This window comes from Zalophus californianus, chromosome X (genome assembly GCF_009762305.2).
Source record: "Zalophus californianus isolate mZalCal1 chromosome X, mZalCal1.pri.v2, whole genome shotgun sequence".
NCBI classification, from domain to species: Eukaryota; Metazoa; Chordata; class Mammalia; order Carnivora; family Otariidae; genus Zalophus; species Zalophus californianus.
Genome location: NC_045612.1, coordinates 45,791,883 through 46,080,240, shown reverse-complemented (window position 1 = coordinate 46,080,240; position 288,358 = coordinate 45,791,883). Strand labels below are relative to the sequence as shown.

Below are 288,358 nucleotides of genomic sequence, written 5' to 3'. Positions count from 1 at the left end.
CTGGCAGAGACCTACTTAATACGGACATTAGTATGATGTCAGTCCTAGAGTTCAGAAAAATGATTTTAAAGATACTAGCTGGGCTTGAAAAAAGCATGGAAGTTATTAGAGAAACCCTTTCTGGAGAAATAAAAGAACTAAAATCTAACGAAGTTGAAATCAAAAAGGCTATTAATGAGATGCAATAACAAATAGGGTTGCTAATTGCTAGGATAAATGAGGCAGAAGAGAGAATCAGTGATATAGAAGACCAAATGATGGAGAATAAAGAAGCTGTGAAAAAGAGAGATAAACAACTACTGGATGACGAGGGAAGAATTCGAGAGATAAGTGATACCATAAGATGAAACAACATTAGAATAATTGGGATCCCAGAAGAAGAAGAAAGAGAGAGGGGGGCAGAAGGTATATTGGAGCAAATTATAGCAGAGGACTTCCATAATTTGGGGAAGGAAACAGGCATCAAAATCCAGGAGGCACTGAGAACCCCTCTCAAAATCAATAAAAAGAGGTCAACACCACGACATCTAATAGGAAAAGTTACGAGTCTCAGAGACAAAGAGAAAATCTTCAAAGCAGCTCGGGAGAAGAGATCTGTAACCTATAATGGTAGAAACATTAGATTGGCAACAGACGTATCCACAGAGACCTGGCAGGTCAGAAAGGACTGGCATGATATCTTCAGAGCACTAAATGAGAAAAAGGTGCAGCCAAGAATACTATATCCAGCTAGGCTGTCATTGAAAATAGAAGGAGAGATAAAAGGCTTCCAGGACAAACAAAAACTAAAGGAATTTGCAAACACGAAACCAGCCCTACAAGAAATATTGAAAGGGGTCCTCTAAGCAAAGAGAGAGCCAAAAAGCAGCATAGACCAGAAAGGAACACAGACAGTAAACAGTAACAGTCACCTTACAGGCAATACAATGGCACTAAATTCATATCTTTAATAGTTACCCTGAATGTAAATGGGCTACATGCCCCAATCAGAAGACACAGGCTATCAGATTGGATTAAAAAACAAGACCCATCAATATGCTGTTTGCAAGAGACTCATTGTAGACCCAAAGGCACCCCCAGATTGAAAGTGAGGGGGTGAAAAACCATTTACCATACTAATGGACCCCCAAAGAAAGCTGGGGTGGCAATCCTTATATCAGACAAATTAGATTTAAAAAAAAGACTGTAATAAGAAATGAGGAAGGAAACTATATACTACTTAAAGGGTCTATCCAACAAGAAGATCTAACAATTGTAAATATCTATGCCCCTAACATGGGAGCAGCCAATTACATAAGACAATTAATAACAAAAGCAAAGAAACACATTGATAACAATACAATAATAGTGGGGGACTTTAACACCTCGCTGACTGAAATGGACAGATCATCTAAGCAAAAGATCAACAAGGAAATAAAGGCTTTAAATGACATACTGGACCAAATGGACTGCACACATATATTCAGAAGATTCCTTCCCAAAACAACGGAATACACATTCTTCTCTAGTGCCCATGGAACATTCTCCAGAATAGATCACATCCTAGGTCACAAATCAGGTCTCAACTGGTACCAAAAGATTGGGATCATTCCCTGCATATTTTCAGACCACAATGCTTTGAAACTAGAACTCAATCACAAGAGGAAAGTCAGAAAGAATTCAAATACATGGAGGCTAAAGCGCATCCTACTAAAGAATGAATGGGTCAACCAGGAAATTAAAGAAGAATTTTAAAAATTCACCAAAACAAACGAAAATGAAAACACAATTGTTCAAAATCTTTGGGATACAGCACGGGCAGTCCTAAGAGGAAAGTATATAGCAATACAAGCCTTTCTCAAGAAACAAAAAAGGTCTCAAATCCACAACCTAACCCTCCACCTAAAGGAGCTAGAGAAAAAACAGCAAATAAAGCCTAAACCCAGCAGGAGAAGAGAAATAATAAAGATCAGAGCAGAAATCAATGAAATTGAAACCAAAAGAACAGTAGAACAGATCAACGAAACTAGGAGCTGGTTCTTTGAAAGAATTAATAAGATTGATAAACCCCTGGTCAGACTTATCAAAAAGAAAAGAGAAAGGACCCAAATCAACAAAATCATGAATGAAAGAGGAGAGATCACAATGAACACCAAAGAAATACAAACAATTATAAGAACATATGAGCAACTGTATGCCAGCAAATTAGATAACCTGGAAGAAATGGATGCTTTCCTAGAGATGTATCAACTACCAAAAGTGAACCAGGAAGAAATAGAAAACCTGAACAGACCTATAACCACTAAGGAAACCACAGTCATCAAAAATCTCCCAAGAAACAAAAGCCCAGGGCCAGATGGCTTCCCAGGGGAATTCTACCAAACATTTAAAGAAGAATTAATACCTATTCTCCTGAAACTGTTCCAAAAAATAGAAATGGAAGGAAAACTTCCAAATTCATTTTATGAGGCCACCATTACCTTGATCCCAAAACCAAAGACCCCATCAAAAAGGAGAATTACAGACCAATATCCTTGATGAACATGGATGCAAAATTCGCACCAAAATACTAGCCAATAGGATCCAACAGTACATTAAAAGGTTTATTCATCATAAGCAAGTGGGATTTATCCCTGGGCTGCAAGTTTATTTCAACATCTGCAAATCAATCAACGTGACACAATACATTAACAAAAGAAAGAACAAGAATCATATGATCCTCTCAGATGCAGAAAAAGCATTTGACAAAGTACAGCATCCTTTCTGATCAAAACTCTTCAGAGTATAAGGATAGAGGGTACATACCTCAATATCATAAAAGCCATCTATGAGAAACCTACAGCAAATATCATTCTCAAATGGGGAAAAACTGAGAGCTTTCCCCCTAAGGTCAGGAATGCGGCAGGGATGTCCACTATCACCACTGCTATTCAACATAGTATCAGAAGTCCTAGCCATAGCAATCAGAAAACAAAAAGAAATCAAAGGTATCCAAATTGGCAAAGAAGTCAAACTCTCACTGTTTGCACATGATATGATACTTTATGTGGAAAACCCAAAGACTCCACCCCAAAACTGCTAGAACTCATACAGGAATTCAGTAAAGTGGCAGGATATAAAATCAATGCACAGAAATCAGTGCCATTCCTATACACCAACAACAAGACAGAAGGGAGAAAAATTAGAGAGTTGATCCCATTTACAATTGCACCCAAAACCATAAGATACCTAGGAATAAATCTAACCAAAGAGGCAAAGGATTTGTACTCAGAAAACTATAAAATACTCATGAAAGAAATTGAGGAAGACACAAAGAAATGGAAAAAGGTTCCATGCTCATGGATTGGAAGAACAAATATTGTGAAGATGTCAATGGTACCTAGAGCAATCTACACATTCAATGCAATCCCCATCAAAATACCATCCACTTTTTTCAAAGAAATGGAACAAATAATCCTAAAATTTGTATGGAACCAGAAGAGACCCCGAATAACCAGAGGAATGTTAAAAAGGAAAAGCAAAGCTGGCAGCATCACAATTCCGGACTTCCAGCTCTATTACAAAGCTGTCATCATCAAAACAGTATGGTACTGGCACAATAACAGACACATAGATCAATGGAACAGAATAGAGAGCCCAGAAATGGACCCTCAACTCTATGGTCAACTAATTTTTGACAAAGCAGGAAAGAATGTCCAATGGAAAAAGACAGTCTCCTCAACAAATGTGTTGGGAAAATTGGACAGCCACAGGCAGTAGAATGAAACTGCACCATTTCCTTACACCACACACAAAAATAGACTCCAAATGGTTGAAATACCTAAATGTGAGACAGGAGTCCATCAACATCCTAAAGGAGAACACAGGTAGCAACCTCTTCGACCTCAGCTGCAGCAACTTCTTCCTAGAAACTTCGTCAAAGGCACAGGAAGCAAGGGCAAAAATGAACTATTGGGACTTCATCAAGATAAAAAGCTTTTGCACAGCAAAGGAAACAGTCAACAAAACCAAAAGACAGCCGACAGAATGGGAGAAAATATTTGCAAATGACATATCAGATAAGGGGCTTGTATCCAAAATCTATAAAGAACTTATCAAACTCAACACCCAAAGAACAAATAATCCAATCAAGAAATGGGCAGAAGACATGAACAGACATTTTTCCAAAGAAGACATCCAAATGGCCAACAGACACATGAGAAAGTGCTCAATCGCTCAGCATCAGGGAAATCCAAATCAAAACCTCAATGAGATACCACCTCACACCAGTCAGAATGGCTAAAATTAACAAGTCAAGAAATGACAGATGTTGGCGTGGATGCGGAGAAATGGGAACGCTCCTACACTGTTGGTGGGAATGCAAGCTGGTGCAACCACTCTGGAAAACAGTATGGAGGTTCCTCAAACATTTGAAAATAGAGCTACCATATGATCTAGCAATTGCACTACTGGGTATTTACCCCAAAGATACAAATGGAGGGATCCGAAGGGGTATGTGCACCCCAATGTTTATAGCAGCAACGTCCACAATAGCCAAACCATGGAAAGAGCCAAGATATCCATTGACAGATGAATGGAAAAAGAAGTGGTATATATACACAATGGAATATTATGCAGCCATCAAAAGGAATGAAATCTTGCCATTTGCAACGACTGGATGGAACTGGAGGGTGTTATGCTGAGTGAAATAAGTCATTCAGAGAAAGACATGTATCATATACCCTCACTGATATGAGGAATTCTTAATCTCAGGAAACATACTGAGGGTTGCTGGAGTGGTGGGGGGTGGGAGGGATGGGGTGGCTGGATGATAGACATTGGGGAGGGTATGTGCTATGGTGAGTGCTGGGAATTGTGGAAGACTGTTGAATCACAGATCTGTACCTCTGAAACAAATAATGCAATATATTTTAAGAAAAAAAAGAAGAAGAAGCTAGCAGGAGGGGAAGAATGAAGGGGGGTTAATCGAAGGGGGAGACGAACCATGAGAGACGATGGACTCTGAAAAACAATCTGAGGGTTCTAGAGGGGAGGCAGATGGGGGGATGGGTTAGCCTGGTGATGGGTATTAAAGAGGGCACGTTCTGCGTAGAGCACTGGGTGTTATTCACAATGAATCATGGAACACTACATCAAAAACTAATGATGTAATGTATGGTGATTAACATAAGAATAAAAAAATTTAAAGAAAATTAAAGAGTCTGTTTTATGGTTTGCCCCTCTTTTATTCCCTATGTTCATGTTTTTTTTTCTTAAATTCCACATATGAATGAAATCATATGGTATTTGTCTTTTGCTGACATTATTTCGCTTAGGATAATACTCCCTAGCTCTATCCACATCATTGCAAATGGCAGGATTTTATTCTTTTCATGGCTGAGTAATATTCCATTCTGCAACTTTTTTACCCATTCATCAGTCAATGGAAATTTTGGCTCTTTCCACAATTTGGCTATTGTTGATAATGCTGCTATAAACACTGGGAATAAATTCAAGATTCATGAAAGACCTAAATGTGAGACAGGGAACCATCAAAACCTTAGAGGAGAACACAGGCTGCAACCTCTTTGACATCGGCCATAGCAACTTCTTACTAGATATGTATCCTAAGGCAAGGGAAACAAAAGCAAAAATAAACTATTGTGACTTCAAGATAAAAAATCTTCTGCACAGTGAAGGAAATAATCAACAAAACTAAAAGTCAACCTTTGGAATGGGAGAAGATATTTGCAAATGATATATCTGATAAAGGGCTAGTTTCCAAAATCTATAAAGAACTTATCAAACTCAACACCCAAAAAGAATTTCTACTATTAACTTCTTAACTCTGATGAGATGGGAAGAGACATAAGATGAGAGTCTTCTTATAGAAAACACCACAAATCTTACTAGGTAGCTCTAAAGCAGAACCATGCAATATGGGGATTCCACAGAATAATAAAATTTCAAAAAAGGAGTGACTGACAATAATTTGCCAATTATTATTTTTCCACATATGGACATCAATGCAAACAAGCAAATGAATCTACCTTACCATTATCCAAATAATTTTATTATAATATATATAGTATATAAATATAAATATTTATAAAATAAATAAATATATATAATAAATATATATAACATCCCAGAAGGCAGAAAGTACATAATTTTTTTAAATTACTTAAATTTATTCTTTATTTGAATATAGTTGACACACAATGTTAAATTAGTTTCAGATGTACAACATAGTGATTTGATGAGTTTATACATTAAGTTATGTTCACCACAAGTGTAGCTATCATCTGTCACCATACACCGTTAATACAGTATCATGACTATATTCCTTATGTTGTGTCTTTTATTCCCATGACTTATTCATTGCATAACTAGAAGTCTGTATCCACTCCCTTTCACTCTTTTTGCTCATCCTCCTACCCACTCCCCTCTGGCAACCATCAGTTTGTTCTTTGTATTTATAGGTCTGATTCTGCTTTTTTGTTTGTTTATTCATTTGTTTGTTTTTTTTTAGAGTCCACATATGAGTGAAATCATATGGTATTTTTCCAAAAAAGATATACAGATGGAAAATAGACACATGAAAAGATTCTCAACGTCACTAATTGTCAAGAAATGCAAATGAAGGGGCACCTGGGTGGCTCAGTCGTTAAGCATCTGCCTTCAGCTCAGGTCATGATCCCAGGGTCCTGGGATCGAGCCCCGCATCAGGCTCCCTGCTCGGCAGGAAGCCTACTTCTCCCTCTCCCACTCCCCCTGCTTGTGTTCCCTCTCTCATTGTGTCCGATAAATAAATAAAATCTTTAAAAAAAGAAATGCAAATGAAAATCACAATGAGATATTACCTTATGCCTCTCAGAATGTCTAAAATCAAAAAGACAAGAAATAACAAGTGTTGGCGAGGATGAGGAGAAAAAGGAACCCTCAATACACTGTTGGTGGGAATGTAAAGTGTTACAGCCACTGTAGAAAACAGTATGAAGTCTCCTCAAGAAATTAAAAATAGGGGTGCCTGGGTGGCTCAGTCGGATAACTGTCTGCCTTCAGCTCAGGTCATGATCCTGGGGTCCTGGGATCGAGCCCTGCATCAGACTCCCTGCTCAGCAGGGGGCCTACTTCTCCCTCTCCCTGCCTCTCCCCCTGCTTGTGCTCTCTCTGTCAAATAAATAAATAAAATCTTAAAAAAAGAAATTAAAAATAGAAATACCAAATGATTGAATAATTCCATGGCTCGGTATTCACCAAAAGAAAACAAAAACACTAATTTGAAAAGCTATATGCACTATTTCACACTCTAGCATTGGAATTTGGGAACCACTGTTCTGAGATTTTATTTACAGACTACTTACTTATAGCAGTGATACATAGTAAGCACATATACTAGCTATAACCCTTATTTGGTATACTTGACATATAAAATAAAACATATAATAAAACTATTTTCTCATTGACTTTCAATATAGTTCCATAATTTGTTCAGATATAATTATTTGTCCCCAAGATATAACAACACACAATTTAAGAATTGTAAAATTTGGGGCATCTGGGTAGCTCAGGTGTTAAGTGTTGGACTCATGACTTCAGCTCAGATCATGATCTCAGGGTCCTGAGATTGAGCCCTGCATCTGGCTCCACACTGGGCATGGAGCTTGCTTAAGATTCTCTCTCTTCCTCTGCTCCCTCTACCCTTATGCTCTCTCTCACTCTCTAAAAAAAAAAAAAAAAAAAAGAATTGTAAAACTCATAACAAATTTATGCACATTTACTACTTTTTTTTTTAAATAAATTGCTTTGTCCAATTCCCTCCCCTCTTCATTTTCTCCTTTTTGACGGCGTCTTTGCCTGGTTTTGGGATCAAGGTAATGGTGGCCTCATAAAATGAGTTTGGAAGTTTTCCTTCCATTTCTATTTTTTGGAACAGTTTCAGGAGAATAGGTATTAATTCTTCTTTAAATGTTTGGTAGAATTCCCCTGGGAAGCCATCTGGCCCTGGGCTTTTGTTTCTTGGGAGATTTTTGATGACTGCTTCCATTTCCTTAGTGGTTATAGGTCTGTTCAGGTTTTCTATTTCTTCCTGGTTCACTTTTGGTAGTTGATACATCTCTAGGAAAGCATCCATTTCTTCCAGGTTATCTAATTTGCTGGCATACAGTTGCTCATATGTTCTTATAATTGTTTGTATTTCTTTGGTGTTCATTGTGATCTCTCCTCTTTCATTCATGATTTTGTTGATTTGGGTCCTTTCTCTTTTCTTTTTGATAAGTCTGACCAGGGGTTTATCAATCTTGTTAATTCTTTCAAAGATCCAGCTCCTAGTTTCATTAATCTGTTCTACTGTTCTTTTGGTTTCTATTTCATTGATTTCTGCTCTGATCTTTATTATTTCTCTTCTCCTGCTGGGTTTAGGCTTTATTTGCTGTTCTTTCTCCAGCTCTTTTAGGTGTAGGGTTAGGTTGTGTATTTGAGACCTTTCTTGTTTCTTGAGAAAGGCTCGTATTGCTATATATTTTCCTCTTAGGACTGCCTTTGCTGCATCCCAAAGATTTTGAACAGTTGTGTTTTCATTTTCATTGGTTTCCATGAAATTTTTAAATTCTTCTTTAATTTCCTGGTTGACCCATTCATTCTTTAGTAGGATGCTCTTTAGCCTCCATGTATTTGAGTTCTTTCTGTCTTTCCTCTTGTGATTGAGTTCTAGTTTCAAAGCATTGTGGTCTGAAAATATGCAGGGAATGATCCCAATCTTTTGGTACCAGCTGAGACCTGATTTGTGACCTAGGATGTGGTCTATTCTGGAGAATGTTCCATGGGCACTAGAGAAGAATGTGTATTCTGTTGCTTTGGGATCGAATGTTCTGAATATATCTGTGAAGTCCATTTGGTCCAGTGTGTCATTTAAAGCCTTTATTTCCTTGTTGAGCTTTTGCTTAGATGACCTGTCCATTTCAGTGAGGGGGGTGTTAAAGTCCCCCACGATTATTGTATTGTTGTCGAATTGGAGGGGGAGACAAACCATGAGAGACTATGGACTCTGGGAAACAAACAGGGGGTTCTAGAGGAGGGGGGGATGGGTTAGCCTGGTGATGGGTATTAAGGAAGGCACATACTGAATGGAGCACTGGGTGTTATATGCAATGAATCATGGAGCACTACATCAAAAACTAATTGAATAATGTATGGTGATTAACACAACATAATAAAATAAAATAATTGCTTTGTTATTTAAATTCAACTAGCAAACATCTGGTTTCAAATGTAGTATTCAGCATTTCATCAGGTGCCCATAACACCCAGTGCTCATCCCATCACTTGCTCTTCTAAATGCCCATCATACAACTAACCCATCCCCCCACACACCTCCCCTCCAGCAACCCTCAGTTTGTTTCCTAGAGTTAAGAGTCTCTTATGGTTTGTCTTGCTCTCTGATGCCTTCCCATTCAGTTTTCCCTCCATTCCCTTATGATCCTCTGCACTGTTTCTTATATTCCACATATTAGTGAAACCATATGATAATTGTCTTTATCTGATTGAATTATTTCGCTCAGCATAGTACCCTCCAGTTCCAACCATGTCGATGTAAATGGTAAGTATTCAACCTTTCTGATGGCTGAATAATATTCCATGAGGACATCTGGACTCCTTCCACAGTTTGGCAATTATGGACATTGATGCTATGAACATTGGGGTGCATGTGCCCCTTCATACCACTACATTTGTATATTTGAGGTATAAACCTAGTAGTGCAATTACTGGGTCACAGGGTAGCTCTATTTTTAATGTCCTGAGGAACTTCCATACTGCTTTCCAGAGTGGCTGTACCATCTTGCATTCCCACCAACAGTGTAAGAGGGGTCCCCTTTCTCCATATCCTTGCCAAAATTTGTTTCCTGACTTGTCAATTTTAGTCATTCTGACTAGTGTGAGGTAGTATCTCATTGAGGTTTTGATTTGTATTTCCCTGATGGCAAGAGATGTGGAGCATTCTTTCATGTGTCTCTTAGCCATTTCTTTGTCTTCTTTGGAAAAATGACTTTTCATTTTCTGCCCATTTCTTAACTGGATTACTTGTTTTCTGGGTATTGAGTTTGATAAATTCCTTATAGATCTTGGATACTAGCCCTCTCTCTGATATGTCATTTGCAAATATCTTCTCCAATTCTGTAGGTTGCCTTTTAGTTTTGTTGACTGTTTCCTTTGCTGTGCAGAAGCTTTATATCTTGATGAAGTCCCAAAAGGCCATTTTAGCTTTTGTTTCCCTTTCCTTTGGAGATGTATATAGCAAGAAGTTGCTGCAGCCAAGGTTGAAGAGGTTGCTGCCTGTGTTTTCCTCTAGGATTTTAATGGATTCCTGTCTCACATTTAGGTCTGTCATCCTTTCTGAGTTTATCTTTGTGTATGGTGTAAGAAAACAGTCCAGTTTCATTCCTCTACATGTGGATGTCCAATTTCCCAGCACCACTTATTGAAGAGACTATCATTTTTCCGTTGGATATTCTCTCCTACTTTGTCAAAGATTAGTAGACCATAGCGTTGAGGGTCTATTTCTGGGTTCTCTATTCTGTTCCGTTGATCTATGTGCCTGTTTTTGTGCCAGTACAATACTGTTTTGAGGATTACAGATTTGTAATACAGCTTGAGGTCCAGAATTGTGATACCCCCAGCTTTGGTTTTCTTTTTCAACATTCCTCTGGCTATTTGGGGTCTTCTCTGGTTCCATACAAATTTTAGGATTATTTGTTCCAACACTGTGAAGAATGTCGGTAGTATTTTGATAGCAATTGCATTGAATATGAAGATTTCTCTGGATAGCATAGACATTTTAACAGTATTTGTTCTTTCGATCCATGAGCATGGAACATTTTTCTATTTCTTTCTGACTTCCTCAATTTCTTTCATAAGTGTTCTGTAGTTTTTAGAGTATAGATCCTTTACTTCTTTAGTTAGGTTTATTCCTAGTTATCTTATGGTTTTTGGTGCAATTGTAAATGGGATCGATTCCTTAATTTCTCTCTCTTCTGTCTCATTGTTAGTGTATAGAAATGCAACTGATTTCTGTGCATTGATTTTATATCTTGCCACTTTACTGAATTCCTGTATGAGTTCTAGCAATTTTGGGTGGAGTCTTTGGGTTTTACACACGTCATCTACGAAGAGAGAGTGTGACTTCTTTGTCAATTTGAATGCCTTTTATTTCTTTTTGTTGTCTGATTGCTGAGCTAAGACTTCCAGTACTATGTTGAAGAACAGTGGTGAGAGTGGGCATCCTTGTCATGTTGCTGACATTAGGGGAAAGCTCTCAATTTTTTCCCCCTTTAGAATGATATTTACTGTGGGCTTTTCATATATGGCTTTTATGATATTAAGGTATGATCCCTTTATCCTCACACTGTGGAGAGTTTTAATCAGGAAAGGATGCTGTATTTTGTCAAATGCTTTTTCTGCATCAATTGAGAAGAGCATATGTTTCTTGTCCTTTTTTTAAAAATTTTATTATGTTATGTTAGTCACCATATAATACATCATTAGTTTTTGATGTGGTGATCCACGATCCACTGTTTTCATATAACACCCAGTTATTAATGTAGTGTATCACATTAGTTGATTTGCAGATGTTGAACCACCATTGCAGCCCAAGAATAAATCCCACTTGCTTGTGGTGAATAATCCTTTTAATGTACTCTTGGGTCTTATTGGCTAGTATTTTACTGAAAATTTTAGCATCCATGTTCATCAGGGATATTGGTCTATAATTCTCCTTTTTGGTGGGGCCTTTGGTTTTGGAATCAAGATAATGCTGGCCTCATAGAATGAATTTGGAAGTTTTCCTTCCCTTTCTATTTTTCGAAACCGTTTCAGAAGAATAGATATTGTGTGGTGACTAACATAACATAATTAAATTAAATTAAACTAAAAAAAGAATAAGTATGAGTTTTTCTTTATTTTTTTAATTTTTTAAAAATTGTTATTTTAGTCACCATAGAGTACTTCATTAGTATTTTTTTTAATTTTATTTTATTATGTTATATTAGTCACCATAAAATACATCATTAATTTTTGGTGTAGTGTTCCATGATTCACTGTTTGCATATAACACCCAGTGCTCTTTGCAATACTTGCCTTTGGTAGCATTCGCCTGGGAAGCCATCAGCCCTGGACTCTTGGTGGGAGATTTTTGATTACTGTTTTAATTTCCTTGCTGGTTATGGGTCTGTTCAAGTTTTCTTTTTCTTCCTGTTTCAATTTTGATAGTTTATATGTTTCTAGGAATGTATCCCTTTCTTCCAGAATGCCTAATTTGTTGGCATATAGTTGCTCATAATATGTTCTTAAAATTGTTTATATTTCCTTGGTGTTGGTCATGATCTCTCCTCTTTCATTCATGATTTTATTAATTTTGGTCCTTTCTCTTTTCTTTCTGATAAGTCTGGCTAGGCATTTATCGATCTTAATTATTTCAATGAACCAGCTTCTAGTTTCATTGATCTGTTCTACTGTTCTTTTGGTTTCTATTTCATTGATTTCTACTCTAATCTTTATTATTTCTCTTCTCCTGCTTGGTGTAGGCTTTATTTGCTGTTCTTTCTCCAGCTCCTTTAGGTGTATGTTTAGCTTGTGTATTTGAGACTTTTCTAGTTTCTTGAGAAAGGCTTGTATGGCTATGTACTTCTCTCTTATGATTGCTGATGTTGTATCCCAAAGGTTTTGAACAGTTGTGTTTTCTTTTTCATTTGTTTCCATGAATTTTTTTTAATTCTTCTTTAATTTCCTGGTTAACCCATTCATTCTTTAGTAGGATGCTCTTTAACCTCCAAGTGTTTGAGTGCCTTCCAAATGTCCTCTTGGGATTGAGTTCAAGTTTCAAAGCATTATAGTCTGAAAATTTTCAGGGGATGATATCAATCTTTTGGTACTGGTTGAGACCTCATTTGTGTCCCAGTATGTGATCTATTCTGGAGAATGTTCCATGTGTATTCTGTTGCTTTAGGAGGGAATGTTCTGTATATATCTGTGAAGTCTATTTGGTCCAGTGTGTCATTCAAAGCCCTTGTTTCCTTTTTGATCTTCTGTTTAGATGATCTGTCCATTGCTGTGACTGGGGTGTTGATGTCCCCTACTATTATTGTATTATTATCAATGTGTTGTTTTAATTTGGTTATTAATTGTTTGATATAATTGGCTCTTCCCAAGTTAGGAGCATAAATATATATAATTGTTAGATCTTGTTGGGTAGACCCTTTAAGTATGATATAGTGTACCTCTTCATCCCTTAATACAGTCTTTGGCTTAAAATCTAATTTGTCTGATATAAGAATTGTTACCTTAGCTTTCTCTTGAGGTCCACTAGCATGATAACTTGTTCTCCACCCCCCACTTTCAATCTGGAGGTGTCTTTAGTTCTAAAATGAGTCTCTTGTAGACAGCATATGGATGGGTTTTGCTTTTTAATCCAATCCAATACCCTGTGTCTTTTGATTGGAGAATTTAGCCCTTTTACATTCAGAGTAACTGTTTAAAGATATGAATCTAGTGCCATTCCATTATCTGTAAAGTCCCTGTTTCTTAGATTGTCTCTGTTTCATTCTGGTCTATGTTACTTTTGGGCTCCCTCTTTGCTTACAGGATCCCTTTAAATATTTCTTGCAGGGCTGGTTTAGTGACTGCAAACTCATAGTTTCTGATTGTCCTGTAAGCTCTTTATCTCTCTTTCCACTCTGAATGACAGCCTTGTTGGATAAAGTATTCTTGGCTGCATGAATACTCATTTTTCATTTAGCACCCTGAATATACCATGCCAACCTTTTCTGGCCTGCCAGGTCTCTGTGGATAGGTCTATTGCCAGTCTAATGTTCTTACCCCATTGGTTAAGGAGTTCTTGTCTCAAGCTGCTTTCAGTATTTTCTCTTTATCTCTGAAATTTGCAAGCTTCACTAATATATGTCAGGGTGTTGATTTATTTTTATTGATTTTGAGGGTGGTTCTCTCTACCTCCTGGACTTGAATGCCTATGTCTTTCTCTCTGTCAAATAAAAAAAAAATCTTAAAACTGAAAAATAAACAAATCATTAGAGAAAAAAAAAACTTGAATTCTATATACTATTTTCCCCTAGCGCTGGAATTTTGCATTTCCGTATGCTTGGTAAACCTGGTATTCCTCTGATGTTCTAGCTGGTCTTCTGGGGGATAGGCCTGCTGCGTTGATCTTCAGGGGTCTTTGCCTGGGTGGAATTGCACCACCCCTTGATAGGGCTCAGTGTAAGCTGCTTTGGGTTGTTCTATGTGGCTTTTTTTCCTGCTGCTTTGGAGGATGAAAATAAAAATGGCCACACCCTGATCTCCAGCCCCAAAGCTGAAAGATCGTGGTCCCCTCTGTTCAGTAAACCCTCAAGAAAAAGCAGTCTTCACTTTTGTGTGCACCAAACTCTGCAGACTCCTGCTGTGTGCATGGGCCCCAACCATCTCTGGGGAAGGAGGAAGATTGCTGCAGGCCTGCCACTTGTAGGGCTCCTGCATGGACAGCGGTCACCCCATAGTGCCAAGGTTCAAGGTTTATGGCAAACTGAGCTGAGAGCCCACTTTCTGGCTTGCTGACCACAGCCGGTTTCCCCACTCCAATGCTTGGGAACTCTGTCAGCTCAGGCACCCTCCTTCTTTCTATGACCCTCGGGATCCTGAGACCTCACTCCCACTTAGGATTCTGCCCTGGTTCACCACCTGAGCACATTTTAGGCAGGAATATCTCTCAGTGGAGCAGAATTCTAAAAGTTCTGACTTTTTTTTCTGGGGCTCTATCACTTTCTGGTAGCTGGCTTATGGAAGCTCCACCCCCAGCGGTTTATCTTCTAATATATATCCCCTCAGATTCACTTCTCTGCACCTCCTACCTTGCAAAAAAGTGGTCACTTTTCTATTTCTGGAATTCCAGCAATTCTTTTCTTGCATCTCAGCTTGACTTCATAGGTATTCAGAATGATCTGATAGTTATCTAGCTAAATTCAAAGGACCAGATAAAACAAGGTCCCCTACCCTCTGCCATCTTGCCTCCCTCTTTAACTAATTGATTTTAAGTTAAAAAAAAATCATATCACCTTTTTAATGGATGCAGAAAAGCATTTGAGAAAGTACAACATCCACTCATGATAAAACTCTCAAAAAAGTAGGTTTGGTGGGAACATATCTCAACACAATAAAGGGCATATATAAAAAATCCATGGCAACATCATACTCAATGGTGAAAAACTCAGAACTTTTCCCCTAAGATCAGGAACAAGACAAGGATGTCCACTCTCACTACTTTAATTCAACATAGTACTGGAAGTCCTAGCCACAGCAGTCAGACAACAAAAAGAAATAAAAGGCATCCAAATTGGTTAGGATCACTATCAGCACATGGCATAATACTACATATAGAAAACCCTAAAGACTCCACCAAAAAGTTACTAGAACTGATAAGTGAATTTAGTAAGGTTGAAGGATACAACATCAATATACAGAAATCTGTTCCATTTCCATACTCGAATAATGAAGTAGCAGAAAGAAATTAGAAAACATTCCCATTTATAATTGCACTAAAAGAATAAAATGGTAAGAATAAACTTAAAAGAGGAATTGAAAGACCTGTACTTTGAAAACTATAAAACATTGATGAAAGAAATTGAAAATGGCACAAATACATGGAAAGACATTGCATACTCATGGGTTGGCAGAAAAATATTGTTAAAATGTTCATATTTCCCAAAGCAATCTACACATTCATTGCAATTCCTATCAAAATACCAATAGCATTTTTCATGATACTAGAGCAAATAATTCTAAAATTTGTATGTTACCACAAAATACCCCAAATAGCTAAAGCAATCTTGAAAAACAAGAACAAATGTGAAGGTATCACAATCCCAAATTTTGAGATATACTAAAAACTGTAGTACTCAAATCAGTATGGCACTGGAATAAAAATAGACACATAGATCAATGGAACAGAATAGAAAGCCCAGAAATAAACCTATATTTTATGGTCAGTTAATCTATGACAGAGAAGGCAAGAATATGCAATGGGAAAAAGACAGTCTCTTCAACAAATGGTGCTGTGAAAACTGGACAGCCACATGCAAAAGAATGTAACTGGACCACTTTCTTACACCATACACAAAAATAAACTCAAAATAAATTAAAGATCTAAAAGTGAGTCCTAAAATTCCTAAAAGAAAACATAGATAGTAATCTCTTTGACATCAGGCATAGAAACTTTTTCTTGATATGTCTTCTTTGGCCAGGGAAACAAACACACATTTAAACTATTGGGACTGTACCAAAATAAAAAGCTTTTGTACAGTGAAGGAAATCATCAATTAAAAAAAAGATAACTCATGTAATTGGAGAAAATATTCGCAAATGATATATCTGATAAAGAATTAATATCCAAAATATATAAAGAAATTTTACAACTCAATACCCAAAAATGAATAATCAAATTAAATAATGTGCAGAGGATATGAATGAACATTTCTCCAAAGAAGACATAGAGATCACCAACAACCACATGAAAATGTACTCAACATCATTGATCATCAGGGAAATGCAAATCAAAACCACAATGAGTATCACTTCACACTTACAAGAATGGCTAAAATCAAAAACACAAGAAACAGCAAGTGTTGGCGAGGATGTAGACAAAAAAGAACACGTGTGTACTGTTGGTGGGAATGCAAACTGTGCACAGTGGTACAGCAACTGTGGAAGACAGTATGGAGGTTCCTCAAAAAATTAAAAATAGAATTTCCATATTACCCAGTAGTTCCACTACTGGATATTTACCCAAAGAATATGAAAACATTAATTCAAAAAGATATTTGTATCCCTATGTTTATTGCACCATTATTTACAATAGCCAAATTATAGAAGCAGTGAAAGTATCCATCCATAGATGAATGGATAAAGAAAATGTGGTGTATTTACACGATGGAATATTACTCAGCCATAAAAAAGAATTAAATCTTGCCATTTGCAACAACATGAGTGGATCTAGAGGTTGTAATGCTAAGTGAAGTTAGAGAAAGACAAATATCATATGATTTCACTCATATGAAATTTAAGAAGCCAAACAAAGGGTAATGTAAAAAAAGAGAGACAAACCAAGAAACAGACTCTTTTTCTTTGAAACAGAATCTTAACTATAGAGAAAAAACTGATGGTTACCAGAGGGGAGGCGGGTGGGGGGATGGGTGAAATAGGTAAAGAGGATTAAGAGTACACTTATGATGATGAGCACTGACTAATGTGTAGAATTGGTGGATCAGTATATTGTAAACTTGAAACTAATATAACACTATATGTTAACCATACTGGAATTAAAAAAATTTTAAAAATTCTTAAATATAGAGAACAAACTGGTGGTTGTCAGAGAGTAGGTGGGTGGGGGGGAATGAGTGAAATAGTTGAAAGGGATTAAGAGTACAATTATCATGCACTGAGTAATATACAGAATTTTTGAATGACAGTATTGTACACCTGAAACTAATATAAACTGCATGTCAATTATTCTGGATTTTATAAATAAATAATAAATAAATGTGCAATCTATTTCCAATGCTTTGAACTAACTCAAATACTCTCAAGTCTTGTCAAACACAAGTTATTATGCTTTGTTGGCCTCTTTCTCTATAGCCAAAATGTCTTAATTTTACTCGCCAGTAAGGGTCCTAGGTCCTATATGTAAATATTGGAAGGGGGAAAAAGAAAACAAAAATAATAATCCAAAAGAGGAGCAGTAGGATGAGGAAGGAAAAATGCAAGTTTGCAGGAAACTTTCATGCTCCTTAAAGACACTTAAGCCACAGGCAGTCTATTCCTTTAAAATTTTTTTTAAAGATTTTATTTATTTATTTGACAGAGAGAGAGCAACACAGCGAGAGGCGGAGCACAAGCAGGGGGAGTGGGAGAGGGAGAAGCAGGCCTCCTGCGGAGCAGGGAGCCCGATGTGGGGCTCGATCCCAGGACCCTGGGATCATGACCTGAGCCGAAGGCAGACACTTAATAACTGAGCCACCCAGGCGCCCCAGTCTATTCCTCTAATGTAACTACTATCAAGCACTACCGCAGGATGTGTTGATAGAATTCTAGACCTACCAGAAGAGTAATCATCTAAACAGAAGCTCTTGTTTTCCTGGCTCTGCCCTGGTGTTTTAGGCTTATGAGCCCCACAATCTACTTCACTGGGATCATTTTGGAGCACAGTTTCCTCAATCTTGGGCATCTTGATGTTATCTGGAATTAGGGAGACAAGAAAAGGTAAGCTGTTGGTAGTATAATATCTGGCTCTGACCCAGGAATGGGGGGGGCGGGGAGGAGGGCTCTTCAGCTGCCATTGTCTGCCTTGATGACAGAACCTACTGCTCTCAGTTAAGGAGATTAGGAACAAGGGCTTCAAGGGCCTCTTATTGCAATAGCTAAGGTTCTCAAACAGCTTTGGGAGAAGGTGAAATTGAGATTAGTGTGGCTGCCTTTCCTTAAATCAAAGAAGTTAGAGGTATGGCAAGCAAAAGAGGAAATTAAGGCCCAGAGATGGACAATGACTTGCCAGAGAACACTGCACAGGAATGGAGCTAGGAGAGGAAACTTCCTCAACTCTGGCTGTCTTTAATTAATCCAAGAATTACCCCTTCCTCCTTAACTTTCACTGAGACCCACCTTTGACTATGAAAAGAGTGGCATCTGGACTCACGCAGCAAGAGACCCCCCCCCTCGGCCCTGGGGACCCTGGTCCCTCACCTCCTGCCAGTCCTTGACCCACTGCCCCGCAGCTGCATCTGATAGTGAAGCCCTTCTGCCTCTTCAGTATGGTCTGGAGCACACCATAGTGGACAGGGCAGGAGGGGAGATCATCAGGAAGGGATTGGATGGAACCATGGAAATGATGAGACCTACCTGGAGCACACCCCTGCCAATGAGGCCAGGTAAAAGAGTCCAAAACCTAAAAACAAAGGGTGGCCAGTCTCCCAGGTAGCAATATGGGTTTTGTGCCCAGGGTACCATGGGAACCAAGAGAGCAGGAAAGGCAAACAGGGAAACACCACTAGTGATAGAGATAGGAGCCAGAGATTCCTCATGCGGAGGTTTAGGCTCATATTCCTCTTCCTAGGCTTGAAGTCCTGGAAGAGCTTGAAATTAATTTTCTCAAGTCCTGTTCCTTCCCCATAGGTAAGGTACTATCCAAAACTATTAACTTCTTTCCCCCAGGAAATAAAAATTAAATAACCATTTAGAAAGGAAAAGGAACGTTAGTTTTTGTTTCACCTCATGCTGTTCACATAGCCTTAGAAATGAAGAACAAACAGGGTTACAGAATTCCATAATTCTGTTCTGATATTTTTTCTTTAAGTCTTCTACACAATATGAAGTAGGCATATAAGCTGTTAAATTTTTATTTTACAAATATGGAAAAAAAGAATTGTTTTAAAGGGTTAATCATAGAAGTTGTGTGATGAAGGGACAAAACCATATGTTTGAGACAGAGCCTGGGTTTTGTTTTTGTGCTTCTAACTGAATTTCTGACAGTTTTTCATTACAATTCAATTATGAGCCTTGGAGATCATCTAGGATCTGAGAATGCTGGAATAGATGACTCTAAGGGCCCTCATGTTGCTCACTCTTTACTTTTAGTTTACTCTTTCACTCTACTGGCCAATTGCCACAGTGATATGCAGACCCCTGGATTGGCCCCTTTCTAAATTTTGGAAAAATACATACATTTTTAAAAATGTATTTCTACACTACAGTATTCCATCCCACTCTTTTATCCTGACTTAGTTTTTAATCCATTAACCTTTTTCCATAAAACAAGACTATAATTTGGCCAATTTCTCATCCAAATCCTTGGCCTTTTGGTGCCTACAGTGAAGTGTGGATATCTTGCATAGCATGTGGATTTGGAGAAAGGAAGTTATAAAAGAGAGCTTGCCAGCCAAGGGAAACTCCACCCCACTCTCCAGATCCAAGAGGATATGAAGGATCTTGGCCAAAATAACAGAAATTAGCTTAATTTCTTTTTTAAAAAATCAGATTTCTACTTGGTTTCTAAGAAAAAATACCTAGAATTTATTCCAATTTATTTCCTCACAAAAATGCATTGTTTTAAAAGACTCTCCCCAATGATGCCTGAAATTATATTAGTATTAAAATCAGATAAGTTAAACTGTTTTTTTGGGGGGGTTCCTTTTTTAATTTTAAGTTCAATTAACAATATAGTGTATTATTAGTTTTAGAGGCAGAGTTCAGTGATTTATCAGTTGCATACAACACCCAGTGCTCATTCCATCACATGCCTTCCTTCATGCCCACCACCCAGTCACCCCATCCCCCCCACCTCCCCTCCAGCAAGCCTGTTTCTTTCCTATGCTTAGAAGTCTCTTATGGTTTGTCTCCCTCTCTGGTTTCATCTTGTTTTATTCCTCCCAGGTTTTTGTGTTTTTTTTTTTAACTAACCAGAATGATGCTGTATGTATTGTTCATGTGCTTTTTGAAGATGTTCTCAGTCTAGCACACTCCTTTTATCCATTCTATATTCCATAGAAATAGATGTTTGGGTTGCTTCATTCTGCTGTTATAATTATTCCCACTTTTGTGCACAAACTTGGGCACAGGGGCTGAAATTTGAGGGGAACAGTGTCAATTTGAGCCCTTGGCAATCTGAGGTAAAGGCATGTTGACTTGGTATTTAGCAGGTGGCAGGCCGTGCACGCTGACTCGGGCAGGAGGGTGGCTGGACCATGAATTTGGGACCCACAGGCCGATGGCATCATGTGTGACAGGGACGTGGCTGGTTTTGCTTTTAATTTTTGTTTTTCTGGGAAACTTGATCTCTCCCTCTATTCTAAATGAAAGCCTTGCTGGATAGAGTATTCTTGGCTGTAGATTTTTTCCTTTTAGCAGTTGGAATTTATCATGCCACTTTCTTCTGGCCTGCAGAGTTTCTGCTGAAAAACCCACTGATAGCCATATGGGGTTTCCCTTGTATGTACCTGCTTTCCTTTCTCTTGCTGCTTTTAAAATTCTCTCTTTATCACTACTTTTGGCCATCTTATTTACTTTGTCTTGGTGCAGATCTCTTTGGGTTGGTTATGCTGGGGGCTCTCTGTGCCTCCTGGATCTGGATTTCTCTTTCCTTTCCCAGATTCAGGAAGTTTTCAGCTATTATTTCTTCAGACAAATCTTCTGCCCCCTTTCCTCGCTCTTCTCCTTCTGGGATCCCTATCATGCAACTATTATGCCTGACAGCGTTGCTCAGTTCCCCAGGTCTATTTTCATTTTGCGTATTTTTTCCCCCTCTCATCTGCTCGGCTTGATTGCTCCCCATGACTCTCTCTTCCAGGTGGCTGTCCTTTCTTCTACTTCCTCTTGCTTGCTATTTATTCCAGATGGTCTATTTTTATTTCCATTTAGTGAGTCCAATAGCTCTAACTGGTTCTTTTTTACATCTTCTAGCTCTTGGTGGAGGGTCTCATGGAAGTCCTGCAGTCCATCCTCAATTCTAGCAAGCATCTTTATGAGCGTTACTTTAAATTTGCTATCAGACATATTACTTATCTCTGTTTCACTTAGGTCTCCTGCTCTGATTTTGTCCTGTTCTTTGATTTGGGACATATTCCTCTGTCTCCTCATTCTGTCTCTTGTGTTGCCTGTTTTTCTGTGTTAGAAAAGTCAGCTACGTCTCCTGCACTTGAAAGTAGTGGCTTTATGAAGAAGAGGTCCTGCAGTGCAATGTCTGTTCCCCAGAATCTGGTGCTTCAGGGCGTGTCTCCTATGTGTGTTGCTCCAGGGGTGTCCTACCTTGTGGGTGGGATGTGTTTGCCTTCAGTCCGGTTGTCTGCGATGGCTCCCTGCCTGTTGTGGGCAGAGTCTGGTTCCCCTGGTGTTAGTGGGCTGCTCTGGGGATGCCTCGGGCTTGAGTCGAGTCAGACCAGGCATTTGCCAGAGATGCAGTAGCACCAAATTGCAGGCACTGTCCCTGTGTCGTCCCCGGAGAAGTTTTTGTTGGTGGGTGGGGCCTGCAGTCAGACCAGCTGCCTGCCCTCAGCCCACTGCTGGGGTCACAGTCAGATGGGTGTGTGGTTATCTTCCCCTCTCCCTGGGTCAGGGCTCACTTTGGAGTGGTGCTGACCTTGTCTGGGCGGTACACACACTGCCAGGCTTGTGGCACCGCTTTGACGGGATCTTGCCAAGAGCGATCGGAGGGGGTGGATCTGCTTCGCTGTGGCCTCTTGTCTATGCCGGGCTGCAGAGAGTCTGTTCTGCCAGTTTTGGGGCTGCTTTTTGGGTTATTTATGGCGACGTGGGTGCTCTCTAGGCAGCCACGTGGCAAGAGGTCAGCCCAGGGACGTCCTACTCCGCCATCTTCCCAGCAGCCTCTAAGTTAAACTGTTTTTTTTAAATCTATGTTTTATAGAGCAGTTCTAGCTTAACAGCAAAACTAAGCAGAAAATACACTAATTTCCCATATGGCCTGGGCCCCACACATGCATAGCTTCCCCCATTATCAGTATTCCCCACCTGAGTGGTACATTTGTTACAACTAATAAACCTACATGGGTACATTATCACCCCGAGTCCATAGTTTACATTAGGGTTTAGTCTTAGTGTTGTACACTGTTTCTGGACAAATGTACAGCATGTATCCCCTATTATAATATCATACAGAATAGTTTCACAACCCTAAAAATTCTCTGTGCTCTGCCCATGTATCCTCCCCTTCTGCCTAACCCCAGACAGCCATTGATCTTTTAATAGTTTTGCCTTTTCCAGAATATCATATATGTCATATAGTTGGAATTTATCCAGTAAGTAAGCTTTTCAGAGTGGCTTCTTTCACTTAGTAATATGTATTTAAGTTTTCTCTATTTCTTTTCATAGCTGGATAACTCATTACTTTTTAGCTCTGAATAATATTCCCTGTCTAGATACATTACAGTTTATTTATCCATTCATCTACTGAAGGACATCATGGTTGCTTTCAAGTTATGGCAATTATGAATAAAGTTTCTATAAATATCTTTGTGCAGTTTTTTGTGTAGACATTAGCTTTGGGTAAATACATGGAGGGTGACTCCTGGATCATATGTCATGAATATGGTTGGTTTGGAAAGAAACTGCCAAATTGTCATCCAAAATGGCTGTGCTATTTTGCATTCCCACCAGCAATGAATAAGAGTTCCTGTTGCTCCACATCCTCACCAGCATTTGGTATCACTGTTCTGGATTTTGGCCATTCTAATAAGTGTTTAGTGGTGTCTCACTGTTTTAGTTTGCATTTCCATCACATCATATGAAGTGAAATATCTTTTCATACGCTCATTTGTTATCTGTATATTTTCTTTGGCAAGGTGTCTGTTAAGTTCTTTGACCCAATTGTTTTTATCATAGTGTTTTATTAGTTTCAGGTGTACAATATAGTGATTCAACAATTCCATTCTTCACCTAGTGTTCATCACAAGTGCACTCCTTAATCCCAACACCTATTTAACCCATCCCCCCACTACACCATACACACAAAAAAAAATCAGAATGGATTAAAGACTTAAATGTGAGACCTGAAAACAAAAAAATACTAGAAGAGAACAAAGACAGTAACTTCTTTGGTATAGGTTGTAGCAACTTCCTTCTAGATATGTCTTCTCGGGCAAAGGAAACAAAAGCAAAAAATAAACTATTGGGACTACATCAAAATAAAAAGCTTATACACAGCAAAAGAAACAATCAACAAAACTAAAAGGCAACCTATGGAATGGGAGAAGATATTTGCTAATGACATATACAATCTTTGGCCCATTTTTTAATCAAGTTGTTTTTGTTCTTTATTCAATTTTAAGAGGGTTTTTTGCACATTTTAGGTAATAGTCTTTTATCTGATATATTATCTCATATGAGTTTTATAGTTTTGCGTTTTAAATTTAGGCCTGTGATCCATTCTGACTTATTTTTTATGAACTATATAAAGTCTGTTTCTATATTCATTTTTTTCACATGTGAATGTCCAGCTCTTCCAGTACCATTTATTATAGAGACTATCTTTTCTCCATTCTATTGCCTTTGCTCCCTTGTCAAAGATCAGTTGATTATATTTGTGTGGGTCTATTTCTGGGCACTGTATTCTATTTCATTTGTCTATTCTTTTGTCAATAATGTATTGTCTAGATTATTGTAACTTTATAGTATGCCTTGAAGTTGGGTAGTGTCAGTCCTCCAACTTGGTTCTTTTCCTTCAGTATTATGTTGGCTATTTGGGGCTTTTTGCCTCTCTGTATAAACTTTAGAATCATTTTCTCAATATCCACTAACTAAGTTGCCGGGATTTTGATTTAGATTACACTGAATCTGTACATCCATTTGGGAAGAAATGACATCCTCAAAATATTGAGTATTCCTATCCATGGATATGAAAAATCTCTCCATTAATTTAGTTCTTCTTTGATTTAATTAACCAGCATTTTGTAGTTTTACTCATATAGATATTGCACATAATTTGATAGATAAACCTAATTATTTTATATTTGGGGTTTTAATATAGATGGAATTGTATTTTTAATTTCAAATTTCATTTCTTTATTTCTGGTATATAAGAAAGCAATTTACTTTTGTATATTAACACTGTATCCTACATCCTTGCTATAATCACTTATAAATTGCAGGAATTTATTGACTCTTTCAGATTTTCTACATAAACTATCATGTTATCAGCAAACAAAGACAGTTTTGTTTTCCTTCCCAATTTGTATACTCTATTTCCTTCTCCTGATGCATTAGTTGGAGGCTCCAGTACAATAATGAGAGTGGGTAGCCTTGTCTTATTCCTTGTCTTAGAAGAAAAATACTTAGCTTTTCACTGTTAAGTATGATGTTAGCTTGCGGTGTGTCAGATGTGACTTTTTTATATTGAGGTACAATCCTATACCTAATTTGTTGAGAATTTTTATCTTGAAAATATTTTAATTTTGTCTTTTTCTGCATTTATGGAGATGATTATGGTTTTTATTCCTTCATTTTGTTAATATGGTATATCACATATTGATTTTTGTATATTTTGACCCATGCTTGCATTACAGGGATAAATCCTATTTTATCATGGTGTATGATCCTTTTAAAGTGTTGTTGAATTTGATTTGCTACTATTTTGTTGAGGATTTTTGCATCTATCCTTATCAGGAATATTGGCCTGTAACATTATTTTACTGTAGTGTCCTTGTATAGCTTTTATATCAGAGTAATGTTGACCTTGTAAAATGAGTCTATACTTCTTCAATTATTCGGAAGAATTTGAGAAAGATTGGCATTAATTTTTCTTTAAGTATTTGGTAGAATTATCTGTAAAGTCAGCTGGTTCTGGGCTTTTCTTTCTTGGGAGCTTTTAAAAATTTTTTTATTTAAATTCATCTTTTTGTGTCTTCCTCAGCTTCTTTCATAAGGGTTCTGTAGTTTCTAGAGTATAGATCCTTTACCTCTGTAGTTAGGTTTATTCCTAGGTATCTTAATGGTTTTTGTTGCTATTGTGAATGGAATCGATTCCTTAATTTCTCTTTCTACAGTTACACTGTTAGTGTATAGAAAAGCAACTGATTTCTCTGCATTGATTTTGTATCCTGCCACATTGCTGAAATGCTATGTGAGTTCTAGTAATTTGGGGGTGGAGTCTTCTGGGTTTTCCACATAAAGTATTAACTCAACACTCAAAAAACAAATAACCCAGTCAAAAAATGGGCAAAAGACGTGAACAGAAACTTTTCCAAAGAAGACGTACAAATGGCTAATAGACACATGAAAAATGCTCAACATCACTAGCCATCAGGGAAATACAAATCAAAACCACAATGAGTTTGATAAGTTATTTATAGATTTTGGATAGTAGCCCTTTATCTGATATGTCATTTGCAAATATCTTCTGCCATTCTGTCAGTTGTCTTTTGGTTTTGTTGACTGTTTCCTTTGCTGTGCAAAAGCTTTTTATCTTGATGAAGTCCCAATAGTTCATTTTTTGCCCTTGATTCCCTTGCCTTTGGCAATGTGTCTAGGAAGAAGTTGCTCCAGCTGAAGTCGAAGAGGTGGCTGCCTGTGTTTTCCTCTAGGATTTTGAAGGATTCTTGTCTCACGTTTAGGCCTTTCATCCATTTTGAGTCAATTTTTGTGTGTGGTGTAAGAAAATGGTCCAGTTTCATTCTTCTGCATGTGGCTGTCCAATTTTCTCAACACCATTTGTTGAAGAGACTGTTTGTTTTTTTTTTTCCATTGGGCATTCTTTCCTACTTTGTCAAAGACTAGTTGACCATAGTGTTGAGCGTCCATTTCTGGGCACTTGATTCTGTTCCATTGATCTCTGTATCTGTTTTTGTGCCAGTACCATACTGTCTTGATGATTACAGCTTTGTAATAGAGCTTGAAGTCTGGAATTGTGATACCAGCTATGCTTTTCTTTTTCAATATTCCTCTGGCTTTTTGGGGTCTTTTCTGGTTCCATACAAATTTTAGGATTATTTGTTCAGTTTCTTTGAAAAAAGTTGATGGTATTTTGACAGGGATTGCATTAAATGTGTAGATGGCTCTAGGTAGCATAAACATTTTCACAATATTTATCTTTCCAATCCATGAGCATGGAATGTTTTTCCATTTCTTTGTGTCTGCCTCAATTTCCTTCATTTATGAGTACAGATCCTTTGTCTATTTGGTTAGATTTATTCTTAGGTATCTTATGGTTTTGGGTGCAATTGTAAATAGGATTGACTCCTTAATTTCTCTTTCTTCTGTCTTGTTGTTGGTATATAGAAATTAAACTGATTTCAGTTCATTGATTTTATATCCTGCTACTTTAGTGACTTTCTATATGAGTTCTAGCAGTTTTGGGTTGGAGTCTTTTGGGTTTTCCACATAAAGTATCATATCATCTGCAAACAGTGAGAGTTTGACTTCTTCTTTGCGAATTCAGATGTCTTTTATTTCTTTTTGTTGTCTGATTGCTGAGGCTAGGACTTCTAGTACTATGTTGAATAGCAGTGGTAACAGTGGACATCCCTGCCGTGTTGCTGACCTTAGGGGAAAAGCTCTCAGTTTTTCCCCATTGAGAATGATATTCGCTGTGGGTTTTTCATAGATAGTTTTTATGATATTGAGGTATGTACCCTCTATCCCTACACTGTGAAGAGTTTTAATCAAGTAAGGATGTTGTACTTTGTCAAATGCTTTTTCTGCATCTATTGAGAGGATCATATGGTTCTTGTTCTTTCTTTTATTAACGTACTGTATCACATTGATTGATTTGCAGATGTTGAACCAACCTTGCAGCCCAGGGATAAATCCCACTTGGTCGTGGTGAATAACCCTTTTAGTGTACTGTTGGATCCCATTGGCTAGTATTTTGGTGAGAATTTTTGCATCCATATTCATCAAGGATATTGGTCTGTAATTATCCTTTTGATGGGGTCTTTGTCTGGTTTTGGGATCAAGGTAATGGTGGCCTCATAAAACGAGTTTGGAAGTTTTCCTTTCCTTTCTATTTTTTGGAACAGTTTCAGAAGAATAGGTCTTAATTCTTCTTGAAATGTTTGGTAGAATTCCCCTGGGAAGCCATCTGGCCTTGGGCTCTTGTTTGTTGGGAGATGTTTGATTATTGCTTCAATTTCCTTACTGGTTATGGGTCTGTTCAGGTTTTCAATTTCTTCCTGGTTTGTTTTGGTAGTTTATATGTCTCTAGGAAGGCATCCATTTCTTCCAGATTGTCTAATTTGCTGGCATATAGTTGCTCATAATTTGTTCTTATAATTGTTTGTATTTCTTTGGTGTTGGTTGTGATCTCTCCTCTTTCATTCATGATTTTATTTATTTGGATCATTTCTCTTTTCTTTTTGATAAGTCTAGCCAGAGGTTCATCAATCTTATTAATTCTTTCAAAGAACCAGCTCCTAGTTTTGTTGATCTCTTCTACTGTTCTTTTAGTTTCTATTTCATTGATTTCTTCTGATCTTTATTATTTCTCTTCTCCTGCTGGGTTTAGGCTTTATTTACTGTTCTTTTTCCAGCTCCTTTAGGTGTACAGTTAGGTTTTGTATTTGAGATCTTTCTTTATCTTGAGAAAGGCTTGTATTGCTATATACTTTCTTCTTAGGACCACCTTTGGTGCATCCCAAAGATTTTGAACAGTTGTGTTTTCATTTTCATTGGTTTCTATGAATTTTTTAATTCTTCTTTAATTTCCTGGTTGACCCATTCATTCTTTAGTAGGATGCTCTTTAGCTTCCATGTATTTGAGTTTTTTCTAAATTTCCTCTTGTGACTGGGTTCTAGTTTCAAAGCATTGTGGTCCGAAAATATGCAGGGAATGATCCCCATCTTTTGGTAATGGTTGAGACCTGATTTGTGCCCAGGATGTGATCTATTCTGGAGAATGTTCCATGGGCACTAGAGAAGAATGTGTATTCTGTTGTTTTGGGATAGAATGTTCTGAATATATCTCTGAAGTCCATCTGGTCCAATGTGTCCTTTAATGTCTTTATTTCCTTGTTGATCTTTTGCTTAGATGATCTGTCCATTTAGTGGGGGGTATGTTAAAGTCCCCTATTATTATTGTATTATTGTTGATGTGTTTCTTTGCTTTTGTTATTAATTGGCTTTGGTAATTGGCTGCTCCCATGTTAGGGGCATAGATATTTACAATTGTTAGATCTTCTTGTTGGATAGACCCTTTAAGTAAGATATAGTGTCCTTCCTCATCTCTTATTATAGTCTTTGGTTTAAAATCTAATTTCTCTGATATGAGGATTGCCACCCCAGCTTTCTTTTGATGTCCATTAGCATGTTAAATTGTTCTCCACCCTTTCACTTTAAACCTGGAGGTGTCTTTTGGTCTAAAATGAGTCTCTTGCAGTTAGCATATTGATGGGTCTTGTTTTTTATCCAGTCTGATACCCTGTGCCTTTTGATTGGGGCATTTAGCCTATTTACATTCAGGGTAACTATTGAAAGATATGAATTTAGTTCCATTGTATTGCCTGGAAGGTGACTATTACTGTATATTGTCTGTGTTCCTTTCTGGTCTATGTTGCTTTTAGGCTCTCTTTTTGCTTAAAGGACCTCTTTCAATATTTCTTGTAGGGTTGGTTTGGTGTTTGCAAATTCTTTTAGTTTTCAATTGTCCTGGAAGCTTTTTATCTCTCCTTCTATTTTCAATGACAGCTTAGCTGAGTATAGTATTCTAGGCTGCATATTTTTCTTGTTTAGTGCTCTGAATATATCATGCCATTCCTTTCTGGCCTGCCAGGTCTCTGTGGATAGGTCTGCTGCCAATCTAATATTTCTACCATTGTAGGTTACAGACCTCTCAGACAAACTAGACTTTAAAGCAAAGACTTTAACAAGAGACAAAGAAGGGGACTATATGATAATAATTGGGGCAATCCATCAAGAAGATATAGCAATTGTAACTATTTATGCAACCAACAGGGCAGCACACAAATACATAAAACAATAACAAACATAAAGGAGCTAATGGATAACAATACAATACTAGGAGATATTAACACTCCATTTACATCAATGGACAGAGATCATCTAAACAGAAAATAAACAAGGAAACAATGGTTTTGAATAACACACTGCACCTGATGGACTTAACAGATATATTCAGAAAATTCCTTCCTAAACCAGCAGAATACACATTCTTTTCAGGTGCACATAGAACCTTGTACAGAATATATCACATATTAGGCCAAAGAATAGGCTTAAATGATTTCAAGGTCAAAGTCATACCCAGCAACTTTTCTAGGCACAATGCTATGAATCTAGAAATCAACCACAAGAAAAAATCTCAAAGAACACAAATACATGGAGGTTAAATAACAGGCTACTAAATAATGAATGGGTCAACCAGGAACTCATAGAAAAAATAATAAAAAATGCATGAAAACAAATGAAAATGAAAACACAATGGTCCAAAACCTTTAGGATGCAGCAAAAACAGTTCTAATAGGGAAGTTTGTAAGAACACAAGCCTATCTTAAGGAGCAAGAAAAAAATAATCAACCTAACCTTATACCTAAGGAAGCTAGAAAAACAATGAACAAAATCTAATGCCAGCAGAAGGAAGGAAACAACAAAGATAGAGCAGAAATAAATGATATAGAAACTAAAAACAAACAAACAATAGAACAGATCAATGAAATGAGGAACTGATCTTTGAAAATAACTTAATGAAATTGATAAACCTCTCACCAGACCTATCAAGATAAAAAGAGAAAGGACTGAAGTAAATAAAATCACAAATGAGAGAGGAGAAATAACAACCAATACCATAGAAGTACAAATAATTATCACATAATATTATGAAAAACTATATGCTAACAAATTGGACAACCTAGAATAAATGGATAATTTATCAGAAACATATAAACTACCAAAACTGAAACAGAAAGAAATGAAAAATTTGAACTGACTGATAACAAGCAAAAGAAAATTGAGTCAGTAATCAAAAAATTCCAACAAACAGAAGTCAGTACCAGATGGCTTCACAGGTGAACTCTTACAAACGTTTTAAAAAGAGTTAATACCTATTCTTCTCAAACTATTGAAAAAAATAGAAGAGGAAAGAAAGCTTCCAAATTCATTCTACAAGCCCTGTATTACCCTGATACTGAAACCAGATAAAGACTCCACTAAAAGAGAATTATAATCCAATATCCATGATGAATAGAGATGCAAAAATCTTTTACAAAATACTAGCAAACTGACTTTAACAATACATAAAAAAAATCATTCACCATAATCAAGTAAAATTTATTTCTGGGTTGCAAGAGTGGTTCAATACTCCCAAATAATGTGATATATCACATCAGTAAAGAAAGGATAAGAACCCTATGATCATTTCAGTAGACACAGTAAAAGCAATTGACAAAGTACAACATCCATTCATGATAAAAACCCTCAAAAAAGTAGTTTAGAGGGAACATACCTCAACCTAATAAAAGCCATACATGAAAAACACATAGCTAGCATGATCATCAATGGGAAAAAACTGAGAGATTTTCAGCTAAGGTCAGGAACAAGACAAGGATGCCCACTACCACCACTTTTATTGAACATAGTACTGGAAGTCCTAGTCATAGCAATTAGACAACAACAACAACAACAAAAATAATAAAAGGAACACAAATTGGTAAGTAAAATGTACACTATTTGCAGATGACATAAAACTATATATAGGAAAACTTAAAAGACTCCACCAAAAAATTAATAGAACTGATACACAAATTCAGTAAATTTGCAGGATATAAAATCAACACGTAGAAATCTGATGCATTTCTGCACACCAATAATGAAGGAAGAGAAAGAGAAATTAAGAAAACAATCCAATGTACAATTGTACAAAAAAATAATAAGATACCTATGAATAAACCTAACCAAAGAGGTGAAAGACCTTTACTATAGAACACTGATGAAAGAAATTGAAGAGGATACAGAAGAAATGGAAAGATATTCCACACTTATGGATTGGAAAAACAAATATTTTTAAAATGTCTATACTACCCAAGGCAATCTACATATTGAAAGCAATCCCTATCAAAATACCAACAGTGTTATTCACAGATCTAGAACAAACCATCCTAAAATCTGTATGGAACTACAAAAGACCCTAAATAGCCAAAGAAACCTTGAAAAAGAAAGGGAAAACTGGAGGCATCACAATTCTGGACTTCAAGTTACATTACAAATCTGTAATAATCGAAATATTATGGTATTTTCTTAACCAGGAAATTAAAGAAGAAATTAAAAAATACACGGAGGCAAATGAAAATGAAAACATGACAGTCCAAAACCTTTGGGATGTAGCAAAGATGATCATAAGAGGGAAGTATATAGTAATACAGACCTTCCTCAAGAAGCAAGAAAAGTCTCAAACACAAAACCTTAACTTTACTCCTAAAGGAGCTGAGCAAAAAACAGCAAGTAAAGTCTAAAACCAGCAGAAGAAGGGAAATAATTAAAATCAGATCAGAAATAAGTGATACAGAATGGAGGAAAAGGTGGTGGAGGAGTATGGAACCCTATTCCAACTGGTCCCTGGAATTGAGCTGGATATCTACCAGACCATTCTGAACACCCATGAAATTAGCCTGAGATGTAAGAAGATATGTCTGGATCTCTAAAAACGGAATATCCCAGGCGGTTGGTTTCGAGGTATGAAGCAGGGAGCCGTGATCCCGAGGGCAGATATCTGAAGATAAACGGAAGGGGGAGGGAGCCGTGTTGATCCTACACCACCAGTGAGCGATAGTATTCTGTGCTGGGGACAGGGCACACAGACTCACAGACTGGTAGCAGCAGGGAAAGGACTTTAGGGTAGACCCCCAGACTGATACCCAGAGCAGTGGGGCCACGTGTGCGAACTGCGGGTGGCTGGTGGTTTTAGAAGCACAAAGGGCAGAGATGTGCCCTGACCGGGAGGCAAGGACTGGGAGGCAGGTTGAGGGGCACACAACGCAAGACACTGCAGTTTATAGCAGCACAGCCAGAAATGGAGATAGTGTGGCCTGGAGAGCTCACTGAAGAATAGACTGTGATCTCTGCTCTGAGGCAGAGGCTTAAAAACAATCTCTTCAGGTCTGACTCTCAGAAGAGATGCGGAAAGCCGCCAGAGAACAAAAGGCCCATAAAAATGGTTTTCACTGAGCCCAAACCCCGCCACAGGAAGCAGGGCAACTCTGCCCAAACAGGGTTGCCTGAGTAACGGTGTGGCAGGCCCATCCTCCAGAAGACAGGCTGGAAGAACAAGAGGCCAACAACCCTAAGGTCCCTAGAAAACAGGTGCAACTTTCTTGGGTTGTGGTCAATAATTTGGACTCTGTACATTCCCTCAACCACCCCTCAACAGAATGACTAGGAGGAGGAAACACCAAATTAGGAAAGACTCAGAGACTGTGACTTCTGCCACAGATTTACAAATGGATACAGATATAACCAAGATGTTGGACCTGGAATTCAGGGGAGCAGTTGTGAAGACAATAGGTAGAATGGAGAAATCAATTAATGGCAACATAGAGTCTCTAAGGGCAGAAATGAAAGCTGAACTGGCAGAACTTAAAAATGCTATCAGTGAGATCTTATCTAGATAATCTAACAGCTAGGGTAAGCGAGGCAGAAGAATGAATTAGTGATCTAGAAGACTAATTGATAGAAAAGAAGGAAGAAGAGGACGCCAGGGAGAAAAAACTCAAAATTCATGAAAACAGAATCAGAGAAATAAGTGACACCATGAAACATTCCAATGTCAGAATTATTGGGATCCTTGAGGGGGTGGGGAGAGAGAGAGGACTAGAAGATATATTTAAGCAAATCATAGCTGAGAACTTCCCTAACTATGAAATGAAACAAACATTCATGTCCTAGAGGCAGAGAGGACCCCTCCCAAGATCAAGGAAAACAGGCAAACACCCCGGCATCTAATAATAAAACTCGCAAGTCTTAGAACCAAGGAAACCATCTTAAGGGCATTTGGGGGAAGAGATTCATTACGTACAGAGGGAAGAACATCAGAATAATGTCAGACCTATCCACAGAGACCTGGCAAGACAGAAAGGGCTGGCAAGACATATTCAGGGTACTAAATGAGAAGAACATGCAGCCAAGAATACTTTATCCAGCAAGGCTGTCATTTAGAATAGATGGAGAGACGTAGAGCTTCCAAGACCGGCAGAAACTGAAAGAATATGACCACTAAGCTGGCCCTGCAAGATATATTAAGGGGGGTTGTATAAAAGGAGAAAGACCCCAAGAGTGATATAGAACAGAAACTTACAGAGACAATCTATAAAAACAAGGTCTTCACAGGCAACATGATAACAATAAATTCTTATCTTTGAATATTCACTCTCAACATGAACGGCATAAATGCTCCCATAAAATGGCACAGGGTTGCAGATTGGATAAAAAGACAGGACCCATCCATATGCTGTCTACAAGAGACTCATGTTGAACCTAAAGATACATCCAGACTGAAAGTGAAGGGATGGAGATCCATCTTCCATGCCAACGGACCTCAAAAAAAAGCGGGGGTAGCAATTCTTATATCAGACAAATTAGATTCTAAGCTAAAGACTGTAGTTAGAGACACAGAAGGACAGTATATCATTCTTAAAGGGTCTATCCAAAAAATATCTAACAATTGTAAATATCTACACCCCCAACATGGGAGCAGCCTTCTACATAAGCCAACTGTTAACCAAAATAAAGAGTCATATTGATAACAATACATTAATTGTAGGAGATCTCCATACTCCACTCTCAACAACAGACAGATCATCTAAGCAGAAAATCAACAAAGAAACAAGAGCTTTGAAGGACACACTGGACCAGATGGACCTCATAGATACATACAGAACATTCCACCCTAAAACAACAGAATACTCATTCTTCTCGAGCGCACAGGGAACTTTCTCCAGAATAGACCACATACTGGATCACAAATCAGGTCTCAACCGATACTGAAAGATTGAGATTATTCCCTGCATATTCTCAGACCATAATGCTTTAAAACTGGAACTCAATCACAAGAAAAAAATTGGCAGAAATTCAAACACTGGGAAGCTAAAGACCGCTCTGCTCAAGAATGTTGGGGTCAACCAGGAAATCAAAGAAGAACTTAAATGATTCATGGAAATCAGTGAGAATGAAAGCACAACGGTCCAAAACATATGGGACACTGCAAAAGTGGTCCTAAGGGGAAAATACATACCCATCCAAGCCTCACTCAAAAGAATAGAAAAATCTAGAATTCACCAACTAACTCTACACCTTAAAGAACTAGAGAAAAAGCAACAAACGATGCCTAAGGCATGCATTAGAAGAGAAATAATTAAGATTAGAGCAGAGATCAATGAATTAGAAACCAGAAACAGAGTAGATCAGATCAACGAAACTAGAAGCTGGTTCTTTGAACAATTAATAAGATCGATAAACCACTGGCCAGACTTATCCAAAAGAAAAGAGAAAGGACCCAAATTAATAAAATTATGAATGAAAAGGGAGAGATGACGACTAACACCAAGGAAATAGAAACAATTATTAGAAATTATTATCAACAACTATATGCCAATAAACCTGGAAGAAATGGATGCCTTCCTGGAAACCTATAAGACTGCAACAGGAAGAAATTGACAACTTGAATAGGCCAATAACCAGTAACGAGATTGAAGCAGTGATCAAAAACCTCCCAAAAAAACAAGAGTCCAGGGCCTGACGGATTCCCTGGGGAATTCTACCAAACGTTCAAAGACAAAATTATACCTATTCTCCTGAAGCTGTTTCAAAAAATAGAAACAGAAGGAAAAGTTCCAGACTCATTCTATGAGGCCAGAGTTACCTTAATCCCCAAACCAGGCAAAGATCCCATCAAAAAGGAGAATTTCAGACCAATATCCTTGATGAATATGGATTCCAAAATCTTCAACAAAATCCTAGCTAATAGGATCCAACAAGATATTAAAAGGATCATCCACCACTACCAAGTGGGATTTATCCCAGGGATACAGGGTGGTTCAACATTCACAAATCAATCAATTTGATAGAACACATTAATAAGAGGAGAGAGATGAACCATATGGTTCTCTCAACTGATGCAGAAAAAGCATTTGACAAAATACAGCATCCTTTCCTGATTAAAACTCTTCAGAGTATAGGGATAGAGGGAACATTCCTCAAGTTCATAAAATGCATCTATGAAAAACCCACAGCAAATATCATCCTCAATGGGGAAAAGCTGAGAGCCTTTCCCTTAAGATCAGGAACACAACAAGGATGCCCACTCTCGCCACTATTGTTCAACATAATACTATAAGTCCCAGCCTCAGCAATCAGACAACAAAAAGAAATAAAAGTTATTCAAACTGGCGAAGAAGAAGTCAAACTCTCACTCTTTGCAGATGATATGATAGTTTATGTGGAAAACCCAAAAGACTCCACCCCCAAATTACTAGAACTCATACAGCATTTCAGTAATGTGGCAGGATACAAAATCAATGCACAGAAATCAGTTGCTTTCTTATACACTAACAATGCAACTGTAGAAAGAGAAATTAGAGAAACGATTCCATTTACAATAGCACCAAAAAACCATAAGATACCTCGGAATAAACCGAACCAAAGAGATAAAGGATGTACTGTAGGAACAACAGAACATTCATGAAAGAAATTGAAGAAGACACAAAAAGTTGAAAAAACATTCCATGCTCATGGATTGATAGAATAAACATTGTTAAAATGTCTATGCTACTCAGAGCAATCTATACCTTCAATGCCATCCCGATCAAAATTCCGATGACATTTTTCAAAGTGCTGGAAGAAACAATCCTAAAATTTGTATGGAATCAGAAAAGACCCCGAATTGCCAAGGAAATGTTGAAAAAGAAAAACAAAGCTGGGGGCATCACGTTATGTGATTTCAAGCTATATTACAAAGCAGTGATCACCAAGACAGCATGGTACTGGCACAAAAACAGATCTATAGACCAAAGGAACAGAATAGAGAGCCCAGATATGGACCCTCAACTCTATGGTCAAATAATCTTCGACAAAGCAGGAAAAAATATGCAATGGAAAAAAGACAGCCTCTTCAATAAATGGTGCTGGGAAAATTGGATAGCTACATACAAAAGAATGAAACTGTACCATTCTCTAACACCATACACAAAGATAAACTGAAAATGGGTGAACGACCTTAATGTGAGACAGGAATCCATCAAAATCCTAGAGGAGAACATAGGCAGTAACCTCTTTGACATCGGCCACAGCAACATCTTTCAAGATACATCTCCAAAGGCTAGTGAAACAAAAGCAAAAACGAACTTTTTGGACTTCATCAAGCTAAAAATCTTCTGCACAGCAAAGGAAACAGTCAACAAAACAAAGAGGCAACCCAAGGAATGGGAGAAGATATTTGCAAATGATACTATAGACAAAGCACTGATTTCCAAGATCTATAAAGAACTTCTCGAACTGAACACCAAAAAAAACAAATAATCAAGTCAAAAAATGGGCAGAAGACAGGAATGAACACTTCTCTGAAGAAGACATACAAATGGCTAACAGACACATGAAAAAATGTTCATCATCATTAGCCATCAGGGAAATTAAAATCAAAACCACATTGAGATACCACCCTACACCAGTTAGACTGGCAAAAATTGACAAGGCAAGAAACAACAAATGTTGGGGAGGTTGTGGAGAAAGGGGAACCCTCTTACACTGTTGGTGGGAATGCAAGTTGGTACAGCCACTTTGGAAAACATTGTGGAGGTGCCTCAAAAAATTAAAAATAGAGCTACACTATGACCTGGCAATTGCACTACTGGCTATTTACCCCAAAGACACAGATGTAGTGAAAAGAAGGGCCATATGCACCCCAATGTTCATAGCAGCAATGTCCACAATAGCCAAACTGTGGAAAGAGCCAAGATGCCCTTCAACAGATGAATGGATAAAGAAGATGTGGTCCATATATACAATGGAATATTACTCAGCCATCAGAAAGGATAAATACCCAACTTTTACATCAACATAGATGGGACTGGAGGAGATTATGCTAAGTGAAATAAGTCAAGCAGAGAAAGTCAATTATCATATAGTTTCACTTATTTGTGGAATATAAGGAATAGCATGGAGGACATTAGGAGAATGAAGGGAGAAATAAAGTGGGGAAATCAGAGGGGGAGTCGAACCATGAGAGATTATGGACTCTGAGAAACAAACTGAGGGTTTTAGAGGGGAAGGGGTGGGGGATCAGTTAGCCCAGTGATGGGTATTAAGGAGGGCACGTACTGCAAGGAGCACTGGGTGTTATATGCAAACAACGAATCATGGATCACTACATCAAAAACTAATGATGTAGTGTATGGTGACTAACATAACACAATAAAATTAAATTAAAGTTAAAAAAATTATCAAGTTATATAATTTAAATATGTGTAGTATACTGTATATCAATTTTACCTTAATAAATGTGTTTAGAAGATATAAAAAAAGAAATAACTGATACAGAAATTTAAAAAAAGCAGTAGAACAGATCAATGAAACTAGGAGTTGGCTATTTGAAAGAATTAATAAGATCTATAAATGTCTAGATAGGCTTATCAAAAAGAAAAGAGAAAGAACCCAAATAAATAAAATCACAAATGAGAGAGGAGAGATCACAACCAACACTGCAGAAATACAATTATAAAAGAATATTATGTGCTATTATATGCCAACAAATTGGGCAATTTGGGAGAAGTGGATAAATTCCTAGAAACATATAAACTACCAAAACCGAAACAGGAAGAAATAGAAAATTTGAACAGACCTAGAACCAGCAAAGAAATTGAATCAGTAATCAAAAAATCTCACAACAAAGAGTCCAGGGCCAGATGGCTTCCCAGGGGAATTCTACTAAACATTTAAAGAGCTAATACTTATTCTTCTGAAGCTGTTTCAAAAAATAGAAATGAAAGGAAAATTTCCAAACTCATTCTATGAGGCCAGCATTACATTGATTCCCAAACCAGAAGAAGACCCTATTAAAAAGAATTACAGACCAATCCCTAATGAACATCAATGCAAAAATTCACAACAAGATTCTACCTAATATAATCCAACAATACATTAAAAGGATTATTCACCATGATCAAGTGGGATTCACTCCTGGGCTGCAGAGGTGGTTCAAAATCTGCAAAACAATCGATGTGATATATCACATTAATAAAAGAAAGGACAAGAACCATATGATCCTCTCAATTGATGCAGAAAAAGCATTTGACAAAATACAGAATCCTTTCTTGACAAAAACCCTCAAGAAAGTAGGGATAGAAGGAACATACCTCAGCATCATGAAGGCCATACATGAAAGACCCACAGCTAATATCATCCTCAATGGGTAAAAACTAAGATCTTTTCCCCTAAGGTCAGGAATATGACAGAGATTTCCACTCTCACCCCTGTTGTTAGACATAGTACTGGAAGTCCTAGCCTCAGCAATCAGACAACAAAAGAGATAAAATGTATCAACATCAGGAAGGAAAAAGTCAAACTTTCGCTCTTCACAGATGACATGATACTCTATGTAGAAAACTCAAAAGACTCCACCAAAAAATTTCTAGAACTGATTCATAAATTCAGCAAAGTGGCAGGATAAAAAATCAATGTACAGAAGTCAGTTGCATTTCTATACACCAATAATGAAGCAGCACAAAGAGAAATCAAGGAATTGATCCCATTTACAATTGCACCAAAAACCATAAGATACTAGGAATAAACCTAACAAAAGAGGTAAAAGATCTTTATGCTGAAAACTATAGAACACTTATGAAAGAAACTGAAGAAGACACAAAGAAATGGAAAAACATTCCATGCTTATGGATTGGAAGATCAAACATTGTTAAAATGTCTACACTACCCAAAGCAATCTACACATTCAGTGCAATCCTGATCAAAATTAACACCAGCATTTTTCACAGAGCTAGAACAAACAATCCTAAAATGTTTATGGAACCAGAAAAATCCCTGAATAGCCCAAGTAATATTGAAAAAGAAAAGCAAAATGGGAGGCATCACAATCCCAGACTTCAAGCTGTTTTACAAAGCCATAATCATTAAGACAGTATGGTACTTGCACAAAAACAGACACGTAGATCAATGGAACCAAATAGAGAACCCAGAAATGGACCCTCAACTCTATGGTCAAATAATCTTCGACAAAGCAGGAAAGAATATCCAATGGAAAAAAGACAGTTATCTTCAAGAAATGGTGTTGGGAAAACTGGACAGATACATGCAGAAGAGTGAAACTGGACCACTTTCTTACATCAAACACAAAAATGAATTCAAAATGAATGAAAGACCTAAATGGGAGACAGGAACCATCAAAATTCTAGAACACAGGTAATAACTTCTCTGACATCAGCTGTAATGACTTTTTTTCTACATAGGTCTCTTGAGGCAAGGGAAACAAAAGCAAAAATAAACTATTGGGACTTCATCAAAATAAAGCTTCCGTACAGCAAAGGAAGCAATAAACAAAACTAAAAGGCAACCTATGGAATGGGAGAAGATATTTGCAAATGACACATCTGACAAAGAGTTAGTATCCAAAATATATAAAGAACTCATCCAACTCAACACTCAAAAAACAAATAATCCAATTAAAAAATTGGCAGAAGACATGAACAGATATTTCTTCAAAGAAGATATCCAGATGGCCACCTGAGACATGAAAAGATGCTCAACATCACTCATCATCAGGGAAATACAAATCAAAACTACAATAAATATCACCTTACAGCTTTCAGAATGGCTAAAATCAACAACACAAGAAAAAAACAGGTGTTGGCAAGGATGTGGAGAAAAATAAACCCTCTTGCAGTGTTGGTGGGAATGCAAACTGGTGCAACCACTATGTACAACAGTATGGAGGTTCCTCAAAAATTTAAAAATAGAACTACCCTGTGATCCAGCAATTGCTCTACGATGTATTTACCCAAGGAATACAAGACCACTAATTCAAAGGGATACATCCACCCCTATGTTTATACCCACATTATTTACAATAACTCAGATATGGAAGCATCCCAGTGTCCATGAACTGATGAATAGATAAAGAAGACGTGGTATATATATATATATATATATATATATATATATATATATATATATATGTATGTATATAAAATGTACATACACAATGGAATATTACTGAGCCATCAGAAAGGATGAATACTTACCATTTATATTGATGTGGATGGATCTGGAGGGTATTATGCTGAATGTAATAAGTCAATCAGAAAAAGACAATTATCATATGGTTTCACTCATATGTGGAATTTAAGAAACAGCACAGAGGATCATAGGGGAAGGAAGGGAAAATTAAATGGGAAGAAATCAGAGAGGGAGAAAAACCATGAAAGACTCAACTATAGGAAACTAACTGAGGGTTGCTGGAGGGGAGGTGGGGGAGATGCAGTAATTGGGTGATGTGATGAGCACTGGGTGTTATTCTCAACTGATGAGGTATTGAACACCACATCTGAAACTACTGATGTACTATATTTTGGCTAATTGAATTTTTTAAAAAAGAGTCCAGAGGCAAGATATTCTTGTTAGGTATGAATGTGCATTCATTAAATTTTAGGATATTTATAAAACTCATGTACCTGTGCCATTTCATAAGGATTTTAAGTCATGACACTAATTGAGATTTTTGATCTTTTGCAAAGGTGGAGCAGGAATGAAATTGTTCGACTGACTTTTCTCTCTTGATTAACTTCCAGCTTGTATTATTTCTTTAAGACATTTTGCCCTTTTATATTCTTGGCAGCTAAGGCCATGTCTCTCTGTGTACACTAATGGGATAAACGTGTAAAACCACTGTCCAAGTAATTCAGCTACCTTTGCAAAGGATGTGGATGAGAAGACAACCATTTATCCCATGGAAGTAGTTATTGATTAACTACAGAAGTAGAGGAGCTGAGCTGCAATCTGTCAAATGTACTATGCATAGATATAGTCTGAACTGAGGCTGAGAGAAAGAGACTCTGGGTTCCAATTGTTGCTCCAATGTTGTCTCTAGGATCAGAGAAAACTAAAACAGTCATGTGTGCAACAAGATGACTACCGAATTAGAGTGGATTAAGTTCAGGTCACTGGAGCAGCCAAGAGTCAAGAAAAAGCATTTACATCCATGGGCTTTTCCCTTCTAAGAAAACCTACTTTAGATTGGGAAACATGCATGGGGCTCTGAAGCAGGTGGAAAAGCTCAGCTTTTGATTCAGAAGACAGAACTATATCAACCCCCAACCCCCTGAAAGCAAGAGATGAAAGGAAGAAATGTTCATACTTTTTGTTCATGTGGTAATTAATAATAATAATAATAATAATAATAATAATAATAATAATAAAATGCAGCTCCTTTCTAGTCTCTCCCACATCTATCCCTGCCTCCACTATTTCTGTTTACCAATTGCTTGTCCTCTTACAATTCAGGTCCAGCCTTTGTGAAAATACATCTGAACTCAAAACCTACTCTATAGATACTTGTGATGGTTCAAGCACGTGCAATATACATCTTACCTTCTATGACTCACTAAACAGAGTTTATTATTTTTAACTTTATTTCCCATCTCCAACAATGGTACTCTGTCCATGGATCATTCGAGGTCAGTACACCTTGAAGAAGCAGGAGAATGTTATAGCACAAGGACCTGCAAAGGCTGAATACACACCCCCAATTTGTGGCTCTCCCTCTTTTTAACTCTCTTTTCTTAAGATCTTTACACACTTTTATTCACAAAGTCACTCATTTGCATTCTTACCTTATTCCTTCTATGAACCTGTAAGTCCCTGGAGGACAGAATTCTCTCTTCCTTGTCTCCCATATTCCCTATGCAGATCCTTAGACTTAACAAGCTCTTGACAAATGCTAGCTGAATTGAAGAAATGCTTTATCATTTCCCAAGCATCTGTCCTAGCCCAGTTTCAAAAGCATTTTCTGTGGTGAACCATTTTTTTAAAGCAGTGATTCTTAAATTTGTTATGCATCAGAATCATCTGGGAGGCATGTTAAAACAGAGTACGAGGCCACTCCCCAGGTTCTAATTTAGTAGGTCTAAGATGGGGCCTGGAATTTGTATTTCTGAGTTTCTTGGTGAAGCTGATGCTGCTGATTCAGATACCACACTTGGAGAACAAGTGATTTCAAGTAAAAGTCCTACAGACTATTGCTCCTTCATCACTCCTCTCAAGACATCAATATTTACCCACATCCAGGAAACAAAGATCATACATGAAAGATACCCAGAAGACAGATGTTGGAAGTAAGACACTAAATCACACACCATAAAAAGAGAGAAGCAGTCATATATACATCCTCACTTTTCAAGACTATGACATAAGAACATCCCTTGACCTAACTGAATTTGAATCTCTGGGGGCAGGGCCCAGGAATACTCACTAATCCCTAAGGGTGATTCTCAGGCTCATGACTCAGGGACCACACTTTAAAAGTTCCACTGTATATATTCACAAATAATTACCAAACACCTGAATGAAATTCTGTATGTTGTCCAAGTTACCTTCTTTTCCTAAGTGGCACCTTCTCCTGTATGGCCGAAAAAATGTCTCTTTTCCTCTGAGTCTGTTTCTTCACTTGCCAAGTGCAGCTCCACCATGCAGCATGCTCTAGTACTGCTCTAGGCCCTGCCATCAAGCAACCTTTTTTTTTCTTTCCCATAAAAGTAACTGCTTCAGTGAGAACTTAGTGATGTTGATTTTTCCATTTTTCCAGGTTTACTGAGATATAATTGACATATAACATTGTGTAAGTTTAAGGTTTACAACACAATCATTTGACATATCTATATATGGTGAAATGATTACCACAATAAGGTTAGTTAACACATTAACACTTCACATACTTACATTTTTTTATGGTGAGAACTTTTAAGATCTGCATTCTCAGCAACTTTCAAATATACAATACAGTATTGTTAACTGGAGTCACCATGCTATATATTACATCCTCAGAACTCATTCATTTTATAAATGAAAGTTTGTATCCTTTGACCACCATTTCCCCCACATGCCACCTACCCCCGGGCCTGGCAACCACCAATACGCTCTGTTTTTGTTTTTTTTTTAGATTCCAGAGATGATACATTATTTGCCTTTCTCTGTAACTTATTTCACTTAGCATAATGCCCTTAAGATTCATCCCTGTTGTCACAAATGGCACGATTTCCTTCTTTTTTTATAACAAAATAATATTCTATTGTGTATATATATATGTGTGTGTATACACACACACACACACACACACACACAACACACACACACATTTTCTTTATCCATTCATCTGTCAATGAACACTTTAGGTTTTTTCCATGTCTCAGGCATTGTAAATAATGTTACAATAAACATGAGGATGCAGGTAGCTCCTCAAGATTGTGATTTATTTCCTCTGGATATATACCCAGGAATGGAATTGCTGGATCATATGGTAGGTCTACTTTTAATTTGGGGGGAAACCTCCACACTGTTTTCCACAGTGGCTGTATCAATTTACATTCCCACCAGTGTGAACGAAGGTTCCCTTTTCTTCCCATCCTCTGCAAGGCTTGTTATCTCTTGTCTTTTTTTTGTTGTTGTTGTTTTTCATTTAGCCAACATATAGTACATCATTAGTTTCTGATGTAGTGTTCAATGATTCATTAGTTGTGTATAACACCCAGTGCTCATCACAACTTGTCTTTTTGATAATAGCCATTTTAACAGGTGTGAGGTGATTTCTTATTGTGATTTTGATTTGCATTTCTCTAATAATTGGTGATGTTGATCACCTTTATATTTATTTGTTAGCCATTCAAATATTTTCTTTGGAAAAATGTCAATTTAGCTCCTTTGCCCATTTTTAATCAGATTATTTGCTTTTATGCTATTGAGTTGTATGAGTTCTTTATATATTTTGGATATTAACCCCTTATCAGATATGTACTTTGCAAATACTTCTTCTCAATTTTGTAGATTGCTTTTTTTATTTTATTATTTCTTTTACGTGCAGAAGCTTTTTAGTTTGATGTGTCCTACTTGTTGTTCACTTTTGCTTTTATTGCTTGTGCCTTGGTGGCATATCCATGAAATTATTGCCAAGGCCAATGAAAAGAAGCGTTTTCTTATATTTTATTCTAGAAGTTTTGTGGTTTCAGGTTTCATATTTAAGGTTTAATTCATTTCAAGTTATATTTATGAGTAGTATATGATATGGGTAAAATTTTATTTATTTACATAGAATTATAGATTTTCCCAATGCTATTGAAGAGAATATTCCCTTAGTATTCTTGGTTCCCTTGTCAAATATAAGTTGACATATACATAGGTTTATTTCTTGGATATCATTCTGTTCCATTGGTCTATGTGTCTATATTTATGTCAATACTGTTTTGATTACATAGCTTTGTAATGTAGTTTGAAATCAGGAAGTGTGATGTCTCCAGATTTGTTCTTCTTTCTCAGGATTGCTTTGGCTATTTGGGGTCTTTTATGGTTCCACACAAATTTTAGGATTTTTTTTCTATTTCTATGAAAAATGGCATTGGAATATTGATACAAATTGAATTGAATCTGTAGATGGCTTTGGGTAGTATGGGCATTTTATGAACATTAATATGTACAATCCATGATCATAAGATATCTTTCCATTTATTTGTGTCTTCAATTTCTTTCATCAATGTATTAAAGTATTAAATGTATATAGGGCGCCTGGGTGGCTCAGTTGGTTAAGCGACTCCTTTGGCTCAGGTCATGATTCTGGAGTCCTGGGATTGAGCCCCATGTCGGACTACCTGCTCCGTGGGGGGTCTGCTTCTCCCTCTCCATCTGCCCCTCCCCCCTGCTCATGGTCTTTCTCATTCTCTCTCTCTCAAACGAATAAATAAAATCTTAAAAAAATAAAGTATTAAATGTATAAATCTTTCACTTTCTTGGTTAAATTTAATATTAAGTATTTTGTTGTTTTTGATGCTATTATAAATGGAATTATTTTATTTATTTTTCAGGTATTTTACTGTTAGTGTATAGAAACATAACTGACTTTTTCCATGTTGATTTTTTTATCCTAAAACTACTGAATTTGTTGATTAGTTCTAACAGTTTTTTTGGTGGATTTTTTAGGGTTTTCTATGTAAAAGATCATGTCATCTGTAAACAGGGACAACTTTACTACTTTCTTTCCAATTTGGATGTCTTTCATTTCTTTTTCTTGCCTGACTTCTCTGGCTAGACTTCTTGTACTATGTTGGTGAAGTGGTGAGATTGGACACTTTGACTTATTCCTGACCATAGAAGAAAAACTTTCAAACTTTCACCACTGACTATAATGCTATCTGGGCTTGTCATATACAGCCTTTATTATGTTGAGGTATTTTCTCTATCCCCAATTTGTTGAGAGATTTTATCATGAATAGATGTTGAATTTTGTCTGATGCTTTTTTGTGCATCTATTGCAATGATTATGTTATTTTTGTCTTTCATTCTCTTGATGTGATTCATTAGATTATTGATTTGCTTATGATGAACCATTCTTACATCCCAGGAATGAATCCCCTTGATCATGATGTATGATCCTTTTATTGTGCTAGTCCCTTGAGGTGTAAAGTTAGGTTGTTTATTTGAGACTATTCTTTCTTCTTGACGTGTGATGTTATCATTATAAATTTTCCTCTTAGAACTGCTTTGGCTGTATCCTGTAAGCTTTGGTATGTTGTGTTTCCATTTTCATTTGTCTTAAAATAGTTTTTTATTTCATTTAAAATTTTTTTGATCCATTGGTTTTTCAGTAATGTAATGTTTAATTTCCATGTATTTGTGAATTTTACAGGTTTGTTATAGATTTCTAGTTTCATACCATTTTGATTGCAAAAGTTACATAATTTCTTTCCTTTTGAATTTGTTGAGACTTGTTTTGTGACCTAACATATGATCTAACCTAGAAAATGTTCCATGTGCACTTGAGAAGAATATGTATTCTACAGCTGTTGGATGGAATGTTCTGTATATATCTTTTAGGTCCATTTGGCTCAGCATGGACCCCAACAAGGGACTCAATCTCATGACCCTGAGATCATGACCTGTGCCAAGATCAAGAGTCAGACACTTAACTGACTGAGCCACCCAGGCACCTCAATGCATTGTTTTTCTTATGTTATTTTGTCTGTCTTGTGTGTTATTGTAGGTCACTACACTTTTTAAAAAGGATTATTCTGAATTCTTTCTCAGGTCAGGTGAGAATTCATAGTTCTGTTTCTTTAAGGTGAGTTATTGAAGTGTTATTAGTTTCTTTTTGTGGTAGTACGTATATATAATTCTCTGTGATTCTTAATTCATTGCATTGGTATCTGCACAATTGGGTAAGCTATCTCCTCTTCCAGACTTTACAGATTCACTTTGCCAGGGAAAGACCTTCACCAGTCAGCTTAGCTTGGGGTACTGGATGGGTCAGCTTGTATGATAGCATCAGTTGGAGAATGTCATCAAAAAGATGTGACCTGGGGTGCCTGGGTGGCTCATTCGTTAAGCGTCTGCCTTCAGCTCAGGTCCTGATCCCAGAGTCCTGGAACCAAGCCCTGCATCAGGCCTCCTGCTCTGAGAAGCCTGCTTCTCACTCTCCCACTCCCCCTGCTTGTGTTCCCTCTCTCACTGTGTCTCTCACTGTCAAATAAATAAATAAAATCTTAAAAAAAAAAAAGATGTGACAACCAATAGACCCATGAGTTGAACCCAGGCATTCGGAGGCACATCATCTCCTCCCCCGTCCTTGGAATGTGGGTTTTACTTATCTTTCCCACTCTCAGAGGCCACTCCAAGGACATAGTCTTGAGATTATGATGTGATGTTGAGAACACCCACATGATATATGTGACTGAACCCAGTTAGGGTTTCTTTGCAAACTTTTAAGATTTGGCTGGCAGGTGTAGGGATCCATTTCTTACTGACACCCAAGACAAGCCCCATGTATAAGTTCCCTTTGCTTATTAAAACTCCCACCTACTAACCTGGAATGGCCTGCCTTTTTCTTCAGTCTCTCCCTGCCCTCTGTGTATGGGGGTTGGTTTAAAATTATACCTGGGAAGCTCCTGGGAGGTTTACAAACAACAGCATCCATAAGCAGGTGGGCCTTGCTATCAGGGTCTCTTGTTGGGTGAGGCCACTGCCCATGCTCTGAAGCCAGGGGGATGACACTGGCTGGGCTCCACATTTGGGTGGGCCTACTGGCTGGGTTCCACATATAAGTAATTCCACTGGACAGGCTTCCTGGCCAGATGTGGCTTCTGGCTCTGTTCTGCAGCCACATGGGGCCACTAGCTGGGCTCTGCAATTACCTCTGTTTAGGTGAACTCACAGGTTGTGCTGCTTGACAGGGTGGTGCCATGGGTTGGACTCTGCAATTGGGAAGGACTGCAGACTAGATTCCACAATCATTCCTGGTCAGGTGAGTTCTGTTTATCCAGTCATGCTCTCCAACCAGATGGTGCCACTGGCTGGACTCTGTTTGGGAATGGCCACAGGCAGGTCTTCATGGTTAGACAGACCTCTGGCTGTGCTCCACTGTTGAGCAAGGTTGCTGGCTGGGCTTCCTCCCTGCTCAAGGCTATAAGCTGTGTTCAACAATCAGGCAGGGCCATACGCTGGGTTCTGCTACAGGACAGGGCTGTAGGCATGGCTCTGCGGCTCGGCAGTACCAAAGGCTGTGATATAAGTATACCCAGGGTCACTGTTCACATTCCCTGGTTATGTGAGGCCAAAGGCTATATTAAATTTAAAAATTTATATTAGACAATTGGGCAAGGTTGCCGGCTTGACTCCATGCCCAAGCAGGGCTGTAGGATGGGCTCCACTGCTGTCCAGGTTTTCAGTCCAGGTGTCCTTCTCTATGGGACTAGAGGATACACTTAGTGTTTGGGTAGACATGTGAATTTGCTCTCTGGGCCTGTGAATTTGCTTTCCTACTCAGGCAAAGCCATAGAAGGGGTGCTACAGCACATATGGCTCATTGACTGGAGACCCAAATTAGGCAAAACTGCCAACCAAGTTCCTTGGCCAGACACGGCCACAAGCTCAGCTTTGCACATGGGCAAAACTAATGGCTAAGATTTCTGGTCAGGCACCATTGCAAAAAAGGAATGCTGTCTGCCTAGATCTGAGCACTAGTTATAAGTCCTGCTCCCCTTCTGTCTCTATCTGTTGTCTGGTGGTCAAGACCTGAAGATTTCCCCAGTGATCCCTGTGAAGTGAGACCCAAGTGGGCCTCTTAGGAAGTGTCCCCACAACACTAGGGAAGCTCTCTTCTTCCCAATGGAGAAACCATAAGCTGATGGGGTATTTCTAAGTGCAGTGCTTTACCATCCTGGTGGAAGGGCAATGCAATCATGGTGTCACTGCTCTTCTTAACCCTTTTAATACAGTCCTTGGTCTCTATGATCCCGGTGAGGCTTCAGCCTCAGCTCCAAGTCCTGGGATTTTCAAAATGGTGTGTTGTCTATGGATAGTTGTTCGTTGGTCTTCTTGTGAGGGGGACTGAAGTCAGGAACGACCTATGTCACCATCCTGATGACATCATTCCTCCAAATTTGCAATGAATTGATTCAGGACCCTAGATTTCAATGCTCATAATGGGCTTATTAGAAAAAATCTTCCCCTATTTGGACAGGCAAGTGAATCTAGTGATTAGAAGAGTAGCCCCATATTATATATATTTAAAAATACAGGGTAAAACTACTCTAGATGGGGAAATGTTTTTCTCATCTTGTATCTGTATTATTCACTTAGCAGCTACAAGTCTTTCATCTCTTGCCATGTATTTTTCATCTGCTCCCACTCAGTTTAGCACTTATACTGCCCAGAGTGGAATCAGTACATTAATGTAAAGAATGGTTACCAGATGAAACTGAACAATGGAATTTATTGTCTACCCCAGCTCACCTGACAATATTCATGCTTTCCTTTAGACTTTTTGAAATAGGCCTAATCTTGTGCTGGATTGGTGCACAAATGCAGAGGTTGATGAATCTATCATGGATTTACAACAGCTTTCTCAAAGTTGCAAGTGGCAATACTGAAAAGAGAGCAAATGTGTTGGGTGACAGAATCAGGATCCAAAGAGATTTGATAATGAGCAAATTTGAGCACATCAGCAACCAGTATGGTTCCCCATACATGTAACTTAGGTCCAAAGGATCTGAGAATTGTTGTGAGGAAAAGATAGAGGCACAGGAGCAGGCACGCAACAGCTGACTTCAAATAATGGGGCAGGTGTTAACTACGCTGTGTGAGTCTCCAGTATACAGTCCTAGGACTATTGGATAGAAGTTACAGGAAGGCAGATTTGGGCACAGTACAATCAGCAGGTCACTGCAAAGGGCTGAGTAAGTCTATTGGACAATTGTTTCAGGCAAGAGGTAAAGCATTGGTGATCAACATGGTTACTTCCAAGTCTCAAACCCTCCAGCTACACTAAGCCCTGTGATTGTGTTACCTCACTTACACTTGATCAGAGTTGTTCCACCTATTCTTTTGCTTATGGAAGTTTATGCTCTAGCAAAGAAAACAGCTTCCACTTCCTGTGGTTATTTAAATATGTAATCCATTAGAAAGGGGTGGTAATGTAATACTTGAGGTTTCAAATAGGTATGAACAGCATAATATTTTTTGTAGGAAAAGATATAGGTATTAATAGACTACAGCCTGGATGGTTATACACCCAAATGCTAACAATTCTTATTGATGGGATGATAGGGATTGATTTTTACAATTTGAAAGTTCATAAAAGTATTGCTTAACGACAGGGAATGGAACACTCTCATTTATATGTATTCCTTATGCTCACCATGAACACCAAAAGTAATTGGTTCACAAGACAGTGAATTCTATTCCAGACAAGAATGAGACCAGAGATTCAGTGTTGCAGGTCATTAGCAGGTATTAGATATCTGAATTTATATTCAATAGATGTGATGCGCTTAGCACAATGTGTGCTAGCACGTGCCCCTTTCCCCTTTCTCCCATCCAACCCCAGTGTCAGGTGTCTCCTCCTATTAAGTTGGAAAGCACAGAGCAGAAAGCAAGAGAGCCCAGTTTAAATATCCCAGCCCTTATTTGCCTTAGATCACTTCAGACCCTGTGTTTTCATTTTCTCACTTCCAAGATAAAGAGGCTAGTCCATGTTACCTCCTCTCCCAAGGTTCTCATGGGAGAGCCATGATTCCAACTCTATGGAAAAGCACCTTGCATTCCCAAGTCAGAATCCACTGGATCTGGAGCCTTTTCCCTGTGACTAATCTCCTAAAGTGGCTTTCCTTAAACCATTTTGTTTGGCTAAAAAGAGTACCTTTGTTGTACTTTCATTCCTTAGAAGACCACCAAGAATGGACCACCAGAGTCTTAACACAATGAGTATATTTATTATTTTATCACTACATTAGAAATGAAAATAAACTGAGAAGTTGCAAATGCATGCCACTTCATGAATATTGTGGAACAAGAGATACATCCACTGTAGAAAGTTAAAAGTGGCTTAACTTTTGGGGATGCAAAGACTACACAAACAAAGGTCATCAATGGTAATATTATTGACAGCACCTGCCAGATGGAATGTATGTATCAATGGAAAATTTTAAAAAGGGACCATTGGCTGGGAATACAGGTGGGAAGAAATCAGAAGATGCCTAAAATCTCTACAAACACATAGGTTTATAAAAAACAAGCCCCAAACTAAGACACTTAAGCAATGTTGAAATTTGCTGTTGGGAGGAGATCCCCATTTTACGATGTTTGAACACACTCTTTCTCTTGTTGGATAGCTGGGGGGAAAAACAAACACAAAAAAATCATTAAGGAGGTATATTCCTAGGATTAAGTTCAGTTTTCTTCCAAGAGTTCTTTGCCAAGTTATTGAAGCCTGCCATATCTGCTTTAAATTCAGAAGGCTAAGGCACTAACCACAAAGCCCCAGTCAAGTGTTGTGTGTGTGTGTATGTGTGTGTGTGTGTTGCATGTGCATGCATGTTAACCACCTGAACATTTATGAGAACCTACGTCAACTGCGTGCTGTTTTTTCATTTGAGAGGCAGATTCATGCTGTTGCCATTTTTTCCATAGGTTATTCTGAGACTGAAGAGGAAGTGAAGCATTTTCCTCAGATTTATCTATCACTATATAATTAGGAAGTTATGCCCTTTCAGATAATTCTGACTAACTGTGGAACTCAAATAACACTGACATGACAAAAAGTGCCCCTCAGGTTTGTGAATATGCTTGGAGTTTTTCTATCAGGCTATAACTCTCAATGGCAAATCTGATCCTTTGGAGTCTGGGAACCTTAAGTGCCCCCAAGATCTAAACTTTTTCTCTGCCTTATCTCGTCATCAGGTAGAAAAAGGCAACACTGCAGCTTGTGTGGTTCTTTAGGAATGAAATCATGGACCCAAATTGCTAGATGCAGAAAATGCTTAGTAACCATAAAGTGGACAAAACTAAGATTTTTCTAGGGCTAAGTCTAATATTCCAAGATTGGTTATAATGAGATTTTTAGTAATTTTCCAACAAGAAACCAGTTTTTTATTCTCCCTTACTTCTTGGGTCTGTCACAGGAGAACCACTTATATAACTCAAGTAAGAAAACAACTATTTGATATTTTTAACTGTTGCATTAAATACAATAGTACTGTAATTATTGCTTAGTTAGTGGCAAAATTTACTAGTTTATTTACTGAGCCTATAAATTTCACCATTGTTTTTCTCCACTAGAAACCCCCAGCCCCATGACTTACTTTCCTGTGAAGGGAGAGTATTTTTTTCTTCAGTATTGGTTTTCTTCAGTTTTGACCTGTCAAACTTCTCCACTTCAGACAAGTCTGGCTTATCACTCATCTTGACTAAAAGAAAGACTGAAAAAAAATTTAACTTAAAATCAGCAGAACTATGGCCAGACCAAGGTATCACAGCCAAAATTTCTCATATTTAATATCAATGCATATTTTACCTGCTGATTTTCAACAAGAAAACAGCACACATCTTTGAAAAGTCATGTTTTTATTAGAATACTTTGAATTACACATCACTGCCCCATTTCTGATAGGCAGGAAAAGCCTGAATCAGGATGCACTAGAAATCAAGATGCTCTAAAATCCAGTCAATATGTCTGACTCTTTTAAAATCATAGCTGAGGTCAAGTGGAGGTGACAGAAGCACAAGAAAAGACAGAAATAGATTTAACCAGCTAATGATTTGTAACAAGAGATAGCATTTATTTGAGCAAATTCACATTGCATTCAATTAATTTGGGGCATTTTTCCTGGGGAGTAGGAAGCAGCACACAAAAAAGGGTGGCATAAGTTGTATTAGTTTCTTTCCATTTTACCTGCCCAAAGATAGATTCAGGAGCCACAGTAAGAGAGGGAGGGGACTTAATCCTGTCATAACTAATAACATGTCCTTATGACACCGGTTTGTAAATGCTGTAAGAAGACACAACTAATTAGGATCAGACCAAGGACTTAAGCAAAATGGGATAAACCAAATAGAGCAGATTTTTATTTCATCATGTTTTCTCTGCAAAAGGAGAGGTTAGGAGATGGGGCGCCCTGTGACCATTCTGGATTTATCGGAGCAGAGACAACAGAAGACCTCAGAGACCGGAAAACAGAGCTCTCAAGCGCGTGCCCGGTCCCACCCTGGTAGGGGTAAGACAGGTCTAGTGCCCAGAGTAGAAAGGAGAGGCTCCCAAGCAGCCACAAGTCCCGAGTATGACTCCCTTCCGTCGAGGTCACCCTAAGACCCTCCTTTGACGAGCGACCAGTCGCCAATCTCCAAGGTAGGGAAACAGGGACTAATAGATCATAAAAGGCTGGACGCGTGGGTCCGTTTGTCAGGAGCAGTTTGCTTACATTTTTTAAAAAATAACCACCATCTCTGTCGGGCGCGCAGCCCACCTTTTGGCCCCAGTAAGGGAGAGCGCGAAGGGCCGACTCCAAAGGGCCCAAACCCGGCAGCACCCAAACTCCTCGTCCTCTCAGCCTCGGGGGTGCAGCCACAGCGGACAGGCAGCTCTGAGCGGCCGCCCCCTCGGGCCTTCCAAGGACCCACCCGGGGAGGACCTGGCAACGCGCAGAAGGCGGCGCCGCAGAAAACAAAGGCGCGGACTCTCTAGGAGGCGCCGTTACAAAACGCCCGTCCCGACCCGGCCCCACCAGTTCCCGAGAGACCGACCCCCTCCGCCCCCCAGCCGCTGCGCCCTCCTGTCCCCATAGTCTTCTGGTTCCGCCGGGACCGGAGGTCCTCACCTGATGGCTTGAAGACGGGTGAAAGGCCAACGGCTGTACCAACGCCACTCCACACACGGGACGACCTTAGCCTTCCCGCGCGGAACCCTGCAGTTATAAGTCACGGAGCGGTCTCCGCCCCCAGACCCCGCCCCAGCCCCCCCAGCCATCTCTGATTGGATGAGGGATCCCAGGCCCGCCTCTTCGCCCCTCCCCCCCTGCTTTCGTCTCGTAGGCTTGAGCAGGCTGTCTCCCATCTACCCAGGACCTCTCCCCTGCAAGTGTCTTGATGACGTCATACCGGCGCCGCCTCCCCAGACCCTGTCCAAACCCTCTCTGATTGGCCGAGGAATCGCCTGCCAGCCTCCCCTGTTTCTCCCACTGTTTTCGTGCTGAGGATCCACTTCCCTCCTTCCCAAGTTTACTCCTATAAGATAATTGGGGCCTCAATATATGCAAACACTTCTTTCTTGCCCAGTTAGCTTCCAACATCTGGAACTGGCTCTTTATAGCCATAGAGCCTAAGTACACTGTGATAACCAAACAATGGTTTGCAAACAATGCTCAGTGGCATCTGTTCTAATCCTTGGCCAGGTCATTGAGGAAGGGAGCTCACTGAGAGGGTGGGCAGTTCAGAGTCATTCACCCCCACAGCTGAACAATTCTGTGACAGTGTTGCTCTCCTATGTAAAAGTCACATTTTCAATTTTCTCAGCCACTGAACATGGTAGTAGTCAGCAGGGTAATCACAGGAGGATCTACTGAGGCTATTCATCCTAGCACTTTGCTTGGCCCACAGGAGACTAGGGAAGTACCTGTCTATAAATTGAGGTAATACAGCCATGATAGAGCAGAAATTTTGGACAGCAGCACCACCCAGTGTCCATGTTGGGGGAGAAAAGTGAGGATCCAGTAGTTACTTGAAAGGACCAAATGTTCGAGGTCACTTTCTGGATACTCACCCAGAACCTTAGAGCAATAAGGTAAGATGGAGATAAGACTGTCTTTAGCTTGTATCCCATATTTGCCATATGGCTCATGTATGGTGGTAAAGATACTCTACATAGATCAGCAACCATTCTCTCCACAAGGATTTCTCAAGCCCTCCTCACTTCTCTCCATTCATTCCCTTTTCTATGTCCTTGTAGCACTTCATGTTAATTTGAGAATTTTGTGTTTGTTGGAGAAATTTTTAAAGCAGAAAGCCACCCTCATTCAACAAATAATATTTATTGAGTACCTACAATGTCCCAGGCACTAAATACAATAAACACCAATGTTTCCATGACTCAGAGTTGAATGTTTTTAACATTTGGGTTTATTTACTGTCTTTTTTTTTTTAAGAATAAAAATAGTACAGAAAAACTGAAGTTCCCTTGACCCTTGCCCTGTGTCCATTTACTCCCACTTCTCCAGAGGTAGTCCAATCTTGAATGTGAGGTACAGTTTCTAGACAATTTTTCTATCATTACAGATTTATGCAATCTCTGTTTCCAAGAATGACATGGTATATTGTATGAACGAGTGCTCCAGGTGCAAGACTGAATTTCCACATTACTTGGGGTCAAGAGGAAGTTCCAGACACCCACCCACCCCACCATAGCCCACAATTCAAAATATGCCTTCAATCTATCTGCCTTGAATCCATCAGAACTCATCTAATAACTATTTTTATCCTCATTTATGCCAGTTACCACAAGAACCCCGAGATCCCCCATGATACCCCTCAACTTCCTCATTTTAACCTCCATAAGGCTGTGACCACATCCCCTCTCTAGTTTACTTCTCACACCTCTTTCCTATTCCTAAAACATAATGCACCCTCAGTAATTCCCCTATATCCTCAACCTCTTCTCTAAATGTGTCCTTTATTGTCTTCCACTAACAGACACCAGGCTCTCCCCCTAAGGACTCTGTGTCCCCTGAAGCCCACTCAAGAGGAGCGTATGATTTTTCTCTCCCATCACCATTGTACCACAGATCCTGAAGGCTGAATAAATGTCTTTCTTGCTTCTTATTGCTGCCTTAGGCAATTCCTCTCCCACATCTTTGAAAACTGTCAGCTTTTGGCAGCTTGTCACCAACTCACCTTTATTGTTGGCATCTACCAAACTTCAGTTTCCCATCTCTCCTTATTTCTTGAAGATTTTAGCTTCTGGAACATGGTCACTCTCAATAAAGTAGTACTGTCTTAATTCCTGGTGAGCTCAAGAACAACCGTTCTGACACACTGACTCCCTCAGTTCCTTGAACATTTCTCCTTCATGACATTGTCTTTGACCCCATCTCAGCTACTCACTCACATGGCCATATCCTAGGCCCTGTCATAGCAATTTTAGCAACTCCTCCCTAATCTCAATTTCAAACATCCGTCTTTCTATCACCTCCTCTCTTTTCAGCTCACTCAGAACCCCACCTTCTTTCAAACTTACCAAAATCTCCAACCCATAGATCTTACCAGATTTCATCATCTCTTGCTCCCTCATTGTTTTATCTCCCCTCCTTCCCCAGCTCAAATGTTATGTTCAGTCTTCATTAACATTTGTTTACATATACCCTGTACTCTCCTGCCCCTCTCTCACTTTGTATTGTTTCCCTGGCAAAATCATAACCCTGACTAAACCCAAATACACCTCAAGAAGCTTGAACCCACACAGCTAAACCTGGCTGGAGGAAAATGTACAACCACATGACTAACTTGAACTTGACTAACATGAACTTCAATCTGGTCCTTAATGCTGCTAGTCAATTTACTCAATAGGCCTCCTCTCCCTTAACTTTCTAAATGTTCTAAGTTATGATTTCATACCTTCTCTCTCCTCAAACTCCCAACACCACCTCCCCATCCCAACTTTTCTGTTACTTTCTATTTTACTAGAAAATTGTAGCTATCAAAAGAGAAATTTCACTGACTTCTACCACCAGGAACATCACTTCACTTACCCATACCTGCATCTGTTGTATACATAGCCTTTTTGTTGATACCTTTATTAGAGTTCTCCAGAGAAACATAACCAATAGGATAGATAGATAGATAGATAGATAGATAGATAGATAGATAGATAGATAGATAGCTGATAGATAGATATGTAAGGGATTTATTATGAGGGGTTGATTTATGTGGTTGGAAGGCTGAGAAGTTCCACAGTCTACTAAATGCAAGATGGAGGCCCAGGAAAGCCAGTGATGAACTTTAAAGCCTAAAAGCCCAAGAACTCAGGGCCAGGGGTTGGCTGTGGAAAGTGGGGGGCAGGCGATGGTATAAGTCCAAGTCCAAAGGCCTGAGAACCAGGAGTACCAATGCCAAGGGCAGGAGAAGAAGAATGTCTTAACTTAAGCAGAGAGAATAAACGTGACCTTTCTCTGCACTCTTTTTTCTATTTGAGCCCTCAACAGATTGGATGAAGCCCATTCACATTGGTGAGGGCAATTATTTTTACTCAGTCTACCAATTAAAATGCTAATGTCTCCTGAAAACACCCTTGCAGACACACCCAGAAATAGTATTTTACCACTTATCTGGGCATCCCTAAGACCAGTCAAGTTGACACATAAAATTAGCCATCATAGAAATTGTTTTATATAAATTAGCCAAAAAATCTTTAATATGAGTGAAATAGAAAAGGATATGCTTGAAAGGATACCAAAAAATGTCAAGGAACTTTAAAATGTGCTAGTATATATAGAATGCTGTTAAATTTTAAATGTTTTTTAGAAATAAGAAAATAAAACGGTTGTGTCCTAAAATTGACTAAAGACATTTTTGGATTATTTGGGTTGTCAAAATATAAAAAGAAAACAAAAAAAAGATATTTTAAAATCACAGAAGGAATTAAACTAATCTACCATAAATAAAATAAATTTTGGTAAAGTGGATTTTAGATAACTATGTCATTAAATTAATAAGGAAATAAGTCAATATATGACATGAAGTAAGTCAAATATTTAAAAGACTGGAGAGAGAATATCATTTCAAAAAAACTGTAAAGATCTGTAGTATGTATTATCCTATTAAGTGTTTAGCCAAGGACTTGTGTAAGTCAAGGTTCTCCAGAGAAACAGAACAGTAGGATATATTTCTTTCAAAGAATTTTATTTATTTACATTTATGTCAAAGAATTGGCTTATGCAACTGTGGGGACTGGCAAGTCTGAAGTCCGCAGAGCAGGCTACCAGGCTCATGCAGGAATTAATGCTTCAGTCTTGCAACAGAATTTCTTCTTCCTCTGGGAAACCTGTGTTTTTACCCTTGAGAACTTTCAGAAAAAAAAAAGTGGGGCACCTGGGTGGTTCAGTTAGTTGAGTGTCCTACTCGGTTTTGGCTCAGGTCCACCTCGGGGTCATGGGATTGAGCCCCGCGTTTAGCAACCCACACTTCCCACTGCTGAGCCCCCTGTTGGGCTCCGTGTTCAGCCAGGAATCTGCTTCCTTGTGATTCTCTCTCTCCCTCTGCCCCATCCCTCCCACACACATGTTCACATGCTGTCTCTCTCTCTCTAAAAATAAATAGATTAATCTTTTAAAAAAGAAATAACTTTTAATAGATTGGATGAGGCCCACCCACACTGTTGAGAATAATCTTTATTTAAAGTCAACTGATTTTAGATGTTAACCAAATATTCAAATACCTCCGCCAACATCTAGATGGATGTTTAATAAATAACTGAGTACTATAGCTTAGCCCAGTTGACACATCACAGTAACTAAAATGCCTTCATCAAGAACCCTCTCTGGAAGACCAACTAAATTCCTTTTGAAACTTTTACTCTAACAATCGTAAGTCTGCTCTAATGATTTTCAATATACAGATTGCCACATACCATTCTTTCAGTTCAATAAAAATTTATTGAGGTACTACTGGAGTGTCTGTCCCCAAGAAGCTCCATAAATTTGAGGTTTTGCAGGCAATAAGTTTGATCTATCATTACCTCTTATTACCTTTAAGCAAATGTGTCAGCATTCAAAGGATGCATCTGAATAGACTACTGAAAAAGTTTCATCAATAAGATTTGATAGGTTGCTTGTCTATCAACATATCTCTTAGAGTTCAACATTAAGCGTCCCTTTACAGTCTCAAAAGTTTCCTCTACGGTGTTGATTGTAAATTTAAGAATGACTTCATTATTATATGAACACAATGAGGCCATAACATCCCCTCTATGTCCTGGCTTTTATATGATATATATTCCTTATCTTTCAAGTCTATACTGTTCTGTTTTTACCTACCCTTTCTTATTTATTTATTCACTTTTACAACGCTAGGTGGTCTTTGCTAAAAATCGTGAAGTGAGACCAAAATAAGGATGTTTGCTGCATAAAATCCAGAGTGTAATGGGAACGGTGCAGCCTCATTTTATTGATCATTTGTAGTGGCATTTTCTTTATGGTCTATGTAAGTGAAGTTGCACCTTAAGGTGAAACTATAATTGTTGGGGTATCACAATTGCTGACCTGAGATTATAGGTAACAAATTTTGCAGCCACTCTCTTTCCACATAATTTTAGTGCTGGTAGCCATATCATCTTTGTTCCTACAGCTGTGATCCAAACTAAGGCTCATAACCAAGCCAACTTTGTTGCTGGTCCTCACCTAATCTTGGCCTAGTTAATTGAGTTTTTGTCTTCCAGTTCTAGGAAATTGGCTCAGTCTTACTTACCCATATTTTTTCCCATTCCATTGCTCTTAGGACCAAATTCCTTCATGACCAAGTTTCCCCCTGGTTCTTGCCAACAGTCCCAAGTCTAGTCTCTTATTTCTGGGCTCTAGTTCCCTAGTATTGGATCTCCCTGTATTTCATGGCCTACTTTTCTGTACCTTCATCTCCTAACTGAAGCCAAAGTCTACTCCCTGGAGGTGTACTCTATCTGCTGACCAGAATCCATTATTGGCTCTTCAAAAAACTGACTCAGCTACTCTTAAACTTTCTTTACAGACTATGATAAAGAATCTCCCTCAGCGGGGGGGGGGGGGGGGGTAGGAGCAAGATGGCGGGGGAGTAGGAGACCTGGATTTCGTCTTGTCCTAGGAATTCAGCTGGATAGGGATCAAACCATTCGGAACACCTACGAACTCAACAGGAGAGCAAAGAAAAGAATAGCAACAACTCTCTGAGCAGAAAAGCGACAGCTTTCTGGAAGGTAGGACGTGCGGAGAAGTGAATCCGAGGTGATATTCGGGAGGATAGATGGCGGGGGAGGGGGCCTACGTCAGCCACTTCTGGCAAGTGATAGAGCTGCAGAGCACAAAATCGGAACTTTTAGAAGGCCGCCCCGCCGAGGGACGTTGCTCCAGTGGCTAAGTGGGGGGTGGAAACCTCATGAGACAGTGTGGTCTCAGGAACCTCGGGGTCGCAGAAAGACTGGGGGTGCCTGAGTGCAGCAGAGCTCCATAGTATCGGAGCAGGGAAGCCGGCTGCCAAGATGTAGCCGAGGCGCGGGGTCTCAGCTCGGGGTTGCCATAAACCATGATCCGCAGCATAGTCAGGCCAATGCTCCTCCAGCAGGGACCCAACAAGCAGCAGATTCAGGGAGACTCCCCTTCCTTCCCAGGGAGGAGCGGCGCGGGAGCGCACTGCAGGGATCTGCTGGGTTTCAAGACTCCACATAGGGTCGGGTGCCAGAGATAGAAAAGCTCGGTCACAGGCCGGGTGAGCACAGAGTGCAGCCGGAGACCGGGGAGATGGAAGTGACTGACTGCTTTTCTCTGGGGGCGCACTGAGGAGTGGGGCCCTGAGTTCTCGGCTCCTCCGGGGTGGAGAGTGGGAGGCCGCCATTTTCACTCCCGTCCTCTAAAGCGGAACAGAAAGCTTGCAGGGAACAAAAGCTCCCGAGAGCAAACCCGAGCAGATTACTTAGTCCGGACCGGCAAGGGTGGGGCAATTCCGCGTGCAGCAAAGACATTTGGGGACCATGAAAACAGGCCCCTCCCCCAGAAGATCAGCAAGAACAGCTGGCCAAGACCAAGTTTACTGATCAATGAGAATGGCAGAACTCCTGAGCTAGGGGAATACTGCATACAGAATTCATGGCTTTTTTACCATGATTCTTTAGCCTTTCAAATTTAATTATTTTAACTCTTTTTTTCTAATTTTTCTTTTTCCCTTTTTCAATCAACATCTTATCAATCCCTTTTTAAAAAAGCATTTTTATTTTTGATTTTTAGAGTCATATTCTATCCCTTCATAGTAGTTACCCTTATTTTTGGCATATATATGAGTTGTTCTCTCTTTAAAATTTGAGATAAAGTTTTTTCTAACAGATCAAAATATACCCTAAATCTCTAATGTATGGCTTTGTTCTAGTCTCCTGCCTGTTCACATTTGCTCCCTTTTTTCTTTTTTTTAAATCCTCTTTATTTTTTCAAACAACTTCTTATCTAATCAATTCCTTTTATAAAATCTTTAATAATTTTCATCTTTGCAGTCCTATTCCATCCCGTCATTGTATCAACCCTTATATTTGTACATATATAAGTTTTTCTTTCTTTAAAATTTTGGGAGGCACTTTCTTCTAACAGACCAAAATACACCCAAAATCTAGTGTGTGGCACTAATCTATGCACCAGCCTGATCATACTTGATCATATTCTGGGTTTTTTTTTGTTGTGTTCTGTTTTTGTTTGTTTTTATTTTTTTCTTTTTTCTTTCTTTCGATTCTTTTCCCCCAATTTCAGGTCTTTTCTGATTTGTTTAGAGTATATTTTCTGAGGACATTGGTACCCTGTTAGCATTTTGTTCTCTCATTCATCTATTCTCCTCTGGACAAAATGACAAGACGGAAAAAAATCACCTCAACAAAAAGAACAAGAGGCAGTACCGACTGCCAGGGACTTACTCAATACAGACATTAGTATGATGTCGGAACTAGAGTTCAGAGTGTTGATTTTAAAGATACTAGCTGGGCTTAAAAAAAGCATGGAAGTTATTAGAGAAACCCTTTCTGGAGAAATAAAAGAACTAAAATCTAACCAAGTCAAAACCAAAAAGGCTGCAATAAAAAATGGGGGCTCTAACTGCTAGGATAAATGAGGCAGAGGAGAAAAATCAGTGATATAGAAGACCAAATGATGGAAAAAAGATGAGAAAAAGAGAAATAAACAACTACTGGATCATGAGGGAAGAATTCAAGAGATAAGCGATACCATAAGACAAAACAACATTAGAGTAATTGGGATCCCAAAAGAAGAAGAAAGAGAGAGAGGGGCAGGCAGAAGGTATACTGGAGCAAATTATAGCAGAGAACTTCCATAATGTGGGGAAGGAAACAGGCATCAAAATCCAGGAGGCACAGAGAACCCCTCTCAAAATCAATAAAAATAGGTCAACACCCCGACATCTAATAGGAAAACTTACGAGTCTCAGAGACAAAGAGAAAATCCTGAAAGCAGCTCGGGAGAAGAGATATGTAACCTACAATGGTAGAAACATTAGATTGGCAACAGACCTATCCACAGAGACCTGGCAAGCCAGAAAGGACTGGCATGATATATTCAGAGCACTAAATGAGAAAAAGGTGCAGCCAAGAATACTATATCCAGCTAGGCTGTCATTGAAAATAGGAGAGCTTCCAGGACAAACAAAAACTAAGGGAATTTGCAAACACGAAACCAGCTCTCCAAGAAATATTGAAAGGGGTCCTCTAAGCAAAGAGAGAGCCTAAAAGCGAAATAAACCAGAAAGGAACACAGACAGTATACAGTAACAGTCACCTTACAGGCAATACAATGGCACTAAATTCATATCTTTCAATAGTTACCCTGAATGTAAATGGGCTACACGCCCCATTCAAAAGACACAGGCTATCAGATTGGATTAAAAAACAAGACCCATCGATATGCTGTCTGCAAGAGACTCATTTTAGACCCAAAGACACCCCCAGATTGAAAGTGAGGGGGTGGAAAACCATTTACCATGCTAATGGACACCAAAAGAAAGCTGGGGTGGCAATCCTTATATCAGACAAATTAGATTAAAAAAAAGACTGTAATAAGAGATGAGGAAGGACACTACATCCTACTTAAAGGGTCTATCCAACAAGAATATCTAACAATTGTAAATATCTATGCCCCTAACATGGGAGCAGCCAATTATATAAGCCAATTAATAACAAAAGCAAAGAAACACATCAACAACAATACAATAATAGTGGGGGACTTTAACACCCCCTCACTGAAATGGACAGGTCATCTAAGCAAAAGATCAGCAAGGAAATAAAGGCTTTAAATGACACACTGGACAAAATGGACTTCACAGAAATATTCAGAACATTCCATCCCAAAGCAACAGAATACACATTCTTCTCTGGTGCACATGGAACATTCTCCAGAATAGATCACATCCTAAGTCAAAAATCAGATCTTAACCAGTACCAAAAGATTGGGATTATTCCCTGCATATTTTACGACCACAATGCTTTGAATCTAGAACTCAATCACAAGAGGAAAGTTGGAAAGAACTCAAATACATGGAGGTTAAAGAGCATCCTACTAAAGAATGAATGGGTGAACCAGGAAATTAAAGAAGAATTTAAAAAATTCATGGAAACCAATGAAAATGAAAATACAACTGTTCAAAATCTTTGGGATGCAGCAAAGGCAGTCCTAAGAGGAAAATATATAGCAATACAAGCCTTTCTCAAGAAACAAGAAAGGTCTCAAATCCACAACCTAACCCTACACCTAAAGGAGCTGGAGAAAAAAGAGCAATTAAGCCTAAACCCAGCAGGAGAAGAGAAATAATAAAGATCAGAACAGAAATCAATGAAATAGAAACCAAAAGAACAGCAGAACAGATCAACGAAACAAGGAGCTGGTTCTTTGAAAGAATTAACAAGATTGATAACCCCCTGGCCAGACTTATCAAAAAGAAAAGAGAAATGACCCAAATCAACAAAATCATGAATGAAAGAGGGGAGATCACAACCAACACCAAAGAAATACAAACAATTATAAGAACATATTATGAGCAACTCTATGCCAGCAAATTAGATAACCTGGAAGAAATGGATGCATTCCTAGAGATGTATCAACTACCAAAACTGAACCAGGAAGAAATAGAAAACCTGAACAGACCTATAACCACTAAGGAAATGGAAGCAGTCATCAAAAATCTCCCAACAAACAAAAGCCCAGGGCCAGATGGCTTCCCAGGGGAATTCTACCAAACATTTAAATAAGAATTAATACCTATTCTTCTGAAACTATTCCAAAAAATAGAAATGGAAGGAAAACTTCCAAACTCGTTTTATGAGGCCAGCATTACCTTGACCCCCAAACCAGGAAAAGACCCCATCAAAAAGGAGAATTACAGACCAATATCCTTGATGAACATGGATGCAAAAATTCTCACCAAAATGCTAGCTAATAGGATCCAACAGTACATTAAAAGGATTTTTCACCACGACTAAGTGGGATTTATCCCTGGGCTGCAAGATTGGTGCAACAGCCGTAAATCAATCAATGTGATACAATACATTAATAAAAGAAAGAATAACCATATGATCCTCTCAATAGATACAGCAAAAGCATTTGACAAAGTACAGCATCCTTTCTTGATCAAAACTCTTCAGAGTATAGGCATAGAGTGTACATACCTAAATATCTTAAAAGCCATCTATGAAAAACCCACAGCGAATATCATTCTCAATGGGGAAAAACTGAGAGCTTTCCCCCTAAGGTCAGGAACATGGCAGGGATGTCTACTGTCACCACTGCTATTCAACATAGTACTAGAAGTCCTAGCCACAGCAGACAACAAAAAGAAATAAAAGGCATCCAAATTGGCAAAGAAGAAGTCAAACTCTCACTGTTTGCAGATGATAGGATACTTTATGTGGAAAACCCAAAAGACTCCACCCCAAAACTTTTAGAACTCATACAGGAATTCAGGAAAGTGGCAGGATATAAAATCAATGCACAGAAATCAGTGGCATTCCTATACACTAACAACAAGACAGAAGAGAGACAAATTAAGGAGTCGATCCCATTTACAACTGCACCCAAAACCATAAGATACCTAGGAATAAATCTAACCAAAGAGACAAAGGATCTGTACTCAGAAAACTATAAAATACTCATGAAAGAAATTGAGGAAGACACAAAGAAGTGGAAAAACGTTCCATGCTCCTAGATTGGAAGAACAAATATTATGAAGATGTCAATGCTACCTAGAGCAATCTACACATTCAATGCAATCCCCATCAAAATACCATCAACTTTTTTTCAAATAAATGGAACAAATAATCTTAAAATTTGTATGGAACCAGAAAAGACCCCGAATAGCCAGAGGAATGTTGAAAAAGATAAGCAAAACTGGCGGCATCACAATTCCAAACCTCAAGCTCTATTACAAAGCTGTCATCATCAAGACAGTATGGTACTGGCACAAAAACAGACAGATATTTCAATGGAACAGAATAGAGAGCCCAGAAATGGATCCTCAACTCTATGGTCAACTAATTTTCGACAAAGCAGGAAAGAATGTCCAATGGGAAAAAGACAGTCTCCTCAACAAATGGTGTTGGGAAAATTGGACAGCCACAGGTGGAAGAATGAAACTGGACCATTTCCTTACACCACACACAAAAATAAACTCCAAATGGTTGAAATACCTAAATGTGAGACAGGAGTCCATCAACATCCTAAAAGAGAACACAGGCAGCAACCTCTTTGACCTCAGCCACGGCAACTTCTTCCTAGAATCATCGCCAAAGGCAAGGGAAGCAAGGGCAATAATGAACTATTGGGATTTCATCAAGATAAAAAGCTTTTTCACAGCAAAAGAAACAGTTAACAAAACCAAAAGACAACCAACAGAATGGGAGAAGATATTTCCAAATGACATATCAGATAAAGGGCTAGTATCCAAAATCTATGAATAACTTCTTAAACTCAATACCCAAAGAACAAATGATCCAATCAAGAAATGGGCAGAAGACATGAACAGACATTTTTCCAAAGAAGTTATCCAAATGGCCAACAGCCATGAAAAGGTGCTCAACATCGCTCGGCATCAGGGAAATCCAAATCAAAACCTCAATGAGATATCACCTCACACCAGTCAGAATGGCTAAAATTAACAAGTCAGGAAATGACAGATGTTGGCGGGGATGAGGAGAAAGGGGAACACTCCTACACTGTTGGTGGGATTGCAAGTTGGTACAGCCACTTTAGAAAACAGTATGGAGGTTCTTCAAAAAGTTGAAAACAGAGCTACCATAAAATCCAGCAATTGCACTACTGGGTATTTACCCCAAAGATACAAATGTAGGGATCCAAAGTGGTACATGCACCCCAATGTTTATAGCAGCAATGTTCACAATAGCCAAACTGTGGAAAGAGCCAAGATGTCCATCAACAGATGAATAGATAAAGAAGAAGTGGTATATATATACAATGGAATATTATGCAGCCATCAAAAAGAATGAAATCTGTCATTTGCAACGACATGGATGGAACTGGAGGGTATTATGCTAAGCGAAATAAGTCAGGCAGAGAAAGACATGTATCATATGACCTCACTGATATGAGGAATTCTTAATCTCAGGAAACAAACTGAGGGTTGCTGGAATGGTGGGGGGTGTGGGAGGGATGGGTTTGCTGGTGATAGACATTGGGGAGGGTATGTGCTATGGTGAGCACTGTGAAGTGTGCAAGACTGTTGAATCACAAATCTGTACCTTTGAAGCAAATAATACATAATATGTTAAAAAAAAAGATAGCAGGAGGGGAAGAATGAAGGGGGGAAATTGGAGGGGGAGACGAACCATGGGAGATGATGGACTCTGAAAAACAAACTGAAGGTTCTAGAGGGGAGGCGGGTGGGGGGATGGGTTGGCCTGGTGATGGGTATTAAAGAGGGCACATTCTGCATGGTGCACTGGGTGTTATATGCAAACAATGAATCATGGAACACTACATCAAAAACTAATGATGTAATGTATGGTGATTAACATAACATAATAAAAAAAAGAAAAAAATAAACTCCCTTGATTACCTACTACATCCACAGTATTGCATAACATAAATTAATATCAGCTGCTCTTTTTATATCCACAAGTAGAAGACAGAGGCAATCTTGAAAAAGATATTTCTTTGTTGGTATCTTTAAATTTGGCCTATTATTTTATGGAAGAAATGTATGTGCTTATCAAGTAAATTATGTGGTTAAAGGTGAGTATCCTGTCTTCTCCCCCCTCTGATGTCATCCCTTGAAAAAAATGATAATAATCTACAAGCAGTGGTTTTGAATTTCAGCTGCATCTTATTATCACCTGAGGAGTTTTAAAAAAAAATACTGATACTTGGCCTCTACCCAGCAGTCTACTGCTAAATGTTTAATAACTGCTCTTTAGAAGAGGTTGATATATAGCCTTTGTTGATTTTCATGGTATAAATACTCCCACAAAGGCCTATTTTATTTTATTTTTCCTTTTTTCCCATTTTTTATTTAAATTCAATTAATTAACATATAATGTATTAATAGTTTCAGAGGTAGAGGTCAGTGATTCATGAATCTTAAATAACACCCAGTGCTCATTACCCCATCCCCTCACCCTCCTCCCCTCCAGCAACCCTGTTTGCTTCCTATGATTAAGAGTCTCTTATGGTTGTCTCCCTCTCTGATCTCATCTTATTTTATTTTTTCCTCTCTTCCCCTATGATCCTCTGTCTTGTTTCTTAAATTCCACATATGAGTGAGATCATATGATAATTGTCTTTCTCTGATTGACTTATTTTGCTTAGCATAACCCTCGAGTTCCATCCACGTCATTGCAAATGGCAAGATTTCATTTTTTGATGGCTGTGTAGTATTTCAGTGTGTGTGTGTGTGTGTGTGTGTGTGTGTGTGTGTGTGTGTGTGTGTGTGTGTGTGTGAGATCTTCTTTACCCATTCATCTGTCAATGAATATCTGGGATCTTTCCATAGTTTGGCCATTGTGGACATTGCTGCTATAGACATTGGTGTGCAGGTATCTGAAAGCAAATTTTAACCCATCAATGTGAAATAGTGAATTCAGTCAGCTGGTAAAGTTCCTGAAATATTTCTCACCAGATCTCATGAGCCAGTAGGAGTTGACTTCAGTGGACCGCTGCCTCTACCCCAATCCTATCTCATGATAATTGAATCAGAATCTCTGGGGAGAGGAACAATGTAAATTTGTCTCACACAGAGGTTTTGTAAAGTAGTGTTTGACCCCAAGGTTTGTAACTAGACTTTACTATTTCATAGCAGTGTAACCTTGGGAAACTACCTCACCTTTCTTCATCTGTAACATGGGGATAGTAAATGTACTTATTTCCTAGGATAATTATGAGGATTAAAAGAATTTGTGTATGACACTTAGAGAAGTGTCTAGTATGTTAGTTATTGTTATTCTCTCTTAATTCAGTTTCTTCATCTCAGGTGAGCTTCTTTGAGAGGATTGTCCAAACTTGACTCTGGCTACCATTTTTTATGTTAATCTTTGACTGGTTATCCAAAGCAAACCAGGAATTCTGTGTAGGAAAAAATTTAAGATGAGCTTAGATTAAGAATTTAGACTGAGAATAAGAATTTTAATTAAAAGTACACTTAAAAGTCATAAAACGTTGCATTTCATTCCTTATCCTAAGCTGGGATGAAAGGGGGTAGTGAATATTTGATCAACTAGAAACATTTCCTACTCACCAATATTGTGAACCTAAGTTAAAAATGCTAATGATGGGGGGGATGGTGCAGGAGTAGGGGACCCTATCCCAACCGGTCCCCGGAATTGAGCTGGATATGTACCAGAACACTCTGAACACCCACGAAATCAGCCTGAGATGTAAGAAGATAGATCTGGATCTCTACAAACAGAATATCGCAGGCAGTTGGTTTCGAGGTACGAAGCGGGGAGCTGTGCTTCCATGGGCAGATATCAGAGTAAAGACGTCAGCGGAGGGGAGCCTGGCCATGGGGATCCTACACCACCAGTGAGTGATAGCCTCCCATGCTGGGGACATGGCACAGACTCTCAGATTGGTAGGGGCGGGGAAAGGACTTTAGGGCAGTCCCCTGGACAGAAACAGGGAGCAGCGGGGCCACGCGTGTGAACTGGGGGCAGCTGGCAGCTTTAAAAGCACAAAGGGCAGAGACGTGCCCTTACCTGGGAGTGCTGCTGAAGGGCTCACAACCCAAGACTGCAGTTTATAGCACCACAGACAGAAATGGAGATAGTATGGCCTGGAAAGCTCACTGAAGAACAGACTGCGATCTTTCTGCTTTGAGACAAAGGGTTGGAAATGGTCTCTTTTGCTCTGACTCTCGAAGAGAAGTGGAAAGCCCCCAGGGAAAGCCGCCAGAGAACAAAAGCCCCCCAAAACCAGTTTTCATTGAGCCCATGCCCTGCCATAGGGGGCAGGGCAACTCTGCACAAAAAGAGTTGCCTGAGTAACAGCACAGCAGTCCCCTCCCCAAGAAGACAGGATGGGAAAACAATAGGCCAGCAACCCTAAGGTCCCTAGAAAACAGTTGCATCTTGCTTGGGTTGTTGTCAATAATTTGGACTCTGTACGTATCCCCAACCACCCCTCAACAGAATGACTAGGAGGAAGAACCCCCAAAATAGGAAAGACTCAGAGATTATGACTTATGCCACAGGTTTACAAATCGATTCAGATATAACCAAGATCTTGGAGATGTAATTCAGGCTAGCAGTTGTGAAGATAATAGCTAGAATGGAGAAATCGATTAATGGCAACATAGAGTCTCTAAGGGCAGAAATGAAAGCTGAATTGGCAGAATTTAAAAGTGCTATCAGTGAGATCCAATCTAATCTAGATAATCTAACAGCTAGGGTAAGTGAGGCAAAAGAACAAATTAGTGATTTAGAAGACCAAATAGTAGAGAAAAAGGGAAAAGAGGAGGCCAGGGAAACAACTCAGAATCCATGAAAATAGAATCAGAGAAGTAAGTGACACCATGAAACATTCCAATGTCAGAATTCTTGGGATCCCTGAGGGGGTAGAGAGAGAGAGAGGACTAGAAGATATATTTGAGCAAATCGTATCTGAGAACTTCCCTGATCTGGGAAATGAAACAAACATTCGTGTCCTAGAGGCAGAGAGGACCCCTCCCCAAATCAAGGAAAACAGGCCAACACCGTAACATGTAATAGTAAAACTGGCAAATATTAGAACCAAGGAAACCATCCTAAGGGCAGTTAGGGGGAAGAGATTCCTTATGTACAGAAGGAAGGATATCAGAATAATGTCAGACCTATCCATAGAGACCTGGCAAGACAGAAAGGACTGGCAAGACATATTCAGGGTACTAAATGAGAAGGACATGCAGCCAAGAATATTTTATCTGGCAAGGCTGTCATTTAGAATGGATGGAGAGATGCAGAGCTTCCAAGACTGGCAGAACCTGGAAGAATATGTAACCACTAAGCTGGCCCTGCAAGAAATATTAAGGGGGGGGGTTCCATAAAAGGAGAAAGACCCCAAGAGTGATATACAACAAAAATTTACAGGGACAATCTATAAAAACAAGGACTTCACAGGCAACATAGTGACAATAAATTCATATCTTTCAATAATCACTCTCAACGTGAATGGCCTAAATGTTCCCATAAATCGGTGCAGGGTTGCAGATTGGATAAAAAGACAGGACATATCCATATGCTGTCTATAAGAGATTCATTTTGAACCTAAAGATACATCCAGACTGAAAGTGAAGGGATGAAGATCCATCTTCCATGCCAACGGACCTCAAAAGAAAGTGGGGGTAGCAATTCTTATATCAGACAAATTAGATTTTAAGCTAAAGACTGTAGCTGGAGACACAGAAGGACAGTATATTATTCTTAAAGAGTCCAACAGGAAGATCTAACAACTGTAAATATCTATGCCCCCAACATGGGAGCAGCCTTAACTGTTAACCAAAATAAAGAGTCATATTGGTAACAATACGTTAATTGTAGGAGATCTCCATACTCCACTCTCAGCAATAGACAGATCATCTAAGCAGAAAATCAACAAAGAAACAAGAGCTTTGAAGGACACACTGGACCAGATGGACCTCATAGATATATACAAAACATTCCACCCTAAAACAACAGAATACTTATTCTTCTCGAGTGCACATGGAACTTTCTCCAGAATAGACCACATACTGGGTCACAAATCAGGTCTCACCTGATACCAAAAGACTGAGATTATTCCCTGAATATTCTCAGACCATAATGCTTTAAAACTGGAACTTAATCACAAGAAAAAAAATTTGGCAGAAATTCAAACACTTGGAAGCTAAAGACCACTCTGCTCAAGAATGGGTCAACCAGGAAATCAAAGAAGAACTTAAATGATTCATGGAAACCAATGAGAATGAAAACACATCGGTCCAAAACCTATGGGATACTGCAAAGGCAGTCCTAAGGGGGAAATACATAGCCATCCAAGCCGCACTCAAAAAAATAGAAAAATCCCGAATTTGCCATTTAACTTTACACCTTAAAGAACTAGAGAAAAAGCAACAAACGATGCCTAAGCCACGCATTAGAAGAGAAATAATTAAGATTAGAGCAGAGATGAATGAATTAAAAACCAGAAACACAGTAGATCAGATCAACGAAACTAGAAGCTGGTTCTTTGAAAGAATTAATAAGATCGATAAACCACTGGCCAGACTTATCCAAAAGAAAAGAGAAAGGACCCAAATTAATAAAATTATGAATGAAAGGGGAGAGATCAGACTAACACCAGGGAAATAGAAACAATTACTAGAAATTATTATCAACAACTATATGCCAATGAGCTAAGCAATCTGGATGAAATGGATACCTTCCTGGAAACCTATAAACTCCCATGACTGAAACAGGAAGAAATTGACAACCTGAATAGGCCAATAACCAGTAATGAGATTGAAGCAGTGATCAAAAACCTCCTAAAAAACAAGAGTCCAGGGCCTGATGGATTCCCTGGGGAATTCTCCCAAACATTCAAAGAAGAAATAATACCTATTCTCCTGAAGCTGTTTCAAAAAATAGAAACAGAAGGAAAGCTTCCAGACTCATTCTATGAGGCCAGCATTACCTTAATCCCCAAACCAGGCAAAGACCCCATCAAAAAGGAGAATTTCAGACCAATATCCCTGATGAATATGGATTCCAAAATCCTCAACAAAATCCTAGCTAATAGGATCCAACAATACATTAAAAAGATCATCCACCACGACCAAGTGGGATTTATCCCAGGGATGCAAGTGTGGTTCAACATTCACAAATCAATCAATGTGATAAAACACATTAATAAGAGGAGAGAGAAGAATGAATGGTCCTCTCATTTGATGCAGAAAAAGATTTGACAAAATACAGCAGCCTTTCCTGATTAAAACTCTTCAGAGTATAGGGATAGAGCTTTTCCCTTAAGATCAGGAACACAACAAGGATCCCCACTCTGGCCACTATTGTTCAACATAGTACTAGAAGTCCCAGCCTCAGCAATCAGACAACAAAAAGAAATAAAAGATATTCAAATTGGCAAAGAAGTCAAATTCTCTCTCTTCACAGATGATATGATACTTTATGTGGAAAACCCAAAAGACTCCTCCTCCAAATTACTAGAACTCATACAGCAATTCAGTAATGTGGCAGGATACAAAATCAGTGCACAGAAATCAGTTGTTTTCTTATACACTAACATTGCATCTGTAGAAAGAGAAATTAGAGAAACGATTCCATTTATAATAGCACCAAAAACCATAAGATACCCCGGAATAAACCTAACCAAAGAGGTAAAGGAGGTACTGTAGGAACAACAGAACATTCATGAAAAAAATTGAAGAAGACACAAAAAGTTGAAAAAACATTCCATGCTCATGGATTGATAGAATAAACATTGTTAAAATGTCTATGCTACTCAGAGCAATCTATACCTTCAATGCCATCCCGATCAAAATTCCGATGACATTTTTCAAAGTGCTGGAACAAACAACCCTAAAATTTGTATGGAATCAGAAAAGACCCCGAATTGCCAAGGAAATGTTGAAAAAGAAAAACAAAGCTGGGGGCATCACATTATATGATTTCAAGCTATATTACAAAGCAGTGATCACCAAGACAGCATGGTACTGGCACAAAAACAGACCTATAGACCAAAGGAACAGAATAGAGAGCCCAGATATGGACCCTCAACTCTATGGCCAAATAATCTTCGACAAAGCAGGAAAAAATATGCAATGGAAAAAAGACAGCCTCTTCAATAATTGGTGCTGGGAAAATTGGACAGCCACATGCAGAAGAATGAAACTGGACCATTCTCTAACACCATACACAAAGATAAACTGAAAATGGGTGAAAGACCTCAATGTGAGACAGGAATCCATCAAAATCCTAGAGGAGAACATAGGCAGTAACCTCTTAGACATCGGCCACAGCAACTTCTTTCGAGATACATCTCCAAAGGCTAGTGAAATAAGCAAAAATGAACTTTTTGGACTTCATCAAGCTAAAAAGCTTCTGCACAGCAAAGGAAATAGTCAACAAAACAAAGAGGCAACCCACAGAATGGGATTAGATATTTGCAAATGACACTACAGATAAAGGGCTGGTATCCAAGATCTATAAGGAAATTCTCAAACTCAACATTGAAAAAACAAATAATCAAGTCAAAAAATGGGCAGAAGACATGAACAGACACTTCTCCAAAGAAGACATACAAATGGCTAACTGATACATAAAAAAGTGCTCATCATCATTAGCCATCAGGGAAATTCAAATCAAAACCACACTGAGATACCACCTTACACCAGTTAGAATGGCAAAAATTGACAAGGCAGGAAACAACAAATGTTGGAGAGGTTGTGGAGAAAGGGGAACCCTCCTACACTGTTGGTGGAAATGGAAATTGGTACAGCCACTTTGGAAAACAGTGTGGAGGTGCCTCAAAAAATTAAAAATAGAGCTACACTATGACCCGGAAATTCCACTACTGGCTATTTACCCCAAAGACACAGATGTAGTGAAAAGAAGGGCCATATGCATCCCAATGTTCATAGCAGCAATGTTCACAATAGCCAAACTGTGGAAAGAGCCGAGATGACCTTCCACAAATGAATGGATAAAGAAGATGGGGTCCATATATACAATGGAATATTACTCAGCCATCAGAAAGGATGAATACCCAACTTTTACATCAACATGAATGGGGCTGAAGGAGATTATGTTAAGCGAAATAAGTCAAGCAGAGAAAGTCAATTATCATATAGTTTCACTTATTTGTGGAACATAAGGAATAGCATGGAGGACATTAGAAGAACGAAGGGAAAAACGAAGGCAGTGAAATCGGAGGGAGAGATGAACCATGAGAGACTATGGACTCTGAGAAACAAACTGAGAGTTTTAGAGGGGAGGGGCATGGGGGGATGGGTTAGCCTGGTGATGGGTAGTAAGGAGGGCACGTACTTCATGGAGCTTTGGGTGTTATATGAAAACAATTAATCGTGGATCACTACATCAAAAACTAATGATGTATGGTGACTAACATAACATAATAAACTAAAATTTAAAAAAATGCTAATGACAGGGGTACCTGGGTGGCTCAGTTGGTTAAGCATCTGCCTTTAGTTCGGGCCATGATCCTGGGGTTCTGGAATCGAGTTCCACCTCAGGCTCTCTGCTCGGTGGGGAGTCTGCATCTCCCTCTCCCTCTGCTACTCTCTTCCTCTTTCTCTCTGTCAAATAAAAAAGGTTTAAAAAAATGTTAATGACACACTCCTCAAAAGATGCTTTACTACATGGATTGGTACACGTGTGGACTTTGATGGATACTGAAGGCATAAATGAATACCTTGAAATGAATTTCTGATGGATAGATTACAGTTTCATATTCATTGTCCATATGATTTAAAAGCTTAATCTCTTAAGAAAACCCTATTTACTTAAAATAAATTTTAGAGTCCAAAGTCACCTTTGAGATTATTCTTTAATCACTTAAAAAGGAAGGACTTTTTGCTATTTACGTCTTAGGTATAAGCAAGTTCTGAATGAGGCCATGGAATTTTCTCAAATATTCTTTGGCTCTCAGTTTTTTTAATGGATTTTTAAACTTTGCTGAAAATTTCTGCTAATCAGACTCTAAACAAGAAGAGACGTAGTTAACAGGAAAATAAAGAAAAAATACTACAAGTTTATTTTCTAAATAACATCATTAGACCAGCTTGGAAATGCCCTCCTAGAGCAACAAAACTTATAAAATTTATGTAGTTTCTTTAGATAGATGATCCACATCCCCAATTACTGTGTAGGCTGCTTAAAAGAGCAGCAATTAGGCTCCCAGCCTTGGACATTTTACTCTATGGCTCACAAATCAGGACTTTCACCTTCTTAAAAGTGTTTTTAAATTACAAAATTTATGTGAAATATCAGGGAGAGAAAGGAAAAGAACCAACTTTTTTTTTTATATTCTTATTTCACACAGGGTACTCTGGGTAGTAATTTCCATATGCTCTCACATGAAGCCTCATGGCAACTATAGATGTTAGGTTCTATAATTCATTAAAGTCTTAGGATTAATACCTCATGAAACTGTTTTTACACACTTCAGTCTGACTCCAAAACTCTTGGCTAATGTTATTAGACCCATGCTGCTTATGAAAATGCAGAATAAAAAAAAGAAAATGCAGGATGAATGTAGTATTTCTATAAGGGCATTATGTGTTTATGTATCTGCCTTGTGCATGCTTTTGTGAGCTCCACCAAGAGTAGAAATCACATCTTAGTCATTTTTATATCTGTCACCAAACATTATCCCCTAAACATAAAAATGCCCATTAAAGATCTGTTGACTGAACTAATGGTATCAAAGGGAAGTGTTAGGTCTGGAATAACTAGAAGCATTTTGACATTGCTATATGATTATATAAATATAAGCCCTATCAGCTTTCCAAAACCTGGCTTTTCAAAACCCAAACTAAATTAAGTATAACTTAATATACTAATATACCATCTCAGAACTTAGTAGATACAAAATAAGTATTAGTCTCTTTATGGTGTGTATTTTTCACTTAAAACACATCTTAATCCAGATAAGATAACATTTCAAATATTCAATAGCCACATGTGACTAGTGGCTATCTTATTGGAAAGTGTAGTTTTATATTATTTGGTGTATGTTAAATTTTTCATAATAACATCTTTATTAATAAAATTCAGAAAATAAGAATTTATGTATGATGAATTCCTAGAAATATTTCTGCAACTTTGGGGGTCTGTAAATTATATAAAATTTAAGTGGGGGAGTATTTTTCAAACATAATTTATATTATGAAATTTAAATACAATAAACTTTTAAAATTTAAAAGCAAATAAAAATATAAAGAAACCAATCATTATTACTCCCTTACTTAGCAATATCAGCAATTTTCTACATCTTTATGATACACAAACACTCAAACACACACAAATATAGTAGTATGTGTTGTCTGTCCTATGTAAGACTGGAGGACATGAGACAGAAAGTGATCTATATCCTGTAAAAAGAAATAGGTCTGGTTTTCATCCCAGTGTTCTCTCTATGCAGATTCACATTTACCATTTATTCTGCTGAATACCTTTCTTAATCAGCCTCCAGAGAAATCAAGATGCTATTTTCCTTGACATTGAACTTCGGTTCCTCAGAGATCAAAGAATGGGGGAGAGGAGGGAAGGAGTACACCAGTGAAATGCAAAAGAAAGAGAGATTTGTCTCCAAGGTCTTACTTAGGTAGTAACTGTCACTCTAATTCTTCTTCCACAAAAGCTGTTGTCCTTGAACTTGTGAAACAACAAACCATACCAGTTGGGTGGCCTGTCTGATATTATACAGATAGCCCACACAACCAAGATTCTAAACCTCTCCAAAAGTGAGGTCAGAAGAGAAAGATCAAAATTGGGTTGAGAGTGGGTGGTAGTACTCATCAGAATGACAGGTGAGGTCATCCAAGGTCAGAACTGCTGATTGGGTCTTTAAAATCTCATTTGGGCTCCAGACCACAGAGATAGCCTGTCCTCATTACTCTCCCACAAGTACTACTTGATCCATGACCCTGATTGTGGGCCATGTGACTTCCCACCAGACAGTGTGAGAAATACCTACACTGGCCAGACCACCACTTTCTGTTCCTTTTTCTCTCATAGAATCAGCTTGTGTGAGTACTTCAAGGGTAGCAGGAATATAAATAGGTTCAAGACCCCTGTGTGTGTGTGAGTGTGTGATGGGCAAGATTGAGTGGGGAAAGGGGGTTTGAAACAGTCAATCATAGGGCCCAGGGTGTCACAACCCCTGACCTTTGTTTGCTTCTCCTCCCCCCATGGGCCTGCAGATTCAGCTGCTGAAGCAGACAAACATGACATTACAGGATCCCTCTGTGTGCTGTGCAAAACTCAGCATGACCTCAGCTCCTTCATGGTAGACATGTGGCTCCAGATGGTGAGTACCTGCTTCCTCCCTCAGGAGCCCCAGAAAACCACAGGTGGGTAGGGGGTTTAGGTGGTGACTGAGCACTTGGGCTCTTCCCTTTCAGGAGGTGGTGTTCTGCTTCTCTGTCAATGGAGTGTTCAAGGAAGCTGAATGTGCATAGAGCCCTCTCCCCTGATGCCCTACTTCTCCCTCCCCCTCTGCCTGGGCCCCCTCTGAGAACCCTCTCAGCATCTCTGATCCCTTCCCTTCTCTTTCTATTCCCTCTATGTTTTTCAGTCCCCACTCTACTCCCAAGAATGATCTATATCATTTTAAACCATAAATTCAATTAAAACTTAGAAATACTTTCTGTAGTTCCAAAAAAAATTAAAATGTGAGAAGCAGGGAGAACATATATACAAATAATATTGCAGGCTTTGTACTAATATGCCTATATATAAAGGACTTTGGCTAATCAGGAGTGAGAGAGACAAAGATATCAACAGTTAATTTAATTAAAAAGCAAAATGATTGTCCAATAAATGTCTGTAGAGGCTAAACCACATTGTCCAAAGATATGAAAATCCAGAGATGTCTCAATGAGTGAAAAATCCAATGTCTATATTATTTTTAAATTTTGCAATCACATGAATCACTGAATATATACATATATATTTATGTGTGTATATATGACTTAAGAAATATTTTAAGATAGGTAAACACCTATTTTACGCATCTAGAAAATGTGCACCAATCTATTTACAGTGAGTATCTTTGGGTCATGGTGAGGAGATCACAGAGATGAAAGATGCAGGATGATTTTATTTTCTAAGTACATATTTAATGTTGTTTAATATTTTGTAAGTAAGCAAATTTATTGAGAAACACTTAAAAATACAGCTTGACAGTTTATGTATGTGTATATGTTTCTGTCCTAATGCTTCCCTCACCCCAAATGTCTACATTATTAAGTGCTTATTTCTCTTCAGCTCACTCAGAAGTTGGATGTCCTTTTTCAGGGCATAGAAACCCAGAACGAGACTGCTTCAAGGAGGGTGAAAAATATCAGAAAATTCTGGCTGGTGCACTAGAGTCCAGGCCCCTGTCTCTCTTCCCTCCCTTTACAAAGTCTTCTAGTCAGACCTTCAGAGCTACAATTCTGGCCCTGACCACCAGGGGGAATGTTCTACATAACTTTTATTCCATCCCCCGCCCCCAAAGGAAAAGGCATGATTTTTTTTTTTTTTTTACCTCTCATTCCAGTATCCCACCAAACTCTGTTTGCTATTTCCTTTATAAATTACTGGTCAGACTCTAGTATGACCTCTCTGAGATGGACTGGAGTTATTTCCTGCCGTGTGACTATTTTCAGATCTTTAACTTTGCTCTTTCTTAAGTAAATCTGATATATCACACAGACAGCTTATTAAAGCTATGCATGGTGGGATCATGCCCATTCTATAACACTCAGTTCCAGTGTCTACATGCCCACATAATGTCTGAATTACTCCAATTTTCTACATTTTCTTAAACCTTAGCAACTTCAAGGAGAGCAAAGAGTGGCAATTCTACAGATAAGAGTCTCCTTGTGAAATATTGTGAAAATGTCAATGCTATCTAGAGCAATCTACACATTCAATGCACTCCCCATCAAAATACCACCCACTTTTTACAAAGAAATGGAACAAAGAATCCTAAAATTTGTATGGAACCAGAAGAGACCCCGAATAGCCAGAGGAATGTTGAAAAAGAAAAGCAAAGCTGGCGGCATCACAATTCCGGACTTCCAGCTCTATTACAAAGCTGTAATCATTAAAACAGTATGGTACTGGCACAAAAACAGACACACAGATCAATGGAACAGAAGAGAGAACCCAGAAATGGACCCTCAACTCTACAGTCAACTAATCTTCGACAAAGCAGGAAAGAATATCCCATGGAAAAAAGACGGTCTCTTCAACAAATGGTGATGGGAAAATTGAACACCCACATGCAGAAAAATGAAACTGGGCCATTTTATCACTCCATACCCAAAAATAGACTCCAAATGGTTGAAAGACATAAATGTGAAACAGGAATCCATCAAAATCCTAGAAGAGAACACAGGCAGCCACCTCAGTGACCTCAGCTGCAGCAACTTCTGGCTAAACACATCTCCAAAGGCAAGGGAAACAAAGGCAAAAATGAACTATCGGGACTTCATCAAGATAAAAGGCTTTTGCACAGCAAGGGAAACAGTCAACAAAAGCAAAAGACAACCAACAGAATGGGAGAAGATATTTACAAATGTCTTATCAGATAAAGGGGTAATATCCAAAATATATAAAGAACTTATCGAACTCTATACCTAAAGAGCAAATAATTCAATCAAGAAATGGGCAGACATGAACAGACATTTCTCCAAAGAAGACATACAAATGGCCAACAGACGCATGAAAAAGTGTTCAATGTCACTTGGCATCAGGGAAATACAAATCAAACCCTCAATGAGATACCACCTCATACAAGTCGGAATGGCTAAAATTAACAAGTCAGGAAATGACAGATATTGGTGAGGATGCGAAGAAAGGGGAACCCTCCTACCCTGTTGGTAGGAATGCAAGCTGGTGCAGCCACTCTGGAAAACAGTATGGAGTTTCCTCAGGGAGTTGAAAATAGAGCTACCCTATTGACCCAGCAATTGTACTACTGGGTATTTACCCTAAAGATACAAATGTACTGATCTGAAGGGGTACCTGCACTCCAATGTTTATAGCAGCAATGTCCACAAAAGCCAAAATTTGGAAAGAGCAAAGATGTCCATCGACAGATGAATGGATAAAGAATATGTGGCATATATACACACAATGGAATACTATTCAGCCATCAAAAAATGCAATCTTGCCATTTGTAATGACATGGGTGGAACTGGAGGGTATTATGCTAAGCAAAATAAGTCAATCTGAGAAATAAATTTTTCAGGTGATCTCATTCATATGTGGAATTTAAGAAACCAAACAGAGGATCATAGGGGAAGGGAGGGAAAAATAAAACAAGATGAAATCAGAGAGGGAGACAAACCATAAGAGACTCTTAATTATAAGAAACAAACTGAGGGTTGCTGGAGGGGAAGGAGGTGGTGGGATGGTGTAACTGGATGATGGATATTAAGTAGGGCATGTGATGTAATAAGCACTGAGTATTATATAAGACTGATGAATCACTGAACTCTACCTCTGAAACTAATAATACATTATATGTTAACTAATTGAATTTAAATTTAAAAAAAAGACTCAAGGAAGACTAAGAATCTCAAGCAAGATAATTCTGAGGTAAACGTCATTTATTTTTTTTAATTATTTTTTTAATTTATTTATTTGAGAGAGCGAAAATGAGAGAGAGAGAGTACATGGGGGGGGAGGGTCAGAGGGAGAAGTGGGCTCCTCGCCGAGCAGGGAGCCCGATGCGGGACTCGATCCCGGGACTCCAGGATCATGAACTGAGCCAAAGGCAGTCGCTTAACCAACTGAGCCACCCAGGCGCCCGGTAAACATCATTTAAACTTACATTGTTGAACTCCAAAAAAGAAAGAAAGAAAAAAGCAAAGAAAGAGAAAATCATGAAAATAACCAGTGTAAATAAAGGCACAGGCTTAAGAACAGGACAATGGGAGTGACAACTGACAATTGACAATAAACAAAGAAGTCCAGAAGTCTATAGGATGATATATTCAAAGTGCTGAAAGAATATAACTGCCTACTTCGGGCTCTATAACCAGGTTTAATTCCCCTCAAGATGAAGTGAAATAAAGACATTTTCAAACAAACAGAACAATGAGTGTTTCATATTCCTATTATATGATCCAGCGATCGTGCTTCTTGGTAGTTGCCCAAGTGAGTTGAAAACACTTGTCCACTCTAAAACCTGCACACAACAATATATAGCAGCTTAATCATAATTTCTAAAACTTGGATGCTATTGTTACAGCATGGTGACTATAGTAAATAACAGTGTGTTGTTTACTTGAAATTTGCTGAGAGAGTACATACCAAGTGTTCTCACCACAAAAAAGGGTAACTCTGTTAATAATGAGCATGGTAGTCATTCCACTGTGTATATCAAAACGTCACGTTGTACCACCTAAGTATATACAATTATTACTTGTCAACCATACCTCAATAAAGCTGAAACAAAAGATGTCCTGCAATAGGTAAGTGGATAAACTGTGGTACATCCATATAATGCAGTCTCATTCAGTGATAAAGAGAAAAGAGCTACCGAATCGCAAAGAGACATTCAGGAACCTAAATGCGTGTTGCTACATGGAAAAAGACACTCTGAAAAGCCTACCTACTCTATGATTCCACCTGCCACATATGATTTTCTGGAAAAGGCAAGACTATGGAAACCCCAAAAAGATCAATGTTTGCCAGGATTTGGGGGAGGGTGAAGGAAGGAAGGATAAATGGAACAAAAGAGAATCTTGGGACAGTGGAAGTATTCTCCATGTAACAGTAATGATGGACATTTGTCAAAAGAACAACACAAATTTAAATTTAAATTTGGAATGTAAAAACTGGCATGTAAACTATGGATTTTAATAATTATGAATCAGTGTTGATTGGTTCATCAATTGTAACAGATGGACCACAGTAATACAAGATGTAAATGATAGGTGAAATCAAATCAGGGTGCAGGTGGTGGGGAGAAGGAATATGCAGGAACTCTCTATACTTATAAGCACAAAACTGAGGTAAACATTAAAATCTATTAATTTAAATTAGAAAGGGATATTTCACCAGCACATCTACTCTAAAGGAAATACTTAAGTGTATTCTTTAAGCAGAAAAAGAGCCACCCATGATCAAACTTAAAGATAAGGAAGTAATAAAGAGTGACATATAGGATAAATGTGTGAGTATAATTAAATGTTACTGGTTTTATAAAATGATAATAAAAAATAATAATGTATTTTGAGGTTAAAAAACCAATTATATCAATAATTATGTTAAATAAAAGTGCACTAAAAGGGACAGTTGTGTGGGGTGCCTGCGTGGCTCAGTTGGTTGAGCCAACTCTTGATTTCGGCTCAGGTCATGATCTCAGGGTCATAAGATCAAGCCCCGAGTCAGGCTCCATGCTTAGCGGGGAGTCTGCTGGAGATTCTCTCTCTCCCTCTCCCTCTGCCCCTCCCCACCTAAAATAAAAAAATAAATCTTTTTAAAAAGGGACAATTGTGAAGCTGAATTTAAAGAGAAAACTATAAAAAATTAAAGAATAAAGAGAAAACTATTAAGTTGCATCAACAGACATAGCATAAAAATTAAAACACAGGAATTTTAAGGAATGTCCCATGTAAACACTAACTGAAGGGTAACTAATGTAGCCATAATAATATCAAAAATGTGGACATAAAGGGGATAAACATTATTAGAAATAGGGAAGTTTTATAATGTTAAGGGTCAATCTACAATGATATAATACTCCTACATTATAGTTCCAAAATATACAAAGGATAAATTGTAGAAATAAAAGGACTAATTAAAAAAACACAGAGTGGGAGGCATTAATATGAGTCTTTCGGTAAGTGTTAGAACAAACAGAAAAATCCAGTTGAGATATGGAAAATTTGAACAAAATGACTCACAAACTTAACCTCATTGCCATAGAACACAAAACTAAACAAAGAATATGCATTCTTTATTATATACATTTATATACAATATTATAAGCATTTTTTCAAGTGGATATGGAACATGGACTATTTTTCCTGAGAACAAATTTCTCAATACATTTCAAGCAACTGAAATCACCAGTATTGTTAAAAACAAAACAATAGGCCCAAAGTAGAATCGTTTATGCTAAGAACCAAGTCACCAAGTCGAGTTTTACCTTCATTACACTTTTGACCTCTCCCAGAATTGTAATCTTGGACCAGTCAATCAGGAGCTACCTCATCAGCACTAGTTAGGTAGTCTGCCTGGTAGACACCAGCAATCCCCTAAAGGAAAGTGATCTTGCTACAGCCAGTCCAATTTTGCTAATACAACTTCCTTGTTTTTGCTCCCTTCTGCCTATAAGTCTTTCATTTTGTACAATTCCTTGGAGCTCCTTTCTATCTGCTAAATGGGATGCTGACCGATTCATGAATCAATGAATAAAGTCAATAAAATCTTTAAAATTTACTCAGTTTAATTTTGCTTTTTAACAGTATATTCCTCAATAACAATGAAATTATGCTAAAAATTTAAATACATATATAATATATATAATATACAAAATTCCCAAATAATTTTGACATTAGGCAATACTATTTCAACCTTTAAGATAAGCTTAACAAATTCAATAACCTACAGCCAAAGAACACAGGAATGTACTTATAGTTGAGTAAGTTGGATTTATTACTCATTTTTTGAGAGAGAATGTACATCATGTGGAACCATGGGACATCTCACTTAGAGGGCATTAAGATAGATTTAGTGTGGTATTTGGGGTTGTTTTACACAAATTTATGGAAAATTTAAAGCAGTAATTGCTCTGGATCAGATGCTATCAAAAAACAGGGGTAATTCTATTACTGGGAATCTTAATAAATTTTATCCAAGAGACAAGATTAGACTGAGACTAAAGCTATAATAGGTAAAAAAGAAAGAAAAGGAACAATCTCATCTTTGCCAGGATAGGGGATGTTCAGTAGTTTGTGGCTTAGGCAATATTCATGTTCTCTTCTCAGACATGATTACATAGTGGTCTTATTTTGATCCACCATGGGCAACAAGTGGCCTTGTCCGATATTGATGTTCTGTGGAACTGTTTAACAGGAGAACACCAAGGCCTAATGTGAAGACTAGGTTAACTGGTAGCAACACCGATGTCTAGCTGAAGTATTGGCAAGCTCCCAGATGTCAGGAGCTGCTTTTCTCTTTTGTAGGGAATTGCAATGAAACTATAGATCAATTTGAGAAGAAGTGAATTATTTACAATATTGAGGTTTTCAATCCATGAACAAAGGAATATCCCTCCATTTATATAGCTCTTCTTTAATTTTTCTTAGTATATTTTTCTTTCGTATTTTTATAGAAGTCTTGTTCATATTTTATTAAAAATGCTCCTAGATATTTTATTTTATTGTAAATGGTTTTGTTTAAACTGTTCATTAGGGCGCCTGGGTGGCTCAGATGGTTCAGCGTCTGCCTTCGGCTCAGGTCATGATCCTGGAGTCCTGGGATCGAGTCCCGCATTGGGCTCCCTGCTCCTTGGGAGCCTGCTTCTCCCTTTGCCTCTCTCTCTCTCTCTCTCTTCCTCCCTCTCTCTGTCTCTCATGAATAAATAAATTAAAAAATCTTAAAAAAATAAACTGTTCATTAAATTTTCATTGAAATGTTTGTTGCTATATATGGAAATAAAATTGATTTTTAAAAATCTACCTTGTACCAGCAAATGTTCTATTTTAACTGTTTAGAAAATCAACTTTATTGAGTTTCAAATATATATGTAAATATGTATTTATTTATGTGACCACCACCAAAATCAAGATCTAAAATATTTCCATTATCTAAAAAATTTTCCTCATGCCTCTTTGTATTCATACTTCCCCATTCTACATTCAGAAAAGGACTGGACTGTTTTCTGTTACTATAGTCGAGTTTTTGCTTTTTCCAGAATTTTATATAAATGTAATCATACTCTATGTAGTACTTTGTGTCTGGCTTATTTTGTTCAATATAATGGTTTTTAGACATTCTGATTCCATGTTGTTGCATGTATTCATTCTTTGTTTCTTTTGTTGCTACACAATCCATTAAATGTATATGCCACATTTTTTTTGTTCACATATTGATGGACATTTGGGTAGTGTCTAGTTTTGATGACTGAATAAAGCCAATATAATCTTTCATGTGCAGGTTTTTGTATGAACATAAACTTTTTCTCTCTTGAGTAGATATCTGGGAGGGGTATTGATATATATTATGGTAAGTGTATTTTTAATTTTATAATAAACTACACAACCATTGTCCAAAATTGCTGTACCATTTTATATTTCCAACAAATATGTATGTGATTTCCAATTGCATCACACCCTTGTCAACACCTGATATTGTCAGCCTTTTTAAATTTAGCAATTATAGGGATTTCATACAAGTTTCTCATTTTAGTTTTAATTTGCATTGCCATGATAACAAATAATGTTGAACATCTCTTTATGTGCTCATTGGACATGTGTATATCTCCACTTGTGACAAACCCACTCAAGCACATTTGATATTCTTATTTTTTTTGGATTTTATATTGGATTTTAAATATTTTATGTATGACTTTATATTGGGTTGTCTGTCTTCATATTATTGATTTGTAACTTCTCTTTTTTTTTTTTGTAACTTTTCTTTTTATATATTCTGCATACAAGTCCTTTGTTAGATATCTCTGTCAAGTCTTTACATTATCTGAATGTTGTTGTTCTAGGAGTAAAACATTTTAAGATGTCTAATTTTTTTTTTCTCTTATGGTTCATGACTTTTTGTCCTAAGAAATCTTTTCTACCTTAAGGTTACAAAGAATTTCTCCTATGTTATCTTGTAGATGCTTTATAGTTTGAACTCTTATTTTGAGGTCTACAATAAATTTCAAGTAAATTATTTTGTAAAAGTTATGGTAAGGATCTAGGTTCATTCCCCCCCCAAAAAAATAGATATCCAGTAGTATCAGCCTCATTTATTAGAAGGACTGTTAATTCCTTTGATCACTCAAATAATCTGAGTAACTTTTTCAAAAATCAATTGACCACTTATATGTGTTTATTTCTAGACCTGCTTCATTAATCCATATTTATGTCCTTACACCAATGCTTCATTTGTAGCTTAAAATCAGTGGTGTAAGTCCTCCAACATTGTTTTTCTTTTCCAATATTATAATTGCTATTCCAGGTCCTTTTAATTTTTAAATAAATTTGATAATCTGGTTGTCTATTTCTATGAAAAATATGTCTAATAAGGAACTTGGATCCAAAATATATAAAGAATTCTTACAATTCAACAACAACAAAAAAAACACTCTTACACTGTTGGTGGGAATGCAAGTTGGTACAGCCACTTTGGAAAACAGTATGGAGGTTCCTCAAAACGTTGAAAATAGAGCTACCCCACAACCCAGCAATTGCACTACTGGGTATTTACCACAAAGATACAGATGTAGTGAAAAGAAGGGGCACATGGACCCCAATGTTCATAGCAGCAATGTACATAATAGCCAAACTGTGGAAGGAGCTGAGATGCCCTTCAACAGATGAATGGATAAAGAAGATGTGGTCCATATATACAATGGAATATTACCCAGCCATCAGAAAGGATGAATACCCAACATGCATCGACATGGATAGAACTGGAGGGGATTATGCTAAGTGAAATAAGTCAAGCAGAGAAAGTCAATTATCATATGGTTTCACTTATATGTGGAACATAAGGAATAGCATGGAGGACATTAGGAGAAGGAAGGGAAAAATGAACGGGGGGAAATCAGAGGGGGAGATGAACCACGAGAGACTATGGACTCTGGGAAACAAACGGAGGGTTTCAGAGGGGAGGGTGGTGGGGGATGGGTTGACTCAGTGGTGGGTATTAAGGAGGGCATGTATTGTGATGAACACTGGATGTTATATGCAAACAATGAATCATGGAACACTACATCAAAAACTAATGAGGTACTCTATGGTGACTAACATAACATAATAAAAAAATTAAAAAAAATAAAAGAAGCCAGTCTGAAAAGACCAAAAAATAAATAAATAAATAAATAAATAAATAAATAAATAAATAAATAAAATAAACAAAGCACTTGAATAGGGACGTCTCCAAAGAAGATATGTAAATGGCCAATATGCATATGAAAAGATAATCAACATCAGAAATCATTAGGGAAATGCAAATTAAAAACTACAGGGAGATACCACTCCATACCCATTAGAATGCATATATTAAAACAACACAACACAAAACAAAACAAAAAACCCAGAACATAACAAGTGTTGGAGAAGATGTGGAGAAACCCTTGTGTATTGCTAGTGGGAATGCAAAAATGGGGCAGCCACTATGGAAAATAATATGGCAGTTCCTCAAAAACTTAAATATAGATTTACCATATGATCCAGCAATTCTATTTCTATGTATATGCCCCCCCAAAATTGAAAGCATGGACCCAAACAGATATTCATACCAATATTCACTGCAGCATTATTCACAGTAGCAAAAAGGTGGAAGTAACACAAATGCCTGTTGACAGATGAATGGATAAACAAAATATGGTGTATACATGCAGTGGAATATTATTTAGCCATAAAAAATATTGAAACATTGGTACATGCTACAACATGAATGAACTTTGAAAACATGCTAAATGAAGTAAGTCACAAAGGACCACATATTGTATGATTCCATTTATATGAAACATCCAGAATAATCCATAGATCTAGAAAGTAGTGTGTTTTTAAAATGGGAGAAATAACAGCATGTTTTATGCTGCTGGAAAGATAACTGATTACAATGAAATAAATATAATGAAATCTTTTCTTGGAGGATGTGTGTGTGTGTGTGTGTGTGTGTGTGAGTGTGTGTGTGTGTAAATATATATACATGTATTGGCATTGATAAAAACCAAAATGTTAGGAGTATTTATCAGTGTTAGGAAATGCAGTATCTTTTTTTAATTTTTCCATATAATTACTAGGTTTTCTACTGTGAACATATATAACTTAGGTAATAAAAATAAGTGGGGTGCCTGGGTGGCTCAGTCGGCTAAGCATTTGCCTTCAGCTCAGGTCATGATCCTCGGGTCCTGGGATCAAGTCCCACCTCAGGCTCCCTGCTCAGCGGGGAGTCTGCTTCTCCCTCTCCCTCTGCCCCTCCCCCTGCTCATGTGCTCTTTCTCTCTCAAATAAAAAAAATAAAATCTTAAAAAAAATAAGTTAAAGGATGTGAAAAATAGACATTCCTAGCAATTTCAATAGGAAAAAAGCTGAACCATTTTCTGAATAAGGAACATTTCTTTTTTTAAAAGATTTATTTATTTATTTTTAAGAGAGAGAGAGAGAGAGAGAGAGAGAGAGGGAGTGGGGAGAGGGGCAGACTGAGAAAAACTTCAAGCAGACTCCCCACTGAGTATGGAGCCTGATGCAGGGCTCAATCTCATGACCCATGAGATCATGACCTGAGCAAAACCAAGAGTTAGGCACTTAACCAACTGAGCCACCCAGGTGCCTCTAAGGAACCTTTCTAAAGCAACCCATGGATTCAGTTAAAAGTATGATCACGAGAACTATCTCCCTATTCTGTTTCCTCCAATGGAAGGGCCCGAATTTGGAACCTCCCCAAAACAATAAAGATGCCTAAGAGATAGAAAGCATATCTCTCATAGTTATTATTTTCAATAGCTACCTTTTCTACTCTTTTGAGCGTTTCATGAGTATCAAGAGTGCTGTTTCACATCTCATTTCTGTATGGATTCAAACACAATCTCCTAAATGGAAAGCATTGTCTTTAGTAGTAGTACTACTACTAGAACAGCATTTATTATGGACTTACTTAGTAAACTAGATTATGAATCACACAGGAAAAGTGTGTAGTTAAAGGACTCTTGGAAGCTTGTCCTTCAAATCAGGAGGGTAAGCCATCTACTCTCATTAATGTCATTACATAATAGGAAACATTCCTAAACAAACAAAAAGGCCTCTCTTACTGTCTTTTACTGACATAGTGGCCCAGCTTAGAATCCAGGTGTGTAGGCCTGAGGAGTTTTAGCATTTCGAAAAACATGTGGTGTAAGTTTTTAAAAATCCTGTGATTCTAGGAATATTTTACTTAAATTAAAATTTATTTTTGAGTAGTTAATATAAACATAGGGTTTGAAATTCAAAAAGCACAAAAATTCACACACATAAGTCTTCAAGTCTCCTTCTTATCTTTGTCTGCCAATAGGTTATCCTCCAAAAAAAGGCAAGTCCTGTTACCAGTTACCTATTGATATTAACAGAGATATTCAATGCATACTTATATGTAATAAAGTATTATTAAGCAAATGATGGCACACTAAATATTGTTCTGTACCTTCCTTTCTTCACTTAATAATGTGTTTTGGACATCATTATACATACAAAGAGCTGCTCTTTCTTTTTAACAACTGCATAGTGCTTGGAGATACATCATAATTTATTTAACTATTTATGATTATTTAGAATCTTTCCAATTTTCACTATTAAAAAATTCTGCAGTGAATATCTTTTTACATATAGCATTTTGCCATGTACAAAAATTAAATTAGGACAGATTCTTTTTTTAAGTTTTATTTATTTATTTTTCAGAGAGAGAGAGAGAGAGCAAGCACAAGCAGGGGGAGCGGCAGGCAGAAGGAGAAGCAGACTCCCTGCTGAGCAAGAAGCCCGATGCAGGATTCAATCCCAGGACCCTGGGATCATGACCTGAGCCGAAGGCAGACCAACTGTGCCACCCAGGAATCCCCATTAGGATAGATTCTTAAAGTATAATTGCTGGTCAATAGTTATGTGCATTTGTATTTTGATAAATATTGCCAAATAACCTTCACAGAGGGTGAAATAATTTGCACTTCAACTGATGATGTATAGGAATGCCAGTTTTCTCACCTCTTCTCCAATATGATTTGTTTCCAGATTTTTTGTTCTTTGCCAATATGATAGATGAGAAACAATTTATCATTGTAATTATAACTTGCATTTACATTATCGGTGAAATGAAATACTGTCTCATACAAAACATTGACTTGTCTTTTTAATGAACAGTTTGTTCATTTATTTTTCTATTGGACTATTGGTCATAATCTTGTCTTTATAAATTCATAGGGGTTTGCTATATATTCTGGAGCTTAGTAAGGCATAATTCTAAACATGAATAGAAGACAAAAAAAGAGTAACAAACTACTAAATCCAAATTTTATGTATCCACCAAATGTTATTACAGTATGAGATATTAAGATACTCCAGGTTTCTTTCTAAAATATATTTTAGTAAACTCTTGCTTCCTTCCTCCATTGAAAAATTACATATAAAGCATCTCCTCTGTGGCCGACTCTAGGCTAAGCCCTGGGGCTACATACATCAAAGACAAAGACACACTTATAGACAGGTATTGATCTACAACCATCAGAAGGTACCATGGCATCCTCATGACTCAATGGTCCTCACCTCCTTCAACTCTTAACTGACTACTTTGTCTTCCATGTGTGATACTGAGGATACAGTGGTGAACCAAGACTGAGAAAGGGGTCCTTCCTTCATGGAACTTGCAGTCTAATTCAAATTCCCGCCTGACACTGCTTGGAATAGAAATTCAAAGAATGTTATATATTCAGGGAGAAAGAGCATATGCATTCATTAGGCAGGTGAGAGAAAAGGAGTCAGGAGAGCAGCTAGGATCTGCCTTTAGAAGTACTTTGGTAGTATTCCTTTTCCTTAGAGAGGAGTGTGGAAAAGAAGCCAGAACCGCCCTAACTAGCTCCTGACACCTGGCTGTGAGGTGACAGATAGAGAGGATTGCATAACTCGGTCTGGATTCTTACAGAAACAGGATCTTTTTCTTTCTTTTTTTTTTAAATTTAATTTAATTTTATTATGTTATGTTAGTCACCACACAGTACATCATTAGTTTTTGATGTAGTGTTCTATGATTCATTGTTTTCATAAAACACCCAGTGCTCCATGCAGTATGTGCCCTCCTTAATACCCATCACCGGGCTAACCCATCCCCCACCCCCTTCCCCTCTAAAACCCTCAGTTTGTTTCTCAGAGTCCATAGTCTTTCATGGTTCATCTCCCCCTCTGATTCCCCCCCTTCATTTTTCCTTTCCTTCTCCTAATGTCCTCCATGCTATTCCTTATGTTCCACAAATAAGTGAAACCATATGATAATTGACTTTCTCTGCTTGACTCATTTCACTTAGCATAATCTCCTCCAGTCCCATCCATGTTGATGTAAAAGTTGGGTATTCATCCTTTCTGATGGCTGAGTAATATTCCATTGTATACATGGACCACATCTTCTTTATCCGTTCATCTGTTGAAGGGCATCTTGGCTCTTTCCATAGTTTGGGTGTTTCGGATATTGCTGCTATGAACATTGGGGTGCATATGGCCCTTTTTTTTTTTAACTACATCTTTGTCTTTGGGGTAAATAGCCAGGAGTGCCATTGCTGGGTCATAGGGTAGCTCTATTTTTAATTTTTGAAGACCCTCCAACACTGTTTTCCAAAGTGGCTGTACCAACTTGCAATCCCACCAACAGTTTAAGAGGGTTCCCCTTTCTCCACAACCTCTCCAACATTTGTTTCTTAACTTTTCAATTTTTGCCATTTTAACTGGTGTAAGGTTGTATCTCAGTGTGGTTTTGATTTGAATTTCCCTGATAGCTAATGATGATGAACATTCTTTCATGTGTCTGTTAGCTATTTGTATGTCTTCTTTTGAGAAGTGTCTGTTAATGTTTTCTGCCCATTTTTTGACTTGTTTGTTCAGTGTTGAGTTTGAGAAGTTCCTTACAGATCTTGGATATCAGCCCTTTGTCTGTAGTGTAATTTGCAATATCTTCTCCCATTCTGTGGGTTGCTTCTTTGTTTTGTTGACTGTTTCCTTTGCTGTGCAGAAGCTTTTTTTTTTTTCAAAGATTTTTATTTATTTATTTGACAGCGAGAGAAACAGCAAGAGAGGGAACACAAGCAGGGGGAGTGGGAGAGGGAGAAGCAGGCTTCCCGCTAAGAAGGGAGCCTGAGGCTGGGCTCCATCCTAGGACCAGGGGATCATGACCTGAGCCAAAGGCAGACGCTTAACGACTGAGCCACCCAGGTGCCCCTGTGCAGAAGCTTTTTATCTTGATGAAGTCCCAAAAGTTCATTTTTGCTTTTGTTTCAGTTGAGAAACAGGCCCTTTTTCTTGGGCAATTGTGGGGACCTGGAAATGGCACAATGTGCTACCATTTTGAGTGAGAAAAAAAAGCAGTGTGGCAGAAAGGATGACTCGGCACAGACCAGTGGTTTGTTTCTTTGGGTTAGAGGGCAAGGTCTGCTTTCCTTTAGAAGAAAGACAGTGGTGAGGCCTCCACAGGAGCCCCTTCCCATCTTCTTCCCTTCCATCGCATGAGCAATGAAAAAACTTGGGAAGGCTACCATAGAACCTCCAGCACAAGTGGTTTACAGGTACAAAGTTATTTAACTATTAAGCCTCTTTCATTAGTACAGACTTGTTTTCCTCATGCGCACACTCAAGACCATGCATATTTAGGTGCAGGAAGTATTGTGGACATCAGAAGGGGAGGCAGGGCTTGAGAATGGCATATGCACACACGGGTAGTTTGGTATTAATATGCTTCTCTTATCCATCACTATTTTCCCTATATCTTTATCCCACCTTACCTTCGACTATTTCAATGCAAGAAATATGGTAGGCAATAAGATGAGAGACTTAGAGGAGAGGAGCAATAAAAGACTAAGATGTTTGACATCGATCAGCAAGTCAAACCAGAGTGGTTTTCCAGACGCCAAGCCCACAGGAGCCCAATTCGTGCAGAGAATTAAGGGCTTGGAGCAGCAGCTTGGAGAGTCTTCTCTCATAGAGGGGACACGGCTTTTGGAATTAGAACGTACCCTCTTCTCTCAGTCTTGCAGTCTGATTTCCCAACCCTCTTATCCCCTCCCCCACCCCGCCTAATTAGGTAGGCCTAGGACTTCGGAGAAGTGAATGTGTAAACACGACACTGCGGTATCCTTCCGCATGATCGGGCCAGAGAGGATTCAGCAACGCCACCCCCATACCTGCATGCGTTTCAGTTCAAGAAGAAAAAAAAAATGTAGGCTTGGTTGGGGGAGATCCTAAAAGAGGGCAACTAATGCTGAGACCCTTTAATATTGGTAAGCTTCTCTTCGTATCGCGCTGCTTCCTCTATGTTCAGACGTCGCCCCAGCCCTTACCAGGATGAGAAAAAGCTAGGGTTGAGCTCACCGACAGAGGGCGGAGTGGCGCTGTGCAAAGCTTGGTATCACTCCGCTTCCATCAGGCCGGATCCCCTTACACTGCGCTCTAGCTCCTCCCGCTGCAGATTTGGGTACTGGGGACGTGGCAAAGCAAAGTCTGCGGAGGAAAAGGTAGCTGTTGTTAACTAGTCACTAGGCGTGGGTCCCAGAGGAGCTTTGGGGACGGGAAGAAGGGAATACCAAAAAGTGGCAGTTGTTTGCCAGTTACGGCCCTTAATCTGACAAAGCAGGTATCGCGTGCTAAATCCCAGGTGCCGGGCCAATCCCCAAACACAGTCGCCGCCATTGTCTCGTGTCCTCGTGTCCATCTGACTGTCCGTCCCTCTTTCTGTAGGGCACGGCACCCCTTGAGGCAAGGAAATAAGAAAACTGCCTCTGATCCAAGCAGAGCAGGTCAGTGAGAAGGCGGGCATTGCTTGGGAGTGTGGAAGTGGGTATCAGAGAGGAATGTGGGATACGTGATCTGGTCGTGGGGCGCGGGCGGTGAGAGGGAGAGGGGGACAGGGGTAATTTGAGTGGCACGCAACTGTAAATTTAAAATGATCTTGCTAGTTTGATTTCCAGACACTAATCACCCCCGACCGTGTTTGGGAAGGTAAAGGAGTATAGTAGCGGCTTCTAGCGGAGAAATGGCGGTTTATATGATAGGGGGAGGGGCTGCTGCTGTTGGTGAGAACAAGTTGTCAGGGGAGCCCTGGGAGGGAGAGTGTAAAAAGAAGTGTTTGATAATCAAGGCCCTGGATTAGAAAATGGTCTCATGTCCTGGTTACTAGTCTGACCATTAAAAACTGAGTCTCTTCCACTGTGTTTTCGTTTGGTCCTTGGATGTGTATCATGCGTTTATATATTTAGGTCTGTTCCTAAGTTTTCGGTACAGCATGTTTTTGTAAAGATCTGTAGAACGCCGTGGACCTCAAAGGGAGGGGATAAGAAAAGGAAACTTGGCCTAATTTTTGCGGAGTGGGCAGTGCTTGGAGTTGGTAGATGGCTAAGACGAGAATAGGCAGGAGTCTGGGGGAAACTCCAGATCGCCTTTCAGCATGCTTTCCAAAACAGTCCTTCCTTACTCCTGTTGTGTTGCAGAAAATGATAGGCTTTAAGGAGAGGAAGGAAACATAAAAGCTTAGATTAAATTTGGAGATAATACTTTTCTTTGATTTCCAGCCAACTTCCATGGCTTGCATTCCATCTCTACTACCACCACCACTATCTTGCAGGGATGTTTGAGTTGTCTGTGCAGGAGACTTATCAGACTTTTGGAATGGAGCAGAGGAACTTGGAGGGAGAAGGAGGAAAAAAGGGCCACAGAAAATTTTGGCAAACAGGTACCTGTTTCCAGAAAGGATCAGTGTCCCAGGTGCTGATCTCTACCAAGGACTCAGTCTCCATTGTCTCCTGTGTGTTGATTTATTTATCCCTGCATTTGTGAATCTCTGGGTATAGACCCATCCCCAGGTCTGTGGAACTCTCAGTTGTGAAAGTTTGCAAATGGTAATCCAACTTGAACCTAGGAAATAATGAAGAAGAGAAACATGCCCCGTGTCTGTTAGGATTGGTGAGAGGGTAGATGGACAGGAGAGGATTAAGATTTAGGAATTCTATTCTCTTTTGTTTTGCCAGTTTACTAACCCCTCTTTGGTCCCCTGCTGATTTAGTTGTGAGTCTTTGAAAGCTTTGAGAGTATAGAAGGGTAACACTTGTTTTTCTGATTTCCCACTGGCTTTTCTTATTCTTATGCTTCACCCAGGCCAATTTTAAACTAGAGAAATGCAAGAGCAGTCACTGAACAGTAAAATGGTGGACAGCAGGGAGAAGGAGGATCAGTCCTGAATTAGGGCAATGGTGGTGGAGGACAGAAGGAAGGAAACACTAGACAAACTACAAATATAGGGACCAGGGACCAAGGTCTTTCTACCAGGAGGTCAGTTTCCGTATCATCCCATTTCTGCTTGTAGGTCTGCTGTAGGGCTTGTCAACATTGGAAGCAAGGAAAGGAGGAGAAAACTACTCTAGAGCAGTGAAGTTTGGTATGAGTATGGAGACTTTCCCAGTACACCTGTAAGATGAAGTAGTAGTCCAGCAGGGATAAAGAGCCAGTCTAGGGATTTCTTAGTCTCTCTCACCTCCATTAAGCTTTCCCACTCTCCATATTCCTGGTTTGTGTCTGGAAAGAAGATTAGTAGCACCTGCAGTTTTGTAGAGAGTGTGAAATTAGGAGAGAGTTTGATAATTATCTACTTCTGCCATTTAGCACTGAATGTCCATACTCTTATGTCTCTCTGTGCTAATCAACATAAGAAATAAATCGGAAAAGACTCAAAGCCCCCATTTCCTTCCTCCACCCCTAGGTCCAACTTCAGTGGCAGATCTGGTGTCCTTGGAGTGGCTGAAGACCACCACCCTCCACAGGGCTGCGCTCAGGCACACAGCCATTCTTCCCTTACCTGAGTGAGCTTCCTCTGCACGTTGTTTATATCATTGGCAGAGCCTGTAGTTGGAAAGGGGGCCGAGTGACGAATGGACTTTGTATGAAAACACCAACCTGGGACAGACCTTCAGTCAAGGTTGAGATGGGGTTGGGGTATATAACCTGGCCTTGCCTTTAACTTGGATCATGACTGGCTCTCAGACTAAGGCAGGGGCAGAGCAGGGGCTGGGGCTGCCCTAAAAGCTGCAATCAGTGGCCCTGCCAACACTAGAGCCAAGGCTAAGATCCAGGCCAAGGCAGTGGTTGAGGCAGAACTGAAAACAGGACCAGTGCCCCAGGCCAAGGCTGGGGATGGAGCAGTGGCCAGGACACAGTGACCTACCCTGAGGCCGTGACTATGACAAGGGATGTGGGCAAGATGGAAGCTATGACTAAGAATAGAGTCATGACTGAGACTAAGGCAAAATCCATGGCAGAACCTGGTATAGTGCCCCAGACCAAGCCAAAGGTGATGCCTATGGCCAGGGTCAGTGCAGTGACCAAGTACGAAGTCGAGGCTGGTGCTGGACGTGAAGCCAATATCAGGTCCTTTGCCAAGGCTGATGATAAAGCCAATATTAAGTCCAGGCCCCAGAGAAAGAGAGAGGATGGCATCAAATTCAGGGCTGGGGCTGGGGACAGAGCTGGTATTGTAATCGAGTCCAGTGATGAGGATGAAGAAAATGTCTGCTCCTGGTTCTGGACCGGAGAAGAGCCTAGTGTAGGATCCTGGTTCTGGCCTGAAGAGGAGACTCCTTCTCAAGTTTATAAGCCTCCACCTAAGATCCAGGAAAAGCCCAAGCCCATACCCAAACCAGAACTCACTATAAAACAAAAAGCAGCAGCATGGTCAAGGGCCAGGTATAGTGTCCTAGTCCCAATAGAAGGAGGGGAGCCGTCCTTGCCTGCAGAAGGGAATTGGACTCTGGTTGAGACCTTAATTGAAACTCCTCTGGGGATTCGGCCTCTGACCAAGATCCCACCCTATAATGGGCCTTACTTCCAAACCTTAGCTGAGATCAAAAACCAGGTTAAGTATAGGGAAAAGTATGGGCCCAATCCAAGAGCCTGCCGCTGTAAATCACGTGACTTTAGTTTAGAGCCTAAAGAGTTTGATAAACTCGTTGCCCTACTTAAGTTAACTAAGGATCCTTTTATTCATGAAATAGCTACTATGATAATGGGCATCAGTCCTGCTTATCCATTTACCCAAGATATAATTCATGATGTAGGTATTACTGTTATGATTGAAAACTTGGTCAATAATCCCAATGTTACAGAACACCCTAGAGCTTTAAATATGGTAGATGACAACTCTGAGTCTTCTGAAGAACCAAAACCAGCAGAGTTATATATACATCAAGTTTGTAAGGACATAATCTCTTACCCGTTGAACTCCCCTGTGCAACTGGCTGGACTAAAATTATTAGTGCACCTGAGTGTGAAATTTGAGGATCACCGTATAATTGCTAATTACATTCCAGATTTTCTTACTTTGTTAAACAAGGGAAGTGTCAAAACCAAGTTTTATGTTTTAAAAGTGTTTTTGCGCTTGTCTAAAAATCAAGCCAATACAAGAGAACTGATTAGTGCCAAAGTACTATCATCATTGGTTGCTCCCTTTAACAAGAATGAGTCAAAGGCCAATATTCTTAATATCATTGAAATATTTGAGAATATAAATTTCCAATTCAAAAAGAAGGTGAAGCTGTTTACCAAGGAAGAGTTCACTAAATCTGAGCTTATTTCCATATTCCAGGAAGCAAAAGAGTTTGGTCAGAAACTCCAAGACTTAGCAGAGCACAGTGATCCTGAGGTGAGAGATAAAGTTATACGATTAATACTCAAACTCTGAATGGCTGTATGTTCTCACAAAACCACGAACAATTTTTTTGGTGTTGTAATATGAAGCCACGCGTATTATAATTGTTAGTTCAATATTTATGTTATTTGTATTGATTGAAGGAGGCAACCTTATGGCTACCAAATGATCTTGAGAGCTTGAATGTGTGTTGATTTTCATTGTGCTATATAAATGGAGATATTTTTAGTATTTCTGCAACATTACCTGATAATGGACCTATTCATTCTGAGTAAGCTATACTTCTGTGCTTTATATTGACATAAGTGTATTCATTTGAGACTTTATTTACATGTTAATAAAGTTGCATGCTAAAACTGGTGAAAACATTGTCCTAGTTCTTCAGTTGAAGTCTAGTCAGAAGGATAAAGCACAATTACCACAAAGACGATAAAGGGCACTGTCTGTGTGTGTAGGAGGGTACAAACAAAACAAGTTTACATTGGTAGATCCTTTAGTTTCAACATGTTCGAAGAATGGAATCACTCCACACAAGAAGACAGGACTGTGGTACTAGATGACATCTGGGCAGATCTGGGGAAAGGGGTGAGGACACAGACCTAGGAAAAAGGGAACACAGATTCTTTCATTCCAGTCTGAGTCCCAGAACTTGGGTTCACCCTTTAACATAGGATTTCTCATCAGGATATCTTGAAGCTTTTTAACTCCCAGAAGGATTCCTGGTTCTCACCCCCATTCAGCAAAGCCATGGAAATATGGTTCTGAAAGGACCCAGCCCCACCATGCCCTCAAACTCTAGGTACCCCCATCAAGGTGCCAGGTTTACCCCTTCATTCCCTGTAGTCCTGGACCTCAGAGGGAGGTCTTCCTGGAGACCAACTACAGAAGCTGCTTCATGGATAGTCTCACTTGTCATGCCTTGGTGACTATTTACTCTCATCCTTGCTTTTGTTTGCTGGCCAATGCTTTGGGCTTTGTAATTTGCACCTATCCTTGGTGGTAGCACCTTGTTTGTGCTTATCCCTTTTGGCCAGAGTTCATCGAGCTGAGCTCAATGAGATAGCTATAGGATTCCAAAGTCCTTTAGGGGTGTGTAGTTAGGAAGAAATTAATTTCCCTAATTCCATTATCCTATCTATCTATCTATTTGTGCAGTTTACAGAGCCAAAGCCATGTGGTCTGTACTGCTTCAGGTCCTCCTGTTTATACTTAACAAAAGCTAGGTTCTGGCTAGGGGTTACTGAAATAGAATGCCAGAGTATAGATTGGGATCTGGGGTTACCTCTGCCTCCTTTGCTGTTATTGTCCCCTTTCCTTTACTGCCAAGAATTGGGAAATATAGATATTAGGATCAGTGTACAAATACTAGTCTTTCTTTTGAACTTCCTCTTGCTCCTAATTTATGTATTTGGGGGAAGGCCTAAACTGAAAAATCTCAACAAGGTTTCAGGTACTCCTAGTTTTAGAAGCCATGCCTAGTTTTTCGGTTAAGGTCAGTCCTGAACCTATTTTTTATACATCTAGGAGTTAAAATGAAGGACAACTGGCTACACATGTGCACTAAAGGGTGAAAAAAGTAGGGTTTTTGCAATGTGCACATGTGCACTAAAGGGTGAAAAAAGTAGGATTTTTGCAATGTGCAGTTGCAGCTTAGATGATTTTTTGAAGTTCTTTGTAATTTTTTTTTTTTTAAGTAGGCCCCGCGCCTGGTGTGGAGCCCAACACAGGGCTTAAACTCACGACCCTGAGATCAAGACCTGAGCTGAGATCAAGAGTCGGATGCTCAACCTACTGAGCCACCCAGGCGCCTGTTTATAATTTGTTTTTTAATCCCCTGGAATTCCAGCTATGTGTACTAATTGCAGAGTTGGGGTCTTCACAATACAATTGGACCAGACCCTTTGGAAATATTCTGTGTCTCAAATGTCCTATGGAGCACACAATCAGCTATGGAATTTTACATCGGCTAAAGAGAAGAATGAGTATGGGGTTTGCAGGTATTTGTGTCAAAGCAAGAAGCTGATGGTCTCTCCTTAGGTGGGAATTATGGGAGACAGCCATTTCCCAAATTGTTCCTGGGGTGTGCTTGAAGTCAAAACCCTGTTGCTCATGTTGTTTCACTCCTTTCCTGGAAAAATAATTCAGGCAACTCGATGTAGTATCAGGGCTGATCCGATATTACTTCTTTTAAAATGTTGCTGCCCAGGAGTAAAAATCAGGATGGATTTCTCATCTTTCCTGTCATGAAGTAAAGCAAGTAATCTTCCTACAACACACCTGGACTGTTAGCGCACACTGACCCTTTACTATACCTTCAATTTTAAAAGAGGAATTTTCAATGGGAATTCATCTATACAATATCACCAAATTCCCCAGCAAGGCTTTCAAAGCTGTGTATCCTTCAGCACCTTTCCATTTTTCCCATTATATCCCACCATGTGACCTACATTCAAGCCACAGTGGGCTATTGTTTCCTGACTATTATTATGCACTTTCCTGCTTTTGTGCAGTTGCTTAGGCTGTTCACTCATTCTGCAATGCTTTTATAACCTCTTTTTTTCTTTTTTGCTTTTTACTCATTATTTTTAAGCTCAGCTCAAGAATGCCAGGTTGTTTTGAAGTCTTCCCTGACATGCTTATCCTCCTTGTCTCCATGTTGGAATTAATAGCCCCTTCTGCATTTCCAAAGTTATTTATTTACTCCTCTAATTTTAGCATTTGTGTCTTTTTTTTTTTAGATTTTATTTATTTATTTGACAGAGAGAGACACAGCGAGAGAGGGAACACCAGCAGGGGGAGTGGGAGAGGGAGAAGCAGGTTTCCCACTGAGCAGGGAGCCCAATGTGGGGTTCGATCCCAGGACCCGGGGATCATGACCTGAGCCAAAGGCAGACGCTTAACGACAACCACCGAGGCGCCCCGCATTTGTGTCTTTATACTGTGCCTTGGAATCTTCTTAGTAAGTTGGAGCTTGTGTTTAGAGACAGCATAGAAGGGGAAGCTTGGGCTTTGAGAATGTCTGAATTCCAAAGCCTGAACTTTGTATTATGTATAGTAGTAATGATTATTAACATTTATACATTTATTAAGTGCTTACTGTGTGCCAGATACCATCCTGTGTGCTTTACTTGTATTAACTCATTCAATTCCTAAAACATCCCTATGGAGTAGGTCCCCCATCCACATTTTACGTGTGAGAGAACTGAGATACTGATTGGGTAAATAACTTGGCCAACTTCATTTTCATTCATGTCTAAGTATCCTCTGATTTCCCTGTGACTTCTTTGACCCATTGGCTGTTTAAGAGTATGTTGTTTAATTTCCATATTTGTTAATTTTCCAGTTTTCCTTCTGTCATTGTTTCTTAGCTTCATCTATTGTGGTCAGTGAAGATACTTCATACCATTTCAATCATTTTTAAGTTTATTGAGACTTGTTTTGTGTCCTAACATGTCTGGAGAATGTTCCATGTACACCTGGGGAAAATGTGTATCTTGCTGTTGTTTTGTGGAGAATTCTATATATGTCTGATAAGTCTAGTTGATTTATAACACTGTTGCAACCCTCTGTTTCCTTTTTGATATTCTCACCAAATGTTCTACCCATTGAGTGCGATGTTGGAAGTCTTCAACTATTATTGTAGAACTGTCTTATTTCTCCTTTCAATTCTGTCAATTTTGCTTCTTAGAGATTTTGACTTCCTGATGATCTCTGCTCTATTTTTACTGTTTTTAATCCCTTTCTATCTATAGGTTCCTCTGTATCTGCATGGGGAAAAAAAATATATATATATATGAAAAAGAATAATCATTTCTTCAACTCTTAACTCCACACACTTTTCCACCTACCATCCTATCTTTCTCTACCCTTTCACAACAGTGTTTTCTACATTTTTTTCCTGCTTTCTTATCTTCTACTCAGTCCTCACACAAATGCAGTCTACTTTCTTTCTCTCTTCTGTACTGAAACTCTGCACTCAAAGTCACCAAAGATCTTCTCATCTTCCCTAAACAAAAGGGACAATTTAATTTTAAAAATATTTTATTTAAGCATGGTGTTAGAGATTAATGCTTATTTTCCATGGAAGGATGCATCCTTCCATGTTGTGGGACTTCATTAGAATGACAACTCTTTTCTCTGCCCTCACCCTTACTCACTCTTATTTTTCCATCTTCCCTTTCTCCTTGAAAGTTTGCCTTACCACAAAGGGCTGTGTCCTACCTTGCTTTTCCATAATATAAGTTTTCATGTGTACATTGAAATAGATCCCCAGTTTCTAATTGGGTGGGATATTGTCACAAATTCTTGGATTTATTTTTAGGAACACTATTGTCCAAAATTCTTAGTCACATTCATCTGTATCAAATTTGTCGGTAACAAAGATTCTTTTATTCCCCAGCTTTACAGAGATATTATGGACCTATAACATAGGTAAATTTAAGTTGTATAACATCATGATTTGATACACATATATATTGTGAGATGATTACCACTATAAGGTTAGTTAACACCACCATTCCATCACATGATTACCAATTTTTTTGTGGTGATAACATTTAAGATTTACTCTCTTAACAATTTTCATGTATATAATACAGTATTGTTAGTTATAGTCACCATGCTGTACATCAGATCACCAGAACTTATTCATCTTATAGGTGGAAGTTTGTCCCCTTTCACCAGCATTTCCTCTTCTCACCCATCCCCAGCCCCTGGCAACCACCATGCTACTCTCTATTTCTGTGAGTTGTTTTTTTAGATCCCACATATAAGTAAGAACATACAGTATTTGTCTCTCTCCGTGTGGCTTATTTCACATGGCACAAGGTCCATTGTTATTGTCCCTAAAGGGAGGATTTCCATTTTTATGGCTGAATAGTATTATTTTGTATATACACCAAATTATCCATTCATCTCATTTGTGGGCGCTTAGATTGTTTCCATGTCTTGGCAATTGTGAATAATGCTTCAGTGAACATGGAGGTAAAGATGTCTCTTTGAGATAGTGATTTTATTTCCTTCAGATATATATCTAGAAGTGGGATTGCTAGATCATATGGTAGTTATATTTTTAATTCTTTGAGGAACTTCCATACTGTTTTCTATAGTGGCTAAACCAATTTACCTTACCACCAACAGTGCACAGGGGTTTATTACTACAGGTCTTCCTCTTAGACATGCTTTTGTTACATCCTGCAAGTTTTGGTATGTTGTATTTCCATTTTCATTGTTTTTAAGATTTTTTTAAATTTACCTTTTTATTTTTGATCTGTTGGTTGTTCAGGAGGATGTTGCTTAATTTCCATTTATTTGTGAATTTTCAGGTTTTCCTCCTGTTATCATCAGCTTTTTTTAAAGATTTTATTTATTTATGTTGACAGAGAGAGAGAGGGAGAGAGCCCAAGCAGAGGAGGCAGCAGGCAGAGGGAAATGGAGAGGCGGGCTCCCAGCTGAGCAGGGAGCCTGATGTGGGGCTCCATCTCAGGACCCTGGGATCATGCTGAAGGCAGATGCTTAATGACTGAGCCACCCAGATGCCCCTATCTTCAGCTTAAAGAATTGGATCCTTTTGGATGCCTGGGTGGCTCAGTCCATTAAGTATCTGTCTTTGGCTCAGGTCATGATCCCAGGGTCCTTGCTCAGCAGGGAGCCTGCTTCTCCCTCTGCCTGCTGCTCCCCCTGCTTGAGTCCTCTCTCTCTCTCTCTCTGACAAATAAATAAATGAAATCTTAAAAAAAATAATTGAATCCTTTAAGAACTTAAAGAACTGAATGATGAATCCTTTCATCATTTCTTGTAGATCTAGTGGTGATGAACTACCTCAGCTTTTGTTTTTCTGGAAAATTATTTATCTCTCATTTATGAAAGACAACTTTGCTGAGTAATGTGTTCTTGGTTGGCAGTTTTTTTTTTCTTTCAGCACTTTGAATATATCACCCCACTCTCTCTTGGCCTGCAAGATTTCCACTGAGAAATCCATTGATAGCATGGAGGTTCCCTTGTAAGTTACAATCTTCTTATCTTTGCTGCTTTTAAGATTCTCTTTTTGTCTTTGACAATGACAAAGTGTCCTTGATTTTTTTTAAAGATTTTTATTTATTTATTTGACAGAGAGAGAGAGAGAGAGAGCAGGAACACAAGCAGGGGGAGTGGGAGAGGGATAAGCAGGCTTCCCACCGAGTAGGGAGCCCGATATGGGGCTCAATCCCAGGACCCTGGGATCATGACCCGAGCCGAAGGCAGACGCTTAACTGACTGAGCCGCCCAGGTGCCCCAAATTTTAGACAGTTTTATTAAAATGTGTCTTAGAAAAGCTTGTTTTAAACAATCAAGTCAAAAAATGGGCAGAAGATATGAAAAGACACTTCTCTGAAGAAGACATACAAATGGCTAACAGACACATGAAAAAATGTTCATCATCGTCAGCCATCAGGAATTCAAATCAAAACCACATTGAGATACCACCTTATACCAGTTAGAAGGGCAAAAATGGACAGGGAAAGAAGCAACATATGGTGGAGAGGTTGTGGAGAAAGGGGAACCCTCTTAGACTGTTGGTGGGAATGCAAGTTGGTACAGCCACTTTGGAAAACAGTGTGGAGGTTCCTCAAAAATTTAAAAATAGAGCTACCCTATGACCCAGCAATTGCCCTCCTGGGTATTTACCCCAAAGACACAGATGTAGTGAAAAGAAGGGCCATATGCACCCCAGTGTTCATAGCAGCAATGTCCGCAATAGCCAAACTGTGGAAAGAGCCAAGATGCCCTTCAACAGATGAATGGATCAAGAAGATGTGGTCCACATATACAGTGGAATATTACCCAGCCATCAGAAAGGATGAATACCCAACTTTTACATCAACATGGATGGGACTGGAGGAGATTATGCTAAGTGAAATAAGTCAAGCAGAGAAAGTCAATTATCATATGGTTTCACTTATTTGTGGAACATAAGGAATAGTATGGAGGACATTAGGAGAAGGAAGGGAAAAATGGAGGGAAATCGGAGGGAGAGATGAACCATGAGAGACTATGGACTCTGAGAAACAAACAGGGTTTTAGAGGGGAGAGGGGAGGGGGGATAGGTTAGCCTGGTGATGGGTATTAAGGAGGGCACGTACTGCATGGAGCACTGGGTGTTATACAAACACAATGGATCGTGGATCACCACATCAAAAACTAATGATGTATTGTATGGTGACTAACAGAACATAATAAAAAAAAAAGAAAAGCTTGTTTTAGGTTGAAATTTGGGGCTGGCCTATGACCTTCATAAACTTGTGTGTCCAAATCTCTCCCCAAATTTGGTAAGTTCTTAGTCATTATTTCTTTAAATAAGATTTCTCCTTTCTCCCACTCTTCATCTGGGACTCCAATAATGCAGAGATTTTTTTTTTAATGGTGTCCCGTAATTCATGTAGCATTTCTTCACCCTATTTCATTATTCTTTCTTATTGCTTTTTACTGAAAGATTTCAAATGACCTTCAAATGTCTTCTTGTTTACTAATTCTGCCTGGTTGGGTCTGCTGTTGAAGCTCTCTTTTGAATTCTTCAGTTCATTTAATGTCTTCTTCAACTCTAGGATTTCTGCTTTTTTTAATGGTTTCTGTATCTTTATTGAACTTCTCATTTTGTTTATTTTTCTCTAATTTCATTTACTTGACTGTATTTTCATGTAGTTCACTGAATATAAGAGGATTATTCTGAATTCTTTGTCAGACAGTTCATAGATCTGTTTCTGTAGAGTCAGTCATTGGAGTTTTATTAGTTTCCTTTGGTAAAGTCATGTTTCCTTGATTATTCATGATCCTTGTGGCCTTGTTTTAATGCCTGCACATTTGAGGAATTAGAACCTCTTCTAGTCTTTATAGACTGCTTCTGCAGACAAAGCCCATCATTCAACAACTCATCCAGGGATTCTCGGTGGGCTATCCAGTGGTGTCCATGGTGGGCTTTCTGCTGGACTCTTGAGTGAGCAGGTCTGGTGTCTGGGTAAGCAAGTGGGCAAACCTGTACATGGGGATCCACCTGGTGCCTGGGTCCAAGGAGGCAGGCCTGGAGCCTAGGTTCACTTGGGCCTAATAGGCATCAGGGACCACTGGAGTTGACCTGATGTCTCAGCCCACAGGGACCAGTTGTGTACTAGGGGAAGCTGTGACCTGGCTTCACAGGAGCCAGCCTAAAGGCAGGGGCCATTGTGGCCGCTCTGGTGCTGGGGAAGGCCAGGCACCTGGGTATATGGGAGCTATCCTTGAGGCTGGACCACAGAGGCTGGCCTGGTGCTGGGACAAGCTAAGAGCCTGGGTCCATAAGAACTGGCCTAGAGTTTAAGTCTGCAGGGGCAAGTCTGGCACTCGGGTGAGCTGGGGGATTAGGGCTGCAGGAGCTAGCCTGGTGCTGGGGTGGTTCAAAAGCGTGGGTCTGCAGTACCCAGCCTGGTGTTGGGCCCAGGTGGAAGCCTGAATTCATAGTAGCTGATTGGTTGCCTGAGGTGACAGGAGTCACCTGGGGCTGTGGGAGCTGGCAAGCATGAGGATATGCTGAAACCCTGGGCCACAGAGCCATTCATGGCCTCAGGAGCCAGCCAGCACTATGGTAAGCCAGGAACCTAGGTGTGCAGGAGGAGCCTGCTATGAGCATGGGCCCACAGATACCACCCGAGACCACTGGGGCTGGTTTTTGCCAGGGTGAGCCAGAAGCCTGGGTTCATAAGAACTTTCTGGGATTCTGGTGCCACAGAAGCCACCTGAAGCCACAGGAGTTGGCAGCCACCAGAATGAGTCAGAGGCTAGGGTTTGTGGGAGCCTGCCAAGAGTCTGGTGCTCTGGAAGCTCTCTGGAGTCATGGGAGTCACTTGAGCATGCTGGAGCTGATAGGCACTGAGGTGAGCCAGAAGCCTGGTTTTGTAGGAGCTGATTGTGCGCCTGGTATCACGGGAGATGCCTAAAGCTGTGGATCTAGAAGGCACTGCAGTGAGCTCGGGGCCTGGGTTTGTGGGAGCCTGCAGAGAGCCACTTAGGGCCACAAGGGTTGACCTTGTGCTGGGACAGTTTGGCTCTGGAGTCTGGTGAAATTGGGCACTCACTTCACTCTCCGTTTCCCATAGGAAGGGTATTTCTCCATGCTGGACTACCGGGTTTTGGAGGAAAAGTGATAGAGTTAATGTGAATCTATCTTTCCTACCCTCCTCAATACATCTTTTCTTATTTCTGTGCTTCACCCAGGTGCTGTCGTCCCTCAACTGGAATCCTTGGCTCTTTTGAAGGTATTTTTGTGCATGGATAGTTATTCAAGTTGGTATTTCTGAGGTGGTTGAGCACTAGAAAGCCCTATGCATCTGTGTTGCTGACACCACTCCCTACTTTATTATTTTTACTCATTTTATCTCGAGTATGGGTAGGGGAAGAGGACAGATATTTACTTGGTCCCTCAAACCTCTAATCGTGCAATATCTTAATACATTCTGGTTTCAAAAAATTAAACATCATAAATAAAGACCTCTTTGAATGAATACAACTCCAATCCCAGTCTCCTTCCTAGAGGCAACACACATATTGTCAGTTTCTAGAACTTTTCTATGCACTGCCTACATACAAAGATAGGCAAGTATCCTGAGGATTTTTTAAAGTATTAAATTTTATCATAGTGTATGTATTATTCTTCAACATTTTTTTCAATAGTATGATTTAGAGATTTTTTCCATTTAAGTATATGTCTATTTCTTCTTAGTGCTGTATCAAATTTCATGTATTGCAACATCATTTTTGTTTCTCTGGGTGATTCTGAGTAGACTTCTGGGTCATAGGTACTTTTCATTTTAATAGACATTTGAAATCTCCTTAGAAAGGATTATATCATTTTACACACTATCAGTATAGGAGAGTCCCTGGTTCCCCACACATCCACTAACAGTTCTGAGTATTTGCATATTTAAACATATCTGCCAATCTCATAGATGCAAAACGGTATCACTTTGTTTTAATTAAAATTTTACTAATATTGAAGAAAATATATAAGTTCTGTTAACTCACAGAAAAAAATCAGATGAGGAATATGAATTTCCCCTTTAAGAAAAGACAATTCAGGGGTGGCTGGGTGGCTCAGTCAGTTAAGCTCCTGACTCTTGATTTCGTCTCAGGTCATGATCACAGGGTCATGGGATCAAGCCTCGCATTGGGCTCTGCTCTTCTCTCTCTCTCCCCCTGTCCCTCCTCTCTCTCTCTCTCTCAAATAAATAAATAAAATCTTTTAAAAAAGAAAATACAACTCAATTTGTAAGCAGCTAAATGCTTCTTAGCAGCATTTTGGGGGCTATGGAAAAGTCTGAAAAGAAAAATTTTGTTTTGCATGAACTAAGATTCACAAATCCCTGGTATGCCAAGAAAAGATAAGAAGTGCTAAAAAATTTGAGAGTTTACTATTATGAGTTATAAGATATTTTGTTATTTTAATTGTTTCAAATATGTGGAGATACTGTTCAGATAATTATATAAATCATTAATATAAATCATCAGTAATAAGTGTGATAAATGATGATTTCGCAGTAAGATTACCAAACTTTTCTAAAGAGAAGGGACACAAGGGGGAGTTGTTAACTTATTTATATGTGGGGCAGAATAGAAGGAGGGGTGAAGCTTAAAAGCTGACAGTAGTCAAAGATCAAAAAATGGAGCCAGCCTTTTTGTTACACAGACTATAAAATATGTTTTGTTTACCAGTCATGACTAGAAGCTTATACAGATAGGTTTCTATTGTGATTGAAGCAAAATGTCAGTTTGGGTTGATTAAATTTCTCTGAAATACATACTTTTGTTCTGGCATCTTTGTCCCAAAAACTAAATGTATCAGAATATCCTGGAGTTGTAAGTATTCAATAAATCAGTGGCATGGATATCTTGAGTAACTTAAGTATTGGCTTCACTACATCAATAGCAGGGTTTAGTGATTAATATAATGAATATAACATAATGAATATTAATATATTGAATACTGTTATGAATATATTGAATACTGAATTAATATAATGCATACTGTTTTCCAAAGTATTATCCTTCAGCACTTTTTAGAGCAAAGTTATTAGGCTGACTCAATTTGGCTTTAAACATAGCAGTATGTTTCAAATGATGCCATCACTAAAGTAGAAAGATGACTCATAGCATAGGAGAAAGTATTTGCAAATTATATATATGATATGGGTCTAGTACCCAGAATATAAAATGAACTCTTACCACTCAATAAAAAGACAAATAAAAGAATTAAAAATAGGCAAAGGATTTGAATAGATATTTCTCCAAAGAAGATATTCAAATAATCAATAATGATTCAAATCAAAACCACAAGATATCAATTCATACCCACTAAATAGCTATAATTCTTTAAAAAGTGAATAATAGCAAGTGTTGGCAAGGATGTAGAGAAACCGGAGCCCTCGTACATTCTGGTGGAAATGTAAAAGTGTACACCCACTGTGCAAAGCAATTTGGCATTTTCTCTACCATTTTGACTTATTTTTTTCTGTATGTTTTTAGTTTTTTTTTTCTTAGTGATTACTCTGGCAATTATATTTAATATCTTAAGTGTATAACACCCAGGTTTGAACGAATGTCAGCTTAGTTTCAATAGTATACAAAACTCTATTCCTTTACAACTCTGGTTCCCTCTTTATGTCATTGTCACAAATTAGATCTTTATACATTGTGTATCCATTAACACAGAGCTTTAATTATAGTTTTTTATGCATTTGGCTTTTAAAATGCACTAGAAAAAAAACAAGAAATGACAAACCAAAAATGCAATAATATTGGCTTTAAAAAAATTACTTGACTGTTTTAAAGCAGTTTTAGGTTTACAAAAAAGTTAAGCAGAAAGTACAGAAAGCTCCCATATACTACTTCTCTCCCACCACCCTTTCCCCCACACAGTTTCCCATATTATTAGCATCTTGCATTAGTGTGATATATTTGTTACAGTTGATTAATGAATATTGCTACATTATTGTTAACTGAAGTCTCTAGTGTACATTAGTGTTCACCTTTTGTGTTGTACATTTCTGTTTTTTTTAAATTGTGGTAAAATGTACATAACAATATTTGCTATTTTAACCAAATTTATGTGTACAATTCATTGACATTAAGTACATCCACACTGTGGTTCAACCATCACCACTGTCCATCTCCAGAACATTTTTTGTCATCCCAAACTGAAACTCTGTGTCCATTAAACAATAACTTCCCACTCCTCACTACCCACTCCTGGTCAGCCACTTACAGCACTATCCTATTTTCTGTCTCTAGAAATTTGCCAACTCTAAATACATCACAAAAGTGAAATCATACAATATTTGTTCCTTTGTGTCTGGCTGTTTCACATAGCTTAGTGTTTTCAAAGCTCATCCTTATAATGTGTCAAAATTTCATTTCTTTGTAAGACTGAATAATATTTTAAAATATAAATCACATTCCGTTTATCCATTCATCTCTGTGTATATTTTGGTTATTTGCACTCTTTGGCAATTGTGAATAATGCTGCTAAGAACACTGGTTGTACAAATATCTGAGTACCTGCTTTCAGTTCGTTTGGGTATGTAACTGGAAGTGGAATTGTTACATCATATGTTAATTCTGTGTTTAATTTTTTGAGGAACCACCATACTGTTTTCCAAAGCAGCTGCACCATTTTACATTCCTACCAGAAATACACGAGTTTCAAGTTCTCCACATCCTTGCCAACATTTGTTGTTTTCAGTGGTTTGATAATACCCATCTTAATGTGTGTGAAGTGGTATCTCATGATTTCGCTTTGTATTTCCGTAATGACTAATGATGTTGATCATCCTTTCATGTTCTTATTGGCCACTTGTATATTTTCTTTGAAAAAGCTCCTATTCAAGAGTTTGGCCCTTAAAAATAAACCCTCAAAATAGGGTTGTTTGGTCTTTTTGTTGTCATTGTTGAGTTTTAGGAGTTCTTTATATATTTTTGATGTTAACCCCTTATCATATTTATGATTCAGAATTTTTTTCTGCCACTCTGTGGGTTGTGTTTTCACTTTCTTCAAAGGGTCTTTTGATGTGCCAAAGATTTTAATTTTGATGAAGTCTAATTTATCTATTTTTTGCTTATGTTTTTGGTGTCATATCCAAGAAATTGCCAAACCCAATGTCATGAAGTTTTTCCCTTTGTTTTCTTCTAAAAATTTCAAAGCTTTAGCTCTTAAGTTTGTCTTTGATTGGTTTTGGGTTAATTTTTGTATATTGTGTAAGGTAAGGGTCCAAATTTATTATTTTGCATATGATTTCCAGTTTTCCCAATACCATTCCTTGAAAAGAATATCTGTTCCCCATTGAATGGTCTTGCTACTCTTGTCAGAAATTATTTGGCCATATATACAGGGTTGATTTCTGGCATCTCTATTCTATTTCACTGGTTTATATGTTGTTTTTATGCCAGTACTGTACTGTTTAGATTACTGAAGTTATTGTAGGAAGCTCTGTGTGATATTGTGGTTTATAAGAAATATATATTTGGTCTTTATCCATGATTCCTGGCTCACAGTTCCAAAAGCCCTTGGAATTTCCTGAGTGATAAGAGCTATGGGGACATCTTTTGTCATAATATTTGGTCTCTTGTCCTCAATTCCTGAAATCCACTTTAGAGCCATTAACATGAAATGGGTATCATGTTATTCTTAACAAGTACCTTTTTACCACAATTGGGTTTATGTTAATGAGGTGACTTTTGGAAAGTACCTAAGGATGGTGGCTGACTTCCAGAGGAACCAGCCATGTGATTAGAGGGTTGGAACTTTCAGTCCAACCCCCCACCACCCCATCCCACCCCTACTTCCTGGAACTCCTTCCTGGAACTCCTGGAAGTTGAGTCAATCCCCAACGGCAAACAATTTAATCAATCATGCTTACGTAATAAAACTTCCATAAAGACGCAGGACAGGGTTCAGAGAGCTTCTGCATTGGTGAACACATGAAGATTCTGGGAGACTGGAGTGCTGGGAGAGAGCATGGAAGCTCCATACCCATTCTCCATACTTTGACCTATGCATTTCTTCCTTCTGGCTATTCCTGAGTTATATATATATTTTTATTAATGAATGGTAATCCAATAAATAAAATGTTTTTGTGAGTTCTGTGAGCCGCCCCAGCAAATTAATCAAACTTAAGGAGGGGGTCATTGAAACCTCCCATCTATAGCCTGTCAGTGGGAAGCAGAAATGGTAATCTGGATTTGAGACTGTAATTCAAAGGGGGGGTGGAGTGCAGTCCTGTAGGACTGAGCGCTTAACCTGTGGGATCTCATGTTATTTCCAGGTTGATAGTATGAGAATTGAGTTGAATTGTAGGGCACCCTGCTGGTGTCCAAGCATCTCTTAGTAGTTTTGGAACCCCTCCCACACACACACACATTGGAATTGGTGCCAGAATACCTTTACTTTGAAATTAGGAAGAATGAGTGCCAACTTTTTTTCTTTTTCAAGATTGTTTTGTTAATTTTGGATCCCTTGAGATTCTATTTGAATTTAAGATAGGTTTTTCTGTTTCTGCAGAATATGTCATTGAGACTCTTTTAAAGATTCTATTTATTTATTTATTTATTTATTTATTTATTTATTTATTTATTTATTTTATATTTTAGAGAGAGCAAGAGCACCCCGTGCCACCACCAGCAGGGGGAGGGGCAGAGGGCGAGGGGGAAGGACAAGCAGAATCCACACTGAGCTCAGAGTCAAACTCAGGGCTTGATCTTACAACTCTGAGATCATGACCTGAGCCTAAAATCAAGAGTTGGTCTCTTAACCAACTGAGCCACCCAGGCACCCCTATCATTGGGATTTTGATAGGGATTGCAGTGGATCTTACAGATCACTTTGGGTAGTTAATGGAATCTTACAGTTGATGAGCATGAGATATGTTTCCATATGTTTATGTCTTTAAATTTCTTTCAGCAATGTTTTATAGATTTCAGTGTACAGTCTTTGGCCTACTTCATTATGTTCTTATGTATTATATTCTTTTGATGCTATTGTAAATGAAATGGCTTTCTTAATTAATTTTTTAGATTGTTCATTGTTATTGTATAGAAATGCAACCCATTTTGTGTGTTGATTTTTGAATCCTGAAGCTTTGCTGGATTCGTTTATTAGTTCTAAGATTTTTTTGCAGAATTTTTGGGGTTTTCTACATATATGCCATGCCATTTGTGAGCACAGATCATTTATTTCTTCCATTACAATTTAGATGTCTTTTATTTCTTTGTCTTGCCTTACTGTTACAGCTGAAACCTCCAATACTACATTGAATAGAAGTGGGAAATGTGGACATCCTTGTCTTATTCTCTATCTTAAGGAAAAAGCTTTCAGTCTTTCACTATTGAATATGATCTTTAGATGTGGGCTTTTCATTTTTGGCCTTTATTGTGTGGAGGAAGTTTCCTTCTATTCCTGGATTGTTGAGTGTTTTGATGAAAGGGTGTTGAATTTTATCAAGTGCTATTTCTACATGAATTGAGATGATGATATGTTCTTTGCCTTCATTTTGTTAATGTTGTATGTTGCAATATGATTGATTTTTATATGTTGAATCATCCTTAAATTCCAGAAGTAAACCCCAATTGGCCATGGTGTAGAATTCATTATATATTCTAAATTTGCTTTTTTAGCATTTTGTTGGAGAATTTTACATCAACAGTATAAAACATATTTGTAATTTTCTTTTCTTTTTTTAAAAGATTTTATTAATTTATTTGACAGAGAGAGAGACAGAGAGAGAGGGAACACAAGCAGGGGTAGAGGGAGAAGGAGAAGCAGGCTCTCCGCCAAGCAGGGAGCCTGACGCAGGGCTCAATCCCAGGACCCTGGGATCATGACCTGAGCCGAAGGCAGACGCTTAACGACTGAGACACCCAGGTGCCCCTGTAATTTTCTTTTCTTGCAGTGTTTTTGTCTGACTTTGGTACCAAGGTAATGCTGGCCTATTAGAATGTTAGGAAGTGTTCCTTTCTCCATTTTTTTGGAAAAATTTGGGAAGGCTTACTGTAATTCTCCTTTTATTGTTAATTCAGTACTGAAGGCATCTGGCCCAGGGTGATTTTTTTTTTTTTTTTTGGAAGGAAGAGGTTTTTGATTACTTATTTAGTCTTTTTACTAAACATAAGTTTATGCACATTTTCTGTTTTTTCATGATTCAGTCTTGGTAGGTTGTATTTGTTTTTTGTTTGAGTGTGTTCATTTCCCCTAGATTATCCAATTTGTTTGTATACAGTTGTTCATAGTATCCCTTTATAATGCTTTTTATTTCTGTGAAATTTGTAAGGTTTCCATTTTCATTTTTGATTTTAGTAATTTAAGTCTTCTGGGTTTTTTTTCTTAGTTAATCTAGCCACAGGTTTGTCAAATTTGTTGATCTTTGGAAGAACTAAGTTTTGGTTTCATTGATCTTCTCTGTTGTTTTTCTATTCTCTATGTTTATTACTTTCTCCCATCTATTGGCTCTGGGTTTCATTTGGTATTCTTTTTCTAATTCCTTAAGGTATATGGTTTAGTTGCTGGTTTGAGATCTTCTTTTTTAAATGTAAGTAATTAGAACTATAGCACTGCTTTTCCTGCATCCCATAGGTATTGGTATGTTTTGTTTTAATTTTCATTTCCTCAGTTATTTTCTGATTTCCTTTGTGATTTCTTCTTTGGCCTGTTGGTTGTTGAAGAGCGTATTATTTAATTTTCACTTATTTGTGAAGTTCCCAATTTTTCTTCTATTATGGATCTTTAGTTTCATCCCAATTGTGATCAGAAATGGTATTTTGTATGATGTCATCCTTTTAAAAAATATTAAGATTTGTTTTGTGGTCTAACATATGGTCTATTCTGGAGAATGTTCCATGTGTACTTGAGAAAAATGTGTATTCTGCTATCATTGGATGGCATGTTTTGTATATGTCTATTAGATCCGGTTAGTCTATAGTGTTATTCAACTCCTCTATTTCTTTATTGATCTTCTATCTGGTTTTCTATCCATTATTGAAAGTGGGGTTACTGATATCTTTAGTTATTAGTATAGAACTGTCCATTTCTCCTGTCAATTCTGTGATTTTTTAAATATATTTTGGAAATCTGATGTTTTGTGCATATGTTCATAATTGTCACATCCTCTTAGTGAATCGGCCCTTTATTTTCGATATATAATGTTGTCTCTTCTAACAGTTTTTGACTGAGTTTCTTTTTATTGTTCCTATAACAAATTACTACGAATATTTTACTACAAATATTACTACAGATTATTATCTTAGTGTTCTGTAAGTCAAAAAGTCCAAAATTAGTCTCACTGGGCTAAAGTGAAGGTATCAGCAGGGCTGGTTCCTTCTGGAGGTTGTAAGATGACAATCCATTTCCTTGCCTTTTTGAGCTTCTATAGCTGCCTGCATTCCTTGGCTGATGGCCCTTTCCTTGCATCACTCTAACCTTTGATTCCATTGCCCCATCTCTGTCTTCCATCTTCCACCTTCTTGTCTCCCTCTTTTAAGGATCCTGTACTTACATTGGCCCATCTGCATAATCCAGGATAATTAATTTTCCCATCTCAAGATCCTTAATTTAGTTACATTAGCAAAATAGCTTTTTGCCATGTAAGGTAACATACTAATAGGTTCCAGGGATCAGGACATTGACATATTTGTTGGGGGGGCATTATTTAACCTACCACACTACTTATCAGTAAAGGCAGTAGTCACAGAAAAGGTAAAGCAAGTTCCAGATGGGTAAATAAATGCTGTGGTAAAGCAGGCTACTCATATACTTTGGGTTTTGAGCATTATATAGACATCTTTGACAGACTTACATCCAGTCATCACCATGTCACCATCCATGAATTAATAAAAGGGTATGTTATAATAAGTAAAAACAGATGAGTGTCAAACTCCCCAGATTTCCTTAACAAAGTGAAATTTGACCACTCTAAGTTTCACCTCACAATGAACTATAAAACAACTTGGAAACATGTCCTTTGGTGGAGTTCCTGGAAATATGATAAGGGTTCATTTTAACACTCTCTTTTCCATGATAATCCACTGTTATGGGCTGAGTTGTCCCAAATTCATATGTTGAAGCCCTAACCTCTGGTATCTCAGAATATGATTATATTTGGATACAGGGCATTCAAAGAGGTGATTAAGTTAAAATGAGGCTATTAGACTGGGCCCTAACCCATTTCTACAAGTGCCCTTATAACAAGTGCAAATTTGAACACACAGACACCAAACATGGACACACACAGAGGAAAGACCATATGAGGACATAGCAATAAGGTGGCCATTGAAAGCCAAGAAAGAGGCCTCAGGAGAAACCAAACCTGCTGACACCTTGATCTCAGAATTCCAGCTTCCAGAACTGTGAAAAAATAAATTTCTGTTGTTTAAGCCACCCAGTCTGTAGTATTTTATTATGGTAGCCCCAGCAAACCTATACATTCTCAAACTTTCATTTATTGGCTCAGCATCTTATATTAGTCTGAGAAAAAAGAAGCCCCATCTTTGTGGTAAATGGGTAGAATTTTGTGGAAGTTTCTTTAAAATTCCAAACTGTATAAATATTACCAAACCTACAGCTTTTTTTTTTTTTTTTTTTTTTTTAGTATTATGTTCTAGTGTGGTAGCTTTCCACCTGCTTTAGATGGCAGAAGAGGGGGGGAAAAACACTGTGTGGGACACTTTTACCTTCACCAGCACAAAATATTATCTCCCAACAAAATAGTCTAAAGATTTTTTAATGGGGTGCTTCTAAGTCTATTTGGTCAATGATAGATGCATAAAGCATAATAACTCTGCCCAGATTTTAAATTATGGTATAAACTGATATGATTTATATAACCAACAACAAAAAACACCTCAGGGTTCCAGAGGCATTTATATATTCAGCAAATATTTATTGAGCAATCTATTATGTGGCAGGCACTATTTCTACTTGTTGGGATTATATAGAATAGAATATTCATGGAGCTTACATTTAAGAATGGAGGGAAACATAATAAAGTCAATATATAAAATATGTAATATAACATTTAATAGTGATAAATGCTATGGAGAAAAATAAAGCAAAGTATGGGGATAAAGGATATTTAAAGGGGGAATACAGTTTTAGATTGAATAATCAGAGAAATTCACTCTGAGCAAGTACCTGAATGAAATGAGAGAATGGACCATGAAACTATCTTAGGGAAAAGCATTATAGGCAGTGGGAACAACAAATGCAGAGCTCCTTGGGTAGGGATATGCTTGGCTTGTTCAAGAAATAGCAAGGAGGCCAGTGTGGCTCAAATGGAGCAAGCAAAGGGAAAATGGTTGGACATGAGTGTAGAGTGGTAGCCAGGGGCCAGATCTTATGAGATATTGTAGGCCATGGAAAGAAGTTTGGGTACTATTCTAAAGGTTATGGGGAGTCACTAGAGGATTTTGACAAGGGGATCAGCATGATATGACTTATGTTTTTAAGGGATAAATCTGGCTACTGTGAGGAGAATGGACCCTAGGGAAACAAGAATGAAAACGGAGAAAAATTTGGAGGTAGTAAGCAATCAGTGGTCTAGGTAAGAGATGATAGTGGCTTGGACTAAGGTGTTAGCTGTTAGGTGTTGGACTAAGGTGTTAGACACTTATGGTGATACGTGTCCAGCTTTGGCATATATTTTGGAGGTAGAACCAATTAATGTTGTGGATGAATTGAATATAAAGTAAGAGAGAAAGAGGGATCAATAATGATTTTGAAGCTGAGCAACTGAGTAATCATTTAAGGTGGGTGAAGACTGGGAGGAGCAGGTTTTAGGGGGAATCTCAGGAGCTCAGGTTAGAACATGTTGAATTTGAGATGCCTTTTATATATACACGTGGAGATGAAAAGTAGGCAGTTGGATATATGAGTCTGGGATTTTTGAGAGAGATCCAGATTAGAGATAGAAATTTGAGACCTATCAAGGTATAGATGGTATTTAAAGCTATGAGACTTGATGAGATCACTAAGGAATATAGATAGTGTATGTAGTAAGGGAAGAAGTTCAAAGATTGAACTCTGGGACATTTCAATTTTGAGATACAGGAGATGACAATGAACTAGCAAAAGCAACAACAAAAAAGAAAGCTAAGAATGTGCAGTCAGGAGTAGCCAGTAAAGTAGGAGGAAGAACCAGGAGAGTATGGTGTCTTGGAAGCTAAGTCAAGATATTTCAAGAACAGAGTTTTCAACTTCGCCCAACACTACTGATAGGTAAGGGGACCAAATATCCCTATTTTCCCAGGACAATCCTAGTTTATGTCTTTTGTACGGGAATAACTTGTTAACAACACCCTTTTTTACTCTCAGAAATGTTTTGATTTGAATGATATATGGTCACTAGGATGGTAGATCGAGATGAGGATTGAGAATTGATTATTGGATTTACCAACATAAAGATCATTAGCAATCTTGACAAGCAGTTTCAATAGACCAGTGAAACTTCATTGGATGTTGGGGATGAAAGAATAGAGTGGTATCAAGAAAAAGGGAGGAGGGGCACCTAGGTGGCTCAGTTGTTAATCATCTGCCTTAGGCTCGGGTTATGATCCCAGGGTCCTGGGATCGAGCCCCGCATCAGGCTCCCTGCTCAACAGGAAGCCTGCTTCTCCCTCTCCCATTCCCCCTGCTTGTGTTCCTGCTCTCGCTATGTCTCTCTGTCAAATAAATAAATAAAAAATCTTAAAAAAAAAAACAAAGAAAAAGGAGTGTCATGGTAACTATAGACCACTGTTTTGAGGAATTTTGCAGCTAAAGAAATGGGGTAGGAGGTAGTACAGTGTGTTTGAATGTTGATAGAGATGTTTCACTAGAGAGGGAAAAGAATTTTTTTTAAAGATTTTATTTATTTACTTATTTATCAGAGAGAGAGCGAGAGAGCACGCACAAGCAGGGGGAGCAGCAGGCAGAGCGAGAAGCAGGCTCCCCACTGAGCAAGGAGCCCGATGCGGGGCTCAATCCCAGGGTCCTGGGATCATGACCTGAGCTGAAGTCAGATGCTTAACCGACTGAGCCACCCAGGCATCCTTAGAGAGGGAAATTTTTATGATAAAGGAGAGAAAGAAGAAAATTTTGGAACAATGACCATGAGTAGAAGAGATGGGACATCATCCAATGGACACATGTAGAGGCTGACTTTAAAGATAGGAGCATGGCCAGTTCATTCACAGAACATTAGAAAAGGCAGAATTTATGGGCACAGATGCAAGTGGTGAGTAGATATGGTGGTAGGAGTCTGTGGAGGTTCTTTTCAAATTGCTTTTGTTGGGCGCCTGGGTGGCTCAGTTGGTTAAGCGAGTGCTTTCAGCTCAAGTCATGATCCTGGAGTCCCGGGATCGAGTCCCGCATTGGGCTCCCTGCTCAGCGGGGAGTCTGTTTCTCCCTCTGAACCTCCCCCCCTCATGTGCTCTCTCTCTCTCATTCTCGCTCTCTTAAATAAATAAATAAATAAATAAATAAATAAAATCTTAAAAAAAAACAAAAAAAACAAATTGCTTTTGTTTTTTCAATGGAATAAGCAAGGTCATCAGCTGAGATAGTAATTGGGGTCTGAGGAGAGAAGAGAAGGTGTGATATCTTTTTTTTTTATTAAGGTGAAATATATGTGACAAAATTTTCCAATTCAACCATTTTAAGTGAATAATTAAGTGGCATTAATTACATTCACAGTTATACATCCATTACCACTATCTATTTCAAAAATTATTTTTTTATATTTTTTTAAGATTTTATTTATTTTGACAGAGAGAGAAAGACAGCAAGAGAGGGAACACAAGCAGGGGGAGTGGGAGAGGGAGAAGCAGGCTTGCTGCTGAGCAGAGAGCCCGACATAGGACTCAATCCCAGGACCCTGGGATCATGACCTGAGCCGAAGGCAGATGTTTAATAACTGAGCCACCCAGGTGTCCCTCAAAAATTTTTATCATCTGTTATGGGTTGAATTGTGTCCTCCAAAATAGATATGTTAGAGTCCTAACATACACAAAAATCAATTCAAGATGGATTAAAGACTTCAAACATGTGACCTGAAACTGTAAAATTCCTAGACAAAAGCATAGGAGAAAGTCTTCTTGATATTGTTCTTGGAAGTGATTTCTTGGATATAACACCAAAGCCACATGCAACAAAAGCAAGAATAGACAAATGACACTACATCAGAATAAAAAGCTTATGCACCACAAAGGAAATAACAGAATGAAAAGGCGAACTACAGAATGAGAGAAAATGTTGACAAACCATATATCTAGGGGGCTAATACCCAAAATATATAAGGAATTCCCACAACTCAATAGCAAAAAAAAAAAAAAAAGAAAAAGAAAAAGAAAGAAGAAAAAAAATGAAAAATAGGCAAAGGGCTTGAATAGACATTTCTCTACCCTCTTACACTGTTGGGAATGCAAACTGGTGCAGCCACTCTGGAAAACAGTATGGAGGTTCATCAGAACGTTAAAAAAAGAGCTACCCTACGACCCAGCAATTGCACTACTGGGTATTTATCTGAAGGATACAAAACATAGTTATTCAAAGAGGGCACATGCATCCCAATGTAGCAGCAATGTCCACAATAGCCAAAATATGGAAAGAGCCCAGATGTCCATCAACAGATGAATGGATAAAGAAGATGTGGTGTGTGTGTGTATGTGTGCACACACACACACACACACACACACACATACATACATACATACATACATACACACAATGGAATATTACGCAGCCATCAAAAAGAATGAAAGCTTGCCATTTGCAATGTTGTGGATAGAACTAGAGGGTATTATGCTAAGCAAAATAAGTCAGTCAGAGAAAGACAAATACCATATGATTTCACTCATATGTAGACTTTAAGAAACAAAATAGATGAACATAGGGGAAGGGGAGGAAAAATAAAACAAGATGAAAACTGAGAGGGAGGCAAACCATAAGAGATGCTGAATTTTAGGAAACAAACTGAGGGTTTCTGGAGGGGAGGTAGGTGGGGGGAAGCAATAATTGGGTGATGAGCATTAAGGAGGGCACTCAATGTAATGAGCACTGGGTGTTGTATGCAACTGATGAATTACTAAATTCTACCCCTGAAACTAATAATATAATATGTGTCAACTAAATTGAATTTAAATAAAGAATTTAAAAAATAAAAAAAGAAGACATACAAATGGCATACATTTATATGAATAGGTGCCCAACATCACTAACCACCAGGGAAATGCAAATCAAAACCAAAATGAGATATTACCTCATACCTGTTAGGATGGCTATTATAAAAAAAAAAAGTCACAAGTGGTAATCAATTAGCAAGGATTTGAAGAAATTGGAATACTTACACATCATTGGTGGCAATGTAAAATGGTGCAGCCACTATAGAATACTGTATGGAGGTTCCTAAAACATACACACATGAATAAATACATAGATACATACATACATACATAAATATATATATATATATATATATATATATATATATATATATATATATATACTACCATATCATCTAGCAATTCCACATCTGGTTATACATCCAAAAAAATTGAAATCAAGATCTCAAAAGGATTTCTGTTCTCTTATTTATTGCAGCATTATTCACAATATCCAAGATATTGGATCCAAATGTCCATTGACAAATGGATAATAAAGAAAATATGATATACCTAGAATTGAATATTATTAAGCCTTAAAAGAGAAGGAAATCCTGCCATTTGTGACAACATGGGTGAACCTGTAGGACATTGTGCTAAGTGAAATAAGGCAGTCACAGAAGGACAAATACCACATGATTCCACATCATGACTGTGATAGATTCCACATGTATGTGATATCTAAAATTGTCAAACTCATAGATGCAGAGAATAGAGTGGTGGTTGCCAGGGGTTGGGGGGAGGGAGAAATGGGGAGTTGTTGATGTATAAAGCTTCAATTGTGCAAGATGAATATGTCCTAGAGAATGGTACAACATAATGCCTATAATTAACGATACAGTATCATAATTTAGTTAATCTTAAAATTTAGTTAAGAAGGTGCATCTTGGGGGCGCCTGGGTGGCTCAGTTGGTTAAGCGACTGCCTTCGGCTCAGGTCATGATCCTGGAGTCCCGGGATCGAGTCCCACATCAGGCTCCCTGCTCGGCAGGGAGTCTGCTTCTCCCTCTGACCCTCTTCCCTCTCGTGCTCTCTATCTCTCATTCTCTCTCTCTCAAATAAATAAATAAAATCTTTAAAAAAAAAAAAAAAGAAGGTGCATCTTGTGTTATGTATACTTATAATACATTATAATTATAATGTATTATAGAATTATAATTCTTAAGAAGGTGGATCTTGTGTTATGTATTCTTATAACTACAATAACAACAACAACAACAGGGCACAAGTAAACTTTTGGAGGAAATAAATATGTTATTACTTTGTGATGATGGTTTCACGAGTGTATGCATTCAAACTAACCAAATTGTGTATATTAAATATATGCAGTTTTTAATGTCAGTTATATCTCAATAAAAGTGTTTTAAAAAGTTATCATTACACTTAAAGTCATCAAATTTTCTCCTATATTCTAGGAGTTTTATAGTTTTCCTTTTCATATTTAGCTCTGTGATCATTTCGAATTAATTTTGGAAGGGTGTGAGGTCTGTGTCTAAATTCAGTTTCTTGCATGTGCATGTTCATTTCTTCCAGCACCATCTGTTGGAAAGACTATCTTTGCTCCATCATATGCCTTTGCCCCTTTGTCAAAGATTGACTCTATGTCTATACATTTCTGGACTTTTTATTCTGTTCCATTGATCTATTTGTCCAATCTTTTGTCAATATCACACCATCTTGATTACTGTAACTTTATAATAAGTCTTGAAGTCAGGTAATATCAGTCCTCTGACTCTGTTCTTCTCCTTCAATATTGAGTTAGCTATTTTGGGTCTTTTGCCTCTTCATAACACTTTAGTCTCAGCTTGTCAATATCCATAAAATAACTTGCTGGGATTTTGATTGGGATTGCATTGAATCTATAGACCCGGTTGGGAAGGACTGACACCTTGAGTCTTCCTATCCATGAACATGGAATATCTCTCCATTTATTTAGTTCTTCTGAGATTTCATTCATCAGAGTTTTGTAGTTTTCCTCATATAGATCTTGTATATACTTGTTAGATTTATACCTATGTACGTCCTTTTTTGGAGTGGTAATATAAAAGATATTGTTGTTTTTAATTTCAAGCTTCACTTGCTCATTGCTGGTATATAGGAAAGCAATTGACTTTTGTATATTAACCCTATCCTCAAACCTTGCTAGTATCACCTATTACTTCCAAGATTGTTTTTTGTCTATTCTTTCAGGTTTTCTATATAGACAATCATATCACCTGCAAATAAAGGCAATTATATTTCTTCTTCCCAATTTGTATTCCTTTTATATTCTTTCATGGTCTTAATGCATCAACTGGGAATTCCAGTACAATGTTGAAAAGGAGTGGTGAGAAGGGACATCCTTGGCTTTTTCCTGATCTTAATGGTAAATCTTCTAAGTTTTTCACTATTAAGTATGATGTTAGCTATAGGGTTTTTGTAGGTGTTCTTTATCAAGTCAAGGAAGTTTTACTGTATTCCTGGTCGGCTGAGACAACTTTATTCTTCTGCATGTGGATATCTAGTTGTCCCGGCTTGTGAACAGACAGTATTTTAAATAAATGGTGATTGAATTCCAGTCAATCGAATGTGAGTGGAAATGTTGTAAGCATTTCTTGACCAAGGATTTTGAGAAGTGTGTGGACTACCTCTACTCTTTTTCTCCCCCCATTTTTGCTGTCTGGAAGCAGACATTGATGATGCCCTGTCATAGTGAGGCAATAAATGATGGTTAGGTAATGAGAAACATACAAAATGTACCATGGACTTATATATTTTTTTTTCTATTTTAAAAAGTAATTTGACATTCAGTTAACTGTTGGTATTTGCTGACATTGTGGAAATTCAGGATTTCTTATCCCTTCGAAGTTAATAACCTAACCTTACCAGCCCTTTAATTCTAGAAATCCTCAAGGGGTATTTTCTATGTCCTGAATTTTGATGCTTTTTACATGATTTTTCCAGGTGTTGTTGCCACATTAAGCTTTACTGTCACAAACACTTAAGTCCCTCCAATGCTCCCTCTAATTTTCTCATCTCAGAGTCTTCATGATGCCAGAGCTGAGTACTACTCTAAACTTTAAATCCATGTTGTAGAGGAATATATTTTCCCCTCTTTATGTTACACTTTATAAATGGGATCTGCACACCAGAGTGTTACAGAATGGATCTGCAACAATTTTTCTGGGATAACCTGCTTTTTGTTGTTGTTGTTGTTGTTTTTGTTTTGTTTTGTTTTACCTGCCTTTGTTGTAACAGACATATAGTTGAGGGTGTCTGCTAGACCGGGCAAAAATAGAAGTTCTAATCCCAGTGTGGCCATTAAAATAGCTATACTCCCCTAATGACAAGACATTGTTTCTGGACTGAGGTCATTGTGCCTGGCTCTGTTTTCCCTCAAGATAAATTCTCTTAAGGCAGAACCCACTCCAAATGTGACCTGAAAATATTCTTGGGTCGGGCCTCCCCACAGGTTTTCTAGATGTGCCTTGTCTCAAGTAGTGGACACAGGCTGAGATCTTTCCCTGAGGCTCGTAAGCCTCTTGAGCCAATTTCATCAGATACTTCACAAGAATCCAACCCAGCTTGCTTGGTCCTAATGCAAGGGACTTGAGTTCCTGTGTAAAGCTCCTGAAACTCAGGGATAGGAGAATGGATAAATTCTAAGAATGCACAGATTTTGGTTCAATCTTAGACAAAAAGGAGATCCCAGAAGGAATGTTTCCCTGAGGCACATGAAGGACAGAAGAAAGGCAAATTAACTTAAATGGGCAAAAAGCAGGTCCATAATTCCGATGATTGAGAGAGACAAGAGGAAATCATTTGACCTGCACAAGTAAGGGATATGCTAGTTAGAAAGTTCACATGTGTGTATATGGAAGGTGGGGGTGGGACTGGGGGCACAGCTTCTTCTGTATCCCTGGCTTAATGCTTGGAGGATTATTTTGTTCTAAAGTTGTTCCATAGGACCCAAGCATATGGTGGGGGGTGGGAGGGAGAACAGACCTAGGACTCTTCCCTTATTAGGCTCTGAGGATGGGGAGCCTAGGGTTCCACAAGTACACTCCTTATGGCTAATTTAAGGCATGAGAGTAGGAATTAGGGCTGGGACGGAAAAAGTAGGATGAGTCAAGGGCTCAGTAGGGCATTTTTGAAAGGTAACTTCATGGATGGGAGTGGCCAAGTTCCTTATCTGGTTGTTTTGCTAGTAGGTGGGTCATACACCGACTCACGTGTCTATTCAAGATGGATGTCTTTTTTTTTTAAGTTTTTATTTTAATTCCAGTTAGTTAACATGCAGTGTTATATTAGTTTCAGGTGTACAATTTAGTGAATCAAGAATTCCATACACCACCCAGTGCTCATCACAAGTGCACTCCTTAATCCCCATCACCTATCTAACCCATCTTCCTACCCACTTCTCTGGTAACCATCAGTTTTTTCTCTATAATTAAGAGTCTGTTTCTTGGTTTGTCTCTCTTTATTTCCTTTGCTCATTTGTTTTGTTTCTAAAATTACATCTATGAGTGAAATCATATGGTATTTCTCTGATTGAGTTATTTTGCTTAACATTATACTCTCTATCTCCATCCGTGTCATTGCAAATGGCAAGATTTCAATCTTTTTATGGCTGAATAATATTACATTGTATATATACCACATTTTCTCTATCCATTCATCAACCGATGGATACTTGGGCTGCTTCCATATTTTGGTTATTGTAAATAATGCTGCTATAAACATAGGGGTGCATGTACCCCTACAAATCGGTGTTTTTGTATTCTTTGGGTAAATAGCCAGTAGTGAGACTGCTGGATTGTAGAGTAGTTCTATTTTTAACTTTTTGAGGAACTTCCATACTTTTTTCCACAGTGGCTGAACCAGTTTGCAATTCCTGCCAACAATACTGAGGGTTCCTTTTTCTTCACATCCTCACCAAATGATGTTGTTTCTTCTGTTGTTGATTTTAGCCATTTTGACAGGTGTGAGGTGAAATCGCATTGTAGTTTTCATTTACATTTCCCTGATGATGAGTGATGTTGAGCGTTTTTCATGTGTCTGTTGGCCATCTGGATGTCTTTTTGGGAAAATGTCTGTTATGATGAGCACACTATGAAGGTGCACACAATTTGTGTCTTTCCACAATGTCAGTTTTATTCAATCATAAGATAAAATTAATCACAATTATAAAGCAGGTTCCAGATTCCAAACTCAGTAACATTTCACCATGTGATTAAATTTAGCTTCTTAAGTAGCACACAGAGCAGAACATAAGACAAACCACACAACAAACAAGATAACAGAAGGGTGTAGGAAGTTAATGAACCAAACACGAAGTCAGTCTGTGGGTGTGCAGTTGAGATAAGGTCTTGGTCCAGTCCAGGTCAGCTCTTGGCACTAACTGCTTATTATGTTCAAGCAGTGAAGGAACTCAGTTCTGTTCAGAGATCATTTGGGCAGAGACTTTGGTGGCAATTGCCTTTTTTAAGTGGTCAGACATAGAGGGGTCATGTCTGAGGAGTCTGACATTTTGCTGCAAAAATCCTCCCTTTTTTAAAGGAATTTAATTGGTCTTGGGCCCCTGCAGACCTCCTCTGGTTCTATTTGTTATCAGTTCTGGGGTGTCAGCTGATGCTGATCCCAGCAATATCTTGTGGCTGCAGTATCTTTAACTATGTGCATCATTGCTTGACACAGGCCCTTGCTTGACACAGACTCCTGCTTAACATGAGAGACTCCATTTTGCTCTCTACATCTGTTCATGTCTTCTGCCCATTTTTAATTGATTTTTTGTTTTTTAGATGTTGAGTGGTATCAGTTCTTTATCTATTTTGGATACCAACCCATTATTGGATATGTCATTTGCAAATGTCTTCTCCCATTCTGTTTTGTTGATTGTTTCCTTTGCTGTGCAGAACCTTTTATGTTGATGTAGTCCCAATAGTTTATTTTTGCTTTTGTTTCCCTTGCCTTAGGAGACCTAGCTAGAAAAAACTTGTTATGGCCGATGTCAGAGAAGTTACTACCTGTGTTCCCTTCTAGGATTTTTATGGTTTCAGGTCTCATATTTAGGTCTTTAATCCATTTCGGACTTATTTTTATATATGATAAGGAAGTGATCCAGTTTCTATCTTTTGCATGTTGCTGTCCAGTTTTCCCAACACCATTTTTTGAAAACACTATCTTTTTCCCACTGGATAATCTTGCCTCCTTTGTTGAAGATTAATTGACCATATAGTTATGGGTTTATTTCTGGACTCTCTATTCTGTTCTGTTGCTCTCTGTGTCTATTTGTGTGCCAGTACCATACTGTTTTGACTACTATAGCTTTGTAATATAACTTGAAGTCCAGAATTATGAGGCCTCCAGCTTTGCTTTTCCTTTTCAAGGTTGCTTTGGATATTTGGGGTCTTTCATGGCTACATACAAATTTTAGAATTGTTTGTTCTAGTTCTGTGAAGATTACTGTTGTATTTTGGTAAGGATTGCATCAAATGTGTAGATTGCTTTGGGTAGTATAGACATTTTAACAATATTTGTTCTTCCAATCCATGAGCATGGAATTTCTTTCCATTTCCTCATGTTGTCTTCAACTTCTTTCATCAGTGTTTTATAGTTTTCAGAGTACAAGTCTTTCACATCTTTGGTTAGGTTTATTCCTGGGTATCTTATTATTTTGGTGCAATTGTAAATGGGATTGTTTTTGCAATTTCTCTTTCTGCTGCTTCATTATTGCTGTATAGTAATGCAAGATTTCCATACATTGATTTTGTATCCTTTGACTTTACTGAATTTCTTTATCAGTTCTAACCATTCTTACTGGACTCCTTAGAGTTTTCTATATATAGTATAATGGATGTCTTTTGAAGTGGATGTCTTGGCAATCAAAAGTTCAATGGCAAGTACTTACACTACAGAAATTTAGATTTCAGAGGCTAGTCCATGTTATACAGGTGCTAGTGGTGACACTGGGGAGTGAAACTATGGCTGTTGTAATCAGACCAGAATCCATTTGAGAAGGAAGTAAATAGACTATTACTTAGCAGCCACAAAGACATAGGTCAGCATCCTGTTTCAATCCTTTATATGCTCTCTGATATTAAAGATGACATTTAAGTAATCTGATATATACACATAAAATGCTAACATGCAGAGCTTAAAAGAGGACTTTTCTCAGTTTAATAACTATTTAACAGCCATACGGCCTGTTCAGTAAATGAAATGAGAACAAATTGTCCAACAAAATTTCAAGGTTTCATAGTGTACTCTCTCAGCTTGTGGTAGGTTCACTCCCCTGTCAATAAATATCTTGAATTCAATACTGGATCACCTTGAGAATTACCAGACAACATTATGCTGGTATGACCATAAAATTCTAGGATAAGAAATTGCATAAGATAGAAACTACAAGTAAATGTAGCTTCGACAAGAACAGAGATTTCTTTCATTTGTGTTTCTACCATATCTCCAGTGCCTAGGATAAAGAAGGTATTCATGTGTATTTCTTGAATGAATGAAAGGCACCAGAGACTTTAAGAAAGTGAAAGAACAGTTCAGGGAGGCAAGGAGATTCACACACACCCACAGATCCCAGCAGAGCTCAGACTCCCTTCTTCAAGCCTGGCATTCACCCAAGATAGTATGCTGTGGAATAAAGAAAAAAATGATCCACAGTTCAGCTAAAGTCATTTAAACAGCACAGTAAAAGCAGCCCTCCTCTGATAATTGACATCCATTGTCAGTCCAGATACTGTATAGAATCATCTCCAGATGGTTTTTTATCACCTAAATATTGCATAGTTACAACAAATGTTTAAAAACAAATAAAAGCTGAAATGAAAATATATGAAAATTCATGGTAAAATTATAGTTCCCTTTTCATCCTCAAAAGCGTCAGTGATTTTCAGCAAGTGGGGACTTTGTCCAAGATGAACCTCAGAGGCCATTGCAAAAGTCTCTTTTCTTTAGAAAACAAAGACAGGGGATTGCTGGAGAAGGTGGTTATAGGGGTAAGAGATGAGCCCCCGGAATTGATCTTCCCAGGGGTTGAAGGCCAAGTAAAGTAAGTCAAGGGGGATGGACTTTCAAGTCAAGATGGTGAGTAAATTTAGTTCCTACTGCTGCTGTAACACATTACCACATTCTTGGCGACTCAAAATAACACAAATGTATTAGCTTACAGCCTTGATGTTGGGAATACAAAAAGGACCTCCCTGGTCTGAAATGAAGGTGATGGTCAGGCTTCATTTCTCTGAGGGATCCTAGGGAGAATCTGCTTTTCTTGCCTCTTCCAGCTTCTGGAAGCTGCCTGCATTCCTTGGGCCCTGGCTTTGTTTCATCTTCAAAGCCAGCAATGGCCTATCCAGTCTTTCTCATGCTACTGTGATGTGACACTGACTCTTCTGCCTACTTCTTCCACATCTGAAGTACTTTTGTAATTACATTGGCCAGGAAGAGACCCAGCATATTTTTATTTTAAATTCAGCTGATGAGCAATCTCACTTCGATCAGCCATCTTACTTCTCCTTTGCCCTGTAACATCACATATTTACAGGTTCTGGAGAATAGGATGTGGACATCATTGAGGGACCTTTATTCAGCCTATCACAGTGAAAGTGCCATTTAATTGGGTTTAAAATGGGCACCAGCAGGTTGGTGCTCAACCACGTGCTTAAACACGTTGCTCTGTTTGCCCCGTGGAGCACAGAAAGGAAGGGCTCGAGACTAGAGGAAGGATGTAGGGGTAAAGGAATCAGAGGATTCAAAAACCACCAGGTGCTGACTTGGGAAGTAGGTACATGATGGGGCCTTCCTCCAAAGAATGGCTGGGGAAACTAGACAGGTGTGTATGGCAAGTGGCTGAGATCCAAGCTGGTTCTACTCCCTGCCACGTTTCCACACGGCCGAGGATCATGAGAGCTTGGATGTGACTGCAAGAGAAAACTTGATAGGTCAGTTGAAGAAGAGCCAGGACAAGCCCGACCCCTGGCCATGGGGGCAACAGACAGGAAATATCCTAGGACCCAGTGCGGGTCGTGCCTGGCGAAAAAAGGCCCTCTTTGGGCAACTGTGGGGACTGCGAAATGGCAAAAGCATGTTGCCAGTTTGAGTGGGGGGAAAACAGCAGTGTGGCAGAAAGAATGGAGGCAGAGCAGTGGTTGGTTTTCTCGGGGTAGAGGTGTAGATCTGCCTTCCTTTAGAAAAGGCGCAGTGGTGAGGCCTCGTGGGGGCCCCCCTCCCATCTTCCTCCCTTCAGTGGCCTCGCGAAGCAGTGAAGGAAGAACGTGGGACAGCCACCCACCCCAGAACCTCCGGGGCAGTCTGGCCCTAGGTCGCCTTTCGCCTCGCAGCCTGCTGTCCTGACAGGCCCTGGCCCACCGGCCTCCAGTTAGGATGGTGGACAGAATGGGGGAGAGGGAAGTGGACAGACACTGAGCAGTCTGGGGGCTCTCACACACCGAGGGGCGGCTGATATCCATCCGCTGCTGCGGGCAGCGCACCTTCCCCGCCCCGCCGCCCCCGACCCCTGGATCCTAGCCCCCACCGCCAACCCTCCCCGGGTCCCATAGATTGCAGGGCCAGCAATGAGGGGGTGGTCGCCGCGGAGGTCTGCAGAGGCGCGCTGCTGTGAGCCCGCCCCTTAGGCTGGGGCTCCTCCCGGCCCCGCCCCCTTTGGGTCGGAACTAGGGTGGGCCGGGGAGGGGGCGTCGAGCCCATTCGTGTCGTATCCTTCCGCCCCCCTTCCCGACACCCTCGCCGCGAGCGTTTCGTGCCGCATCCTGCGCAGCCCCTGCCCAGTTTGGTGCAGCGGCGCGGGGGGCGGGACGCCTCTTTGCGATTCTGGCCGCACGCAAGGCGGTGGGAGTCCGAGTGAGGAGCTCCGAGAGGAGGGGGGAGGCCAACGACCTGCACCTTGAGCCTGTGAAGGCAAGTGGGGGTGTCGTGGGGGGAGGCGGGGGGACCCCCCCACTGTCTCCCGGCTTCCAGCCTTCCCGGACCCCAGACCCTGGCAGCCTGGCCAGGAGGAGGCGACCTCCCTGAGAGAGGTGCGCAGCGCCGCGGGACCCCTGGCGAGGAGAGGCGGCGACTGGCGCGGGCCGGGGGCTGGCCGGAGAGGCTCCCTCGGATCCTCTGGAGGCGAACTGCTCCCGCCACTCCGCGGCCAGCTTTCCAGGCGCCCGCGACCCGCCGTCGACGGTGCCTGTGCGGGGAGAGAGCTGTGGGGGGAGGCTGCTGCGGAAGAAATGGCGGAGCCGGAGCTGGGGTGGGGGGCGCCCAGGGAGGCCGCCGGGGCGGGGGGGCGGGATGGCGTCCGAGCTCTGTGCGCACCTGGCGGGAGCGGGTGGCCGGTGGCGTCGGCTACTCCGGGCCCTGATTCTGGAAAGGGGCCTGTTGGGTCCCGGGCCCTGGGCGCTGTCCTTTCCCACAGGTATCTGGTTGAAGCCAAAGTCTTCTCTCTGCGCAGTAGGTCTGGCGGTTTCCTCCCGCAGGGTGCATCTGTAGAGGAGAGGCTTGAGAAAAAGGAGGAGCAGGACAATGGCCTGGATTTCTGGAGGTGTGTGGGGCTAGGGGGGGATGGGCAGCAGCCATTGAGTGGAAAGCTGAATTGGGGTGGGGTGACCGGGACCAGGACAGGTCAGGCGTCCAGGAATACCTTCTAAAATCCCCCTTTGTATTAGCTTTTGAAGCACTTCCCTTGCCTTCCTCACCACTGAAAATTCGTGGTAGGAAAAGATGGGCTAGGAGGTGAGGGTGAGACACAAGTCATAATTACAAGGGCCACTGCACATACTGTTTTCTGGAATGTGCTGTGTATTTTCCCCCATTTCTGTAGTACAGCACAAAGGAGTGTGAACACCTAGTGGTGAATCCTTTTAATTGGAGAAGGGAATAATGGGAAGAGTTGTTATCCAGAACCGTGAAACAGAGGGCCTAAATTGAATGAGAATATTCTATCAACAGGACCCTAAATGTTAGAAGATAATATGGATACTCTTCTCTTTGGTGTTGGTCAGTCCACCAAGCACTCAGTTGCTACCATTATTTCCTGAATGTTTTGCCTTTGTGTCTGTCCATAGACCTGCTTTAAGGCTGCTCACTTCTGTAAAGGAGAGAGGAGGAGACTGGTTCAAATCTCTGGAGGTTGGTGTGAAGGTGGGTAAATCAGGGGAGTACTATAGAGTAAGGTCATGGCAAGTGTCTTTGATGCTCGTGGGTCTGGGACCTCCTCCACCTCTCCTGCTTGCTGCCAGATTTGCACACTGCCACAGCATCCCTTGTCCATTTCCTGCAGGAGATACTAGGAATATTGGGGTAGGTGTGGATTGGCTCTGAAGGGAAGGAGAAGACCTGAGAGCAGGAACAAGGAGACAGGAAACAGACAAACGGAATTCTTATGGTAAGAGAGATATTTGCATCAGAGGTCAGCGCACCCTCTTAATCTATCTAGCAGTCAGGCTCCATTCTCTCCTTTATTTTTACTTATTCCTAGGACAGCCTCCAGGCTGCTTTAGGGTTTGACAACACTGGAATCAAGGAAAGGAGGGGAAAATCACACCACATCTGTATAGATTGGTATGAGAGTGGGTACAACTTTGGATGGGGAAGTGGAAATCAACACTGGCCCAAGAGTGATTATGGTACTCTGGGGCTCCTAAACCTCTCCCATTGCCAACACTTACCAGTTTCATACCTGTTTTGTATCAGGCAAAGTAACGTGGCAAATTCTGGGGTAAAACATGGGTGAAATGAGGGTGACAGAAGACTTTCTAACTAGTCCAACTGTCCCAGTAAACATTCAAAGTCCAGTCTCTGTGTGAATCTCTGCATGGAGCAACACAATTAGAAGAGATTCAAAGCCCCATGTCATTCTCTTTCCTTAGATCCACCTCCATTGGCAGCTCTGGTGGTGTTGGAATTGCTGCTGACCACCACCCTCAACAGGTCTGCACCCACCCAGGAACATCCATCGTCCCCCAGCTTGGTTGGGCCTCTTCTGCACTTTGTGATACTGACCGAGGCTAGGCTTCGGAAGGAGCTTGATTGACTGATGGACTAGTGATTGACTCTTAACATTTGTTTCCAGCTCTACCACCTGAATCACTGAAAGATAAAAGTGTGAAGATACAAAACTGAGAGATCTGTGGTAGAGGCTGAGACTGGGGTGGGGTTACTTAACTGGGCTTCCTCTGTAACTTGTACCATGACTGGGGCTGAGATTGAACCTGCTGCCCAGGCAAAGCCTGAGAAGAAGGCTGGAGAAGAGGTTGGGGGTGGGGCTGAAAGAGAGAATGAAATCCTGTTGGTGGTCAGACCCAAGGTTAGGACCCAGGCACAGGTAATGCCTGGGGCAAGGCCTAAATCTGATGCCATGGTAGTAGGTGGTACAAGGCCCAAAGCTGAACCCATGGCAGTAGGTGTGGTGCATCCTAAGAATGAGGCCAAAGCAATTCCTGGGTCAAGGCCCACAGATAAAGCCCATTCATGGGCCCAGACAGAGTTTGATGATAAAACAATGTTGAAGACAGAGGGAGTGTCCCAGACCAATACCATAGCCTGGCCACTGGTTAGTACTGAGTCTGGGTCAGCTGCTAAATCTAAGATCTTATCTATGGATAGGGAACTGATCAGTCAGGACACTGAGGCCTTTTCTGGCACCAGGGTCAAATTCCAATCAGGAAAACAGCCTTTGTTTGGGTCAGAGGAGAAGACCAATGTGGGGTCCTGGTGGTGCCCCAGGCCTACGTCCAAACAAGAGATCCCTCAGAAGTGTGATTTCAGATGGGTGGACAGATCCTCTCTGAGTTCCTGGTTCTGGAGTGGAGAAGAGGTCAGTACAAAGTTTCATCCTAGAGGCAGGGTAAAGGCCAGTGCCAGATCCAGGCACATAGCCAGAGAAGAGGCCATGTCTAGGCCCAACATCAATCGGGAGTTTTACATTTTGTCTAGTTCTGGCTCTGAGGATGAATCTATTAAGACATCCTGGCTCTGGGCCAGAGAAAAGACTAATATCTGGTCCAGGCCCAAGGAAGAGACCAATAACAGGTCCAGGTTTAGGTCCAAGAAAGAAGTTTCTGAGTCTAGTTCTGGATCTGAATGTGAAGGCAATGTGAAGTCCTGGTTCTGGGCTAGAGAGGAGGCCAAATCCAGGTCCAAACCCAGAGCCAGGAAGGGGGCCAATGTCAGTGCCAGGCACAGGGCCAAGCAAGAAGCTTCCATTGATTTTGTGTCTGCATCTATAGATGTAGTCAAAAAAGAGTCCTGGTTCTGGCCTGGAGAAAAGGCTAATCACTTGCCAAGGCCCAAGTCCAAGAAAGAGGCCAGGACCAGAATAATGGCAAAGGAAAAAGTGAAAACTAAGACCAGAGTCAGGGCCAAGCAAGGAGCCAAGTCCGAGGAGGAGTTTCTCATTGGGAACTGGTTCTGGGCTACAGAAGAGTCCAGTGTAGTTGGTGGGGCCAGTGTCAAGTACAGTTCTCAAGTGGAGGATGAGTCCATTGTTGGCAGTTGGTTCTGGACTGAAGAAGAAGCCAGTATGAGGACTGATGCCAGCAGTAAATCCAGACCAAGGACTGAGGAAGAGTCTATTGGTAATTCCGTGCTTGGGTCTGGGGAAAAGACCAGTATGGAAACTGGGGCTGAAGCTACCTCTAAATCTATGGTAGCATATGATAAAGAAAAGGTCATTGCTGGTTCCTGCTTCTGGGCTAGTGAAGAAACCAGCCTAGAGGCTGAGGAAGAGACCATTTTTGGGCCCTGGTTTTGGGTCAGTGATGAGGCCAGTGCAGAAGCTGATGTTAGAGCCAGCTGTGCATCGAGGCCAAGGTCTGAGGAAGAAGAGGTCATTGGTCCCTGGTTCTGGGATAGAAAAGAGGTCAATACAGAGGATGAGTTTGGAGAAGACACCAGTCCAGAAGATGAAGAAGAGACAATATTCGGGTCCTGGTTTTGGGCTGGAAACCAGGCCCAGAATGATTCTGGGGTTAAAGTCAGCTGTGACACCATGCCAGGAGCTGAGGAAGAGCCCATTTTTGGGTCATGGTTCTGGGATGGAGTAGAAGCTTGTGTGGGGACTGAGGTCAGCAACAAGTCTAGCCTGAAGGACAAGGAAGAGGTTATTCTATCATCTTGGTTTGGGACCGCAGAAGAAATCAGTATGAAGTATGGAGCTGGTGCCAGATGCAAATTTATGACAGGGGATGATGAGATCAATAATGATTCTTGCTTCTGGGATGAAGACAATCCCTGCATGTATACTGCCAATGGAGGCAGCTGGAAGTCTAGGCCAGAGGAGGAACAGGACACTGTTGAGTCGTCATTCTGGTCCAGAAAGTACGCAAGCCCAGAGACCATTATAGGGCCCTGGTTATGGGCTACAGAAGAGGTCAGTATAGATGATGGGACTGGAGAAGAGGCCAAGCCGCTGGTGGAGGAGGAGACCATGATCACATCCTGGTTCTGGAAAGATGAAACCATTAAGGAGGCTACAGACAGAGAGGAATCCAGGCCAGATACTGAGGAAGAGGACATTCTTGGTTCTTGGTTCTGGACTGGAGAAGAGGACAGGCTCAAGACAGCAGCTGAGGCTAGAGAAGAGGACAGGCTGGCAGCCGAGGAGGAAGCTATTGTTGGGGCTTGGTTCTGGGCCAGGGAAGAGATCATTAGGAAGGAGGCTGGCTTTTACAACAAATCCAGTCCAGAGGCTGAAGAGGAGGAAGCCACTGTTGGGTCTTGGTTCTGGGCAGAAGAAGAGGCCAGCTTGGAGGCAGCAGCCAGTTTCGAGTCCATGCCAGTGACTGAGGAAGAGGAAATCATTGTTGGGTCCTGGTTTTGGGCTGAAGAAGAATACAGCATAGAGACTGGGCCTCAGGCAGTAGAAGAGAGCAGATCAAGCACAGAAGAAGAAGTCATTTTTGGATCCTGGTTCTGTGCTGCAAAAGAAGTCAGTGTAGAAGCAGAGAAAAGCTGTGCATCCAAGCCAGAGGATGATGAAGAGATCATTGTTGAGCCCTGGTTCTGGTCTGGGGAGAAGGAAATGAATGAGACTGGAACTGTTGTTACCTGTGAGTCCAGGCCAGAAAGTGAGGAAGGGACAGTTGTTGGGCCCTGGTTTGGTGCTAAAGATGAGGCCAATAACAGGACTGGGTATGGGACCAACTGTGAGACCAGGACAGTAGCTGAGGAGGATGAGGCCATAGTGGGGTCCTGGTTCTGGGCAGGAGATGAGGCCCATTTTGAATCCAGTCCTAGGCCTGTGTTCAGGGCCATTCGTGGGTCTGAGTGTTCATTTGAGCAGGAGCCTGATGCCTCACGCAGGCCCCAGAGCTGGGAAGAGGTCACTATTCAATTCAAGCCTGGTCCGTGGGGTAGGGTTGGCTTCCCATCTCCAATCCCCTTTAGATTTCCAAAAGAGGCAGCATCTCTGTTCTCTGAAATGTTTGGAGGAAAGCCCAAGCACATGGACCTTAACTCAGAAGGGGAAGAGCAGGAATCTTTGTTTCAGCCTGATCAGCCTGAACCTGAGTTCCCATTTCAGTATGATCCATCCTACAGGTCAGTCAGGGAAATTCGGGAGCATCTTAGAACCCGAGAGAGTGCAGAGCCTGAGAGTTGGTCCTGCAGCTGCATACAATGTGAGCTTAAAATTGGTTCTGAAGAGTTTGAAGAACTCCTTTTATTAATGGACAAAATCCGAGATCCTTTTATTCATGAAATATCTAAAATTGCAATGGGTATGAGAAGTGCTTCTCAATTTACCCGAGATTTCATTCGGGATTCAGGTGTTGTCTCACTTATTGAAACCTTGCTCAATTATCCTTCCTCCCGGGTTAGGACAAGTTTTTTGGAAAATATGATTCTCCTGGCTCCACCTTATCCAAATCTAAACATGATTCAGACATATGTATGTCAAGTGTGTGAAGAAACCCTTGCTTACAGCTTAGATTCCCCTGAACAGCTATCTGGAATAAGGATGGTTAGACATCTCACTACAACTACTGACTACCACACACTGGTTGCCAAGTATATGTCTGGATTTCTCTCCTTGTTAGCCATGGGCAATACCAAAACAAGGTTTCATGTTCTGAAAATGCTAATGAATTTGTCTGAAAATCCTGTCATGACAAAAGAACTACTCAGTGCTGAAGCAGTGTCAGAATTTATGAGCCTTTTTAGCAGGAAAGAGACAAATGACAATATTCAAGTTGTTCTAGCAATTTTTGAGAATATTGGTAACAATATAAAAAAGGAGTCAGTGTTGTTCACTGATGATGATTTCAGTCTTGAGTCACTTATTTCTGCATTCCATGAAGTTGAGGAATTTGCTAAGGAACTGCAAGGCAAAACAGATGGTCAAAAGGACCCTGAGGCAGACCGAGAAAATTAGTATGATTAATAACTTGCCTTTGTCCTTATGTTCCTAAGTTAACAATTCCTTAAATAATGTTTTGAATTACATAGTTGATTCTGTGTTGTAATGTGTATCTTTATTGCCAACACTGACTTTGCCCAACTGTGTATGAGCTGATTCTTCTGATGCCAAATGAATATTAGAACTGAAAGCACATTTGTTGATATTTGTGTTTTTGTCCAGATTGTGAAACTTAGTATTTAAGTTAAAGTGAACTGAACCATCAAAAGTAAGCCAGCTACCCTTCTGATTGTTGTTCTAGTGTACTGAGGTCTATTTGAGTCTTGTTTGTGTTTTCAATAAAGTTGTGTTAAAGTTGTCAGAAGTCACCCTTCTCCTTGAACTTAAAATATAGATGCAAAGATAACACAGGAACGCATGCAGGTAATTAATGCATAAATAATATGCTCCTTGAAAAAGCTTATTCTAATAACTTTAAATGCAAGGGTTACCATGGGCTGCTACTCAGGGCATGCCTCAGAGAAAAAGGACCCAATTAAGTGGGGCTCTGGAATATTTGAAAAAGTTTGGGTGGTGTGAAGAAAAGCATGGAGTTGGAAAAGGTGTTTTCCATGGGAGTGAGTTATCCAGTCAGCCTGGAGTGGTTAAGGGATATAGAGGATGAGGTAAGTTTTGAAGAGCTGAGAAGTTGCATTTTGCAGCTCAAAGTATAGGTGTTTCTTTGATACTGCCTAAATGTTAAAAGATTAAGACGGGAAAGTAGACAAAATTAACTGAGGAAAACTATTTCTTCAGGGTGGTGCCCATGGAAAGTGTTACGGTAACACCATACAGCCACTAAAAGTGATGATGTATAGATTTTTAAATTGAATAAGAAAGGCTCTGGTGGTTTATTTGGTGAAATAGAAAAGACTGGTATCATACATGGAAAGTATAACTCCATTATAAAAATAAATGTGTGTGAGTGGACCAAATTTATGCAAGCTTATATTTGATTATGGAAAAATCTGTAATGATATAAAACATACCAAGGGAATAGATAATTGTAAGAGACTACAATTTTAAAAAAAAAACTAGCTTGCCAAATAAAAATACATAAGTTAAAGGGAATAAATTTTAAAATTTCCAAAAAGTTCCTGAATCATACTACAGATTTTTCGCATTCAAAAAGGTAATATATATTCAGACAGGAGTGAAAGTCAGGCATACAGTTGTTTTGAGTGGGGGGTAGGGGATGAAGGGGAGTGCAGGTTAAGGAAATATACAAAATTTTATTATTTTCAGGAAAATAAACAGACATGGTGACGCTGTCATTTATTTTTTGCTTGTCTGAGAATGCGGTGTTTTGTTCTTTTCCTACCCAATTCTGGTATTCAAGGTTTATGGAAGTAGGGCAAAGTGGCAGTTTTGCCTGCCTTCACAAACCACAAGCATTAACAGGGATCGTCCTGGTAGTGGACACTGGAGTTTGAATGCTTGTTTTGCTCATCAATATTTTTCAAGGTAGACGTGTGTGTGTGTGTGTGTGTGTGTGTGTGTGTGTGTGTGTTATTTTTTTTTATTTTTTTTTAAGATTTTATTTATTTATTTGAGAGCGAGAGAATGAGAGACAGCATGAGAGGGAGGAGAGTCAGAGGGAGAAGCAGACTCCCTGCTGAGCAGGGAGCCCGATGTGGGACTCGATCCCGGGACTCCAGGATCATGACCTGAGCCGAAGGCAGTCGCTTAACCAACTGAGCCACCCAGGCGCCCTGTGTGTGTGTTTTAATATGTCGCCCGAGTATCATACAGAATAATAAAAATCAGTTCGTCTCCAAACTCCTCATCGAGTATTCCTCACCAGCCCCGTGTCCTAACAGAGCAAGGCCCAGGTCTAGCACGAGGGCTGGAAGCTCTGGCTCCATATCCAGCTTTCCTTCAGCTCTATCTTCACCAGGACAGGAGCTTCAGATTCTTCTAGCAAGCGTCTCAACCTCAGGGACAGAAGATTGTACCATCCGTGCGGCAGGGCTGCGGCAGGCAAGCTGACTGCGCGGTCACGTGAGGCTGGTGGTGGCTCACGTGACCACGCTCTCACTTGGGCAAACACAGAGGTGTGCAGCACGGAAAAGGGGCAGGAAGGACGTACACTTGACGAGTGACAGACTGCCGTGGGAGGAGTGGTAGGACGTTGTGGTGGGTGGGTGGGTGGGTGGGTGTCTCTCCATGCTGCACTAACCTGGAAACGAATTTCTTGGGCGATCAGAATTACAGCGTTTGTTGGTAGAGGGCACAGCCCCTCGGCCTGTTGCCAGAGTCTTAGCCGGGGTCAGTCTTTTGCCCAGGAGCTCAAGAGGCAGGAAGTCATCCTGCGGGAGGAAGACGTGAGAGAAGCAGCGGTTGCTGTTGGAGGAGGTGGGTGCGGGGCCGGGAAATGGCATCGGTGGGAGGTGGTGGCTGAGACTAGGTGCGGGTGCAGGGAGTGCCTCGGACTCTCCTGCTCTCTGCTCTCTCCTGCCTTCTGAACACCCCTCCCCCACTCCCAGCCTCCCCGCCCCGCTCTGAGTGATTCTGTTTGTGGGTGTGGGAGGGGGACACACGGAGGGAGTTGGCTTCGGGGGCCCAGAGAGGGGAAACGGTGAAGTGACAATTTCTGCACACCAGTGGCGTTTTTTCTGAAAAGGCAGGGTTGGGAACTGATAGGATCTGTGACCGACATTACCGCTCCCTTCCTCTCACCTAGTTGGCACTCACTCTTTGCTGTCTGTCATTCAAATTCAAGAGTAAGTCACTCTTGTTGCCCCCTCATCCCCCACCCCAACTCGCCCCTTGGGTGGGGGATGAGGGGGCAACAAGAGTGACTTACTCCAAGGCTCCAGTGGCCTGGAGATGCAAGAGACGAATTAATCTCAATCCCGCCAGCTCTAGGGAAGGTGAGAGGCAACACACTTAAGAGAAAGGAACCTAGATGCTTTGGGCCCTTCACATAGGATTTCTCATTGGTATAACAGCAAGCTTCTCAACTCCCAAGAGGATCCCTGGATCTCATCCCAGGCAGCATCATTCTGGGGGTCTGCCCTGGATATGAGGTTCTGAAAGAGCCTAGCCCCATTGTACCCCCCTGACAACTCCTTCCCTTATAAGGATACAAGGGTCACTGCTCTACCTGCTCTATCTGAGGTCCCTCCCTTTTCAGTCTTGAGCCTTAAAGGAAGGTCTTTCTAGGAACCATCTGCAGAAACCGGTTTATGGATGGTCTCACAGGTTCCCCTCTGTGGACCTTAGCTCTTTTCCTTGTTTTTGTTTTCTGTCCAAAGCTTTAGACTTGGTGATTTACAGCGATCCTTTGTGGTACTGCCTTATTTGTGTTAAGCCCCTTTGGTCAGAGCCCAGAACTGTGAAATAGCCACAGTATGCCAGAGGGTTTTTTAAGGAAAATATATTTAGGAAAAATAAATTTTACTAATACCATTAATCTATTTATTTGCATATTTTACAGACTTGAAGCCAGTCAGTACATAGAGATCTTTCTCATTTTTTTCCAGCTGAATAATACTCCCTTGTGTCACTACCATAATTTGTTCAATCACTATGTGGACATTTATTTCCAATATTTTCCTGTTATTATTAATGCTGGACAGATAACCTCATGCAAATGTATTTTTGTATGGTTAGAGGTCTATCTTCAGGGTAGATTCCTACCTTGGGGAAGGTAGTGGGGGGGTAGTGGGGATGGTGGATCCTAGAAGTGGGGATGGATGATATGCATGTGCAGTGTAGTTTTATTAGCTATTCTCAAATATCCCTCTAAAGGGGTATTACACATTTTCACACCCACCAGCAATGGATGAGAGTGTCTGTTTCGCTACAGCCTTGTCAATCAACTTCTTATTATCCTTTTGATACTTGTAGACTATCTAGTGATATCTCCTCTCTCATTCCTAATGTTAGCAATTGGGTCTTCCCTTTTGTTTTCTTTATCCTTCTGGCTAATAAATTACCAGAATCCCACCAAGGGCCAACTGTGCAAGCAGACCTTTCTAAGGCTAGCAAATTCAGGTCTGTTATGTTAACTCTTCTACACATTGGTGAATGGTGTTAGAATAATTACCTAGGCATTTGGGAAAACAAAGTTAGACCCCAATACACATGAGCAAATTACAGGAAAATTAGGTATCTTAAATATTTTAAAAGGAATGAATGGATGAAGAGAAAGAAACAGTCATTTATCTAGAATGAATTGGGGCTTGTGTTTTGTAGAGGAAAATGGATCCTTTCCACATAATACCAGTACCATTCATTAAATAATCTGCCCCTACTCCAACAATTTCTAATGTCTCCTTTGTAGTGTATAGAATTGGTTTTATATATGTTTCTGAGGTAAATACTGTCTGGTGTTAGAAATATACAGGATTGCTTATTGCAGTTTATAATAAGCATTGTGGGTTATCTAAAATGTCATATCCACAATTCACATATGTGATCAGACTCTCCAGTTAATTTTATCATTTTATCTTATCTTTTTTATCATTATGTTAATCACCATACATTACATCATTAATTTTTGATGTAGTGTTCCATGATTCATTGTTTGCGTACAACACCCAGTGCTCCATGCAGTACGTGCCCTCTTTAATACCCATCACCAGGCTAACCCATCCCCCCACCCTCCTCCCCTCTAGAACCCTCTGTTTGTTTCTCAGAGTCCATAGTCTCTCATGGTTCGTCTCCCCCTCCGATTCCCCCCCTTCATTCTTCCCTTCCTGCTATATTCTTCTTTTTTTTTAACTCATTTTATCTTATCTTTAATATAATAGCATTATATTGATTGGGGCCGAGAGGTACTGAAATTCTCATATAAGTCCTTTGAAACTCTTAGAATTTCAAAATGGAAAGTGTATTGGCCAGGTCAAAGAATATGTCTCTGTGTTGCCAAAGCCAGCTCGTTGTCTTTTATGAAGACTTTCATGATGGTGCTCATTACCTAGATGACATTTTAAAGAATCCACAATATCTGTACCTCAACCATACCAGCTCAGAAGCTGAATTTCCTCATACAAAAAAAAAGTAGGATCCATTTATATAGGGTGAGCTCATAATTAACAAAATTACAAGGCTTATATAGAATCCAGAATGTCAGTTTACTAATTTGTACAGGGAGATAGCAACATCAAAGGAAATAAAATAATATTATCCATTGGATTCTCTTACTGTATGTGCACCTATAGGAAATTAAAATCAAAATCAGAAGGTCAATTAAATTGAATTTAAAAGTAAATACTTTTCATATACATTTAAATGTGTAAAAGTTTGTTGTAAGGTTGGAAGGTAAGATTACTTTTATTTTAAATTTTTCAAAATTTTTTCCACATTTATTGAGATATAATTGACAACATTGTGCAAGTTTAAGGTGTACAATGTGATTATATACATATATATTGTGAAGTGATTAGCACAAATAGGTTAGTTAACATCCATCACCTCCCGTAGTTATCGTGCGTGTGTGTGTGTTAAGAGCATTTAAGATCTACTCTTTTAGCAAATTTCAATTTATCATATGGTATTGTTCACTCCAGTCATCAGGCTGTACATTAGATACCCAGGACTAACTCATAACTGCAAGCTTTTACCCTTTGAACTCCATCTCCCCATTTCTCCCACCTACCTGGCAACCACCTGTCTATTTTCTGTTTCTATGAGTTTGACTTTTTTTAGATTCCATATATAAGTGAGAATATATGGTATTTGTCTTTCTCTGATTTATTTCACTTAGCATAATGCCCTCAAGGTCTGTCCATGTAGTCTCAAATGGCAGGATTTCTTTCTTTCTCATGGCTGAATAATATTCCATTTTATATGTATAACATTTTCTTTATTCATTTATCCATTGGTGCATAATTAGGTAGTCTCCAAGTCTTGGCTATTGTGTAGTTTCCATGTCTTGGCTATTGTGAACAACACTACAAAGGAACATGGGGGTGCAGGTATCTTTTTGAGATAGTGATTTCATTTCCTTAGAATATATACCCAGAAGTTGGATTGTTGGGTCGTATGGTAGTTCTATTTTTAATTTTTTGAAAAGCCTCCACACAGTTTTCCATAGTGACTGTTCCAATTTACATTCCCACCAACAGTGCAGAGGAGTTTCCTTTTCTTCACATTCTTGGCAACAGGTGTTATCTCTTGCTTTTTGATAATAGCCATTCTAACAGGTGTGAAGTGAGATCTCATTGTGGTTTTGATTTGTGTTTCCCTGATTAGTGATGTTGAGCATCTTTTCAAGGACCTGATAGCCATTTGTATATCTTCTGAGGAAAACAGTCTATTCAGGTCCTTTGCCCATTTTAAAATCAGATTGATGATGATGATGATTACTATTCAGTTTATGATTTCCTTATATATTTTTGATATTAAACTCTTCTCACATATATGGCTTGCAAATATTTTCTCCCATTCTGTAGGTTGCCTTTTCATTTTGTTGCTCATTTATTTTGCTGTGCAGAAGCTTTTTAGTTTGATGTAGTCCTACTTGTTTATTTTTGTTTTTGTTCCTTGTGACTTCAGCATCATATAAAAAAAAAGTTGCGAAGACCAATGTCAAGGAGTTCTTTCCCCTCTGTTTTCTTCTAGGTGGAAGTATTAGGTATGACATTTAAGTCTTTAATCCATTTTGAGTCAATTTTTATGAATGATGTAAGATAGGGGTCAACGTTCATTCATTTGCATGGGAATATCCAGTTTTCCCAGCACAGTTAATTGAAGAGAATGTCGTTTCACCATTGAGTATTCTTGGCACTCTTGTCAAATATTAGTTTACCATGTATTTGTGAGATTATTTCTGGGCTCTCAGTTCTGTTCCGTTTTTCTATCTGTATGATTTTATGCTAGTACCTTAGTGTTTTGATTATATATCTTTGTAATAAAGTTTGAAATCAAGAAGTGTGATGTCTCCAGTTTTGTTCTTCTTTCTCAAGATTGCTTGGGCTATGTGAAGTCGTCTGTGGTTTCACACAAATTTTAGGATTTTTTTTTTCTATATCTGTTAAAATTCCAGTGGAACTTTGATAGGGATATTTTTAATCTATAGATCACTTTGGGTAGTATTAACATTTTAATAATACTAATTATTCTGATCAATGAAGATAACATTTTTCTGTTTGTTTCTTCATTAATTTCTCTTATCAATATCTTCTAGTCTTCAGTGTACAGATCTTTCACCTCCTGAAATTTATCCCTAAGTATTTTATTGTTATTGATGCTATTGTAATTTTAGATTGTTTTCTTTATTTCTTTTTCAGATAGTTTGTTGTTGTATATAGAAGCACAACTGATTTTTCAGTGTTGATTGTATATTCTAAAACTACTGAATTTTTCCAACAGCTTTTGGTTGAGTCTTTAGGATATTTTTATTTTTATTTTTATTTTTTCTAAGTAGGCTCCATGCTGGGGCCCAAACTCACAACCCTAAGATCAAGACCTGAGCTGAGATCAAGAGTTGGATGCTTAACCGAGAGAGCCACCCAGGCACCCCAGGATTTCTTAAATATAAGGTTATTTTATGTGCAAACACAGATAATTGTACTTATTCCTTTTCAATTTAGATGCCTTTTCTTTTTTTTTTTTTTTTAAAGATTTTTATTTATTTGAGAGAGAGAGAATGAGAGAGAGAGAGCACAAGAGGGAAGAGGGTCAGAGGGAGAAACAGACTCCCTGCTGAGCAGGGAGCCCGATGTGGGACTCGATCCCGGGACTCCAGGATCATGACCTGAGCCGAAGGCAGTCACTTAACCAACTGAGCCACCCAGGCGCCCGATGCCTTTTCTTTCTTTTTTTTAAATTGACACACAGTGTTACTTACATTAGTTTCAGGTGTACAACATAATGATTCAACACCTCTGTATGTTATGCTATGCTCACAAGTACAGCTACCATTTATCACCATACAAAGCTATTACAATACGATTGACCATATTTCCTATCCTGTACATTTTATCCTTGTGACTTATTCAGTCCACAACTGGAAGCCTGTACCTCAAACTCCCGTTTACCCATTTCCCCCTTCCCCTCTGGCAACCATCAATTTGTATTTATGGGTCTGTTTCTGCTTTTTGTTTGTTTATTCATTCATTTTTAGATTCCATATATAAGCAAAGTCATATGCTATTTGTCTTTGTCTGACTTACTATACTTAGCATAATACCAGGTAGGTCCATCCATGTTGTTGCAAATGTCAAGATCTCATTTTTTATGGCTGAGTAGTATTCCATTGTGTGTGTGTGTGTGTGTGTGTGTGTGTGTGTGTGTGTGTTTATCCATTTATCTACTGATGGATACTTGGGTTGCTTCCATATCTTGGCTATTGTAAATAATGCTTCAATAAACATAGGGGTGCATATATCTTTTCAAGTTAGTGTTTTTGTTTTCTTTGGGGAAATGCCCAGTAGTGGAATTACTGGATCATATGGTAGTTCTATTTTTAATTTCATGAGGAACCTCCATACTGTTTTCAACAGTGGCTGCACCAATTTACATCCCACCAACAGTGAACAAGGGTTCCTTTTTCTCCACATCTTCACCAGCATTTGTTATTTCTTACCTATTTGATTCTAGTCATTTTGACAGGTGTAAGGTGATATCTCATTGTGGTTTTGATTTGCTTTTCTCTCATGATTAGTGATGGTAAACATCTTTTCATGTCTGTTTGCCATATGCATGTCTTCTTTGGAAAATGTGTATTCAGGTCCTCTGCTCATTTTTTTAATTGGATTATTTGGTGTTTTGGTGTTGAATTGTAGAAGTTCTTTATATATTTTGGATATTAACCCCTTATTGGATATAACATTTGTAAATATCTTCTCCCATTCAGTAAGTTGTGCTTTTGTTTTATTGATGGTTTCCTTCACCGTGCAAAAGCTTTTTAGCTTGGTTGTCCCAGTAGTTTATTTTTACTTTTTTTTCCCTTGCTTGAGGAGACAGATCTTGAAAAAATGCTGGTAAGGCTAATATCAAAGGAATTACTGCCTGTTTTCTTTTAGGAGTTTTATGTTTTAAATCTCATATTAGGTCTTTAATCTATTTTGAGGTTATTTTTGTGAATGGTGTAAGAAAGTGGTCCAGTTTCATTTATTTGCTTGTAGCTTACCAGTTTTTCCAGAACCATTTATTACAGAAACTGTCTTTTCCCCATTGTATATTTTTGCCTTTTTTTGTTATAGATTAATTGATCATATAAGCATGAGTTTATTTCTGGGCTCTCTATTGTGTTCCATCGATTTATGTGTCTGTTTTTGTGCCAGTACCATACTATTTTGATTACTACAGCTTTGTAGTATATCTTGAAATCTGTGATTGTGATACCTCCAGTTTTGTTCATCTTTCTTAAGATTGCCTTGGGTATTTGGAGTCTTATGTGGTTCCATACAAATTTTAGTGTTATTTGTTCTAGTTCTGCGAAAAATGCAGTTGGTATTTTGATAGGGATTGCACTGAATCTGCAGATTGCTTTGGTTAGTATAGACATTTTAACAATATTAATTATTCCAATCCATGAGCATGGAATAATTTTCCATTTGTTTGTGCCATCTTTAATTTCTTTCATCAGTATTTTACTGTTTTCAGAATACAGGTCTTTCACCTTCCTGGTTAAGTTTATTCCTAAGTATTTCATTTTATTATTTTTTTGGTGCAATTGTAAATGGAATTGTTTTCTTAATTTCTCTTTCTGCTGCTTTGTTATTAGTATATAGAAATGCAGCCATTATGTGTGTATTAACTTTGTAACCTATGACTTTACTGAATTCATTTATTACTTCTAATAGTTTTTTTGGTGGAGTCTTTAGAGCTTTCAATGTATAGTTATCATGTCATCTGCAAATAGTGACAGTTTTATTTCCTCTTTACCAATTTAGACACCTGTTATTTCTTTTTCTTTTGTGCTTGCTGTGGCTAGTATTTTCAGTACTATGTTGAATTAAAGTGGTGAAGGTGCACATCCTTGTCTTGTTACCTGGTGTTAGAGGGAAAGCCCTTACTTAGTTTTTCACCATTGAGTATGATGTTAGCTGTGGGTCTGTCATATATGGTCTCTATTATCTTGAGATATGTCCCTTCTAAATCCAGTTTGTTGAGAGTTTTTATCAAGAATGGATGTTGAATTTTGTGAAATGCTTTTTCTGCATCTATTGGAATGATCATATGATTTTTATTCTTCTTTTTTAATATGGTGTATCACATTGATTTGCAAATATTGATCCAACCTTGCATCCCCAGAGTAAATCCCACTTGGTTGTGGTGAGTGATCCTTTTATTTATTTATTTATTTATTTATTTATTTATTTATTTTTTGAGAGAGAGACAGAGCGATAGAGAGAGCATGAATGGGATGGGGGAGTGGCAGAGGGAGAGAGAGAATCCCAAGCAGGCTTTACACCCAGCATGGAGCCTGATGCGGGGCTCAATCTCATGATCCTGAGATCATGAGCAGAGCCAATATCAAGAGTCAGATGCTTAACCGACTGAGTCACCCAGGTGCCCCAGTGGATGTTCCTTTTAATGTAATGGTAAATGTGGTTTCCTAATATTTTGTTGAGGATTTTTTATGGATACCTTTGTTGCCTATTTTCTCTGGTTGGGACTTGCAGTGCTTTGTTGAATAGGACTAGTGAAAGTGGGCACCCTTGTCTTACTCCTGATTCTAGAGGAAAAGTTTTCAGTTTTACACCATTTTGTATAATGTTAGCTATGAGCTACTTATATATGGTCTTTACTGTACCCAGTTCCTTGATAGTTTATCATGAAAAGCTGTTGAATTTTTTCAAATGTTGTTTTCTTCATCTACTGAAATTATATGATTTTTATCCTTCATTCTGTTAAGGTGCTGTATCTCATTGATTTGCATATGGCAAACCATCCTTTCACCTCAGGGTTAAATGCCACTTGATTGTGGTGTATGATTTTTTAGATGTGCTGTTGAATTCAATTTGCTAATATTTTGTTGAGACTATTTGCATGTATATTCATCAGGGATATTGGTCTGTAATTTTATTTTCTTGTAGTGTTCTTCTCTGGCTTTGGTATGAAGTTGATGCTAGCCTCATAAAATGAGCTTGGGAGTGTTCCCTTCCCCAAGTTTTTGAGGGGGACATTAATTCTTCCTTAAACATTTTGTAAATTTACCTGTGAATTCATCTGGTACTGGGCTTCCCTTTGTTGAGAGGTGTTTGATTACTGATTCAGTCTCCTTACTCATTATTGATTTGTTCAGATGTTCTATTTCTTCATGATTCAGTCTTGGTAAGTTGTATGTTTGTAGGAATTATGCATATCTTCTAAGTCACCCAATTTTTTGGCTTATAATTATTTATAGTGATCTCTTATGGTCCTTTGTATATCTGTGGTATCACTTGTAATGTCTCTTCTTTCACTTATACTTTTATTTATTGAGTCCAGTCTCTTTTTTTCTTGGTTAGTCTAGCCAAAGGTTTGTCAGTTTTGTTCATCCTTCAAAAAAACCCAATTCTTAGTCTTATTGATATTTTCTATTGTTTTCCTTTTCTTCATTTCATATATTTCTGCTTAATTTTTTAATTATTTACTTCTTTCAGCTAATTTTGGGCTTAATTCGTTCTTCTTTTTCTAGTTCTGTGAGATCTGTTAGGTTGTTTATTTGATATCTTACTTTTTTCTTAAAATAGGCCTTTATAGCTATAAACCCTACTCTTAGAAATACTTCTGTTGCATCCCATAAGTTTTGGTATATTCTGCTTCTATTTTCATTGATTCAAAGTTTTTTTAATTTCTTTTTTGATTTCTTTGATTCATTTGTTATTCAGGAGTGTGTTTAATGTCCATGTGTTTGTGCATTTTCCGATTACCCTTCTGTTGTTGATTTCTAGTTTCATGCCATTGTTGTAGAAAAAAGACTGGTAAAATTTCAATCATTTTGGATTTGTTAAGACTTCTTTTGTAGTCTATCATATGATCTGTTCTGGAGAATGTTCCATGTCCACTTGTAAAGACTGTGTATTTTGCTGCTGTTGAATAGAATGTTCTTTATATGTCTGTTAGGCACATTTTGTCTTATAGTGCTGTCAAATCTGCTTTTTGCTTATTGATTTTCTGTTTAGATGATATATTCATAATTAAGAGTGCAGTATTAATGTCATCTACTATTAGTGTATTGCTTCTCCTTTGAGTTCTGTTAGCATTTGCTTTATGTATTTAGGTGCTCCAATGTTAGGTGCATAAATATTTACACCTGTTACATCTTCTCTATTAATCGACCACTTCATATAATGATTATATTCGTCTCTTGTGACTACTTTTAACTTAAAGCTTATTTTGTCTTATACAGGCATCTCCTGCTGTCCAAAAGTTGATGTTATGCCACTTCACTTATATACAAAAGACCTACATTAGTAAAGTAACAGATTTTTTTCATAAAAGTGAAAGTCCCCTTCAGATTTCTTTCCATTAGTGAAAATAGATACTAATGTAGCTCTTTCATAAAAGCAAAATGGCTAGCACAAAAATAGACACATAGATCAGTGGAACAGACTAGAAAACACAGAAATAAACCCACAATTATATACTCAATTAATCTTTGACAAAGGAGGAAAGAATATGCAATGGGAAAAAAAGTCTCTTTAAACAAATTGTGTTGGGAAGAATGGACAGCAACAAAGACAAAAGAATGAAATTGGACCACTTTCTTACATCATACACAAATATAAACTCAATATAAACTCAAAATGGATAATAGACCTAAATGTGAGACAAGAAACCATTACAATCCTGGAAGAGAGCTCAGGCATGATTCCTCTGACATTAGCTATAGCAATATTTTTCTAGCTGTCTCCTGAGTCAAGGGAAATAAAAGTAAAAATAAATTATTGGGACTATATTGAAATAAGCTTCTCTACATGAAGGAAACAATCAACAAAACTAAAAGAGCAACCTACCGAATGGGAGAAGATATTGGCAAATAACATATCCAATAAAGGGTTAGTATCCAAAATATATAACTAATTTATACAACTTAACAACCAAAACCCAAATAATCCAATTTAAAAAGGGGCAGAAAACATGAACAGATATTTCTGCAAAGAAGACATCCAGATGGCCAACAGACACATGAAAAAAATGCTCAACATCACTCATTATCAGAGAAATGCAAATCAAAACTACAATGAAATATCACCTCACACCAGTTAGAATGGCTAAAATTAAAAACACAAGAAACAACAGGTATTGGTGAGGATGTGGAGAAAAAGGAACCCTCTTGCGTTGTTGGTGGGAATGCACACTGGTGCAGACATTGTGGAAAACATATGGAGGTTCTTCAAAAAGCTAAAAATAGAACCTCCCTCTGATCTAGTAATTGTACTATTGGGTAATTACCCCAGAATATACCCCAGAGTGATACATGTGCCCCTATTTTTATTTTATTTAAAGATTTTATTCCAGAGAGAGAGCAGGGGTAGGAGCAGAGGGAGAGAGACAAGCCAACTCTGCACTGAGTGTGGAGCCAGACGTGGGGCTCAGTCTCAGGACCCTGCAATCATGACCTAAGCCGAAACCAAGAGTCAGATGCTTAACGAACTGAGCCATTCATGCGCCCCACACTCCTGCGTTTATACCTGCATTATTTACAATAGCCAAAGTATGGAAGTATAGACTGTGGCCCCACCTGACTAGGGATAATACAAAGAAACCTCACCCAACCTCAGACTGAAGGACAGATTTGCTGAGTATTGTATCTTGTTTGAATTTTTTTTCCTCCAGTATTTTGAATATCTCTTTGTATTCTCTCTTGGCCTGCAAGGTTTTTGTGGCAAAATCCAGATAGCTTTATGGTCTAATGTATGTAATGAGCTACTTTTCTCTTCCTGCTTTCAAATTCTTTGTCTTTAACTTTTGACAGTTAATTAGAATGTGTCTTGGTGTACCCCTTTTCGTGTTCATCCTGTGTAATTTGGGGCCTCTTGAGTCTGGATGTCCATTTCTCCCCCCAAGTTTGGGAAGTGTCTGGCCATTATTTTTTTAAATACATTTTATGTCCCTTTCTCTTCTCATTCTGGGATTCCCATAATCCCAGGTATATTGTTTCACTTTAAGGTGTTCCTTAAGTCCTATATGCTTTCTTCACTCTTTATTTTTGCTCCTCTGACTGGATAATTTCAAATGACAAGTCTTAGAGTTCATTAATTCTTCTGATCTGTCAAGTCTGTTGTTGAAGCTCTTTATCAATTCAGCCATTGTATTCTTCAGCTATAGGATTTGTTGATTTTTTTAATGGTTTCTATTTTTCTTGAATTTCTTAACTTTTTCATATATTGTTTTTCCAGTTTTGTTTAGTTGTCCATTTGTGTTCTCTTTTAGTTCACTGAACTTCTCTAAGAGAGTTATTCTGAATTATTTGTCTGTCAGTTTTTAGATCTCCATTTCTTTGGGATCAGTTATTGGAGGATTTGTTTCCTTCGGTGGTGTCATGTTTACCTCATTCTTCATGATTCTTTTATCTTTATGTTGGTATCTGTGTAATTGAAGAAGTACTCTCCTCTTCTAGCCTTTACAGATTCAATTTAGCCAGGGAAGATGTTTGTCAGTCAGCTTATTTTGGGGTTCTGACTGTATCATGTGTAGTTTTCATGAGCAGACAGGGCTTGCTATCAGGGCCTCTAGTTGGATAGGTTAATTTCCCATGCTCTGAAGTTGGTGGAATGGTGGCTAGTGGCTGTGCTTCATGGTCAGTTGAGCCTGCTCACTGGGCTCCATGTTCACACAGGGATCCTGTCAGGGCTCCCTGGTTTGGCATGCCTGGTAGCTAGGTTCCATGGTCAGGTGCGCCCAGAGCCTGGGCTTTGGCCTTCATGATTAGAGCAGGTTTCAGGTTGTGCTCTACTATCAGGAAGAGCTGCAGGCTTTGCCTTGTAGTTGGCTAGAGCCATTGGGTAGTCTCTCCAATTGGGCATGCTACTGGCTATGCTCTGCTGTTGTGTTAGGTAGCTGCCCAGGACCCTTAGTCTGGTGTAGTCACCAGCTATATTCTGTAGTTGAATGAGACGGTAGGTTGTGCTCTGAGGTTGGGTGAGGTTTCTTTGTGTTCTCCCTAGTCAGGTGGGGCCACAGTCTATACTTTGTGATTGGGAAGAATTGGTGGTTAGTCTTCTTATCTGGGTGAGGCAGCACTCTGTGTTCACCAACTGAGCAGTGCCATTGGCTGGACATCATGACTGAGCAGGGTTGCTACCCAGGCATCATGGTTGGGTGAAGCTGCAAGCTCTGCTTCACAGTTAGATGGGGCTGTTAGTTGTGCTACCTGCTGAGGTACTGCTATAGGCTGAGCACTGAGGATGCCCAAGTTTGAATTGAGGTTCCCTCATCAGAATGGGGAGGCAGAGGCTATTCTCTGCAGTTGAACAGAGTTACTTGCTTGGCTTCTTGCCCAAGCAGGGCCAAAGGATGTGGTCCACAGTTGCCCAGGACCTCTGGCCATACTTCCTGATTAGGCAAAGCTGGAGGCCCCACCTAACAGTTTAGCAGGGAAGTAGCCTTGACTTTCAGCCTGGGTGAGGTCATAAACTGTTCCATGGTTGTATGACATCATAGTTTGGGCTCTTTTGTCAAGAGGGGCCAGATGCTATGCTATGCTATGCTATTTGTTTAATTTGTATGTGTTTTATTTGCAATTAGAAAAGGATGTTGGCTTGGCTCCTTGCATATTTGGAGTTGTGGACTGTGCTCTGCAGTTGTCTGGAATTGCTGTCTGGGCTCCCAGCTCAGGAGAGGCCGGAGGCTATGCTCCACATTTGGGCAGGGCTTATTTCCCTACCTGAGTGTGCCATAGGATGGGCTCCACAGTTGCCTGTGGTCTTTAGCCAGGCTCCCTGGTTGAGCAGGGCTGGAAGCTGTGATCAGCAGTTGTACAGGGTTGCTGGCTTGCCACCCTCTTCAGGCAAAGTCATAAGATGGACCCTATGGGAAAGCCTGTTGGCTGAAGACTCAAACCAGGTAGAACTGCCAACTGAGCTCCGGCCACTTGGGTCCACTGGCTTGATTCTGTAGATGGCTGGGCTCTCAGCATGGGAGCCACTGCCAATATGAAAACAGTCTGCTATGATCCACACACTGGTTGCTATGAGCCTCACCCACTTTTCCTCTCTAGCAGATTCCCCGTGGTCTAGCCTCACTGGTTTCCTCAGTGATCCCTGTGAAGTAAGACTGAATTGAGACTTGGATGATTCTGGAAATCATCCAAGAATGCTTGGAAGCTGGACGTCCACCTCGAGCCCTCCTTTTCCCACTGGAATAACCATACATTCAGGGGAACCCTCTCAGGGTACTCTGCTGGCCTGGAGGAGAGGCAATGCAGCGAAAGTGAAACTGCTCCTCTAACACTTTTAATGTGCTTTTTCCATTTTTGTGGTCCATGAAAATACCTCAGCCTCACCCCCAAATTCTGGAATATCCAGAAGTGTCTTGTCTCTGGATAGTTGCTAGTTAGTCTCTCTGTTGGCAGGGGGGACTGAATCTGGGGTCAACCTGTTCCTCCATCTTGCTGTCATTGAATGATCATTCTTGAATGATGCAACCCAAAGTGCAGTCTGAAATGGAAAAAAAAAAAAAAAAAGAATTTGTGCCAAAACTTGAATGGACTATATGAAAGCACACATTATTTTTGTAGCAAAAGTTTCTTGTTTAAAGTAGCTATGAGCACATTTCCATTTTGATTAAAGCTGTCTTTGCAGACTGGTATCATAACTTACCACCTATGGAAAAACAGCCCATATATTTACTGTATTAGGAGCTTTGCCATGGAATATTTCATTATGGGATATTTGGACAAAAATCTGATTCCTTCAGAAGAAAGAAAGCAACTCCATTTAGAAGTCCACCGGCTCTGATATTCTTAATTTATCAGTTAGAAAGCTTGTTACCAATATATGGAATAAAGTAAAGAATTTAAATATATAAGTCATGAAAATACATGCTCATTGCAGAAACAGCAAATAAAGGTAACATTTTCTTTTCTTTTTAATTTTTATTCAATCTTTTATTTAAATTCCAATTAGTTAACATACAGTGTAATATTAGTTTCAGGTATAGAATTTAGTGATTCATCACTGACATACAACACCCAGTGCTCATCACAAATGCCCTCCTTAATACCCATCACATATTTAACCCACCCCACCCACTCCCCTCCCCTCCAGTAACCCTGATTTGTTTGCTATAGTTAAGAGTCTATTTCCTGGTTTGCCTCCCCCTATGTTCATCAGTTTTATTTCTTAAATTCCACATATGAGTGAAATCATATGGTATTTGGCTTTCACTGACTGACTTATTTCACTTGGCATAATACTCTCTAGTTCCTTTCATGTCATTGTAAATGGCAAGATTTCATTCTTTTTTTTTTTTTTTTTTTGGCTGAGTAACATTCCATTGTATATATACACCACATCTTTTTTTATCCATTCATCAGTTGATGGACATGTGGGCTCTTTTCATAGTTTGGCTATTGTTCATAGTGCTGCTATAAATGTTGGAGTGCATGTGCCCCTTCAAATCTGTATTTTTTGTATCCTTTAGGTAAATACCTAGTAGTGCAATTGCTGGGTCATAGGGTAGCTCTATTTTTAACTTTCTGAGGAACCTCCATACTGTTTTATAGAGTCACTGCACCAGTTTACATTCCCACCACAGTGTAAGAGCATTCCCCTTTCTCTGCATCCTTGCCAACACCTGTTGTTTCCTGTTTTGTTAATTTTAGCCATTCTGACTGGTGTGAGGTGATATCTAATTGTAGTTTGGATTTGTATTTCCCTGATGATGTGATGTTGAGCATCTTTTCATGTTAATTTTTTAATTTTATTAAATCTTTTTTTAAAGATTTTATTTATTTTTTGACAGAGAGACAGCGAGAGAGGGAACACAAGCAGGGGGAGTGGGAGAGGGAGAAACAGGCTTCCTGCGGAGCAGGGAGCCCAATGCAGGGCTTGATCCCAGGACCCTGGGATCATGACCTGAGCAGAAGGCAGACACTTAATGACTGAGCCACCCAGGCGCCCCTCTTTTCATGTTTCTGTTAGCCATCTGTATGTCTTCTTTGGAAAAATGTCTATTCATGTCTTCTACCCATTTTTTAACTGAATTATTTGTTTTTTGAGTGTTGAGATTTATAAATTCTTTATATATTTTGGATACTAACCCTTTATCAGATATGTCATTTGCAAATACCTTTTCCCATTCTGAAGGTTGTCTTTTAGTTTTGTTGATTGTTTCCTTCTCTGTGCAGCAGCTTTTTCTCTTGTTGAAGTCCCAATAGTTTATTTTTGCTTTTGTTTCCCTTGCCTTAGGAGACCTATCTAGTAAGAAGTTGCTATGCCTGATGTCAAAGAGGTTGCTGCCTGTGTTTTCCTCTAGAATTTTGGTTTCTGTCTCACATTTAGGTCTGTCATTCATTTTGTATTTATTTTTGTGTATGCTGTAAGAAAGTGGTCCAGTTTCATTTTTTTTTTGCATGTTGCTGTCCAGTTTTCCCAACACCATTTGTTGAAGAGACTTTTTTCCATTGGCTATTCTTTCCTGCTTTGTTGAAGATTGACCATATATGTAACATTTTGAATGAGAGAATGGAATAAAATATCCTAAACATATTGTGACAATGGATTAACTATTTAAAGGAAATAAACTCAGGTTCCCATCGAAAGCATACACCTAGAAAAATCAGATTAACTTTTTTTAAAACACTTTCCCCTTTATTACAAAAGGAAACCATGATCTGTGTACAAAAAATTATATACCATGACCAAGTGGGATTTTACTCAGATATGAAGGGCTGGTACAGTATTCAAAAATCAGTTGGTGTAGTCCATCACATCAATAGGCTAAAAAGGAAACACCACATGATCATACCAATAGATAGAGAAAAAGCATTTGGTAAAAAAAAAAAAAAATCCATTTTTTATAAAAACTTTCAAACTAAGAAGAGAGGAACTTCTCAACTTGATAAAGAAAATCTACAAAAAGCCTACAGCTAGCATCATACATAGTGGTGAGAAACCAGAACCTTTCCTACAAAGATCAGGAACAAGGCAAAGATGTCTCTCCTCATTATTACTTTTCAGCATTGTATTGGAAGTCCTTGTTAATGCAGTAATACAAGATAAGGAAATAAATGGGATAAGGATTTAGAACAAAAAGCAATAATAAAACTGTCTTTTTTCATAGGTGACATCATTGCCTGTGTAGAAAATCTGAAAAAGTTGACACACACACACACGCACACACACAAAACCTCTGGAACTAAGTGATTATAGCAAAGTTGCAGAATACAAAGTTAATATTAAAAGCCCATTGCTTTCTTGTATACCAATGATGAACAAGTGGAATTTGAAATTAAAAACACAATACTATTTACACTTGCCCCTCAAAATGAAATACTTGTGTAAAATCTAAGAAAATATGTATAAGGTCCATATGAGGAAAATTACAAAACTCTGATGAAAGAATTCAAGAAAGAGCTAAATAAATGGAGAGGTGTTCCATGTTCATGGATAGGAAGACTCAATATTTATCAAAATGTCTGTTCTTCCCAATTTTATCGGTAGATTCAAAGCAATCCCAGTCAAAATCCCAACAAGGTAAGTTGTAGACATTGACACACTGATTCTAGAGTTTATATATGGAAAGGGAAAAGACAAAGAATATCCAACACCATATTGAAAGAGAATAGTATTGGAGGATTTTCACCATTTGGCCTTAAGACTTACTATAAAGCTACAGTAATGCAGATAGTGTGATAGTGGTGAAAGAATGACAAATAGATCAGTGGAACAGAATAGAGAGCTTAGAAATAGACCCACATAAAAATAGTGAACTGATCTTTGGGGCACCTGGGTGGCTTAATACATTGGGTATCTGACTCTTGATTTCAATTCAGGTCATGATCTCAGGGTTGTGAGAGCGAGCCCCACATCAGGCTCCACACTGGGCATGGAGCCTGCTTGGGATTCTCTCTCTGCCCCTCCCCACTCCCTCTCTAAAAAAATAGTGAACTGATCTTTGACAAAGGAGTAAAGGCAATAAAATGGAGACGTTAGTCTCCTCAATAAATGGTGCTGGAATAACTGGCCTCCATATGCAAAATATACAAATTTGTATATCTTTTAAAAAGGCCATTTTAACATTAGTAAGTCTTCTAATCATAAACATGGGAAGGCTTGCATTTGTTTAGGTCTCCTTTACTTTTTTTCTACAATATTTGTATAGTTTTCAGAATACAAATCTTGCATCTCCTTTCTTAAATTAATTTCTAAAGGTTTTATTGTTTTATTTGCTATAACAACTAAATGAAAATACATTATAAAACAGCATAAATTAAAATACTCTCTTAATCTCTTTTTCAGTTTCTTAATACATCTAATGTAGTATATAAAAGCTCTTGTAAATCAGTAAATGCTACTACCTCCAAAAATTTTATAAGGGATTTTAAAAGCCATATCACTCATTCAAAAATATAATAATGGCCAGTAAATACATGAAATTGTGAGATATCAATACTCACCATTCACTGGTCCAATTGAAAAGACATTTTGAAAATATAATACCTGGTATTTATCAGCCTTATAAGGAGGCTTTTAAGGCAATACCTTTCCCAATTGCCCACCCCTCCCATCAAATTTTAATACCTCAGATATATTGAGGTCATATGGTAATTCTGTGTTTAACTTACTAAGGAATGGCCAGACTGGTTTCCACAGTTACTGTACCATTTTACACTCACAGCAGCAATGTATAGAAGTTCCAGTTTCTCCACAGTCTCATCAATACTCATTAAATTCAATTTTTTTAAATTATTAGTATAGGCGTTCTAGTTTGTGTGAAGGGATACCTCACTGTGGTTTTCACTTGCATTTCCCTAGTGACTACTGATGTTGATCATCTTTTAATATGCTTGTTGGCCATTTTTATATTTATTTGAAAAATCTATATTTAAACATTTTGCCCAATTTTAATTGGGTTAATTGGTTTTTGAGCTTTAGACTTTACTTATTCTGGATACTGAACCTGTATCAAATACATGACTTACAAATATTTTCTCCCAACTATGAGTTGTCATTTCATTTCATTTTCTTGATAATGTCTTTTGATGCACAAAAGTTTTTAGTTTTGATGAATTCCAATTTATTTGTTATTCTTTTGAAGCTTGTGCTTTTCATATTATATCTAAGAAACCATTGACAAATCCAAGGTCATGAAAATTTATCCTTATAATTTCTTCCAATAGTTTTATCATTTTACCTCTCATATTTGGGTCACAGATCCATTTTTTTAAGATGTATTTATTTGAGAGAGAGACAGGGCATGAGTGGGAGGGGCAGAGGGAGAGAGACTCTCAAGCAGACTCCATGCTGAGCACAGAGCCCACATGGGGCTTGATCCTACAACCCTGAGATCTCGACCTGAGCTGAAACCAAGAGTCAGATGCTTAACCAACTATGCCAGCCAGATGCCCCACAGATTCATTTGGAGTTAATTTTTGTGTATCATATGATGTAAGGGTCCAAATTCATCATTTTTCATATGAATATTCAGTTGTTCTACCATCACTTTTTGAATAGAATGTTCTTCCCCCATTGAATGTTCTTGGCACTATTCATAAAAATGAAGTGGCCATAGATCTGTAGGTTTATTTCTGGATACTCAGTTATATTCCACTGGTCTATATGTCTATTCTTATGCTAGTTCCAAACTGTTTTAATTCTGTGGCTTTATTGTAGGTTTTGAAATCGGAAAGTGTAAGGCTTCCAACTTTGTTCTTTTTCAGGATTGTTTTGGCTGTTTGGGGACCCTTGACATTGCATAGGATTTTGAGGCTCAGCTTTTCCACATCTTTTAAAAAAGGCCATTGGGATTTTCTTAGAGATGGTATTGAATCTGTAGATCAATAGGGAAGTATTGCCATTTTAACATTAGTAAGTCCTAATCATAAACATGGGAAGGCTTGCATTTGTTTAGGTCTCTTTTACTTTTTTTCTACAATATTTATATAGTTTTCAGAATACAAATCTTGCATCTCCTTTCTTAAATTAATTTCTAAAGGTTTTATTGTTCTAGTTGCTATAACAACTAAATGAAAATTCATTATAAAACAGTATAAATTAAAATACTCTTAATTTCTTTTTCAGTTTCTTCATTGTAGGTGTGTAGAAACATGACTGTTCTTTTTGTGTTAATCATATGCCCCCTAACTTGGCTGAACTGGTTTATTGCCTCTAGTAGCTTTCTTGTGTGTTCTTTGGACTTTTTTATGTGTAGAATCATTCATCAGCAAATGGAGATATTTTGCTTCTTCCTTTCCAATTTATATGCCTTTTATTCCTTTTTCTTGCTTAATTGCTCTGGATAGAAGTTCCAATACAATATTTAATTTAAGTGGTGAAAGTGGACATCTTTCTTTTGTTTTTGATCTTAGGAGCAAAGCTCTCATTTTTTATCCTTAAGTATTATGTTAGCTGTGGGTTGTTCAAAAATGCCCTTATCATGTTGAGGAAGTTCTCTTCAATTCCTAGATGGTTGAATGTATTTATCATGGTAGTGTATTGGGGTTTTGTCAAATTATTTTTTTTCTATTAATTCATAAGATCATGTGATATTTTTCCTTCGTTCTCTTAATGTGATTCATTGCATTGGTTGATTTTATTTTTAAGGTATAATTGACATATAAATAGTTGTACATGCTGAATAGCCACAACTTGACAAGTTTGGAGATATTTATACAGCTATGAAACCATCACCACTATCTATGCCATAAATATGCCCATCATCTCCAAAAGTTTCTTCCAGTCCTCTTTATTTATTATTATTGTGTGTGATAAGAATACTTAAAGTAGTATCTACCCTCTTAGCAAAATTTTAAGTATATAATATCGTATTGTTCACTATAGGAACTATTCTGTTCAGTAGATCTCTAGAGTTTATTCATCTTGTATAACTGAAACTTTGTACCCTGTGACTATTACCTCTCCATTTCCACCTCCCCTTAGCCTCTGGAAGCCACTATTCCACTCACTGCTTCTGTGAGTTTGACTGTTTTAGATTCCTCATATAAGTGGCATCTTGTAGTATTTATCCTTCTGTATCTGGCTAATTTCACTTAGTTCCAGGTTCATCCTGTTGCAAACAGCAGGATTTTTTTTTTAAGAGCCAAATAATATTCTATTGTATGTATATACATTTTCTTTATACATTCATTCACTAGTGGACATCTAGACTGCTTCCATGACTTGGCTACTATGAATAAAACTGCAGTGATAATAGTAGTGCAGATATTTCTTTGAGATCCTGATTTCAGTTCCTTTGGACCTGTACCCAGATGTGGGATCATGTACTAGATCTATTTTTAATTTTTTGAGAAACCTCTACACTTTTCCCTTCTGGCTGCACCAATTTACACTCCCATCAGCAGTATCCAATGGCTCCCTTTTCTCCACATCCTTACCAATATCTATCTTTTGTTTTGTTTTTAATAATAGCCATCCTAGCAGGTGTGAGGTGATATCTCTTTGCAATTTTGATTTGCATTTCCACTATGATTAGTGATGTAAAGCACGTTTCATGTACCTGTTGGTCATTTCTATATCTCCTTGGAGAAATGTTTTTTCAAGTCCTTAGCTCAATTTTTAATTGGATTATTTGGGGTTTTTTTGTTTTGTTTTGTTTTGTTTTTTACTCTTGTGTTGTAGGAGTTCCTTATTTTGGCTATTAACACAGTATCAGATGTATCATTTGTAAATATTTTCTTCCATTCAATAGGTTGCTTTTATATTTTGTTGATTTTTCTTTCTTTGCTGTGCAGTAGCTTTTTGGTTTGATGTAATCCCACTTGTTTTTGTTTCCCTCCTGCTTATGTATTTTTGCTTTTGGTGCCTATGCTCTTGGTTTCATTTCCAAGAAATCATTGCCAAGGCCAATGTCAAGAAGATTTCTTCTGTTTTCTTCTAGGGATTTTAATTTTAGGTCTTATGTTTAAGTCTTTAACACATTTTGAATTGATTTTAATGTATGGTGTGAGATAAGTGTCCAATTTTATTTTTTTGCATGTGGATATCCAGCTTTCCCAGAACCATTTATTGAAAAGACTATCCTTTCCCCACTGTGTAAATATAGTGGTACCCATGTAGAAGATCAGTTGACCATATATGTTTGTGTTTATTCTGGGCTGTCTTTTCCGTTCCATTGGTCTATAGGTCTGTATTTATGCTGGCATCATTCTGTTTTGATTACTGTTGCTTTGTAATATATTTTGAAGTCAAGAAGAATCATGCCTCTATCTATTTCCTGCTTGTTCAAAATTGCTTTGTTGTGATGATCACTGGGTGTTATATGTAAATGATGAATCACTAAATTCTACTCCTGAAACTAATATTACACTCTATGTTAACTAACTAGAATTTAAATAAAAACTTGAAACAAAGAAAAAATAAAGAAAATTGCTTTGGTTGTTTGGAGTCCTTTGTGATTCCCTATGAATTTTAAGTTTATTCTATTTTTTATAAAACAGTGCCATTGTTTTTCTTAATGGAAATTGCATTGAATCTGTAGATTTCTTTGTATATTATGGACATTTTAACAATATTAATTCCCCCAGTCCATGAACATGGAATGTCTTTCCACTTATTTGTGTCTGTGTTAAGTATTTTATAGTTTTCCATGTACAAGTATTTCACCTCCTTGGGCAAGTTTATTCCTAAATATTTTATTTTTTGATGCTACTGTAAATGTAATTTCCTTCTCATATAGTTCATTTTTAGTGTAGAGAAATGTAACTGATTTTATGAGAAATGTATATTGATTTTGTATCCTGCAACATTGCTGGATTTGTTAGTTTTAAAGGGCTTTTATTTTTTTGAGGCTATAGGGTTTTCTACATATAATAGCGTGTTATCTGCAAGGACAATTTTATGTCTTCCTTTCCAAATTGAATAACTTCTGTTTCTTTTTCTTGCCTAATTGCTCTGGCTAGGACATCCAGTACTATGTTGAATAGGAGTAGTGAGAGTGGACACTCTTATCTTGTTTCTGATTTTAGAGGAAAAACTCTCAGTGTTTTGCCATTAGATGTGATATCAGCTGTGGGGTTGTTCTATATGCCCTTTATTGTGATGAAGTAAGCTGCTTCTACAACTAATTTTTTTCTATCATGAAAAGATGTTGAATTTTATCAAATGCTTTTTCTGCCTCTGTTGAGATGATCATGTGATTTTTTCCTTCATTCTCTTAATTTAGTATATCATGTTAATTAATTTGTGAATATACTAAACATTCTTGCATCTTTGAGATAAATCCCATTTGGTTAAGGTGTCTGATCCATTTAATGTGCTGTTGAATTAAGTTTGCTAATATTTTGTTGAGAATTTTTGCATCTGTTCATCAGGAATACCATCCTGTAGTTTTCATCTCTTATGATGTCTTTGTGTGGTTTTGGTATCACGGTGATTCTGGCCTCACAAAATAAGTTGGGAAGTATTCCCTCTTCCTAAATTTTGTAAGAATTTATGTTAATTCTTCTTTAAATGTTTGGTAGAATTCACCTCTGAAGCCATCTTATCCTGGGCATTTTTTTTTTAATTTTATTTTGTTATGTTAGTCACCATACAATACATCTAGTTTTTGATGTACTGATCCATGCTTCATTGTTTTTGTATAATGGAAGTTCTTTGATTACTGAATCAGTCTCTTTGTTATTGTTCTCTTGATACTTTCTATTTCTTCTTGATTCAATCTTGGTACTTGTATGTTTCTAGTAATCTATCTGTTTATCCTAGGTTGTCTAATTTGTTGGTATATAATTATTCAAAATAGTCCCTTATGATCTTTTTTATTTCCATGGCATTAGTTTTCATGTCTCCTATTTATGATTGTACTTGAATATTATCTTTTTTCTTAGTCTAAGTAAGAGTTTGTTAATTTTGTTTGTATTTTCAAAAATCCAACTTTATTTTTGTCAATTTCTTCTAATGTCCTATTATTTATTTCTTTTTTCTGCTCTAATTTTTTATTTCCTTCCAACTAACTTTGGAATTAATTTGTTCTTTTTCTAGTTTCTTGAAGTGTATTGTCAGTTTATTTGAGAGCCTTCCTTTTATTAATGTAAACATTTATCACCATAAACTTTCCTCTTTGTACCATATATATTTGTTTCTTTGTTGTTGCTGCATCCCATAACTTTTGGTATGTTGTGTTTTAGTTTCCACTTGTCTCAAAATATTTTCTCATTTTTCTTTTGGTTTCTTATTCGACCCAGTGGTTCCAATGGTCGTTCAACAGTGTGTTGTTTAACTTGCATGTATTTGTAAAAATTTTTCGTATTTTTCCTTTTGTTATTGATTCCTACTTTCATTCCATTGTAGGTTAGAAAAAAATCTCAGAATGATTTCGTTTTTCTTAAGCTATTTAACAGTTTTTCATTGACCTAGTTTGTGATTTTTCCTGGATAACACTGCATGTGTAATTGAGAAGAATATGTATTCTACTGCTGTTAGGTGGAATGTTCTGTATATGTCTTTTAGGCTCATAGAATCCATAATGTTCTTCACATCATCTGTTTCCTTTCAGACTATCACTCTGGATGATCTAACCGTTATGGTAAGTGGGGTGTCAAAGTCTCCTAGTATTATATTGCTATTTCTTCCTTCAGATCTGCAAATGATTCCTTTATATATTAATGTGTTCTGATGATGTGTGCATATATATATATATATATATATATTTATCATTATTTTATTTTTCCCATTGAATTCATCCTTTAACATTATCTAATGACCTTTGTCTCTTGTGACAGTTTTGACTAAAATCTGTTTTGTCTGATGTAAGTATAGCTACATGTGTCCTCTTTTGGTTGCCATTTGCATATAATATTTATTAATCCTAAACTTCAATCTATGTGTGCTCTTAAACCTAAAGTGTGACCCTTCTAGAAAATATATAGTGTGGTCTTGTTTATGCATTCAGCATCTCTCCACCTTATGATTGGTGAACAAGTTCCATTTATATTTAAAGCAATTATTTTTTATTTTTAATTTTAATTTCAGCATACTTAACATACAATGTTCTATTAGTTTCAAGTGTATAATATAGTGATACAACAATTCTATATAATACTCAGTGCTCATCATTATAAGTATACTCTTTAATCCCCACCACCTATTTCACCCATCCCCCCAAACACCTACCCTCTGATAACGATCAGTTTGTTCTCTATAGTTAAGAGTCTCTTTCTTGACAAATACCAGATGATTGGTTTTTCTCTATATCTCTTTTTTCCTTTCCTCATTTGTTTCTTAAGTTCCACATATGAGTTAAATCATATGGTATTGTCTTTCTCTGACTTATTTTGCTTAGCATTATATTCTCTAGCTCCATTCACGTTGTTGCAAATGGCAAGATTTCATTCTTTTTATGGCTGAGTAATATTCCATTGTGTGTGTGTGTGTATACCACATCTTCTTTATTCATTCATCCGTTGATGGACACTCAGGCTGCTTCCATAATTTGGTTATTGTAAATAATGAAATAAACATAGGCGTACATATATCACTTTGAATGAATGTTTCTGTATTTTGGTGGTAATTTCTTAGTAGTGTGATTAATGGATCATAGGGTAGTTCTATTTTTAACTTTTTGAGGAACCTCCAACTGTTTTTCAGAATGGCTGCACCAGTTTGCATGCCCACGAACAATGCAGAGGGCTTCCTTTTTCTCCACATCCTTGCCAAAGCTGGCTGTTTCTTCTGTTTTTTATTTTAGCCATTATGAATGGTGTGAGGTGATATCTCATTGTAATTTTGATTTGCATCACCCTGATGATCAGTGATGTTGATCATCTTTTCATGTGACTGCTGGCCATCTTCTAGGATTTTTATGTTTTCAGGTCTTACATTTAGGTCTTTAATCGATTTTGAATTTATTTTTATGTATGGTATAAAAAAAAGTGGTCTGGGTTTATTCTTTTCATGTAGCTGTCCAGTTTTCCCAACACCATTTGTTGAAGAGACTTTCCCACTGGATATTCTTGCTTCCTTTGTGAAAGATTAACCACATAATTCTGGCTTTATTTCTGAGTTTTCTCTTCTGTTCTGTTGATCTATGTGTCTATTTTTGTGCCACTCCCATACTGTGTCTGTTTTTGTGCCACTCCCATACTGTTTTGATTACTACAGCTTTGTAATATAACTTGAAGTCAAGAATTATGATGCCTCCAGCTTTGCTTTTCCTTTTCAAGGTTGCTTTGGCTATTTGGGGTCTTTTGTGGTTCCATATAATTTTTAGAATTGTTTGTTCCAGCTCTGAGAAAAATGCTGTTGATATATTGATAGGGATTTCAATAAATGTGTATATTGCTTTGGGTATTATAGACATTATAACAATATTTGTTCTTCCAATCCATGAGCATGGAATATCTTTCCATTTCTTTTGTGCTATCTTTAATTTCTTTCATTAATGTTTTTTAATTTTCAGAGTACAGCTCTTTCACGTCTTTGGTTAAGTTTATTCCTAGGTATCTTATTATTTTTAGTGCAATTTTAAATAGGATTGTTTTCTCAATTTCTCTTTCTGCTGCTTCATTATTGGTGTATACAGATTTCTGCTACTGATTTTGTATCCTACAACTGTATTGGATTCATTTATCAGTTCTAGTAGTTTTCTGGTGGAATATTTTGGGTATAATACCATGTCATCTGCAAATAGTGAAAATTTTACTTCTTCCTTACCAATTTGGATGTGTTTTCTTTCTTTTTTTTTTTTTTTTGTCTGATTGCTGTGGTTAGGACTTCAGTATAAAAATGGCGAGAGTGGACACCCTTGTCTCCTTCCTGTCCATAAGGAAAAAGCTATCAGTTTTTCCCCATTAAGTATGATGTTCACTGTGGGTTTTTCATATATGGTCTATATATGGTTTATATTATGTTGAGGTGTGTTCCCTCTAAACCTACTTTGTTGAGGGCTTTTATCATGAATGGATGTTGTATTTAGTTAAATGCATTTTCTGCATCTATTGAAATGATCATATAGTTTTTATCCTTTTTCTTATTGATGTGATGTATCAGTTGATCAATTTGCAAATATTGAACCAACCTTACATACAGGGAATAAATCCCACTTGATCATTGTGAAAGATTTTTTAATGTATTGTTGGATTTAGTTTGCTGTGTTTTGTTGACAATTTTTGCATCTATGTTCATCAGTGATGCTGGCCTGTAGTTCTCTTATTTGTGTGTCTTTATCTGGTTTTGTTATCATAATGCTACCCTCATAGAAGGAATTTGGAAGTTTTCCTTTCTCTTTTATTTTTCGGAATAGTTTGGGAAGAATAGGTATTAACTCTTCTTTAAATGTTTGCTGGAATTCACCCGTGAAGCCATCTGGTCCTTGACTTTTCACTGTTGGCAGTTTTGTGTGTGTGTGTGTGTGTGTGTGTGTGTGTGTGTGTGTGTTTAATTACTGATTCAATATCCTTGCTAGTATTTAGTCTGTTCAAATTTTCAATTTCTTCCTCCTTCAGGTTTGGTAGGTTATATGTTTCTATGAATTTACCCATTTCTGCTACGTTGCCTAACTTATTGGCTATAGTTTTTTATAAAATTCTCTTGTAATTGTTTTTATGTCTGTGGTGTTGGTTGTTATTTCTACTCTTTTCTTTGTGACTTTTTAAAAAAGATTTTATTTATTTATTTGACAGAGAGAGACACAGCGAGAGAGGGAACACAAGCAGGGGGAGTGGGAGAGGGAGAAACAGGCTTCCCGTGGAGCAGAGAGCCCAATATGGGGCTCAATCCCAGGACCCTGGGATCATGACCTGAGCCGAAGGCAGACGCTTAACGACTGAGCCACCCAGGTGCCCATCTTTGTGACTTTTTTTTAATTTGAGTCCTTTCTCTTTCTCTGTCTCTCTTTTGATGAGTTTGACTTAGAGGTTTATCAATTTTGTTGATCTTTTCATAGAACCAACTCCTGGTTTAATTGATATTGTCTATTGTTTTTGGTTGTTTGTTTAGTTTCTATATCATTTACTTCTGCTGTGATCTTTATTATTTCCTTCCTTCTGCTGGTTTTGGGTTTTGTTAATGTTTTTTTTTTTCTACCTCCCTTCTGTGTGAATTTAGGTTGTTCATTTGAGACTTTTCTTGCTTCTTGAGGTAGGTCTATATTGCTATAAACTTTCCTCTTAGATCTACTTCTGCTGCATCTCAAAGATTTTGGATCATTGTGTTTTCATTGTGTCATCATTGTCTCCTTTTTTATTTCTTCTTTGATTTCTTGGTTGACCGATTCATTGTTTAGTAGCATGTTATTTAACCTCCATGTGTTTGTGTTCTTACAGATTTTTTATTGTGATTGATTCTAGTTTCATAGCACCGTGGTCAGAAATGATGCCTTGTATGACTTTGATCTTTTTGAATTTCTTGAGACTTGATTTGTGGCCTAATATGTGATCTGTTCTGGAGAATGTTCCATATGCACCTGAAAAGAATTGGTATTCTTCTGTTTTAGGATGGAATGTTCTGAATATATCTGTAAAACCTATCTGGTCCATTGTGTCATGCAAAGCTACTGTTTCCTTGTTGATTTTCTGTTTACATGATCTTTCCATTGAAGGACGTGTGGTGTTAACGTCTTCTATTATTTTTCTTATTCATTAGTTACTTTATCTTTGTTATTAACTGTTTCATGTATGTGGGTGCTCTTGTGTTGGGTGCATAAATATTTCCAATTGTTATATCTTCTTTCTGGGTTGTCCCCCTTTATTGTTTTATAGTGTCCTTTTCATTCCTTGTTACAGTCTGTGTTAAAGTCTGTGCTGTCCAATATAAGTAATGCTACTCTTGCTTTACTGGACATCCTTTTGCATGGTAAATGTTTTTCCATCCCCTCACTTTCAATCTGCAGATGTCCTTAGGTCTGAATTGAGTCTCTTGAAGGCAGCATATAAATGCATCTTGTCTTTTGTTTTTGTTTGGTTCTTTTTTTAACTGTTTCTTTAAATTCACTTTAATTAACTTACACTGTATTATTAGTTTCAGAGGTAAAATTTAGTAATTCATCAGTTACATACAAAACCCAGTGCCCATTGCTTCAAGTTTCCTCCTTAATGCCCATCACCCAATTGCCCCATCCCCCGTCCACCTGCCCTCCAGCAACCCTCAGTATTTTTCCTGGAGTTAAGTCTCCCTGTGATTTGCCTCCCTCCCTGTTTTCATCTTATTTTCTTTTTCCTACCCTTCCCCTGTGTTCATCTGTGTTGTTTCTTAAGTTCCATGTATGAGTGAAATTATATGGTATTTGTCTTTCTCTGACTGACTTATTTCACCTAGCATAATACCTCTGGTTCCATCCAGGTCATTGCAAATGGCAAGATTTCATTCTTCTTGATGGCGAGTAATATTCAGTTATGTATATATACCACATCTTTATCCATTCATCTGTCAGTGGCGATCTTTGCTCTTTCCATATTTTGGCTATTGTGGACATTGCTGCTATAAACATTGGTATGTGTGTGCCCCTTTGAATCACTGTGTTTGTATCTTTTGGATAAATACCTAGTAGTACAATTGCTGGGTCATAGGGTAGCTCTATTTGTAACTTTCTGAGGAACCTCCATACTCTTTTCCAGAGTGGCTGCACCAGTTTGCATTCCCACCAGCAGTGCCAAAGGGTTTCCCTTTCTCCGCTTCCTTGCCAACATTTTTTTCCTGACTTGTTAATTTTAGCCATTCTGACTGGTGTGAGGTGGTATCTCACTGTGGTTTTGTTTTGTCTTTCTCTGATGCCAAGTGATGTGGAGCATTTTTTCATGTGTCTTTTGTCCATTTGTATGTCTTCTTTGGAGAAATGTCTGTTCTGTCTCCTGCCCATTTCTTGACTGGATTGTTTGTTTTTTGGGTGTTGAAGTTGATAAGGTCTTTATAGATTTTGGATACTAGCCCTTTATCTGAAAAATATTTGCAAATATCTTCTCCCATTCTGTAGGTTGCCTTTTAGTTTTGTTGATAGTTTCCTTTTTTTAAGATTTTATTTTTATTTATTTGACAGAGAGGACAAGCACAGGGAGTGGCAGGCAGAGGGAAAGGGAGAAGCAGACTCGATGCTGAGCAGAGAGTCTGATGCGAGGCTCAGTCCCAGACCTTGGGATTGTGACCCGAGCTGAAGGCAGACGCTTAACTGACTGAGCCATTTTTTACTTTTGTTTCTCTTGTCTTTGGAGACATGTCTAGCAAGAAGTGGCTGCGACTGAGGTCAAAGAGGTTGCTGCCTGTGTTCTCCTCTAGGATTTTGATTGATTCCTGTCTCACATTTAGGTCTTTTGTCCATTTTGAATTATTTTTGTGTATGGTGTAAAAAAGTGGTCTGGTTTCATTCTTCTGCATGTGTCTGTTCAGTTTCCCCAAGACCATTTGTTGAAGAGACTGTCTCTTTTCCATGGGTTCTTCTTTACTGCTTTGTCAAACATCAGTTAACCATAGAGTTGAGGGTCCTTTTCTGGTTTCTCTATTCGGGTCCCATTGATCTGTGTGTCTGTTTTTGTGCCAATACCTTCCTGTCTTTATGATCACAGCTTCGTAATATAGCTTGAAGTCAGTCTATTAGTGGTTTTTGATTTGTGGTTACCATTCAGCTTGTATATATAATTTGTTTATAGCAATCTATATTAAGTTGATGGTTGCTTAAAGTTGAACCCATTCTTTACACCTCTCCACACACAAGTTTTAGTTGTGGTGTCATATTTTACATCCTTTTATTGTGAATCCCTGGACTGATTTTTATAGATATACTTATTTTTACTGCTTTTTCATATCCTTAATTATGGTTTTCCCTTTCTACTCAGAGAGTCCCCTTTAAAGTTTCTTGTGGTCATGAACTTCCTTAGTTTTTGTTCATTTGAGAAACACTTTCTCTCTCCTTTTCTAAATAATAGCATTACTGAATAGAGTATTTTTGTCTGCAGATTTTTTTCTCTTTCAGCATTTTGAATATATCATGCCACTGCTTTCTGGCCTGCAATGTTTCTGCTGAAAAATCAGCTGATATACTCATGGGGTTTTCCTTGTATGAATTGTTTTCTTTTCTCTTGCTGCTTTTTAAATTCTCTATTTATCACACTTTTGCCTTTTTAATTACTCTGTGTCTTGGTGTGGACTTCTTGGGTTTAATTTATTGGGGCATCCCATGCCTCTTGGATCTGGATATCTGTTTCGTTCCCCAGATCAGGGAAGTTTAGCTATTATTTCTTCAAATATATTTTCTGTCCCCTTTATCTCTCTTTTTATTCTGGGATCCCTATATAAGAATGTTGTTATCCTTGATGGTGTCACTGAGTTCCCTAAGTTTATTTTCATTTTGCATAATTTTTTTTTCTCACACCAGCTCAGATTGGTTACTTTCCATTACTCTGTCTTCCAGGTTTTAATTCATTCCTCTGCTTCCTCTAGCCTGCTATTTATTCCATCTAGTGTAGTTTTAATTTCATTTATTGAGTTCATCTCTCATTGGTTTTTTATCTTTGTTAAGGGTCTTACTCATGTCCTTTACTCTTTTTTCAAGTCCAGTGAGTATCTTAATGATCATTACTTTAAATTATCTTTCAGGCATATTACTTATCTCTGTGGTGCTTAGGTCTCTTGCTGTGGTTTGGTCCTGTTCTTTCATTTGGGACATATACCTCTTTCACCTCATTTTTATCTAACTTTCCATGTCTGTTTCTGTTTGTTACAAAAGTCAGCTATGTCTCCTGCTCTGTAGGTAGTGGGCATGGCATGCAGTTTTCACATGGTGTGTTGGTCACCTTCCACAGGGGATGCACATCACTGTAGAAACTGGGGTCATCTGAGACTACTCTGCAAAGCACACGTGGGTGGGGACACGGTGCCTGCAAGCTGTGCATGCTGGTCCTCTTCCACAGGGGATGTGCAGCTGTTTCAGAAACTGTGGTGGCTGGGGCTAGTCTGAAATGCACACATGGCTAGGGGATGCAGTTTTAATAAGGTGTGTGTGTGTCCTCTCCAGGAGGTGGCCAACTGCTGCCACTGGAACCAGGGCCCTACAAAACATGTAGTTTGGGAGATGTGGGTTGGGAGACAGTATTATTGAGGTTTATGCTGGTCTTCTGTGGAAGGGGACCCACAGTGCCAGGACTGATGCAAGCATGACTGGAAAGGGCAAGTCTGTGGAAGAGTGGTGGTTGCGGCCTGGTGTAAGCAAATTAGGTATTGTCAGTGTTGTGCTTGTCCCCACATGTGGCTGTGTGTTTATGCTGAAGGGTGGAGGATGGAAATGGTGTCTGCCAGCTGCTTTATTCCTGAAGGAATCTCCCTGTGAGTCCTGCTGCTCTAGGACAGGCTCTCAGATGAGTAAATAACTTTCCCTCCCATGAGCCCCAGGCATTTTTCAAACTGCTGTTTCTATGCTGAATCTCTGCTGGCTATTTGTAATGCTGTCTCTTAAAGGGAGGGGATTCAGATTCCTAACACCCTCCAGGCCCTCCCAGAGGTGAGTATGCTGATTTTTAAAATTCCAAGCTTTTAGTCCTGCTGGTTGTAAGAACTCACAAAATTCTGCCTATCTGGTTTTCAAAGCTAAATGTTGTGGGGGATTCATCTTCCCTTTCCAGGCTCCCTGATGTAATAGTCTGTTTCTCATGCTTCTCTGTTTCCCTGGTCTACCTCTCCAGCATAGACAACCAGGGCCCTCTTAGTTCCCTACTGAGTTTCCAACATTCCTGCACTCTTCAATATGGCTTCTTCTCTACCTTTAGTTGTAGAGTTTGTTCTGCCAGTGTTTGTGTCATTTTTCTGGGTTATTTAAGCTGATGTGAGTGTTCTCTAGTTGTATCCATGGGACAAGGTGAGTTTATGGTCCTCCTCTGCCATCTTCCCAGCCTCCCACCAAAGCAGTTACTGACAGGTAAGTAATTACTATTGTGATTTTATTCATTGTTTTTTTGTCTGTTTCATTGTTCTCTTTTCCTCTTTGTTTCACTTGCTGCATTCCATTGTGACTTGATTATTTTTTCAGTAGTGATATAATTTGTTATATTTATTTTTATATCTTTTGTATCTATAATAGTTTTTTTTTTCTTTTTTCTTTGTGGTTACCATGAAGTTTGCATAAAATTTCTTATAGTTATAGCAGTCTATTCTGAGCTAAAAACTTAATTTCCATCTCATATAAAAACTACAGTTTATATCCCATCCTACTTCGTTTTTGATGTCTGAATTTGCTTCTTTTTAAATTTTGTATCCATTAACAAATTTTGTGGTTATATTTATCTTTGTATTTCATTTATAACCTTTTATACTGGAGTTATAGTGATTTATACATCATCACAGTATTACTTTATTTTGTGTTGTTCTACTCATTTACCTTTACCAGTGAGAATTATACTTTCATATGTTTGTGTGTTGCTCTTTAGAATTATTTTGTTTCAACTTGAAGGACTCTCATTATTACTTCTTGTATGGTAAGTTTTGTTTTGGTGACCTTTCTGTTTTGTTTGTCTAATGAATCACGATGTCTACTTCCCTCTCCAGATTTGAGGAATTTGCAGCCTTTATTTATTAAAATAAGCTTTCTTCCTCTTTTTTCTTTCTCTTCCTCTGGGACTCCCATTATACATATATTGTCCACTATATTTTGTTCTTTAAGCCTTATAGGCTTTCTTCACTGTTTTTCTTTTCTTTTCTTTTTTTTTGTGGTTGTTGTTCCTCTGACTGGGTAATTTTAAATGAATAGAGCTACCCTACGACCCAGCAATTGCATTACTAGGTATTTACCCCAAATATACAGATGTAGTGAAAAAAAGGGGCACATGCACCCCAATGTTCATAGTAGCAATGTCCATAATAGCCAAACTGTGGAAGGAGCTGAGATGTCCTTCAACGGATGAATGGATAAAGATGTGGTTCATATATACAATGGAGTATTAATCAGCCATCAGAAAGGATGAATACCTACCATTTGCATCAATGTGGATGGAACTGGAGGGTATTATGCTAAATGAAATAAGTCAATTAGAGAAAGACAATTATCATATGGTTTTACTCATATGTGGAATATAAGGAATAGTGCAGAGGACCATAGGGGAAGGGAGGGAAAACTGAATGGGAAGAAATCAGAGAGGGAGACAAACCATGAGAGACTCTGGACTCTGGGAAACAAACTGAAAGTTACAGAAGGCAGGGGGTTGGGGTGATGGGGTACTTGGGTGATGGGTATTAAGGAGGGCACGTGAGGTGATGAGGACTGTGTATTATAGGCAACTAATGAATTGCTGGACACTACATCAAAAACGAATGTTATATTATATGTTGGCTAGTTGAACATAATAAAAAATAAAAAATAAAAATAAATGACCAGTCCTTAAGCTTGCTGGGGTTTTTATTCTGCTTCATCAACTCTTATGTTGAAGCTCAGTATGGGATTTTTCAGTATGATCCTTTTATTCTTCAGCCCAAAATTTGTTTGGTTCTTTTTTTTTATGATTTCTCTTTGTTGAACTTCCCATTTTGTTTATGTATTGTCTTCCTGATTTCTTTTAATTATCTATCTGTGTTCTCTTATAGCTTACTAAGCTTTTTTAAGATGATTATTTTGAATTCTTTATCAAGAAATAGTATATCTCCATTTCTTTAGGGTCAGTTACTAGAGATTTATCTTGTTCATTATGTTCCCTGATCCTTCATGATCCTTGTATTTCTCTTTGCATTTTTAACTAGTCACCTCTTCTAATCTTTACCCACCAGCTTTGGTAGGTAAAGGCCTTAACCAATCTCCCAGACATTCTATGTGATCCAACTGTCGGGGTGCAAGGGCGGGTGAACTCAGTGCTGGGGCTTCCAGGCGGTGGTCTGTTGCTGGGGTGCATGGGCATGCAGAAATTTTGACAGGTGGACCCACTATCATGGACTATAGGCCAGTTATTGAGATCTGCATGCTGATTAAGAGTCCCTACCTCTTTTTTGTTGTTGTTGTTGTTGTTCTTAACTATTCTCAGGGGAATCTAGCAATGCTGATTCACTTCATGTTCCAGGTGAAGTGAAAAAGAAAAAGTGGGTCTCTTGTGTGTGCACTGAAATTGTAGGAATGTTGGACACTCACTTTGCTCTTTTCCCCATCATAGAAGTCGGGCCAAGAAGTCTCAGCACTGTATTGTGTTATTGGGGAAGGGGCAATGCAGTTAAAGTGAAACTTTTACTCTTATTCTTTTCAATGTGTCTTTTTTGTTGTTTCTTGGCTCTACCAGAGAATTGTAGCCTCTCACCTGGATTTAGGAGCTCTTATGAAGGTATTTTATTTGATGGATAGTTATTAAATTGATGTTTCTTGGCAGGAAAAATGTGGGCTAGGATCTCCAATTCTGCAACCTTCTAGACATCATGTTCCTTGATTTTTATATATGGAACCAAATATTGTATTCTTGGCGTAAGTCCCATTTCTCATGGTGTGTAACCTTTTAATATGCTGTTGGGTTAATTTCATAGATTTTTTTTGCATACATATTCATAAAGGATGTTGATCTGTAGTGTCTTTAGTGGTGTCTTTGCATTTGATATCAGGTTAATTTGCATTCATAGAATGAGTTAGGATTTTTTTTTGTATTCTTTCATGATATAATGAGTTAGGTGTGGCACAAGAGGGAACATAGAAGAATCTTAGGATAACAAAATTTATTATAGTCACAGATCCTAGAGAGACAGAGTCACTGCATGTCATGAAGGGCCACATGGAAGGAGCATCAAGGAAGCAGGTTACAATAAGCAGTTGAGGAGCATAGAGAGAGCCCGAGTTCCAATGGACAAGTGTTCTTGTTGGGGATCAGGGTGGAGTGCAAATGCAAAAGGCATTTAGGGGATTTCATTGGTATGTTTGAATGTCACTAGATCAGTCAAAGGAGAACAAGAAGGGAAATTTGTGGTAGGAGCCAGCTTTTATCACACTGGTGCACCTGGTCACCTGGACAGGGTGCACACAGCCTGTTCATGGGGATGTTTATACAGCAGAGCAATAAGAAACTTTAAAAAATTACAATACATAAGGTTTCATTCTCTTCTAATTATTGGAATACTTCCAGATATATATGTGTTAATTCTTCTTTAAATATTTGGTATAATTCACCAGTAAAGCCATCTGGTCCTGGACTTTTCTCTTTTAGTAGGTTTTTGATTATTGATTCAATCTCTTTACCTGTTCTGTTTCATCAGGTTTTGTTTCTTGAGACAGTGTGGGTACTTTGTGTGTTTCTAGGATGTTGTCCATTCCATCTGGGTTATCTAATTTCTTGGTGTACTACTTTTCATATTATTATTTGACAGTCCTTTATATTTCTGTAATGTCACTAGTAATTTCCCACTTTAATTTCTGATTTGAGTGTTTGAGTCTCTCTTTTTCTTTCTTGAGAAGTCTAGCCAAAGTTTGTCAATTTTGTTAATCTTTTCCAAAAAAATCTGCCTTTTGTTTCATTTGAACTCTCCATTGCTTTTCTGTTTCTTTTATCTCTTCTCCAATCTTTATTATTCCTTTCCTTCTCTTAACTTTTGATTTCCTCTTCCTTTTTTAAAGCAACTTTGAGTGTAAAATTAGATTTTTGAGATTTTCTTTCTGAATGTAGGAGTGTACATATATAATTTTCCCTCTCAAAACTATTTTTGCCCTATCCCATAAATTTGGGTATGTTACGTTTTCATTTTCATTCCTCTCAAAGTATTTTCTAATTTCCCATGTAATTTCATCTTTGACCCATTTTGTTTTAGAATGTCTTGTGTAATTTCCATATATTTGTGGTATTTCCACTTTAAATTCTGTTATTACTTGCAAGTTCCATTCCACTGTGTTCAGAGAAGATACATTCTATATCAGTCTTTTAAAACGTATGACTGTTTTTGTGGCCTAACTTGTGTTTATGCTGGAGAATATTCCATGTGTACATGAGAAGAATGTTTGTTCTGCTTTTTCTCAGGGAAGTATTTTATACATATAGTTATTTCTAGCTTGTACTGTTGTTTTGCTCCTTTATTTTCTTATTGACTTTCTGTCTAGTTTCTCTATCTGTTATAAAAACTGGGATGTATTAAAGTCTGCAACTATTATTGTAGAACTTTCTATTTCTACATTCCATTTGGTTAGTTTTTGCTTCATGTATTCCGGGGTCTGTTGTTAGCTGCAAATGTGTTTATATTTATTACAGTCTTATTGATGGATTGAAACTTTTATCAATATATAATGTCTTCATTATTCTGGTAACAATTTTTGACAAAGCTTTTATTGTCAGATATTAGTATAGTCCCCTCATCCTTCATTTGATAACTATTTTCATGAAGTGTCTTTTTTCCATTCTTTCATTTTCAACCTAATTGTACCTTTGTATCTAAAGTGAGTCTCTTGACAGACTTCCAGGGAAGATTGCAGAGGAGGACTCTAAGCTCACTTTGGATACAACCAGATAACATTCCTATCAGTGTAAATAACCCAGAAAACAACCTGAAGACTGGTAGAACAAACCCTCCACAGCTAAATATAGAGAAAAGGCAGCATCAAAAAGGGTTGGAAGGGCAGAGACACATTTGGGAGCTAAACACAACTGCCAGACTGTTTGATGGAGGGAGGGACATTGCTGGTGTGTAGAGGGGAGAGAAACTTTCTCACACTGGGGAGCCTACAAGGGAAGGATGAATCCCCATAACATTTGACTTTGAAAACCAGAGGGGCTGAATTTCACAAGTTCTTACAACCAGAGAGACAAAAAACATGGAACTTTAAAAATCTGTGCACTCAGCTCTGGCAAAGCCAGGAGGGAGAGAAGAAACTGAGTCACTGCCCTTAAAGAGATAGCACTACAAACAGCCCTGTGGAGATAGAACATACAACCAGCAGTTTGAAAATCATATTGTATATATGAAAGGGAAATTTGTTGACTAATCTAAGAGCATGTGCTGGAGGGGCAGGGATTTTGGGGAAACATCTCCAGAAACAAAGTAGCTGACCTGGGCCATTTTCCTCCCCTACCCACCAGCCTAAGCACACCACCTGGTGTCAGCACTGGCTGCCTAACTTGCTAACAGTGCACCCTGACCATGTGTTCCTCTGTGGACACATCCCCTACAGCTAGGCCTCTGGTCCTGGTGCCCTCCTACAGTGGACCTGCCCAAACTTTGGCAACATTGTTGCCCCATCCCTGCATTCCCCTTCTGACAAGCTTCTAGCCAAAGCTGGGCTCCAAGTCTCCTCCCAAAGAAGACTAATACAAACCTTGCTACAAACCCCACCCCTAGGTGCTTTCCCAGATCTGCCCCCTCCAGGCAGGCCTGGGCTTCAGGTCTCCTCTCAAAGCAGATCAGTGCAAACCTTGCTAAAACCATGTATCCTGTGCACTTCTGCAGATCCGTCCCCTCCAATGGCCAGAGCCTATCCAAACCAGTGCCATAAGCCTGACAGTGTGCAAGCAGCCCTGGCATGGGCCAGCACTACTGCAAAGTGATTTCTGCCCCAGGGAGAGGGCAATGAGAGGGTCTGAACGTAGGCCCCACCCACAACAAAAGCTTCTCAGGGCACAAAACAGGGAAAATACCCTGTAGGCTGATGCTGTTGCATCCCTGGCAAATGTCTGGTGTGACCCAGCTCAAGCCCAAGATGGCCCCAGATTGGCCTTAAGAGCACAGGGACCAACCACTGCCCACAACAGACAGAGACATTGCAGACAGCTGGACTGAATGAAAAAGTAGCTAAACCACAAGAGCAGGGTGTATACAAAACACATAAGAGACAACCCTAAAATTCCAGGTTCTGGTGAATAGGGGACATTGTACTACAGGGCATTACAGGACATACTTTTCATAAGACCACAGCTTTCAAGAATAGGAGACATAGCTGACTTTCATAAAACACAGAAACAGACTCAGATAGGTAAACAAAATGGGGAGACAGAGGAAATTTTCCCAAATGAAAGGACAAGATCACAGCAAGAGACCTAAGTGAATCAGAGGTAAGTAATGCCTGATAATAGATTTTAAAGTACTGACCACAAAGATACGTACTGGACTTGAGAAAACAGTGGAGGGCCTTAGGGAGACCCTTTACAAAGAGAAAACATTTAAAAATCACCAATGAGAGATAAAGAATTAAATAAATGAAATTAAAACTATACTATCTGGAATAAATAGCAGAGTATAAAAGAAGCAGAGGAATGGATCAGCAACCTGGAGGACAGAGTAATGGAAAGCAGTCAAGCTGAGTGGGTGAGAGAAAAAAATACAAAATGAGAATTGACTTAGGGAACTCAGTGACACCATCAAGCATAACAAAATTTATGTTATAGGGACCCCAGAAGGCAAAAGAGAGAAAATGGGGCAGAAAGTTTATTTGAAGAATTGTTACCTGAAAAATTCTAAAATCTGCAGAAGGAAACAGACATCCAGACAGAAAGCACAGTGATACCCCAACAAAATCAACCCGAGGATGTCCACACCAAGACACATAATAATTAAAACAGCAAAAAGTAGTGATAAAGAGAGAATTTTAAAAGCAGCAGGTGAAAAGAAAACAGTTACTACAAGGGAAACCCCATAAGGCTATCAGCTGATTTTTCAGCAGAAAGTTTGCAGGCCAGAAGGGAGCTGCATGATATATTTAAAGTGCTCGAAAGAAAAAAAAGAAAAGCTGAACCAAGAATACTCTATCCAGCAAGGCTATCATTCAGAATAGGAGAGATAAAGAGTTTCTCAGATAAGCAAAAGTTAAAGGAATTCATGACCACTAAACCACCCCTACAAGAAATATTATAGAGGACTCATTGAGTGGAGTGGAAAGACCATAAGTAAGAATAAGAAAAGTAGGAAGCAAAAAAGCAATAAAAATAAGTATATCTATAAAAATCAGTCAAGGGACTCACAAAATAAAAGGATGTGAACTATGACACCATATAACTAAAATGTATGGGGGCAGAGGAGTAAAGAATGGGTTTAAAGTTAAGCAACTATCAACTTAATATAGACTGCCATATGCAGAAGATATTATATATAAACTGAATGGTAACCACAAATTGAAAACCTGTAATAAATATGCAAGAAATAAAGAGAAAGGAATCCAAATATATCACTAAAGAAAGCTGACAAACCATGAGAGGTCAAGAGAAGAAAGGAACAGAGAAGAACTACTAAAACAACCATAAGACAAGTTACAAAATGGCAATAACTACATACCTATCAATAATTACTTAGAATGTAGATGGAGTAAATGCTTCAATCAAAAGACATACGGTGATGGAATGGATGAAACAAACAAACAAAGCAAGACCTATCTGTATCCTGACTACAAGAGACACATTTCAGACTTAAAGACACATGCAGATTGAAAATGAGGGAATGGGGAAGCATTTATCATGTAAATGGATGTGAAAAGAAATCCAGGGTAGCAATACTTAATATCAGAGAAAATGAATTTAAAACAAAGCCTGTAAGTGTGGACAAAGAAGGACACTATATAATCTTAAAGGGAACGATCAAATTGGAATATATAACAATTGCAAATACTTATGCACCCAACATGCGAGCACCCAAGTACAGAGAGCACTTAACAACAAACATAAAGTAACTAATGAACAGTAATACAATAATAGTAGGGGACTTTAACATCCCACTTATGTCAATGGACAGATCATCCAAACAAAATCAATAAGGGAACAGTGGCTTTGAATGTCACATTAGACCAGATGGATCTAACAGGTATATTCAGAATATTACTTTCTAAAACAATAGGATACATATTCTTTTCACTTGAAAAGAAGTGCACATGGAAGATTCTCCAGAATAGATCATATATTACTCCACAAATCAAGTCTCAACAAGTTCAAAAAAATCAAAGTCATACCATGCATCATTTCAGACTACAATGCTATGAAACTAGAAATCAATTACAACAACAAAAAATCTGGAAAGAGCACAAATACATGGAGGTTAAATAATATGCTACTAAACAATGAATGGGTCAACCAGGAAATCAAAGAAGAAATCAAAAATTACATGGAGACAAGTGAAAATGAAAATACAATGGTCCAAAATCTTTGGGATGCAGCAAAAGCAGTTCTAAGTGTGAAGTTTATAGCTATACAGGCCTACCTCAAGAAGCAAGAAAAATCTACCAAACTGAACCAGGAAGAAATAGAAAACCTGAACAGACCTATAACCACTAAGGAAATTGAAGCAGTCATCAAAAATCTCCCAAGAAACAAAAGCCCAGGGCCAGATGGCTTCCCAGGGGAATTCTATCAGACATTTAAAGAAGAATTAATACCTATTCTCCTGAAACTGTTCCAAAAAATAGAAATGGAAGGAAAACTTCCAAATTCATTTTATGAGGCCACCATTACCTTGATCCCAAAACCAGACAAAGACCCCATCAAAAAGGAGAATTACAGACCAATATCCTTGATGAGCATGGATGCAAAAATTCTCACCAAAATACTAGCCAATAGGATCCAACAGTACATTAAAAGGATTATTCACCACGACCAAGTGGGATTTATCCCTGGGCTGCAAGGCTGGTTCAACATCCGCAAATCAATCAACGTGATACAATACATTAACAAAAGAAAGAACAAGAATCATATGATCCTCTCACTAGATGCAGAAAAAGCATTTGACAAAGTACAGCATCCTTTCTTGATCAAAGCTCTTCAGAGTATAGGGATAGAGGGTACATACCTCAATATCATAAAAGCCATCTACGAAAAACCTACAGCAAATATCATTCTCAATGAGGAAAAGCTGAGAGCTTTTCCCCTAAGGTCAGGAACGCGGCAGGGATGTCCACTCTCACCACTACTATTCAACATAGTATTGGAAGTCCTAGCCACAGCAATCAGACAACAAAAAGAAATCAAAGGCATCCAAATCGGCAAAGAGGAAGTCAAACTCTCACTCTTTGCAGATGATATGATACTTTATGTGGAAAACCCAAAAGACTCCACCCCAAAACTGCTAGAACTCATACAGAAATTCAGTCAAGTAGCAGGCTATAAAATCAATGCACAGAAATCAGTGGCATTCCTATATACCAACAACAAGACAGAAGAGAGACAAATCAAGGAGTCATTCCCATTCACAATTGCACCCAAAACCATAAGATACCTAGGAATAAATTTAACCAAAGAGGCAAAGGATCTGTACTCAGAAAACTATAAAATACTCAGGAAAGAAATTGAAGAAGACACAAAGAAATGGAAAAACGTTCCATGCTCATGGATTGGGAGAACCAACATTGTGAAGATGTCAATGCTACCTAGAGCAATCTACACATTCAATGCAATCCCCATCAAAATACCATCCACCTTTTTCAAAGAAATGGAACAAATAATCCTAAAATTTGTATGGAACCAGAAGAGACCCCGAATAGCCAGAGGAATATTGAAAAAGAAAAGCAAAGCTGGCGGCATCACAATTCCGGACTTCCAGCTCTATTACAAAGCTGTCATCATCAAGACAGTATGGTACTGGCACAAAAACAGACACATAGATCAATGGAACAGAATCGAGAGCCCAGAAATGGACCCTCAACTCTATGGTCAACTCATCTTTGACAAGGCAGGAAAGAATGTCCAATGGAAAAAAGACAGTCTCTTCAACAAATGGTGTTGGGAAAATTGGACAGCCACATGCAGAAGAATGAAACTGGACCATTTCCTTACACCACACACAAAAATAGACTCCAAATGGTTGAAAGGCCTAAACGTGAGACAGGAGTCCATCAAAATCCTAAAGGAGAACACAGGTAGTAACCTCTTCGACCTCAGCCGCAGCAACTTCTTCCTAGAAACATCACCAAAGGCACGGGAAGCCAGGGCAAAAATGAACTATTGGGATTTCATCAAGATAAAAAGCTTTTGCACAGCAAAAGAAACAGTCCACAAAACCAAAAGACAACCGACAGAATGGGAGAAAATATTTGCAAATGACATATCAGATAAAGGGCTAGTATCCAAAATCTATAAAGAACTTATCAAACTCAACCCCCAAAGAACAAATAATCCAATCAAGAAATGGGCAGAAGACATGAACAGACATTTTTCCAGAGAAGACATCCAAATGGCCAACAGGCACATGAAAAAGTGCTCAACATCGCTCGGCATCAGGGAAATCCAAATCAAAACCTCAATGAGATACCACCTCACACCTATCAGAATGGCTAAAATTAACAAGTCAGGGAACGACAGATGTTGGCGGGGATGTGGAGAAAGGGGAACCCTCCTACACTGTTGGTGGGAATGCACGCTGGTGCAACCACTCTGGAAAACAGTATGGAGGTTCCTCAAACAGTTGAAATTAGAGCTACCATTCAATCCAGCAATTGCACTACTGGGTACTTACCACAAAGATACAAATGTAGGGACCCGAAGGGGTACGTGCACCCCAATGTTTATAGCAGCAATGTCCACAATAGCCAAACTGTGGAAAGAGCCAAGATGTCCATCGACAGATGAATGGATAAAGAAGATGTGGTATATATACACAATGGAATATTATGCAGCCATGAAAAGGAATGAGATCTTGCCATTTGCAATGACGTGGATGGAACTGGAGGGTGTTATGCTTAGTGAAATAAGTCAATCAGAGAAAGACATGTATCATATGACCTCACTGATGTGAGGAATTCTTAATCTCAGGAGCAAACTGAGTGTTACTGGAGTGGTTGGGGGTGGGAAGGATGGGGTGGCTGGGTGATAGACATTGGGGAGGGTATGTGCTATGGTGAGCGCTGTGAATTGTGCAAGACTGTTGAATCACAGATCTGTACTTCTGAAACAAATAACGCAACATATTTTAAGATAAAAGAAAAAGAAGAAGGTAGCAGGAGAGGAAGAATGAAGGGGAGTAAGTCAGAGGGGGAGACGAACCAGGAGAGATGATGGACTCTGAAAAACAAACTGAGAGTTCTAGAGGGGAGGAGGTAGGGGGATGGGTTAGCCTGGTGATGGGTATTAAAGAGGGCACATTCTGCATGGAGTACTGGGTGTTATGAACAAACAATGAATCATGGAACACTACACCAAAACAAATGATGTAATATATGGTGATTAACATAACAATAAAAAATTAAAAAAAGAAGCAAGAAAAATCTCAACACCTTACACCTAAAGGAACTAGAGAAAGAATAAACTAAATCCAAAACCAGCAGAAGGAAGAAAATAATAAAGATTAGAGTAGAAATAAACAAAATGGAAACTAAAAAAAAAAAAAAAAATACAACAGATCAGTGGAAGCAGGTTCTTTGCAAAAATCAACAAAATTGATAAACCTCTAGCCAGACTCATCAAAAAAGAAGAGAGGGAGGGAGGGAAGGAGGGAAGGAGGAAGAGAGAGAAGACTCAAAGAAAATCACAAATAAAAGAAGAGAAATAACAACTGACACCAGAGAAATACAAATGATTATAAGAGAATATTATGAAAAATTTTATGCGAACAAATTGGACAACCTAGAAGAAATGGACAAATTCCTAGAAACATATAACCTGCCAAAACTGAAGCAGGAATAGAAAACTTGAACAGATGACCAGCAATGAAATTGAATCAGTAACAACAACAACAAAAAAAACCTCCCAATGAACAAAAGTCCAGAACCAGATGGCTTCACAGTTGAATTCTACCAAACATTTAAAGAAGAGTTAACACCTATTCTTCTCAAACTATTCCAAAAAAAAAAAAAATTAAAAAGAGAAGCTTCCAGAATCATTCCAGGAGTAAGGAACCCTAAATTTGTCTAGTCCCTGAAATACAGCTAGTTATCAAGTCATTCTGAACATCTGCAAAATCAATCGGAGATCTGAGAAAAGAAATGCTGCAATTATACAAGTGGAAAAGGGACCACTTTTTGGAAGGTAGGAGGTGCGGAGACTTGAATCGGGTGACACAGCTGAGGATGTGGCAGAGGGTTACCACAAAGCATTATAAACAAATTAAGGAGGCTTAGCTTAAGGAGGCTTACCACAAAGCATTATAAACAGCAAAGTGAAAAATTGGAATTTTTAGATGTCTGCTACAGTAGGGGACCTCCCCGGCTTAAAGGTGCTCAGGTGGCAGAATGCAGAGGAATCCCAGGTGGGACAGCATGGTCTTAGGCTCCCTGGGGTCACAAGAAGAATGGGGTTGCCTGAGTGTGGCAGAGTTCCCAAACATCACATTGGGATAACCGGCTGAAAACATCGAGTCTAGGTGCTGGCTTATCTGCTCTGTGTTGCCATAAATTGCAAACTGCTCTCCTAGCAGGGGCCCAGCAAAAGGCAGAAGCGTGGTAAGACCCCCCCCCAACCCTCCCCCAGGAGGAATAGCACAGATCTGCACCACAGGAGTCCATAAAATTTGGAGTTTTGAAACTCAGTCATCTACCTGAGGTAAAAAGCTTGGTCACAGGCTGGGTGAACACAGAGTTTGGATGGAAACCAGGGAGAAAAGAGTGATTGACTACTTTTCTATGAGGGCTCACTGAAGAGTGTGGGGGTGCAGACTTTCAGCTCCAGGGCTAGAGAGCCAGACACTGCCATATTCATGCTGCACATGGGTACTGAAAGCCTTCAGGGAGCAAAACAGTGCCACATAATTGAATCCAGAGCCACTTATACTGAGCCCAGCCTCCTGGCGAGGGATGCACACTTGCAATAGGGCAAGTGCACCTGAAAATCAATGCAACAGGTCCCTCCCCCTGAAGACCAGCATGAACAACTGCTTGAACCAAGTTTAAAGATCAAAGAGGGCTGCAAAGCTTCAACTCTTGGAGAAAACAGTATATAGCATTTGTTGTTCTTTTTTTTTTCCTTTGGTCACTCAGTAGTTTTTTTTCAGGTATTTTTTAATGCTTTTTTTCTTTTTTGATTTTTATTTATATATATGTCATATTTTTTAATTTTTTGATTCATTGTATTTTATCTTATATATATTATATGTAATATATAACATATTTTAATAAATTATATATAATATATAAATACATAATTTATATATATATAGGTATACATTTTTCTTTTTTTCTTATTTTGGGATCTAATTTCTTCTAAAAAGCAAACCAAAACATCCCCAGGATCTAGTTTGTGTGTGTGTGTGTGTGTGTGTGTGTGTTGTTTCTTGTTTTTCTTATTTTGTTTCATTTCTCTTTTTTTCTGTTGTTATCATTGTTATTTTTTCTCTTTCTTTCTTATATTATTTTCTGGACAAAATGATCAGATGGAGAAATTCACCCCAGAAGAAAGAACAGGAGGTAGTACTCACTGCCAGGGGTTTAATCAATACAGATGTAAGTAATATGTCTGAACTAGAATTTAAAACAATTATAAAGATACTAGCTTGGCTTGAAAAAAGCATAGAAGACACCAGAGAATCCCTTTCTGTAGCAATAAAAGAACTAAAATCTAGTCAGGCTGAAATTAAAAATGTACCACCAAGATGCAGTCCCAAATGGAGGGTATAAAAATGAGGATGAACTAGGCAAAATAGCGAGTCAGTGATATATAAGATAAAATGATGGAAAATAAGGAAGCTGAAAAGAAAAGAGACAGAAAACTATTGGATCACAAAGGGAGACCTAGAGAACTCTGCAATTACATAAAGCAAAATTATATCCAGATAATAGGGGTCCCAGAAGATGAGGAGTGGGAGAGAGGGGCAGAAGGTTTAGTTGAATAAGTTATACCTGAAAACTTTCCTAATTTGGGGGAGGAAACAGGCATTCAAGTCTAGGAGGCACGGAGAATCCCCCACAAAATCAATAAAAATAGGTCAATGCCTCAACATATAACACTGAAGCTTGCAAATTTCAAAGATAAAGAGAAAATCCTGAAAGCAGCTCGGGACAAGAAGACTTTAACTTACAAGGGTAGAAACATAAGGCTGGCAGCAGACCTGTGCACAGAGACCTGGCAGGCCACAGAGGACTAGCATAATATATTCAATGTGCTAAGTGGGAAAAATATGCAACCAAGAATACTTTTATCCAGCAAGGCTGTCATTCAGAATAGGAGAGTTAAAGAGTTTCCAGGACAAACAAAAACTAAAGGAATTCGTGAACACTAAATGAGCTCTGCAAGAAATATTAAAGGGAATCCTTTGAGCACAGAGAGAGCCCAAAATAACAAAGACCAGAAAGGAAAAGGGACAATCTACAAGAACAACACTACAGATTATAAACGGCACTAAATTAATATCTTTAAATAATTATTCTGAATGGAAATGGACTAAATGAGCCAATCAAAAGACAGGTATCAGAATGGATACAAAAAACAATACCCATTTATATACTGTTTATGAGAGACTCATTATAGACACAAAGACACCTGCAGATGGAAAGTGAGTGGGTGAAGAACTATTTATCATGCTAAGGACATCAAAAGAAAGCTGGAGTAGCCATCCTTGTACCAGACAAACTAGATTTTAAACCAAAGACTACAATAAGAGAGGAAGAAGGGCACTATATCATAATGAAAGGGTTTATTTAACAAGAAGATCTAACTAATGTAATATTTATGCCCCTAACTTGGGAGCAGCCAAATGTATGAACCAATTAATAAAAAAGTTAAAGAAACTTTGCCAAAAAAACTCAATGATAATATTACAAAAATAGTGGGGGACCTTAACACCCCACTCACAGCAATGGACAGATCATCTAAGCAGAAGATCAACAAGGAAACAATCCCCTTGAATGACACACTGAACTGGATGGGTTTCACAGATATATTCAGAGCATTTTATCCTAAAGTGGCAGAATACACATTCTTCTCAAGTGCACATGGAGCATTCTCCAGAACAGATCACATACTGGGTCACAAATCAGGTCTCACCCTGTACAAAAAGATTGAAATTATACCATAGGAATTTTCAAACCACAGTGCATTAAAACTTGAAGTCAACCACAAGAAAAAATGTGGAAGGACCCCTAAACGTGGTGTTTAAAGAGCATCCTACTAAAGAGTGAATGGTTCAACCAGGAAATTAAAGATGAATTTTAAAAAATTCATGGAAGCAAATGAAAATGAAAACATGACAGTTCAGAACCTCTGGGGTGCAGCAAAGTGGTCCTAAGAGGGAAGTATACAACAATACAGGCCTTCCTCAAGAAACAAGAAAAGTCTCAAAGACACAAACTAACCTTACACCTAAAGAAGCTTGAAAAAGAATAAAGCCTAAATCCAGCAGAAAAGAAATGATAAGGATTAGAGCAGAAATCAATGATAAACAAATAAAAACAGTAGAATAGATAAATGAAACTACGAGCTGGTTCTTTGAAAGAATTAATAAGATTGATAAACTCAACTATAAGAGACTATTATGAGCAATTATATGCCAACCAATTAGGCAATCTGGAAGAAATGGATGCATTACGAGAAACATATGAACTACCAAAACTGAGACAGGAAGAAATAGAAAACCTGAACAGATGCATACCCACTGAAGAAATTGAATCAGTAATCAAAAATCTCCCAAAAACAAGAGTCCATGGCCGGATGGCCACCCAGCAGAATTCTACCAAACATTTAAATAAAAACAAATACCTCTTCTCCTGAAACTGTTCCAAAAAATAGAAATGGAAGTAAAATTTCCAAACTTGTTCTATGAGGCCAGCATTACCTTGATCCCAAAACCAGACAGACACCCCACTAAAAAGGAGAATTACAGACCAATATCCCTGATGAACATGGATGCGAAAATTCTCACCAAGATACTAGCTAATGGGATCCAACAGTACATTAAAATGATTATTCACTACAACCAAGAGGGATTTATTCCTGGGCTTCAAGCGTGGTTCAACATCCACAAATCAATGTGATACACCACATAAATAAAAAGAAAGGTCAAGAGCCATATGATCTCAATAGATGCAGAAAAAGCATTTGACAAAATACAGCATCCTTTCTTGATAAAAACTCTCCACCATGTAGGGATAGAGGGACCATACCTCAATATCATAAAAGCCATATATGAAAAACCCACAGCGAATATCATCCTTAATGGGAGAAAACTGAGAGCTTTTCCCCTAAGGTCAGGAACACGACAGGGATGTCCACCCTCACCACTGTTGTTCAACATAGTACTGGAAGTCCTAGCCTCAGCAATCAGAAAACAGAAAGAAATAAAAGGCATCCAAATTGGCAAAGAAGTCACACTTTCACTCATCACAGACGACATGATACTCTGTAGGAAAAAAAAAAAAAAAGGACTCCACCAAAAAATTGCTAGAGCTGATATAGGAATTCAACGAAGTCCCAGGATCTAAAATCAATGCACAGAAGTCAGTTGCATTTCTATACACTAACAATAAGGCAGAAAAAGGAGAAATCAAGGAATCCATCCCATTTCCAATTGAACCAAAAACAATAAAATACCTAAGAATAAACCTAACCAAAGAGGTAAATGATCTGTACTCTGAAAACTATAGAACACTCATGAAAGAAATTGAGGAAGACACAAAGAAATGGAAAAATGTTCCATGCTCATAAATTAGAAGAACAAATATTGTTAAAATGTCTATGCTACCCAAAGCAATCTACACATTCAATGCAATCCCCATCAAAATACCATCAGCGTTTTTCACAGAGCTGGAACAAACAATTCTAAAATTGTATGGAACCATAAAAGATCCCGAATAGCCAAAGGAATGTTGAAAAAGAAAATGCTGGAGGCATCACAGTTCTGACTTCAAGCTGTATTACAAAGCTGTGATCATCGAGACAGTATGGTATTGGCACAAAAACAGACATAGATCAGTAGAACAGAAGAGAGAACCAGAAATGGACCCTCAACTCTTTGGTCAACTAATCTTGGAGAAAGCATGAAAGAAGATCCAATGGAAAAGAGACAGTCTCTTCAACAAATGCTGTTGGGAAAATTGGACAGCCAGATGCAGAAGAATGAAACTGGGCTACTTTCTTACACCATATATAAACTCCAAATGGATGAAAGATCTAAAGGTTAGACAGGAATCCATCAAAATCCTAGAGGAGAACACAGGCAGTAACCTCTTTGACCTTGGCTGCAGCAACTTCTTGCTAGACACGTCTCCAAAGGCAAGAGAAACAAAAGCAAAAATGAACTGTTGGGACTTAAAAGATAAAAAGCTTTTGCACAGCAAAGGAAACAATCAACAAAACTAAAAGGCAACCTACTGCATGGAGCACTGGGTGTTATATGAAAACAGTGGATTGTGAATCACCACATCAAAAACTAATGATGTATTGTATGGTGACTAACATAACATAATAAAATTTAAAAAAAACTTAAAAAAAAGGCAACGTACAGAATGGGAAAAGATATTTACAAATGTCTTATCAGATAAAGGGCTAGTATCCAAAATTTATAAAGAACTTATCAATCTCAACACCCAAAAAACAAACAATCCAGTCAAGAAATGGGCAGAAGACAGAACAGACATTTCTCCAAAGAAGACATAAAAATGGCCAACAGACACATGAAAAAATGCTCCACATCACTTGGCATCAGGGAAATACAAATCAGAACCACAGTGAGATACCACCTCATGCCAGTCAGAATGGCTCAATTAACAAGTCAGGAAACAACAAATGTTGGCGAGGATGCGGAGAAAGGGAAACCCTTTTGCACTGGTGGGAATGCAAACTAGTGCAGCCACTCTGGAAATCAGTATGGAGGTTCCTCAGAAAGTTAAAAATTGAGCTATCCTATAACCCAGCAATTATACTACTAGGTATTTATCCAAAGGATACAAGCATAGTGATTCAAAGGGGCACATGCATCCCAATGTTTGTAGCAGCAATGTCCACATAGCCAAAATATGGAAAGAGCCAAGATGTCCACCCACAGATGAATGGATAAATGAGATATGGTATATACATATACAATGGGATATTACTCAGCCTTTAAAAAGATTAAAATCTTTCCATTTGCAATGACATGGATGGAACTAGAGGGTATTATGCTAAGTGAAATAAGTCAGTCAGAAAAAGACAAATATATGATTTCCCTCATATGTGGAATTTAAGAAACAACAGATGAACACAGGGGAAGGGAAGGGAAAATAAAAGAAAATGAAAACAGAGAGGAACACAAATCATAAGAGACACTTAACTCTAAGAAACAAACTGGGTTGCTGGAGCAGAGGTGGGTAGGTGGATGGGGCATTTGAGTGATGGGCATTAAGAAGAGCACTTGAAGTAATGAGCATTGGGCGTTGTATGCAACTGATGAATCACTAAATTCTACCCCTGAAACTAATAATACACTATATGTTAACTAAATGGAATGTAAATAAAGAATTTTTTAAGAAGTGAATACTTGGTGTTGTATGGAAGTGTTGAATCACTATGTTGTACACCTGAAACTAATATTACCCTGTATGTTAACTAACTGGAATTTAAATAAAAAACTTTTAAAAAGAAGTAAAATTATCTGTTTCCAGATTACTTGATCTTATATGTAGAAAATGCTAAAGATTTTGCACACACATTTACACACACTGGTAGAACTAAAGAACAAATTCAGCAAAGTTGAAGGATGTAAAATCAAAAATTAAATATGAGTTGTTTTTCTGTACATGAACTGTGAACAATTCAAAAAGGAAATTAAGAAAACGATGTCATTTACAAGAGCATCAAAATAATACAATACTTAGAAATAAACCTAACTATGGAGGTGAAAGACTTGTACACACAAAAATAATAAGGAAATATTGCTGAAAGAAGTTTTAAGACACAAATAAGTGGAAAGACATCCCATATTTATGTATTTCAAGGTTTAATATTATTAAGATGGCCATACTACCTAAAATGCTTTACTGATTCAATACAGTCCCTATCACAATCCCAACATATTTTTTTCAGAAATAGAGAAAACATTCTAAAATCCATATGGAATCTCAAGGGAACTCAAATAGCCAAAACAACTTTGAAAAAGAACAAATTTGGAGCACATATTTCCTGACTTCAAAACATTACAAAGTTACAGTAATCAAAATACTGTACAGGCATAAGACAGACAAATAGACCAATGGAATAGAATAAAGATCCTAGCAATATGTCTTTGCATATATGGTCAAATTATATTTAACAAAGGTGCCAAGAACATTTAATGGGGAAAGGACGTCTTATCAACAAATAGAGGTGGGAGCTTTTCTGCCTGCTTCTCCTCCCACTGAGTGCCACCCAGGCTGTACCATGGACTCAGAGCTCCCAGCTCTTGCTAATCTAGCACCACCCTCCTCTCTCTCCAGCTTCTATTATAATCATCCACCCGGACCTCATCAGCCATGATGAGATGTTCTCCAATATCTACAAGATCTAGGAGATCATGGATGGCCTGTGCCTGGAGATAGAGGGGAAGATGGTTAGTAGGACAGAAAGTAACAATGATGACTTGCTGCTCATTGGTGGAAATGCCTCCACTGAAGGCCCTGAAGGCAACAGTACTGAAAGCACAGAAATCACTGGTGCTGATATTGTCATGAACCATCACTTGCAGGAAACCAGCTTCACAAAAGAAGCCTAAAAGAAGTACATCAAAGATTACATGAAATCAATCAAAGGCAAACTTGAAGAACAGAGGCCAGAAAGATGAAAATCTTTTATGACAGGGGCTGCAAAACAAATCAAGCACACCTTTGCTAATGTCAAAAAAAACAGTTCTTTAATGGTGAAAACATGAATCCAGATGTTTACTTTGCTGGACTAGCATAAGGATGGTGTGACCCCATATATGATTTTCTTTAAGGATGTTTTAGAAATGGAAAAGTATTAAGGAAATGGCTGTTACTTTGGATATATCACCTGTTGTCATAACTGGCTGATGCTCTTCATCCACACAACACCAGGACTTAGACAAATGGCACTGATGTCATCTTGAGCTCTTCATTTATTTTGACCTTGATTTATTTGGATTGGAAGCATTGCTTTTTTTTTATTATTATGTTCATTTAGCCACTGTATAGTACATCATTAGTTTTTGATGTAGTGTTCAATGATTCATTAGTTAGTTGTGTATAACACCCAGTGCTCATCACAACATGTGCCTTGTTTTTAAGAGAAAAAACAGGTCATGTAGGTTGTCTAAAAATAAATTGCATTTAAATTCATTTGAGAGAGTGTCTCATAGTTTAATACATATTTAAATCCATCTTGTGTAATGTCCTGGAGAAGCTAGAGCCTGGTTGTAGACTACTGCTAGGAAGTATAAGACTGCCTGCAGATAATTTCTTCACTGAAAAAGTACTCTGGGACAGGTATATAACAAACAAGAACCAAAAGTTTTAATTCTGAGTTCAAGTAAAGGGAAAGACCATGCTCATAGCTGTGCCAACACTTGAAGTGGATTCCTTACACATTTCATTACCTACAAATGGAAATAGTCAACTCTGGAAGAGATTACCAAAAGAATGAAAAGAGCCTAATACAGTTGGAAGCAAAAACAAAAACAAACACACACACAAATGGTGATGGAAAACTGGGTATCTACATCCAAAAGAAATTGGGGCCCTTATCTTGTACCATATACAAAAATTAACTCAAAATGGATTAAAGATCTAAATGTAAGAACCCAAATTTTAAAATTCTTATAGAAAACAAAAGGGGAAATCTTCATAAATTGGACTTAGCAATGATTTCTTCAATATGACACCAAAAGCACAAGCAACAAAAGCTAAAGTAGACAAATGGGACTACATCAAACAAAAAAACTTTTGTGTATCAAAGAGCACAATCAACAGAATGAAAGGTAACCTATGGAAGGGGAGAAAACAATTGCAAATTATATATCTAATAATGGATAAATATTTAGAATTTATAAAGAACTACAACTCAACAACAAAAAAATCAAATAATTTGATTAAAAAATGGGTAACAAACTTGAATATACATTTCTCCAAAGATGATATACAAATGGCCAACAAGCATATGCAAAGATGCTCAACGTCACTATGCATCAGAAATGCAAATCTCTACATCAAAAACTAATGATGTACTGTATGGTGACTAACAACATAATAAAAATTTTTTTAAAAAGAAATACAAATCAAAACCATTATGTGATACTACCTTATACCCATTAGGATGGCTACTATAAAAAGAAAAACACATAACAACAAGTTTCAGCAAGGATGTGGAAAATTGGAACACTTAAGAAATGCTAGTGGGATTATAAATGGTGCAACTACCATGGAAAACAGTATGGAGGGTCCTCAAAAATTTTAAAATAGAATGACCATACTATCTAACTATCCTACTTCTGAGTACATATCTGAAATAATTCAGGTTTTGAAGAGCTATCTCCAGGCCCATGATAATAGCAGCACTAGTCACAATAACCAAGAGGTTGCAGCAATTTAAATGTCCAATGCAAGATGAATGGATAAACAGAATGTGTATGTGTACAGTGGAATTTTATTCAACATTAAGAAGGAGAGAAATCCTGTCAGATGCTTCAACAGAAATGTAACCTTGATGACATGCTAAGTAAAATTAGCCAGTTACATAAATACGAATAGTGTATGAGTCTGCTTATATAATGTATATAAAATAGTCAAGTCATAGCTACATAAAAAGTAGTATTGTGGTTTCCATGGGCTGGGGAGAGGGAGAAAGCAGAGTTGATTAATTGGTATAGAGTTTCAGATTTGCAAGATGAAAAATTTCTGGAGATCTTTTCACAATAATGTGAATATACTTAATCTGCTGACCTGTACACCTAAAAATAGTTAAGATGCTAAATTTCGTTATTTATTTTTACCATAATAAAAAAAAAAACTCAAATACCTAAAACAAATAGAGATTGAATCAGTAATCAAAAACCTCTCAAGCAGGAAATTATTATACCAGACACTTTCACCAGTGAATTCTATTAGGCATTCAATGAAGAATTAATCCAATCCTTCTCAAATTCTTCCAAAAAATCAGAGAAATGCTTCCTAAAACTCTTTCTGTGAGGCCAGAATTACCATGATATCAAAATTAGATAAAGATATTACAAGAAAAAATTAAAACTAATACATTTTATAAATATAACACAAATATCTTCAACTTAAAAGTATATCAAATCCAAAAGCATATTAAAAAGATTATTCAGCATAACCAAATGGGATTTGTCCTGGGAATTCAAGGGTGTTTCAATATAAGGAAATAAATCAATGTAATACAATCCCACTCATAGAAATAAAGGAAGAAAACAATATTATCACTCAGTTGACAAAGAAATGCATTTGACAAATCTAATACCCTTTCATAATAAAAACTCAGAAACCTAGAAATAGAAGGAAAATTCACCAACATGATAACAGGTACTTGTGAGAATTCCACAGCTAACATGGTACTCAGTGGTGAAAGACAGGTTTCCTCTAAGATCAAGAACAGGTCAAGATTGTCAACTTTTACTGCTGTTATTCACCATTGTATTAGAAGTTCTAGCCAGAGTTATTCTATAAGAAAAAGAAATAAAAGACATACAAATTGGAAAGGAAAAAGTAAAATTATCTCTGTTTACTGCTGGTATGATCTTTTATACATAGAATCCCAAAAAAATCCACAACAAAGCTATTAGAGCTAATAATCCAGTTTAGCAAAGTTACAATGTAAAAGGATAACACTAAAAAATCAGTTGTGTTTCTATACAGCAGCAATGAACTATCTGAAAGGGAAATTAGGAAAGCAAGTAAAATTAAAATGACATCTGAAATGATTAAATAATAATTAAATATTTTACAACATATCTAACCACAGAGGTGAAAGATTTGTATGCTGAAAGCTATAAAATATTTTTTGAAGGAAATTTTAGCAGGCTTAAATAAATGGAAAGACATTGTGTGTTCATGGATACAAAGACTTAGCATTGTTAAGATGTCAGTGCTATCCAAAGTGATCTACAGATTCAATGCAACAAAAATTCCAACCCCCTTTTTCACAGAAATGGAAAATCTGATCCTCAAATTAATACAGAATTGGAAGGGGCTCTTAATAACCATAACAGTCTTGAAAAACAAAAAATTGGATGACTCACACTTCCCAACTTCAAAACTTGCTACAAAGCTACAACAATTAAAACAGTATGGTACTTGCACAAGGATACATAGACCAATGGAATAAAGTAGAGAGAGCCCAGAAATAAACAAAAAATCAGTAGTCAATTGGTTTTCAACAAAGATTCCAAGACCTTTTAATGGAGAAAAAACAGTCTCTTCAATACATGGTGCAGGGAAACTGAATATCCACATGCAGAAGAAGGAAGTTGGACCCTTACATTGTATAAAAAAATAATTCAAGATGAATTCATAACTTAAATTTAAGAGATAAAACTCTCAGAAGAAAACATTTGAAGGAAACTTCATGACATTGAATTTGATAGTGATTTCATGGATATGACACCAAACTGCACAGGCAAAACAACAAAAATAGATAAATGGGACTTCATCAAAATTAACAACTTTTGCACCTCAACAGATAATACCAAGAAAGTGAACAGATAACCTATTGAATGGGAGAAAATATTCGGAAATGATGTATCTGAAAAGTGATTAATATCCAGAATATGTAAAGAACTCTTAAAACTAAATAACAAAAAAATAAACAATCTAATTAAGAATGGGTAAAGAACTTGAATATACATTTTTCCTAAGAAGATATACAAATGGGTAATAGCACATGAAAAGATGTTTAACATCATTAGTCATTAGTAAAATATGAATCAAAACCACAATGACATACCATTTTATTTTATTTTTTATTTTGTTTTTATTTAAATACTAGTTAGTTAACTTATAGTGTAATATTGGTTCAGGAGTAGAATTTAGTGATTCATCATTTACATATAGCCCCCAATGCTCCTCACAACAAGTGCCGTCCCTAATACCCATCACCCATTTAGCCCATCCCCACCCACCTCCCATCCAGCAACCCTGTTTGTTCTCAATAGTTAAGAGTCTCTGAGGATTTGTCTCCCTCGTCCTTTTTCCTTCCTTCCCTTATGTTAATCTGTTTTGTTTCTTGAATTCCACATATGAGTGAAATCATATGGTATTTTTCTTTGACTGATATATTCCACTTAGCATAATACACTCTAGCTCCATCCACATAGTTGCAAATGGCAAGATATTCTTTTAATGGCTGAGTAATATTCCATTGTGTGTATATATATATATATATATATATATATATATATATATATATATACATACTACATCTTTATCCATTCATCAGTCAATGGACATTTGGGCTCTTTCCATATTTGGATATTGTTGATAATGCTGCTACATATCATTTTATACCTATTAGGATAACTGTAATTTTTTAAGGAAAGGAAAATACTGATGGTATTTTGATAGGGATTGCATTAAATGTGTAGATGGCTTTGGGTAGTATAGACATTTTAACAATATTTGTTCTTTGAATCCATGAGCATGGAATATAGCAAATGTTGGCAAGGATGTGGAGAAACTAGAACCCTTGTGCATTGCTGGTGGAAATGTAAAATAGTGCAGCTGGTGTGGGAAACAATTTGGCAGCTTCTTACATGGTTAAACATAGAACTACCATATGACCCAAGAATTTCACACCTAGCTGTATACCCAAAGTAATTGAAAGCAATGAATAAATAGATATGTCTATACTAGTGTTCTTGCATTGTTATTTACAATAGCCAAAAGGTGAATACAACTTAAGTGTCCATTAGTGGATGAATGGGTACACAAAATTTGATAAATACATACAATGGAATTTAATTTAGCCATAGAAGGAATAAGATTCTGATATATACTACACCATGGACTGACCTTGAAGAAATTATGTTTATTATTAAGGCAGGCAAAGAAGGGCAAATCCATGATTCCACTTGTGTGAGGTACCTAGAGTGGGCAAATTTATGGAGACATAAAGTAGAATAGTAGTTATTATTAGTAGTAGGAGCTTAGGGAAGGGGGGAAAAGGGAGTTATTGTTTATTGGGTATAGCGTTTTGTTGTGAATGATGAGAATGTTTTGGTATAAATAGTAGTGATGGTTATACAACATTGTGAATGTATTTAATGCAATTGAATTATACACTTAACAATGATTATAGTGATAAATATTATGTATGTATATTTTACCAGACTAAATTAATGGCATTTAGTCAAGTGTGACCTATTTGGAAAAAAATAACAAAATGTATTCCACCAAAATAAACTGTAATTGATTCAAAGACTTAAATGGAAATATTGAAACATAAAATTACCAGGACAATATATTAGAGATTTTTTTAACCTATATTCTTGGTGAGAGAAAATGCCATTGCAGGTTAGATAGAAATCAATGGGTACATAAAAAAAGATTGGTAAAGTTAACTGATAATGTTAACATAATTCATAATAACATAAACATTTGCTGGTGAATTAATCTTATATATAGAAAATCCTAAAAAAATCCACTAAAAACTATTAAAACTAATAAACAAGTTCAGCAAGTTTGTATGATAAAATATAAATATACAAAAATCACTTGTATTTCTATACAGTAGTAGTGAGCAAACCAATAATACAATTTTAAAAACAACTATATAATAGCATCAAAAAGAATTTTTTTTAAAAATTTAGGAATGCATTTAACCAAAAATAACTCAATCATAAAATGGTCATGGATTTAGATAGACGTTTCTCCAAGGAAGATATTAAAATGGCCAATAATCAGATGAAAAGATGCTCAACATCATCAGCCATCAGGAAAATGCAAATCAAAAACATAAGTAGATGCTACTTCACATTCACTCAGATGACTGGAATATAAAAGACAGATAATAGTAAGTACTGGCAAGGATATGGAGATATTGGAATCTTCATACATTGCTGGTGGGAATGTAAAATGGTGCAGTTGCTTTGGTAAACAGTCTGATAATTCTTCATATGGTGACCATATGTTCCAGCAATTCCATTCTTAGGTATACATCGAAGAGAAATGGAAATGGATACATATATCCAAACAAAATGTCCACAAATGTTTGTAGCAGCATTGCTCATAGTAGCCAATAAATGGAAACAACCCAAATGCCCATTTAACTGATAAATGGGTAAATAAAATGTGGTATATTCATATGATGGAATAATTTTTAGCAATAAAGCAATGAAGTAGTGATACATGTTATGACATGATAAGTGAAAGAAGAGAGCAACAAAGGACCATCTATTTTATCATTCCATTTATATGATCCATCCAGAACAGACCAAAGCAGATTAGTTGTTGCCTCTGGTTTGGGAGTAGGGGCAATGGAGTCTGACAACTAAAAGCTGAAGGGTATATTCTTGGGGTAATGAAAATATTACAAAGTCAATTTTGATGATTAATTTACAACTCTTTGAATATATTAAAAGTTATTGAATTGTACACCTTAAATTGGTGAATTGTATGGCATATGAATTGTATCTCAATAAAGCTGTTGTAAAATACTATAGACAAGTGAAAACAGCATATGATGGAAACACTAGTTAGAATATAGATGCAATTTATAGACTAGTTTTCAGATTTTACAAAAAAATAGTACAAATCAGTGGAGCGAATAACCCAATGGAAAACTGAGTAAGCAAATAGTAAAGAGTTAAGTTCACAGGAAATGAAATGAATTTGCAGTACTCAATGACAAGATTTAAGACCTTTTCTAGTTATTAGTATTGTTCACCAAGATTTCCTGCTGTTTAATTTTCCAGACACTTCGGTTTGCACTTCCTCCACTCATTTTAATTACAGCTTTGACCACATACCTAGCTTTAATCAATAAAATGGAACAGGAAGATTTTTGTCAATTCTGGGGAGAAACTCTTGGGGGTGCACTTTTAATAGCCACTATGATTTCTCATGATCTGTCTTCCTATTCCATGGTATCCAGTAATGCTCCATATAGTGACTATTTCATCAGTTTATTTTTTAAAGTTTTTATTTATATTTCAGTTAGTTAACACACAGTATAATATTAGTTTCAGGTATACAACATAGTAATTCAGTACTACCATCACAACAGCAAGTGCACTCCTTAATCCCCATCATCTATTTAACCCATCCCTTCACCCACCTCCCCTCTGGTAACCATCAGTTTGTTCTCTATAGTTAACAGTCTGTTTCTTTGTTTGCCTTTCTCTTTTCCCCCTATGATCATTTGTTTGCTTCTTAAATTCCACATATGAGTGAAATAATATGGTATTTGTCTTTCTCTGACTGACTTATTTCACTTAGCATAATACTCTCTAGCTCCATCCATATTGTTGCAAATGCCAAGATTTCATTCTTTTAGATAGCTGAGTAATATTCCATTGTATGTATGTATGTATACACACACACACACACACACACACACACACACACACACACACACCACATCTTTATCCATTCATCAGTCGATGGACATTTGGACTCTTTCCATAATTTGGCTATAGTTGACAATGCCGCTATAAACATCGGGGTGCAAGTATCACTTTGAATTAGTATTTTTATATTCTTTGGGTAATACCTAGTAGTGCAATTTTTGGATCTTAGGGTAGTTCTATTTTTAACTTTTTGAGGAACCTCTTTACTGTTTTCCAGGTGTTGGTGAGGATGTGGAGAAAAGGGAACCTCATCACTTTTATCTTAGTAAGCAGAGCCCCCAGCCAACATGTGTTGGGTATGTAGTGTGAACAAGAAATATATTTTTGTTGTTTTAAGTTACCGAAATTTAGTTTTTTGTTACTGCTACATAATGCATCATGTCCTGACTGATATGCTCATGCACAATCGTAGAAATACAAATCAAAATAATAGTATTCCAGTTTTTACCCATAATATTGACAAAAATAAAAATTTTGTAACAGCCAATGCTGGCAAAGTGTTTCTGAAATAGACACTTCCATTTATTGTTGGCATAGCATTCTATCTCCTGAGCTTGTCATAATTAACAAATTTCTGATACTCATGTATTTAAATTACACCTATTTTTCCCTATTATAAACAATTCTGTGATAAACATCCCTATGGCAAATTTCTGTTGCTAAATGATACATTTCACTTAGGTATTTTTATTTGTTTCAGTTCAGTTCAGGCCAGTTATAGTTTTTGCCCTCTTTCACCCAGCATGATCACCTGTGTAAATTCCAGAATATTTAGTACAGACCTTGAAAACCTGTGGATTGTATAGGTGTCTGTGTTTGCTGGTGCCTGGATTACTTTTCTCACTTTTTATGTTTCCATTAACACTTTTAGTGCACTCCCTCTATGGTGTTTTTCTTCTCTACAGTCATCCCATAGTTGAAGGGATAACAGAGGATTGCTGTACTTGTGGCTAAATTGATTTGCACATTCTTAGCTAGTTCCTTACAGAATATTCCTAGGATTAGAATTTCTAGTTCAGTTTCTGTTAAATAACTCTTAGTTGTAAAAAAAAAAAAAAAAATTACAATCACCTTCTGTCACTTCCTTTATGGGGGCACAGTAACACTTATCCAGTGGTTAATTTGAGGATTTGAACAAGGAAGAGGAATAAAGGGGCCTCCAGAGACTTAAGAAAAAATAACTGTCAGTACATCTTCAAATAACATAAATATAAAAGTATTGTATCCAAAACTTTTGTTTCTGCTGCAATATATAGAGCTCGGAAGTCATCACTCCCAAACTTACAAGAAAAAGCTGAACAAACTAAAACACCGAGTTTCTAGGACAAACTACCACCACCTTAAATTAGTATGTGGAGAAACAGACAAATTCAGAATCACAGTTGAGATTGGCTTACCTAAAGTAGAATCCACTGGAGCCATAAACTGGTAGGAACACTTAAATGGTAACTTTGATAAATTGCTAAAAGCTGAGTGTGGACCAGCAGGAGAGTGAGGTATTCTGTACGTCATAGTCTTAGATGGGCTTTTGTGGATTTGACCTTCAGGAAAACCATTCAGTTCTCATGGTGAAGAGCCAAGAAATGTCCCCTCATAGATACAGCAGAAGGAGAGGAAGAGTACCGTACATTACAGTTACCTACTCTGAATGGGAAAAGTCTAGAAGAGCATTATATCACCTGGGAAAAGGCATTTTTTTGTCAGTTCCAGCCCCATCTAACTTCCCTGTCTTGCTGTGGGAGGAAAAAGGTAAGAAACACTTGTGAGGTCACAGACCAGATGAAAATACACAACTCTTGCCCACTCTAGACTTCCTATCTCACCTAAAAGGGAAAAAAAAAAATCTGAGAAGCACTTGTAAGGATCACAGTCAGGGACAAAGGCTCACTACAACACTGAGACCTAATAATAAAACTATGGAATGCTTCCCATTTCCTCCACACCTTTCAATAAGGCTCATGTATAGTAACAGCAGATTAAGCTGAAGGAAGTTACATCTAAGACCTTATTTAAGAAAAAGTCTCTACCCTTATCCTCAGGTCCACAGTACTAACATCGTGTAATTCTGGAGTGATAAAGAAATTCCAAGAGTCACCTGCCTCACAGCTCCAGGAAGCAAGATATATATATCATCTTTATTTTTTTTTTTTTTGGACTCTGAGAAACATACATCATCTTTAAATGATTTTCTGCTTTTCCTATCATTTGTCCAAAGTCGAATATGATATGCTCTCTCACAATAATAATTTAATATTTTCCTCTCACATCCTCATCAGGCAGTCCATTTCTACACTTGATCTTAGCCAAAAGGCCGAGAAGCGATGAGGCAGTCCATTTCTCATCCATCTGTCTCTTGCTTCAATATGTCAATTTCTAACTTTATGGAGACAAAGCAGCTGTGCTATATTCAGCTTATAATAACCCTCCTACTTACAGCTACTTGTTCTCTCCTCAGTTTTATTTTACTCCTATAAAAATCCCTTCTCTTTTAATCTCTATTAATAGGTCCTTCACATCATTTTAATCAAAATATTTCAGGGTTTTCTATAACAACATTTCCCAGTTTCATTAGATGATGTTAAAAATGGAACACCCATTAGCATCCTGCTGACCTATTGTTCAATGGAATAAAATTTTGGAAACATGGCTCAGTGATGTTTGCACATTCCTCTTTAAATATTAAGATAAAAAGAGTGCCTGTCTGGCTCAGTTGGTAGAGCATGTGACTCTTGATCTTGGGGTCATGAGTTCAAGCCCCAAACTGAGCATAGAGCTTACTTTAAAATATTTTCTTAAAAATATTAAGATAAAAACTAAATTGTATCCTTGTAAGTACATCATTTATATCACATATAAAAAAGCCTTCTCAGCTGCAGCAAGGTCATATTTCTGGAAAACAAAAAATCTCTAAGGAAGCACAAAGATAAGAGGGGAGATAAAAACAAGGACATCAGAAGAAAATTTAGCCTCTGACATATATAGCCACAGCAGACAGTATACACAGTCTAACTTCGCTATCCATATAAACATAAAACCTCACACTAAAGGCCTATTTACATCAGTTTCCTTAACCTATATTGTTTGTCTTTTAACCAAACTTTCAAGGCATACCAAAAGCCAAAAAAACAAAAACAAACAAAAAAATACACACACACACACACACACACACACACACACACACACACACACACACACTCTATCAAGAGACAGAGCAAGCATCAGGACCATATTTAGATATGGTAGAAATTTTGGAATTATAATACCAGGATTTTAAAACAACTATGGTTAATATGCTAAGTGCTCTAATGGGAAAAGTGGATAACATTCAAAAACGGATGGGTAATATAAGCACAGAGATAGAAACCCTAAGAAAAAATTCAGAAGTTAAGCTAGAAATCAAAATTAGTGTAAAAGAAATGAAAACTGTCTTTGATGGGTTCTCAATAGACCATACATGGCTGAGAATAGAATCAATGTGCTTCAGGAAATGTCAGTAGAAACTTCCAAAAGAGAATGCAAAGAGCTAAAGGAGTGAAAAAGACTAAACAGAATATCCATGAGCTGGGAGACAATTACAAAAGATGTAATATACATGTACTAGAAATATCAGAACAAGAGAAAAGAGAGAAAGGAACAGAGGAACTATTTGAAGTAATAATGGTTGAGACTTTTCCAAAATTAATGGCACAGTCCAAGCCACAGATCTAGGAAGCTTAGAAAACATAAATCAGGATAAAAACCAGAAAAGATATACCTGTGCATATCATATTCAGATGGAGGAATATCTGGGGCGCCTGGGTGCCTCAGTCAGATAAGTGTCTGACTCTTTATTTCTACTCAGGTCATGATCTCAAGGTCATGAGATTGAGCCCTTCATCAGGCTCTGCAGTGGGCTTAGAGGCTGCTTAAGATTCTCTCTCTCCCTCTCCCTCTGCCCCTCCTCCCCCACTAGGGCTCTCTCTCTAAAATAAAAAATGGCAGAATATCAAAGACAAAGAGAAAATATTGAAAAAAAAAACAGAGAAACCAACCACATTACCTATAAAGGAGCAGGGTAAGAATTACATCAGATGTCTCTTCAGAAACCTTGCAAGCAAGAAGAGGGTGGGGTGAAATATTTAAAGTGTTGAAGGAAAAAACAAGCACCGACCTAGAATTCTGTATCCAGCAAAATTACTCTTCCAATATGAAGGAAAAATAAAGACATTCTCAGACAAAAAGAGAGAGAGAGAGAGAAAATTTGTCCCCAGTAGACCTGTCCTGCAGGGGGGATTATAATCAAAATTCTTCAGAAAGAAGGAAATTTATATAGGTCAGAAACTCAGATCTCTGTATATATTTTTAAAAAGAGTATTAGAGAAGGAATAAATTAAGGTAAAATGAAATCTTATCTTTTTATTCTTAATTGATTTAACAGATAACAAATTGTTCAAAATAATATCAACAGCATGTGTGGTGATTAAAGCTTATAGACAAGTGAAATGAATGACAGCAATGTTATAAGGGATGAGAAAGAGGAATTGGAAATACTCTGTTATACAAAGTGCATGCACTACCTGTGAAGCAGTATGGTGTTATCTGAAAGTAAACTTGGATATATTGTAAATGTATATTGCAAATTCTAGGGCAACCACTAAAACAAAATAAAAACAGAAATATCATTGATATGCTAAGAGAGAAGATGATATATAAAATGTACAATTTAAAATAGAGAAGACAGAAAAAGAGAAAAAGAAACAAAGAAAAAGACAACATAGAAAACAGTAACAAATATGTAGATATTAATCCAACTATATCAATGATCACTTTAGACATCAATAGTCTAAATGCACCAATCGAAAGAGACCATCAGGGTAAGTTAAAAAAAAAAAAAAAGATCCTCTTTACATGTAACCTAAAAGAAACACACTTTAAATATAAAGAGATGGATAGACTAAAAATAAAGGGATAAAGAAAGAAATACTATGCTAACATTAAACAAATGAAAGCTGGAGTAGCTTTATTAATTTCAGACAAAACAGAATTCAGAGCATGAAACATTACCAGGATAAGGCGGGGGGGGGTGTTACATAATGATAAGAGGCTCAATTCTCAAAGACAACAATCTTTACTGTATATGCACCTAACGACAGAGTGTAGAAATACATGAGGCAAAACTGATAGAATTGCAAGGAAAAATAGAAAAATTCACTATTATAGTTGGAGACTCCAATACCCCTCTATCAGTAATTGATAGATTCAGTTGGTATAAAATCAGTAAAAACCAACTTGAATTGAACAGCACCATCAATCAAAAGGATCTAATTAACATTTATAAAATACTTCATCCAAAACAGTAGAATACATTCTTCTCAAGCTCACATGGAACATTCACCAAGATAGAACATATCCTGGGACATAAAACACCTTAGAAAGTTTAAAAGAATAGACATCATTCAAATTATGCTCTCAGATCACAATGGAATTAAACTAGAAATCAATTACAGAAAAATAACTGGAAATCCCTAAAATACTTGGATATTAACCAACACACTTCTGAATAACACCAAGGTCAAAGAACTCTCAAGGGAAACTAAAATATTTTGAAACAATTTTATGAAAAAATAATTTATTGGGCTGCCTGGGTGGATCAGTCAGTTAAACATCTGCTTTTGGCTCAGGTCATGATCCCAGTGTCCTGGGAGCGAGCCCCACACTGGGCTCCTTGTTCAGTGGGGAGCCTGCTTCTCCCACTCCCCCTGCTTGTCCTCTCTCTCTGTGTCAAATAAATACATAAAATCTTTAAAAAAGAGAGAATATAATTTATCAAAATTGTGGTATGCAGCAAAACAGTGCTTAGAGAGAAATTTATAGCACTGAATGAATATATTAAAAAATAAAAAAGATCTAACCATCAATAATCGAAGCTCCCATCTGAGGCAACTAAAGAAAGAAGAGCAAATTAAAGCCAAAGTAATCAGAAGGAACAAAAGATAATAAAAATTAGAGCTGAAATCAATGATATGAAAACAGGAAATCAATAGAGAAATTCAATAAAACAAAAAAGCTGGTTCTTTAAAAAGATTAATAACATAAGTCACTAAGCAGTTTAAGGAAAAAGGGGAAAACACAAATTGCTAATACCAGAAATGCTTCTATGGACATTAAGAGGATAACAACTTTGTCCAAACATTGATAACATAGAAGAATTGCAACAATTCCTTAAAAGACATAAGCTACCAAAACTAACACAAGTATAAATAGATAATCTGCATAAACCTAGAACTATTAAAGAAGTTGAAACAATGCTTAACAACCTTCCAAAAGAGAAAGCACTATGCTCAGGTTCACCAGTGAGTCCTACAAAACATTTAAAGAAGTAATCATACCAATTTTATCTAATCTCTCAAAATAGAAGTTGAGGGAATAAGTCCCCCCAAAATTCTGAGACTGGCATTACCCTAATTCTAAAACCAGGCAACTACATTACAAAAAGAGAAAACTACAGACCAATATATTTCATGCAGATAGGTGTAAAAATCCTCACAAAATATTAGCCAATAAACCCCAACAATGTATAAAAAGAATATACACTACAACCTAGTAGAATGTATTCTAAGTATGCAAGCCTGTTCAACTTTTGAAAGTCAGTTAATGTAATCAATCACATCAAAGGTTAAAGAAGAAAAACGATATGATCATGTCAATACAGCAGAAAAAGCATTTGGAGAAATTCAACACCCATTCATGATAAAAACTCAGAAAACTAGGAATGGAAGAGAATTCTTTAAACTTAATAAGGAGTATCTACAAGAAATTTACAGCTAACATAAGGGTAAGATGCTTTCTGCTGAGATCAGGAACAAGTAAAGGATATCCCCACTCACCATTCTTGTTTAACATGACACCGGAAGTCCTAGTTAATGCAATAAGAGAAAAAAGGAAATAAAGGTATAAAGATGGGGAAGGAAGAATTAAAACTAGTTGTTCACAGATGACATGACTGTCTTTGTAGAAAATCTCAAATAATCAACAAAAAGGCCCTGGAACTAATGAGCAATTATAGCAATTTTGCAGGATACACGGTGAATATAGAAATTTCATTTTTTCTTCTATACCAGCAATGAAAATTTGGAATTTAAAATTAAAAACACAATACCACTTATATTAGCACCAAAATTAAATAATTAGGTATAAATCTACAAAAATATGTACAAAATCTATATAAGGAAACCTGCAAAACACTGATAAAAGAAATCAAAGATCTAAATAAGTGGAAAGATATTCCATGAGCATGAATAGAAAGGCTCAATATTTTCAAAATGTGAGTTCCCAAATTAATCTATAGATTCAATGCAATCCCACTCAAAATCCCTACAAGTTATTTTGTGGGTATCAGCAAACTGATTCTAAAGTTTATATGGAAAGGCAAAAGACCAAGAATAGCAAACACAATACTAAAGGAGAACGAGGCAGAGGATAGACATTACCCAACTTCAATAATGTCCATAAAGCTACAGTAATGTAGACAGCGTGGTACTGCCAAAAGAAAAGACCAGTAGATCAGTGCAGCAGAAGAAAGAGGCCAGAAATAGATCCACACAAATATAATCTACTAGTTGTTGACAAAGGAGTAAAGGTAATTCAATGGAAAAACTACACTCTTTTCTACAAATGGTGATCAAACAACTGGCCACCTACGTGCAAAAAAAAAAAAATGAATCTAGACACAAATCTTAGATCTTTCAAAAATATTAACTCAAGGGGTGCCTGGGTGGCTCAGTCGTTAAGCGTCTGCCTTTGGCTCAGGTCAAGATCCCAGGGTCCTGGGATCCAGCCCCGCATCTGGCTCCCTGCTCAGCGGGAAGCCTGCTTCTCCCTCTCCCGCTCCTCCTGCTTGTGTTCCCTCTCTCGCTGTGTCTCTCTGTCAAATAAATAAAATCTTAAAAGAAAAATATTAACTCAAAATGGATCACAGAGCTAAATATAAAATGCGAAACTGTAAAACTCCTAGAAGCTGATCTAGATGACCCCTGAGTTTTGTGATGACTTTATAGATACAACACAAAAAGTGTAATCCATAAAAGAACATGTTAGTAAGTTGGATTTTTGTTAAAAATAAATCTTCTCTGCAAAATATTCTGTTAATAGAATGAAAAGCAAGCCAACAATTGAGAGGAAAAGCTTTGCAAAACAGACATCTGATAGAAAAGACTGGTATCCAAAATACAAAGAACATTTAAAATTACAATAAGAAAACTATCAACCCCATTAAAAAATGGACAATGAGGGGTGCCTGGGTGGCTCAGTCGTTAAGCGTCTGCCTTTGGCTCAGGTCATGATCCCAGGGTCCTGGGATCGAGCCCTGCATCAGGCTCCCTGCTGGGTAGGAAGCCTTCTTCTCCTCTCCCACTCCCCCTACTTGTGTTCCCTCTTGCTGTGTCTCTGTCAAATAAATAAATAAAATCTTTTAAAAAAAATAGGCAACAATCTGAACAGACAACTGACCAAAAAAGATAAAGAGATGGCAAATAAGCATGTGAAAAGATGCTCAAAATTGTATGTCATTATGAAATTGAAAATTAAAACAAAAAAGAGCCAACCTTAGCTAAATGGACCAAAAAAAAAGATCTGTGTCCATGGTGATTGAGATGGACAAGGAATACATCATGCCTGGTCCCCAGGCAAGGTGTATGCCAGTGTGAAAGTTCACATGCATGTTTGTGGGAAGTGGGGCGTGGGGCTGGGGGCAGAGCTGTAGTTATGAAGAATCAGCGCAGCTGCTTCTATATCTCAGGCTTAACAATTTGATTCTGAGATTTAGATTTCAGGGGCAAGTCAGGGCAACACAGGTGCTAGTGCAGTCACTGGGTATGGAACCATGGCTGCTGCAGTCTGTTAGACTGGAATCCATTGTAGGATGAATTAAATATTGCTTAGCAGTTAGACATAGATAATATCCTTTAATCTCATTTTTTTCTTGCTTTCTGACTTTAAAGATGAAATTTAACCTATCTGATCTGGTTTCCTCACCTGTTACATGAAGGTAGTAACAGTATATTTTGATAATATTCCATATTGACCACTATTGTTGTAAGTTAATGCACATAAAGATCTTAAAATAGGGCTTTTCTCAGTGCGAGAAATGTTAATGAGTAATAATGACTGTTCTTTAAATGAATTCACAATAAATTGTTCAACAGATATTTAAAAGTCTTACAGCAAAATCTGTCAGCTATTGGTAGATTCAACACTGTCAGAAAGATCTTGGAATCAAAATCCAGAATTATCAGAGAATTTTGTGCCAGTATGATTTTGAATATATCTGTAAATGTTAAGGATAAGAAATTGCATAAGATAGAAACTACAAGTAAATGTAGCTTCGACAAGAACAGAGATTTCTTTCATTTGTGTTTCTACCATATCTCCAGTGCCTAGGATAAAGAAGGTATTCATGTGTATTTCTTGAATGAATGAAAGGCACCAGAGACTTTAAGAAAGTGAAAGAACAGTTCAGGGAGGCAAGGAGATTCACACACACCCACAGATCCCAGCAGAGCTCAGACTCCCTTCTTCAAGCCTGGCATTCACCCAAGATAGTATGCTGTGGAATAAAGAAAAAAATGATCCACAGTTCAGCTAAAGTCATTTAAACAGCACAGTAAAAGCAGCCCTCCTCTGATAATTGACATCCATTGTCAGTCCAGATACTGTATAGAATCATCTCCAGATGGTTTTTTATCACCTAAATATTGCATAGTTACAACAAATGTTTAAAAACAAATAAAAGCTGAAATGAAAATATATGAAAATTCATGGTAAAATTATAGTTCCCTTTTCATCCTCAAAAGCGTCAGTGATTTTCAGCAAGTGGGGACTTTGTCCAAGATGAACCTCAGAGGCCATTGCAAAAGTCTCTTTTCTTTAGAAAACAAAGACAGGGGATTGCTGGAGAAGGTGGTTATAGGGGTAAGAGATGAGCCCCCGGAATTGATCTTCCCAGGGGTTGAAGGCCAAGTAAAGTAAGTCAAGGGGGATGGACTTTCAAGTCAAGATGGTGAGTAAATTTAGTTCCTACTGCTGCTGTAACACATTACCACATTCTTGGCGACTCAAAATAACACAAATGTATTAGCTTACAGCCTTGATGTTGGGAATACAAAAAGGACCTCCCTGGTCTGAAATGAAGGTGATGGTCAGGCTTCATTTCTCTGAGGGATCCTAGGGAGAATCTGCTTTTCTTGCCTCTTCCAGCTTCTGGAAGCTGCCTGCATTCCTTGGGCCCTGGCTTTGTTTCATCTTCAAAGCCAGCAATGGCCTATCCAGTCTTTCTCATGCTACTGTGATGTGACACTGACTCTTCTGCCTACTTCTTCCACATCTGAAGTACTTTTGTAATTACATTGGCCAGGAAGAGACCCAGCATATTTTTATTTTAAATTCAGCTGATGAGCAATCTCACTTCGATCAGCCATCTTACTTCTCCTTTGCCCTGTAACATCACATATTTACAGGTTCTGGAGAATAGGATGTGGACATCATTGAGGGACCTTTATTCAGCCTATCACAGTGAAAGTGCCATTTAATTGGGTTTAAAATGGGCACCAGCAGGTTGGTGCTCAACCACGTGCTTAAACACGTTGCTCTGTTTGCCCCGTGGAGCACAGAAAGGAAGGGCTCGAGACTAGAGGAAGGATGTAGGGGTAAAGGAATCAGAGGATTCAAAAACCACCAGGTGCTGACTTGGGAAGTAGGTACATGATGGGGCCTTCCTCCAAAGAATGGCTGGGGAAACTAGACAGGTGTGTATGGCAAGTGGCTGAGATCCAAGCTGGTTCTACTCCCTGCCACGTTTCCACACGGCCGAGGATCATGAGAGCTTGGATGTGACTGCAAGAGAAAACTTGATAGGTCAGTTGAAGAAGAGCCAGGACAAGCCCGACCCCTGGCCATGGGGGCAACAGACAGGAAATATCCTAGGACCCAGTGCGGGTCGTGCCTGGCGAAAAAAGGCCCTCTTTGGGCAACTGTGGGGACTGCGAAATGGCAAAAGCATGCTGCCAGTTTGAGTGGGGGGAAAACAGCAGTGTGGCAGAAAGAATGGAGGCAGAGCAGTGGTTGGTTTTCTCGGGGTAGAGGTGTAGATCTGCCTTCCTTTAGAAAAGGCGCAGTGGTGAGGCCTCGTGGGGGCCCCCCTCCCATCTTCCTCCCTTCAGTGGCCTCGCGAAGCAGTGAAGGAAGAACGTGGGACAGCCACCCACCCCAGAACCTCCGGGGCAGTCTGGCCCTAGGTCGCCTTTCGCCTCGCAGCCTGCTGTCCTGACAGGCCCTGGCCCACCGGCCTCCAGTTAGGATGGTGGACAGAATGGGGGAGAGGGAAGTGGACAGACACTGAGCAGTCTGGGGGCTCTCACACACCGAGGGGCGGCTGATATCCATCCGCTGCTGCGGGCAGCGCACCTTCCCCGCCCCGCCGCCCCCGACCCCTGGATCCTAGCCCCCACCGCCAACCCTCCCCGGGTCCCATAGATTGCAGGGCCAGCAATGAGGGGGTGGTCGCCGCGGAGGTCTGCAGAGGCGCGCTGCTGTGAGCCCGCCCCTTAGGCTGGGGCTCCTCCCGGCCCCGCCCCCTTTGGGTCGGAACTAGGGTGGGCCGGGGAGGGGGCGTCGAGCCCATTCGTGTCGTATCCCTCCGCCCCCCTTCCCGACACCCTCGCCGCGAGCGTTTCGTGCCGCATCCTGCGCAGCCCCTGCCCAGTTTGGTGCAGCGGCGCGGGGGGCGGGACGCCTCTTTGCGATTCTGGCCGCACGCAAGGCGGTGGGAATCCGAGTGAGGAGCTCCGAGAGGAGGGGGGAGGCCAACGACCTGCACCTTGAGCCTGTGAAGGCAAGTGGGGGTGTCGTTGGGGGAGGCGGGGGGACCCCCACTGTCGCCCGGCTTCCACAGCCTTCCCGGACCCCAGACCCTGGCAGCCTGGCCAGGAGGAGGCGACCTCCCTGAGAGAGGTGCGCAGCGCCGCGGGACCCCTGGCGAGGAGAGGCGGCGACTGGCGCGGGCCGGGCCCCGGCCACCGGGGCTGGCCGGAGAGGCTCCCTCGGATCCTCTGGAGGCGAACTGCTCCCGCCACTCCGCGGCCAGCTTTCCAGGCGCCCGCGACCCGCCGTCGACGGTGCCTGTGCCGGGAGAGAGCTGTGGGGGGAGGCTGCTGCGGAAGAAATGGCGGAGCCGGAGCTGGGGTGGGGGGCGCCCAGGGAGGCCGCCGGGGCGGGGGGGCGGGATGGCGTCCGAGCTCTGTGCCCATCTGGCGGGAGCGGGTGGCCGGTGGCGTCGGCTACTCCGGGCCCTGATTCTGGAAAGGGGCCTGTCCCTTCCCACAGGCGCCTGGTTGATGCCAAAGTCTCTCTGCGCGGTAGGTCTGGCGGTTTCCTCCCGCAGGGTGCATCTGTAGAGGAGAGGCTTGAGAAAAAGAAGGAACGGGACAATGGCCTGGATTTCTGGAGGTGTGTGGGGCTAGGGGGGGATGGGCAGCAGCCATTGAGTGAAGACCCGAATCGGGGTGGGGTGACTGCGACCGTAACAGGTCAGGCATCCAGGAATACCTTCTAAAATTCCCCTTTGTATTAGCTTTCTAAGCACTCGCCTCGCCTTCGTCCCTCACCTCCACCGAAAATTCGTGGTAGGAAAAGATGGGCTAGGAGGTGAGGGTGAGACACAAGTCATAATTACAAGTGCCACTGCACAACCTGTTTTCTAGAATATGCGGGAACCCTTCCCCCAATTTATGCTGCGCAAGGCAGTGGGATGTGGTGCACCTAGTGGTGAATCCTTAGAATTGGAGAAAGGAGCAGTGTGAAGAGTGTGACGTCAAGAAAAGATGTTGTTGTCTGGGGAACTCTGAAGTAGACCTTATATAAAACGAGAATATTCTACCAAGAGGACTCTACATGTTTGAAAAACAAATAATATGTGGACTCCCTTCCTTGGTGTTTGTGGGTCTACCCAGAGCTCAGTTGCTACCATGGTCTCCTGACTGTCATGCTTTTTCATCTGTTTGTCCATAGGCCTGCTTTGAAGCTGCTCACTTTTGTGAGGAAGGGAAGGAGGAGGAGACTGGTTCAAATCTCTGAGGTTGGTGTGAAGGTGGGTAAATCAGTGGAGCACTATAGAGTAAGATCATGGCAAGTGTCTTTGATCCAAGTGGGTCCAGGACCTCCTCCACCTCTCCTGCTTGCTGCCAGATTTACACACTGCCACAGCATCCCTTGTCCGTTTCCTGCAGGAGATATTAGGAATATTGGGGTACGTGTGGATTGGGCTGTGAATGGGAGGAGAAGACCTGAAAGCAGGGACCACGAGACAGGAAAAATTAGACAAATTAGATCTTTAAACAGAAACATGTTTACATCAAGGATCAGTGTGTCTGTCAACCAAATATTCAGACTTCATTTTCTCCTGTATGTTTACTTCTCCACAGGACAGCCTGCTTTCTGCTATAGGGCTTAATACCACTGAAACAAAGCAAGGAGGGAGAAATTGCACCATATCCGTGCAGGTTGGTATGAAAGTGGGTACAAATTTGGGAGGGGAAGTAGAGATCAACACTGGTCCAAGAGTGATTAGGGTCTAGTCTAGGGTCTCCTCAGCCTTTCCCATTGGGAACCCACTTTCCCAGTAACCTCACACCTGTTTTGTAGCAGACAAAATAACGTGGTAACTCTTGGGGGTAATGTGTGAGGTAAAATGAGGGTGACAGAAAGACTTTCTAATAGTTCAACTGTCCCACTGAGCATTCAAGGTCCAGTCTCTGTGTGAATCTCTGCATGGGGTGATGCAGTTGGAAGAGATTCAAAGCCCCATGTCATTCTCTTTCCTTAGATCCACCTCTAGTGGCAGCTCTGGTGGTGTTGGAATTGCTGCTGACCACCACCCTCAACAGGTCGCACCCACCCAGGAACATCCATCATCCCCCAGCTTGGTTGGGCCTCTTCTGCACTTTGTCTGTGACACTGACTGAGACTAGGCTTCGGAAGGAGGTTGATTGATTGCTGAACTGGTGATTGACTCTAACATTTGTTTCCAACTCTACCACCTGAATCACTGAAAGATCTGAGTGTGAAGCTAGATCTGTGGTAGAGGCTGAGACTGGGGTGGGGTTACTTAACTGGGCCTCCTCTGTAACTTGTACCATGACTGGGGCTGAGATTGAACCTGCTGCCCAGGCAAAGCCTGAAAAGAAGGCTGGAGAAGAGGTTGGGGGTGGGGCTGAAAGAGAGAATGAAGTCCCCTTGGTGGTCAGACCCAAGGTTAGGACCCAGGCACAGGTAATGCCTGGGGCAAGGCCCAAAACTGAGACGAAGTCTATGCCAGGGGCAAGGCCCAAAACCGAGTCCCAGGCAGTGGCAGGGGCAAGGCCCAAAAGTGAATCCCAGGCAGTGACTGGGGCAAGGCCCAAAAGCGAATCCCAGGCCATGGCTGGGGCAAGGCCCAAAACCGAGTCCCAGGCCATGGCTGGGGCAAGGCCCAAAGCTGAAGTGAGGGCAGTAGGGGGAGCACGTCCTAAGACCGAGGCCAAGGTAATCCCTGGGGCAAGGCCCAAAGATGAAACTCAAGCTTGGGCCCAGACTGAGTTTGGGGCTGAAGCAATGTCACAAACAGAAGGCTTGACCCAGACCAATGCTGTAGCCTGGCCACTTGTCAGTACTGAGTCTGTGTCAGTTGCTAAACCTATGGCCCTGTCTGTGGACAGGGAGCTGGTCAATGTGGACACTGAGACGTTTCCTGGCTCCCAGGTTGAGGCAGGAGTCCAACCCTGGTTTGGATCAGGGGAGGAAGCTAATATGGGGTCTTGGTGCTATCCCAGGCCCCGGGCCAGAGAGGAGGCCTCTAATGAGTCTGGATTCTGGTCAGCAGATGAGACCTCTACAATGTCTTCTTTCTGGGCCGGAGAAGAGGCCAGTATCAGATCGTGGCCCAGGGAAGAGGCCAATACCAGGTCCAGGCACAGGGCCAAACATCAGCCTAACCCCAGGTCCAGGCCCAGATCCAAGCAAGATCCCTATATTGATTCTTGGTCTGGGTCTGAAGAGGAGTCTGGCAACCCATTTTGCTTGTGGGCTGGGGAAAATACCAATAACTTGTTCAGGCCCAGAGTCAGGGATGAGGCAAATATGAGGTCCAAGCTCAGGACCAAGAGAGAGGACTTTTTTGAGTCTGAGTCTGAAGATGAGTACTATAAGGAGTCCTGGTTTTTGCCTGGAGAAGAGGCCAATAGTAGCTTCAGGACCAGAGACAAGGAAGAGCCTAATACTGTCTTGAAGCCCAGGGCCCAGAAAGATGTTAATCACAGTGGTAGGGTCAAACAAGAGTCCAGATTTGAAGAGGAAGTCATTATTGGGTCCTGGTTCTGGGCAGAGAAAGAGGTGGGTATGGAGGCTGGGGCTTCTGCCATCTGTGAATCCACACCAGGGGCCGAGGAGGGGGCCATTGGTGGATCCTTGTTCTGGACTGAGGAAAAGTCCAGTTTGGGGGCTGTGGCCAGAGAAGAGGCCAGGCCAGAGTCTGAAGAAGAGGCCATATTTGGGTCCTGGTTCTGGGATAGAGATGAGGCCTGCTTTGACCTAAATCCCAGTCCTGTGTACAAAGCTAATTCTAGATACAGAGATTCAGCTGAGGATGAACTTAAGGCATCATCCAGGCCCCAGACCTGGGAAGAGGTCACTGTTGAATTCAAACCTGGTCTTTGTCATGGGGTTGGCTTCCCATCCCCAGGCTCCTTTAGAATTCCTGAAGAAGCAGCATCTGTATTCTCTGAAATGTTTGAGGGAAAGCCCAAGAATGCAGAATTTACCCCAGAAGGGGAAGACCAGGAATCTTTGCTTCAGTCTGAACAACTTGAACCTGAATTCCCATTTCAGTATGATCCATCCTACAGGTCAGTCAGGGAAATTCGGGAGCATCTTAAGGCCAGGGAGAGTGCAGAGCCTGAGAGTTGGTCCTGCAGCTGCATACAGTGTGAGCTTAAAATTGGTACTGGAGAGTTTGAAGAACTTCTTCTATTAATGGACAAAATCCGAGATCCTTTTATTCACGAAATATCTAAAATTGCAATGGGTATGAGAAGTGCTTCTCAGTTTACCCGAGATTTCATTCGGGATTCAGGTGTTGTCTCACTTATTGAAACCTTGCTCAATTATCCTTCTTCCCGAGTTAGGACAAGTTTTTTGGAAAATATGATTCACATGGCTCCACCTTACCCAAATCTAAACATGATTGAGACATTCATATGTCAAGTGTGTGAGGAAACCCTTGCTCATAGTGTGGGTTCCCCTGAGCAGCTGCTTGGATTAAGGATGCTTAGACACCTCACTATAACTACTGACTACCACACACTGGTTGCCAATTATATGTCTGGGTTTCTTTCCTTATTAACCACAGGCAATGCAAGAACAAAGTTTCATGTGCTGAAAATGCTATTGAATTTGTCCGAAAATCCTGTCGTGGCAAAAAAACTGTTCAGTGCCAAAGCTCTGTCGATATTTGTGGGTCTCTTTAACATAGAGGAGACAAATGATAATATTCAAATTGTTATCAAGATGTTTCAGAATATCAGTAATATCATAAAAAATGGAACTATGTCCTTAATTGACGATGATTTCAATCTTGAGCCGCTTATTTCTGCATTCCATGAATTCGAGAAGCTAGCTAAGGAACTACAAGTCCAAATAGACAATCAAAATGATCCTGAAGTGGGACAACAAAGCTAACATGAATAACCACCTGCCTTTGATCAGCCTTATGTTCCCAAAGAGCCCTGAGTAGTGCTTTGGTTTTCACAGTCTGGTTTTATGTTGTAACTTATATTTTAATGCTGATGTTAACTTTGTCCAATTCTTGATTTGAGCTGGATCATTTTGTGGATGCCAAATGAATATTAGAGCTGAAAACATATTTGTTGATATTTGTCTTGCTGTCCAGATTGCAATATTTTTCAGTATTGAGCTTCTGATGAACTAAGTCGCCTGTGTACGCTACCCTGCTATTTGTTGTTTAAACATATGGTTCTCTATTCAAGTCTGTGTTTTCAATAAAGGTCTATGTGAATATTGGCAGAAATGACCCTTCAATTTGAAATCAGGTACATATACATGTGCATATTTACAAAGAGAGATAATTAGTATGACAAACATCTTCATTGAAAAATCCCATTCATGGAGTTTAAGAAGGGATTTCTGCAGGCCTGTGGTATTTGAGAAATGCTTCAGCAAAGAAGGACCCACTTAAAACTGGTCACTAAAGTGTAGGAGAAGACAGACCATTAGGTCATTCTTAGAATTGAGCTGTGCTGGTGTGAAGAAAAGTGTGATTAGAAAACCTGTCTCAGCAGCATGGATGTACCCTGTCTGCCTGGAAGAGGTAAGGCAAAATTTAGTGAGGGGTGCAGCTGGAATGAGGCCTGCTTGAAAAGCCAAGTCAGCCAAATCTGCACATTTTACAATTAGTACTGTTGTTGCTTCAGTACCACCTGAAGAGTGAAGGAGTACAATAGCACACAAATTAAATGGAGTCAGGAATAAGATTTCCTTTGTGATGATCCTAATCCAAGGAAAGTAGTAAGGAAATATGCAGCTTTTTCTATTTACTGACATGAAATGACACTGATGGTTTTATGTCCAGTGAAACAGAAGAATGTGATATCTATGGAAAATTAGATTCCATTTTAAAAAATATTGTGTGTAAATTGACACAATTTCTATGTAATTTCAATATGCCTAAGAAATTTCATACACTATAGTCTGGAATAAAATACAGCATATTAAAAATTTTTCAGAGACAAGCATTGGGGCTATTCAAAAATTACTAAGATTTTTTTTTCTTTTAATATGCTTATGTCTAGTGCATCAAGTTATAGGTGGACATATTGGAAAAGATACAGTTACATAAAAAATTGAGCTATGTGTTAAATGTTTAGAGATAAAAACATTTAGAAAAGTTGAAAAGGAATGTTTCCCTTTAGAGTGGTGAAGATTGCACAGCATTGTGACTGCTTAATGCCACTCAATTGTATACTTTAAAATGGTTAACATGATTTAAGTTTTAGGTTATGTGTATTTTCTGCAATAATAAGTAAATAGATTATATCATACCTTCAGACAGAAGAATTGCAGAAGTCAGGAATAGAGTTGGTTTGGAGAGAGAATCCAGACTTATGGGAAACATTTTATTATTTTTAAACATGGTGAAAATGGTATTTCTGTTTTGTCTGAGGATGCTAATTTTTGAAAAGGTAAAATTATAACGTAATTTAGAAATTAGGTGAAAGATTTTTTTTCAACACGAACTGCTAAGAATATGAAAAATGGTTGAAGGAGATATGTATACATACACAATATAATAACAAAATATATGTATATTAAATTTCTTACACAGAAAATTAATAAATGTTAGGATGTAATTTCTGGGTTAAATACAAAACTAGTTAATATTTTAAGGACAGTCCATTGTAACCATTGATGTTATCTGTCCACTGAACATAAATCCTTTCCATATCTGTTAGACAAAATATCTACAAATTAAAATCAGCTTCTGTGTTGAAAACTTACTCAATACAAAGTGAAGCCCAACACTGCACTAGAATAATATCCAGTAACCCATGCTGTCCTTAGCCAAGTTTGGTATAAATTTTCCGACTGTGCAATATGTTTTTTTTTCCACCCGACTCTGGTATGCAAGGTTTATGGAAATAGGGCAAAGTGGCAGTTTTGCCTGCCTTCACAAACCACAAGCATTAACAGGGATCGTCCTGGTAGTGGACACTGGAGTTTGAATGCTTGTTTTGCTCATCAATATTTTTCAAGGTAGACTCGTGTGTGTGTGTGTGTGTGTGTGTGTGTGTGTTTTAATATGTCGCCCGAGTATCATACAGAATAATAAAAATCAGTTCGTCTCCAAACTCCTCATCGAGTATTCCTCACCAGCCCCGTGTCCTAACAGAGCAAGGCCCAGGTCTAGCACGAGGGCTGGAAGCTCTGGCTCCATATCCAGCTTTCCTTCAGCTCTATCTTCACCAGGACAGGAGCTTCAGATTCTTCTAGCAAGCGTCTCAACCTCAGGGACAGAAGATTGTACCATCCGTGCGGCAGGGCTGCGGCAGGCAAGCTGACTGCGCGGTCACGTGAGGCTGGTGGTGGCTCACGTGACCACGCTCTCACTTGGGCAAACACAGAGGTGTGCAGCACGGAAAAGGGGCAGGAAGGACGTACACTTGACGAGTGACAGACTGCCGTGGGAGGAGTGGTAGGACGTTGTGGTGGGTGGGTGGGTGGGTGGGTGTCTCTCCATGCTGCACTAACCTGGAAACGAATTTCTTGGGCGATCAGAATTACAGCGTTTGTTGGTAGAGGGCACAGCCCCTCGGCCTGTTGCCAGAGTCTTAGCCGGGGTCAGTCTTTTGCCCAGGAGCTCAAGAGGCAGGAAGTCATCCTGCGGGAGGAAGACGTGAGAGAAGCAGCGGTTGCTGTTGGAGGAGGTGGGTGCGGGGCCGGGAAATGGCATCGGTGGGAGGTGGTGGCTGAGACTAGGTGCGGGTGCAGGGAGTGCCTCGGACTCTCCTGCTCTCTGCTCTCTCCTGCCTTCTGAACACCCCTCCCCCACTCCCAGCCTCCCCGCCCCGCTCTGAGTGATTCTGTTTGTGGGTGTGGGAGGGGGACACACGGAGGGAGTTGGCGTCAGGGGAGCCTAAAGAGAGGAAATGGTGAAGTGACAATCCCTGAACTCCTGAGGCACTGGATCTGGAAAGCGGTTGTGAGAATGGTTTAGGGGCCTAGGGCACGCTGCCTCAAAATGTGCCATTTTGGCATGCAGATTATTTGGAGCTGAAAATAAATGAGGCCCAAAAAACTCAGGAGGAAACTTTGACCTCCCTAACTGCCTAAAAATAATTTAGGTTGAGAACCTACTCCAGGAAGAGAGCTACCACCATAGATAACTACAGTATGATATGAACTAGGGGTGGTTGACAGGGAGGAATTTAGCAAAGTATCTGTTAAAATTCCTTTCTATGTCCCATTGTATCTGTATGGCCCCACTAACATCTGTTTGCCAAACATTCATTCTTTCCTCTTTTGAATTGCTTTCCTTCCCTTTGAAGTCCCAAATCGCTACACTTTTTCTTAGTTAGGTATAACAAGTTGACTCATTTTGCCTGACTGTCTTTGGAATCTCATGGCTGTGTGGGTTCCCTGTATGTATGAGGTTAAATTTTATTTTCTCCTGTTAATCTGTCTCGTCAATTTAACTCCTACTCCAGCTAGAAGAATCTTGAAAGGTAGAGAAAAAAATTTTCCTCAACAATGGGAACTATGAGCTACACTTCCTTCCTCTCACATAGTTGGCGCTCACTCTCTACTGTCTATATATAAAGTCTTCCAGACACTGGGGATGGCTGAGACCAGATCAAAATTGGGGGAGGATGGGGGGAAAGAGGCAGCGTTACATCTGTCTTATACTGCAAAGTTCCAGCTTCCAAAAGATCCAAGAGTAGAATGAACCCCAATCTGAGAAACTCTAGGGAAGGGGTGGGGGACAGACTCAGGAGGAGGGAACCTAGAAGTTTCAGGCCCTTCACATGGAATTTCTCATTGGGATATCACCAAGTTCTTCAACTCCCAATAGGATCCTTGGATCTTAGCCCCAGGCAGCAGCTCCTTCCCATCTAGGAGCACAAAAGTTGCTATTCAATCTGAGGCTCCTTCCTCCTGCTGTCCTGGGCCTCAGAGGAGGTTCTTTCTGGGAACCACTGACAGAAACTATTTTATGGACGGTCTCACATGTTTCCCTCTGTAGATGCTTTGTTCTTTTCCTTGTGATTTGTTCTCTGCTCATTTCTTAGGGCTTGTTCCTTTGGTCTCATCCTGGGTACCAGCCCTTGGTAAATCCTTGACATCTTTCTAACTGAATGCCCTCCCTCCCATGCATCCACTGGATACCAATGCAATTTAGGAAGGTGTCGCCAGGAAGTAATGAGTTTTCCCAAACCCTCTCATATCCTTATTTTTATACTCAGTATAGAGTTGAAACCATGCCATAATAATACTTCAGGCCCTCCTGTTTACATTTAAAAGCTAGGACTGAGCAGAGATTGAGGCCTAGGACGACCTCCTCCTCTCTTGCTTCTTGCCTGCTTTGTTATTATCCTCTTTCCCCCACTTTCCAGAATTCTGGTAATATAAGTACTGGGTCCAATGTTCAGGTTATAGTCTTTCCTATATATATATATATGTATATGTATATATATATATGTGTATATATATGTATATATATATATATTTTATTTATTTATTTGAGAGAGGGAGAAAGCAAGTGATAACACGAGCAGAGAGGAGAGGCAGAGGGAAGAGGCAGAAGCAGACTCCCCGCCAAGCAGGGAGCCCAATGTGGGGCTCGATCCTAGGACCCTTCGACCATGACCTGAGCTGAAGGCAGACACTTAACCGACTGAGCCACCCAGGTGCCCCTAAGAAAGAATATATTTAACCTTTGTTCCTGGTTCCTGGCACAGAGCTTCAAAACACCTACAAATTTCTTGAGTGATAGGAATGTATTTGTTGTGCTAATAAAGTGACTTTGGTGGGCCCCTAGATAGGTTCAGGATGTGGGCTGGTCACCAGTGGGACCAACATGTGACTAGAGTGGGAACTTCAGGTGAGCTGGGATTCTCAGAGAGGGGAGGAGGGCCAGATTTTGGGTTCAGTCATGTGGCCAAGGATTTAATGGATAATGTCTATATTGAATGAAAACTCAGGGCTCTGTGGGGCTTCCTGATTGGTAAAAACACTGATATCCAGGGAGGTTGATGTGGCATGAATCCATGGGAAGAGGGCTTGGGAGCTGTGTGTCTAAGACCCTTCCAGATCTTATTCTATGTGTATCCTTTATAATAAAACTCTTAATTCTGAGTATAGAACTTTTAGAGAGTTCTGTGAGTTGTTCTGGTAAATTATCAAGCCTGAGGAGGTCATGGGAAACCCTGAATTTATAACTGATCACTCAGAAGTATGAGCGGCCCCCGTGACTTGTAATTGGCATCTGATCTGAAATGGGGCAGTATTGTTGGGGATTGAGGACTGCACCCTTAAACCTGTGGAGTCTGATGCTAAGTCCAGGTAGTTGGTGTCAAAGAACTGATGTCAGAACAATGGTATCACACGTTCCTATTTTTTAGCAGCCATCCCTAGATTAATATCTGTCGCTGATCCTATGTATCATACATAAACAAGTTAAAATGTGGGAGGCAGAGGCCACCAGTATATTATGGGTGAAAAAAATAGCATGTGTTTTTGTGGCAAGCACCTGCAATTTAAATTATTTTTAAAGTTCTCTATAATTTCTATATATTTTTTCTCATTAGAGCTCCCTCCACCTAGAATTCCTGTTGGGAGTACTGCGTTTATATTTGGGGAACTTCACATTGTGGCCTGGCTGGATACCTCTAAGTCCCACGTGCAACCTGAAGCAGATACTTAGCCAATTAACACCTGTGGATTTTTTCAATCTCAGCCAAAGGGCAGGGTAAGTGTGGGGTGTGTGTGTGTGTGTGTGTGTGTGTGTGTGTGTGTGTGTATCCCCAAGTATGAAAATGATTATCTCTGTTCTGATCACTCCTTGGGTATGACTTGTAGGGGCCAGGATCATCCATCAGTTTTTTCCTGGGGTGTAGTTGAAGTAGAAACCTCATCACTCATATGGCCCTTTTGTTTCTGCACCTTTTCTGGATAAATACTATGGGCTATCTCAAGTAATAAATGTCAGGGCCCATTCAGATGTTACTTGACTTAAAATGTTGCTGCCTGGGGATAAAATTAGAGCAGATTTGTCATCAGTCCAGTCATGAATGAAAGAAAGGTATCTTTTTACAATACAGCTGGACTATTATCACTCACTGACCCTCTACTTTGCCCCTAGTTTTAAAAGAGCAACCTTCAATGGAATCTCATCTATGAAATATTACCAGGTTCTCTATGGAAAGTTTCAAGGCCCTGCACCCTTCCATACAATTCCACCTTGCTATCTCCATCTCCCAACACATTCTTCCAAGTCAGAGCCAGGACTAGAATGAGATAAGGACACATTTTAAAGAGGCACTCACTGTCAGATACCTCACCCTAGTCCAAGCCCTTCTCCACTTTGCCTGCACTCAAGCCACATTGGACTATCTGCTTTTGCCCAACCCAACTACACTTCGTGCTTTACTACTTCTATGCCTTTCCCCACACTGTTCCCTCAGTCTTCAATGCTCTTGCAACCCTTTCTGTGCCTATGAGAAACATAATCATCCTTTTAGGCTCAGTCTCAAATGCTAGGGTTTGAAGTCTTTCTGATCCCTTCACCCTTTACTCTTTGCACGTTGGTAGGAAGTAATTCCTCCATCCTTTGTACTTCTACAGTATTTTATTTGGCCCTCTTTTAGCATTTGTTTCTTTATATCATGGACTGAAGTCTTTTTTTTTTTTTTTGAGCAAGATAGAACTAGTGTAGAAGGACAAGTAGAAGAAGAAATTTGGACTCTAGAAGTCTGAATCAAACCCGAGTCTGTCTGACCACAGTGCTTGAGCCTTTTACTACTTGCAGTAGTAATTATTAGTATTAAGATTTATTGGGTGCTTTATATGAGCCAGATACTCTTCTAAGGGTTCTAAATGTATTAACTTATTTAATCTTCAAAACGAACTTATGGAGTAGGTGCTGTTGTTGCCTCCATTCTACAAATGAGGAAGCTGAGACACAGACTGGTTAAGTGACTTACCCAAGCTCACTGAATTGGTTAGCAGAGGTGCTGAGATTCAAACCTTAGTGGTTGGAATCTAGAGCTGGTATGTGTTACCATTATGCTACATCAATATCTCTGTAGTGCTAATTATCACTAAAAGCTGCCATCATCCCCGTCACTAACTTCATCATCAGATTTTGTTTCTTGTAGCCTGTAGCAAAAGACTTTATTCATCATTAAGAAACGTAAGTCAGAGTATTATTAGACCTCTTGTTCCCTAGCTCCTTCTTTCTGTCTATCAGCCTACTCCAGCTTTTCCTTCCTTCTCAATTTAATGGTCCATCATGGTCCGTCATTTTTACTACTCTCCTACCTCATCCTCTAGTTCCCGGCTTCACTGCCCTGGCAAAATCTCAGCTCTTGATAAATCCCAAATATTCACCTCTCCTTATACCTGTATTGCTTAGTGCAGTGCACCTGGGGAAAGTTAACCAAATTTTTCTGACTATTGACACTATGAATTTATCTTTTTTGACCTCAGTACAGTCCCCTGAATTGAAAGCAGATAATCTCTAATGTCTACACTGTGGATATTTCACAAGGGTGCATTTTCACACAGTGACTCTGAACTAAAACTAACTGAGCTCAAGCACTTAATGTACTTCTGAGCCCCTTAGATAAGTAAAGGCTTGGGTTTTCTGCCTGAAGCTTTCCTTTTCAATATAGAACAGAAGCCAGTCACAGTTGTCAGACCTCTAGCGATCATTAGGCAAGGTGTTCAGAATCTACAGTTTTCCTTTCACGTGGAAACATGAGTTTCTGACACTGGTTTTAAGACGTAGGTACTCACTGACAGACAAAAGTCAGGACCTATTGCTCATTGAAGAGTTGTTTTGTGCCTAAGCGTACATATGATTTAGGATTGTTCTATTTTCATATGACAAGGAACTCAACTAAAACAACCCTAATAGAGAAATTATTATCCACAGATTGGAAGTACTGAGGCAGAGCAGCCGTGATGGTTGTTTGATTCAGGTAAGGACGCCACTTTTTTCCATCGCTTTCTTCTGCTATTCACAATATCAACTTCTGTCCTAAAGCTAGAGGCTTGATATCTCAACAGTTGCAGGTGTCAAGCAATTTCCTGAGGAAGAAAAGGAGACAAGCTTTCCTGATGGCCTTTTCTTATGAGTGAGGGCACTTTCCTCAGAAGTCCTTCTGCAATCTCCTCCTAATGCCTCATTGAGTAGAGTTATATCACCACCCCTTCCTGAACCAGAAGGTAACAAGAGGATGGATTGCCCCTAGAGCAAGCCAACTCACCCCTGGAACTGGGATCAGCCTCCCTGTGCTACATGACTACAAGGAGGAGGGAGGCATACTTATGCAAAAATGACATTCTTTTAGTAAGGGGCTAGGTAAGCAATGCACTATGCCAAGTACTGAGGTTACAGTGACAAAGAGCTCAGTGGCAATATCTTATCAATTATGACCACTAAAAGCCACCATGGAGTTCTCATCTATTCTTTCCTACTTTCCCCAGCCCACCTCATAATATGACTAGATCACAAGTTCAAAAAGGAACTAGAAAGACCTGATACATGCAGGTATTTCAGAATATCAGATACTTCCTAATTTAGTGTGCACCAGAATCCTGTGAAATAGTTATAAACAGCCTCATAAAAACATTAAGTACCTTTTCCAAAGTGACACAAATAGTAAATGGTAAAGTCTCTATTCAGGTTTTGGATTGCCTGGCTCTGAAGTCTGGCCAGGTTCCAGAGTTGAGCCCAGAGGAGAGAGACCTTTCTCTACCATCCAGCCTCTTTAAAAAAGGGCTTCGAGGACTCAGAAACTGGCCATTCTAGTCTAAGCAAGCACTTAGTAGTACAGTGCACTGCCTCCTGGTGGTAGTGGTGGTGACAGAGGTGACTTCTTTCCTCCCAGAGTTAAGTCACAGTTGCTCAGACCTCACCACCAAGGACTTTGGTTCTGGAAGTCTAAACTCTAATCTGCACTCCAGGTTATGAACTTAGGGGCTGAGATGCCAGATATAGGGAGCCATATAAATATTCTATACCCAGGAGGGAAAAGAGCCAATATTTATGGAACAGCTCAGTTTTGAAGGACAACTTTATTCCCAGATCTAATACACAGCTGAAAGGAAGAGGACAAATGCTATGTTCACTGGTCTTGCGCTACCCCATTAAAATCCATACGCCAGACTTCCAGGTTCAGTTAGGACATGTAAAGAGCTTGGAAGTCATTGCTCCTGTATTTCCAAACAGAAAAAAAAAGCTGAACAAACTGAGAATCAATGACTTATCTTAGACCCATCAAAGAACTGAGGTTACAGGGCAAATAATCACCCCAAAGTCTGGAGAAAAGACAAATCTGGAGAGGCACAACCTATCTCTCCTTACATAGAGCAGAAACTGCTAGAAACATAAACATGTGAGAACACTTAAATGGGGGTAATTTTGACAAATTGCTAGAGACTGAATGTGGACTAGTTTGAGAGTGGGAAACCCCATGGGGACCTGCAGGCTTCGAGGTTTAGTGGGCTTTACCTCTAGGAAGTCCAGCAGGTTCTCACAAGTGAACATCCCAGAAAGGTCCCCTCATGGTTCTGGAAGGGGAAAATACACTCTCGTGAATACATCAAGAACCATCTCCGGGATAAAACCTACTCTCCAGTGAAAAAGCCTTCCCCTGAGCTTTATCCCAGCTGAGGAAAAGGCATTCCTCCTATCCAGCCCACTCTAGCCTTCCATTGTCACATAAGGAAGAGAAAGAAGCTAAGAAACACTTGTGAAGGTCATAGCCTAGGGACACAGGCCTACAAAACACTGGAATTTAATCATAAGATTATAGAACACTTGCTCTCCTCCACACATTATCACATTGCTAACAAACTTCCAGTGTCATAACAGTGGAGTGTAGCTAAAAGAGTTGCAAAAAGTAGATTCTGCAAGGAGTGATTAGGGAAGCCCGAAGTTTGGAGGGAGGATAAAATAAGGACACTAGAGGAATTTGAAGACCATAGCACTTACAGCTACAGCAAACATTACCCACAGCCCAACTGCTAACCAGCTTAACTTAAAACTTCTCACCAAAGGTCTCTTCACCTCAGGTCCTATCACCTAATGCATCATATCCAGCTTTCAACACAAAATTAAAAGGCGTGCTAAAAGGAAAGAAAAAGCACGGTTTGAGGATACAAAGCAAGCCTCAGAACCAGACTCAGATATAATGCAGATTTTTGAAGTATCAGGGAATTTAAAATAAGTATGCTTAATATGTTAACAGCTGTAATGGATAAACTAGACAAGTGTATATGGCAAGTGGCTGAGATCCAAACTAGTTCTACTCCCTGCCACATTTCCACACGGCCAAAGATCATGAGAGCTTGGATGTGACTGCAAGAGAAGACTTGATAGGTCAGTTGAAGAAGAGCCAGGACAAGCCTGACCCCTGGCCATGGGGGCAACAGACAGGAAGTATGCTAGGACCCAGTGCGGGTCGTGCCTGGCGAAAAAAGGCCCTCTTTGGGCAACTGTGGGGACTGCGAAATGGCAAAAGCATGTTGCCAGTTTGAGTGGGGGGAAAACAGCAGTGTGGCAGAAAGAATGGAGGCAGAGCAGTGGTTGGTTTTCTCGGGGTAGAGGTGTAGATCTGCCTTCCTTTAGAAAAGGCGCAGTGGTGAGGCCTCCGTGGGGGCCCCCCTCCCATCTTCCTCCCTTCAGTGGCCTCGCGAAGCAATGAAGGAAGAACGTGGGACGGCCACCCACCTCAGAACCTCCGGGGCAGTCTGGCCCTAGGTCGCCTTTCGCCTCGCAGCCTGCTGTCCTGACAGGCCCTGGCCCACCGGCCTCCCGTTAGGATGGTGGACAGAATGGGGGAGAGGGAAGTGGACAGACACTGAGCAGTCTGGGGGCTCTCACACACCGAGGGGCGGCTGATATCCATCCGCTGCTGCGGGCAGCGCACCTTCCCCGCCCCGCCGCCCCCGACCCCTGGATCCTAGCCCCCACCGCCAACCCTCCCCGGGTCCCATAGATTGCAGGGCCAGCAATGAGGGGGTGGTCGCCGCGGAGGTCTGCAGAGGCGCGCTGCTGTGAGCCCGCCCCTTAGGCTGGGGCTCCTCCCGGCCCCGCCCCCTTTGGGTCGGAACTAGGGTGGGCCGGGGAGGGGGCGTCGAGCCCATTCGTGTCGTATCCCTCCGCCCCCCTTCCCGACACCCTCGCCGCGAGCGTTTCGTGCCGCATCCTGCGCAGCCCCTGCCCAGTTTGGTGCAGCGGCGCGGGGGGCGGGACGCCTCTTTGCGATTCTGGCCGCACGCAAGGCGGTGGGAATCCGAGTGAGGAGCTCCGAGAGGAGGGGGGAGGCCAACGACCTGCACCTTGAGCCTGTGAAGGCAAGTGGGGGTGTCGTTGGGGGGAGGCGGGGGGACCCCCACTGTCGCCCGGCTTCCACAGCCTTCCCGGACCCCAGACCCTGGCAGCCTGGCCAGGAGGAGGCGACCTCCCTGAGAGAGGTGCGCAGCGCCGCGGGACCCCTGGCGAGGAGAGGCGGCGACTGGCGCGGGCCGGGCCCCGGCCACCGGGGCTGGCCGGAGAGGCTCCCTCGGATCCTCTGGAGGCGAACTGCTCCCGCCACTCCGCGGCCAGCTTTCCAGGCGCCCGCGACCCGCCGTCGACGGTGCCTGTGCCGGGAGAGAGCTGTGGGGGGAGGCTGCTGCGGAAGAAATGGCGGAGCCGGAGCTGGGGTGGGGGGCGCCCAGGGAGGCCGCCGGGGCGGGATGGCGTCCGAGCTCTGTGCCCATCTGGCGGGAGCGGGTGGCCGGTGGCGTCGGCTACTCCGGGCCCTGATTCTGGAAAGGGGCCTGTCCCTTCCCACAGGCGCCTGGTTGATGCCAAAGTCTTTCTGTGTGGTAGATCTGGCGCATTTAACAAAACGGCAGTTGAGTGGGTAGATTATGAAGACATCAAAATGAAGTGTTTATCCACCTCATGATATTGCCTTCCATATTTATATCTTGCACCCAAATAAATGTAAGGAAATGACAGAGTGAGGAGTAGATCACCTTTCACAGGAAGGGTCTGTGTGAAGAAATAGTGTGGCATTAATCCACCTTTCTCCTTCAGGATCCTTTTTCTCAACATCGCAGCCCACTTTAATATGTTGAGGTGTGGGAATGGTGGGTCAGAATAGAGGGGAATGTTTTCTGAAGGGTCAATTTAAACCCTATGACGTTTATACTTACTTCCTGATTCTTCAGAAGGTGGTGTTAGGACCTGAATTCTGGGTAACTGTCTATTAACCTGGTATTTTGCTGCCATTGTCTGTATATTCTCTTGGTGTTTTGCTGAATGCTCCTCCTCCTTTTTGCAGGTCGTGACTCTTCTCCAGCTACCGACTGTTGACTGTTCTTTGGTGGGAAGGATAGAAGTTCCTGAGGACCCCTGCTGTGTAGGCTGGCTGGCATAGGTGGCGTCTGTGTATGCATGGGGAAACGGTAGGGGCATGCAAAAATGGTATTGAACTAATAGTCACTATTATCTTTACTGAGTGCTTTCTAAATACAGTTGCCTGCATTCCACTATCCACTCTCCCATCTCATATTTTGTTCAGGGAAAGAGGTGTGGCCTCTGCTGGGAAAATGACAGAATTAAAAATTAGGAGGAAGTATAATTAGACAAGCTGCAGGTCTTGGGGGAATGGATGCAAAATAATCTGGTAGGATCAGACAGGTGGGAGACATTTAACATGGCCTCAAATAAACAAAAGTATGTGTTATAACATTTGTGATGGATGTTGGGCTAAGTCAGTCTCTTCTGTTTTCTCTCTTTTGCCTTTTTATTTATTCTTAAGTTTGTTTCTTTGTAGGTTCCTGTAGAACTCTGTAGATAGTTCACTTTGAATTAAGCAAGAGGACGAAAACTATTCATTTGGGTCCAAGGTGAGTGTGAGCATGAGCACCCCTATTGACTGGGGATGGAAATGGGCTACTGGCAAGTAGGTGAGACAAGCTCATATCTTGGAGCCATTGTCTTCCAACTTTCCAGACACTTCTGTCCTCACATTTGTGTATAGGAAATGGGGATAAGTTAAGCCAGGTTTGTGCCTAGAGGGTAATTGATAGATACCCAGGAAATGGGGTGAGAAGCCATGAGGACCAAGGAGGCCAGAAACATCATATAACCAAAATTCTAGATTTGGAAAGGCATGTATTGAGTTTAGAATTCAGAGCACATGTCTGTCTACCAAATACTGAAAATTCCAACCCTCCTGTATTTTGTCCATAGGTCTGCCTGTATATTGGCTGTAGGACTTACCATTCCTGAAAGTAAGGAAGGGGGAGAAAATTGCACTAGATGAGTATAGGTTGCTGTGAGGCCTACCTTGATAGACCTGGATGTTTCTTAGCCTTTCTACCTTTCAGCAAGCTTTTCCATCATCCCTGCTCCTATGTGATACAGAGAAAAGAGTGTGTTAGTGCCTGGGCAGTACATTGTTGGGCATTAGTGGGAGTGTGGAAGGGATAAAATGAGGTAACAGAGTTTTCTAGTATTCCACTTCTACCACACAATCCATCTCTATTCTCATGTCTTGTGTGGCTGTCTGCATGGAGAAGCACAGTTGGAAGAGACTTAAAGCTCGTTTTCTTCTTCGACCTCAGGTCCATCTCCAGTGGTGGCTATAGTGGCCTTGGAGTGGCAGGTCATCACCTTCAACAGGTCTGAACTCAGGAACCATCATCTTCACTCAGGCTGATTGCCTCTGTCTTCTCTCTGTATCATTGACAGAGGCTGTGAGTTTGGAAAGAGGACTGTGTGACTGATGAGCTGATGACTAACTCTTGCTATAAAGTTTATGTCTGACCCAGTGAAAGAGTGTTAAGACATTGGCCTGGGACACATTGAGAACCAGGGCCAAGATTGTATAGGGCTATCTATATAACTGGTCTTCAACCATGACTGGGGCTAAGAATGAGAGTAGAAACAAAGCCAAAACTCAAAAAAGGGCTGGTATACAAGCTGAAGCAAAGAGGGAGTCTACTGCCATAGTCAGACCTGTAGCCAAGACCCAGGACAAAGCAATAGCCAAGGCAGGGTCTCAAGCTGATGCAGCAGCAGTGATGAAAGCAAGGTCTAAGAATAGGATTGTTACTGAGATAAAGGAAAGAGCCCTGGCAGATTTCAGTCCCAAAGCTGAAGATGAGGCCACTAGAGTATCTGGGATGTCTTCTGTGTCTGAGGCTAATGCTGAGTCCAGGTCCATATGTAAAGATAAGGCTGGTATTGATACCTGGTTTTGGGCTGGGGAAGAGGCCAATGTTGGTTCCTGGTTTTGGAATGGAGAAGAGGCTAGTAATCATTCCAGTGCTAAGGATGAAGGTAAAGCTGGTATTGGTCCCCCATCCTGTGCTGAAAAGTTAGAGCCTGTGGCTGGGGCCGGCTGCAGAGCTAGGCCAGGGACTGAGGAGGAGGAGGAAGAAAATGTTATTGGGAACTGGTTTTGGGATGGAGATGAAACTAGTTTTGATCCTAATCCTAGACCTGTGAGTAGGATAGTTAGGCCCCAGCCTGTGGATGAAATTAATGAAAAAAATAGGCCCAAGGACTGGTCTGAGGTAACTATCTGGCCCAAAGCCCCTGCTGTAACTCCAGCAGTGTTAGGATTTAGATCCCAAGTCCCATTTGAGATAAAGCCTCCTTCATATATTGTCCTGGCCTCAGCTGAGGAAAATACCCATTCTTTGCCTGTGGCAACAACATGCCCTTCTAGGAGCACTACTTCATATTCACAGCCTGTCCCTGAGTACCCATTTGGTTCTGACCCTTGCATCCAGACTATAGAGGAGATTAGACGCCAAATCAGGATCAGGGAAGTGAATGGGATTAAGCCATTTGCTTGCCCTTGCAAAATGGAATGCTACATGGATTCTGAGGAATTTGAAAAACTTGTTACCTTACTTAAGTCAACTACTGATCCTCTCATTCATAAAATAGCTCAAATTGCAATGGGGATCACTAATGTTCATCCCTTTGCCCAAGAGTTTATTAATGAGGTGGGTGTAGTGACGCTTATTGAAAGCTTGCTCAGTTTTCCTTCCTCTGAAATCAGAAAAAAGGCCGTAATTACTCTGAATCCTCCCTCTGGGGATGAAAGACAACGCAAGATTGAATTACACGTTAAGCATATGTGTAAGGAAACCATGTCTTTCCCCTTGAACTCACCTGGACAACAATCTGGATTAAAGATACTAGGGCAACTGACTGCTGATTCTAACCATCACCACATTGTTGCCAATTACTTTTCAGAGCTTTTCCACTTGCTATCCCTGGGAAATCGTAAAACCAGAAATCTTGTTTTAAAAGTACTTTTGAATATGTCTGAAAATCCAGCTTCAGCCAGAGACATGATCAATACAAAGGCCTTAGCAGCATTAAAACTCATCTTTAACCAGAAAGAGGCAAAAGCCAATCTCGTTAGTGCTGTGGCCATATTTATTAACATAAAGGAGCATATCAGAAAGGGTTCAATTGTAGTTGTTGATCACATGAGTTACAATACACTGATGGCCATTTTCCGTGAAGTTAAAGTAATTATTGAAACAATGTAAAATGAGCCAGAAATAAAAGTGAATGCTTTGAACAATCTAATAGGCTGTGTATTCCTAAAGAGCCTTGCATAATGTTTTGATTATTACAATGTATACGTTATAAATCACATCTGTAATGTGACATGACCTGCAACAGTCTCTAGGCTTGAGCTAGACCATTTTTGAGATACCAATGAATATTGCATTGTAAGCTGAAAACATCTGTTGATTTTTATCTTGTGTAGATGGGCACCTTTTTAACATTTTACTTAAGATAGTGAATCAGTTCATCTTAAGTAGGCTAAACTTATTCATTAGTATTTGCTTAGATCTATTTGTGGCTTCAAATGGCAAAAAAAAAGAAGATATTGAATTTGTAATCTAGTTGCAGAAATAAAGCATATGCACACAAAAAGAGAACTAACAGCACTCACATATATCCATACGCACACACATTCATTGCTGAGTGTGCACTCAACATGTAAAGGCAGGAGTTGCTGTAGGCTGTTTAATGTAAGAGGAATTACTGTTTTTCCCTTATTCTGCCTTCATCAGATAATTCATGGTAGGAATTATAGCCACTGGTGTAAACTGAAGAGAATGTCTCAGTGTGTGAAAATAATTAGGTTATATGCTTTGAGATTTTTCAATAGCTAAGAAACTAAAACAAGACCATACTGTAAATACTGTTTGTAACTTGCTTCTTTCCCCACTGACTGTACATTGTGAGCATCTTTCCATATCAATAAATGTGCTTCTATAACATATTTTTGAATCACTTAATGTTTTTTCTGTGTTAACAATTAGTGCATAGTGCCCTAATGTTTCATTGCATATCCCTCTTAAAAATATGCACACATTTATTCTTTTGGAAAAACAAGAGTATAGTATTCTGCAACTTGCCTCATCTTTATAATTATCTTTCCAACTTAGTATTATGCAGATATACCACGAGATTTTTATTTAATAGCTTTATTGAGGTACAATCGACATACATTAATCCATACATATTTAAAGTATACAATTTGGGGGCACCGGGGTGGCTCACTGAGTTAAGCATCTGGCTCTTGATTTCAGCTCAGGTCATGATCTCAGGATTGGTGAGATCGAGCCCAGCATTGGACTCTGCACTGAGCATGGAGCCTGCTTAAGATTCTCTCTCCTTCTCTCTCTGCCCCTCCCTGCTTGTGCCCTCTCTCTAAACTAAAAAAAAAAAATCTTTAAAGTATATCATTTAATACATTTTGACATATGTATACATATGTGAAACTATCACCACAGTTGAGATATTGAACATATCCATAACATATCCGTCACCACCCCCAAAGTTTCTTCATGCCCCTTTTAATCCCTCCCACATTTCCCTATGTCTCCCTGCCTCCAAGCAACCACTAATCTGTTTTATGACAATATAGAATTGTTTTTATTTTCTGAAATTTTATATAAATGGAACCATACAGCATGTATTTGGGGGTGGTGGTCAAGGGTGTGTGGCTTCTTTCACTCAGCATAAGTATTTGAGACCCATCCATGTTATGTGTTTCAATAGTTCATTGTTTTTTTATTTCCAAGTAGTCTATATGGTTATATCACAGATTATCCATTTACCTGTTGATGGAGATTTGGGTTGTTTCCAGATTTGGGCTATTACAAATAAAGCTGCTCTGAGCATTTGTATACAACTGTTTCTGTGGACATGTGCTTTGCTTTTCTCTTGGGTAAATATATAGGAGTGGAATGGCCAGATCATATGGTAGGTATACGTTTAACTTACATTTTCCAAAGTGGTAGTACTATTTTACATTCCTGCAGCAGTGTGTGAGAATTCTGATTTCTCCACATGCTTTTTAACACTTTGTATGGTCGGTCTTTATAATTTTAGCTATATCTCATTGTAGTTCTTTTTTTTTAATTTAAGTATAGTTGACATACAATGATATATTAGTTTTAGGTGTATAACAGTGATTCAACATTTATATATGTTACGAAATGATCACCATGATTAAGTCTAGCTACCATCAGTCACCATATAAAGCTGTTACATATTATTAACTATATTCTTTATGCTGTGCATTGTATCCTTGTGTCTTATTTTATAATGGGAAGTTTGTACCACTTAATCCCCTTCCCCTGTTTTGCCAATTCCCTTCCTATCCCCTCCCCTCTGGCAACCACCAGATTATCCTCTGTATCTATGAGTCTGTTTCTGTTTTGTTTGTTCATTTGCTTTTTAGGTTTCACATATAAGTAAAACTATATAATATTTTACTTTTTCTGTCTGACCTATTTCACATGACAAAATACTCTAGGTCCATCCATGTCATGATTGGCAAGATTTCATTCTTTTGTATGACTGAGTAAAATAATCCATTGTATATGTACCACATCTTTATTCATCTGTCACTGGACACTTAGGTTGCTTTCATATCATGGCTATTGTAAATAATGCTGCAATGAACATAAAAGTGCAAATATCTTTTTGAGTTAGTGTTGTCATTTTCCTCAGATGAGTAACCAGAAGTGGAATTGCTGGATTGAATGATAATTCTATTTTCAGTTTTTTGAGGAATCTCCATACTGTTTTCCATAGTGGCTGCACCATTTTGCATTCCTACCAACAGTGCAACGAGGTTCCCTTTTCTCCACATCCTCGTCAATATGTGGCATTTCTTATTGATACTAACCATTCCGAAAGGTGTAAACTGATGCTGTGGTTTTGATTTGCATTTCCCCAGTGATCGGTAGTGTTGAGCAACTTTTCATGTTAGCCATCTGTATGTCTTCTTTGGAGAAATGTCTATTCAGGTCCTCTGCCTATTTTTTAATTGGATCGTGTTTTGTTTTTTTGTTTTTTTATATGGAGTTGTATGAGGGTGTATATATGTGTGTGTGTGTATATATATATATATATATATATATATATATACATATAGGATTTAACCACTTATCGGTTTTATCATTTGAGACATCTTTTCCCATTCAGTAGGTTGCCTTTTCATTTTGTTGATGGTTTCCTTTGCTGTGCAAAAGCTTTTGTTTGATGTAGTTCCATTAGTTTATTTTTGCTTTCCTTGCTTGAGGAGATAGATCCAAAAAAATATTGCTCAGACTGATACCCAAGACTTTACTGCCTGTGTTTTCTTTCTCATTGTAGTTCTAATTTGCCTTTCTCTAATGATGGATGATGTTGAATATCTTTTCATATGCATATTTGCCATCCATATATTTTGGGTGAAGTTTATGTAAATGTTTTGCTCTTTTTTCCTAAATTGGGTGGTTCATTTTTATTGTTGATTTGTAAGAGTTGTTATTATATATACTGGATACAAGTCTATTATCAGATATGTGTTTTACAAATAGTTTCTCCCAGTCTATGGATTGTTTTTTAATCTTAAAAATGACTTTTGAAGAATACAAGTTTTAAATTTTGATAAGGAACAGTTCTTTACCAGTTGTATTTTGCTGTTATATATGAGAAACCATTGCCTAACCAAGGTCACAAAGATTTTATCCTGTATTCTAAAAATTTTACAGTTTTAGGTTTCACATTTAGGTCTGATCCATTCTGAGATTTTGTATATTGTCCAAGTTATAAGTTAAAGTTCATTTTTTGGCATAATGATATCCAATTATTGCAGCATCACTTGCTTAAAAGACTTCTTTCTCCCTTGAGTTGTCTTTGTTGCATCTTTGTCAAAAAATCAGTTGTCCCTGTATGTATGGATCTGTTTCAAGACTCTCTGTTCCATTGATCTACTTGTGTATTTTGATTGCAATGCCATGCTGTCTTGATTACTGTAGCTTTATAATTTCTTGAAATCAGGCAGTGTGAGTCATTTAACTTTATCATTTTTCAAAGTTATTTTGGTTATTTTTACTTCTGCTTTTCCATATAAATTTTAGAATCTGCTGATCCATTTCTACAAAAACTCCAGCTGGGATTTTGATTGAGATAGTTCTAAATCAGTAGATTAATTAAGGAGAAATAACATCAATGTTGAATCTTCTGACCCACGAACAAAATATATCTCTCTACTTATTTAGGTCTCCTTTGATTTCTCTCAGCAGCATTTTATAGTTTTGCAACATAACTTTTTAGTATATTCTTTCATATTCATATTTTTCCTGTGAAAATGGATGTATCCCTGTTTATATCTTCATGCCTGTTTGAATATTTCCGTATGATAAATTCCTTGAAGTGGAACTTCTTTGTCAAAAATCATGAATGGCAGTGCCCTCCAGCAAAAAACCACCAGGAATATGTCTGTATTTCAACAAGTTTGGTTGCAAAGAGAAAGAACATGTACCGTGGCAAATCATGTGGTACTTCAAGAAGAGGGTTTTAGAAATGACTTATTATAGGATTAGGACTTTGGTTAGGTGATTTAGAGGAAGGTTAAGGAAGTGAGGCTTTGCTGTAGATCGAAAGTTGTTTGGAAGCATGAGTACTTGAAGCATGATTTGCTATCTAAAAAATCTTACTTTACAAATGGGGAAGACTAGGCCAGGGCTACAGTTGTGATAGGTAAAGAAGCAGAAGCCTGAACTTATCAGATAAGACCTTAAGCAGACAATTTTCTCTGGCTGTTCACAAGAGGAGAAGTCAGAGATTCAAACCACAAGAAAGATGCAACACACCATTGCTGGTTGGAAGATAACGGAAGCCACGTGACATGGAATTGGAATAACCCCTAGGAACTGAGAGCACCCTGAGCTGAAAGCCATCAAAGACTCCAGGACTGCAGTCCAACAGCCACTAGAAAATGACTTCTACCAACAACAAGAATGATCTTGGAAGTGGAATTTTCCCCAGAGCTTCCAGAAAATTCAGTAGAGCTGATACTGACACTTTGATTCCAGTCTTGTGTGACTCTGAGCTGAGAACACAACATCTCATGCTTCACCAGACTTTGACCTACAGACCTGTAAGCTAATAAATGGATGTAGCTTTCAGTCATAAAATTTCTGGTTGCACGCCAACAGAAAATTAATACTTTTCAGTTAATGTTGCATATACAATATGTATGTGTGGATGCACACAAGAGTGCATGTATGTAGACAATAATTGGAGAAAACAACCCACTGTGATAACCTTACTACTGCAAGGTAGAGTTGAAGGTTATGAGTATATTTATGTTGGTATTTGAATGCGTTTTCCACATTTTCTAAATGGATAATAGATTATTGTTAACCAGAGATAAAGTCCATTAGTAATTTATTCATGTAAAATACATTAGATGCAGACACTTACTTTTTTTTAGATTTTATTTATTTGAGACAGAAGGCATGAGTGGGGGGCGGAGCAGAAGGAGAGGGACAAGCAGACTCCCCTCTCAGTGGGGAGCCCAATGCAGGGCTTGATCCCCGAATCCTGAGATCATGACCTGAGCTAAAGTCAGACGCTTAACTGACTGAGCCACCCAGGAGCCCCAGATTTCAGACATTTAAAAAGGTATATGTGATACTTAATTTTATGTGACTGGGTCACAGGGTGCCCAGTTATTTCTGGGTGTGTATGTGAGGGTGTTTCTGGATAAGATTAGTATTTGAATTGGCAGACTGAGTAAAGCAAATTGTCCTCCCCAATGTGGTTGGGCAACATCCAATCCATTGAGGGCCTTAACAGAAAAAAAAAGGCAAAGGAAAAGAAATTTTGCCCTTTTCCAACCTGACTGTTTGAGATGAGCAATCAATCTTCTCCTTGTGCCTGAACTGGGATTTATACCACTGGCTTTCCTGGGTCTCCGGCTTGCAGACAGCAGATTATTCGACTTTTCAGCCTCCATAATTGCACAAGCCAATAAATTATAACAAATCTCATTCTAGATATCTATATGTCTGTATCTGAATGTCTGTATCTACATCCTCTATAACTATATCTGTCCTATTGGTTCTGTTTCTCTGAAGAACCCTGACTAATCCATATGGTAAATACTATAATAGGGAAACATGTACATAACCAGGTTAAAAGTAAATTTATACAAAGAATGGGTATCATTGTGTAACTTCTCTGATTACCTCACTCCTAGAGAGAACCACTCTCCAAAATTTGTTTTTATCATCCTCATGCTTTGTTCCACATTTCATTACTTATAAATTCATTCCTAAACAAACATATAATTGCTTTGCATATTTTAAACTAAATATATAAGTAATATATTTATATATCTCATTGAAGCTTTTTTCATTGAAAATGGTACTGGAATTTCTCTAATAAAGTGGTTTTGGAACTATTTTGATATTTTTCACCATGCTACTACCATGATTGTGCTTGTACACCTGCTTAGGACTCTGCAGTCCAGATCTAAGAGTGCAACAGCTGAGAGGGACTCACTTCTTTCATAGATATTACCAAATGTCTCTGCAAAGAGGTTGTGCCAATCTGTGCTCTCCCAGCAGTGTATGGAGATTTCATGGCTCCACAGTTTTCAGGTTAAACTTGGTGTAGCATAAATACAAAGTCACTTGTTGGTTTTTCTTGTCAAACTATAGAATTATTCCAGGCTATATTCTGAGCTATAAAGTGGGACCATTATGTTTACACACAGAAAAGCACATGTGAAGTATGTCATTTATATTGTAAAATGGGGGGCATCTGGGTGGCTCAGTTGGTTAAGCATCTGCATTTGGGTCAGGTCATGATCTCAGGGTCCTGCGATCAAGGCCCATGGCAGGCTCCCTGCTCAGCAGGGAGTCTGCTTATCCCTCTCCCTCTGCCCCTCCCACCCCCCCGCTCGTGCTCTCTCTCTCAAATAAATAAATAAATCTTAAAAAAAGGGAAAAATGGAAAGTAATCTAACTTCCCAACAATAGGATTTCATATTAGCAAATATTAATGTTAATATTATATAAATCTGGATAAACAAGTGTTCTCATCTTGTAGTTGGTTAGGATATATACTAGTAAAGAGATTTTAAATTTCAACTAGGCAGTGATTATTTCAAATGTTAAATTTTCATGCTCTTTGACAAAGCAGTTCCACCTGTAAGAGTTATCTTCCAGATACACCTTGGGGAGGCCCCTGCCATAAATACACATATGTACACACTGCTTAGAATTGAGCTGACCATTGCTCTAGTTGGCTCTATGCCTTCAGACTCATTGACCCTGCACCATCTAACCTTGATCCAAACAGTATAATATGTCACATGGCTGGATGCACAGCCTCAATGGACCAACCAAGGAGCAACCCCAAGTGTTGATATGGAACAGTGCTCATGTCTCTTCTGCAGGAAGGATCTGTAGACCTCTTACCTCCCATGTTTGGGAGAAATCTCCCTTTTTGGCCCTCTCTTTGTTTTCAGAGATCCTCCCTGCCTTACCAGTTACAAGCAACACAATCTTTACTGTAAGTTTAAGTTTTTATGAAGGATAGAAGAAACATGGACTTCAGACAGCTTTTGCTTCCAACCTCCTCAAAACCTCCCCTGAGGCAAGGGGAAGGTGCACCAAGCCTGGTTCCCTGATGCAGGGAGGGTAAATGGGGAAGACAGAGATTAACCACCTCATCAGTATGTGACCTGATATCTTTGCTAAAGGTGTGCCACCAGCAGCTAAAAGTGAGCAGGCTGCCAGGTTCCATCCCTGGCTCTCGTAGCAGGCCTGGGGAACAAGCTTTTTGCCATCTGTGTCTGTGCTCAGGAGCATGTGCTTTGGAATCACATACATCCATGAAGAAAGGATAGTGGTACTTCATCACTAGTGTAGTCATAGGATTTTAACATTTTCAATCCAGTCACTAACTTTAAGAATATAGTTCTAGGCCCCTCTAAACCATCTACTTCATTGTAGTTGGGGTGCAAGGGTGCTAGAGTACCTGACTCTGGGGGCCCCAAATAGACTAGGTTCTGCCATTTGCCACTGACAAAATCCAAAGGCATAACGATGAGTGGTGGTAAAACAAGAAAGGAAATTATTTTAGTGAGGCCAACACTGGGAAGATAGTGGACTAATGTCTGAAAGACTGTCTCCAAAGTGCTGAAAATACTTCCAGGTTTATTTAAGTGAAACCACTTAAAAGTATAAAGCTGAACAGAAATCAAAATGGCTGCACTAATGCTTTAGTGAAGTTCAATTCTTAAATTAACCATTTTCCTCTCTTCTGTAAACCTCCCCTCCTCCCTTCTTGGCTTTTTGTTTCAGGAACCTGATACCACCCTGAAAAAATGACAAATGAGGTTGGCAGAATAAACACAATTCCTGTCAAAACTGGCTAGATCTTGTATTTCCCTTTAAGACCCCCCAGCCCCTTCCTTGGTGGGGGGGCTTGCAGTTTTGAAGGCCTTAGCCTGCTGCAACCTCCTTTGTCTGGCAAGGTAATAAAGCTATTGTTCCTCTTTTTACCCAAATTCTGTGTTTGCATACATATTTCGGACTCAGAGCACAGAGGTCAGTTTTCAACAACTTGATGAGGAAAATGTGGGGCAAAGTTTGGTGGGTACATGCAGGTGGGCAGCAAAGGTCAGGTTGATCATTGTCTTGGAGTCAATCACAGGTGGGGTCTTGTTGGCTCATGGTAGTCCTTATTGACTGTGTAGTTTCAGTTCTGATCAGGGGATGCTTTGCCCACAGGGTCTTTTACCTGAATTAAGAGATAAGCTGAAAAGAAGAACTTAATCAATTAGAAAGTACAGACTGAGGTCAAAATGGAGGTAGTCGAGGTCCTCTTTCATCATAAATGGTAGCTGCCTTCCCTTCCTGGGTAGGGTACTTCTGTAGCATTTTGATCTGACTCCGCAGCCAGGGGGCCTTAACCAGGAGGCATATTAGAATCACCATGATGCACTTTTTCTTAAGCTTCACTTGAAACTCCTTGTTGGTGGAAACTGTACTTCTGTGTCAAAGGCCACTCAAGTTATTAAACCATAATAAAATATCTAAACACCATGTGCTTGCAGAATTTCTTCTTGCTTGTGAGAGGTAAATATTTTGTTCTATTCAGACCTTCATCTACTTTACTCAAACTCCACCTATTTAAATGTTAATAGCATTTAAAAACACCCTCACAGAAATAATGGAATAATGTTTAACCAGATATCTGGACACCGTGGTCCAATCATATTGACACATGAAATTAACCATCACACTTACACTTAAAAAATTATCTGTTGATTATCTGGAATTCAAATTTAACTAGGTGTCTTGTGTTTTATCTGATAACCCTACACACGGAGAACTCTGTGGAGAACACCCCAAGTGTTCCATTCAACAGCCCCTGTGAGCTCCCAATAGAGGCCAGCACCAATCTTCATTCATGTGAATGAGTCCTCTTGGATGTCCCAGCTGAAAGGTGTCTCCAGATGACTGCAACCCCAATTAACAGACACCACGTGGAACAGACAAGAGCCAGCTGAGCCCAGTCAACCCATCGCATCCTGAAAAATAATACATGGCTATTGTTTCGGAGTGTTTGCTAAGCAGAAATGGATATTCAAAACATTATTTTGGTGAATGTTCCCTCTTTTTCTGTGTTCTCTTATCATTTGATAAGATAGGGATTCTCTTATCCTTGAAGGGTTGGTGGGACTTTGTTATAGTTTTACCCAGAGTTTGTGTGGTGGTTGATGTGTGGGAGTACATTTATGAGCATTTCATCAGTTCCTTCGTGAGGGGATTTCTAAGGGAAATTTTCACCGTATACAACATTCACACTAGTCTTGGAAATTGGAAAATAATTTCATAATAATTATGAAATCACAAGAATTACGATACCAAAAAAGTGTTGCCATAAAAAGTTACATGAGGGAAAGCCTCAGAAGTTGGGTTTGGGGAATTCATTCAGAACAGGGGTATTTATTTACTTTGAGAAGTGTTTTTCAAAGGTGTCCCGAAACACTTTCTCCTGCTACCGGATTGCCTTTGGTAGGAAGCTACTCTATTTGAGTACACAAAGACAGGACTCCTTTACCAGACAGGAGATAGATCAGCATTGCAGTCTTTGGCATTTATGACTCTCCCAATGCAGCATTGCTGAGTGGACAAGTTTGTCTATTTCTGGAACTCATTAATAGGAAGCTCACTTGCAAGCAAATCTAAACCACTCTCTCTAAGATCGCTTTTATAAGGAATCAAGTTGATGTATTGTTCTCCTTATCCTTTTTTTTTCATATTTCTTAGTTGGTCTATAGCTCAGACATGGAGCAGAGGTGTATTTACAGGGAGCAATAAAGACACAAGCATGTTGAAGCAAGAACACAGGACTAATTTGTGAGCCAGTGAGACACAGAAAGTGGACAAGAGCTGTGGGCCAATTGTAAGACCCATCCCTGAGGGCAGAGCAAGACACATGCCCCCAAAAGGCAGCTTGCTATAAGAGTTCTGAAGGGAGAAGGTCTGGGCTATGCAACCCCTTTTCTCCTTCTAACCTCACCAATTAGGTGAGTCAAACTAGTGAAAGAGAAAGAGTGACTATGTAGAGGGGCTGGAAGTGTTTTGGTCATTAATGTCCCACCACTTGGAAGAAAATATCAGGAATGGTGGTTAAGAATTCCCCAGGATAGCACAACTGACTAGGTTTCTGCCTACTAAATGATTATGTTATTCGAGGTCTGCCTCCTAGAAATAACTGAGATTTCTTGAATGACATTTTTGTGTATGTATCTACATCATTCAGTCACAAGATTATAAACAATCTCTTAGTTTTCTGGTACAGAAGGCTAACAAGCTTAGCAGGGCCTTGATTTTACATGTTCTCCTTCCAAGCGGTAACTCATCTCCAAGGACCCTAGAATACCTCCCTGGGATTCTGTGTACTGATTATACCCCTCTACTGTCTCTTTAATGCAAATGAAATTCCTGAAGACAGGGGCATTCTTTGTTTCATCAACCCAGGGCAGATTTCCACCAACTGCCTGGGTCCCAGTCTAGCGCCTCTAATTACTATTCTTTCTCCAGTGGTGCCCTGAAGAGATAAAGTGTTTTGCTTTCAGCGAAGGGCCAAGGGGTGGAGTAGTGTGTGGAGACATTTCCAGTGGGGAAGACAAGCTCACATCGTGATTGCCATAGAAACCTGACATCAGTGGGGCGACCGTGACGACTTTTTGATAGAGACAGACGTGCCCTGGAGAGAAGAGCAGGTACCGCCTTCAAGTGTTTGGGACTCAGCTTAAGGCATAGGTCTCCGAGGTGGGGGCTGAGCCGCCCTGGGGTGTGGAGAGACAAAGGGATCCAAGTCCAAGTCGCCTCTTTCCCACTTTGGGGCTTGGTTCCCCAGCCGTCTTTTAGGTAAAGTCATTGGGATCCCGCCCGGCTGCAGTGAATGTGGGTCCTGCTCCAGGGGTGTCCTGGAGCTGCTTTCCTCTCCGTGCTGGGGCTCGGAAAGACAGGTAACGAATCCGAGCCCCAGCTTCCCCCACCGTAAAACGGCGTTAAGAATGCTTAACCCACAGAATCGCTGAGAACATTTAGTGATACACATAAGCAAGCTCGTAGCCGTATGGTTATTACGGGATCATGAATGCCTGTATGAATTCAGGACATTTCCTATTCCTTTTCAACTTCTTAATTAGCGGATAGACGAGAAAAGGGGAGAGAGAGAGAGAACAAGAGCGAGCAAGCCCGGATGAGAAGCCCATTCTAACATCTGGTTGTTAGGATCAGTATCTGATTATATCACTGTCGTTGTCCCTAACCTAGTGCCTAGCATGGTGCTGGGCACATAGTTATTTGAGTAAAGCAACGTAATTGCTGCATCTGCCTTTCCCTGTGCAGCTCTTCACGCAGCTGGCCAAGCTCATATCATGTGTCTGAAGGAGGCGGGTTCTGAGGATCTGAGTCCTGATGGCTGCTGAAGCTCCTACTTCAGGTTCAAGGGCAGCAGTTCTCAGGAGACTCCAACACTTCCCATCTTCTATGGGATCTGATTCCGGCTCAGGTGAGTTCATGGATGTGATAAAAGCATGTTGTGGGGTAGCTTCTGTTAGGTTCATAAACTAGCCTAAAAGTACACAATCCACTTTGATCTCATCATGAGAGAAAGTTGAATGTCACCACATCAGCAACTACATGTTTTGCAGTAGCTCTGAGGCCCATTTTAGAAATGCTTTGTCTGCAAGCAATGAATTGTTTAGCTTGAGGAAGAATCTTCACATTTAACATGCATGTACATAAATTTACATATACTTTTCTGACTGTATAATGTATAATCAGTGATTTCCCTGTATCTCTCAGATGGTCGTTGAAATGTGCCATTGGTTCAGAGGTCTTCCCAGCAATTGAAATTGTAATATGGAATCTTCCATGCTCACCATGCTTTTAACCATTGTATAACAAAATATTTTAAGAAGCCAGGAATTTTTCAAGTCTTAGTTTAAATATCATTACAAGAATTTTTGTTATTTTCAAAAATATTAATTACCCTATAGTTTGTCCTGTTATAATGATACCTAGTCACATCACCTAATATAACCAGATAAATTTAAATGTCATTATTATTTTTCCAGGACATAACATTTTCAGTTCTGTACTACACAGCCTCCCTACCTCTCTCACCGCCCAAGCACAAATAACTCCTTTTACCATAGATTAGTTTTCATGTCCTAGAAATTTATTTAAATGGAATCATAGAATTGTTATTCTTTTTTGGGGGGATCTGGCTTTGTTCATTTATTATATTTATTTTTAGATTTATCCATTTTGTTGCATATGTCAGTAGTTCATACTTTTATTGCTTAGTCATATTCCAGTATATGAATATACTACAATTTGTTTTATCCATTTACCTATTGATAGTTATTTCACCTATTCATAGATGTTTTTCAATTTGGGGCTCTTTCTTGTGGGGAGACTCTTTTAAATAAAGCTGTTATGAACATTTATGCATTAGTCTTTGCACAGACTATATTCCTCTATGATAAATACTTAGGAGTGCAATGGCTGGATCATGTGATAGTTATGAGATTAACATTGTAAGAAACTGCCAAACTGTTTTCCAAAGTGGTCACACCAGTTTTCATTTCCACCAGCATTTGCATGAGCATTTCATCCCCCACAACCTTGCCAAGACTTGGTGTGTTCAGTCTTTTCAATTTTAGCCAATCTCATAGGTAGCATCTTTTTTTTAATTTAAATTCAATTAGCCAACATATGGTACATCATTAGTTTTTGATGTAGTGTTCAATGATTCATTAGTTGTGTATAAAACCCAGTGCTCATCACATCACGTGCCCTTCTTAATGCCCATCACCCAGTTATCCCATCCCCCCACCCACCTCCCCTTCCACAACCCTCAGTTTGTTTCCCAGAGTCAAGAGTCTCTCATGGTTTGTCTTCCTCTCTGATTTCTTCCCATTCACTTTTCCCCTCCCTTCCCCTATGATCCTCTGGGCTATTTCTTATACCCCACATATGAGTGAAACCATATGATAATTGGCTTTCTCTGATTGACTTATTTCACTTGGCATAATCTCCTCCAGTTCCATCCATGTCGATGTAAATGGTAGGTATTCATCCTTTCTGATGGCTGAGTAAAATTCCATTGTATATATAAGCCACATCTTTATCCATTCATCTGTTGAAGGACATCTCGGCTCCTTCCACAGTTTGGCTATTGTGGACACATTGCTGCTATGAACATTGGGGTGCATGTGCCTCTTCATATCACTACGTCTGTATCTTTGGGGTAAATACCCAGTAGTGCAATTGCTGGATCTTGGGGTAGCTCTGTTTTTAACTTCTTGAGTAACCTCCATATGTTTTCCAGACTGGCTGTACCAGCTTGCATTTCCACCAACAAGGTAAGAGGGCTCTCCTTTCTCCACATCCTCACCAACACTTGTTGTTCCTGTCTTGTTAATTTTTGCCATTCTAACTGGTATAAGGGGTATCTCATTGTGATTTTGATTTGTGTTTCCCTGATGGCAAGTTATGTAGAGCATTTTTTCATGTGTCTGTGGGCCATTTGTATGTCTTCTTTGGAGAAGGGTTTGTTCATGTTTTCTGCCTATTTCTTGACCTGATTATTTGTTTTTTGGGTGTTGAGTTTGATAAGTTCTTTGTAGATCTTGCATATCCTTTATCTAAAAAGTCATTTACAAACATCTCCCATTCCTTAGGTTGTGTTTTAGTTTTGTTGACTGTTTCCTTTGCCCTGCGGAAGCTTTTTATCTTGATGAAGTCCCAATAGTTCATTTTTGCTTTTGTTTCCTTTGCCTTTAGAGACATGTCTTGCAAGAAATTGCTGCGGCCAAGGTCAAAGAGGTTACTGCCTGTGTTCTCCTCTAGGATTTTGATGGATTCCTGTCTCACATTTAGGTATTTCATCCATTTTGAGTTTATCTTTGTGTATGGTATAAGAGAATGGTCCAGTTTCATTCTTCTGCATGTGGCTGTCCAATTTTCCCAACACCATTTATTGAAGAGACTGTCTTTTTTCCATTGGATATTCTTTCTTGCTTTGTCAAAGATTAGTTGAACAGAAAGTTGAGGGTCCGTTTCTGGGCTCTCTATTCTGTTCCATTGATCTATCTGTCTGTTTTTATGCCTAGAGCAATCTACATATTCAATGCAATCCCTATCAAAATACCATCGACATTTTTCACAGAGCTGGAACAAACATTCCAAAACTTTGTATGTAACCAGAAAAAGACCCTGAATAGCCAGGGGAATGTTGAAAAAGAAAATCAAAGCTGGGGCATCACAATGCCTGACTTTAAGCTATATTACAAAGCTATGATCATCAAGACAGCATGGTACTGGCATAATCACAGGTAGTATCTTGCTGTGGTTTTTATTTGAATTTCCCCAATGATTAATGATGTTGAGCAGCTTTTCATATACTTATTTGACATTTGAATATCTTTTCTGTGAATGTCTATTCAGAACTTTTGCCCATTTATTGAAGTGTCTGTTTCTTTCTTATTGACTTTTGTGAGATTTTCTATATTCTGAATACACATCCTTTATCAGATATATGATTTTCAAACTTTTTCCATGTCAGTGGTCTTTTCATTCTCTCAACAGTGTCTTTGGAAGAGCAGAAATTTTTAACTTTGAGAAATTCTAGTTTATCAATTTGTTCACTTATGGATTGTGTTTTGGGTGGTCTCATCTATGAACTCTTCACCCAACCCAAGATTGCAAGGATTCCTTCCTACATTTTCTGGTAGAATTTTTTAGTTTTTGCTTTTATATTTATATATATGATACATTTTGAGTTAACTTTTGTATATGGTACTATACATATGAATTACAGTTTATGTTTGCGTATATGGATATCCACTTCCCTGAGCACCATTTGTTGAAAAGATTATCCTTTCTTCACTGAATTGCTTTTATAGCTTGTTGAAAATCAGTTGTCCACATATGAGTGGGTTTATTTCTGGACTCATTTTATTCCTTTGATATACATTTCTACCTTCACCTCAATACAACACTGTCTTGATGACTATAGATTTATAATGAGTTTTGAAATCAGGTGATATTTATTTTCCAAGCCTCTTGTTTTCAAAGTTGTTTTTCATAGTCTAGGGCCTTTCATTTCCTCATGAAATTGGTTAATTTCTGTGGCTAATTACTGTGTGCTATGTCCATTTCTTTAAAAAGACATTTTTAGAATTTATACTGAGATAGCACTGAATCTATAGATTAGTTTGAGAGAATAGATACGTTAACAATACTGAGTCTTATAAACCATGAAGATGGTGTATCCCTCTCTTATTTGGGTCTTATTTAACTTCTCTAAGCAATGTTTTATAGTGTTAAATGTAAAGGCATTGCACATCCATGGACAGATTATTCCTAAGTATCTCATAGTTCCTGTTACTCTTATAAATGGCAGGATGTTTAATTAAAATCTTCATGTATTTCCTTTTATTAAGTTTTTATTTAAATGCCAATTAGTTAGCATACAGTGTAATATTAGTTTCAGGTATACAATATAGTGATTGAACACTTCCATTCAACACCAGTTCTTTTTTTTTTAACTTTTTTAATTTTTTAATACCCATCACCAGACTAACCCATCCCCCCACCCCCCTCCCCTCTAGAACACTCAGGTTGTTTCTCAGAGTGCATATGCTCTCATGGTTCATCTCCCCCTCCGATTTCCCCCCCTTCATTTTTCCCTTCCTACTATCTTCTTTTTTTTAACATATAGTGTATTATTTGTTTCAGAGGTACAGGTCTGTAATTCAACAGTCTTACACAATTCACATTGCTCACCATAGCACATACCCTCCACAATGTCTATCACCCAGCCATCCCATCCCCCCCACCCCCCACCACTCCAGCAACCCTCAGTTTCTTTCCTGAGATTAAGAGTTCCTTATATCAGTGAGATCATATGATACATGTCTTTCTCTGATTGACTTATTTCGCTCAGCATAATACCCTCCAGTTCCATCCACATCGTTGCAAGTGGCAAGATTTCATTCCTTTTGATGGCTGCAAAATATTCCATTGTATATAGATAACACATCTTTATCCATTCATCTGTCGATGGACATCTTGGCTCTTTCCATAGTCTGGCTATCGTGGATATTGCTGCTATAAACATCGGGGTGCAAGTACCCCTTTGGATCGCTCCATTTGTATCTTTGGGGTAAATGCCCAGTAGTGCAATTGCTGGGTCATATGGTAGCTCTATTTTCAACTTTTTGAGGAACCTCCATACTGTTTTCCAGTGGCTGCACCAGCTTGCACTCCCACCAACAGTGTAGGAGGGTTCCCCTTTCTCCACATCCACACCAACATCTGTCATTTCCTGACTTGTTAATTTTAGCCATTCTGACTGGTGTGAGGTGATATCTCATTGAGGTTTTGATTTGGATTTCCCTGATGCCGAGCGATGTTGAGCACTTTTTCATGTGTCTGTTGGATGTCTTCTTTGCAGAAATGTCTGTTCATGTCTTCTGCCCATTTCTTGATTGGATTATTTGTTCTTTGGGGGTTGAGTTTGATAAGTTCTTTATAGATTTTGGATACTAGCCCTCTATCTGATATGTCATTTGCAAGTATCTTCTCCCATTCTCTCGGTTCTCTTTTGGTGTTGTTGACTGATTTTTTTGCTGTGCAAAAGCTTTTCATCTTGATGAAGTCCCAATAGTTCATTTTTGCCCTTGCTTGCCTTGCCTTTGGTGATGTTTCTAGGAAGAAGTTGCTGCGGCTGAGGTCGAAGAGGATGCTGCCTGTGTTCTCCTTTAGGATTTTGATGGACTCCTGTCTCACATTTAGGTCTTTCAACCATTTGGAGTCTATTTTTGTGTGTGGTGTAAGGAAATGGTCCAGTTTCATTCTTCCACCTGTGGCTGTCCAATTTTCCCAACACCATTTGTTGAAGAGACTGTCTTGTTTCCATTGGACATTCTTTCCTGCTTTGTCGAAGATGAGTTGACCATAGAGTGGAGGGTCCATTTCTGGGCTCTCTATTCTGTTCCATTGATCTATGTGTCTGTTTTTGTGTCGGTACCATACTTTCTTGATGATGACAGCTTTGTAATAGAGCTTGAAGTCCAGAACTGTGATACCACCAGCTTTGCTTTTCTTTTTCAACATTCCTCTGGCTATTCAGGGTCTTTTCTGGTTCCATACAAATTTTAGGATTATTTGTGCCATTTCTTTGAAAAAAGAGGATGGTATTTTGTTAGGGATGGCATTGAATGTGTAGATTGCTCTAGGTAGCATCGACATCTTCACAATATTTGTTCTTCCAATCCATGAGCATGGAAAGTTTTCCCATTTCTTTGTGTCTTCCTCAATTTCTTTCATGAGTATTTTATAGTTTTCTGAGTACAGATTCTTTTCCTCTTTGGTTAGGTTTATTCCTAGGTATCTTATGGTTTTGGGTGCAATTGTAAATGGGATTGACTCCTTAATTTCTCTTTCTTCTGTCTTATTGTTGGTATATAGGAATGCCACTGATTTCTGTGCATTGATTTTATATCCTGCCACTTTATTGAATTCCTGTATGATTTCTAGCAGTTTTGGGGTGGAGTCTTTTGTGTTTTCCACATAAAGTATCATATCATCTGCAAAGAGTGAGAGTTTGACTTCTTCTTTGTTCATTTGGATGCCTTTTATTTCTCTTTGTTGTCTGATTGCTGTGGCTAGGACTTCTAGTACTATGTTGAATAGCAGTGGTGATAGTGGACATCCCTGTTGTGTTCCTGAGCTTAGGGGGAAGCTCTCAGTTTTTCCCCATTGAGAATGATATTGACTGTGGGTTTTTCATAGATGGCTTTTATGATATTGAGGTATGCACCCTCTATGCATATACTCTGAAGAGTTTTGATCAAGAAAGGATGCTGTACTTTTTCAAATGCTTTTTCTGCATCTATTGAGAGGATCATATGTTTCTTATTCTTTGTTTTATTAATGTATTGTATCACATTGATTTACAGATGTTGAACCAGCCTTGCAGCCCAGGGATAAATCCCACATGGTCCTGGTGAATAATCCTTTTAATGTAATCTTGGATCCTACTGGCTAGTATTTTGGTGACATTTTTGCATCCATGTTCATCAAGGATATTGGTCTGTAATTCTACTTTTTGATGGGGTCTTTGTCTGGTTTTGGGATCAAGGTAATGGTGGCCTCAAAACGAGTTTGGAAGTTTTCCTTCCATTTCTATTTTTTGGAACAGTTTCAGAAGAATAGGTATTAATTCTTCTTGAAATGTTTGGTAGAATTCCCCTGGGAAGCCATCTGGCCTCGGGCTTTTGTTTGTTGGGAGATTTTTGATGACTGCTTCAATTTCCTTAGTGGTTATAGGTCTGTTCAGGTTTTCTATTTCTTCCCGGTTCAGTTTTGGTACTTGATACATCGCTAGGAATGCATCCATTTCTTCAAGATTATCTATTTTGCTGGCGTATAGTTGCTCATAATATATTCTTATAATTGTTTGTATTTCTTTGGTTTTGTTTGTGATCTCTCCTATTTCATTCTTGATTTTATTGATTTGGGTCATTTCTCTTTTCTTCTTGATAAGTCTGGCCAGGGGTTTATCAATCTTATTAATTCTTTCGAAGTACCAGCTCTTAGTTTTGTTGATCTGTTCTACTGTACTTTTGCTTTTTTTTAAAAAAAGATTTTATTTATTTATCTGACAGAGAGAGACACACGGAGAGAGGGAACACACCAGGGGTAGTGGGAGAGGAGAAGCAGACTCGCCGCAGAGCAGGGAGCCCGATGTGGGGCTCAAACCCAGGACACCAGGATCATGACCTGAACCGAAGGCAGATGCTTAATGACTGAGCCACCCAGGCGCCCCTGTTTTTTGGTTTCTATTTCATTGATTTCTGCTCTGGTCTTTATTATTTCTCTTCTCCTGCTGGGTTTAGGCTTTATTTGCTGTTCTTCCTCCAGCTCCTTTAGGTGTAGAGTTAGGTTGTATATTTGAGACCTTTCTTGTTTCTTGAGAAATTCTTATATTGCTATATACTTTCCCCTTAGGACTACCTTTGCTGCATCCCAAAGATTTTGAATAGTTGTGTTTTCATTTTCATTGGTTTCCATGAATTTCTTTAATTCTTCTTTAATTTCCTGGTTGACCCATTCTTTCTTTAGTAGGATGCTCTTTAGCCTCCATGTATTTGAGTTCTTTCTGCCTTTCCTCTTGTGATTGACTTCTAGTTTCAAAGCATTGTGGTCTGAAAATACGCAGGGAATGATCCCAATCTTATGGTACTGGTTGAGACTTGATTTGTGACCTAGGATGTGATCTATTCTGGAGAATGTTCTATGGGCACTAGAGAAGAATGTATATTCTGTTGATTTGGGATGGAATGTTCTGAATATATCTGTGAAGTCCATTTGGTCCAGTGTGTCATTTAAAGTATTTCTTTGTTGATCTTTTGCTTAGATTATCTGTCCATTTCAGTGAGGGGGTTATAAAAATCCCCACTATTATTATATTGTTGTCAATGTATTTCTTTGATTTTGTTATTAATTGGCTTATATAATTGGCTGCTCCCATGTTAGGGGCATAGTTATTTACAATTGTTAGATCTTCTTGTTGGATAGACCCTTTAAGTAGGATATAGCATCCTTCCTCATCTCTTATTATAGTCTTTGGTTTAAAATCTAATTTGTCTGATATAAGGATTGCCACCCCAGCTTTCTTTTAGTGTCCATTAGCATGGTAAATAGTTTTCCACCCCCTCACTTTCAGTCTGGGGGTGTCTTTGGGTCTAAAATGAGTCTCTCGCAGGGAGCATATCAATGGGTCTTGTTTTTTCATCCAATCTGATACCCTGTGTCTTTTGATTGGGGCATTTAGCCTATTTACATTCAGGGTAACTATTGAAAGATATGAATTTAGTACCATTGTATTGCCTGTAAGGTGACTGTTACTGTATATTGTCTGTGTTTCTTTCGGGTCTATGTTACTTTTAGGCTCTCTCTTTGCTTAGAGGACCCCTTTCAATATTTCTTGTAGGGCTGGTTTCGTGTTTGCAAATTCCTTTAGTTTTTGTTTGTCCTGGAAGCTTTTTATCTCTCCTTCTATTTTCAATGACAGCCTAGCTGGGTATAGTATTCTTGGCTGCAAATTTTTCTCATTTAGTGCTCTGAAGATATCATGCCAGTCCTTTCTGGCCTGCCAGGTCTCTGTGGATAGGTCTGTTGCCAATCTAATGTTTCTACCATTGTAGGTTACAAATCTCTTCTCCCCAGCTGCCTTCAGGATTTTCTCTTTGTCTCTGAGACTCGTAACTTTTACTATTAGATGTCGGGGTGTTGACCTCTTTTTATTGATTTTAAGCTGTTCTCTGTGCCTCCTGGATTTTGATGCCTGTTTCCTTCCCCACATTAGGGAAGTTCTCTGCTATTATTTGCTCCAATATACCTTCTGCCCCTCTCTCTCTTTCTTCTTCTGGGATCCCAATTATTCTAATATTTTTTTGTCTTATGGTATCGCTTATCTCTCGAATTCTTCCCTCATGATCCAGTAGTTGTTTATCTCTCTTTTTCTCAACTTCTTTATTTTCAATCATTCGGTCTTCTATATCACTAATTCTCTCTTCTGCCTCATTTATCCTAGCAATTAGAGCCTCCATTTTTTTTATTGCACCTCATTAATAGCCTTTTTGATTTCGACTTGGTTAGATTTTAGTTCTTTTAATCTCCAGAAAGGGTTTCTCTAATATCTTACATGCTTTTTTCAAGCCCAGCTAGTATCTTTATCATCATCATTCTGAACTCTACTTCTGACATCTTACTGATGTCCGTATTGATTAGGTCCCTGACTGTTGGTACTGCCTCTTGTTCTTTTTTTGAGGTGATTTTTTTCCATCTTGTCATTTTGTCCAGAGGAGAATAAATGAATGAGAGAGCAAAATGCTAACAGGCTAACCATGACCCCAGAAAAACATACACTGAACAAATCAGAAGAGACCTGAAACTGGGGGAAAAGAAAGGGAAAGAAAGGAAAAAGAAAAAAAAGGAAAAGAAAAAGATTTTAAAAAAAAGGATATGATCACATATGATCAGGGTGGTGAATATATCAGTACCACACACTAGAATTTGGGTGTATTTTGGTCTGTTAGAACAAACTGCCTCCAAAAAATTAAAGAACGAAAAGCTTATATATGTACAAAAATAAGGGTAAATACGATGAAGTGATGGAATATGAGTATAAAGATGAAAATTATAAAAGATTTTATAAAAGGAATTGATAAGATAAGAAGTTAGTTGAAAAAAGGAAGAAGATAAATTAAAGAAAAAAAAAGAGAATGTGATCTGGCAGGAGACTAGAACAAAGCCATACACTAGACATTTAGGGTATATTTTGGTCTGTTAGAAGAAACTGTTTCCCAAAATTTTCAAGAGAGAACGACTTATATATACACCAAAAATAAGGTTAACTAGTATGAAGGGATAGACTATGACTCTAAAAATGAAAAATAAAAAAAAATTTAAATAAGGGATTGATAAGATGTTGGTTGAAAAAGGGAAAATGAGAAATTCAAAAAAAAAAAAGAAAAGAAAAAAAAGAAAATTCAAAAAATTAACTTTGAAAGACTAAAGAATCGGGGGAAAAAAGCCATGAATTCTTTGTGCTGTATTCCCCTAGTGGTGGTGTTCTGCCGTTCTCATTGATTGGTAAATTTGGTTTTGTCTGGCTGTTCTTGCTGATCTTCTGGGGGCAGGGCCTGTTACCATGGTTCTCAAATGGCTTTGCCGGGGGTGGGCTAAGTAATCTGCTCGGGTTTGTTCTCCATAGCTTTTGTTCCCTGCAAGCTTTTCGTACAGCTTTGGAGGATGAGAGTGAAAATGGCGGCCTCCCAATCTCCACCTTGGAGGAGCTGAGAACTCGGGGCCCCATTCCTCAGAGGGCCCCCAGAGAAAAGCACTCACTTCTGTCTTCCCAGTCTCCGGCTGCACTCCATGCTCATCCGGCCAGTGACCAAGCATTTCTATCTCTGGCACACGACCCCATGTTGAGTCTCCAAACCCAGCAGATCCCTGCAGTGTGCTTCTGTGCTGCTCCTCCCGGGGGAGGAAGGGGAGTCTCCCCGGGTCTGCCGCTTGTTGGGTCCCTGCTGGAAGAGCAGTGGCCCAACTCTGCTGTGGATCACAGTTTATGGCAACCCCAAGCTGAGAGCCCGCGCCTCGGCTCCATCTCTGCAGCTGGCTTCCCTGCTCTGATACCTGGGAGCTCTGCTGCACTCAGGCACCCCCCGGTCTTTCTGTGACCCCAAAGGTCCTGTGACCACACTGCCCCAGTGAGGGTTTCACCCCCCGCTTAGCCACTGGAGGGACGTCCCTCAGCAGAGCCGACTTCTAAAAGTTCCGATTTTGTGCTCCGCTGCTCTATCACATGCCGGTAGCAGCTGATGGAGGCTCCCTCCCCCGCAGTCTATCTTCCTGAATATCGCCTCAGACTCACTTCTCTGCACGTCCTACGTTCCAGAAGGTGGTCACTTTTCTGTTCAGAGAGTTGCTGCTATTCTTTTCTTCGATCTCCTTTTGAGTTCTTTGGTGTTCAGAATGGTTTGATTCTTATGTAGCTGAATTCCTAGGACCAGACGAAATTTAAGTCTCCTACTCCTCTGCCATCTTGCTCCTCACAACACCTGGTTCTTATCACAAGTGCACTCCTTAATCCCCATCACCTATTTAACCCATCCCCCCACCCACCTCCCTTCTGGTAACCATCAGTTTGTTCTCTACAGTTAAGGGTCTGTTTCCTAGTTTGTCTCTCATTTTTTTCCCCTTTGCTCATTTGTTTTGTTTCTTAAGTTCCACATTTGAGTAAAATCATATGGTTTCATGTATTTTATATTCACTGAAATGTCAGCAGTCAAATGTTCAACAGAAGCCTGTTGAGGAATATTTTCGGTTAAAACTACAGGCTACTCTATACTGGTTGAGGAATATTTTTGGTTAAAACTACAGGCTACTCTATACTGGAAAACGTACTTGATCCATAACATGCATTTGCCTGTATTTCCAGGTTTTTATCCACTATTGGCAATCTATTGAAACTAGGGAGAAAAGTGTCCCAGAGACAATTCAGTAGGTTACCATATCGAGATAAATCCATCACTAAAATAGTTACTAAGCTTTGAAATTTATGTGTGTGGTCAGAAATGAATCTGTTGAATTATAGGGGTTTTCTCCTTTACATGCCAGTGAGTCCACTTCAATGAATTCCTGGGATCTTAGTTGGTGAGAGAGATTAGAGGGTGGGAGAAGAGAGGGAAAGAGCATGAAAGAAATCTTTCTGGCAGCTTTAGCAGCATATGCAAACATGAATACATATCCACAAACATATACACTCTCTTTCCCTCTTTCCCTCTCTATTTAATTCCCAGCACATTTTGGAAGCTAATCAGGGTGGATATTTTCTATTCTTCACCACCTTTATTTACTTGGACAGCATGGTTACCATGGTAACTCATTGACTGGTGGTATTAGATGTGGTCTGAGTATCCATTTTGATTCATTTTTTTTAAAGATTTTATTTATTTATTTGACAGAGAGACGCACAGTGAGAGAGGGAACACAGCAGGGGGAGTGGGAGAGGGAGAAGCAGGCTTCCTGTGGGGCAGGGAGCCTGATATGGGGCTTGATCCCAGGACCCTGGGATCATGACCTGAGCCAAAGGCAGACACTTAATGTCTGAGCCACCCAGGGGCCACCCAGGCGCCGCTCCATTTTGATTCTTGCCTGAGTCACTTGTTACTATGGTTTCAGTCAAGTATTGATTTTCCAATTTTGTCATTCCTTCTAGAATTATTAGTTAACTTTTGAGTGTAGGGTCAAACTTTCCCTTTTCCCCTTTCAATAATGAATTAATTATATAATTAAGTAATAAATTGTTTTCAATTATATAAGTACAATAGATTCCTATTTTTGTTCAGAGTTTATTACCATTATGTATTTTGATACGCAAATTGTCCCAGAATTGGCCAGGGTTTGTCTGTCAAGTTGGCCTCTGTGTCCATTAAACATTTCCCTAAGATTTTTTTGAACGTGTATGTTCTTTCTTGAGCCTGACTATTCCCTATCTGCAGAAAGGAAGTAATGATGCCTACCTCAGAGTATTGCTTTGCGAATTTGAAGATTAAAAAATAGCAACCAACAGTGTATGGCATCTAGTAGGCCTTCAGCAGTGTTAGCTCCCCATTCTAGTGTTGCAACCTTCATTTCTTTTATTCCTTTAACATTAACATCATAGCATAACTACTAGAGGGAATACTTGGATATTTAACAGCAAGCAGGGATGAGCCCACATTTCCATGATGTGAGAGCTTTAGTATCACTGCTGTGTGTGGGAAGGGGCTGTGGAATGGAGCTGGGAAAGAGGCACAGTGTCATTGCAAGGCTTCCAGTGAGCTGGGTGGTGACAGGCAAGCACATCCTCACCCTTTTCCTCTGAATTTCATGTGTTCTTCCTTCCTCCTAATATCCTCTCTATTCCATGTGCTCTGGGATCCCCTGCCTCTCCCTTCTTGTGGAACATCAGAGAAGGTGTGGACTCTGAGCTCCAGAACAGGAGGTGATAGAGAATTACCAAGTGTGATATCCAGTGTGCTAGATAATTTGCTGGAGCAAGATGAAGAGATCAGGGTCCCATAATTGGGATAGTTTAGGTAAGTCACTACTCTTCCACAAGCCTTGTCTATGTAACAGGATAACCGTTCCAAACCTTCCCCACCACCCAGGAATACTCTGGAGTTTAAGTGTGATCCCATGTGGGAAAGCAATCTGTGTTCATAGGTGGGAGGGAAGGACCAGTGCACTTTTGAGTAATTATATTAGTAGAGACACTCTAAATACCAAAGAACTCTGCATGGTAGCCATTAAATTAATGCTACACAAATGTCAACTGTTTAGGTTAGAATTTTTCCAAGTGTGGTCCATGGACCACTTCATCAACATTGTCAGGAGATGCTTGTAAAATTGTAGACTCATAGGCCTACCTTAGGTCTGCTGAATCAAAACCAGAGTTGTGGGGTGGAAGGTGCTTACATTTTTAACAGTTTCTCCAGTTGGTTGAGGTATTCATCCAAGTTCGAAACCACTGCTATAGATTAAATCAAAAAGGTCTTTTTAAAGTTTTGAATCTTTTAACATCTATTTTTTTTGTTAATTTCTCTTGTTACTCATCTTTAATATCTGTGTCTTCTTTGGAGTGTCAGATAGGTAGCAATTCCTTTACTTACATGATATTAAATCAATGATTTATATGTGAGGCACTGAACTTGACACTGGGTACATAGTACAGTGAATGACAAGTGGTATTGCTGGAGTTTCATTGTAGTTTGAAAAAAACTGCAAATAAGCAGGTAAAGACATCAATAAGGACTGGGGGGGGGGGGCGGAGCAAGATGGCGGAGGAGTAGGAGACCTGGATTTTGTCTGGTCTCAGGAATTCAGCTGAATAGGGATCAAACCATTCTGAACACCTACGAACTCAACAGGAGATCGAAGATAAGAATAGTAACAACACTCTGAACAGAAAAGCGACCACTTTCTGGAAGGTAGGATGTGCGGAGAAGTGAATCTGAGGCGATATTCGGGAGGATAGATGGCGGGGGAGGGGCCTCCGTCGGCCGCTTCTGGCAAGTGATAGAGCCGTGGAGCACAAAATCAGAACTTTTAGAAGTCGGCTCTGCTGAGGGACGTTGCTCCAGTGGCTAAGCGGGGGGGTGGAACCCTCGCGGGACAGTGTGGTCTCAGGATCCTTGGGGTCACAGAAAGACCGGGGGTGCCCGAGTGCGGCAGAGCTCCCAGGTATCGGAGCGGGGAAGCCGGATGCAGAGACAGAGCCGAGGCGCGGGCTCTCAGCTCGGGGTTGCCATAAACTGTGATCCGCGGCCCAGTCGGGCTACTGCTCCTCCAGCAGGGACCCAACAAGCGGCAGAGTCGGGGAGACTCCCCTTCCTCCCCTGGGAGGAGCAGCGCAGAAGTGCACCGCAGGGATCTGCTGGGTTTGGAGACTCCACACGGGATCGGGTGCCAGACGTAGAAACGCTCGATCACAGGCCAGGTGAGCACGGAGTGCGGCCGGAGACCGGGGAGATGGGAGTGACTGCTTTTCTCTGGGGGCACACTGAGGAGCAGGGCCCCGAGTTCTCAGCTCCTCCAGGCGGAGATTGGGAGGCCACCATTTTCACCCTGGTCCTCCAAAGCTGTACTGAGAGCTTGCAGGGAACAAAAGCTCCCGAGAGCAAACCCGAGCAGCTTGCTTAGCCCGGACTCACAAGGGCGGGGCAATTCTGCCTCTGGCAAAGACATTTGGGAACCACGGCAACAGGCCCCTCCCCCAGAAGATCAGCATGAACAGCCAGCAAGCCAAGACCAAGTTTACCGATCAAGGAGAACGGGAGAACTCCAGCGCTAGGGGAATACTGCACATAGAATTAATGGCTTTTTTTTTTTACCATAATTCATTAGTTTTTCAAAGTTAATTCTTTTTAACTTTTTTTTAATTTTTCTTTTTCCCTGTTTCAAACAACATCTTATCAATCCCTTTTTTAAAGAAAAATTTTTTATTTTTCATTTTTAGAGTCATATTTTTATCCCTTCATAGTAGTTCCCCTTATTTTTGGTATATATATATATATAAGTTGTTCTCTCTTTAAAATTTTGAGATACAATTTCTTCTAACAGATCAAAATATACCCTAAATCACTAGTGTATGGCTTTGTTCTAGTCTCCTGCCTGATCACATTCTCTCCCTTTTTTTTTCTTTTTTCTTTTTCTTTTTAAATCTTCTTTCCTTTTAAAAACAACTTCTTATCTTATCAATTCCTTTTATAAAATCTTTTATAATTTTCATCTTTACAGTCATCTGCCATCCCTTCATTGTATCAACCCTTATTTTGTACATATATAAGTCTTTCTTCCTTTAAAATTTTAGCAGGCACTTTCTTCTAACAGACCAAAATATGCCCAAAAGCTAGTGTGTGGCACTGATCTATGCACTAGCCTGATCATATTTGATCATATTCTGTTTTTTTTTTGTTCTGTTTTTGTTTGTTTTTATCTTTTTCTTTCTCTTCTTTCTTTCCCTTTCTTGTGCCCTGGTTTCAGGTCTTTTCTAATTTGTATAGGGTGTATTTGCTGGAGACGTTGTTAACCTGTTAGCATTCTGTTCTCTCATTCATCTGTTCTCCTCTGAACAAAATGACAAGATGAAAAAAATCACCTCAGCAAAAAGAACAAGAGGTAATACCGTCTGCCAAGGACCGAATCAATACTGACATTAGTACGATGTCGGGCCTAGAGTTCAGAATCATGACTTTAAAGATACTAGCTGGGCTTGAAAAAAGTGTGGAAGTTATTAGAGAAACGCTTTCTGGAGAAATAAAAGAACTAAAATCTAACCAAGTCGAAATCAAAAAGGCTATTAATGAGGTGCAATCAAAAATGGGGACACTAACTGCTAGGATAAATGAGGCAGAAGAAAGAATCAGCGATATAGAAGACCAAATGATGGAAAATAAAGAGGCTGAGAAAAAGAGAGATAAACAACTACAGGATCACGAGGGCAGAATTCGAGAGATAAGCGATATGATAAGACGAAACAACATTAGAATAATTGGGATCCCAGAAGAAGAAAGAGAGAGAGGGGCAGAAGGTATATTGGAGCAAATAATAGCGGAGAACTTCCCTAATGTGGGGAAGGAAACAGGCATCAAAATCCAGGAGGCACAGAGAACCCCTCTCAAAATCAATAAAAATAGGTCAACACCCCGACATCTACTAGTAAAAGTTATGAGTCTCAGAGACAAAGAAAATCCTGAAAGCAGCTCGGGAGAAGAGATATGTAACCTACAATGGTAGAAACATTAGATTGGCAACAGACCTATCTACAGAGACCTGGCAGGCCAGAAAGGACTGGCATGATATCTTCAGAGCACTAAACGAGAAAAATATGCAGCCAAGAATACTGTATCCAGCTAGGCTATCATTAAAAATAGAAGGAGAGATAAAAAGCTTCCAGGACAAACAAAAACTAAAGGAATTTGCAAACACAAAACCAGCCCTATAAGAAATATTGAAAGAGGTCCTCTAAGCAAAAAGAGAGCCTAAAAGCACCATAGATCAGAACGGAACACAGACAATATACAGTAACAGTCACCTTACAGGCAATACAATGGCACTAAATTCATACCTTTCAATAGTTACCCTGAATGTAAATGGGCTAAATGCCCCAATCAAAAGACACAGGGTATCAGATTGGATTAAAAAACATGACCCATCAATATGCTGTCTGCAAGAGACTCATTTTAGACTCAAAGACACCCCCAGATTGAAAGTGAGGGGGTGGAAAACGATTTACTATGCTAATGGACACCAAAAGAAAGCTGGGGTGGCAATCCTTATATCAGACAAATTAGATTTTAAAACAAAGACTGTAATAAGAGATGAAGAACGACACTATATCCTACTTAAAGGGTCTATCCAGCAAGAAGATCTTACAACTGTAAATATCTATGCCCTTAATGTGGGAGCAGCCAATTATATAAGGCAATTAACACAAAAGCAAAGAAACACATTGACAACAATACAATAATAGTGGGGGACTTTAACACCCCCCCTAACTGAAATGGACAGATCATCTAAGCAAAAGATCAACAAGGAAATAAAGACTTTAAATGACACACTGGACCAAATGGACTTCACAGACCTATTCAGAACATTCCATCCCAAATCAATAGAATACACATTCTTCTCTAGTGCCCATGGAACATTCTCCAGAATTGATCACATCCTAGGTCACAAATCAGGTCTCAACCGGTACCAAAGATTGGGATCATTCCCTGCATATTTTCAGACCACAATGCTTTGAAACTAGAACTCAATCACAAGAGGAAAGGCGGAAAGAACTCAAATACATGGAGGCTAAAGAGCATCCTACTAAAGAATGAATGGGTCAACCAGGAAATTAAAGAAGAATTTAAAAAATTCATGGAAACAAAAGAAAATGAAAACACAACTGTTCAAAATCTTTGGGATACAGCAAAGGCAGTCCTGAGAGGAAAGTATATAGCAATACAAGCCTTTCTCAAGAAACAAGAAAGGTCTCAAATCCACAATCTAACCCTACACCTAAAAGAGCTGGAGAAAGAACAGCAAATAAAGCCTAAACCCAGCAGGAGAAGAGAAATAATAAAGATCAGAGCAGAAATCAATGAACTAGAAACCAAAAGAACAGTAGAACAGATCAACGAAACTAGGAGCTGGTTCTTTGAAAGAATTAACAAGATTGATAAACCCCTGGCCAGACTTATCAAAAAGAAAAGAGAAATGACCCAAATCAACAAAATCATGAGTGAAAGAGGAGAGATCACAACCAAAACCAAAGAAATACAAACAATTATAAGAACATATTATGAGCAACTCTATGCCAGCAAATTAGATAACCTGGAAGAAATGGGTGCATTCCTAGAGATGTATCAACTACCAACATTGAACCAGGAAGAAATAGAAAACCTGAACAGACCTATAACCACTAAGGAAATTGAAGCAGTGATCAAAAATCTCCCAACAAACAAAAGTCCAGGCCCAGATGGCTTCCCAGGGGAATTCTATCAGACATTTAAAGAAGAATTAATACCTATTCTCCTGAAACTGTTTCAAAAAATAGAAATGGAAGGAAAACTTCCAAACTCATTTTATGAGGCCACCATTACCTTGATCCCAAAACCAGACAAAGACCCCATCAAAAAGGAGAATTACAGACCAATATCCTTGATGAGCATGGATGCAAAAATTCACACCAAAATACTAGCCAATAGGATCCAACAGTACATTAAAAGGATTATTCACCATGACCAAGTGGGATTTATCCCTGGGCTACAAGGCTGGTTCAACATCTGCAAATCAATCAACGTGATACAATACATTAACAAAAAAAGAACAAGAATCATATGACCCTCTCAATAGTTGCAGAAAAAGCATTTGACAAAGTACAGTATCCTTTCTTGATCAAAACTCTTCAGGGTATAGGGATAGAGGTACATACCTCAATATCATAAAAGCCATCTATGAAAAACCTACAGCGAATATCATTCTCAATGGGGAAATGCTGAGAGCTTTTCCCCTAAGGTCAGGAACGCGGCAGGGATGTCCACTATCCCCACTGCTATTCAACATAGTATTAGAAGTCCTAGCCACAGCAATCAGACAACAAAAGAAATTAAAGGCATCCAAATCGGCAAAGAGGAAGTCAAACTCTCACTCTTTGCAGATGATATGATATTGTATGTGGAAAACCCAAAAGACTCCACCCCAAAACTGCTAGAACTCATACAGGCTTTCAGTAAAGTAGCAGGATATAAAATCAATGCACAGAAATCAGTGGCATTCCTATATACCAACAAGACAGAAGAGAGACAAATCAAGGAGTCGATCCCATTTACAATTGCACCCAAAACCATAAGATACCTAGGAATAAATTTAACTAAAGAGGCAAAGGATCTGTACTCAGAAAACTATAAAATACTCATGAAAGAAATCGAAGAAGACACAAAGAAATGGAAAAACGTTCCATGCTCTTGGATTGGAAGAACAAACTTTGTGAAGATGTCAGTGCTACCTACAGCAATCTACACATTCAATGCAATCCCCAACAAAATACCATCCACCTTTTTCAAAGAAATGGAACAAATAATCCTAAAATTTGTATGGAACCAGAAGAGACCCCGAAAGCCAGAGGAATATTGAAAAAGAAAAGCAAAGTTGGCGGCATCACAATTCCGGACTTCCAGCTCTATTACAAAGCTGTCATCATCAAGACAGTATGGTACTGGCACAAAAAGAGACACAGAGATCAATGGAACAGAATAGAGAGCCCAGAAATGGACCCTCAACTCTATGGCCAACTCATCTTTGACAAAGCAGGAAAGAATGTGCAATGGAAACAAGACAGTCTCTTCAACAAATGGTGTTGGGAAAATTGGACAGCCACATGCAGAAGAATGAAAGTGGACCATTTCCTTACACCACACACAAAAATAGACTCCAAATGGTTGAAAGACCTAAATGTGAGACAGGAGTCCATCAAAATCCTAAAGGAGAACACAGGTAGCAACCTCTTCGACCTCAGCCACAGCAACTTCTTCCTAGAAACATCACCAAAGGCAAGGGAAGCCAGGGCAATAATGAACTATTGGGATTTCATTAAGATAAAAAGCTTTTGCACAGCAAAAGAAACAGTCCACAAAACCAAAAGACAACCGACAGAATGGGAGAAAATATTTGCAAATGACATATCAGAAAAAGGGCTAGTATCCAAAATCTATAAAGAACTTATCAAACTCAACCCCCAAAGAACAAATAATCCAATCAAGAAATGGGCAGAAGACATGAACAGACATTTTTCCAAAGAAGACATCCAAATGGCCAACAGACACATGAAAAAGTGCTCAACATCGCTCGGCATCAGGGAAATCCAAATCAAAACCTCAATGAGATACCACCTCACACCCATCAGAATGGCTAAAATTAACAAGTCAGGAAACGACAGATGTTGGCGGGGTTGTGGAGAAAGGGGAACCCTCCTACACTGTTGGTGGGAATGCAAGCTGGTGCATCCACTCTGGAAAATAGTATGGAGGTTCCTCAAACAGTTGAAAATAGAGCTACCATACGATCTAGCAATTGCACTACTGGGTATTTACCACAAAGATACAAATATAGGGATCTGAAGGGGTACGTGCACCCCAATGTTTATAGCAGCAATGTCCACAATAGCCAAACTGTGGAAAGAGCCAAGATGTCCATCAACAGATGAATGGATAAAGAAGGTGTGGTATATATACACAATGGAATATTTTGCAGCCATCAAAAGGAATGACCACTTGCCATTTGCAACGACGTGGATGGAACTGGAGGGTGTTATGCTGAGTGAAATAAGTCAATCAGAGAAAGACATGTATCATATGACCTCACTGATATGAGGAATTCTTAATCTCAGGAAACAAACTGAGGGTTGCTGGAGTGGTGGGGGGTGGGAGGGATGGGGTGGCTGGGTGATAGACATTGGGGAGGGTATGTGCTATGGTGAGCACTGTGAATTGTACAAGACTGATGAATCACGGATCTGTACTTCTGAAACAAATAATGCAATATATGTTAAGAAAAAAAAGAGAAGAAGATAGCAGGAGGGGAAGAATGAAGGGGAGTAAGTCGGAGGGGGAGACGAACCATTAGAGGCGATGGACTCTGAAAAACAAACTGAGGGTTCTTGAGGGGAGGGGGTGGGGGGATGGGTTAGCCTGGTGATGGGTATTAAAGAGGGCACATTGTGCGTGGAGCACTGGGTGTTATGCACAAACAATGAATCATGGAACACTACATCAAAAACTAATGATGTAATGTATGGTGATTAACAACAATTAAAATTATTAAAAAAATAAAGGGAGGCACTGGGCAGAAAAAAAAATCAATATGTGGGGCAATTCCATATGGATATGAGTGTTCTGAAGAAAATGAACATAGAAATAGAGTAAAAACTGAGGGCAGGGATTATTATGGATGGGGTTGTCAGTGAAGCTTTCTCATGAAGTGCATTTTAACTGAGTCCTGAATGACAAGAAGAAGCCAGGCCTAGGTAGACATTTCAGTCAGTGGCACTAGTTATTCCAGAAGCAGATGATGAGTTTGAGTGGCTGGAGCCTGGCAGACAAAGTACAGATGGTAAGAGATTAGGTTAAAGGGCACATAATTGCCACATCATTTGGGCTTTAAGGAGATTGGAGTTGTACTGAGGGTGGATGGTTGAAGTGTGATAGTGACATGATCTGATTCATGTGCTCACAAGGTGATTCTCCCTCTGTGATGAGAATTGACTGCACAGGAACAAGATGGCTGTGGAGATAACCATAAGGAAAATCTTACAAAGTCCAGACGAAGGACAAGGGTGAATTGTCCCAGTGCTGCAGCAGTGTTCGGGGGTCTGGGGTGGCCCTAGACAGGGCGTATTCTAGTTAGGACAGGCAGGACTTGGAATGGCTGTGGGAGGGATATGTGAGGATAAAGCAGCATCCTGGATGAGCCCTTGGCTTTTTGTTCAGCTATGTGCAGAAATGGTGGTGCTGTTTCCTGAGGTTGATTTTTCCAAGTGCTTCTGAGACGTTTTCATGATAATTAGTTAGACATCCAATAGTGATTATAGTGAAAGTTAGTAATTTAAAACACACATCAGTTGATGAATAAGATTCAGTCATAAGATTATTAAGCCTTATTAAAGATGCATGAAAACCTTTTGTAAAACTATCAAAACTAAAAATCTGGACTTAAAGGTTTTTATTAAAAGCAGAGCACTTTTTGATTTATTACAACATGCTGAGCCCTCTTTTAAGGATTTTTGTATATTAACTCAATTATCAAAGCAACAATCCATGAAGTAGGGCTGATTGTTTTTTTAATTTTGCAGAAAAGGAAACTGAGTTATTGAGACAATTTTTCCTTCTTTCAAGGTCAGAGAGCCAGCTATCCCAACATTCCTACAGTTAAATTTTTTTGTAAATAATGTGATTCCTAACCATCTTTTTAAAAGCGAAATCATGAGGGAATTTTTTTAAAGCTTATTACTTCTATGGTCATAATCCTGGTTGTCCAGATGAAATAACAAAGTTACTATAAGGTGAAGTCTTCTTTGGTGAGGAATACTTTTAGTATTCAAAGTCACATACTTTGGAGCTGGTAGAACTAGGATTTGGACTCAAGTCTCTCTCCAGAGCCCATACTCCTAACCAGTGTACTTAAGAAGAAGAAAAGTATGTTTCTTTAACTGAACACATAGTGGTTGATGCTAGGCCAGTGCCATATCACTTTGGGTGGAAACTAGGCTTCAGTAGGCATTTTACAACATACAGAGGTATTTAAGAAAAACAAAAGGAGAGTAATTATAAAAACAGGGTAAAAAAGGTAATAATCATCACAGTTACTATACTACAACTTGGCTGTTAAGACAATTCCTTGGACTTTCAGGGTGAATTCTTTTTGCTGTAAGGAACTCAAGGTACTTTTATGGATGGGAATCACATTGTTCTATGCCCTAGGCTTCATTGTTTGGGAGGCAGGGCTTTCAGTGCATCTTTGTCAGGTGAGGCCAGATGAGGTATTGTGACTTACCCATAGTCATCTAGAGTTAGTGGACTAGGTCTGGCACTGGGGCCAGGTATGTCTCCTGTCTTGCACCTAGTTGCCTGTTCATCAGACATAGCATTAACCTGTTCCTATGTTTAGTAAATCACTTTTCAAAGGCTCAGAGGATGTGTAATTCTCTGAGGTTACCTGCCCTCCAGGTAATATAAGGAGGCAAAGGAATTGGGATATTGATTTTCTTATCCAGTCCCCAACTGTATTAGGAAATTAAGAAGGAAAATTTCCTGGAATTATCCAACATGTCCTCTTTTGTTTTTGACCCCTTTCAGTCAACATATTGTGTGTGAGATTTACATTATTGCTGTCTATACTTGTAGATTATTCATCCTCGCTGATGTATAGTATTACACTGTTTGTATAGTTCACAATAAATGTATCCATTATCAGGATTTGCGTATTTTCTAGTCTTTGTCTTGTTATAAATTATGGTGTTGTGAATGTTATGTACATAATCTTTTGGCCAGAGAAATCTTTACGTTTCTTTTGGGCCTGTAACTACCATAGACCGAAGGGTGGCATTTCTGAGTCATAAGGTATGTGTTTGTTAGCTCAAACCATTTTTCCAAATGGTTCTTCCAATTTATCTTTCTACCAGCAGTGTGTGAGAGTTCCACTGCTCTGCATCCTCGCCAACACTTGTATTTTCCATCTTTTTAGTTCTTATTCTGATGGGCATGTGGTAGTATCTTATTGTGGTTTTAATTTTACTTTGTTTTAATTTTTCTTTAATTAAACTATCTATAGCATTGTCTCTTTTAATCTAAAGAAGGTCCTTTCTTTTTATTTAAATTTTGATTTTATTTGCTTAAGATATGGACCTTTGACTGCTGGAGTTCTCATTCTAGATTTTGCTGATTGTATCCCTTTTGTGTTGTATTTTATGTTCCTTTGATACTTCCTATTTCTTTTAAATTGGCTATTAGAGTTAAAGGCTTGATCTAATTCAGCTTTTTGGCAGGAATACCTCATATGCGGTGGTACACACACTTCCTATAGTGTTATATCAGGAGGTTCAATGTGTCTGATTGTCCCTCCTATGTGGAGATTGATCACTAGATTCAGGTGTTGTTAGCCTGATCTATCCATTATAAAATTTCTCATATGCTTTTCACCTGAAGTTTTTGCAGCCTCTGAAGACGATTACTTAGATCTGCATTCCATTAAAAGTTGAAAAAATGATGATGTTCTAATTCTATAATTTCTTCCGCATTTATAGGCTGGAAGTTTTCTGTAAAGGGAACTCCCCTGTCCTGTCAACTTTTGGGCTTGCACACACAGGATGGGAAAGGTGAATGTTAAATTCTTTTGTAGTATGTCCACTTTTCAAACCAATCAGTTGTTTCCCTAGGATTCTCCAAAGGTGAGCAGTGAGTTTGTTTTGTTTGTGTTTTGCTTTTCTTTTAGAATGTCATCATGATTCATAGATGTTTGTGTATTTGTTGTGTTTTAGTTCAGTATTTTATTTAGTTTAGTTTAGTATTCTATTGGATGTCAAATTGTTTTATCTTAGGCTGTGGAAGCCTCTTCAGGCTGATTTTTGTGTCTTTCACATGCTATCTGGTATGAGAGGTCAGTCCAGATTCATTTGGTACAGTCCCTATCTGCCTCAGAATCAGCCTCTTCTCCAAGGAAGTCTGATTCCTTTCAGTGGGAAATGTTTTTAGAGCATTCAGTCTGGGAACTAGAGTTGCACATTGCTACTGGAATGGTTATTGTTTCTTGCCCTTTTCAGTGCACAGAGCCAATAAGTATGTATTATAATTTTTATGACAATATGCATCATCTCCTTCCACCCTGGGCAGCTTCTCCAGCCCCTTATGATCACTATGATCAGTTTTTGTTTTAACCTTCCAGTTTTTAAAAATATAAGCAAATATAATATGTATATTAATTTCCTCCCCCTTAACAATTAAAATGTGGCATATTCTTTTTTATTTAATTTAAAATAAATTAATTAACATACAATGTATTATTAGTTTCAGAGGTAGAGGTCAGTGATTCATCAATCTTTTATAATACCCACTGCTCATTACATCATGTGCCCTCCTAAGTGTTCATCACCCAGTTACCCCATCTTTCACCCCCCTCCCCTCTAGCAACCCTCAGTTTGTTTCCTATGATTAAGAGTCTTTTACAATTTGTCTCTCTCTCTGATTTCATCTTGTTTTATTTTTTTTCTCTTCCCCTGTGATCCTGTTTAGTTTCTTAAATTCCACATATGAGTAAGATCATAATTGTCTTTCTCTGACTTATTTCGCTTAGCATAATACCCTTTAGTTTCATCCACATTATTGTAAATGGCAAGATTTTATTTTTTTGATGGCTGAGTAGTATTCTAGTGTGTGTGTGTGTGTGTGTGTGTGTGTGTGTGTGTGTGTCACATCTTCTTTATCCATTCCTCTGTCAATGGACATCTGAGGTCTTTCCATAGTTTGGCTTTTATGGACATTGCTGCTATAAAGATTGGGGTGCAGGTGCCCCTTCGGATCACTACATTTGTATCCTTTGGGTAAATACCTAGTAGTGCAATTGCTGGGTAATAGGGTAGCTCTATTTTTAACTTTTTGAGGAACCTCCATACTGTTTTCCAGAGTGGATGCACCAAGGGTGGCACATTCTACACTATTACTGCCCAATAGAAATTTCTGCATTGATGGAAATGTTCTGTATCTGCACTGACCAACTAGCTACCTGTCGGTATTGAGCTGTGAGTACTGCTGAGGAACTGAGTTTATAATTTTATTTAATTTTAACTTATTAAATAATTAAATTTATTTAAAATAAATAAATGTATATAATTTATTAAATTTAAATAGCCACATGTAGCTAGTGGCTACCATATTAGACAGCAACAATGCTACACATTTTTATGCACCTTTTATTTTTCACTTAAAATATCCCAGAGGTCACTCCATAGCATTACAGAGTGGGAGTCCTCATGTTTTACGCCGGCATAGTACTCTAGGATATAGATATACTTTATATTATTCAACCAGTCCCCTTTGGTAGACATCTGTCTTGTTTCTAGTCTTTTGATATAATGAAATTTTTCTTCCAGGATGACCTTGTGCTCATGTCTTTTTGCATTTTACCTTTGGAATAGATTCTTAGAAGAGTTCAAGGGTAAATACCTATGTAATTTTATTAAGTAGTATCAAACCCCTCCACAGGTTTTGTACCCTTTTATGTTACCTCAAGCAATGTGTGAGAATGCTATTTCCTCAAAGATTATTTAAGAAGAACATTGAGGGAAGGTGAACATCATGTGGTAAATCTATGAAAACCATTTCACTAAATCAGGAGAGTTAGATGTTTGGTTTGTTGGTCCTCGTACTATGTTTATCTTTAAGAACTTGGTCTCTAGCATTCTTCTCTGTCTCTTGTGGATCTGGGTCGAGGTCCCCCAGAGGAGGAGAAGAGAGCAGAGGAGGTCTTACATGAAGCAGAAACTCTGTGTCACTACAGATGGACCTCTCCGGTGATTAAATGGAAGGAACCACCCTCCTAGAAATAAGGCTGACTCAAAATCAGTTCAGAAATTTACTACTCTGGGGATGCCTGGCTGGCTCAGTCAGTGAAGCATGCAACTCTTGATCTTGGGGTTGTGGGTTTGAGCTCCACATTGGGCATAGAGATTACTGAAAAATAAAATCTTTAAATAAAACAATTTACCACTCTGATGTAGTGAAGGGAAAATGGAGAAAGTAAAACCTTTAACTTTCTGCCCATGAGATAAACCAAGACAAAAACCACACAAGGATTGCCTTGCCCTTCTCTCTGTGTGAGGTTTGGTCAGCAGCAAGTAAGAGCCCATTAGTGCTATGCAAGAGAATGGAGGTGTGAGTTACAAGGCTCCTTACAGTCCCTTAGTTTTCCCCTACTCAGCTGTGTCATTATCTGTTTAGGTGCTGGGTCTCCAAGATTCAAGGGGAAGCTTGAACTAAATATGCATGGCATTGGGGTCTGTTTGAATCATTCATCATGGGTGGGCATTAACATAAATGTTGTTCCCTGTGGGAATTTCGACTTATGCAGTTCTAGATATCAAGAGACAGAAGATGTGGAATGTAGATATGGAATTGGACTGACAATGCCTGACATACAGTAAATACTCAATACACATTAATATGTTAATGAGATGTAAATGCAGGAATAGCAGAAAAGGAAACTATGCATACATTCTCTCAGTCCTTTTATAAACATGATTTTCAACAGAGTTGTGATCACTCAGTACATTTTTTTCATAATTTGCTTTGAGAAAAAAATTTCGTTTCTGTTTATTAAATATAGTATCTTTTCATTGGGAGAAAAGAACCCAAAGAAAATGGAGAAAGATGCCACCTGGTGATCAAAGTCAGAATTGAAAGTCAATTAAGAATAGCCAAATTATGGAAACAGCCCAAATGTCCATAGACAAATGAATGGATAAAGAAGATGTGGTATAAAGGGAGGCAAGATGGCAGAAGAGTAGGGGACCTCGTTTCATCTGCTCCCTTGAATTTAGCTAGATATCTGTCAAATCATTCTGAACACCTGTGAATTCAACCTGAAATGTAAGAAAAGAATTACTGAAATTCTACAAACAGAAAAGCATCCACTTTTTTCAAGGTAGGAGGTGCAGAGAAGTGAATCTCAGGGGATGTATATTGGAAGATAAATGCTGGGGGGAGGGAGCCTCTGTAAGCTGGCTCTCTATGAGCACAAAATCAGAAATTTTAGAAGTCTGCTCTAATGGGAGACATCCCTGCCTGAAAGGCACACAGGTGATGAAGTGGGGCAGAATCCTAGGTGGGACAGTGTGGCCTCAGGATCCCCGGGGTCACAGAAAGAACAGGGATGCCTGAGCCAGCAGAGTTCCCAAGCATTGGAGCGGAGAAGCAAGCTATGTATGGTCAGTGAGCACGGGAATGGGCTTTCAGCTCAGTTTGCCATAAACTATAAGCCTCGGCCTGACTGGGTGACCAATGTGTGGGAGCCCTGCAAGGAGCAGGCTGGCGGAGAGCCCTGTCCATCACCCAGGAGAATCAGCATGGGTGTGTACCACAGGAGTCTGCAGAGTTGGGCGCACACAAAAGTGAAGACTGCTTTTCCCTGAGGGGTTACTGAAGAGAGGGGACCGAGATCTTTCAGCTCTGGGGCTGGAGATCAGGGGCCGCCATTTTTATTTTCATCCTCTAAAGCAGTGCTGAAAGGCTTCAGGGAACAAAAGCCACATAGAGCCACCTGAAGCAGCTTACATTGAGCCTAGCCCCCTGGCAAGGGGTGGTGCAACTCTGCCAGGGCAAAGACACCTGAGAATCAGTGCAGCAGGCCCCTCCCCCAGAAGACCAGCTGGAATATCAGGTGATTATTAAGTTTACGAAGCACACAGAACTGCAAAACTCCAGTGCTAGGGGAAAATAGTGTATAGAATTTGAGGTTTATTCTCATGATCCTTTTATCTTTCAGTTTAAAATTTTCCTTTTCTTTTTTCTTTTTTTCCTTTTCAATTAGTTTCTTATTTTATCACTTCCTTGTTTTTAAGATTTTTTAACTTTACTTTTTACATTTACATTTTATAGATATATTCATTTTTGGCTTCCTTTCACTATATTCAATTTTATTTTTGTATATATATAAGTTTTGCTTTCTTTACAATTTTGAGATTTAGTGTCTTCTTTTTTAAAAGATTGATTGATTGATTGATTGATTGATTGATTTGACAGAAGAGAGAGAGCACAAGCAGGGGGAGTGGGAGAGGTAGAAGCAGGCTCCCCGCTGAGCAGGGAGCCTGATGCGGGGCTCAATCCCAGGACCCTGAGATCATGACCTGAGCCAAAGTCAGACGCTTAACCCACTGAGCAACTCAGGCACCCCGAGAGTTAGTGTCTTCTAACAAACAGATCAAAATACACCCAGGACCAAGTGGATCACCCTGTTTTGTACACCTGGGAGATTATAGTCTCTCCTTTTCCCCCTTTCTTTTCTTTTTTGGTTTCTGACCTCTTCAGATTTGTTTAGTGTGTATTTTCCTTGGGTCGTGGTTGATATTTTTCGCTCATTCATCCATTCTTCTCTGAGCAAAATGACTAGAGGGAGGAATTCACAACAAAAGAAAGAACCAGAGGTAATATACTCTGCCACAGATCTAATCAATATGGATATAACTAAAAATGTCAGAGCTGGAATTCAGGATAACAATTATGAAATTACTAGGTGGGCTTGAAAAAAACATAAAAGATGGTAGAGAATCTCTTAGTGCAGAAATAAAATCTAATGGGGCTGAAATTAAAAATACTTTAAGATGCAGTCCAAATTGGATGCTATAACAGCCAGGGTAAATGAAGCAGAAGAGAGAGTCAGTGACATAGAAGACAAGATGATGGAAAGGAAGGAAGCTGAGGAAAAGAGAGAAAAACAACTAATGGACCATGAAGGGAGGCTTCAAGAAATCAGCAATACTACAAAGTGAAACAATATTAGAATTATTGGGGTCCCAGAGGAAGAAGAAAGAGAGAGAGGGAAAGAAGGTATATTTGATCAAATCATAGCTGAGAACTTCCCTAATCTGGGGAAGGAAATAGGCATTCAAGTCCAAAAGGTAGAGAGAACCCCCCCTCAAAATCAATAAAAATAAATCAACACCCTGACATATAATAGTGAAGCTTGCAAATTTCAGAGATAAAGAGAAAATCCTAAAAGCAGCTCAGAACAAGAACTACTTAACCTACAAGGGTAGGAACATTAAACCATCAGCAGACCTATACATAGAGACCTAGCAGACCAGAAAGGGCTGGCATGATATATTCAGGGTAGTAAATGAAAAAAAACATGCAGCCAAGAATACTTTATCCAGCAAGGCTGTCCTTCAGAATGGAAGGAGAAATAAAGAGCTTCCAGGACAAAAAGAAACTAAAAGAATATGTGATCACTAAACCAGCCCTGCAAGAAATATTTGTGGGCATCTTGTAAGTGAAGAGACAGACCAAAAGTAACATAGACCAGAAAGAAACAATCTACAGAAACAGGGATTTTAGAGGTAATACAATGGCTAAATTCTTATCTTTCAATACTCACTCTGAGTGTAAAACAGCTAAATGCTCCAATCAAAAGACACAAGGTATCAGATTGGATAAAAAAGCAAGACCCATCCATATGCAGTCTACAAGAGACTCATTTTATTTTTTTTTAATTTTTTATTCTTATGTTAATCACCATACATTACATCATTAGTTTTTTGATGTGTTCCATGATTCATTGTTTGTGTATAACACCCAGTGCTCCATGCAGAACGTGCCCTCTTTAATACCCATCACCAGGCTAACCCATCCTCCCACCCCTTCCCCTCTAGAACCCTCAGTTTGTTTTTCAGAGTCCATTGTCTTACAAGAGACTCATTTTGACCTAAAGTCACCTCCAGATTGAAAGTGAGGGCATGGAGAACCATTTATCATGCTAATGGACATAAAAGAAAGCTGGGGTAGCAATCCTCATATCAGACAAATTAGATTTTAAACCAAAGACTGTAGTAAGGGATGAAGAGGGACACTATATCATACTTCAAGGGCCTACCCAACAAGAAGATCTAACAATTGTAAATATTTATTCTCCTAACTTGGGAGCAGCCAATTATATCAACCAATTAATAACCAAATTAAAGCAACACATTGATAATAATACAGTAATAGTAGGGTACTTCAACACCCCACTCATAGCAATGGACATATCATTTAAGCAGAAGATCAACAAGGGAACAAGGGCTTTGAATGGCACAGTGGACCAGGAAGACTTCACAGATATATACAGAGCATTGCATCCTAAAACAGCAGAATACACATTCTTCTCAAGTGCACTTGGAACATGCTCCAGAATAGATCACATAGTGGGTCACAAATCAGGTCTAAACCATTACCAAAAGACTGGGGTTATTCCCTGCATATTTTCAGACCACAATGCTTTGAAACTGGAACTCAATCACAAGAAGAAATTTGGAAGGAACTCAAGCACTTGGAGAAGAAAGAAAAATTAAGCAATTGATCGCATTTATAATTGCACCAAAAACCATAAAATACTTAGGAATAAACCTAATCAAAGACATAAAAGATCTGTACACTGAAACTACAAAACACTTATGAAAGAAATTGAAGAAGACACAAAGAAATGGAAAAATACTTCATGCTCATGGACTGGAAGAACAAATATTGTAAAAATGTCTATACTACCCAAAGCAAGCTACACATTCAATGCAATCCTTATCAAAATAACACCAGCATTTTTCACAGAGCTGGAAGAAACGATTTAAAATTCATATGGAACCAGTAAAGACCCTGAATAGCCAACATAATGTTGAAGAAGCAAAAGCAAAGTGGGAGGCATCACAATTCTGGACCTTAAGCTATATTACAAAGCAGTAATAATCATCAAGATACTATGGAACTGGCACAAAAACAGACACAGAATAGAGAATCTAGAAATGGACCCACAACTGTATAGTCAACTAATCTTCAACAAAGCAGGGATTATTGTCCAATGAAAAAAAGACAGTCTTTTCAACAATTGGTGTTGGGGAAATTGGAGAACTACATGCAGAAGCATGAAACTGGACCTCTTTCTTACACCATATACAAAAATAACGTCAGAATGGATGAAAGACTTAAATGTCAGGACCGGAAACCATCAAAATCCTAGAGGAGAACACAGGTAGCAACCTCTTTGACCTTGGGCACAGAACTTCTTACTACATCTCCAGAGGCAAGGGAAACATAAATGAAAATGCACTATTGGGACTTCATCAAGATAAAAAGCTACACAGTGAAGGAAACAATCAACAAAATTAAAAGGCAACTGAGATAATGGGAGAAGATATTTTCAAATGACATATCAGATAAAGGGCTAGTATCCAAAATTTATAAAAGAACTTGTCAAACTCAACACACAAAAAAAACAAATAATCCTGTTAAGAAATGTGCAGAAGGGATGAATAGACGCTTTTCCAAAGTAGATATCGAGATGGCTAACAGACATATGAAAAGATGCTCAACATCTCTCATCATCAGGGAAATACAAATCAAAACCACAATGGGATACCACCTCACATCTGTAAGAATGGCTAAAATTAACTCAGGAAACAATAGGTGTTGATGACAATGCGGAGAAAGGGTAACCCTCGTGAAGTGTTGGTGGGAATGCAAACTGGTGCAGCCACTCTGGAAAACAGTATGGAAGTTCCTCAAAAAGTTAAAAATAGAACCACCCTACGACCCAGCAGTTGCAGTGGTAGGTATTTATCCAAAGGATTAAAAATGCTGATTTGAAGGGGCACACGCACCCCTCTGTTTATAGCAGCACTATCAACAATAGCCAAATTATGGAAAGAGCCCAAATATCCATTGACTGATGAATGAATAAAGAAGAGATGGTGTGTGTGTGTGTGTGTGTGTGTGTGTGTAATGGAATATTGCTCAGCCATCAAAAAGAATGAAATCTTGCCATGTGCAACAACATGGATGAAACTAGAGTGAATATATAAGGAAAATAAGTCAGAGAAAGACAAATATCATATGATTTCACTCAGTGTGGAATTTAAGAAACAAAACAGATAAACATAGGGGAAGGAAAGGAAAAATAAGATAAAAACAGAGAGGGAGGCAAACCATAAGAGACTCTTAACCGTAGAGAACAAACTGAGGATTGCCGGAGGGGAGGTCGATGGGATAAATGGGTGATGAGCATTAAGGAGGGCACTTGTCGGGATGAGCACTGGTGTGTTGTATGTGAGTGATGAAACTGATTTCGCTCCTGAAACCAGTGCGGCACTGTATGTTAACTGACTTGAAATTAAATGAAACAAATTCCATGTATCTCTGGGTGGTGCCATGGAGCCAAGATCCAAACTTCCATCTGTCCCTTCCCTTGCTGAGCCCCCAGGTCTGAGACTGTCAGAGCTAAGATCCCAAATCTGGCTACCTGGTGGCATCCATCTCCACTTTTCTTTTTAGGAAAAGGAGTATGTTTTGCAAAGGATAACAAATGTCTGGGAATGGTTTGTTTAATATGATACCAGTTCTGTTTGGAAAACTCATTATGTATTTAAAAGTAGTTCTATTTGCTGTTGACCCCAGATCTTCATCCACCTTGTTCACTGATTTATCTCTTCCCTCATCAGTGTAGGCTGATGTGACTGTGGAGTTTCCCTCCTAGGGGACAAGGCATTCACCCTCCATTACCCCGCCGCTCCCCGGGCTGTCCTCCTCCCACCCCCTGGCTGTCATCCCCTGTCTATGACACAGGGCACAGCTGCCCAGACCCTGATCTGACCACCCCAGTCTCTCCGTCACCTGTCTGCCCTGTGTTGCCCGTTGCCAGCCTTAGCTGACTGCCAAGGCATACTACCACCACCTGGGGGTTCATCAGATTTAGACCCCCGCATAAATGTCTTTCCAGTCTTCTTGTAGACCTATCAGTTTTTTCAGACAGAATTAGAATCATTCTGTACATAGGTTCGTAAGTTGAAATTTCAGGAACTTTTTTTTTTTTGGTTCTTTGAATACTTATAGAGAAATTTGAATGAAGCGGTGCATTGGTGCCACCTCTTGATAGAAGCCTGAACTGCAGCTTGGACATGAGGGAGCTGGAAGGTGGGAGCGAGGGCCTGTGGCCCAATCCCGCAAAACAGAACTTGCTGGAAGTCTGGGTGGAAAAGCAGAGTACCCTAGGTGCAGGGATACTGACTAACTCCCTCTATGCTCAAGAGAAAGCGTATGTGGGCAGAAGAAAAAGATTATTTTCATTTTTATCTTTTGAGACCTCTAGATAAATAGCTAGAGACCCGTATTAGCAAAAAAGGGATCCGTTCAACTTACCATCTTTATAACACACTTTTGCTCTTATTATGATCATCTTTCCATGTAAATGCATTTCTAAGATGACATTTTAAATTACAACAAAATTTTTTTATCTTTATTATTTTACATCCTCTGGGTGTTTCATCCTATGGAAGGCACAAAGTTTAATTCACCAGTATCCTAGTGAAAGAAATTTTGTTTTCATCTTTACCATTTTTTCTATTATAAACAATACTATACTTAGAAACTTTGCTCATATATATGTAAGTACCTTTGTAAGCATCTCTTTATCAAGTTCCTGAAATTATTCTTTCTAAACTATGAAATCTAGAAAATTGTCTACTAACACAATATATTCAGAATACTATTACTAATGCACGTTCCTAACAATATGGTATGAGAGTTTCCATTTCTCCACGCTTTGGAAATAACATGAATCATCGCTAATCTGATAGGCGATAAATCATCTCTCATCAGTGTTTTCATTACAATTATTTTTTGAATGTTTGACTAGGGTTCCATCCTGTGGAAATGACATAACCAATCGTCACAACCCATGTTTTTTGGAATTCGGAGTGTTTCTTACATCCCTTATCATCAACACTGTGTTGATGCATCTTTTCAGTCTGTACTCTGCTAAAGGGCACAATTCAGGGTACAGTTCACGTGGATAAGGTGCACTGGAGAGCTGAATGTGTCCTCTTTGAGCCCAGCAAACTGTCGTGAGAGAATTCTAGTATTGTAATAACAGAACCTGGTTGGTGAATGAGTGCCGTGCGTGTGTGTGCGTGTGTGTGCGCGTGCACGTGTACCTGCTGAAAATTACATTTCCCTCTGTTTCCTTCTGGCCCTTCATGGTGTTGCTTCCCATTAGGTCGTCCTTCCTAAATCCAGGCCCAGAGCGAAACTAAGAAAGTATCAGGAGGGCAATCCATATAACCAATACTTTACTGCCATCCTTAACTATGTCCTGAAGAGAAACTTCTAACAGGGAAATTGTTGGTGCAAAGGGTGTGCACCTGTGTAGCCCTTTGAGAAGTCCTGCCACACTGACACCCAGAAAGATAGTTACAGTTTGTCCCCTCAAAGTGGAGTCACATGAGAAAGGCCGCAGAGCAGAGGGGAAAGTAGTAATGCTGAGGTTGTGTCACTCAGGCCAGGCCCTGGACTCTGTCCTGGACCAACTCTCCAGCCACCACCACAGTCGGAAGATGTGGAAGTAATAAATCACACTTTGCACACAAGAGCACCCTGAGGTGGCATGTGTGGGGGGAAGGTCATTGCTTGGGGGAACACAGGACATAGAATCAGCAGGCCTGAGATACAGTGAAAGTTTTATATAGATTCATTTTTATACAAAGCACATGCATCAAGACCTTTTTTATTTTATTTTTTAAAGATTTTTATTTATTTATTTGAGAGAGAGAGAGAAAGCATGAGCGGGGGGGTGGGCAGAGGGAAAAACAGGCACCCCACTGAGCAGGGAGTCCGATGCGGGACTCGATGCCAGGACCCTGGGATCATGATCTGAGCCAAAGGCAGATGCTTAACTGACTGAGCCACCCAGGTGCCCCAAGACCTTTTTTATTAAAAGGCTGGTGTTCACTGTGGTACAAGAGGAGACCAGGTCAACATCATATTTTAAACAACTTTATTGGAATATAATTTAGACAATAAAGTTCACGCATTTTAAGGGTACAGTTTAATGATTTTAATAAATGTATGGAGTTGTGCGGTCATCAGCATAAGTGAGCCTTAGGGATTTCCATCACCCCCAAAAGTCCATCCTGCTTGAATTCCATTAAATCTTGCACCCACCCTCAACCCAAGGAACCAGAGGTGTGTTTTCTGTCTCTATGGATTTGCCTGTTCTGGACATTTCATTAAAATGGAGTCATGCAAAATGTGGTTTTTTGCATATTTGGCTACTTCACATAATGTTCTTACGGTTCATGCATATTGTATCATGTGCCGGTAGTTCATTACTTTTTTTGAATGAATAATATTCTACTGCATGGATATACCACATTTCGTTTACCTACTCATCTTCTGATAGTCATTTGGGTTGTTTTCTACTTTTTGGCTATTATGAATGATGGTGATTTGTACATTTGTTTACAAGTTTTTATGTTGACCTGTGTTTTTATTTCTCTTGGGTATGCACCTAGGAGTGGAATTTATTGGTCATATGGTAACTGTTTAACTCTTGGAGGGACTGCCATACTATTTTCATGACCCTGATAGCCTTGAGGAATAAAGGCTTAGTCCTTTTTTATTTTCCTCTCATAATTAGATGAGGATTAGGGGTTTTCTGAAAGAATACCACAGAGTTGCAGAGCCCTTCTTGTCACAACCTACCTGGGAGGACATGATACCCACATAATGTCACTGGAGATGTTGCTATTCATTGCTGGGTTAAGGTGGTGTTTGCTGAATTTCTCTCTTTTCCATTTGCCTACTCTATTCTTTAGCAGTGAGGCATTAGGTTTGCCCTGCCCTATATATACATATAGGGAAAGAGGGAGGGAGGGAGGGAGGGAGGGAGGGAGGGAGGGGAGAGAGAGAGACAGAGAGAGATTGAGATTGGTTGATTATGAGGATTTAGCTCATGCCATTATGGAGAATAAGAAGTCCCATGAATTGGTGTCTGTTAGCTTGAGACCCAGGAAAGCTGATGATGTAGTTCCAGTCCAAGTCCAAAGGCCTGAAAACCAAGCACAGATGGTGTGAGTCCCCGTCTGAGGGCAGGAGAAAACCAATGCCGGGCTCAATGAGTCAGGAAGAGAGAGCAAATCCTCCCTTCATCCACCTTTTTGTTCTATTTAGGCCCATCCACCTTTTTGTTCTATTTAGGTGGATTGGGTGATGCCCACTCACATTGGGGAGGGTGATCTGGTGTACTCAATCTACCAATTCAAATGCTAATTGCATCCAGAAACACCCTCACAGAACACCCTGAAGTAATGTATAGCCAGATATCTGGGCATCCCATGGCCCAGTCAAGTTGACACATAATATAAGACATACACCTCGTGGAGGGAGCATATCCACATATACTATTTGAAATTATTAAATGAAGACACCTCTCACCCATCTCTTCATTAATTCAAACACTTACTTAATTAACATTGCTACATGTATATTTATTATATAGGCTGAGTTGTTTTACTGAATGGACACATCCCAAAAGAAAGTCCGGCACTATGGTTTCTGTTGTGAAGTGTAAGTATTTTGGCTTAAGATTCCAGAACATGCAAAGGAGTTCCCTATCACCACCAGTATGTTTCAGTACCGTCTCAGTCCATTCAGGCTGCTATAGCAAAAACCACAGCCTGGGTGGCTTATAATGATAGAAATTATTCTCATAATTCTGGAGGCTAGAAGTCCAAGTTCACAGTGACAGCATGGTTGGGTTCTAGTGAAGGCCCTCTTCTGGGTTGCAGACTGCCAACTTCTTGCTGTGTCCTCACCCGAGAGAAGGGGCAAGCAAGCTTTCTGGGGCCTTTTTAATAAGGGCTCGGCCCTCATGACCTGATCACCTCGCAAAGACCCCATTTCCTACTACCATCAGTCAGGGATTATGGTATACGCATTTGTGGGGGGACACAAACATCCAGATCATACCAAGCACTATTACATTGTGTAATTATGGCATATTAGAGAATGTTTTTAGATGAGATAGCTAGCCATGATATAGTATAAAACGACATTATAATTTTAGATGATTTCATTGCATACTTGGAATCCCTTGAGAAAAAAAAATGAAAACAAAAAAGATAAAGGTTATCGAAAGGACCACGAAAATTTATTGCTACCATTCAGTAAACCTATTAGCAAAATTCATTATGATGGAGCCAAAGTATGGGAGGTACAGAAAAATGTTTCCTTTATTTGAAAGCCCATTGTCTATAGCCCATGCTTCCCCATTATCTGACTCTGACTCTATGGAAGGTATTTTAAACTCTAGCTTTTAGGTAAATGATAGCATTGCAATATAATATTGGTCTAGACACAAGCAAATGAATTCTTTCTTAGAGAGGGAAATCTTTGTCTTCATTTGAACCTTCATTTCAACACTCATGATCTGGAAATGTGAGAAAGGTGGTTGTTGACCTTGTTAAGGTTAGTTTCAGTGGGAACATGGAGGCGGGCGGGGTGGGGGGGGGATACAGCCCTATTGGATGAGGGGCAAAGGCTGAGGCAAATATATAAGACTGTGTGTATTCTCAGTGGGAGAGCGTACTGGACTAGACAAAGCCAGGTAGAGACGGAACCAATGAGGACAACCAGCCCGGTTACAAAGGCCCTTGGTAGTTTTGCTCATCTGAGCCGAGTTGCATGGTGAGCAAACTTGGGCACCACTCTGCTGGTAGGTAACGGAACCAGGGCTCAAACCCAGATCTTCTTCATTCCAATGCACATAGTCCCAACCACTGAGATTTGGTGCTTTCCTCCTTTATAGGTGAGGCCAGCACAAGGGAAGGGACTTCACACATCCAGGGAAAGGGGCTTCTTGTGTGTGTGTAAGGAAGTGAGAAGAGAGGCAGATCCTAGATTGCCACAGCAAGTCAAGGCTGAGGCCCTGGTTGGAGTGAGTGAGGCGTATGGCTGTCTGCGCTCATACAGTGCACTATCTCACTGGGATTTCTACAGGGGAACGTTCGCCACAAATCAAGCTTTCAATCTTTTCTCTATTCAAGCTTAGTTTAGTGCTCAGTGTGTTACAGAATGAGTACATCATACTTTTGTTGGTAGAAAGTTAATTTCCTTTCCTCTGTGGATACTCATCCCTGCACTTTCCCTAGCTCCAGAAAATGGACTGGCTTGCCGACAGGATAAGGATTGCTTTGTATCCAGCCACATTTGCTGTGAGAAAGTAATGGGTGGTATTTAAACTGGGTCTTGGTAGATCAACGATTTAGGCACATTTAAGGCTTTCTTTAAAGATTCCTTACGAATATGTATGAAGGTCACTTAAATTTGGCTTAAATGTGTATAGTCTGGAATTTGCATTGCCTATAGGCAAACATGTTGTTATATAGACTTTAACTGTAATTTGCTTTAAGACAAAGTGCTTTGAGAAGCAAGGAATTATGTTCTCTGAATGTTTCTGTCAGGTTTTGCCTATCATATTCTTATAATAGTTCATTCATTTTCAAAGATAATACATTGCTTTCCTTCTTTGTTAGAAACAGTGTTTGTGTGATGCGGTTTAGGACAGTAGGAATGAAGACAAAAGAGTTGCCCCAAATAGCCACCGTAAATTTAGATTTTAAACAGTGTTCAAGTGTCAGGAAAGGAACCCCAAAAGTTAACTGGTTGTCAGGGGGTTGCGGAGTTGGTGGCTATTTATATTTTCCCCTCCATTCTTGAACGTATTTTCCGCACTGTCTAAACTGAGCGGGGATTCCTGTGATGGTCAGAAGCAAAGCCCATTAACAGTACACTCAGTGGGAAGAGTAAGGGCTTTGGGGTCGGAAAGATGTGAGTTCCAGCCTGGGCTCTGCCAATGATATATGGCAGGATGGGGCACTAAGCTTCCCAAGCCTCAGCCCCCCCCCCCCCCCCGCCATCCAGGGACTGAACAGAGGACCCTCCCTCACAGGGTCCTTGTGGGTGTTTGATGAAATCACAAAGGCAGCGTAGGTCACACAGGTGTTTTGGCCTCAGCCATGCCTGGGATGTGAGGCTCAGCTTTCTCATCTGTAAAGAGGGAAACACCATGTGGACCCTATAGTTATGCCAAGAGATTCAGTATTATTATGTAGATTAAAATATAAGTCAGTGTCATATTATGCACACAGTTAATAAGAATATTGAGAATGATTATATGTCACCAGAGTTTAATAGAGAATTTTGCTTGCTTCTTTAATTTTCCCTCTTTTCCAAGTTCATTTATATATTTTGGAAATAGATTTTCAACAGTATTCCGCAAAGTAAATCATTTAAAACTTCAAACCCGCAGTTGTACCTCTAGGAGGTTCTTGTAGTCCTTGCCATGGAATACCATGTTTGGTAAAGAGAGGAGACTCGTTTAGGAGTTCTCATGGGACCTTTTAGAGGAGGGAACATCAATCCATAGCCTACACAGCTTCTTTACAGTACCCGCCCCAGTTGTTCTCCATGGAACAACTCTGCGGTTCCACTGCTCAACTGGCCCATGTCCTGGGCATCCCTCTCAAAAGTGCAAGAGGTTGGGACATCTGGGTGGCTCAGTCGGTTAAACGTCGGCCTTCGCCTCAGGTCATGATCCCAGGGTCCTGGGTTTGAGTCCCGCTTCAGGCTCCCTGCTCGGAAGGGAGCCTGCTTCTCCCTCTGCCTGCCTCTCCTTCTGCTTGTGCTCAGGTTCTCTCTTTCTGACAAATAAATAAATAAAATCTTTTAAAAAAAAAGTGCAAGAGGTGAATCCTGGGGCGAAGCTTCAGATAGGACACTTGAAAGCTCTAGAGTCTTCAAGTGCATTGTAGGAAGCCACATAGCCTGTGAGACTTTTGGAACTCACTCTCATCGGACTCCTTGCAAATGAAAAAGTGTATCTGGGAATGGTGAGCTGGTGGGGTGACTAGACGTTTAAGGATGATCAAACCATTATCTGTGTCTGAGGAAACTTCCCACAGGAAGTGAGGTTTAAACTGAGACCCGAGGGAGGCTAACCAGGGAAACCGACCAGGGAAAGAGGGGAGCGGAGAGCTAATCTGAGACCCCAACCAGGTATCATGGTCAGGAAATACTCTAGGACTTGGTTTGTCCCTGAGGAAATCCTGTGTGGAAATCCACTAGCCGGCAGCTGGGCATCTCTGGAAAACTGTATGTACCTTCACAGCACAAGTGTAAAGTTACCTGAACCCTTTCTCTCTTTGCCCTGACCCCAGACCTGTAGTATCCACCAGTGTTCTCAGCGAGTGGGATACTAGCCCGATGTCTTACATCTGTGGAACGCTAGAGAAGAAAACTGCTGAGTAAAGGGGTTTGGCTATGATTTTCGTTTTACATACACTTTCACCACTCGCAATGCAAAAGAACGTTTGATAGGTGTTTGTTTCATTTTCTCAAATAATTGTTTTTTTGTTTGCTTTTTGTTTGTTTTGTTTTGTTTTTGTTTTCTGGAGAAAATTCAGAAATTGGTGGTCACTGCCATCTAGTGACCAGATCCAGAAGGGCGGCTCGGACCATCCTTTAGCAGGAAACCTTGGAAGGAGGGAGAGAAGAGCCCCATCACAGGGAATTTTCTGGAAGTTTATGTGACAAAGCATTAAGGGTGACTCGGACAGAGCCCGGGGACATTAAACCTCACGTCAGGAAGTTTTCTTCAGCCCCTCCACCAACGACTCTCAGAAATCTGCACATATGAGTCTGTGAAAGTGTGAAACATATAAACATGTATATGTATACGTGTAGACATATACATACACACACGTATAGACATATATATATATATACACATACACATGTATATGTAGTTGAGATGCATTCAAACATCTTTTTAAAGGTTTTATTTATTTATCTTGAGAGAGAGAGTGCGTGCTCTCAAGCCAGGGGAGGGGCAAAGGGAGAAGGAGAGAGAGAATCTCAAGCAGACTCTGTGCCGAGTGCCGAGTCCTACACGGGGCTCGATCTCAAGATCCTGAGATCATGACCTGAGCCGAAATCAAGAGTTGGATGCTCAGCTGACTGAGCCACCCAGGCACCCCAAACATTATTATCGTTTTTTCATTTATTCTGCAAATGTTTATTGAGTCCATACTATATGTATCAGACATATTTTAACTATGTTATCTTTGTTTAAAAGTGACTTCATTTCCAAAACTCATCTCACAGGGTAACTATATAAAATTGAAAAGAGCCAGTGATGTGCAAATGCACTTTTGATCGCATCGTTATTTATTCTGAAGCTGACTTGCAAATGTAACCGGTTACATGTGAATGTGAGACATTTACTTTTGCTTATTTACTGATATTGAGATACTCAGTTTATTAGGGACATGTTTATCAACTGAAATAGACTGATAACCTATTTTGAAGAAGTGTTGAGGGATAGTTGTTGAATATATATTGTCCAACAATTTATAAAAGAGGAAAAACTAGTATTTGCATGTTATAGCCAAAAAACCACAGTGTTCATAGAAATAGGTCTTTGTGAAGCTCTTTGAAGGAAAGAATAGGAAAGCAGATGAGAGCTAGCCACTAGAGATTGGGTTCCTGACTCCACTGTTGCCCCAATTTCACCACCCAAAATTATTTAGAATGTGTGCTTATGTTTACCTGCATTACTTTTGTAATGGAATTCCCAGCAAGGAATCTACTACAGTCTTATATAATTTTACCTCGTCATTTTTCTGATTTCAAAATTAATATATTTGTCCTGAAAACAAATGCGGTGCAGAATGAGTACTTGTTAGGGAATTTTTTTCTTGTATATCTCCTTCATCCTGATATACATACAGCAAGATGCCCATCATTCATAATTAAATTTGTATTTTCCAGTCATATTTTTGTGTGTAGATAATTTGTATTTTCCAGCTATATTTTTGTGTATAGAGTACTATAGAGGTAGAGTTGCATGAACATATATAGTTCTTCAAAATTTGGATTACAATACATATACTGTTCTTCAGTATGCTTTATACATGCATACACAGACATATACAGATATAATTTGTTTTATACTTTATTATTATTATTTTTAAAGATTTTATTTATTTATTTGACAGAGAGAGACACAGCGAGAGAGGGAACACAAGCAGGGGGAGTGGGAGAGGGAGAAGCAGGCTTCCCGTGGAGCAGGGAGCCCGATGCAGGGCTCGATCCCGGGACCATGACCCGAGCCGAAGGCAGACGCTTAACAACTGAGTCACCCGGGCGCCCCTATACTTTATTATTTTTTTTAAAGTAAGCTCTATGCCCAACGTGGGGCTTGAGCTCATGACCCTGAGATCAAGAGTCACATGCTCTACCGACTGAGCCAGACAGGCGTCCCATGTTTTTATACTTTAATATTTATATGTTTGACTGTGATGCATAGTTTAAATTACTTTCACTGTGGATTTTGAACTACACTCTTCTAGGTACTCGGATTTATTTACATATGATAATAACATTTTTTTTTTATAAAATGTTCCAAATATTGTCCCAATAATTCACATTTCTTTACATTTAACGTTTTTGCTCGGGATAGACAAAGTCTTTCTATAACTTCCCTTTAATTTTTCTAATTACATTTGTAACGTGGTTAACGTGTTTCCAGGGCCACATATCTAGTTTTAAATTTCTCTGGTGTGTATGTCATGCCCACTGGGTTCTCAAACAACCCACCGTCCTGATGGTGAAGGTGATCGTGGAGATGCAGTGCCGGCCCTTGCACCTAGAGGCCTGCATATAGGGCCCCATCGACTGGCCTGTCTGAAGCCAGGTGTGTGGCCTAGGCAGACGCACAGGGAAAATGACCTCCATGGCAGGGATGAAATCATCATTTACAGAGTTACTTTAAGCCGGAGGCACATTACATATCTCCTTGAAGCCAAGCAAGTGTTCAAGTATCATCCCTATTTTTCACAAATGTAGAATTAGATATAAAGCTTTTCCCACTGTGTCCTGACGCCTTTAAGGCTTTGAATGACTGAATCCCCATGGGCGCTGGTAATTGATGAAACCCTGTGTGTTATTCACTTTTGCTATATTATTTTTAAAACAAAGTCAACAAAAATTTAAAACCAATTTGTGTGCCGTCAAAATAAAAAATGAAAAGCTGGGAGTAAATATGTGCAAACATTATTTTTTTTTTAATTTTTTATTGTTATGTTAATCACCATATATTACATCATTAGTTTTTGGTGCAGTGTTCCATGATTCATTGTTTGTTCATAACACCCAGTGCTCCATGCAGAACGTGCCCTCCTCAATACCCATCACCAGGCTAACCCATCCCCCCACCCCCCCTCCCCTCTAGAACCCCCAGTTTGTTTTTCAGAGTCCATCATCTCTCATGGTTCGTTTTCCCCTCTGACATACTCCCCTTTTCTTCCTCTCCTGTTATCTTCTTTTTCTTTTTTCTTAAAATATGTTGCGTTATTTGTTTCAGAAGTACAGATCTGTGATTCAACAGTCTTTGTGCAAACATTATTACAGACCTTGTGCTAATATGCGTGAACATAAAGGACTGTTGCTAACCAGTTGATAGAGAAAAAGAGCCCAAAGATAGGAATAAATAATTCACTGAGAACGCAAAATGCTTCTCTAAGAAACACTGGAGAGATGCCAAACCGCGTTAGCTGAAGAAATGAAAATCTGGAGAAGTCAGAAGAAGTGAAAAAGCCAATTTGCATAAAACTACTTATGTGATTGATAATTTCAAAATAATACATGTACATATGGAACACTTGTGTTTTAAGGTAAGTATTCACCTTACCTAAAGAGAATACATCTGGAAAATGAGCACCAATCTATTTAGAGTGGGTACCTGTGGGTCACAGAGAGGGGATCATTGAGCTGGAAGGTACAGAATAATTTCATCTTCTAAATGTATATTTGTAGGGTTTAATATTTTGACATCAGGTAAGTTTGTTGAAAGAAACACTTAAAATATCTCATAACTAACGGACAAAAAAGTTCACATATATTTTTACCAGTTTATAAAAGCGTTCACCTGTTTTATAAAACTTTTTAATAAAGGTTTTATAAAATTTAAACAACTTCCGCTCCTGACGTGGACAGTTTATCTGTGTATGTGTGTGTGTCTTACACTTCCCTCACGCCAAATGTTCACGCCCTCTCGTGTGCAGATTTCCTTTTAGCTCACTCGGGCTGGACTTGCCCTGTCAGGGCATAGAGACTCAGGAAAGAATTGCTGGCAGGGGGTGGGAAATTGCAGAGAGTTCTGGCTGAAGCACCAGAGCCCAGGCCTTTTCCTCCCTCCCTTTCTTTGACAGCGCCCCTGTGCCAAGACTTTCAGAGCTACAATTCTGGATCTGACCACCAGAGGGCATCTATCCACAGTGACTACATTTCTTTCTTTCTTTCTTTCTTTCTTTTTTAAAGATTTTATTTATTTATTTGCTAGAGAGAGACACATTTCTAAAGGAAAAACCATGCTTCTTTTTCCTACTCTCCTCGTAGTGACCCACCAACTGTTTGCTGTTTCCCTTACACTTCCCAGCTGTTTTGTGTGTAACCTCTTTGGAATGTGCTGGAGTTATTTCCTGCCACGTGGCTA

The 288,358-nt window shown here is 39.2% G+C and overlaps 6 protein-coding genes and 2 pseudogenes across 16 annotated transcripts; 5 read left to right on the top strand and 3 right to left on the bottom strand.

Moving 5' to 3' along the window:
* Positions 1-50,959: 50,959 nt before the first annotated feature.
* Positions 50,960-53,970, bottom strand: TMSB15A (thymosin beta 15A). The gene is made up of 3 exons (XM_027608631.1): positions 53,850-53,970; positions 52,338-52,454; positions 50,960-51,368 (listed from the first exon to the last, which is right to left on the bottom strand). Exons 2-3 carry the CDS (start codon positions 52,435-52,437, stop codon positions 51,331-51,333), a joined length of 138 nt encoding a protein of 45 aa, XP_027464432.1. The 5' UTR covers positions 52,438-52,454; positions 53,850-53,970; the 3' UTR covers positions 50,960-51,330.
* Positions 53,971-93,246: 39,276 nt separating this feature from the next.
* Positions 93,247-97,904, top strand: ARMCX5 (armadillo repeat containing X-linked 5). The gene is made up of 3 exons (XM_035725470.1): positions 93,247-93,359; positions 93,583-93,641; positions 95,597-97,904. The coding sequence occupies exon 3, from the start codon at positions 96,074-96,076 to the stop codon at positions 97,568-97,570; it is 1,497 nt and encodes a 498-aa protein (XP_035581363.1). The 5' UTR covers positions 93,247-93,359; positions 93,583-93,641; positions 95,597-96,073; the 3' UTR covers positions 97,571-97,904.
* Positions 93,327-137,259, top strand: GPRASP1 (G protein-coupled receptor associated sorting protein 1). Of its 5 annotated transcripts, XM_027607757.2 has the most exons (7): positions 93,327-93,359; positions 93,583-93,641; positions 106,763-106,803; positions 131,166-131,255; positions 131,779-131,854; positions 131,994-132,098; positions 132,583-137,259. In XM_027607757.2, the coding sequence occupies exon 7, from the start codon at positions 132,903-132,905 to the stop codon at positions 137,082-137,084; it is 4,182 nt and encodes a 1,393-aa protein (XP_027463558.1). In that variant the 5' UTR covers positions 93,327-93,359; positions 93,583-93,641; positions 106,763-106,803; positions 131,166-131,255; positions 131,779-131,854; positions 131,994-132,098; positions 132,583-132,902; the 3' UTR covers positions 137,085-137,259. The 5 variants fall into 5 exon arrangements, with proteins under 5 accessions (XP_027463558.1, XP_027463562.1, XP_027463557.1 ...); XM_027607756.2 differs by lacking the exons at positions 93,327-93,359; positions 93,583-93,641 and adding an exon at positions 132,192-132,274 and having other exon boundaries at positions 106,786-106,803; positions 131,191-131,255; XM_027607755.2 differs by lacking the exons at positions 93,327-93,359; positions 93,583-93,641 and having other exon boundaries at positions 106,786-106,803; positions 131,191-131,255.
* Positions 137,260-139,250: 1,991 nt separating this feature from the next.
* On the top strand, positions 139,251-216,499 carry GPRASP2 (G protein-coupled receptor associated sorting protein 2). Of its 3 annotated transcripts, XM_035725468.1 has the most exons (5): positions 139,251-139,463; positions 199,629-199,707; positions 212,453-212,531; positions 212,866-212,943; positions 213,267-216,499. In XM_035725468.1, the coding sequence occupies exon 5, from the start codon at positions 213,578-213,580 to the stop codon at positions 216,152-216,154; it is 2,577 nt and encodes an 858-aa protein (XP_035581361.1). In that variant the 5' UTR covers positions 139,251-139,463; positions 199,629-199,707; positions 212,453-212,531; positions 212,866-212,943; positions 213,267-213,577; the 3' UTR covers positions 216,155-216,499. The 3 variants fall into 3 exon arrangements, with proteins under 3 accessions (XP_035581361.1, XP_035581362.1, XP_035581360.1); XM_035725469.1 differs by lacking the exon at positions 199,629-199,707; XM_035725467.1 differs by lacking the exons at positions 139,251-139,463; positions 199,629-199,707 and adding an exon at positions 211,766-211,891.
* LOC113930463 lies at positions 191,333-191,842 on the top strand (annotated as a pseudogene).
* Positions 201,564-201,734, bottom strand: LOC113931698 (annotated as a pseudogene).
* Positions 210,801-213,579, bottom strand: LOC118356496 (basic salivary proline-rich protein 2-like). The gene is made up of 3 exons (XM_035725435.1): positions 213,481-213,579; positions 212,032-212,082; positions 210,801-211,901 (listed from the first exon to the last, which is right to left on the bottom strand). The coding sequence occupies exons 1-3, from the start codon at positions 213,577-213,579 to the stop codon at positions 210,801-210,803; spliced, it is 1,251 nt and encodes a 416-aa protein (XP_035581328.1).
* Positions 216,500-218,602: 2,103 nt separating the features above from the next.
* BHLHB9 (basic helix-loop-helix family member b9) lies at positions 218,603-232,530 on the top strand. 5 transcript variants are annotated; one of them, XM_035725799.1, is made up of 6 exons: positions 218,603-218,684; positions 221,797-221,957; positions 224,145-224,190; positions 228,550-228,673; positions 229,045-229,117; positions 229,838-232,530. In XM_035725799.1, the coding sequence occupies exon 6, from the start codon at positions 230,132-230,134 to the stop codon at positions 231,782-231,784; it is 1,653 nt and encodes a 550-aa protein (XP_035581692.1). In that variant the 5' UTR covers positions 218,603-218,684; positions 221,797-221,957; positions 224,145-224,190; positions 228,550-228,673; positions 229,045-229,117; positions 229,838-230,131; the 3' UTR covers positions 231,785-232,530. The 5 variants fall into 5 exon arrangements, with proteins under 5 accessions (XP_035581692.1, XP_035581694.1, XP_035581695.1 ...); XM_035725801.1 differs by lacking the exon at positions 218,603-218,684 and adding an exon at positions 218,704-218,916 and having other exon boundaries at positions 228,550-228,627; XM_035725802.1 differs by lacking the exon at positions 218,603-218,684 and adding an exon at positions 218,704-218,916 and having other exon boundaries at positions 228,550-228,627; positions 229,030-229,117.
* Positions 232,531-288,358: the final 55,828 nt, after the last annotated feature.

What these genes read in the sequence shown, in the direction of transcription:
- GPRASP1 (XM_027607757.2), top strand. Translation starts at nt 132,903, where the DNA reads ATGACTGGGGCTGAGATTGAACCTGCTGCCCAGGCAAAGCCTGAGAAG.
- BHLHB9 (XM_035725799.1), top strand. Translation starts at nt 230,132, where the DNA reads ATGACTGGGGCTAAGAATGAGAGTAGAAACAAAGCCAAAACTCAAAAA.
- ARMCX5 (XM_035725470.1), top strand. Translation starts at nt 96,074, where the DNA reads ATGACAAGGGATGTGGGCAAGATGGAAGCTATGACTAAGAATAGAGTC.
- LOC118356496 (XM_035725435.1), bottom strand. Translation starts at nt 213,579, where the DNA reads ATGGTACAAGTTACAGAGGAGGCCCAGTTAAGTAACCCCACCCCAGTC. An exon ending in CAGATCTTTCAGTGATTCAG is followed by an intron (nt 212,083 to 213,480) that starts GTGGTAGAGTTG and finishes CTCACCTCCTAG; the next exon opens with CCCATCTTTTCCTACCACGA. An exon ending in AGGTGAGGGACGAAGGCGAG is followed by an intron (nt 211,902 to 212,031) that starts GCGAGTGCTTAG and finishes ATCCCCCCCTAG; the next exon opens with CCCCACACACCTCCAGAAAT.
- TMSB15A (XM_027608631.1), bottom strand. Translation starts at nt 52,437, where the DNA reads ATGAGTGATAAGCCAGACTTGTCTGAAGTGGAGAAGTTTGACAGGTCA. An exon ending in TACTCTCCCTTCACAGGAAA is followed by an intron (nt 51,369 to 52,337) that starts GTAAGTCATGGG and finishes TTTTCCCCCCAG; the next exon opens with CTATCCAACAAGAGAAAGAG.
- GPRASP2 (XM_035725469.1), top strand. Translation starts at nt 213,578, where the DNA reads ATGACTGGGGCTGAGATTGAACCTGCTGCCCAGGCAAAGCCTGAAAAG.